The following is a 288,358-nucleotide window of genomic DNA, read 5'->3' on the forward strand; positions in this document are numbered from 1 at the left end:
GAACAGTGAATAATGGGTGCCCCAAGTTGAACTCGTTAAGCTTATCTAGTTCTGTTTACAGGAGTTATTTCCTTTTTCTGTATTCAAACTCATAAATGGTCCTCATTTTCAAGTTCTGTATCTTTCTCTTAATTTAAAACTGAAATAAGGCATTGATTTGAATTTGTACACATGCTTTTTGAATTTATTCTTCCATTCCCTTGACAGCTTCTGAGGTCAATGTTTTACAGCTCTCAGTTGATCTTTACTACTATCTGCCTTCCTAGGTAGTTTTCTTTGCTGATGATTCCTTAATTTCTTTCAGATTTACTACTAGTATGTTTTTAACATTGCTGTTCATCTAATTAGGCTTAGATCTTTCCCTGTCTATTTATGCTCTTCCTTCAGTTTATAGGAAATAATAATAACAACGATAATGTTGATGATAATAATAACAACAATAATAAAAAAAAATGTTCTATCTTTGCAGCTCTGGTTGTACAAGTTGTTTAGGTGCCATTGGGAGGGATCATTACTTCAACACTGTTGCCTTTCTACTACCTTGCATCAACATGGAAATATGAATCTGGTGATGCACCTGAACTAACATGCTACCCCCACTGCCTGAACACTCGGGGAAGCGATGTAGCAGGCATCCAGGTGGCCCTGCACGGAGCTGTGCTCTGTCACAGTTGAGATGAAGGTGGATTTTAATAAGACAGGACAGGTTCAGGCAGGATGTCTTTGTCCTGTGCTCTCAGTACACAATGTTCCAAGAAGCTTATCAGCACAGCACTGTGAAAATCAGGCTGGAGCCTTTCTCAGCTTAATGCTTAACTGTATGACAGAAGAGCATACACAGAGGTTTAAAAACCCTTTCAGAATCTGGTGGAGGATAGTCAGGGATATTAGAAGTTCCTGGCCATACCAGAAACAGATACATATATAAAATTCCCTTGTGGTGTCCCTGTCCCTTGTGATCTTACCTGCTAAGTACCCAGGACAGATATTAGTGAGTTCTACTCATTTTACTTAAAGAAATGTCTCGCTGGATATCTGTCTTCAAGCCTAGAGAAAGAAACTTTACAGCTTCTAATATTCACCTCTTATATTAACTTGTGCGATCTATGATCTTGAAAGCACAGCTCAACAGAGAAAAGTGACTGCTGTGTTTGCTCCCCCAAACTGATGTCACCAAAACTGCCCATAAAAGCTAAACAGACACGGTACCAAACCAGGATTATTTTTATGTAGCAATATTTGCACAGAAAGTCACATTATGCTAACTAAACTACTGTCCTATTTCAGCAGGTGGGACCAGTTATCACTGTGTGTGGGTGATCAAAGCTGTGTATTCTACCCCCTCTATTCATTCCCCAAGGACAATGGACCATTAGCAGCAGCTGCCCAGGGAGTCATTAGCACCTTCACAGCCAGCCTGGGGGGGTGGGGCTGTTAATGGGTCATCAACAGTTCAAAAATACCCTATGACTCACAGAGTTAATCACCCATTGTGTGAGTCCCCGCCCTGGCGGAGGGACTGGGTGCTCCCTGAGGGTACGTAAGTGGTGGGTAAGAAGACCTCGGGAACCTCTTGTCAGATCCAGCGGAGCAGTAGGACCTTGACAGGAGGTGATGACCACTCTTGACCAGACTACAGCCATCACCTGCACCAACAGGTTTTTTCACTTCCTTTTGCTTTGGACTCGGAGGAACCATGCGAGTCTCAGCACAAGAGCTAACAAACCCCTTTGGGTTTGTGCCCCAGGACACTCAGCTATACTGCTGGGTTTTGTGAGTTGAAAGCAATTTCTCTTTGTGTCAGTGTATTTATTGTAATATCTTTCATTAAATTGTATATCTGAGTTATAATCTCTCTTATGGTGGGTCCATTTCTCCTGCCAGTTTACCTTTAAACCAGCACAACTACTTGATTACTTCCTATTTTATTCATTTATGGGCAATCCGAATGTACCAAAGAGCATGATAAAATTCCTCTTAAATAAATAAAAAATTAGATTAGTGTCTTTACAACATTATTAACGTTTTATTTCTCCCACAGGCTCTGTGAAGATTGAATAAAAATGGAGAATATAACAGTGGCTATAAAAACTGAACATTTCTCACTCAGCAGAAGGAGAAGTGATATGTGATTTGTTTAAAAACAATAATGTATTTTTTTATGCAGTTCATGCATCGAAATTTGCAAAACATGCAGTTCAGGAAACAGTAAAGTTATCTGAGGTTTTGTCAACTACTTCTGCACTCAGAGTTTGAGCCAATTGTATTTGCTATTCGAAGATCCTACTTCACCTCTTCATTTCATAGAAAATCTCTGCCTGACTAGCTCTCTGACTGAGTTGTGGGTTTATTATCATAATGGAGTGAATAGGATATAACCATGTTGTTACCGGTGAAGACACACCAGAATAAATAAAAGCAAAACCAGACTTTAGGATATATGAAACAATATCAAGAAGTAAAATGTAATTTAAAGCTTTGGTTGCTTGAGAAAATAAATTTTCTTTAAAAATTAGAATTAACTGAAATCATGTTGTATGCAAAAAAAAAACCAAACCAAAATAAAACCCTGCCAAAATCTATAATCTGAGGCAATAAAGAAACTTCCAGCTTCTTTTATGGGGAACTCTTTATCATATTTCTGTAGAACAGAAGAAGGCAAAAGAAAGGTCCCAATGTCACAAGCTCTAGCAAATAAGCATGAAACTTTCCTATGAAGATACTCATCATGGGTGAGAAGTTATAGAGAGATGTTGGCTGAAGAAAATAAGGTACACTTCTCTGCTGTGCACTAAAGGATTCTGGGAGTCTTCAGGAGAATGAGGAACAAACAGAAGGGAAAGGTGCTGTCCTGAGGATTTGCCATAGCATACACTCCTCGTGCATTTCACATCTTCTAATTTCGCCTAGAGATTTTGAGAGGTAGCATTACTCAGTACTGCCTACTGCTGACACCAGGGACTGAATGCCAGAGCTGTTTCATAGTGCATACACTTTACCAAAAATGTAAATACTTATGGTACACTAAATTACTTATGGTAATTTAGTGTAATGGAAATCCATTGGCCACACTCATTGTACATATCTTAAATCTCTGGAAAAGTCTAGGATCCTTGTCATAACCTCTAAACAGACACTAGCCATATTCACAGTATAATCCATGAAGACGGGGCTTGCTTAGAAAAAACCAGAGCTAATTTCATTTTAATTGAAATACTCTGTATGGCTGTGTTCATTTGACAGCACAGACATCAGTTGCAAATGAGGAAGGCTTGCCAGGTCTTTGCTGACTGGCTAACTGCCACTGTACTCACTCTGTTAGTTTGGTCCTGTCAATACTTGTCGAAGTCTTGCGTATATCTATAGAGAATTCAATCAAACACTGTATTTGTTTCTCTTTGAGGTTGCAGCTTTGGTTGATGTGTTCCTTCTAAACAGCTGGGTAAGTTTCTTAAGTTCACCCATCATCAAAATTGCGACAGGTACATTTTTCTTCTTGAATCTGATTTGAACTCCTGCTACATTTTTCTTATTTTGCCTCAGAATTTTCATTCTTGTGTCTATTGTGATGACAGGTATGTATCTGCTTTTGTTTGGACTGAAATTCTGATATTTTTATTGTCCAACAATTGTTCTTTTACATTTGGATTTTTTTTCCCCAAAGATTATTCTTCAAAGCTCCAATAGATGTCACTATAAAAATATAAAAGAGAACTAGTTGTGTAATGCAAAGAGAAGGACAGCAGGGAAGCCTCACTCACTGGACTGCTTTAAAATCCCATCATGACAGCACAATTCATTAAGCTAGACATGGAAGTGAGCAGCTTCCAGCCAAAGAGTGCAAGCCTTTTTATTCTATAAACCCTTACTGTTAGATGAAAAATGTCTCATAGTTTCACTGAACATGAAAATAAGACTGAGCATACTGAGTGCCTGGACTAAGAAACAGTTTCCTCTTAGGTTTTTTTGCTCTCTGCTCATTCAGCTACAAAAAAACGGCCTAGCTTTTTTCAGCCCACTTTGCACTTTACTGCACTGTGTTTTACAAATGTTCACTTTTCCTGTTGTTTTGGATCACATCTGGAGCAAATAGGCTGTGAAGCTTTACTACTGCTTTTGGAATGACGTGTCAAAACATGACAGCACTGCTTGAAATGGATAAGTAAAGCTTATGAGTAAAATGATTTTACAGCTATTTGCCCATGCTACAGAAATTTTTAAGCTTTTGTACTGACCAAGCACATACTTTGTTCTTTTGTCTAACCCTTAAGTCTTTGGAAAAACCCCACATGTTTTCTGTATGAATATTGGAATCTTTCATTGTTTTGAACAATCTCTTTTTTTATATTGCTTGAAATAGAGCAGGAAAACTTTATGTATGTACTGTGTCATCTCTACAACATATTGTTGAGTGAGTCTAGGAGTTTCCTACCTTGGAAAACAAGCTTCTTTAAAAAATAAATTAGTTATTTATTTTGAAATAAACAAGGTTTTGGTATCACCTAAGTCTTGGGAATTCACATGGGAATGGGAGGATTTCCATCTTTAGAAAACCTTACAACTTTTCCTATAAATATCTTTCAGCTCGTATGATGAATGTCATTTTCATTTAGTAAAGTGTTTTCACTGGTGGAAGTTTGTCAAAACTTGCATCAGGATCCATCTCCAAATTAAATTGTACCACAAGATGTCAGTGTAAACAACTCTCATGTTGATGCCTCCACATGATTTGCTTGTGAACTTTGTTCCAGTTTAAAGTTATTTTGAGCAACAAATACATCCCAAAGGTTGCTGGTCTATTTACAAGCACACAGCGGAAGAATCAAAGAGAAAAGAACAGTTGAATAACTTGTTGCAAATGACCTGTCCAGTCTAGACCCCTACTGCTCATGTAGGAAGTTTTGCTGTGTTTGAAATTCCAGACCTGCGCATCAACACGAAGACACAACACTGGGGTAGTTTTGTTAAAGACAAGTCTGTGGCTTCCAGTCTAGAGCACCTATGTGTTACCTTTGTGAAAAATTTATGCCCGAAGCCAAAGAACTTATGATATGCTACTGTGTTTAGCTTTTAAACCATTTCTTACAGGCAATTTGGCTGAGCCACATTTTAATGAGTTTAGGATGTGAGGAAATACCATGAGACAAAAAGAAAAAAAAATAAAACACAAAGGTGAGCACAGCTATCCAGTTTATATGAGCCAAAGATCAAGTTCTCTTTAGTGAAACACTGTAGGAACAGGACCAAGCTTCTGCTTCTGCCTCCTATTTTTTTTTATTTATTTATTCTTTTTTTAATTGCTGTGCTTTGGGATGATGGGAACGACCAAAAGGTAGAAGCATTAGGGCATGGTATAGACCACCAACCAGGAGCATACTCCACAGGTCACAGGGTTTCTTCCCATTAGAAATTACATTACCTGAGTACATATGATCTAGAATTATTTCTTAGAGAACACAGCAAGAGCCTTTTCCATTTGGTTTTTACCTGCTGTTTCTTGCAAGGAGGAATTAATCTTTCATCACTTACTAATCTTTTCTGATATGGTACTGACAGCAGGAACCTTATCTGTGAGACTCTCTTCAACTCAGCTCATTAGAGAAAAGTAGACCTCAGGTCCTCACAAAAGATGTCTAAGCAGTTTACTTGAGTGATCGCCTCGAGATTCTGTGTAATGGGAAACCAGGAAACAGACTTAAACTGTAAAGCATCACTCTTTAGTCTTAAAAAATCTTGCATGGGTACTCCGTATATAGGAGATGATACATGGTCTGCAGCCTACCCAGCTTTCCCCACTTCTGTGCTTTTCCTGTAGAAGGTAAAGACACTGAGACCTTTCAAAGAATCCAGTGAGATAAAGTTGAAAGCAGCATTCTCCAATAGCAATATTATAGCAAAATCATTAATGGGATTATATTAATCAGATTTGCTCAAACATCTAGAGAACACAATTTTACCTAGCCTATAATTCCTACTTGCTATAGGCATAAAGAAAATAAAATGTCAAGTTCTTATCTCAGTGACCACAGGTATAAAAAGCTGAAAAATCTGGTACAATTACTAATGCGTAATTGACAAAATTGACATATTTTCTCCAGACAAGCAAATAGGATACAGAAATCATGAAAGAAAAATATTTATCAATGTAATTTTAGCTCACTTCTTCCTAATCAGAAGCTGCTCCCTAGAGGAACCAAATGTAAGAACAAAGCCATGTAGTGTTCCTATTTTGCACCTTTTAACCTTAGTGTCTGCTGCATAGGTAGTCAGTAAAAATATAGAGGTTATGACTTCAGGTACCCTGAAGTTACTACAGACAAGTTACCTTTTGGCAAACTCAAAAGTTTATCTACATATCCTGTCTGCCAGAATTCAGACATAAAGCTACAGATCTTAGAAACCAAATGTGTAACTTCTAACCAGGCAAGCTCAAGGACTCAGCCATTTTTAATTCTGTTTCTCTGAGATCTCTTCAACAGGAAAATGGACTTTATGGTTAAGTATTTTCCATAGAATATATTTAGACTACACAACTACATTTTCCATAAGTTCCAGAAAACCTTCCAGAAAAAACAAAAACAACTCAGTGCACATTTTTGGCAAATTTGACTGAGCTCAGACTGTGCGACTGAACTTAAAAAGTTGAATTGCTTTTACTTACATTAATAATAATATTGACTAGTATTTTTTAGCTCTTGTTAAAACTTATATTAGTTATCACTACTGTTTCTCTCTAAAATCTTATGGCAAGACATCTCTGGTAATTTCTTCAATATGCATATAAAAATTAACTTCATAGCTTCTACTCTTAGTTACACTGCCTACAACTATATTGTTTGTGAAACACTATCTAGAAGGATAGTACTTTAACTTTTTCTTGTTCTGAAAATTCAAAAGAAATACATTTTTTTTTAAATACTGGGCTACCGTTTCATCCTTATTACTCAAGTATTGGTAGAAAAATCACTGATATGTATTAGAACACCCCCATATGCTGTGCACTTAACTGAGACACAGGACAACAGAAGCTCCTAAACAGGAAAAGCCCAAAGAAAGAATAATAACAACCACCATCACAAGTGGTTCCACTACAGGAACTTTTTGTGGACCATCTTCTCTGTGATATCTGCTCTTAATAAATTTGCTGTTAATTTCTGTGCCTGATAGGTTTGTAGCTGTGAACCTCCTGCTGCATTCCTCTGACAGGGCATCCCCACCAGCTGCCCCCATGGAATCTGCTATAACCTTGTGCTCCTTTCTCACTCTGCAACTTTTGCCACCCAACTCCAGCTCTACCTCTCTGCCTGGAAATGCTGAAGAAAGGATACTGATCACCTCATGTTGCCTAGGCTGCTTGACACAGTACAAGGCCCACCTCTGCCAACGCTCAGATGCCTCTCAGCCACATTCAGAGATAAGTTATTTTTCATGTAGCATCTTAAGAGCTGGTTGATTCTTCAGGGAAAATATCACAGGTTTCCATGAAAGGATGCAAGGAGGAAGCTGCTAATACTGTACAGCAAGTTTCTATGTCTATTAGCTAGGTAAGCTAAAGTCCAACTCTACCACAGGGCTTTCTTGCAAGGAGAAAACCTGGGGAAAATAATACTGAGCAATAATTTTTCCTCTGTATCACAAACCATTGTTCATTATTCTTCATTAATAAGGCCCTTTACATACGCACCACAGTCCAATTATCATGCATAATTAAACACAATTAACTACAGGCATGAAGCAATCTTAGATTTTCACATGAATAATAGGATATTGCTGGCAAAAACAAATATACATTCAAGTATATATCTTATTATTTGCCATGAAGTCATGAATATGTTAATTCTCTCTTATAACTGTATTTCAGTTAAAAGAAATAATACATAAAATAAAACCAAAGCTGATCTGACCTTCAGTGACAAACTTTGCTGTCAGAATCTCAGAAACTTGCCTTTAATGTTTCCCATCAATCACTGATCATCAGGCTTTCCTCTGTCAGACATTGCTGTGAGATCCAGTTCGTGGTCATAGGTTAGAAACTAGGAATATTTGAGGATTTACAGAAATAAGCATGTTGGTACATACCTACACTCTTGCAGAATACAACACTTTACCTTCCCTTAAAGCATTTTTTTTTGCATTATGATTAAAAGAAGAGCAAAAATAAAACCTGCGCTTTTGGAATGATTAAAGGTAATGAGTCAACTGTGAGTCATGAGTGGAGAGAAGGTAAAGGGCTGTTAGATCTGAAATTGCAAATGCTGCTACTTGAAGCAAAAGAGTAATGCCATTATCTTAAAATAGTAGCCTCATGACCTCAGTGCAGACAGACACCAGCAAAAGACATGATCACACTCTGTAAGTTAATAAGCTATTCTTTGATCTAAAAATTGTAGTTCAATTGTCTTATGGTATTTTTGTTTCCTGGCAGACATGTCTATAATTGTAATTTACGTGCTGATAAATGCTTACATTCAAGGTTTATGGAAAAAATAAGTAGCAGAAACACTACAAATTCCATAGTGCTTAAAATGTTCCATGATTTTCTTTATTAATTTAATCTCTTTTTAATCAACATTATTATTACTGGGCTGTCTGCTTCTGCCACACTAAAATCAGCAGCTTAGAAGATGGTCCATAAAAACTGCAGCGGTACATCCTGAAGCAAAAAGACAGTAGCAGTAAAGTATGGTGCTGAAGGGACAAAAACTAACTCTAAGGAATTAATAGCAAAGAAGCAGGAGAGGGAATAGAAACTGGGAAAAGGACAGTGCTATGTTACTGGAGTATAAACAGAAAATGAATCATTAGAGGACATGAGACAGACACATAAGAAATAACTACATAAATATAGTATTAACAATGCATGAGCCGTCCATTGTGTGTTTTGAATATTAAATGAGCCTGTTGACTGATAGGAACAGTAAAGAAAGTTGGAAACCTTACGTAAGTATGTTTGGCCCTCATGTATTAAAAGAATAAAATAAAATAAAATAAAATAAAATTAAATAAAATTAAATTAAATAAAATAAAATTAAATTAAATTAAATTAAATTAAAAAAACTTGTGAATATGAAATATGCCACTATGTACCTCCACATCTCCACAAACCTATAGCATGACAAGAGAGGATATTTTACAAAGATGAATAAACAGAAGAGAGAGAAACTGGAAGAAAATACAGGAGGAAGCAGTAAAAATATAGCAAGGGGTGGAGTGGAGAGAATTCATTTTGTAGTACTTTTCTGTGCCAAACCATAAACACAAGGACACTAAGCAGTTCATTCTTACTCAGTGTTTCCACATTTTTCTGCTGCTTTCCATAGGTGGGGCAAAAATGACAAAAAAACGAGCCAAGTTTTCCATTGGCCTTGATACTAATATGGATGTGCTTCTCCATCATGTGAGATACCTTATTTTTGCTCTACTTTATGGTTTATATCTCAGTTTCAAATGCAGTATTTTAACACTTGTTTCCCCTATAGAAAGAGGAAATCCTGAAGACTAAAGCATATCTCTTGGGTTTTTGCCCAGAACTGCTGGGGGTGGAAGACACCAGGACATACTGTGGCTGAGGTCTGTGTGTGCTGAGAGTTACTGAGGGTCAGAGAGCCAGCTTGTGGCATGCTTTAACTCCAAACTGAATTGCTGGTCTGGCACCAGCAGGGAACAAGGAAACCCAGGAAACTGTCTCATGACCATTGTATGTGCCTGTGCTGGAACCAGAGATTTTATGGAAAAAGGGCAGACCAAAAATATTTTTTCCCATTCAGCATTAGCAATCCCAAGAGTTAAAAAAATCCAAGTCAAGCCTCAAGTAATTGCTAGGGTGTTTCAGGAATAAATATTTGTGCACTTCTTCTACTTTTAATCAATGCACTGCACTGAAGCTTCAGTTGCAGTAAATATTGCATCATTCTTGTGTTAATACAGGGAATGCTCTGCCCTTATCCAGAGGTCAGCAGCAAGTTTTCAATTACTTGAATGGTGTAGTGTCAGATCCCAAGTGACACAATATTTAGTTGCTTACTGCTCCATTTTCAGTAACTTGATATTGCTGTGTACATAGTCTGGGAAAGGCCATGTGTAGGGATGTGATACTACAACAGCTAGTAGGAGCAAGGGAAGCCACTTTTTTCACAATCTTGATGAAAAAAAGTTCTGTTTTTCTACATTTTTCTTCCAAGGTGTGTCACTAGGAAGATCAATGACAAACAAGACCAAAAGGAAGTCTTATGAAATAGTGCAAATTACAAATGTTATTTATGAAATTTCTCACTTGGACATGTGATGCTAGGCTGCTTGTCTGCAGAATATTTTTCTTTCCAGAGGTGTGAAAGGATGGTTTTCTAAAAGAAAGACAGTTACTCACACAAAATTTGTTCACTAATTTCCTTACATAAGTCACCTGATTTCTCTTGATCCCAAACAATTTTTCAAACCACACAACATGGTCAAACTGTAAAGAAATAAGTAATGGAATATGAAATAGGTGAGGGAAGTAGGGTGGCTTACCAAAATGTCACCAATATGTGCTAGCAATGAGCACTATTTGCAGTTTGCATTAAATTCATTTGATTAACTCTATGATATATATTAACTGCACATAATTCAATTCAGTGGCCAATTAGTCTTCAGAGTCTCTTGATTACTTAAACCCAGGCACCTTTTGGATGATTATTTCATTCTCTGCAGAGAATAAGACAGTATGAACAAGACACAGTAGAGGTGTTAGGTGCCTAAAATCAGAGCTTCCAGTCTGTATCCAAAGGATTGCTTATACATATCCAGGGGGTGTTATTGTAAAGCACACAAGTCTCTGACACCCACAATGAGTCTGTTCAAACCTTCAGCCAGAGGAGGCATTCTCAGACCCTACTGGTAAGTATGCAATGAAAGACCATTGCGCCTCTCCTTCAAACAAGCTATACGCAATGGCAAGTCCTTGGAAATAGGAAATTGGTATTTAAAAACCATTGGAAAAGTGAAAATTTGTTTGGCTTTTTGTCTAATGACTAGGTTGCCTTCATCAGACACATTTTATATTTGCCTTTGAAATCACATTCCTTTCATTACTTCATATAGATACACATTTATTATGATAGCTTTGAAATTAATTTAATTTGACTAAATTCTTCATTGTCGTGCCTTCAAGATAGCCAGTTTTTAAATGCAGAAAATACTAAATTTTTGTTCTGTTCCTGTCTCTTTGAACAATTTGTTTTCATAAGGAAACTGACTTCCAACAGGACTATCCACCATGTTACTTAGTCATTAGAGTAAACTGACTTTAATATTTTCCTGTGAGGCTGATGTCACCATTAAAAATTTGGAAAATATAGGTATGCTAATTTATGGGGTCACTTAAGAAGTTTGTAGATTGTGTTGTACTTCTGGAATCAGACTGTGTCATTTTACTAGATATTCTATTAAATAACCTATCTTTAAGGTCCCTTCCAACCCAAGCCTTTTGATGATTCTAGGATAAAATTAAGATGACACTATTAGCACGCACTGTAGCAATTTTATTTATATAACATTACTGTGTTTCTGAAAATTTATTGGAAACATTCAATTATGTAGACAGTGGCATCTGTTACAGCTAGAGATTGAAAATAGGGGTTAATTAGGCTATCTGTCTAAATCAGAGATGTCTGTTAGACTGTCACTAACATTTTAAAGGAAAATTAAATGGGAAAAAATACCCAACACAAACTAATTTTTAAATCCAGGTATTATTACTAGTTTAAAGTATGCAAGACAGCCTCCACTTTTTAGCTACTTGACTTTAAGCACTTCTAAAAGGCTTAGAGCCAAAAAAAAATAAAATTGGATGAGTGTGAGGAAAGAAAAACAAACTAGGTCCAGTATTTTTGCCAGTCCTGCTGTTTGGAGACTCCCTTTACCATTTGTATTTAATTTTCCTATCTTAGTACAAACCATCTTTCCAACAGCTTCTGAAAGACAAGATATGCAACTCCCCTGACATCACCCAGGCAGGAAATAACCAGAAGTTAAGGGCCCAGCCCTGCAAATATTTTGTCACATGAGTAACATAAGTCACTGGGATACCCACGTGTAAATTCTGGCCTGATCAGTATCTAAAGTTGGCAAACAGGTGTACTCCATAAATAATTCAGCCTAAACTGCATGTCTGCATCATACAATAGATAGATCAGCCAATTTTATTTAAGATGTTTCAGCTCATACTAGTTCGAGTTATTTTACCATGCTGTTTTTAATCATTTTCCTGCCTCGACTACTCATTCTCATGAAGCTGTATGTTATGAACACCAAATCGGGCATGACATGGAGATTCTGGTGTTATTCAATCATTACAGGAGAAATGACATTCACATATGTTTATGTTTAGCCTCAATAGGAAGACAGTGAGTCACTTTATACCAGGTTACAATAAGTATGATTTTAATAATACCTCTTGTGAAAAATACTTTTCACATATGATTACTAACAAAATCACTGCAAAAATGAAATTAGTTTTACATGGTTTCTAAGAATTTGCAATGCTATGAATATAAAAATATATGTCGTGACTAAAAATTTTATTTAAATTGGGGAGAAATTAAATATTTTTTTAAAATCAAATGAAACTGAATACATCCTCTAAAGAATCTTTTAAACATACATTCAAAATCACAAACCTCTCCTACCATAAGTGAACTGATTGCGATTCAGTAAGATTCATGGCTGATTACTTCCAAGAAACTTAGAAGATTATTCTAAAGTACTGTTTCCATAACTAAACTGATAGATCCGTAAAGCGATAGTAACACCTTGTTACTGAGGAAGCCATGGATCAAAAACATTACATTCTTTCAGTGATGTTTATCTTTGACTGAAGAGATCCGCTTCATAATCTGGATTCCCCAGAATGCAGCACAGAGGGAAAACAAGACCTACAACACAGAATTAAAAATGAGAAACATTATATAAATTTTTTTTTTTTTTAAATTCTACTTATCTGTAAATATAATGAATGGGTAAAAACAGAGAACTCGTAAGTAGAAAAATTATACAAGAATTCTAGGCATACCAGTGAATTCACTTTAGGAAAACAAAAATATTTCACAGAAAAAAAAAAATCACAGGAGAAAATCCCTCTTTTTTCTCTGACTCTTTATTGTGTACTTTCCTGTTGAATTTTGACAAATGGTCTGAAGAATGCTGACACCGTAAGTTGCATGGTAGGGTACAAATATCCAAAGTAGCCTTAAACAGAACCTATGGTAAAAGAAGTGTTCTAGCTGCAGTACAACAGATCAATACTTATTCCTCATATGATGAGATATAAAGTAGATTGGAAATAACTTAAAAGTGCACTACTCTTTATCTTGTCCTTAGAGCTGTGCAATTTTATTTTTTTTTTATTAGGTTTTTTTCATTAGATAGAAACTGCTTTAGGATGAGTTGGAATAATTCCAGAATTAAGTCTAAATAGGTAATAGCGCTGTCCATAAAACAAGAAGGAGATGTTTGCATGTGACATTTTGGATTCAAAATTTTCTGAAAGAAACCTTTGTCTTTCACATTTCTCTAACTTAGGAAACTGCAAAATTAAGGCAGTTGTTGGTTACTGAAGTAAGTGAAATTTTATACTGTGAGTTAAACAAAACATTCAATTTACACTGAAAGATATTTTTGTTCATTTGATTTTTTATTTGTTTGAAGGAACAGAAAATTTTGAAAAAAATTTTGGACTCAGGTTATAATAATTTGTTTTTCAGATTAATGTGCAATCAAAAAGGTATTGACTAGGAGAGCTCTAATTTTAATATAAACATCATCTAACATTCAACATTTAACAATGCATGGCCCAAAATTCCATTTCTGTCTTCATCTACACAGTCATTTACTGAGGTACATGAGATCACAATGTTCAACATAAATAATAAATCACCATAATACTTAAAGGTATTAATTTTTCACTCAGGGAAGGCAATGTGATGGATTCAGTTCTGATCCCCGTCACAATCTGTTTGGGGCAGGTACAGGGTTCATGCAATCCATACAAAAGACGTAAGCTATGCATGCTTAGTAGCACAAGATGAAAATAACACACTGTATCAGTAAGTAGAATTAAAATCAAATAAAATAAAATTCCAATTCTCATTCAATCGCTATCAAGAAAAATTCCTATCAATTACTTCATTGAAGGCTTTAATTCTACTTGAGCAAGGGTAGGCAGCCTACTGTGTTTAAATATCTGATGACACAGTTGGTACTGTACTTGAGAACCTATTTGTATTAGACTCATAAAATGCTCACCAAAAAATTTATTTGTAAGGTTTCAAACCTTAGGTAGGAAAGACTTAACTTCTTTTTTTCTTCTTGTATTATCACAAACACCTTGTAAAAGTGCATAGCTCTATTTTTACAGCTACGGAATGGAAAGTTTTCGTCTAAGCAGTGCTGCAGGCACACGCTCCTCATGTTTTGTGAGATGCTTTATTTTTATAGTCAGACACTCTGCAGAAGAAATCTAACTGCAAATAACTACCTGTATTTCTGGTTTGGCTGTTATGCAGTTGGGATGAGTGTGAATCGTGACACACATAAAATTATGACTTACACATAACATGCTCTTACTGAGGAAAAATTCTTTGTTGTGCTATCTCCAGAAACAGAACTTAGCCACTTGTCATGATTAGTACTTCTTTGACACATTACTAAATTTCTTTCATTCCTCACCTCAGAAAGATCACTCCTAGTCCTGGAAGATGCATTAAATATAGAAGTATTTCATTTTCAGAAAACGCACATTTAAGCACATTTAATGACAGAGGTGCAGGGCATTTGTATAGAATTAATGACTGTTGGGAGATGATGATGATCACCTGAAGAAGCAAAGCCATGGGCCATTAAGCCCCAGGAAATGTCCTTAGCTAAAGACAGTTATTGCTATTACATCCCAAAAATGAAAAAAAAAATCTCGGGTGAATTTTTCTTTTTGAAATGAAATGATGCAGTTTCTTCTTTCCTAATTAAATTCTTTATTTTGAATTTCTTAAAGCATGCAATCAGTCCTTGTGGGAGAGTATTTCAAATTGCAGTTATTATATCCAGAATTGAAAACCACGTACTGCACAGTGTGGATCTGCAGAACTAGTTTGGCTTCACGATTCTATAAAAGTATTGATTCACTGCCTATCAATGTCAGGACTGCCAGTACTCGATGGAAAAAATGTATTCAGGAAACAATAATGCTTCAGGGTTGGGGGGGGCGGGGGGGGGGCAGGGGTTTAAGAAAAAGTGAAGCATCAGGATAAAAAATTAAGAGGCCACATCTTCCCTTGCATGACAGCAATTCTGGCTGGCTCTACTGCTGTAACACTGGCCTACCCTGAACAGAGCCAGCTGTATGGGGCTACCAACCAGAAACTTGCTGTGTAGGTTGGAGTTCAGTTTCTTTTGATTGTTGCTCCATATTTTGGAGTTACAAGGCTTGACCCACTTGAATGAATCCTGCAATCAGGTGATGTCAGCAATGGAAAGCTGAGACGACATGTGCCAGAACTCTGAGCAGACAAGAGTGTGGGCAGCAGGAAGCAGCAAAGAGCATTCCACCAGACAAGCTGAACTGTGGTTGACCAGTACTTTTCTAATGCCCTCGGGAAAACATATTTCCTGAATCCTATGGGCAGGTATTTTGTATTTTCAGCTTAACACTCTCACATGCTTACACGTTGTTTTTTCACTTAGTTGTTTGAGGGTTTTTTTCACTTTCTAAATTATTGTCACAGAAATTCCCATTTGTTATTAAATAGTCCAAACCCATTAATATTTGTCTTTCGACACAAATATTCACATATCAGTGATCTAATTCAGCCAGTTTTGAAATAAAAGGAGAGAATCAAGTAGGATGTCTTTTTCTTTTTTTACACTGAGAAAAGTTCTCCCATAAACAATAAGAACAATAGCTTCACTTCTGTCTTCAGATTAAAAGGTACTGTGACAGTAGCCATATATGGAAGAGGCCTAAACAGAATTTCTTACAACCACACATTCAGCTAAGTTAAATGCAAATTTTTGTCACCTTAATATAAACATTTGTTTCATTTATCTGTTTAAGTAACTACAGATTAATTATAGACTGTTATTTAGATTTCTGGAAGAGTACCATCCTCTTACAAATATTTACATTACTTCCTTTCATAAAGTCTATTTCTATGCAGGCCATATTCTCTCTCTGAATAAGCCTACAGAAATGCAAATAACATTATTCACAAGAACAAAGATAGCTAAACTAATGGATAGACTGCAGGACTGAGTCTGCTCTTAACAGGAAATTCCCACTGGAGCAATCAAAGTTTATTAGGCCGTAAAGTACTTTGAAATCATTAACTACATTCAGACACCCACTTCTGCATGATTAGTTTTGCTGATGAATGCTAATATTATTTTCTGCCATTGTCTCTTTTATAATATCTTCATATATCTTAGATGCCCAGACATAGTGTCTTTCTTCTTGCAGATTTCATCTGGATAGAATTAGAAGGCTTTAGACATTGGTCTAAAAATGTAGACAAATGGCCAAAGATAGTGCTGCTTTAAGGAGGAAGAAGAGTCTTGAACAACACCACCTCAAATCCTTTCCAACCTAAATAATTTAACGATTCCCTGACACTTCTCAGATTCTGGCCAGATATATTCAATTCAAATTCTGCTGCAAAGACAGCCTGCAACTGTTCACCAAATTTGTACTTTCTGGGGTACAACACCATTTGAATGGGCATATTTATGACATTGAATTCTCTAAACACCTCGATGTATTCCTACGTCTGGAGAGGGCTCAGGAAGTTCAGCACATTCATGTACATTAAGTTGGCTGTTCACATCATAAAGTGGACCTGGTACTGGAAAATACGATAAACAGTCCTCTCAAAGTGATGTTGAGAATTGTCAATGTGATGTGAGAAATGTTTAATGGATACTTCAAATCAGGCATCATTAAGGCTCTTTTTATTTTCTTTATATATCGATCTGTACAATGCTTCTTCATAGGCACTAGACATCATTTCATACTATCAATAGTAATGATAGAGTAATTTTTAGACTTTGCCCGAGAAGGCTGTTTCTGGGTAGTGTCACTTCCCTTTCCTAGCAAAGATGGAGATCATCAACTGATACAATGGTTAAAAAGTAATAATATTGATAACAAAATGGTTGAAAACAACTATTTGAGATTTTACAAGTACCTAAATGATGCATTTTGCACTAATACCATCATTTTTTTTCCCATTTCTCTACAGAGGACTGTTAGAGGTACTGAAATACACAGAAGAGATAGGAAATATATCTCTGACAAGTGAGGCAAGAGGTTCACTATTTCTGCAAGTCAGAATTTGGGTAACAAGTGCATGGATCTTCACTCTCAATGCAATGTTTGGAGATGAGCAGTCCAAGTCTAGTAGAGAAATGCCATGACATTAACAGCAGAACCAAAAAAAAACCACTAATCTTGTACAGTGCACAGATAAGTAAGATTGTCCTAGTAAAAACGTTGCAATAATAGTATCTGGAAAGGAAAACCAAGAAACAGGACAGTTCCTTCTCTGTGTGATGACTTCCATATAGTTGGAAATAGGTTTAGAAGAAAGTGGGAAGATGTTTTTTCTTTTTCTTTTTTTTTTCCATAAAAGTGACTTCATGGCTTTGATCTAAGATCTCCGTAAAAGTAGTGGAATGTCTAGAAATTCTCCATTAGGGTTCATGACATACATTCAGACTATTGATGCGGCATATCTCACAGATTCAGCGTTCCCCTGCCCATCAAACACACAAGGTGCGTATTTGATGTTCCTGCTCATTGCAGAGAAGGTGGAACCAAAAGCTCTTTAAAGGTCCCTTCCAACCCTAACTATTCTATGATTCTGTGATTAAGAACCTGTTGGCACAAACAGGATTAAGCCAAGTATCTTCAACACCCACAAAGTATATTAATAGTTCACTCACAGAATAGTTTCTTGTTTCTATGATATACCTCATGGTTTTATACTTTATTACTAACAAATAATGGGAAGATAATAGGGAAGAGAGACATCCATCTCCCTTTTATTCTCTTAACTGTTTTAAACATTCCTTCTTTTATTAAAATATGGTCTGAGACTCTAAAGCTAGATAATGCAGGAAAATACAGGCTAAAAAAGCCACCAGTCCCCATACCTTAAAAGGCCAATATTACCTATGCAGGAAAGACAAAGAAAGACCTGGAGGACGGATATCTATTTCTCTGTTGCTTTCACAGCTGGACACATCCCCACTATGAAATCAAGTCCACTGAAGAGATGTCTGAGCGAGCAAGCACATAAGCTGCTAAATCTCAGCACAGCACCAAGCTGACTCTGTCTTTCCTGGCATGGCACACAAGCTAGTAAGTCACATTCCTCAGCTAAATACATGGGGATTTTTACATAGGCAGTGCTATTGCAGTTATATTTAGACCTAATACGGCTTATGTGCATCCGCCATGTTATCTGGCATCATGACCTTCACTTCTGAGAAGGCAGCCTCTAAAATCACTTACGTAGATAAAAGTATCCTATTGAGCTGTTACCTATGAAATACCTTTTCTCTTGAGTCACAGAGTAATCCTCAACCTAAGCACTAGGATTAGGAAGGTTTTACCTCATTCTCCAAAAGACTAAAAAAGTCACTGAAGTGGGAAGCTTTGCTGTCAGTCATGTGAATAGGAATTCCAAAACATGTTAATAATTATTAATTCTTCACCTCATGATGAGCTAATGCAAGATGGAAACAGTATCAACATCACACTAATTAACATATATATAACCTCCCTGCATCTCTTCAGTATGATATTTGCCTTAAAATATTTTATTGAAACATCTGAGAATACTTTCCACAGTGTAACCTAATTCCATCTATAAATTTCTAGGTAATTCTAAAAAGTTTATCTATTTCAAGTTGTACTCAAAGTAAAACCATGTTAAACAGAAAAATTCCTCTTATCTGTTCAATGAACATTTAAAAATAACTTCTGAACCAAGTCTGATTCATTATTTTCCAAATAATTTCTGAAAAAAACATGAAAAAAGTGTTCATGAATTGTCATCAATTGAGCTTAAAAAATTCATAAAACATGTAAACAAAACTTACACTTTGTTACACATCCTAGAGCACAACAGTATTTTAGAGTTTCTTTCATATTGCCTTAGTCTCATTTTTGACAATACAGTTCTGAAAAACAAGTTCAAAGAGCTATAGTTTTAGAAGACCTTAATCCTGAATGTCACTTTTTTATTTTAAATGTTGCAGTTTTTCAATCTTCATGTCCCTCCAAATTTGAGAAACAACAGCCATGGAAATTTTCTCAATTCTTATATTATAAATTAACAATTAAAAATGAAGCTTTCAGAAAAGTTAACAAAACTGATGACAAAACAAGATGACAAAATTTACTCAATCTGCAAACATACCAGTTTAATCTGTTGCAGGCTTAGGCCAAATGAGATTGAAAGAGTTATTAATAGCTGTTCAACGAAGAAATGAAATATTTAAGATAGTCCTGTCTCAGTTTGGCTAAAGCTGTTGAGTTTATTTTCTTAAACATTTAAACAGGAAATGTACCCATTGAGACGAAACATCTCATTTATGCCTGTCAGCAGCTGTAGCACAATTACATATATCCCACTGCACCATTTCTAGCTCAAACACAAGTTGGAGGGTAAACCAGACATCTGCAAATAAGTATTTCACTTAACAAGACACTATTTAAATCATAGGTAAATTATAGGTAAGGAGCAAATTATCTCCTTTAATTAAAAAAAAAAAATAAAAGGAAGCTCATTTTACTTTAACTGATGGCTTTCTGAACAGATCTTTTATTTTATCAAATTTCTATTATTGTCTTAAAGAATTCAATGCTTTCAAATTCAACATTCTAGGTGTGAAAGGCTGGACATACGTGTAAGAGTAAGGGTATGCCTTTATATGGTCGAGGCTTTAATAAATGTCTGGGTACCATACTGCTGAATCCTCTGTTGAAGAAAGTTTTACTTTAAAAGATAGGACAAATTTATTTAAAAAATCCCATGCGGGACGAAGCTCTCCTTTATGCCTTCATCTTTGCTTCATAATACAGCAAATTACAGCTACAGAAAAAAAAATATTTTGAACACGGAAGAAAAATTTCTAGACATAACATTTCAGAATTTGGACTAGATAGTACCTGGCTGTATAACATTCCCCCAAAAAAGCATCTACAGAGATAATTCAATCTCTTCAAATCTTTCATTTTTATGTAAGTTTAATACACCACTATACTGAAATTGAAGGAAAAATGTTAGAGAAGTCAGCGTCCAATCTCTCCATCATTAGCAGATGTAAAATATTTTTTGTTTATATATGGATGCCTTCATTTCAGAGTGTGGCTGTAGCGCATAAGCACCTTAGTTTGGTGGTGAACAGAACCAAGAGTGTTCTGGCAGCCTGGAGAGCTCTGACAAAGGTGGCTTAAAAGTTATCTCCACTTACTGGTATATTAAATATCCTCTTGCATGAAAGCTGACTAGCTATGAGCTCCAAAATGGAACATTTTCCATTATACCTTGGAAAAAAAAAAATTAAAAAAGCCTTTAATTATAACCCACAGACATTAGATCACTGATGGGAAAAACTTGGCTGCAGATATTGAAGAAAAGTAATGGTGAAAAACTGGCTACTATGACTAACAGAACACATGAAAGAAAGGATTAAGAATATGCAGAGAGGCATAAAACAATTGAGTGACAAGCAGAAGGGATTTCCAGAAAAGAATTCAAGAGAGACAGTGGAAGATCAAGGCTAAAAGTCACCCATGATGAAGACTGCTCTTAAACCCAATCCACTGTAAGAACAACTTAATCTTTAATTGAAAAATGGAGGACATGGAAGGCTGTTGTCAGCATAAAAATAATCAAACCAAACCAACCAAACAAAAAACCTCCAACTTTCGAATGAAGGAAATGGGTTAATATTAATTTATACCATAAAGGAAAAATCTTGCCATAGAAGATACACGTCCAAGTCAAAGACAGACAGAACACACCCATCCTGTTGGCCAACCCTCCTTTGAGGCCAAAGGTAGTAAACTGAAATTGCTTTTAAGTTCAAGGAGAAGAAAAATATGCTGAGGTCAGTCAAGTCCTCTGTCCATCTCTTTATATGGAAAAGTAAATCTCCTGGTTGTTGGTGTCTCTCTTTTCTGCTCTCAAGATACTCTTCCTGTGTGCTGACTTGTTGCTTCTGCTCTTGTCTGGGGAAACTCGCATTCATACGCAAAACTCATCTTTTGATTATACAAAAGAAGATGTTATTGACTTTTAACACAGATGTATTCAAATGGACTAAAGCATTCATATTCCAACTCATTATGTAAAGCCAATGTAGTTTTACTATTTAATTAGGTTAGAGAACAAAAAAATTAATAGAAGTGATCTATGTGACTTTTTACTAGGAAAATTAGGGGACTTTGGTCTAAATGAACCATTTTTACAGAAGGTACAGAACTGAATGGAATAAGAAAGATCCAGAAAGGAAGAATCAATGACTAGACCTCAAAATGAGAGATAAATCAGAATTTAGAGGGGAAAATCAAGAATGAATGTCATAACATAACTAAAATTAAAAAAAAGGGAAACATCTCTCTTTTACTGAAAAACGGATGATTTCAAAATAGATTTTAAAAAATCTGGAGCTGCTGAAGAAAATCTGTAATTTAATAGAAATGGAGGATAGTAGAACTAAGAGAAACCGATGTCAAGAGGAAGAATTATTAAGGAGGAATACATTAAAAAATTGTAGGGTTAGAGAAGTTTGCAAGCAAAATATGTCTCAACTAAACAGTGCTGATACAAAAATATGTCAGTGTCAATGCGGAAGATACTAACAGAAGCATTTCATGTAGCCCACAGGTATTGATCCAGCCTACTGAAAGCTGGTGAAGTTTTTAAGGAAAATATAGATAAATTGGATACAGCCATGAAGTAGACTACAAGAATTATAAACAGTTTAGAAAAGCTGACCTGTAGGAAAGCTTGAAGGAATTCTGTTGTGTATTCTTGAGAAAACAAACAAACAAACAAATAAAAAAACCCTCAGGCGGGGAACAAGGTCAATCTTCTGACATGTAAAAGACTAATACAAAAAGAAAAGACAGTAAGTTAGCACTCAGGGTAATGGAAACAACAAAACCTTTTCTAACTAAAACTTTCATTATATAATGGATGGCCATAGGGATGGTATAGCATTCTAATTTAAGGAAGCTGCAGAGTGAATGGTTAGACAAGCATGTGTCTATGGTGTAGCTGTATTTGATCCTTCCTTAGTGCAGGCTCTCCACCACCTTGATTTTTTTTTTCTACAATGAATTCAAAAGCACTATTCATCTCCAGCGAATTTTTGCTAAGGTCTACTCTGCCAACAGTGGTTAAAAAGGTTGTGAGTGCTTAGCACATGGAGCAACCATAGCTTAGAAACTATTTTCTTGCAATAACCAACCTCATGTAAGACTTCATCGATTTCAGCCACAGATGCAGCTGTCACCTTAGCAGAAATATGAATAGCAGAATATGGTGGTTCTTCAATTTTATTTTTCTTTTCAGTTTCTGGCAGTGGATAGGGTTGAACTTACTTCCTGTTAGAGTAGTCATAGAATTATAATATTTGAGATCAGCCAACACTGGGTCTTCAGACAATAGCCGCAAAGCCTGATGGCAGAAGCATGAGCTAGTTCACTCCTCTTTTACACTCGGCATACTCTACACTAAAGACATGGAACTGCACAGTCAAAATCATTTGTCTTTAAGACTAAAGAGTAATTGAGTAATTACAGTAAAAGCCTGGGATGCCGGGCTGTTCAATCTGCATTCTTTGCCATAGGTTAGGTAGCATAGACCAAGAAATTTAGTATTTATAGTTTCTTAGCTGCAAAAGAGGCAATTACTCTATTTCCCCCAATAAGAGTTACTTTCCAATCCTTGTTTTACTAAAATCCAAGATAGTTTCATTCACTACAGTTATGCTGAGAAGACAAAGACATAGACATTTCAAAAAGACATAGATTTAGCCCTCTGGGTTTTTTCTCTGACAAGCCTCATATCAACAATTCTGAATCTATGCTGCTTTTTTTTTTATCTCAAAATTTATGTACTTGGATAAACAGAAAAGACAACTTAAAAATCAGATAATTGTATGCATTTCTTATTTCACTCCAACTGTTGAGCAATCTTAGTTCCATAACTCATGGAACTGACCACATGAAGAGCTAAAAATCGTGTGAGAATTTGTTTCCATCTCATGATTATACTGGTTTAAAAAAAAACCCTCACAAATGACTATATTATTACAATGGTGGAATGCTGGAAAAAGTACCAATCCAGGTTTCAGTATCATAGCAATTTATCTTTTTCTTATTCTATGCTTTTGGGTTGGGATTTTCGTTTTGTTTTTTGGGCTTTTTTCCCTATGTTGAACCCTGGGTTAAAAAGCACGTTGTACCCTAAACATGCTTGCCTTGGAAAGGCTACTTGGTATTGTTGTATTGTTGAATTTGTATGTCAAAGGGAGAACTGAAGTCTCAACAATTGTTAACCTCTCCCATGGTGTGCTAATAAAAGGTCAGAGACCCACATGTGGCTTGCAGCCTGGGGAATTTCTCTCAATGTTCTGCCAAGTATGGGATTGCCTGAATGATTTCTCTCATAAGTTTTAAGCCATAAACTGCATCCTACTTGGCTTGCCGTGCCAAAACTGTACCCGAGGGTATTCAGAGTCTTCGCTGATGGGAAAAAATGAGTGCTTCCTATGGAAGCCACAGCTGTTTTCCTGAGAGAGAGAGAGCACAGATGCTCAAATATTTCTCTGCTTTCCGTTTCTGACTACCTGTTCTGGCAGCAGTTCCAAGAAAGGGGGAGGACAGAGGCAGGCATCCAGCTGCTTTCTATAAGCCTTGGCAGCACAGGCAGTGATTGCCTAGACACTAAAAATGTTCAAAAAGGAATTTTTTTCTGAATTTCAAACTATTAAAAAGGTGAAAGCATGCACTAATACTCCCCATCTACCCATCTTGAGCAGAAATTTAGTGATCAGGATAAATATCTTAACTAGGAAAGCAGGGACTATTTCACTATTGAAAATATAACACTCATATATTATAAGTGTGCACTTGTATGTATATATGTACATAGAAATTCAAGTGAATATAAAAAAAACATTTATGTCCTATACATTTTCTAGAAAGATTTGTTTCTTCCATCAGACAGCAGGCTGACTATCATAATATGGGTTTGATTTTGAATTGAGGGGCCATAGTTATTCTCAGTGTAACTCTCTGAAGTCAAAGAAAACACATATGTAAATTCATATTATACATTAATTTGGCCTAAAATTGTATTGAACATCAGCTACCTCATAAATATCACTGAAATCACATTACATTAGGATGTGACTTATGATACTGTTAAGTAACTATTTAGTAATTAATATCTGCTATTTTTTGCCTATACACATTTTTGTCCAATGATCTTTTCAGAGATACACTTGGTCAAAAGTCTATGCTTCTCTTCTAGACAGGTTACACAGCTGTTTGAAGCTGTTATATTGGTGCTGTTCAACAATTTTCTCCAGTTCTACCTTTTGAAGTTATATAAGTATTTCTTAAATGGACTTCATTTGTCAAATTACAACACAGTAAATTGTTGTAAGTAAAAACTAAACAGCAGATATCTATAGCTGGTAAGTAAACAGCAAAACAGTACATACATAAGACTGTAAGTTCCCTGGATTTAAGGGTTATTAATTACCTAATTAATCAGCAGAAGCACTCTCAGTTAAACTTACAGTTCACTAGTTTATTTGCTTATTTTAAGGACACCTCAGACAGACATGCTCATGGTTGCACCTGTTTGCTACCTGCAGTGCTCATTCAGTGCCTGCCCCTTTTGCTACAGCCTCTTTTCCTATGAAATGAAAAAACATCTTTCTGTCAAAAAGGCAAGTAAGCAGATGAAAGTGATGTCTGCAAAAAGCGCTGGGTAAGTGCTTTGGATAAGAGCAGCTCTACAAATGTGGTAATGCTCCCTAACAGACAATCAAAAAGGAATTCTCCCCACAAGACATCACAATGATGTTCACTTCAAGACCCATACCAGGCTGCTTGAACAGCCACTGACCAGAATTCCTGGGGGCAACCCCTCTTCACCCCATTGTTCATCAAGACCTTCCATTTATATTCAATCCCCTGAAATTTTGTGCTGTTTATGTCTTGACCGCTGCCTACACATCAGGCACCTTTTTCTACTCCAGATCAGTGATCAAACTGCATTAGCAATGCACTAAAAGCCAAGCCGCTCTCCTAGACAATACATTCCCCAGAGAGAGCAAGAGCTTTGGCTTGACAGCTCCCACAAAAGTACTCTTGCTATTGAGTGTCTGAGCCCTTTTTCAAGTCAGATCTGGTGAAGTCAGGCCCAGCATGGAAGATACAATACTTCTAAAGCACAGGCATTAGATCAGCTCTAACGATCAGCTCTAAGTGGTGATCTCATAGCTCAGCCAGAGGCTTCTGCTCTCTTAGAGACAGAAACCACCAGCAAGATGGATCATGTATGAACCCTTCTAGCAAAGGAACAAGAGGCAGAAAGTGGTTTTACTAGACCAAACCATGTCAGCAAGTCTGAGCTTGTAAAAAAGTCGTAAATTCAGAAAAAGTGTATTGAAGCCACTCATTTATTGTACTTCCAAAGGAACCAGTGCCTGACCTTTCTTATCCTAGTACTTGTAACTTAGAGTCTAAAAAGTGAGGAATCATCCCTTTTCCTCCAAACTAATTGACAGAGGTGTCAGGTGGTGCCCAAGATAAAGTGTCCCTTTTGACAATAAGAATCAATCCCTCACTACCTGTTTAAATAAGACTGTAACCATTTTCCATGAAGGATCAAACAGGTTTTTCTGATGACTAATTAACAATTAATCTAGGTGGTAGTATATTTATCTCTAGTTTCTGTTTAATTATTTGAAATACTTTGCTGTGCTAGCTCTTTTAGTTATTTTTCTACTCTTTAACTCATAATGAATTTTTCCCTTTTTGTTGAAATTATCTCCTGATTTTACATCCTTCAAGCACTCACAGAATAGAAATTTTTGCAGTTACGTGTGTACATCAGCCAAATCATTCTTTCACCAGTACTATAAAAACAAATTGTTTTTTTATGTTGAAAGCCTTAATACTTAAATACTGAATAATAAAGAAATATGAAAAATAAGTGTGGTATAATAATTGTTAAAGCCAGAGAGTGAAAGGAAACAGGGTTACAGAAGTGTAGACACAGTTCTGACAAATTCATATATGTGTGTGTGTGTGTGTGTGTGTGTGTGTGTGTAAGAACAAGTCTTGCAACCCTTAGTCACAAAAGTAATCTTAATGAAGTCCATAGGAGAATGCACATTAAAAAATACAGCATTAAACCTGAAAGCCTTAGAGAAATCCACTCATTTTTTCAGCTATGAGAAGAAATATTGCATAATAAAAAAGACATTATGCCCAGATGAGTAAAATGGCTCAGCAACAAGGTAATCTTATAGAAGACTTATGGGCATGTCTGTAGTGATGACAGATAATAGAACCTGAGGAGAGGCTATTACAGAAAATTTGGAGTATGGCATTGAGTCTTATGATTGCTGAAGAAAATACTGTCAGATACTGCAAGATTAGTCTGTATTGAAGAGGATTTACTATGGATACCATAATGGCATCATCAGAGAGAACAGATTTTTCCAATAAAGAAGCAGCTAACTGGTTAAAAACCCCCACCTCTACCTGCCACTAACCAGAGAAAAAGAAATGACTGAGCTACCCACAGATTGAAAAAAGCTTATCACAGTCTACAGTATTATGTAAATGCATCCAGGAACAGAGAAAAAAGTGAAAAAGAACCAAACGTCTTTTTGAATAGACAGAAATAAGTTCTTCATTAACTAAACCCACACAATTATTTAAGTGCACAAGTTTGTTCTAGCTGTAGCTAGCAGCATTCTGTGGGACTTCTTTACAGGCCGATTCTAATCTATGAAGAGGAACTGGATCAACCTGCTTTACTTTGCTCATCAGGCTATAAGCCATGCTAAAATATTGGGAACTGTAGCATGAGGGGTGACTTCAAGTGGTTCACTGCATCCACACAGGGTGAGCTGAACCTGGTATCTTCCAAAAGGCTTCAACAATAGCACAGGCCACTTTGTGATGGTATTCCTATGCAGGGTTTCCAAAACAGTCCTTGAATGGGCTTATTGTAAAATTGTTCTCCCACACACATCCATAACAAGAACACATAATGAGTGTAAAACTAAAAATTTATTTTTTATAGTTTTGTAATTTTGTCCAGTGGTTTCTCAGTCTTATGAATTCCAAGCCTGTCAATTCCTATGTGAATTTATACTCAGTACTAAAATGTAATTGGTAAACGTGAGAGAGAAAGAAGTGACATTTATTTATATATCTTTAACATAGCCAACTAATTTTAGAGTAAAAAAAAAATTTGCAAAACCAATTAGACCTATATTAATGATTTTATCTCCACAAACTCATATTCTCTTTATGAAATATTGTACTAGGATACAGTAATTAAAAAAAAACCAAATTAAATAAGAGTTCCATTATGATAGTGAAAAACCTTAGTTAGGGAGATGGGCAGAATCTGAGGTTTATGAAAAATGAAATAAAATTTGTAATATGGCATATGTATCTGAAATTAGGAAATAAATGTAAAGACATACACGTCTATCACTATTCTGTCAAAACACACTGAAACTATTGTGTGAGATTGATATGACTCAAACTTGTTACTGAGAGGAGGGGAGGAAAAACCCTTCTAGAAGACACAACTCTGTATTTCAGTTTGCTTTCTTTTTGGTTTTATTTTTTGCAGTAAGAAATGCAGTTGTAAATTATTTATCACCATGAAAAACTTTGCTATGTTTATGTAAGGTACATTTAGTTGCACTTTTAGAAAACTAGTTTTATTCAACACATTTCAACCCTTCTGTTATAAACAGATTTTATGCAATAGATTTATTAACCAAATTAATTTGGCTATTTCTGCATGGATTCTGCTTTTCCTACAGATCATATTTTATTATAAATCCTTGAGGTGCCTGCATCATATTATTAACTCAATTTTCTATTCTATTTGCATCAAACTCACCTTTAACCTTGTATGAAGACATCCTGTTGTAATCCAGACATCTATCCTGTACAAACCTGACAAGCTACTTGACAACTTTTGTGAAGGCATTCCCTGAGAAGCCTCCAAGAACTGCCTCGTCTCTCTTGAGTCTAGCTGAGCCCATCTGGTCTATCAAGTCTAATACAGCACTTTTTTATAGCTACTGAAAATCAGGTAAAACCACACACAGGTTTAACAGTATCTAACCACCCTGGTTCTCCAGCTATAAAATCAGATAGACATTTACAGCTTTGTTGACTGTGAACATTCCTTGACATAAATATTGAGTTTCTCCTGGAAAAACTGGCTGCTCATGGCTTACATAGACATACTCTTCGCTAGGTAAAAACATCTGTCTGGATGGCTGGTCCTCAACAGAGTGGTGGTGAATGAAGTTACATCGAGCTGGTAGACAGCCATAAGTAGGGTTCCCCAGGGCTCAGTGTCAATTTTGTTTATCAGTTATGTGAGAGAGGGGATCGAGTGCACCCTCAATCACTTTCCAGACTACACCAAGAAAAGTGAGAATGTTTGATCTCTTTGAGGGCAGGAGAGAGCTGCAGAGGGATCTGGACAGGCTGGGTTGATGGGATGAGGCCGATTGTATGAGGTTCAAGGTCAAGTGCCAGGTCCTGCACTTGGGTCACACAATCCTGGAAGCACCACAGGCTTGGGGCAGAGTGCCTACAAAGCTGTCCAGCAGAAAAAGACCTGGGGTGTTGGTCAGCAGCTGGGTACACATGAGCCAATGTTATGCCCAGGTGGCCAAGAAGGCCAATGGTATCCTGGCTTGTTTTGGACACTGATTGTCCCCCTGTACTTGGCAATGGTGAGGCTGTACCTTGAGTATTGTGTTCAGTTCTGGGCCCCTTGCTACAGGAAAGACATTGAGTTGCTGCAGCAAGTCCAAAAGAGGGCAAAGAAGCTGGTGAAGGGTCTGGAGCGCAAGACTATGAAGAGTGGCTGAGGGAGCTGGGCTTGTTTAGCCTGGAGAAAAAGGAGAGTAGGGGAGATCTTACCCTTCTTTACAACAACCTGAAAGAGTTGCAGCTAGGTGGGGTCAGTCTCTTCTCTGAAGAAACAAGCAATCAGACAAGAGGCAATGGCCTCAATGGCCAGAGGAGGTTTAGTTTGGGTATTAGGAAAAATTCCTTCACCAAAAGGATTATCAAGCATTGGAACAGGCTTGCCCAGCAAAGTTACAGAATTGCCATCCCTGAAAGTACTTAAAAGACAAGTAGATGTGGTGCTTAGGGACATGGTTTAGTGGTGGACTTGGCAGTGCTGGGTTAATGGTTGGACTTAATAACCTCAGAAGTCTTTTCCAACTTAAATGTTTGTATGATTCCATGTAGACTAAATTCCTATTTCTCAAGCAAGGCAAACCACTCTACCAATCCTCCCTCAAATATGGCTCCTAGTTCAGAGAATGTTAGGTTGCTTTACAGAGGAAAGAGAAGTCCTGCAGTCTGTCATCATCAGGTCAAACATATGGTGTAAATAGCACCATTCAGAATGAATCAGATATTCATAGAGGAAGAGTGGTAAAAGGAAGTCTATTTAGTCATGTATCAAGACAGTATAAAAAGCTAAGAGGTCAGCAGCATCAGCCTGTCAGTATGTGACCCTTTAAGTTTACAAAAGCTAAAAGGATATAAAAACAGGCACTTGGGACAGATAACAAATAAACATATAAAGCACAATGAACACTTACTCTTCCCCAGAACAGCATCAGAACTCTCATAATTCCATTTCTGCTGCTCTCCTGAGGAAAATGCTCCTCACACAATGATGGCTGTAACTCCCTTCATAGTTTCGTGTCTCTTTTTGCTTTTTTTCTTTTTCATTTTTATACTTGACATCCTGCTATTACACCAAGAATCGCACCACCAGTAGTCACACAAATAAACAATAAATCCCTGCTGTTGGTTTTAGTTCTTCTCTCTTCAATCCCTTTATATTGTTACTCTGCCCTTTAACCAGAGTAAACTCTGTGGGTACTTGTGTAATAACGCCTGGCCTGGCATCCCACCTATGGTAGGAGCTACATGCATGTTTGTATCCTGTATCAGCCCTTCACCCGTCACACACCCAACTCCCTCCTTGGACAGCACGCATTGAACCAAATCTATGAACATGTGGATAGTGATAACATATTGGAATAAATCATGGGGAAAAAAAGATCAAAAAGAAATTTAGCAAATGAAAATCATATTAAGGATTTATATAGTCATATTGGTAAACTGCCTTATAACTGATAGGTTTTCTTTGAATAGGGACAAAAATCATGCCATTATTTTAAATTGGTATCTCATTGAAGGCTAGCCAGAAAACTGTCACTAAAACCTCAGGGCATTTCAACAGGCTTAGCTCATGATAGAGGGAGAGTAGCATTTGCATTAAAAGGAAACACACAAAAGACAAAACAAAACAAAATAAAATAAATATCCCAAAAAGACAGAATGGGAAGTGCAAATGAGAAGCTGACAGGTAAGGTGCAATCTTCTCTAACTATGGCATTAAAGGACAAATATGAATATTGCAAGTCAGCTCTACATGAAGTGGACATGATGGCCCAGTTTGGAACTTGGATTGTCATTGCTGTTAGGTACTTTAGTGACGACAATGTGATAAATACATATACATACACACATATATATACACACACAAACATACATATGTAAACACACATACATACCTATACATGCATAAACACACACATACAAATATATATCTGTGTACACACATCCTAAAAATCCATTATATTATCAATTCCACAATTTGAAACACAAATGTACAGGAGTTTCATGGGATAAGGGTATTAGAAATGTATGACTGGAGGAACTCCAAAACAAGTTCAGTTCCTACAGTGGCAAGAAACCATGCGAGCAAATATTTAGTTCAGACAAACCTAAGGAACAGAACAGAAACTAAAAATATTTTCCCAAATTCATTGCTAAACTTTAGTCTGTAATAAAATCATGAAATCTACAACAGCTCTATACAAATAGAAGTATCAGACACTCAAAGAAGCACACAAAGAATGGGATTACAGTTCTTCAAATTCATGGATGTAAGAACCATCTTTTCTCATTATGCTCTTGCTAAACTCTAATAACATACTACAAAAAAGAAATACATTTTCCATATCAGAGTTTTTCAAATGACTGTATGTATCTTAGAGTATGCTTTGGAATTTTCTAGAAGGAACATTTCTAAATTACACGGCATTTTGGTAATTCACATAATTAATTTTTGTCTTTATTAAATTCATAGAAATTAATTACTCCTTGTAGCATTTGTGTGGTTTCTATAAATAATTGTGTGGCCTGGTAATTTTTCATAAAAAATTATTGTGTACATTTATTTGTGGAATGCTTAGCTGAAGCAAGACTCAAATTAATGAATCCAGGAAAAAAAAAGACAGAAAACAAAACATGTATGTCAGGAACATTTCCTTTAAAGGTTTTCTGCTGTGATTAATAGATAGAATAGTAGTGTGGCATGTTACTACAAGTAAAAGTGAAATCCAAACAAGTGAATTGACATAAACAGGTACAACAGTTCAGGAAAATAAAATGCACGTAGTACACTTCAGCTATAAATCCCGAATCTTGTAACTTAGAAAAAAAAATCACAGATTTCCAAATCAGAAAAGTTGTGTGGGGTTTTATCAATACTAGCCACCTGAGTGGCCAATTTAAAGAGAGCTATTTGCTCCTTTCATGCAAGCATCTAGTATTGCAGTTCAAACAGATGGTGGATAAGGTTGAAAAAAATTATTTAAGAAATCAGATATCAGTTCATAAAACTTCAGGAGTTGGGGGTTTTTTGGTTGTTTGTTTTGTTGCTTTTTATTTTTTTTCCTGAAAAAGCTTTTTGGGTAGCTTCAAATTAGAGCTGGGATACAAGTCACATTAAGAAGGTTAAACCTTTTTAAAATTACTGCCAGGTTGCAATCTTGCCAGGTTGGTATCCTGAAGAATGGACATAGTAAATGCTGTAAAAGTTAATCACCCTTCTACATAATCACAAAAAGTAATAGTCACTACAGGCATCAGTTCCTGCACCGGGAGCATGTTTTCGTTTTTGTTTGCCGTTGCAACATCTCTGTAACAAGTACAGAGAAAATCTTATTTAAAGCTTTTATGTAACTTCAGTTGAGTTTTTGTTTTCTTACTGGTATAATTTTGGTTTTGACTTTCTTGCAAGTTAAAGTTTAGGAATTAGGACGTTAAATATCACCCATTAGACTATTTTAACAAATAAATAGTAATTTGCAATATATAAGCACATATTGAAATTCATTTTCTGAAAACCTTGTTTAAGCATATTAGCTCCTTTTTTTTCCTGAGGGTTAAAATTTTCAAATAATCTAGAAGTTACATCTCCATATGTTATAACTATACACATATTTTTAATTTTGTAAAATTGGTACAAATTACATGAAATCATAACAGCAACATTTTGTATTCATTTCTCAACAAATAAATGGCTACCAATATACATGACTGTGGAGAATAAAGCACCAATAATAAAAAATAAAGTGACTAATTTTAATGTCTCTGAATGTAATTTATGTGTTCATTTGGGGCTATTTATAAACATTAATAACATCTTATCTTAGTAACTAACAATGTTAATGGAATTACACAAACCAAATTTATCGCTTTTGTTTTGTGTCCAATTCTTATTCAAGTGAACTTATCAGTCCCATTCAAGTGATGAACATTTTACATTAATCACAATTACGATGTCTACTTTAGTAATCTAAACTTTAGATCTCCTGAGTTCCGAATTTTCAAGCTCTGGCTTGTTAGTTTGTCTGCATTGCCACCTGGAGGGCCTCCTAGCAAAGTCAGATTGAATTCTTTGGCTGAGATTCTGTGTTACTACTCCAGGACTTAAAGCAGCCTCCCTCTTGTGCTGCAGGAGACTCCACTGCCTCCCACAAGAAGTAGTCCTGGAAAGTGCCAAGACAGCCTGAAAGACATCCAGCTGCCTAAACAGGTATATGGTAATCCATGTAAACAGGAGACGGACTTTAACTTCCCCTCCACTTCACACTGTCTTTTACATTAGTATACATACTACAAATTATATTAGTTGTCTTAATCACAAAGGTCCAACATTAGTTCAGTTAGCAACCACACAGAAGAAGCTGAGAAAAAGAGAATATAGCTCCTTGAAAACCAAAGGCAAAATGAAGAATTGAAGTTCTCCTATCCAGTTGCACTATTGAAAGCTGTGGCAAATAACTAGAAAAAATGCCAGTCAAGAACTCGGACCATTTTTTTAACAGACAAACAAAAACAAAATCCCTGTTGATTAAATATTGAACAAATAGTGCCTTCTTGAAACTACAGCTTAGTCTGAGGCCTTAGATTTATATAGAAACTGTTAAGCAAGGGAGAAAGAAGATGCTCTCAGATAGAGCAACAGAGATTTGAAGAATTTTGCATTCCAGATAAAAAAATGAAACTTTAGTGATACATCATACATCAACCTGCAGAGCATACCCATAAAACATCTTATTTGGGAAGGAAATAAGATGATGTTACTTCATATGACTGTAAAGAAAAGTCCTTTACATCAACCAGAGACAGCAAACTGTTTTTTAAAAATTGCAAACACATTAACTGTATAAAGTGAGAGAAAAATGTGTGATAGGAAGTAAAAAACAACTGTTTTCACCAAAACTGCCATACCTGCACGAAGCAAAACTTTTAAGGAAAAAAACCCTTTTCCATATGTCCCTCAAAAGAACATAATACTTTAAGCATATTCTGACTGCAAATCTAGCTGGTCAAGAAGATATATGCCATCAGAGCAGATCTGAGCCCACCAACAGATCCAGGCCTTGGTGTTTTCATGAAAGGAGCAGATGTTATCTGGCCCACAGAGATGACACTGCTGCACCAGGAAATAAAGGCTGCTTCAGCAACAGGGGGATCAGTATGAGTGATGAATCTCCCATCAGAAGTGTCCAGGAGATAACTATAGCTAGTGGTTGGATTATTACTTCAAATGAAAGGAAGTGTTATGGAACAGAGAGATTCAAACCTTATCTTATACACAGTGGATGAGTGTGAACTACATAAAAAAATGAAAATCTCAGAAAGTCAGAACAGTAGGTTTAAGCAGAAAACAGACCACCTGTTACAGGTATGAAAATAATATCATAGGTACAGCTGTGTGCCCCAGAAGAATAGCCTAAGGAGATAGAAATGGAAGTGGAAACAGGAAAAGAGAGAAAAAAATAATGATGTCATTTTAATAACAAGAAAGCTGAACCTCCAGGAAAGAGAGAAATCACATGAGATTACTGACAGAGCATTATTACAGAAATTACTTCTGCAACAGGGCAGTGTTTTGCCTGCCTTTCACAGTATGTGGGCATGAAGAACCTTCCTGTGGTTAGGTGTAACACCTTCTGTTGTTCTTATCCTGATTGGAAGATCTCAGTTCTTGATCCTACCTCTTTTCTAAAACTAGTTATTAGTGCTTTTACCAAGTCACATCTTAGTGTCTGAATTGGAGGTTACGGGGTGTGTTTACATCAGGAGCTCTGTTGCAGTAACTGAGGGAAAGCATTGATTGGAAGTGATTGCTCCTAAATTCCTTGTGTTTCCACTGTGTTTAAGGAAGGGAGAATTAATCTGGCCATAAATATTTGTATCAAATAGAAATGCTAATGTAAGCACATAATTTCATTTTGCCAAAGCGTCACACTGATGGATGTGGAAGAAAACTTTTTAAAATATTCTGTAGATTAGAGGACTATGACTTGAATATACAACATAAAGGATGAAAAAGAAGAAAACCTCCATGCTTTAACAGAAAAACTGAGGACTCTGTCATGGAGGTGAGCAGGGTAGACATAGCACACAACAAAGCATATAGCCTCCAAAACAGTAAGAGACAAACTTACTTTAGCACATGTTAGCATGCCAAAACTACTAATCTGGTTTAGTATCATGCTGGATACTACTTATATTTCTTTCACAGATTTCTACACAGGAAATTAAAGTCTGCACTTACTGTATGGCTGTTTCTTAACTGTAACTGTTGGGCTTCAGTTAAATTCTCTAACAAAAGAATGTTAAAAAAAAATGAATCAAGAAGCTGTTTGAGACACATGTGGTGAAGGATTGATTTGGAAGCCAAAGAGTATTTCCTACTGATGGGAACTGCCTTTCTGCAAACTATTTCTTTAAGAAAAACATAAAATCTACGGAAAGAGGAAATAGTTTAAAAAACACAATGTATAAAATGGGATAGAGAAACAGTGAAGGGACAATAGCTCAGAGCATGTTATGTACTAGTACCAGAATGAAAAAAAAAACGGGGAAGAGCAGAAAAGAAAAAGCATAGAGCCAGGAGAAGGAAAAGCAAAGAGAAGAGTTAAGAAAAGAGGTTACAGGATATGGAGTCTGACGAACACCATAAACAAAGAGAAAAAAAAGGAATGAAAATTAAGGAAAGAAAAAATCAATAATAATAGAAAACAAAAATATAAAAAAGGCACAAGGATGAAAAAAATATTTGCAATTACTTGTTCTAAGGGTGTGCAACAAAAGAGAAAAAATCTACAAGTACTCCATTTATATAGTGTCTTTCCTTTGCAATTCGTGCAGGCAAAGAGGCCTGCTGGTGTTTCATGAAGTCCAGGTGTACTGAGTGGCTACACTGTCATCCAGTGGCAGGCTCTGCCATCATTAGAGCTATCCTGCTGGATGGGGAAAGGTTATCGCAGTACCCCATAACCTGGAGTTTCTGCAAGCACAATAAACTGGTTGCCATTTCATAAAGAAAAATTCATTTGACAGAAAAGGGGTTAAATTTAATACAGTTGGACAGCTGAGCAGCTGCTTTCATGATTTAAATAAAAATAAGCTGAAATCCTTGCTGTCAGCTCAGTGATATATGACTTGTAATGGGATGTTTCCAACCTTTTCTTCCATATGGTCGCCTACGTTAGGTAATACACACAGTCTACAGTGCAACCAGCTTCCCAGAAAACATCTGGGTCCCATTCCTGCTCTGTTAGCTTCAGTGTTGCCTCCCACAAACACAGATGATTCACAGGACAACATCCCTTTGGTTAAGGATCAAATTAGGACGTTTCATTGATAATTTTATCATGCATCCCAACTGGAGTTATGGGAAAATGGAACTAATTCAAACAAGAATTTTTCCACACATATTTCCACTTTCCTATCTGCAGTTGATAAAGATTTCAGAAACAGATTTTAATGACTGCTTAGGAAGAAAGAAAAAACTAGCCTATCTCCTGTGAAGAATGCATTTCCGCTTGATTTCATCTTCTCTCTCGCCTAGTTTTAGAGTATTTCCCCCCTTAAAAATGTGTTTGCTGACAAGAAAATCATAACATAATACTTTTTTCTAGAAGCTGAAATCAAAGTCAATTATTTCTTCTATTGATAAGAGATTAGGATCTGCTTCAAGTAAATTTTTTCATCTTTAAAAAAGTATAATGGAATAAAGAGGAAATAGTCTGCCCTGGAGCTCATGTGGTGAGTGACACAGGCTGGCTGCTTGGGGTCCTGCTAGGAAAAGATGGTTAGCAAATACTGGGTATTCATTTCTCTAGCAGAGGTCCCCCAAATATTAATTCAGTAGGCCTTTGCTGGTATTCATTACTTCAGTATTTGTGGTCATGCTTTTGAACAAGAATGACTGACAATGCCAGAATTTATGCAGCATTTCACTGATTTGCACAGCTGGTTGCCCACAGCAATTCATGGGTTTGTGTGTCTTTAAATCATCATTTCCAACACACTTCAAATTCAGCCTGAGATGCTTTGCCGTGATACACTATCCCATTAGTATTAAAACAACTCTGTTATAGCACTTTCTATCTACCGAGTACTTCAAAACACTCTTTTTTGCTCCCTCACAATTTCAGTGAGTCACATTTCAGTAACCTACAGAAAGTGGGTTAGGGAGAGCATTTAATCAGCTGTCCATTATTAAATAATAAGACTATCAACTTGAAACTGCATATCTAGCATAATTTGATTCAAGCTTAGCTCCATTAATTCAAGTAAGTCAAAACAATATAAGGATGTCCAACACCAACAAAATACTAAAAACATGTCAGAATTACTCCCTACTCTTTGTTTTAGCACATGCATATTATGCCTATGTGGTAACATGAAATTTAAAATGCTAAAAAAAGGATCATATTCTCATTCACTTTCTATCCCAGGTATAAAATAACAAAAAGCATAAACCAGCAATATTCCCCCAGGGGCAGATGCATACAAACACACTCCTAAGTTGTTTTTCAAACTACCTCGATGGGCCACCAACATTTATATCAAGGCAATCTGTTTACACGCAGATACGCTGGGTTATGATCCTGCCCATGAGGAAACAGAGATAGGCTGCTCTAAGGCAGACTGGGTGTAACTAGAGACAGGCCCCCGGATCCTTAACCTTTCAAGACTTTCTAAATCACACCAGGACTCACAGTACTGGTCTCAGAGCAGACCAGGTTCAATGTTAACAAAGACTTACAACCACCCTACTCCCAGCTGACAGTTCTGTACTGTACTCAAAGGATATGCAGCACACATTCTCACACAGTGTACTACCGGGATTTATTGAAAGAAAAAAACATCAAGGGTCACTTTTATTTCAGAAACTATATTTTTGTGCAAAGATCTGCTGGTGCTTTTGTTTTACTGACACTTAGAAATTGCTGAACAGCTTAAATTGGGATCAGCCCTGCTATAAAATCTACCATCTGACACCATGGGATGCTCTGGAATGATTTTTAAAAAGAAAAGTACATAATAGGATAGACTCAAAATCAGTTAGAAACATTTTGGTTTTACTACTAATTTACTTAAATAATTTTTCTCAGCCCAAAAAACTGATACCAAAAGTTATTAACAAGCTCAGCTGGGAATTGTTCAGCCTGGAGAAGAGAAGGCTCTGAGAAGACTTTCAGCAAGAGAGCTGGAGAGGGACTTCTTATAAAGGCATGTAGAGATAGGACAAGGGGTAATGGCTTTAAAAGGAAAGAGGGTAGGATTACATTACATATAAGGAAGAAATCCTTTACTGTGAAGGTGGTGAGGCACTGGAACAGGTTGCGCAGAGAAACTGGGGATGCCCCATCCCTGGAAGGTGTTCAAGACCAGGCTGGATGGGGCTCTGAATAACCTGGTCTAGTTGAATGCGTCTGTGCTAATGGCATGGGTCTTGGAACTAGAGGATCTGTAGAGTCCTTTCCAAACTAAGCGATTCTATGATTCCTCAAAGAGGAATCATAGGAATGTCTTTCCGAATTAAGTTAAAGTGCAATAGAATTTTTCATGTATAGACAGCTGTAAGTAGCAGAATTCCTTCATCTTTCAGTTTTGCAGAAAGGTATTTCATGTTCTTTCTAACATGCCATTCACTACTGAAGACAAAATGTAATTTAAAACACTTTTCTTCCATATAATGTTAATGTTTACCCATTTTGGCTGTATTTCTCATCTTACTAAAACGCAACATCATAAAAATGAAAAAATAATACAAAGGTTAATTTGAGTATTCATTATCAAACTGTAGCACTGACATAAAAATATATTATCTTCAAGAGAAGTGACTTATGTGGAATGCTATAACACGCAGAGAAATTCTGCTCAGTGAATGTTTACTTCTGTGCTTTAAAAATGTGACTAAACACTTTATCTGGAGAATGGGAGTGGTGGAAGTAGAAAGCACAGTGATCATACCATTAGTAGTAGAAGCACCAAAAAGAAACTGATCAGCTACCAGGAGTATATGAGAGTATCCTTGGGTATGGCACACACACTCTTTCCTTTGCTGCTGCTGGTTAGAATTGCAAATATCATAAAATTCCACTGAAAGAAAGTGGTTGAACTGAGGCAAAGTTGTTTTGGTTGAGAAGAAAGTGAGATCACAGAAATAGTACCCCTTTATTTTTTCTTTCTTTTTTTTTTTTAATAAAAGACCCCCTCAGAATGATACAACCATAAATGATGAAAGCACAATTATGAACTTTTCTAAGAACGCTTTACACTAGAAAGCCAAGCCAATGGAATTGTTTATAGACCACAGGAGCATGCATTCAGGTAACTAAATGTGTATGAAATGAAAAATACAGGAAGATTATCTACCTACTTTCTACATAGGGGGTATCCAAGACATCATATATACAGAACTTTTCTAACAATTAAGACTATTCAAGTAAGTATTATCAGTGCTATAACCATGACCTAGCTTGAATGTAATACTCTCATGTGGAAGAAAGCTTTTTCATGAAGAAAATTATGTATTTGAAGGATATTTGAAAGACCATTTAACTTAATGAGGAATGATAGGCATGCCTTTCTCAAAAATACACATACATCTGCAATTCTTTAAGATTCATCTAGATTCACATAAGCACTGGCAAAACTGTAAGCAGATGACAGATTTAGAGTGTAGGAAAGTAACCAAAAGGACCAGCAAACTAGGGAAAATTCCATTTGTTAAAATTAGTATGTTCCTCTGGGTGAAATCCTGAACTGACTTGAGTCTATAGTCCCATCCCGACCTTAATGAGACAGCGCAAAGAGGTAAAAGGGGATCAAGAGCTGCAGCTTCTGAACACTATTCTCAATATCTTGTCATTGTGCACTGAGCTAACCAATTAGAGTGAAGAAATGTGAAGACATTCTTCTAGAAAAATGAGTTCCAGCAACTTTTCTTCATCTGCTTAACAGATACTCTGGTGCAAGAAACCTCAACAGGAAGAGTTACCTAATCAAAAACATTCAATTCCTGCCTGAACTGATTATCAGGATATTCCCAGGCCATATCTCCTGAGTTCTACTTCTTGAGATAAAAATCGATTTCTGTGAATATTTTTTTTGAGGGCAAAGAGCTATTTAGGGTGGTTTTTCTTGTCCTTAAAGTTCTCAGACTGAATAAGTAAATCTAAAGAATTTCAGAAATAACCGTAACTCACTATTAACCTTTGGACTTCCCACTTAGCCCTGAAAAGTAATTCCTGAAAAGTCCAGGGCCACAGTAATATCGTTCTTCTATAAACTGCTCTAAAAGTTGCACGTGCAGCCAGTTAAAAAGCACTATAGCTCAAGACATGCTGGCCACAGTTCCTGCTCTATGTTCACTAAAGCTTCATTAACAGTGTGGAGGTTTTGAAGATGGTCTTGAGTTGTATATCATTAGCTGATGATTCAAGAAAATATTCACTTATGTTTTGTTTGTGTGGTGAAGCACAAAAGTTTTGAAGGTCCTCTGAAAAATCAGGGTAAATTTCATTAATCTGTTCCATTAACTTGTTCATGAAAGTCTAATTATAGAACAGCATCCTGGATTTCATCTTCCTTTTCTCTCTCTACATAAATACTTTCTTCCAAGACTCATTCAGCACAAATTATTATAAGCAGAACCCAGAATAAGTCTAGGATTTTTTTGTTTTTTCCTTATCAGGCTTAACCATAATCACGATTCTTACTTCAAAGAAAACAACAAGCAAACATACAAATTATTACTGAAAGAGTATCATTCAATAACAGGGCTAACCTACCTACCTAGAATCCAAATTAATGACACATGGAAAGAGAATGTGTCCTGAAGCCCAGAAGTTCATAGCTCTGGTGGGTGGGGAGACCAGGATGGTTACAGGAGGGAACAAAGCCTGGAGTGTAGGAGATAATGCATGTCTAGGGAAATGTGCAAGATGAACTACAACCCTTCTCAAGGGTGGAAAAAGGCTTTAACAACAGGAAGCTCAGAAGAAAACAGTTAGCAAATGGGTGTGGAATAAAATTCTTGAGGAAGACTTATGTGAGAGACCAGGGTTTGAACTAAGGGTAGCTTGGGAGTTTCGGTAATCAAATTAGGAGTGCGGTCATGCCAAAAATATGATGCTTCAGTGATAGGAAGTGAACTTTTAGAATATATAAAGCCATGGGACTAAAGATTTCCCTGATATCTGAAAGAATTTTAAAAAATTGCAAGGTCTGGGCATAAACAAACAAAAACAAACCAAAAACCCCCCAAACTTCTAAAGTCTTCTTTCCTACCTTTCAATATTTTCAGTTCTCCCTTGGATCTGAGTGCCTGAAAATGTTATTAAGTTTAAAGAAAAAATTGGAGACTTTTGCAGCTTCTGTTAAGTTCAGTATGACCACTGAACCTGAGAGACAAGACGTACAGTTTTGTGGCTGGATCACTCTGTTTAGCCCTTAGAAATGAGTCAGTATCTTCACAGAATGTTGTAAATGTCGACACAAAATTGAGAGCTTCAACCAAAAGTGCTAGAGTGCAAGCACCCACAGAAGGTACTCTGGCCCTCTCCTTATCACTGAGGGCCCTAATTTTAAAAGCATGGGCAAAATCAAACAGCAGAAAAGTATGGTGAACTTGAATATTCCTTTCAAGTTTCAAACAGATTTAAACACGGGTTAAAACAGTGATCCAGTAGTCAATAAAAATTAGCTAAGGTCACTTTTCTGACATACCTAAGAAACAGGCGGACTTGATAGTGACCAAATTAGGAAAGGTGTAAATCAATTCACTCATGATAAACTTTGATGCATTATTTAGGTATCTGTACTTTGAACCTTGCCAAATTAGTATATCCCAGCAAAATAAGTGAGAAATAACTTGTTTGAGACTGTAGTCTGAGCAGCAGAGCTCCATCTGAACTTTTTGGGTATGTACTCGGAAGCTGAAATGTTGGTGGCTTAGGCCACCTCCCCAAGTGGCCACCTCAGAGCCTTAGGAATGGGTGTCCTTGCAACATTAAGTGTAGTGAATGGCAGAGCAACAAGAGGAGAACTTTGATATGATACAGAAATTGGATGCAATTGCATGAAAGGTAGTCAGATATGTATCCAACCCTATCTAACTTTGAAAATATTTCTAGTGATAGTCTCTACATAAATGAATTTGAATACCCTTAGATATCTGATAAAAGTATCTTATGGAAAGCCAGTACATTAAGTTATCTTCTTTTAAGTGAAAAACAGAACCAGTCATTTAAAAAGTAGTGCTGCTAATACAGGTTACTCCAGCATCCAAAACTTACCATATATGCATGCTCCTCTGGCTAGAAGTTAAATGGATTTATTTCAAAAACACTTTAGTGAAAACAGTCCAGGAAATAGACTCATCAGAATCTTCATGCTTAATTAATCATAAGAAAATATCTCAATCAAGTTTGAATTGATTGAATTTTGCAAATGACTCAAAAGTTGTATGTTTTAACAAGTCTAAGACTAGATGAAGAGTTACTATTAAATTTTAAATGCTTTAAACTGCCCTGAAGTAATTATGATGTCGGTAGTGTATCTTATTTTTAAATGCAAAACGTAATGTGGAAGGGTACATTTTGCATTCAACATACTAATACTAAAAATAATATAAACTGTCTGACTTCCAACATGGTGGAATTTGGTTCAGAATTTAAAAAAGAAACTCTTTCCATAAGACACAGTAAAGAATATAATATTTAAATAGGTTTAAGATGTTTTCAGTCTATTCTATTTTACTCAACATGCCATTTTTTCGTCTAAAACAGCATAAAAGTTGTATTTAAATAAGTTTAAGATGTTATCCAGTCCATTCTATTTTTTCCTTAAAAAATATAATTGATATGTCAATTAAGACAATTAAGATGTTTCTCAAAGTTCCCATCCACAAGAATAATGAAAATACCATTCCTATATAAGCTATCAAAAGAGAGAAAAAACCCCCCACATTCTAACATGACAGATGGGCAAAATTTCTTTAAAAATAAAATTAAAAGAGGGAAGCAATATGATACCATCATACGTTTTGCTGACCATCAATGAATGCCAAATCAAATACAATTCATGCTTTTGTAATCAGCCATTTTCAGAAACATAGCAGAATGACTCAGCATAGTGACACCTTTACTATTTAAAAAAAACCAAAGAAATGCTGCCACTAGCACCTTCCTCCACACTCTCACCCACACAATATTTTTCTAAAGCTTCTCTCTTATTAGCTAATCATGATTTGAGATCACAGTGTATTTTGTTACTCTGCCTAGAGTGAAAATGTAATTATCAATCCGTTTCACATCTCCTTGCAAGATTAGAAACACACACAAACACAACAAACAAATAAAAGAAACCACAAACAAAAAAATCCCATAAAAAAAGCAAAAAAACCCACCAAAACCCCACACCTCAAAATAAACACAAAACTGATTAAGCTAAACAAGATCAAGATGACATTTTCTGAGATACAGGATGGTCTTCCTGTTTTTTCAGTCATCTTAAGTGCAATCCCTACAGTTCACATACCTTAAAGTAATATCATGATACCTTTAGATTACACTGATAAAGTACAGTTTAGAGCACAGGGGTGCTTTCTAAGGAGAGAGAAAAGCATAAAGAAAAGGAAAATATTTCTAAAGCTTTATGGTTAAGTCTGGTTCTACTGAAAGCAGAATATCTGAGCCTGCAGAGAACCCAGTCATCCATCATAGCTGTTAGGCTCAGCCACATGGCCTAAACAGGATACTGTCATCTCATTCACTACCATCTCTTTTTTTAAACACTATATATATATATCCAGAAATGGTTCCTAGTCGTCTAGTGTTCACAATGATTTTGTCTTTTATTCTCCATTTTCTTGCAAGGTACACTTCCCATGCAGCACTTTCACCTTCCAATGCACAACACATTCAGCGAGAACCCAGATCTGTGAAATTTTGCAATATTTTTTTACATTTAGCATAAACAGAATTTGCAATATTTCCTTCTCCTTAAACCTCTGAATTAGAAGAAAAGTTGTTCCCATAAAGAAGTAAGAAACTACCATGGAGCAGTGGACTAGGGAGAGATACTTGGAAATGTCTTGTCTTAAAAGTACAGGAAAAAAAATTCTTTTCAATCAGAAAAATTACCAGATCCTTTTAGTCCTTTAAGTCTAAATACTACAGAACTATTTGACAAGATGCATGCCCTGTGTGTACATGCCTTTTACTTATTCATTCGGGGGGCAGGAGTGGAACACAAACCCCAACTGATTACTCCTATTTATCACCAGGAAAATGGAGTCAAGGTAGAAAGAAATTATAAGTCTATGATGGTTGCTCATTGTTCTAACCAGTGTAGGGAAGGGGGTTTTCCTAATAGATTTAAGTCTTCTGTCAGTGCTGTTTGACTTGACAGCACTGTAATTCAGTGACTAGGGACAATCCTGGTCATTCTGAATAACTGTTGGTGTAGAATGAGCAGGTACACAGACTCTGAGATTATACAGGAGACCAGATCTAGAAGCATTAAAATGCAAGAATTCTCACTGGAGAAGAAACAAAAGGGGTTTCTGAGAAAAGTTACAGTGTCTGTAGCTCATAATTTGAGAAACAGTTTGCTTGCCCCACTTTCAGATTAGGGAGGATTTACAGGCATCTTTGTAAACCTGAATGAACAAGGAAATTCAAAGGATTATATTAAAAAAAATCACTATCCCAGCAGAGGTACAGAACCTTCTGCTACACTGCTAGAACTCAACTCATTTGGAAATAGTTTGATAGACTGAATGATATATTAGAAAGAAACATGGATTTACTTCATGCTCCTGCAGTGCTGAAACAGCGAATGGTTTTGTTAAGTAGGTGATTTTTCTACTTTAAAAGCCCGGTTTCATACCAAAAAAGGACCCATTTATGAACTCTGTTATACAGTCACAGACTCATTTCCTGTCTTTATATTTCCAGTTTGCTTTCAAAGTTATTCCCTCCTGCAATTTGCCTTTTAAAGAAATAAACTGCTATTGAAATTGTGGGGGCAGAAAAAAAAATCACATTTCCTCTAATGCAGTTGTGAACTTCATTATATGTAAAAAGCAGTTTTTAGTTGCAGAAGCCAATATTGCCTAGAGGAAGTTGAGTGGAGGGGCAGCTGGAGGTGAATGGCTGGTCTATACTTTGTGTGACCTGTCAAGCTGAAGCACACGCCTGTGCAGGCCACTGACAACAGAGTGAACCTTAAAAAGGTGGGAAATTCTGCTGGTCTCAAGGGAAAAGTCCTGGAAGATTAGCTGAAAACACTTGCAAAAAATTGCCAAAGTAGTTTGAGTTCAATTTATTTCTTGTTCTGTTGCAAAGTGTGCCAAGAGTTCCCTACACCCCATACCTTTAATTTCCTTTTTCTTTCTCTGAAAATGAGCATTGATAGGGATGGGAGAAAAGAGGAGCAAAGTGGAAGGGATTGTGGTCTTTTTTAAATGTAAAAAAGTGTATCTAGACACTAAGGGGGGCAAAAAAATTAAGGAAAAAACCCTTTCCCACTCCAAACAACAAGCAGAAAAAACCCTTTAATATCCTTTTTGCAGAATGCTAAACCACAAAAATATTAAGTTTTCAAAATATCCCACTGGTAAAAAATTTACTTCTATAGTAACTGACATTAAATAAAGTTATATCAGAAAGAAAATGATAGTATCTCTCTTTTCCACTAGTTGTCATGTTTTTGACTGATTGAACATGATACTTTATAATTAGCAGCATTGCCTTTAGTTCCATTTAATTTGAGGAGAATTAGGGTAGCATACATTTCTGTTGTTTGTTGTTTTTGTTTTTTTTAATTCAGTGTGTTTTATAATTAACCTTTCTTTTTTTTCTTTTTCTGGATATATTTTTCTAATTACTACCGCAAGACCATTTGCCAACTTTTCCATTCTCTTTCCCCACTTTGCTTTTTTCTCTGTGTGACAAAAGGAATCCCTAAAACACTTTGATAACCTTCAATTGCAAAGGTTACATCCTATCTCACAGATGAAATTTCACCATGGGACAATTTCTGTGGCACTTAATTGCAAACAAAAACTAAAGCACACACAGCTGAAAGAGTGAAAAGTAATCCATTGCTTCCTCTGTATCTGTGGATAGCACTACCTGAAATAATACAGATTCTTCTGTAGTTAAGCTATTCCCATAACATACTGCCTTTCTATGGCCTTTGAAATCATTTCTGAAATGCTTCATTATATATAACATTAGGAAGATATCCTCAAAAATATATCTAAATAGGAACTCATCTCTGCAAATTTTGGATTTGAAATATGGAACATCTTCATAAATTAATGGAAATAATATTGCAGAGGAAGTATAGAAATAAGCAGATAAGAGACTTTGCAAAACAATGTATCTGATTTTACAATACATTTATATTTCCAGCAGAGATAGTTACACTGTGACAAACTAATTCAGTAAATAATATTTGTGGAATAATCAGACTGTTCCTACTTTGATTGATTATAGCTGAATTAATGCTCAACTGTACACCTGTATATTATATGAAACCTTTTCCCACTCAGAATGAATGTTCTGGTGCTGAGAAAACTGATGGGGTGAAACAAAGGCTACTCCTTGTAAGCATCAGCATTTTGGAAAAATTTAGGTTTGTTTTATTAATTAGGATAAAATAGTCATAAGAGATGGGAATTTCCATGGTTAAACCAGCTCAACCACTTGTTTGTTGACATAGTAGTAGAATTTGGTTTAGGGAGCTGCTTCATAATGCCTTAGTGATGTGCAAAAGATGCTAAGTGAAAATAGGATCTGATTCCAGTCCCAGAGAAAAAGAAAATATGAGTCCTATAAACAGAAGAAAATAAAAAGAGTGTATAAAAATCTTGAAAATAGGGCCAAATGTGCCAGGTAATATAGAAACAACATGCTTTTGCAGATCTCTGACTACCTGAGTCTTGGCTTAGCTCCCAGCTTCAGAAGTTGGATCAAGCTAATCTTCATTTTGCCAAAGCTGATGGAAGCTCTGAAAATGTAAATCTGAGTGACAGCATAAAAAGAAAAAGAGTATTTCTTGACTTATACAGTTTTTCAAAGCACAAACTTTAAAATTAAATACTGGGACTCTGCAAGATTTGGACTGTGCAACAGCCAAAATAAGTTACCAAAAATAATGGAAATAGAGCAGTAAGCTTTTCTGGACTTTAAAGTGATGCAAGTGTTGGACAGAGTGATGACAAGTCTGCTGCTCCTCTAGTTACATGTATTTCATAATTTTGTGCTCAAAGGTTGCACATAGTGAAGCCATTTACAGAAATCAACAAATTCTTACATCTAGATTTTCACCAAACAGAATGATTTGTCAATCTATTCCAGCATTAATTATATCAAATATCCACCAAAATATATTTAAAATATTATGAACCATTATCTCTTCAAAGCTAGAGAGAAATGATATGCATGTGCACTCTGAACCTTGGGATTAAAAATAAATAAATAAATAAATATTCGGAGTCAAAATAAGCATTGCTTTAAGATGCAACACCTGGGCTGAAGGGAAGTAGCATTGCTGGCAAGTTTGACTCCATTGTAACTTTCTGAGTCAAGTTAAGGAAATGCTAAGTAATAGAGGGAGTCATACACAGGTCAAGAAGTGTATATGTGAAGTAAAGTAAATGTGCTATACTGTGGTGATGTGAACATCATAGTTAAATCATACAGGGTGTATCTATACTGTTTTATAAAGGTACAAGTTTTATAAAAGCAGCTTAAATGATAATATCCGTTAACTACGTCTAACTTGACAATCCCAACTTCAGCAAGACAGCTGTTTTGCTATGGAACACACCTGAAACACATGAAATTACTTACATGTATTTCCCAACATTTAATACACATATGATGCTTTATTGGGTGATTTGAGATGAAAAAGTAACTTTAAGAATCTATCCATGCAAATACTGCAAAATACTGTTTGCCTGGTACTCTTCACTTGAACTACCCTAACACCTTGCCAATACACAGCAACATAACTACTGCACTTTTTGTAAAATTAATTAGGATTTTTTTTTTTTACTTTTTCTCTGCTTTCTGTCTTACCTGCTCATTAAGTTCTTTCCTGTCCCTGGACTGTGGAAAAGACACTCTCCTAGCATGATGGAATGGTGAAAATTAACAGACACCCAGGTATTACTATAAGACAAACAATAATAACGTAAGATGGTGCTGTTAAGTCAGTGAACTGACTTTACCTAATTATTGTAGTTACATGAGTCAGTATTTTTTGACATGGGCAAAGCTGTACTGTTTGGTTTTTTTTTCATAAGAAACGTCAGACTCCCATGATCCTTATCTTTCTCCTTTTCTCTTGTTTTCTTAGTGAATACTCAGTTAAGGAATAAAATCCTGACTCACTCAAAATGTAAACCAAAACTGCCAACTTGTTCGACACAGCCTCTAAAGCAGCATAAGAAACTGAGGTCCTCATTGCCTGACTTCAAGAAGGGACAAAGTAACCTGGAGACAAGAACATAGGAGAATTATAAGATCGATGTTGATAAGAAGAAAAAAAATGAACTCTGCTGTTGGCATATATCACTGAATTTCTACTGTACATAGGAAGATGCTAAGATGCAAAGAATGCATTTACCATAGTGTTTTATTTGAGGTCAGTATACTTCAAAATTAAATCTACTGGTCATCCCCACTTGCTGCGCTTTGGTTCACATTGAAACTCTGGAGTGTTAGAACTGGATTCCTTTGGGGTGAAGCACAACGGGAAGATGCCTTCTGGCAGCACTCCTGATGCTCTCCAGCTGCTGTTAGGCATTCAGTCCACAGACCAGGCTACAGCCCAGCCAAAGTACAACATGTACAGTGTAGAGTAAGATACTCAGCACCAACTGGTTTGTTCTAGAGATCAGTTTCTGTTGTGCTGTGCAGCCTTCTAGTGTAGCCAGAGCCGGGTCAAACAGGCATTAGAGAGAGAACCTGAAAGGCTCAACAGTGGTACTGATGCCTCAAATAATAAGAAATGCTGCCTTCTGAAGCAAGTGGACACAACAGCTAGAAGCACCTACCGTTTTTTGAAATGCAACAAAATCAAACACTTTTTAAAAAGTGGAAGAAAGCATCTGAAATGATGTAACTTCTCAGTAAAGGTTGGTTGTGGATTTGGTTAGTTGTCTGGGTTGTTTTTTTTCCAATTCTAGTTTCTTATTCCAACTTTTGGAAAAAAAAAAGGGGGGGAAAGCATGGAGTAAAAAGAACAGGGAATGACATATGTTCTAGTAAATGCTTATGACATAAAACCACCTAGAAGTGGGATGTTGCTGACACATACTGGCAAGCAATTCAGTCATGAATGGGAAGACTACCAACTGAATTTCTTATCCATGAAAGGTGAATATAGAGTGGTGAAAGCATAATTAAGACCCTGTTTTCTTTCAGGATTAATAAAACACAGAATAAGAAAAATTGGTAACAGTGCCTTTCTACAGATGAAAAAATGGCAAAAGAGCTTTGTTTAGCTAGAGAGAAAACCATCACAAAAAGTTTCGAAGATTTTTAACCAAAATAATTTCATTTAAATTTTATGACCTTGCACAAGCATTGGGGGGAAAACCCCCAGAAATACAAACATTTATAATATTAAATCAAGTTACATTAATAAGTGTGAAATCATATGCAACAAAAAATATATATGTTTACATCAAAATACAGAAATAACCACTTTGAGCATTTTACAAATATTTGTTCTAAATATTGGAGATATACTTAAATGCAATTTTAAAAATATGGAATTAACTTTTACGTACATCACAAGTGTACTTAAATACACTGTGCAGTTACTTTGCTGTTTGAATAATGAACATAACAAGTAGGATAAGTTATGGATGTTTCATGCCTTGTTGTTTTATGAGTTTACATGAAAGATGACAGCAAGCCACGCAGCAGAAATTCTGAACAAGGAGTGGTGAACATCTGTGGTGTTTCCTCTCTAAGAAAAAGAAGAGTTCATATCCCACCCAGGGAGAAGAAATGACCCTGATAAAGAATGTAAGTGATCTTGCTTGACCTGTGACACAACACTAGTGCTGACCTCTGTGCCTAACCACAATGCATGTTTTTTGTTATAAGAGTGAGCAAGTGTGTGTTGCTAAAAAGGAATGTAAGGAATATGAATTATGCTGAAAGTCAGAATGAATTATTGATTGTGGAAGTGAAAGTGTGTTTGTTCAGGTAGGTATGAAAGGCTAAAAGGAGGAGGAAGAGGAAGAAACATAAGAAGAAAATTAAATAAACTTACTCATAACCAAGCTATTTCTTTTCTAGAAACAAATCAAAGAATATGCCATTTCCTTGACTCTTCTCAGATCAATATTGCTTTTAAAAACATTCTAGAAATCCTAATTATAAAATTTAAAGCAATAAAGGACTCTAATACTGTGCCATATAATAAAAAAGCACCAAAATATTAATCCAACTCTATTCGTGAATGCTTTTTATCAGCAATCTGTATTATTTATATAAATCTTTAAATTAGAAATTTATCAATCCTAACTCATCACATGGAGAGCATGATTAATTGATCTCATCCAGAAACCACCCACTCCACTAATTTTTTTCTTTAAGAAAAAGCAAACACTCCTATTTTCCAATAGCTGAATGCATAAATATTTCTTATATCAGTATAAATAAAACACAGTATATATATATATAACGTCCCTGAAAAATGAGCATGAGAGATTTTAACTGTCAGCCTTCCCATGTGGCAACAATAAATAAAATAAAATACAATCTGCTGCTTGCTGACAATGTGTACTATCTAGATTTCAGGAAACACTATGCTTAACATCCAGTCCCGGTAAACATACTGTCTGTATAGGTCTTTTGTTAAATATGATCAATGCAACAGATGAAAAGCTAAAGTCAAAGTTAATCTGTGCAATCTCAAAGCACAAACCAATGCACTACTTTTCACATTCAAGAAGAAGAATAATGTATTAAGGGAACTCTGTAAGGAAAGGAATTTATCAAAGGAATTCACTCCAGCTGAAAATTTGGCCTCCAATTTTAAAAGTGACTAGTAGAAAAATTTAAAAAATGCAAGAATAAATCTAATTCTAATGTAGCTATTTCTTCTGTAAAACTTTGATTTAATCCTGAAATATAAGCACTAAAGAATACCACGGCCAGGTCTGATGTACAAATCTTGGTAATACGTGAAGCAAATGGTCAAAGAGAGCCTAACCTCTCAGCAATCAATATGCAGTACATTTTTAGCAAGAGTAAGATTATGTTTGATGGAGCTAGATGACTTAAAAGACAGGAAACATAACATGGAATTTTACATCTCTGGGTCACAGGTTCAAATGTAACCCAGGGCAGGATTGATGGTGCAATGCATAAACTTTAGGTACCTGCTACAAAACTGTAACCCAGATGCCACTCACTCTACACAGATGCTTATACACACCTTATCAATGCACAGGGAAAATGAGGTCCAAGAGGGTTATAACACCAAACAGGGTACCACAACCCACAATCACGGGAAAATACCTTTTCTCCACAGAGAATAAGCAGTTCAATGTATAGTTCAACTGAACACTTCTGGATCTAACTGATCATCTATAGTATGAGTCTACCTCCAGGGTCAGGTTTTCAATACTGTTTCCTAAGCTAAGACATCCAAAAAATGGGTGCCTTTTTCTGAGCAAGATTTCCCTTTTTAAAAAATGTAGGCAGAGAAGTAGGTAGTGAGGATTGTACTAAGCTTTTACAAAATTGCACTCCCCTAAAAAATTAGTTATTACAAAGTCCTAAGTTGTTTGGGATGATTATTTAAATTTTCTTCTTAGTGCAAGGGAGTTCACACTCACATCCATTATATTTCATGCTACAACTGCAATCCTAAAAAACTACTGAGAAAGGGGGAACACTCTTTCACTCATGTTAAAATAATTTAAAGGAATACAACAAAAGACTTTTAAAATGAGAGAAAATGTGTACCAAAAAAGGCAAAGATGACACTGTAGACCACTGACTAGAAAAACCTAAATTGTAGTCTATGCTTTTATTGCTTTTTATGAAACTTCAACATGAAACTTTGCATAAAAAGGATATTCAGCCCCTAAAATAATAGATTCATAGAATGGTTTGGGTTGGAAGGGAGATTAAAGATCATCTATTTCCAATCCCCTGCCAGGGTCAAGTACATCTTCTATCAGACCAGATTGCTCAAAGTTCAATCCAACCTGGCCTTGAACACTTCCTGGAATGAAAAATCTTCTGATTTAGGTACTGCTCAGGAAGGTGTAAGATGTCTTGGCACTGACAAGTTCAAGCTCCCTTCATGATGCAGCAGCTGTTTTGTTACAGCTGTGACAGTATTCTGTAAAAAAAGGATATTGGAATTGGAGTCCCCATGGTAAAGACAGGCATAATTTGTGTTGTTCCCCACCAGAATTAGGTACATTCAGACTGCAGCAGCAATAAGCAAGCAAAGCAGCTGAAGTCTTGGTACTTCCAGTACCTAGTAAGGAAGAATTTTTAATGACAGCTGCTTCATATAGTTTCTCTTGAGGCTGTAAATTCTTTAGATACCAGATTAGTCTATCTACAAAATCAACAATGTCTGGAGTTGCAGCCAGATCAAAAAAATTGCCATTTCATGAGCTGAACATAATAGTATTTGCAAAAATCTTCATCAGCTGGCATTTCTTCTTCCAAAGCAGGGTCTAAGCAATGAACAGTGAAATAAAAGAATATTTTCATCTGGCACACTGGCCAACGTAACAGTGTTGTTTAAGCCACAATTATTTCAGTATCACCATCCAGTAGGTAGTCCAACCATAAATACGCACATGCTAAAGGGACGGCTGTAAATACTTCTATTGCATTTGATGAATTTCCTTACAGCTTTGCTGCTTAAACGGATACTTTAACTACTGTGGTGTTTATGCTGTACTAAAATATGGATTTATAATAAATTAGTGCCATCTGTTAGACATCAGAAATTCTAGTCAGTAGACTAGTTTCAGAAAAAAAAATTCTCAGTTTAAGGAATTCACTTCCAGATCTCAGATTTTGTAGGTATCCATAACTGAGGGATTAATATTTCACCAGCAATACAAGTATTATTAAATTTATATCTGTGGCTGATTTGTGACCACATTTGAACTTTCACATATCCAAGTGACATTAGCTCTTGCCTCAAACCCCGTATCTCACTTTCCTTTTCTATCTAAAAATCACTAAACAAGCAAAAGAATACAGGAGTAAATTTTCAGAAGTTAGCATCCTGAAAAATTTTCCCCTTTTTCAAGCACAGACATCGGAGGTTGACTAGAAACTACATTGTCATTGCATAAATATCAGTGCAAAGTTTTAAAGTTTTTGATTTTTTCTAATAAATACTAAAATAAATGAAAATAAAGTTATGCTATCATTGTGTTTCCTACAAATTTCATCTTGTAGGAATCATAGCCTGTAATATCACCCTTTACTCTTTCTGAATCACAGTAAAGTTTGGATACTCATATTAACCCTATCCTGTTACTTTTCCAGTGAAATCCTGTCAGTGAATTTCTTCCTCCAGTGAAGCTGGAAATGTTTCATAGTAATACTGCTTGATAGCTTTATGTATTTTCTTGGTAAGATATCTTCTTTAGCTATATAGTTGACTGTAAGTAAAAAGCTTCATAACACCTTGCTAGGCTGTCTTTTCCAACAAATATCTATTTCCTATCTTATAGCAGTAGCAGTGTGCCAGTTCTTAAAATTTATCATAGTGATCTTACCCTGTTAAGGAGTATATTAGTAATAGCAGCACAAGGGACTTGAAGGATTTCTTCTGATTTTATGAATTTCTTCATAATTTAAACTTCAACATAAAGTAACATGTCTTTTTACATCATATTTTATAGAACATTGGTTCTTCTGCCCTGGGGACTTGCACAGACACCTCAGCCTGATCTCCAGCAATTGCAATCAAAACCCTTGACATGTCCTGAGGTTGAATCCATTAAAGTGTAAAGGCTCTGACATTTTTGAACATTCTCTTTATGTTACATTGACAAATGGAGGGGGTTTGTGTTTCATTGGTTAAGAGGGAGTCAGGTTTTAGTTATTTGAACCTGGGGTAGCTTCATTCATGGATCAAAAAAGACCTCTTGGGGCTTCCAAAGTCTTAATTATTTTAGAGCTACAAGGCATGATTTGGTAGAGATTTGGGTAATGGGAAACATATTCTTATGGGATCACTTCACTTTGGGGAGCATTCCAGCTGTGAAACAGGCTCTCAAACTTAAAAGCTCTCCAAAGCTCTATCTGGCCCCAGGCCCAAATTTCCCTGTAACAAAAGTTGACTCGTAGAACTGGTATAATATATGCAACCAAAAAACCTGCAACATTAAAGAACTGGTAAGATTTATGATAACACTAAAAGTGTTAAAGTGTTTTCAAAAGGTCAGTTTTTCACATTTAGAAGCAGAAGAATGTTCATTTTCATATAATCACCACATACCTACTTCCACATGCAAAAGTGACAGCTATTTTATTATACAAGGTATCTAAGAATGTTTGCACATAACATTATTAACTTATTAAAATAAAGTGAAGGTTCTATTTTTTATCATTGAGAATGATAAATATTGTGACTCTTTTTACTTTAGAATTGGTTTTCTGGAAAACTACTTTTATGATGATGTCTCTCTTACTAGTTAATGTAAGCATGAATAAATAATAAATCCATTGAAATCTCTGTGTCTGATACTTTGTCCCCTTTAAACAAAATGTATCACTTTCAAGGCATGTTTATAACAAAATATATGGAAGGCAGGCTACTATTAAGCCCATTAACAGTAACTTTACATTGTATGTACAAGCAATGGTAGATAAGAGCTGTCCTATGAAGTCTGGGGTCTTAATAAGGTGTGATTTTCATTAAGAATTATTTATATTGTAAAATCTTCTACTGCCACCTGTATGAAGAACAGCAAGTGCCTTTTTAAAAATCTAAACCCTGTAATTTTACAGGCTCAATTCTGTACAAAAACGTGCAGAAAATCATAGTTGCCAGAACAGACCATCCGCACAAAATTCAGTTTGTACTCCAATATGATAGCTTCTTACACAGGTCAAACTGAAAATGTCTTCTTAACATGAGGAAACTTACTGAAGGAATTGTGTATGCCATTAAATAAAGCCATTAAGCTTGAGGAAATGACGCACACACAGAAATCACATACAGCAACCACCAAAATACCCTACCATATCAAAACATCAGAAGAGCATGCCACAAGAAAAACCCTCCTTCTGTTGAAGTGCAGGAAAAAACTCTTTCATGTTTATGGGCTACATTTGAAGTCTGGAGCCCACAAATCTCCTGTATTTGAGAAAAAAGAATTGTAGATCAAGTATATTTCAGTGTCTCTATGGTCTCTCCTCTAGTCCTCATCCAGAAAACCTTGTATATCCTGCATTTTACTCTGTAATTATGATGCTTTTTAAAAAAACGTTCTGCAGAGCTATTATTATTAAAGCTTCAATTCTATAAGTGTATAGAATAATATGCGTAAGCATGTATTATTTTGATTCTGTACTGATCCCTCTTTTTATGTATTTATGTCTTTTCTTTACGTTACAAATTCTTGAGAAAGCATTACAATTCTCTACCTAAAGAGTAACACAAACACTGTCACCTTCTTGGTATATAGAATAATGTTGGGCATCTGAGATACCATCTGGAATAGAGAAATGCAGAGGAGCAGAAGAGAGAGATGATCTCACGCTGGGTCAGTCCAGGTGAAATCAGTTCTGTCCTTAGCCAGATCAAAAAACCATTTCTCTTTCTTTGATTAGCTTTCTGCAGAGAAAATGGTACTTTTAGACTGTGATTCACCAAGACCAACATTTAGGGAGAAGACAAGGTTGTTGGTGTAGGCACAAATTGAGATATGAGCTGTCTCCTTGTGAAAGAATACAGTAACAGCCCAAATGACAAATGTTCCTGGAATTTGTAGCATTAAGGAATGGTACAGACAGCCATGAGACTGCTGCTTCTCCACACTACCAGCTCCCCTGGATCAAGGACACAGCCAAGGAGATCTCAGATGGTCATGTGTGCAATTCACTGTGCAGTCCATGTCTCACTGGGTTTATTAGTTTATGCTTCTTTCTCAGCAAAAATTGCTTGTCTGCTCTTGTACAAAATCTTCATGGAAGAAGTATAATCATGTTTGTCAAGTTCCAGGACTAAGCTAATAAACCCAGGTTGCAGGCATTGAGCTTAGCATCTCTGCACTTATATAGGTTGTACCCCTACAACTTAGATAAGTTGCTGTGGATAACTAAAAGCAGACTGTAATAATAACTAAATGGCAATAAAATAAAAACCTCAAAACAGTAATATGTGGCTCTCTAAAAAGTTTTAAGGGGAAGACTATTTCTTTATTTATACAAGGATACCTTTAGACACTAGCAATGAGGGAATTTGGAATTTCTTTTCAGAAGGGATACAGATTCAGAATAACCTCGAGACTAAAAACTATAGGACAGAGCTTGGAAAAAAGAAGAAAAGGTAACAGAGTGATTTTCTTTTGGGGGTTATCTTTGTATAGTAGCATTGAATGAAACGGACCACACTGAACGTGCAATGCATGTCAAATGACATAAAAATTTTTGCACCTTTGTAATGCATTTACCTGAAAAAAACCTCCCAGGTTTCTTTTTGTTCTGTGCATTGCTTAAGATTGTTATGAAGGAAATACTTAGTAAATTCAAAAAGGCTGTTTAGCTAAGTATCCAATTCACAACAGTGGCCAAACGTGAATGCCTAAGGAAGAGTGCTAGTACAGGGCAAGCATGCAGTGGTATCTTTCCAGAACACCCTCCCAGGCTCCAGTGATTTCCAATTCACAAACTGAAAAGAAAGGTTTATCTGAAAGATGATTATGCACAATGTCTATAGCTAGAGGCAACCGGTCTTACTCAGTACATCAGCTAAATAGTCTAAATTCTAAAAACTATTTGTTCAGTAAAAATTAATGTTAATAAAACTGTTATTTCAGTGGCTGCAATGCACTGCCTGAAGCATGAAATGTCTGTGCTGCATATCCCAACTCAGGCATTCACTTGCAGCCTCCTGAAAGGCTCACTGCCCACATGGTAGGTAGGTCTGACAAGAAGCTTCAGAGCTGCACAGACAGCACAGAGTGACTCTGAGGCTGCTTTTGACACAAGGATGGACTTGCCTACAACATGGACAGAGGGACAGCTAGGATGGACTCGAGCCTCAACAGAACATCCATTCCCAAGTGATAGCAGTGAGACTGCACACACACGTTTCCTGCAGCCTGCCACTAAGCCAGCAGCAGAAGCAAAGGGTTTAGTAGAGCATCTGCCCCTTTTGCTCTTCACAGCTACAGATACTGCTGAACCCTAGTCCCACCACTCTGTGAAGATATCCCAAGACCTAGGGGTGCTCATGTTCTATCAACGCTTGTTGATGATTTAAAAACAAAATAAAAAAGAAAAAAGGCATTATGAAATTGTAGGTCATAAGATTAATAAAATTAACAAGGTCTTCTCAGATATTTACAAACATTTGGCAAAGATGTGTTTTAAGTATTTCCAAGGAATGGAGCTAGAAAAACAATTCTACAAACTAATAGATTTCACCATGAACGAGACCTGCCAGGGCTGCTGGAAAGGCACTGATCACATCAACCTATCACAGCTTGTGCAGGAGAAGAGTTTAGATTTTGCTGCTGCTGGGCAACACTTCTGACCCTCCAGCAACTGACAGAAGATCACCAGAAAAGATCTCCACGAAAGAATAAGAGGGCAAAGTCCCTTTTTGGTGTAAACAGTTAAACACATATCTTTTTAGGCAATGATTATTTTTATTGACTCAGTTACTCCTTTCTATTGAAGAAATATCTGTGACTAGGCACTGTAAACTTTCACAAGTTGAAGAGTGCTAGGCAGATTGTGTCAGCGCATCCATGAACTTATTACCTAAGCATTTAAACAAACCACTTTTGCAATTTAAAAAAAAGTCAATCAGGGAGAGAAGACTGCTGCACCATCCATGAATAAGCTGTATTTCCCAAAGCTGTCCTGTCTTGATGTCATGCTTTAAAAACATTTATTTCAAACTGTATAAAAATCAGACTGTGGTTTGAACCAGGCTTTTATCAGTGGCTGCAACTACATGCAGAAAAGCCTGAAGGTAATACTCAGAATTACCAGCAGGACCCAGTGTTTATTCTTTGGCCATGCACTTCAGCATCAAACTAGGCCAGGAGTACTGGTTTATGCTCACAATCTGACAGACATTTACCACAGAACAGTCCCTCACTTGAAAGACAGTTGCTTTAAACTTTCCCCTGAGTTTTGTTTCAGTAGCTATAGGGAGGCAACACAAGAGTCAGGTTCCACCTTCTGAAGGACTTTCTCGTATCACAGGCATCCCCAGCAGGAATATTACAGACCTGCTGCTCCCTAATGCTCTGCCATGCTGTATGGTGGCTTTCATGCCCCTACTTGAAAGATCAGAAATTAAATCATTTTACTTTATCCACAAGACTGGTTGGTATGTAGTTCTGGGTAAGAAGTCTTCATAATTTAGGCATTTGACATCAGTTTTGTATCCAGAACATGTGGACAGCAAATTATACTAATCTGACAAAAATATTTTTCTGTTATTCATCATTCAGTACAGCTCTAGCTGTTCTAAGTGCACATCTAGACTCATACACCCACAAGGGCCCCCGCCTTCCTCCCACAGGTAAGAAAATTTTCATTTAAATCATGTTTATAGGTGGTTATCTTGGGCATATGAATGCTCCCAGTATACATGGCCAGGTGTATGTACTCTTTTTATAGTTAAAACTGTAAATCATCTTCTACATTGAAGTAAGTCATCACTCATCAGTTACATGTCATAGTAAAATCTATCTCGTTCTTTCTCAGGGTAGTTTCAGAAGTACCTGCAACAGGGAGCAGCTATATATCTGAACAACCTGGCTTTGAATGTTTAGTGAGTCAGGTTTAGTTTACATTTAAAGAATTGGGGTTTTACTCCATAATTTCATATAAATAAACATAAAAAGCTTAAAAAAAACCAGCTGAAGTGGTTATTTAGGTTCCTTTTTTTAAAATTTTCTTTAATAGGATGGTTACAACCACATTAGCAATGGTTTTCATTCTTCTTTTTTTCCCCATTGCAATTGGACAGCACTGTCCAACTCCTTACTGTTTGAATGACCTCTGCCCTGGCCATCATGGCAGAGCAGTCTAGTCTTTGCTCATTTATCATGTCAGCTCATAATTTGAGCCATCATGATCTACTTCCCAGGGTGATACCACTGCATATAGGCTTTTTCTTTTTTCTCTTACCAGCTTCTGCATGACTTTTCATTTCTCACCTAGACCTAAGAACTGTAATCACCTAATTTATTTTGATGACTTTATGAGACAATTTTAGGACTACTAGCTGAAAGACTGATTAAACTTTGGTTTAAGAACTATTTTGGAATTTCAGTATAATGGATAAAGCATATCAGTGACCAATAAGTCTAAATCATGGACTCAAATGTGTAAGTGTGCTGAGATGAGACAGTCAAGTGAAGGAAGTTGTTCTGTGGCATTATGGAAAAAAATGTTTACAAAACATTATAATAAACAGCAATGTGTTTGTTATAGATCTCTGAAAGTTATTTTGCTTTCATTCCTTCTGATAAACAAGCTGAGACTCGCAGTCATAAATGTGCTCAAAATATAGTGACTTGAGCAAGACTTGTAGAATCCAAATTCTCTAGGAATTATTCACATACATAATGTTAATAACATATGTAAACTTTTGCAGCACCAAACCCTCAGTTTGTATATTATGCACATCACATCATAAATTGTGTTATGCAAGCACAGTTTTCAGTATTTTCACATCTTTTTTTCTGTCAGCCTGTTAATGTACACTTTTGTTGGTATTTAACACAGACACTATTAAAAGAGAAAAGACAGACATTTGCTTGCAATGAAGTATATCCAAGGGCTCCTAGGACTCTGCTGGGCTGCACATGGTTCTGTATGGAAAATCTGGCTGGGTTAAAAAAATTTCATTTGGACTTCAGCCTGAGAAGGTTTGGCAAAATTCCTGGTTTATAGAATTTCTACTGCCTGTTCCGTGTCTTCCAGGTATTGCAACACTTCAGAATCTTGAGAACTTTTCCCTTAGTTATTATTTTTACAGACTTCTTGATAATGCAAATTAATTGATTCTCATGTGATTTAGTTCTTACTGTTTATACTATGTCATTCAAGATTAAGTTCAAAATCTGAAAAATACTGGAATTAGTTTATATATTTAACTTATAGGTAATGTTAAAAAAATTATCTGCAAATGTTTGGAGCATATAAAAATCTACTGCCTCTGCTTAAGGAGACTAGAAAAATATTAACTGTGATACCAAAACTTCATAAAAGTCTGCATTTCCATTTTGAGTCAATTTTACTTGACAAGATTTGACAAGATCAAGCTGATATTACTGAAGATCATATCCAACATGTGGGCTGCTTATTTTATTGAGAGAGAATGAGGTTTTCTGTGAGCAAGTGGCAAAATCCATAATATGAGTCTTGGTAATAATGCAAAAGTGTAACTATAATGCCATTTTTAGGGAGGAAAAAAAAATTGCTGATCCTTTAAGCTTTTTTATGGCAATATGATTTCTTGAGACAGAAAGTGTGAAAACAGTAAGAAAGAATGATCCTCTGTATTTGATTCCTACTTTCAGGAATAGCATAATAAGAATATCAAAACCTAATTCGACAACTGGGGTCACAGTGACCCTGAAATATTACCTTGCAATATTGGAAGGATTGGGATAGGAAGAAGGACTAAGAAAGAAATAAACCAAATGAATTTCACTTCACTAAGGAAATTTTCAATAAACTTACAAAATTGTTTTTAAGGAGAACTTATCTAAGGTGAAAAGGAGTTATGGAGTGTCCATAATACCTTAAAAATCCCACAATATCAAGCAAGTAAATGTTAAAAAGAACCCCATTGCACTAACACAGCAAAACAACAAAACCAGCATTATGAAGAAAAATTATTAAGATATAAGTTGTCCTAAATCTTGATTTTTTCCTGATTCCAAACACGAGTTGGAATGCACAGTAAATATTTGAAACATGCTGTAACAAAAGGTCAAATACACTATTTATAAATAGAGATATGTGTATAAAAATATCCTCACAAATACATGTGCAAAGCATAAAAACTAACATAGTTGCATGAAAAACAAACTGAATAAAAATATATCCCCATTAGACAGGATGAGAGGTAGCAAGTATGATTCAGGCTTAGTAATTTTTTTTAATTGAAAGAAGAATTAAATACTGAAATATGTTGCTTGGGAATAATGACTGCTGAAAGTCTTTGGAACAGGTTAGAAACCCATTTGCAAGGACAGCTGCTAGGAAGTATTATTGAACCTGCCCTGGGGAAGGCAAAAGTATTAAGAGACATTTTCTGTGACTCTTGCAAACCTACATTAAAGTGTACACTTTTATTTATTCTGTCAGTTTTATGTGGTAGTCTGTGCTCTTCACTTATCCTGCTTCTGTGAACCTGTGGCCTTCCATCTTACTCCTCCCAACAGCACATTAAGGGTGAACCTGGCCCTTTTCCTCTATATGTGATATCCGTGTTGGTACGTTAGGGAAAGAACTGGGCAGAAGATGAGAGAAGGGTACTTTAGTACAGTCAGGAGCTGGAGAGAATTGCAAATGGGAGAAAAAATAAGGAGGGAGTTGGATTTCTGTGTTGTGTATATGGGGAAAGAAGACACAAATGCTTGTGAGATGTATTAATTGGTGTAGTATCACTGCACACAAAAGGCACAATGTTCACTGAATGGTCACCTCTTTTTTAAATATCTCATCAAAATTTTTATTAAAAGTTGTATTTCTACTGGAATAACTATGTCACACTGCTATGGAGTATGTGAGGGGTTTTAAAATCACTATTTTCCTGAAGGAAATGCTTCTTGCTCTTTGTATAAAGCTGTCAATAAATAGAGAGCTTGGCCAGAAGGGCAAAGGCCATGACCAGCCTGAGGAAACTCAAGCGTATTAGCTTAGGGAGCAAAGCAAAATTTCACAGACTATGCCATGTTATCATAACATTCCACCAAGACAACAAGCCTTGCATTTGTTGTGCTTCACATACCTGAGGTTTTGCTTAGTTTACAATCTATTTTAGAAAAAAAAAATTAATAAGTGTGTTGATTGCCATGAAATGGAATTTTAAACAGCAGCAATATTTCACTGAGGGTTTTATCATCTGTGGGGATTCTTTTGTTAAAAGGCAAGTAATGAAGGGCCAAAAAAATCCCAATTATTTTTATAATGTTTCTTATTTTGCTTACTATTCGCAATGAATTTTAGGTGTCCTTGAATCTGTAGGAACACAGCTGGCTAAAATGACAACCCATTTCTTGATTAATGAAGAAAACAGTGTGAGGCTAGAGGGCAATCCCAAAGTTCCTTGCATATCCGTGATCTTACCTTTCATCTGCTGTGCACAGTGGTGGCCCTAGTGCATTTTAGCCAAGGAAGACAGCCAAGGCTGCAACTGCCAAGTCCCCCTGTGGTAAAGCTACTAAACAGTCTAAACTGTCTAGCCCTGGAGCAGCAGGGCCCTGGAAACCATCAGAATTTCTTGTCTTGCCTCACCATCCCTTATTCTGAGCTCTCTGAGGGATACAGAAAGTGTCTCAAGACAATCAGCCACATAAAGATTTTGGAAAGCAATCACGGAATCATTACTGTCACTATTTCCTAAACCATTTGCAGCTTGACAACCCTTCTACAGTATCTGTAACTACACTTACATATGTGCAAACACATAAAAGTTTCTTTTTCATGGCTGTCATTGTGGACTCTAGGAAAAGACTTCCATAATTTAAAAGTCCTTTCCAATAACAATTTCACAGCTTCTTAGTCTGTAAGGAAACCTTCTTATAAGTAACATTTACGCTGAAAAGTTTGAGAATTTGATGGGGGGGGGGGAGGGAGGTATCAAATTGTATTCTAAATATTATCAACTAAAATGCATCAAATATCTCAGGGCTTTTCTTTTTTTTAACTACTACTCACATTTTGAATCTCTGAAGTGTAGAGAATATTCCCCAGTAGAACAGTATGCTACTAATACGGTACCATCTGTGGCTGAATTATTCTCAGTTTTGTTAGTTTTTACATCGCATCACTAAAACCAAACACATGGTTCAGTCTGTATGTCTATGCACCTGTCACCAAATTGGTTAAAGATGACTAAGGGTGTATTCAGAGGGTCTTAGTATTTCAATACTTCATTTACTAGGCTGCTTTTAAGAAGTAAACCTAATATAGAAGATAGAATTTGAACTTAATTTCTGTCCAAATTTCTTAGTTATACTATCTTTGTTGAAAATACTGCAGTTGACAGCTACAGCACACAGCAGTGCTGCAGGAGTAACAGAAGAATTTAGATTGTAGAAGTGTGAATCAAACAGCCCAAATCAAGAATTCAATGACATTTTAATATTTAAGAATATTCCCCTCCTGAACAGCTCAAGACAAAGTCAATAAATCCATAGCAATAAAAATGGATGAGTCAGAACTGAGTGGGTATTCAGTAAAAAGGATTAAACAGGAAAAGTAAGATGAAAAATCGTGAACAAGTGACAAAATAACAAAGGGATATTTGCACATAAATTACTCATTATTAGTTTTTCTGGAAGGGAAAAAAAATAGAACAGAATAGTTGATGATTTCAGGCTTACTTCAAAAAATACTTTTTTTTTTTGCATTTTTTTTACAAAAGGGATTCTGATGCTTCATTTTTAAGGTCCTGGAAAATACTTAAAGCTAAGTGACAATTTTTCCAGGACACTGCTTTCTCAATCATAATATTGGTAAAACAAACTGGTAGTGCCAAACAACACATCAAAACAAATCAATGCATTTGTAAGTGCTAGCAATTTGTAATCCCATCTCCATTACTGTATTTTTGATAGGCAAGCTCAAAATACTTCAGAAGAAAGTCTAGAGGCAAGAAGAGGGATGAATGATCATCTGGTTTATCATTATGAAGATAAATACTAATTCACTTGTAATGAGTTTCCTATTACATATATTGTATATTATATTAGTCAATATACAGAATGCTTGTGCATGTGTATTACTTTATGCTTTTGATAAATATATATACATTTTATTTTTCTTTATATATATGTGAACACATAGATATTCATCCCATTTCTAAGTTAATGTCTGTGTTGTCTTATTTTCTCCATCTGACTCTTTAAAAAGGTGGACCAAAGTGGAATTTCATGACAGATAACATTCTTTGGTATTCATTTCAGTGGGGAGTAAATAGCCATGAATGACCTTCTTGTCTTTAGCTTTGATTTTTTAAATTTCTTGGCACCCTAACAAATGGCTCATCACACTTCAGCTGAAGGCAAAGAAGATGTCAGTGTCTTCATGGATGCTTTTTACTATGAGTACATTTAGCACCATGCATTTTTTTAATAATCCTATAGAATACTGAAATGGTAAATATACTGCTAAGAATACAGATTTCAAACAGAAAGAGTTAACAATAAGATGAACATTTATGAAAAGACATGTAGCATTTTTCCTGAAAAGTTTATAATGAAGCAAATCTGAAAAGATTTTGCTCCTAAATCTTTACTGGAATTTGCTCTTAGTCTTGTGTCGAAGTTTTGTAACAATGCTAGGTTATGCTGCAACACTTAAATAACTTCACAGTGTCAACAACTAGAAAACAGTTAGTGACTGAAAGTCAATAAAGCATCTATACAGAACAGCCGTTAAACCTGTATGCACTAAATTACATTTTTTTAAAAAAAGTTTATAATAATGACATAAAAGCTAAGGGTTAAAAACACCATATTTGGGGAGTGGGAAAGAGGGCTTTGACTTTCTCTGGAAGGACTCCCTGGAAGCTGGGAGGCATTTCTTTTATTTCAGATTCAAACTTCATTTATATTTAATCCACTGTTGGTACTCACATCATTTTGCAACTAGCATATGCTAATGGGACATGATAGATGGACTTACAGAAGTTGCATGGAGCCAGATCCAAAAAAAAGAAGACTTTGATGCTTTTATTTAGATACCACTACAAAAAACATACTTGACAATCCCTGACAGAGATGTCTAGGCCATTTTTCCGTTTTAGAGATGAAACCATATCCACCATTATTTTTGGCATGGATACATTTGAAATTTCTCATCTTTCTGCAAGGTAATTCAGGAGTTCCCACAAATAAAATAACTACAGGACTTCTGTGACAGTGATATTTTACAAGAACAAAAGACTGAGCCTTACAGCATCGTCAAACCAGTATTATAGTATGCAAAGCACACACAGAGGCCTGACAGAACACCTGAACGCACAGGTGGAAACTGACTCACATTTCTACCCCGTAGAATGTCTGTTACATTCTCTGTTCCATTCCCTTCTTTTCTTACCAACAAAGTCTTTGGCACAGGTTCTTTCTCCCTTTTTATATCTTGTTTAGTAAGTTCTAGCTGTGCAAGCAGATATGAATGCTAGCAAACCACCACAGTGACACAACAGCTACACAAAATTGATATAAAGAGCTCATCAAGTACCATTATGTGTAAGTAGCACCTATGATGCTCTTTCACATTTGCATTCTGTTCTCAGTTCACAGGACCCAATACAAGGCTGCAACGCATTCCAAATGCATGACTTAAGCTATTGTAATACAGTCTGGCATTTTCAAAATAAGGCCCAATTTCTAGATGTAAAATACCCAAAATTACCAATTTTTCCTGCTATATTGCCAAAGTAAGGTAGGCACATAGCTACACACATCACAGTTTTGTCCTCACCCTTTCACATTCAGAAACACTCCTTCACCACTCCTTTCATTTTGCTGTTCATGGAAAGTGAAAGCATTACCTTAGCTTGCCCCCTCAGTGCTGTCCATTTTCTCCTTTCAACTCTACTCACAAACACTGTGACTTTATTGCTAATTTCCTGTTGGGCTATAAACAATATATTTTGGAATTTTTTCACACTTTTTTCTTCACTTGTTTCCTTTGCTGGCCTGTCCCAGAGCTCCGTGCCCTTTCAGATTTGTCTCCTAACTGTGGTTAGCCTGAAAAATTTTTAAAGTGGCTCCTTTCATCCAAAAGTGTATGAATTTTTGCCCCTGAATATACATTCTCCACTGACTTTTCCCTATTTTCTATGGTTCCAGTTAGGGTTACAAAAGTTCAGCCAACCCTTCTGTTGTATTCAGTAGGTGAATTCTTTTTCAATAATCATAATGCAAGAGTATTACGTCAATTCTCAGTTGAGTGGACTAAGTAGATGCAAATTCTTTAATTTTCCTAATCTACCTCTTTCAGGTTGACAATCTGTTTCAATCTTTTCAGCATGAACATAAACAGTGCACTTTCAGATTACAGAAATATTCTGCAAATTCTCCCACATTAACACAGAAATTTTTACTTTCAATATGTAGAGTTTCATAACCATAATAGCATCAATGCCTTTATAATTCACTTTTACTTTGATAAATTTAGCTTGCTAACATGAAGTTCTGAATTTCCAATCTATAAAAGAAACAGTGTCATAGAGATTGAGAGATAAGTAGGAAAAAAATACCATTTGCTATCCAAAAAATTTTATTTTCCACTTTGATCAGGAAAGAAAGGACACAAGACCTTTGTCTCCATGGTTTCACTGTAACTTTAGTTCAATGGAATTCCAAGGAGTATGGGAAGACTTAGTAATCCCCCCAAGGCCTGTAAACTGGCTATTTTTCCCTTCTTCAGCCTCTCTTGTAAGCAGAGTTTTTAATTTTCTAAAATTCCCTTAAGAGCTGAGACAGTGGAATTTTAGGCTTCAGACTTAATAAAGAGATTCTTTTCCTTTAGGTATGCAGCACTGGGAAGAGGTATAAGAAAGTTCAAATTCAAAATTAATAAAATAATTTCACATCTTTTTTGATTATCATCTAGTTCATGTGATTGGAGAAGAGACAATTAATTCAATAACATGGCACCAATACAAAAATAAGTGCATTTCTGATATCAAGGTGTTCTGATATCAAGGTATCAAGTATATCAAGTGTACTAGCTCACTAATGAGATCCTAATTTAAAATGACAATTTACTTCCATACTGACAAAATGTATTGAAAATGTACTGAATGGTAATTAATTCTTGTTGTTTACTTTGACAGCTTTCTGTCAGGCTGCCAGGTGCAATCTCCAAAATACACAAAAAAGCTGCAACACTGAGACTCATACATGTAAAACATTAAAGTAGAAAACTAAAAATCTATCTGATTTATGACTGAAAATGCAAAAATATGAAGTGTGTTTTTCCCATTGACTTATGCCTAGATTAAACTGATTTGGACACATAAATGGAAGATCCAAGAAAATGCACTGCTTCAAGAGGCTCAAGTTCAGTGGCTATCATTCCATGCTAGAAGTAAGCTGTACATGTAAAATTGCAAGCACAGTTATTTACCAAAAGTAGCAAAATTCTTATTTGGTCATCTTTTTAATGCTTTGTCATTGGCTATTAACTATTCATCTTTCAATACACAATTTGCCTTCCTTAGTATGTCTAGTAGATACAAGGAACTTGCAGGGCGTCTATATAGCTCATCATGACAATTCACTTCAAAAAACCTCATTAAATGTATATGGCTGTATTATTTCCTCTTCAGAAAACCTCATCTAATTTATAGGATCATAGTCCAACTCCTTGCTCAAAGCTTCCATCAGATGGCTCCATCAGGGCAGGAAGCTTGAATATGTCTCAGTGGTGATGTAAAATTTTTCAGTCTGGGAACACTGATTTAACACCTCTGCTTGAGGCCACAATTCTCAGCATGAAAGGTCTGTGCCCCTGTGCTATTATCTAGGACTCTTTTCTGTCCTCCCAACTTAAATACAGCCATACACTTCTCTCCTAGCTGCTAGTTTCCATTTCTAGTCTTGTACAGAGGTTCAAGAGTTTCATTATAACAATGCTTTCTAATACTATTTGAAGGATTCCCAGATGATTTCCAGGACAAACCACAGTGTATAAGTACTTTCAGGGTTTCACCCTCTCAGCCATCACAACACATCTGCTGCATGGCCCTGAAGAGGGGTCCTCACAGAGGCCACAGATCCCTCCTTGCAAATTGATAATGTGTCTTTGACTGAAAATTGCCTACTAAACCATACAAAGCAGTAACAGTGCCTATTAACATGCAATTCAGCAATTTAGTTTGGGTAGCCTTGCCAGTTTACTATTTTACCACAGTCAACTTCTGAAGCAGAAATCAAGACCAGGCTTTCAGTAACTGAAGAATTACAAACAAACCTTAAACTGCATTTTTTTCTCATGAGGTATAACCCATAATGACAAACAAGAGCTCACAAGAGCTCACAGATAAGAGAAACAATTGTGATTGGAGCATGTATCTTGGGCCAGCAGCCATCTAAAGGGGTGTTTTGGCTAGTACTGTTAACACACTGGTTCCTGTATTTTAGGAGCCCTCAAAGAAGCAGATCCTGAGAGAGGATTTGAGGGAGACTTGAGTAAATAATAATTCAAGAAATCACTTCAATAAATGAGAGGGGTGACAAGGTAGAATAGACACAAACTATCAGGCACATGCTCAAGATCAGCCTACCCAGTGAAAAGGGAGGTGATGGGAGACAACTCCATGCAGTCAGAAGCAGAGTGAAGTGAGAACTTGCATAGAAGGTCTGAAGATTAAGACACGAAGTCTGAACTCACTAGGACTGGAGTTGATGGAAGTTCCAGAAAAAAGTGGGATGATCACAAGCTATCTGGCAGGCACTATTATGTTGCTAGTTGTTGCCCTTGGGGGGGGGGAAAGTATTTCAGAATCCTTTTTCCAACTGGATTAGTAACTTGGGTTTGTGGGACCACAAGTATGAAGGGCACAGCAAGCTAATGATAAGAGCTGGCTTTTTTCCTCTCACATTTTCTCTTTCATCTACTGAAAAATAAGCTTATCAACACTGCAGGAAATTAAAAGCAATTTATATACACTTTCAAGCTGAAATCTTCTGCTAAATATGTGTGATTGCTAACACCCTTGTCTTAATATGTTACTTTTGTAGGGGTAATTTTATTATGACACTTCTTAGTCTAGATTCATTAAAGTTGGTTATACACAGCCTACATAAATATGGAGCAGATAAATATGCTTCACAAGACAGTGAAGATTCCTCACAGAAAAGAGTAAAGCAGCAATTACTATAAGCATTAGTGAAACTCCTAAAACAACAAGTTATTTCCTTGGATATTTATACTCCATTCCTCTGAAAAAACTAGGAGTTATTCAGGACCAGTCAGGGTCAGAATCTAGGTTCTACTGACTTTAAGTACTATGCAGCCTTTCAATTAACTTAAATTTAGTTTATATTTGAACGTGAAAATAACAGAGGTTAGGGGAAATTCACTTTCAGAGTTCTTGTCTGACTTGGCCCATTTAATCCTTTAATTGGATGTTGAACATTCTAAGTATAAAACCAGAAACTGCACATGCTTCTCAAAGAAACACATGGAGAAAACAGTGTATGTATAGAATGAATAAAAATCAGTGGACTTAGCTTCAGAAAATACTTTTTAAGTATAGAAAATTATTCACAAAGAGTTTTGATCATTTTTTAGTAGAAAATAGAATCTTTAGCTGTATTATTTTATGCTAACATGGATGATATAGCTGACAACATTTAATGAGTTTCCCAATATTTATTTCAAAGTAGTGCTTTACAGTTTGAAATGAATACCAGTGCTGGCAGGTGTCAAGACTCAATAGCAATTCACTTTCAGAGTAATGATGCAAATTACACACTTGAATTCTACAAAGAAAAGAATAGCAGTAAAATATGTTATGACAGTACTATGAAATTTGTAAGAAGTGTAACAGCTCAGCTTCCTCATATATCTGGTTTACCCAGCAAAACAAAAACTTTGCGACTAGCACTGAATGAAGAGTATATTTAAATTTAGCTCCAGGATTGAACATTATAATTGCTTACAAGCTCACTATGTTTCTCCCATTTCCAGAGCCTAAATATTTTGCTCTGATTCAGCATTTCTTTATATTCTTTTTACTAAACTGAATACTGAATAGGAAATATTCCAACCACAACTCAAGTTCACTCGCTCCAAAAATGATACAACAGAAATCAGTAAAACAGGTAATTCCCTTAGTTATTTTGTATCAATGTTGAAAGTTAGACTTATTTGACTAAAAATTAGTACAAAAGTTAAAAGCCTGTATCATTATTAATAGTACCTTTAATATAAAATGTTGTTATTAGGGGAATTTATTTGAAAAGTAATTACATAAATACTTGCTCTGAAAAAGCAGCAAGTCTACACAAGTTACTTGAAATTTGTGAAAATGTGCTACTAACCCTAAACAAAAAATAGAAAAGACAGATGCAGTAAGATTAAAATCTCATGGAAACTAGGAATGCTCTGAAAGGAAATTCAGACATATAAAATCTTCTCCATAGACAGAGGGAATTTTCGGCGTTTCAAACCAGTAAGGTAACTGCCCTGCATAAAGGCTCAGGTTAGTGGAAAGGAAAATACAGACTACAATCCAGCAAAGATTTAAAACACATGCTTAACTTCATGCACCTAAATAGTCCCGTTAACATGAAGTTAAGCATGTGTGCATGTTTTTGTAGGATCATACTCAAGTGATATCCCTTTGATGAATGTTTCTTCCTGTGTTAGCAGGGAATAGTGTTTGATCAGGCCAGCATGGGGTTAAGCACCCTTTATCTTTCACCTCTCCACTTAGAGGACCCTACTATGTTGGTGGGGGTGAGGATGAGAGAAGCAACATCCAGCCCTGAAGGTATACAGTTCAAATTCTGATTATTTAAGAAGAGGAATCTCTAACTGAAGGTCTGAACCTCTGCTGAAACTGAAAGTCTAATTGTAGGATTTGTATCCTGTGGGTTCCTGAGTTGGTTCAGGTTACATAAAAATTCCTGACAAAATGTTTTAGAATTTTTTTCCACAAATTTTATCTAGTGATTAATATGGAAGCAGTTCTGCTGATTTCCAGATTAATCTTATTGTGCTAATATACCAATCATTTTAATTTCTGTTCCACTCTATGATGAGGTCCATTTATGTGTATACCCATACAATTTTTTCTGAAGTTTGGATCTTAATTTCAACAGCAGTGATAGCAAAGTAGCTGCATAATATATCACAGACCAATTGTGAGCCTAAGCTGAGCTCTAATTATACATTTCTTTAGGCATGTTCATTACAGTAAGACTAGTACAGCCATCTGCATGATGAGAATAGTGTGTCACAATAGGCAATGAAGTTTTGTGCAAAAAAGAAAAACCAACATGGACACGGGTGACTGTTTTCTTTCGACCATGTAATTTCCAGTTGCTCAAGCCCTTTGATAGGGTAATTCTAGAGGGTCTTTCCTAAAACAGTAATCAAAACTCATTATAATGTGGGCATTGTGTGATGCATTTTCCACTCAGTTAAAGAAAGGTTCTGTCATTTGCCTAAGCAGTGACTAATTTAGTAAAAGGTAGGAACAGATCCCCCAAGTTCTTATCCTTATTTAGGAATTATTTAAAGAGGTTGGATTTTTTTCCCATCATTTATTGAAAATATATTTTGTTACATGTCTTCCAAACACAAGTTTATAACTGCATACAACTACTGCACTATGGACTGCTCTAGAAAGACACAGAACTTGACTGTATATGCCACGAGGATGTAACCACGTATGCTTCCTAAAAAGAAGAATTCAAAACATATGAAGTATATCAGGAGAGAATATAAAAGAAAATGTAAAAAAAGGACAAAAAGAATCGACCCTAGATCATTTGGTGAAGAAACCCAACTGAGGATTATTAATGGCTGCACATATTCAGTGGCTGTGAAAAATGTTGTTGAAAGCTAAACTGATCCAGAATAGAAAGCTGAGAAGTTGCATGAGAAAAAAACCACCTCATTCTTTTTTTTAATGCTATTTTAATATTCCGTAATATTCCATAATATTTCAACAAAAAATGGACTTCGATATATTTGAATAATTAATTGTATTAAAACTAACAACTGACTCATTATACATCACTTAAGATGTAGCATCTCTAAATTATATCTTGGGATGGCTCTGCATAGGCCTAACTTTATAGCTAACACCCCTTCCAGTTTTTAGTATCACCTTGTTATTCCCATTCTTCCTTCATGATCTTATGGTGACTAAAAATATGTGACTAGAAAATAGTAGCCTTTCATACCTCAATCCCCTGACTTCCCCTGGGGGAGCAGATTACTGCATCATAATACTGGTATCTGTTAGCTAATGCTGTGGGCTTCGCTCAACTTCAAAGCAAAGATATTAAAGGCTCATTTTCCACTACAAGGCAGGTGTATTTTTATTAGCTCTTTTTCAAAATTGCTATGACTTCACTTGTGGATACCCCGCCAACAGCCATTATTGAAAGCTGGACTATAATTGCTAAGGAACATGCAACGTCTGAAGCACTAAAACAGTGTTACTGCAATCCTCCAACAATTGACTGAAACCAAGTGTTACATCATTAAAGCTGAATTACAACACACCCATGGCGTGTTTTCCATGTGTGCTATTTTAAACAATAGTAGAGAAAAACCTGGTTATAAATTCACAGATCCCCAATTTGTTCAAAATCCATGAACAATGAGGGCTGTCTGACAGGCTCTGTTGGCTCTATTTTAGTCAGAAATGTCACGCACCATAATTAAATGTCTGTTTGGCTTTTATTTGAGATGGAAATGCTAACTTTAGTTATAAATTTAAACAACTTGTCACAAGGGGAGACTCCACATTTCTATAGTTTAGGAAAGTTTAGCAATTGTAATTGCTCCAGGAAAGACAAATAAACTAATGGAAACTATTCCATTTTTTAATTGGCTTTGCATCAGAAAAAAATAAGCTAATGTGGTTAGGGGTATAGCTTTCATCTGGTTTGAACCAAAGTGTTTGCTTTGGTACATAAAGTTAGCACAGTATTTTCCATGCTATTGCTTAATTTTCATGCAGAAATTAACTGAAGACTATAGTGATCACAGCTTCTAGGTTAAGAGAAGATGCCACTGACAAGTGGCAACCAAATACCATCATTATTCCAGAAAATGTTTCGTTAAATTCAGCACAGTTCACCCTGATGTTGTCCAAGTGGAAATATTTTGCCATCACCTTGGTATGCAGAGACTATTACAGTTTAAGCAAATCCTGCAATTTTTCTACTCAGCTTCAGAAATTTTACAGTGCCCAGATTCCAGTGGAAAATATTTGGTCACTCATATGCTTGGACAGAAGTTTGTCACCTGGAATAGAAATCAGGATAAACGTGCCAGCATCCTTATTCAGACAGGCTCTGCAAATATATACTAGGCAAGACTTCTGCCAAGTAACTTGTGTCTGGCCAATACTGCCTTTCAAATAGTCTGTGAATACCAGTTGCCAATAAAGATTCATTATACCATGTATAGGTAAATATTATTTTAGCTTTTGCATCTACAGTTTTAAGCTTACACAGTAGCAATTCATTTGCTCCCCACATACTACCTGTCTGCAAGTTTCTGTGCGGTAGCCAATCATAATATTCACACTTCTCACTAGCACCTAAACAATCTATGTCTTTTACCTAAAATAGACCTGTCAGATGCAAATATTTCCAAGTTATGTTTTTTCCCTCACATATAAAGTACATACTATAGCTATTTTAAATAGCAGTATCAAATGCAAAACTTCACAGTAGTTGTTATCATCATCTAAGGCTTTCCCTACTGCATTGCTCTTCAAGAAGCTAATAATTTCATCTGGGTTCTATAATCTATAAAAATGTGTGTCAATATGTAACATCTTCTACCTCTGAAAATGCATGCATATATTAAATTACTGCAAGAAAAAGAGCATCTCTACATTTGTCATAGTGAAACTTTAGATCCATTCCCTCGGGCATGGTAAATCACCCAGAATAGTCCCAAATCCTACATAGGTTTACAGCTGTTAAAAAATAAACACATTTTCAAAGGGAGTGTGTAGCTTTTTCACCATAAATGTTTGCCTATATATCTTCATTCTCTCCTGCGTAGAAAAAACCCCAGCAGCTCAGATTATCTCACTTTTAAATGCTATTCACTTTTTCAAAATTGTACCAAACTTGCTGTTATGAAACTTCTCAAGTTGTTTTGATTGATTTTCACTTTCATTTTACCACTGTTTTACCACATGAAAACAGTCCAGTAAATATTAACTTTTGATTTCTAGAAACATGTGACAGCAGTACCATTTAGCAACAAATTTTTTTCCATAACATTTTTGATTTGCCTCAAAAATGTTGCTTTCTCTTTTCCTTCCTTTAATTGTATTAAATTCTTTCACACAACTTCATCACTCTATTTTTCTTCATTCCTTCCCATCATAAAGTTTTCCAGTGTCCTTATGTCTCACTAGTACTTCAGTTATTTGAAGTTCTCTCCTGAAACCTTTTTTTATTGTATGGTCATATATTCCTTCAGGTTTTCTATGGAGTTAGCTCTTTCCTTCTTTCTGTAAATGTTTTGAAACACTAAGGTTTATTTTAGAAGGCACTTTTTCATATGAAGAGAGCTAATGAATCTTTGCCCAGATTAAATGGAAGTGTCTGTATGTTTTTGCACACACCAGTCAGCACAGCAAAGATTTAAATCCTATTTAGCACCCTGATGCTTCTGGATAGTGATTTTTCATAAACATTGTTTACTAAATTATCAATGCTACTTCAATTAATTTGTGCTTTGGCAGAAGACATTGTTGGCTGAACAATTGCTATCTCACACATGAATTCTTTCTGACAATAGTAAAATATCTTTGTAGTACTAGATCACTCTATTGCCAAATGACCAGGGATCAGACTTGGTCCCAGTTGCCAGAAAAATTCACTTGTGTTTAAAAAAAAATAAAATCTTACCACCATGAATTCAGGAAGGATAAATCTATTCATCTGTTGCATATTTGACATTTTCTTTAAATGAAACATATTTCTACCGGTTTTGCTTTTATTCAAAAGATCTATTGTGTAGATCTCACATAAAGAAATAATGTTATAAATGTAGTTTACGCCATTATGTGGGGCTCAGCAACATTAAGTTTTTACGCCATCATGTACAGTTCAGATCTACCATTTCTGTGCAAGTTTTGTCCTTGTTCTGTTTCTGTAGTTCTCTAGATACTGTTAATGCAAGCACAAATAATATCATCTCCATGCAGAATCCACTCATCTCTTCAAGCTGCATGTCCCTCTCTCTACCAAATAAATTCCATCCTTCCCAATATTACTGTGTGTTTGAATGTTAGCTTAGGTTACACATAGTTTAAATTCTTTATCTCCTCCATTTTAAACTAAATTTTACCTCCTCCTTTCCCTGTAATTCTAGATATCATCATAACAGTCATCACTCTTTATATATGATCTTCAATTCCCACCTCTTCTGAGACTCTCTACATCCACACGCACAGATTCTTTTCTAACAACACACCAGAGATAACTATGCTTATCTAAAGTTCTCATTCAGGCCGTTGTCATCACATATCTTTAATATAACTATTCTCTCTGCCAAAACCTTTATACCTCACTGATGTCCACCAAGAATGCTACTGAAATGAATGGTTTCTGGACTGTCCCTTTGGCTATGATATTCCTCTCTATGTACATTTCCCTTTTTAAAAGTAAGTTAGTGTTCAACATTTTAAAGATCTTTTCAGCGTACCTCTCTGTTCCGTGAACTGAATGTGTTCACTCCTATCACGAACGTGCTCAATTTCCAGACAAGTACTTTGTGATTTCTTCTCTTATGGTCCTAATACTTGTCCACTTTTACCTGCTGCCTTTCAACTCATGTTCACATTGTATATCCCTGAAGCAGGACTAATGCTTTGTTTTGGGACTTGACAGCATCTTGTACAACTGTTAGAATACCTGGATGCCAATTAGTTGCACTTCAGACCAAATAAAGGAAATATTTATTATTAAACAGCACATTGCAAACAGTGAATGTAGCGATTAAGTGCTTTTATACTGGCAGTCCAACCTCTCATTGGTACAGTAAAATACTAATTTGCTATTGTAGACTGAATGCACAACGTGATGCTTCAGGATCTCCTTAATACAGCAAAGGTCAAAGCCACCGAAATGGTAAAATGAGATTCCTAAAGCACTAAATAAACAATTGTATTTTCTTCTCTAAATATTTTGAAACAGAACTTGTCTAAATTTTCATATTTGAATAGCATTTGATAAAACCACATTAGTGAGAAGAACATCTTAGAGGTGTTTCTCTCAGCATGTAATAATATCTGTAAGATAAATATAATTGTTTGCATTACTGGAGAGATTTACTTACATTGATGACTCCACAGTTTTTCTCAATTATCTCATCAGGGAGAGTAAAGACACATGAAAGCAAGTCCCTAACTACCAAATTTCATCTATTAACAAGGTAATCTATACTTCTAGTCAGCAACATACTTCAAAGTACATATTCAACCAGAATTTTTTTAACTTTTTTAGCTCCCATCAAAAAAAAAAACAACCAACAAAACAGGTGTTTCATGCATTTCATGTAATGCTAAGTGTTATTTTTAAGTCAAGAATTATGAAAATGCTTCAGCTCCAGAGAGCTGGCATTACTTAAAAATTACTGTACATGAATAGTTACACATGCATAATTATATAATTGCACTTGATGGCAGCAATAACACATAGAGAAGACTCTTAATAGCATGTAAAATCTGCAGAAATCTCATGAAGACAAATAGCCTCCAGAAGTATAAAGAGGTGGCACTTTGTACAGAATATTTTTTAGTTTTACCTTTCAGCATGACAATTACCATGAAAGAAAGGATCAAAGGCAAATGGCACAGCTGGCAGCTTCAGAATAATTTAAGAGGTGTAGTGGCAATAGCTTTTTCTTTTCAGTAAGATGGACTGCATTAACTGTAATAGGGAAATGATGGTGGAGAAAAGTCATACAGTGTTCTTGCCTGGCATTAGTATAACATTGGCAGAACCTGCAATTTAGATGACTTCATACAAATTTTAAGGGAGAAAACTTCTGCTAATGAATATTAACGAAAGCAATGTCTTCTCTGTAGTTCATGACAGAAGAGTCTTGCACCACATTTAGGTTTAAATCACTGATTCGGGAACTCATGACCACTCATGACCACTTGGGAGATAAGATTAGCATGCGCCTATAGCATATCCAACTATGATTCCATGATCTGGTCCCCAAACTACAATGAGATAATCTGTCTTCAATGACATGACTATATACTTTAGAAATCAGGGCATCTGGGCTGGAAAGATGTAATATAAGCTTTGCAGGTAATGCTCCATAAACCCAAGGCTCTTCTCTCATTTCCCACTCTCATTGTAAAGTTTGAATTCTACAATATTGCAGGGTTCACATAAGCAATTTCTTATCATTCAGCTCCTTAACAAAAGAAGTAATAAAAGGAGTTTGGGAGAATATATAGATCCTCCCTACTTTCTATCCTCAGCCCACCTGTCTCCTAGATCATTACAGGTGGACCAGCTGTGCCCTGCATGGATTGGAGAGGGCCACTGCCCCTGCCATTTCTTTCCACTCCACTTTGGCTAATATTGGAATATGCACAATTTGTTCAAAAATAATGCTGCATTTGATAATATACTTGACAGTCACCAGTTTCCAAGTCCTTCCCCCAAAAAAGACCACACTTTGTACTTAAGGCAAAACTCTTAGGTGAGTTTTCTTTGAAACAAATAGACGGACAGCAGAATTTTGACAGGTATCGAGCCTAGCTTTTTTCTTAACAATTAAGCTAACAACATGGTTTCCTTTCAACAACAGTTTTCCAAAGATGATTTACATTCTAAAGACTATGTTTAAGGCTAACATTTGTCCACACATGTAGAGTTCTGAAAGTCAGAATCTCTGCTGCCAAATCTGTTATGGGTTCTTTGAAATTATAGGCATATATGCCCAAGTATTTTACAGTCACAATATGCTTTTGTGTAGATTTTAATAGTATGGACTACTGTACAAAGAAAAATAAAATCATGAAGATCAAGTAATTTGATCTCAAAAAAGACCAAAATAAAACAGCAAAGGATGTAAAGTATTTGGTTGAGCAGGTTTTATGTGGACTGTCCAGGAAAAATGGACCAATTTTGCTTGCATGCGGCTTTCACAGCTAGTATTTTTGTTAGTTTTGCAATCTGATGCTTTTGATTTTTATTTGATGCTAATAAGTTCTGAAAGCCAGAGAGCTTACAAAGCCAAAAAAATAAACCTGGATCCACTAAAGAACCTGTTTTCTCCTTCTTAATTCTCCACTAGCCAGGAGTGAAACCATGAGTTTTACATCACTGGAATGAGCAGATTCGATTAATTTAGTGGATTGAGACTTTTTATGAGAACTTGGCAGAAATTAGAAATTATTTAGAAGGTGATAAATAGTCCAGTAAGATACTTGAAAACATCAAGTTTACAGAACCAAGTTGTAAAAAAAAACCTTTATTGGTTCTATTATTATTCTTAATCAGAGTACTCTAGAAATCTTTATCTGTTTCAAGTGAGCTACTCTTGGGTAATGTATAAGAATAGAAATAAAACAGGGTGTAAAAAAGCTGATCTGAACCCAAGGCACTAATATTCTACCAATACCTAGGACTGCGCTAAAATTAGACAGTTTTTGCTTTCTTAACAACCACGTTCACTTTGTTAATAGAAATCTTCTTAGTTCAACAGCAAGATTTTCAGATAGCCATTAAATGAAACACATTTATCTCTGCTCTTAGAAGTAGAGATAGGACAATTAAATGAAATAATTTATTTCTTGAAATGTGTTATTTCAAGATTAATGAACTCACAGCAAGTTGAAGATTTTTGACTTTAAGCAGGGACATTTCAGTGAGATGTTTTTGTTTGGCCAAAAATTTGTTGTGTCCTTTGACTCTTTTTTATTTTGTAATAGTGGGGTAAAAGCCCCAAAACTTAAAGTGAAATAAAAACATATCAGCCCAGGGAGAATGAAACATTCCAACTCCACCTCCAACCTCTCAGTTACTGTTTGTCTTCCATTTTGCAAAAGAAGTGAAGAACTTTCCAGTTTTCATGGATCTAAAAATGTTTTGTAGGTGTTATTTTATTTTGATTTGGTTAATGAACTAGAAAATAAAATTTCCCTTAATCCTTTCCATTTTCCTTTAGTATCTTTTTGTATTTCACATTTAGATTTTTAAAAACAAAAGTAATAGGGAAGAGGAGGAGAAGGGAGTATTGTATCCTTTTATTTAGAAAAGTCTCAATTTTTTTCAGTGTTTGTAAAACAAAGCATATGTTGTGTTTATTCTGCAAACTGCACATTTTAGACTGCTATCTAGAGGGCATGACAAATTCTAGAAAGTTATAGCCTAATTTTTAAAATTTATGAAGCCCTTCTTTCTCAGTTGTTATATCTTGGTAACATATTTTTAAGTCCAATCCACAAATCTGACAGATGAATTTCAGCTTTTTATGTGTTTTACGGTGGGGGATGCATTTCAATAAGCCTCAGATAACCCCAGAAGCTAATGGCAGTCCATACACATAGTATGGAGGATACATTTGGAATGGATTCAGTTTAGGTCAAAACTGTCATTAGAAGCAAAGATGGCCAACTAAGATGTTAGAACTATATTCTTTAACACATCCTGTGCTATAATGCTCTCAGCTGATGACAACAGAGAACTTAAAAATATTATGTACACATAGAAAAAACCCTGAGTTTTCCAAATCATGCAACTGTTTAACAGGCTTCACGTGTAAGTCTAGGAAAAAAATGACCAGGAATTTAACTAGGATGATGGCAACTCTATTCACTGCTTACATGGAGTGGGTCAGGTCCTTTTATGTATACAAAGGCAGGTATTTTCCCTAAAATGTCATAATTTAACTAGGTTGGTCTCAGACAAAGGGAAGCAGAAAGAGCTATGAAGACATGTAGGTATAAAACAATGCAGGCAGTGGCCAGATTCTGCTTCTTAGCATCCTGCTTCACTGCCACTTTTATTTGTTTCCTAATATCTGACCACTCTTTGTAGACAGCCTACCTGAAGTCAACAAGAGAAATTAATAGATCTAGAGATCTATAGTCATATGCATATGTGCAATGAAGTCAGGTAATGGCTAAGGACAAAATATAGCATCCTTTTCTCCATAAAATCTAAAATATTCAAACTAAAACCAGGCATTTTCAACTATGTGTTAGCTTCCAAACAGCAAAATAAACAACCTATTCCAGGCATTTCATGGGTTCCACATGAAGATAAACAAAATAAATTCTGTCAGGACAGATGTGATCACTCCCAGACTCTACAGGGGGTTGCTGCATTATTTTGCCTTGGTTTCAAATGGTAACTAGAGCTTTACATTTTTCTCACAATGCCTATTTCTAACTTTTAAATATACAAAATGTTTTGTGTGTTCTGCATTTGGTAATCAGTTGTTAAACATATCATTTGCTAATCTTCTTTCATCAGGCAATTTGTATTTGGAATTGACAGGAGAAAAAATTTTAAAACACTCTCTTTGTGCTGCGCAATACTCAAATATAGCGTTATTGCTTTCTCCATGTTCCCTTATTCTCTGACTAAACATCACAGAAAACAGAACTTGAACAAGGGAATGATACAACAAGGCAGTAATAAAGAAAATAAATCACAGCACAGATAATGGCTTAATTTTATCTTTCGGATCTACTATCCACTTTAGACAAAAGGGACTGGCTGGTTCGAATTTAGCATTCAATGACCAAGATGCGACAAACTAGGGTCAGTCTCTGTGGTTATTTCAGGTGCTGCCAGTAAGAAAACAGAGGCTTGACTTTTACTGTGCTTTTCCTTCTTTGTTCGTAAGAAGTTTCAGGGAAAAAAAAAAGACTATGGAAAAGACAGAATTCATGATTTAAAAAGAAGTAATAAAACATATTATAGAAGATTTTGAATAAATTTCTGCTTTCCAACATACAGGCAATGATTTAGATTTCCAATGGCCTCTATTACAGTCTCATTCTGTGCATCCTACATGGACATTCTGTTGTAGAAAAGCTTTCACAGCTGCCACGTTCTGCTTACTGTTACAGAAGTGGGAAGGGACATTTATGGGAAAAAGGGTCTTGTACCTCCATTTCCCTTGCAAGAGTAAACATTGAGTTACCCTGGCTGCATGTGTTTTTTACATTTGGGTTTTCTCTGTTTATATCTTATTAGACAGAAATACCCAAAATGCTTTAAATACTAGGTTGGGTCTTTGTGGTCACCTTATATCTGCCAAACCAAGATATAGCTCTCCTTACCTTCAGATTAGGATAATTTCCACCTGCTTGTTACAATAGCTTTGGTGGTAGGCTATTTAATTTTGTGTATCAGGTTGTCCTAACAAGGACAAACATGCGTGTGAGTGTGATGGGCTAAAGACAGCCAGGTCCCAGGGAACACACACATGCTGACCATGCACAGTGGTGCTGGAAGGCTCCCCATTCCAGGGTGTTCGATGCGGTTGGGGTATACCTTCTACAGTCATCAGACTGCATCTTCTGCTGCTCCTCACACAACGTGCATGTATCTTTCATTCAGAACACAGGAATAACCCATTCTTTATTACTCTGCCTTTGACTCTTAGAGATTGCAATGTACGCTATACTATAACTGTAAATCAACTTTATGAGAGTGTAAACTGACCAGCAAGCAATGGCGCTGTCAAGAGTAGGAAACACATGTCAGCTTCAACTGCCTTTGCACCTTTACTACAGAGCCCAAACAGCAAAAAGTCTGTCCCTATGCCTGCCTCTCGCTCGAGTGTATGCCAGCACTGCTTGTGTTGTGATGCAGAGGTGCCAGTGTGCTAACACAGATAACTAATACTGCCAACATGCATTCTCTGAGAGTTTCTTCACTGAGAATACTTCAAGCACTTTAAAGGGAGAAAAAAATTAATTAAGAAATACTCTGCAGATTAGATTTCCTCTGTGGAAGAAACCAGGAATGAAACAAATTGACACATTTGTGCATTAACAACAACAACAAAAATTTAAAAATTTGCTAGTTAATACTCTAGTACTGGAATTGCAATTTCACAGACAGAAACATCTTACCCATGTGGAATATCTCAGTTGTTGCCAGGGACAAATGTTGGTGAAGCAATTCACTGGTATGAAGATTTCTATCATTATCCATATGTTACTACAATATACAAAAGAATGCAGTTTCATGGAATTTGTAGCATTCCTGCTTTTAGAAAAAATATGCTTTTACTTATGAACCAAATCAGATCAATAACAATGTGTGAGAAACGGTACAGCTTCACTTTTGCAGAGGCACCCTCAGACGTATAACTGAACATTAATAATCCATTTGGCATGGCTGTTATCTTTAAAATGCAAACACCGCGTACAGCTTCAAGCCAATCACTAAGTGCTTTGGGCTGAGAAGGGTCAGAAAACAAACTTTATGAGTGTGAGTGTTGACAGAAAAAAAATCACAAAATTTCAGATAGCATACATAAACATGTATTTTCTATCTTCAGAGTACTACCTTGGCTTTATCTTTGACTGCATGCTTCTGATTTCTATTAAGTATGACTACCTGCTTGTCTTGTCAAGCAATTAAAGTGATAAAAATAATAGCAGATGCTTCTTTGATAGTTAGAACTACAGCAAGCAGATCATAGCTTGCATGTTATTACAAATGCTCTATACAGCCTAGTAATTGCAAGGTAATTGAAAAGATCCTGATAATAAACCATCAGTTTACTTTTTTTGCAGACAAAATAAATATATAACCCAATTCAGGCTTCATTTTAACAACACATTAGATGGTTTCCAACTTGTCTTGATTTTTGTTTTATTTTATGATTGTAAATAAACCCTGGAAAATTCCTTCCCCGATTTTACCACCTGAAACTGCAGCTGTTGGCTGACACTATCAAAGCCTCGCAATTCTAAACTCACGTGCAAATCTCATCAAGTGCAGACACTTCTAATTGATTCCAGAAGTTTTTCTTTTGCTAAGATCAGCGGGCAGAAGAAGAATAATGAGCAGCTTTTAAGCAAAGGGGGGAGGGTGTTGAGCTCAGGGAGTGGATATTTTAAAAGCTCCAGCTCAACTGCTCTGCCAGAAATGGGGAGCAATTTTACGGTCAATTGGCCAGAGCATCTGGAACTATACATCATGGTCTTAAGTTGATGGTGGTGAAGCCGACTCTCAAACTGGCTAAGTCTAAAATCAGTAATGACTATGCTGTCACACCTAAGTGGAAACTAACTTAATCTACTGCCAGATTTTACTGTGACTTTTTCTAAGGGACATTATTCCCCTTAGGGCAGTTGTCAAGAATATTAAAAGTCCAGTCCCTTGGATACACTGCATGGCATAGTGCACTTCTCTGAATGAAGCTAACATAGAAAAACAACTGATTACAATTCATGTTTGTTTAATTCCATGTGTGTTGACAAGGCTTTTTATCATAAGGCAGTAGAGTTTCCTTCCATTCCCAGTTTCATTTCTAAAACACATCTGAAATACACCAGCCAATCTAGTTATGGCAGAGAAGCTGCATAAATGCTGAGGCTGTAAATCACAGCACAGGGCATGGAGCTTTAACCTTAATGGAAACCAAATATGGGATATGCGGCTCTTTGAAATGTGGCATAGATGATCATAACGAGGGACCAAGGAAAAATGCTACAGAGCAGAAAACCATTGCTGATGTGGAAATAAGTTCTTATGGGCAAATTTTTGTTTTAAGTCAGTACTCATAACTCAGTATTCTAATGCTGGTAAATTACAGTAAGAAACAAGAGAGGTAACAGGAACTCTTTGTACGATGAAAGGAGAAAAGAGTAGTATAGTAATATATCACCTTAAGAGGGACTTCTGTGGAACATAGGATACAGAGTAAATCAGTTCTTTAATAAAGAGGTATTTTATATTTTATCCAGACCAATTAGTTGCCATATCATAAGAAACACCAGAATTGCATAAAAGATCAGAGAAGCATTCCATTTTGTACAAAATACTGTCCCCAAAAGTTTTTGCAACAGCTGCACCTACCAAGTTAAGATACTCTGGAGGACTAAATAAACAGTTTGACCACAACAAAAGTTATTTCTACCTTCATTAGTTAAGGGCTGAATTATACCCTGAAGCACAAGATTCTATATATCTTCCAAAACTGGTTATATTTTAATATACCACACACCCACATAAAACAAAAAAGAAAATAACTTATTAATATAAAACATCACACATGTATACAATCTCTTTTTCTCTCCTTTCCTCCATGAAAGTTGCCCTAGATTTTTCCCTTCCTCTCTCTAAATTAACACATGCCTGCCAGTGTGGTCATAACCAGGCAGCCCATTAAGTTGCAGTGCAGGAGAAGTCTGAGTGAAAAGATTTACTCTCAGATACAATGCCTTGGCTGTGACAGAGGTAAAAGATGAACAAACACATCAAGACAGACATCTATTTCCTCCTCCAGCTTCCTCACTCCTAAACCCACAGTTTAAAAGTCTTTCTTAGTATTGAGTTGCAGCCACTGTGAGAGTTGGTGAAAATATTTAAGACAAGAGTTCCAACAACATGTCAATGGCTCTCATTTCTACTTGCTCCTCATTAGTACTACTGCCAAATAACAGCCAGTGCTTGACCAAATTCAGCTCATGGAATATGCTGGCTGATGCCAAACCAGAGCAGTTGGATGGAAACACTTTGAAGAGGTGTACCATCATCACAGATTTATTTTTACATCTCGTGCCTTTTGAACTGTCACATAACTGAACACCAACCAATGTTTTCTGCTACCTCCAGGTGGTTAGGAGGCTTCAGGCCCAGTCTGACAGAAAATGATTTGGCTTTAGTAATACACACAGTCATCACATTACACAGGCATGAAGTAATCAGCCTAAAGAAAACTAACTAGTATAGAACGTGGCAGCACAAATTCTCACAAAGAAACACACTGGCTCTTCAAATCAGTCAAATATACTTCTGCACCTAATGCTGAGGTTTTCACTGACCTCCACCCAAGAATCAATTTTCTTGGGATCTAAAAATTTCCTCCCACATCACCACTGTTTTTCTTAAACAAACAGACAAAATATAAAAACCCAAACAAACAAACCCCAACCCGCCATTACTTTCATCTAACCATTCATATGAAATACATACAGGACAAAGAACAGAAAATGCATGCTGCGAAACATGCACTATTCCACTTCCCACAGTCGCTTTTGTAATGATGATAACTTCAAAGTATTTTCCTGTTTGGAGAAGAAAAGGGCATTGGGAGAGATCTCCATGAGTATTTAATTGAAGGATTTCTAATACAATAGCAGGGAAAACTATATATTTAAATGATAAGAAAATTAACATAATCTTCATATGAAACAAAAGCTTCTAACACACAACGTCAAATTATCAGTAGAGCCAATGCTTTTTTTCTTACTCAGCTGCAGACACAGTTAACAACCATATTAGGACTGTAGTTTTACATCTATTTACACCTATAGCTTCATTTTACTTCCCCCTTCCCGGGGCCTTAGCATTAAGAACCTCTCTTACTCCACAGCAAGTTGCATCATTACTCTAAAGAAAACTCTTTGGCTGCCTAAGTCAGACCAGCTGGCTAACCAGTTACCAAGGCAGTGAGGAGGGCAAAAGGCTAGAGAGCCAGAGGGCAGGACTGCTCCTCCTCCTCAGATTGCCATCATTAGCTGTTTTCTTCATGCCCATCTGAGCAAATTTAATGGCAAAGTGGGAAAGGCTTACTCCTTGTTTCCTCCTTCTCCCTTCTCTCACTGATCCCCTAGTTTTCTTTCATTTCTTCTGTATTTTCCATCTAGTTTCCACCCAGAAGGCCGTAATTCCTCCAGTGCAGTAATTCTGACAATTGTCAGACCTTCCTATGAGCCAAATGCAATCATTTGCAGTTCAAGGTACCTATTTTTGCTAGTTAAAATACCCTGCAAACAGTATTGCAAATATATTTATGTCTGAAATCTTATCTAATGTCTCTAAAATAGTCATGAGAAATATGAACATATAAACACCGTAACAGAAAAATCCCACATGTATAGGACAAGTCACATACTTTTCCAGTAATGATTGAACATGCTATTGATAAAATCAGTCTTGCATTTATTTGCTGCAATGTGCACCATTAGTTTAAGAATTCTGGGACAGAATTATTTGTTAAATTCTAGAAACACTGAGTAGTGCCATCATGTCTTTTGCAGTTCATTTCTCTTCATCCTTAAGTAATTATGCCCTGGAAGGCGTAATTTATACACAAAAAAACCCCCATCCCAAAACAAAACAACTCAACAGAAATTCTTTTACTTGATGTTGCATGTTCATTTTTGGATACAATTACTTAAACACTGCTTATTTGGGAACATATGTGGAGAAAGATGTAGGGAGAACATTGATGTTTTTCATATTACAGGTTATGAGTACTAGAAATATTACATTAAAAAGATCAAAGCCAGCTAAACCTAGGTGTATGTTAAAGAAGGGATATTTAGATGGGGAAAACAAAAAGATTAAAGAAATGTTTTAATTCACACCTCTTAAAATTTTTAAGAGTATGTGAAAGCAAAACAGAGCACATGAGGTTGAAAAGCAAGCAGACAAAATTTACCAGGACACATGCAGCAGAAATTTTTAAAATTGCATATAAGATATCTCTATATTTATAGGCCATACATGATAGTCAAACTTTTCTATACTATTATAATATTAAGGATACATAGCTTGTTTGAATGTTGAACAGAAATAATTTTAGGGTAAAACTTAGACCTAATTTCTGGGGAAAAGAATTTGTTTATTTGTTTATACTGTCTCCAGCAGTTTTTCTTTGCTCAAACTTTTCTTTAACATAAATGCCATTAGACATATAAGAACATGTCTAACATGAATCTAGAAACTGTATAATGCATTGAGAGCAAAAGCGGATCACTTATTTTAAAATGGGGAATGCTCTGAAGTTCACCAAAAACATTCAGACTACAAAAAGGAACATATTTTTTTATGATAAAGATGGGGAAACACTGGAACAAGTCACCCAGAAAGGTGGCAGTTGCCCCATCCCTGGAAACATTCAAGGTCAGGTTGAACTGGGCTCTGAGCAACCTGACATAGTTGAAGACGTGTCTGCTCCTTGCTGGGGATTGGACTAGCTGACCTCTATAGATCACTTCCAACCCAAACTATTCTATTATTCTATGATTGCAAAAGCTATTGATATCACCAAATTGTTGATTTATGATCAAATATAAATTCCAAATGAGGACAGATCTGCATAACTAAGAAGCATTGTCCATTCTGGTCTCCCCAACAGAAAATTATTTGAAAGACATTTTCAGAATTTTCAAAGAAAAATTGTAAGCAAGGTACTCCTGTTTCTTGTTACAAATGGACTACCTAGTCAGTGCCAAACAAAGTACTAAAAAAAGAGCAACAAAGAACTGTAATATAAGGGAGAAAAGGAAAAACATTATACAAAAGAAAGGATAAGAACATACAGCAGAGAAGAACTCAAGATGACACAAAAGTTAAATTTTTAATGACAGAAACATGTAATACACAGAGTAAGAACCATTTCATTACGTTTTCTTCTCCATGAAAGAATAGAAAGCTACAAAATTCCCTATATATTAATCTGATAATTTTACATCTACTCATTTCTTAGTAAGAGAGACCTTCATGTACAAATACACACAAGTCAGCGAGTAGTGAGCATATATTATGACATATAATTTTCCAAAAATTCAGTTAGAATATCCAAATAATTCAAGTCTGAAAGCTGTATCTCAAAGCCTACAGAATTAGTTGCCAAATGTAACAATTTGTTGCTACAAGCCTGTCTACTTTATTAGGCTACTCATGAAATAATACAAACATTTTCCATATTATATTTAAGCAAGTAGAACCCTTAAAATATCTGCTGAGTTCTGGCAGACTCTTATCAAAGGAATTCAATAACTGCTTCATTTATGCACCAAAGCTTTGACAGTGTAAGAATATGGGGAAAAAATTAATCAATTCTCAATTAGAGGCATTTATCTAGCTTTAAATATTGTCTAATATTTATTGATTCCTATTCCAGGTAAAAACAAAACAAAAAACAACTCAGGCCCACAAAATTCTTCATTTTCCTCTTGCCTGTTCCATTAGAAAAGCAGGAAAATTGACACCACTACCAGAAAACTCTAATTAGGAAGGTTGCTATAAATTTTGCAGATGTTTAAAGTCAAAGGAACCATTTTGAACTTGGTTGAGTCTCATTCCCTACTGTTTTATTTGATTTTTTCCTGATTTTAAGCCAAAACTGAAGTTTCAGATAACAGTTCTACTAGTGTAGCAACTCATTCATAACCTTACTGATAACAATCTTTGCTGGTAACCAACAGTCGGCAGCACAGTAATGTTATTCAGATCGAAACCATATTAATTATTACTGTTATTTGATTCTGATAATATCAAAGAGGCTCACGAAATACTGACTGTACTTGAAAAAAAAAGATGAAAATGCTAAAGACATAAACAGAACAAGCGCTAAGAACACAAAAGCAATCACATAACCATACTGAATCAGACTAGTGTCCTCTCTTTGTCAATGGCTAAAAGTATGTTTCTAAGGTACAGCATAGGTGCAGAACAAAACATTTTTCATTTAAGTCTTCCAGACTTCAAACATTTCCATTTTTCTCCCATAAAAGGAGAATTAAACAATTCAAATTCAGCAATGCATTTACATTATTCACTTCAAAGAATATGGTCAGTGATATATTATTTTTGCAAGAAATAGTAAATATACACTTTCATGATTTTTGTCTCAGTGGAAATTGGCACCTCTGTAGCAAACTCAAGTAATTTTCTTACAAAATAATCATAGAAAGTGAAAAATAAAGTGATAAGACAAAAAATAATATTCAAATAATGTAATAGAAATTAAGAAAGCAAAATATAAATTGGGATTAGTGTTATTGATTTTTCTATAACGATAAAAAAATCTAGAGTAATCAGCACAGATATTTTGAAATAGATTTCTTACCTCGTATGCATAGCCCAAGAAAGGAAACTGACTCCTAAAGTAGCCAAGTTTGTACACACCTATGAAGACTAAGCAACGGATGATTTCCAAAATTCCTGCTTTGGACCTAGAAAACGGAATCAATTCAGATTAACATCCAATCTATTCTTTCATAACTTTAGTGAAAAACAGAAAGTATAATTAGTCTGTGATGTCCTGCACTTACATCAAGTCATCTTTCTTAGCATTATAGTCAAGTTTTTATAGTATACACCTTCTCATTGGTCAATTTCTGTAAATGTTTACTAATTCACATTATTAACTCCCGAAGTTATACACATGTATTGTATGCTCGCAGATTTTAACCTAACCTGAAGGAAAATGTACAGGCTATAAAAGTGAAAGGTATTCCTTTCTGAAAATACAATGAAAGCAGGTGAAAAGCAGTAGTGGCACCTTAGTCTCAAAGGAAGCTTCCATTCCGTATTTCTGCACTGGCAGGGCAAATAGTTTAAGAAATTGTGGCTGCTACTTACTCTTATGTAGGGCCACAGTGCCTTTACAGGCTACTTCATAATGTATATCTTACTGGACTTGTGTAGTCAATATCCCATTTAATTTGAACCCATACTGATGAAGTTTAATCTTAATCTACACCATTTTCCACATATTTTTGAGTCTACTCTGAGCTATATTGTGTGCTTCTCATATACCATCACTGTATCTGGCACCTATGGAATGCTACACAGGACTGACACAATAGGGTTGCAGTCTGACCTTGAACATCCTTGAGACAGCTGGCAGGTCCCACTCAGCTGCCAGTGTCCCAAGCCCAGCAGCAGACATGCAAGCACAATGGGAGACATGACTAACCCATCCGAAAACTTTTCTGCAAGGGGCAATACAGATGTAGTCACTAATTGCTATGGGAACACTCCTGAGTTTAGGTGCTGGCTTAGTCATGTGCTATTTTCTAGTCTACAGAAAACAACGTATGTGTCCAAGTGTATCTGTATTTCTTTATCAATATAATTTCTGACACAATTGAGATTTCCATAGAATTACAAATAATTCATAATGAAAGAAAAAAAAAACATGTTTTTTATCTTACTTGTTCTCCATAAGTAGTCCAAAAGAGGCCAGGGACAGAATGATAAAGCCAATTCGCAGAAGAACAGTTCCCTGCGATAATGTCTGTTAAAAATAGCAGGCAAAGAATTCAATTAGTTTTCTGAAAACAAATTGAGTTTTTACAAAACAGTATCTTCAATTGCCTCACTCCGTGCTTTTGAAGTAATTTGTTAGCTTAAATTTTACAACAAAAACTTCTGCTTTGGATAGCACACATATTTGGAGTAACCACCGTAAGAGTTGTTTCCTGAATGCTGTATTTCCAAAATAATGTTTAATGTTATCCCCTTCGGCACTTGTGTTTGCCCAAAGTTACTTGATTCCCTTATGACTTTAGAGAGGGAGAACAAACTTATTTCTAGATAATTATCCAAGCATCCCTGTTCTTTTAATTTCATGTTATGTTACCAGGTTTTTACAATAGTCATCCATGAATCTCAGTGGATACCAAAACCAATGTATCGGTGAGAATAAAAGTTCACATGACCTGATCATACTTGAGACGAAACAAAATTCATTACAGCTAAAAACCTGACTCTCAATTCAGCAAAACTCTTCAACTCATATAATTAACTTCAATCAGACGTAAAACATTTCTTAACATTAACATGTGTTAATGAAAACTGCTGCTCAGATGAAATGTGGTAATCTGCTGCTCAGATGAAAAGCAGAATGGGGACTTCTGTCCTTTCACTTTACATCAGAATTATATAAATAAAACTCAGGAAACATAAGCTATTTTGATTGTAAAGTTTGAATTTTTTCATTTACTATTTTTTCTTTTTTTTTTTTTAATTTTACACGGCTGCCTTTGAAAATCAAATATTTAATCAGTTTTCTTGTTCTCTCCTTGACTTTGTTTCAAGTATTAGTTTTTTCATTTACAAAACCAAACCAAACCAAAAGTAATGGATCAGACTGAGTAATAGAAATGCTTTCTTGCTTTAACAGCAATACAGTTTATAAACAGCATCTTGCACTTCCAGAATGCAAGCACTGCAAAGATAAAACTCTATGAATGTCTGCCCTGATTTCAATAAATCCTATTCAGTGACACAACCAGCTTCCTTCAGTGGTGGCCCCAACCCCTCAAAGAGATCTAAGGTAAGGATCTGTAAGCGTGGGAGGCCACAGGAGGATATTCTCGAGTTTTACAGCTGTGTGAACTTAGAGTGCCCATGTTTGCAAAACACATCAAGCCACACACTCTGGCTGGACAGCTTTCTGTAGTTTTACTGAAGAATCACAAACACATACTTAGATATCTTTAACAAAAGGTTATTGAATGAAAAAAACTCAACCCCAGCCATAAGCCAGCTAACAGCAGCCTCATCAGTTTACAAGCCAGAACACATATCTCACAAATTACACCTGTCAAGCCACTCTGTTTCACAGATTTATACCAGAAGAGAATCAAACTTATTACTGGATTTCTACATTTCCAATCTGTTCCATCCCTCCTAACGATAAACTTTCTATTGTTAGCATGAAATAATTTGTTTTGAAGTGACAAAATATTTGGACATAGATTTTTTTAATAAAAATCAGGTACAGATTCAGTCTGAATTTAATAAAATGAGAAGTCCTTTAATGGCTCATTTAGACACAGTGAGTTCAACTCCCACTTCAGCTTCCTGTAGAAACTGTGTCATACAAAAATTCAAGAAGTGAGCAAAGAAAAACATGATTTGGCAAGGACATTAGGGAACTCACCCATAAATTTCTGAGAAATGCTTTGATATGTTTTTCAATGATTGTTACTTGTCAAATAAAGGAGTTTCCCAGGGAACGAGGACAGGATTCAAGACTTCTCTTTAGAGACTGTTCTTATTTTTAAGTTGAAGAATTACACTTTTCTTTTAAACCTGTCATTCTGCCCAGGTGTGTCAGATTTTGCTTTATTCCCAGTGTGATGCACCAGGTTCTGCAGACTGCCTTAAAAATGTTCCCATGGTAGTAGAGCACTATTCTGAGAAAAGGAGAGTAAAGTTCTGTATCCCCTTTAGGCAGGAAAGAGAACTGAACATCAAATCCAGATGTCAATCAAGTGCTACATTACAAGATACAGCTGAAATCGCACTTTATGGGAAATTAATGAAACTGAAATGGTTTTGACACAAGAATTAATACTTGTCTTCAGGGAGGATCCAACAGTACATGTTATGAATAAATAAGGTTGTCCCAAATTTCCAATTTAAAAGAGCTGCATAATTTTGTATTTTCCACCTTCCCTGTGTTTCCGAGCTGGCTACTTATGAGACAACCAGTCACCAAGTCCCAGGCATCAGGGTTTCCTGTGAATCTGGTTTCAAAAAACTGAGGCGCTGATTCATTCTACTTGCCCTTAAATACTTTCACTGAAGTGCCTGAAAACCTGTTACTAACCTACACTTTCACTGTAACTGGTAGAGACAGCATTTTGGGAATGATTCCATTTCTTGCTATTAGCTAGACTGCAAGTCTAAAGCCTAAATTTGGTATTGCACCAAGAGTTGAACGTGAGTAGGTGATGGAAACAATTCCCCAAAGCAGACGGTTTTGGGTCATAGTCTAGTGGTGTTTTTACCCATACCTTCTACCAAGTACTTTTTTGTTTGCTTAAAAATATATTTTATTTCACATTTCCAGGAGAGTATGAAAAAGAAATTTAAAATGAGCCTTTTAAAGTTAACATATTTTCAGGATACAATAATAATTTTATTATCATTTTTCTATTACATTGTTGTTGATAGACATTAAAATAATTATAAGCTTGATAACAGATACACTGTAATATTGCAATTCAGACTGCAGCTTTCTCTACACAAAGAAATAAAGGATTAAGTACTAGAATTTGGAGTTGTCACCCTGCAAACTTTATTAAGCATTTTTTCTAAGACATGCAAAAATGGAACCTTGAGTTATCATTTGACTCTCCGCATTTAACTAACCACAGAAGAATAAAGCATAGATTAAGAACTTGAAAGGAAATTAATAAATTGCATATCTGTTTGAAACATGGAGAGTTCCAGGAAAAATAAAAGGGGGGCGGGGGGGGGGTTGGGAATGGGAATGGAAATACATTATAAAGTTTATTAGTCAATCAGAAGAACTGATGCAATGTTATAATTACAAAAAAATCAAGCTCAAATGCAAACAAGCTTTTATCTTTAAATGGTTAAAATGTTATATAAGGTTCTTTGGTATAATAACTACCTGAGCCATGTGTGATCATATTTTACAGATTAATTTTTTCAAGCCAATTTCCATTTCTCTTCAGACATTCTTCTACTTGAACCATAGTATTTTGAACACTAACTGTTTGTAAAACTCCTTATGGTCAATACACACTGTGGTCCAGAACATGACGAACTGGAGAACTCTAAAGCACAACCTGAAGATCACAGTTAATTTCAAATTGGCACTATCAGATTTACACAAAAGCATGACACTGTAATGCCTGAGCACAATGTTGCAACTTTCCACTTCCCAAAACTTCAGCTTTCTGAAGGAATGAAAGGTGAGCCATAAAGCCTTACCAGGAACCATGAAGGTAGAAGGTTTAAGTTACCCGTCACTGTAGGTACACATACCACATTCACATACAACAAAAAAAGTGCCATTCCCTCATTTGTGCTTCCAGTCAAGGATTACCAAAAATTTGCAGTGAAATATACCATAAAACCACTGGGAATAACAGCTTTTAGAAAACCAGCCATGTAGCATAAATTTTACTATTATTAGTTTGCTTCCCTAACTTTCTCTTATAGCTCCAGGGGTACAGTTATATGCTGCCTTGATTCTTTTATTTGCTTTCAAACATGTATCACCCTGTGAAGTGGATACTGGCAGTTGAGGCATTCATTTTCTAGGCATTACTCTACCAAAATCAACAAAATAGTTAGTGGGTTATATCACTAAACTAACATCATATATTAAATCTATGCACTGCAAGTGCGAAAAGAATGTACCTTTTATACCTTCATTAGAGCTAGCATCTTTGTTCCACTTAAACATAGTATGCATGGACATATATATAAAATAAATGAGTATTTATATACTGGAGTATTTATATAAACAGAGAAGCATGTGGGACCACAGCAAGTTCCCCAATTACAAGTCAGTCACAGTTTTGCAATGCAGTTATTGGCTGCAATCAAACATAAACAAATATTTCTGTTGGATTTTCATTGCATTGAAAGCTTTAAATATATCTTTGAGCCTTTAAAAAGTGGATTATAGAATTTAGTAAGAAGTTTACATTCCTTTGTAATCAACAGAATGCCACAGCATTACTATTTTATGGGGTTTTAGTAATGAAAAAAATAATTCATTTAAACATAGGGAATGTTATACCAAATGTGTATTTAGATGAACATTGAAATATTCCAAATTGAGTTTTCTATTTCAAAGAACTCAGATTGCTTTATTCCTTTTAAAGAACAGCATAGACGTATTTTCTCATCTTGATTTGTCCAGTGTTTCAAAAATCTGCTAGGAATAATGTCAAGTTAACAGATGCCCTGTTGTCATATATCAGACACTGCTGACATTCAAATTAGAAATGCTAATACAATGCTATGAAATTTTCCTTGTTAGGTGTCTTTGGCTGTATGAACGTATTTAATTTAGAATTCCTAGGGAAAAAAATATTGTAAATTCTTAGCAATATCCCATGCACAGTACTTGGTGATTCCCTATGGAGTAGATACATTAATTGTACTCTCAGCTTTCAAGAGATCTATCTCACCACTTACCACTTTTCATCTAATTGAAATTGCTCGCATATTCACAGAATTATAAGCACAGTAAATGTTACAGTATCTATTAACAATAAAAAAGATGCTGCAAAATGTGTTTAAGGTGCACTTCACTTTGGTTAATGTGATACATGCAGCTCTGGAGCCATGAGACTTTTACTTTGAATGTACTGCAGTTTTACACTCCTAACACTCTCTCTGGGACAGATCCAAATCCCATTTCTTCAAGGAACTTTGGATCAGATCTAGATGTGCAGAGCTCAGAAGCAAGTTTTATTCACTAGATGTAGTGCAGATCACTGTATAGAAAACAAACATCGTATGCTCTCTCCTGTGGAAAATATGTATTTGTTATTTCTTGTTTTGCTCTTTTCACAAGTTAAATGTAGGTCACTCAGACAGAAGGTATACGGTTGCTCTTTACGGATAGCGAAATTTAACACTTCTACAGGGCGTGAGACCAAACACTGAGCAACTGTAATCACTTGAGAAATGTAATAGCTGTGTGCTGTGTCTTATGGCTCTTATGAAATGGAACTTATACCTAAAGATGAGGAAAACAGTGAGTTTTCTCCATTTATGGAGCTATGCCACAGTTATGACATAATTCATAGCCAGACAGAAAGTTCCAGTTGTATTCATAGACATTTCATAACTCAGTGTAGTGGAAAACTGATATTGAAGAAAGATTTTTGCCAAGTAAAGTTATTCATACACAAGCTTACTTCTCATGACAGCTTCCCCACTGTACTGCAGAGTGATGCTGGAACTGTGCCTTGGGACCAGTACTTTCTACACCCACGCTGAAGGTTATGCCCTGAGATGAGGTGCTTCTAATCCCCTGTGCTTTCCTTCTTATCCTTACTACCTTATTATCCCCCGGTTTTGTGCAGAGAATTTTCTAGTTGTTTTTCTGAAGTAAGTTCATAAATTGCATATCTTCAGGATGGTTCTTCCATGACTGAAAGAATTTAATGATCATCTGGGGCTTGGGTGCATTTTTCAACTTCCCTTATTACTTATTGTTAAACAGCTGCAGTTATTAGCAAAGAAAATAATGTGAACCATCCATTTTGTCTTCCAGGACAAGAAAAAAGCAAAAATCAAAAATAATAAAATAGGAGAAAACCCCATGATCAGAATTCTAACTTCTTGCTGCTAAAAACAACATAGTAAAAGAAAAACCACCAAAAAGAAACCAAAAAAGACCTAAACCCCATAGTTTGATTCCTACGCAAATATGAGTTGCTTCTGGTATGTAGGAATCTAGAAGCATACCCAGAAAATCTTGCAGAGACTTCTCAATATAAGAACACTGGCAATCATATATACTGTATAACTTACATACAGTGGAGATATTTATTCTTATGTTTGGCTTAGTTTCCTGTCCTCAGAAACAACTTAGAACAGACTAAGCCTCAGATAACTTAGTAATCTCCAAATTCCCTGCAGTTGCAGTGTGACCCTTTACAGAGGGAAACACAATGTAGAATAACTTAATACTGATCAAAAGAGTATGCCTGAGGTAGCTTTTATATTACATCAGGAATGCTACGTGCTGCAGTGTCCGTTGAGGTGGGCAGGGGACAGTAATTGATGTTGGTCAAGCGTTGGAGATTGCCAGGTGAGCATTCCAGGACAAGAGAGGTCCACAGCAGAGCAGAGACAGAAGAACCAAAGACACCCCTAGAACACTTATGGCCTGCCTGAGCCAACAGTGGTGACAAAAACACAAGACTGCTGTTTACCTAAGGAGGTCTTAGGAAGGTAGGTCTTGTTAGGTCTTTGACTGATTTGTGGGAATACTAGATGCATTAAATTCTGCTTCGTAACTAGAAGATTTTAGCTTTAGTACATGAGAAAGAGTTGTCATAAAAGGAAGGAAAAAAAGGAGCTTGAAAACATGGGAAGCAGTTAATGTCTCACTTGTAGGTGGAGATGGTCTTGTAGTTCACCTAAGAGCCTGCCAGATATCCATAGAACAAGTCAGCAGGGAGGTCCCATCAGCCCAAACACAAGATGATCAATACATGCCTTTCTTTGCTGTATTTCTATCAAAGCCGTTCTATGTTGGAGACTGGAAGAAGGATTTGCCCCGACTGTGTTCCTCCAACTCTGAACACATGCTGACAAGAACCTTCCCACCTGCAAGCACTGCAAGACCTTTGCAATCTTCCTTCTAAAGCCTGGGCATTATTGGCATCTAACAGTATGATCATCCTTGACATCTTAAAACCTACATAGTTTCAAGCCTCATAAGGTCCTAAAAATGGAAACAGACACACATGTCTGCTAGAAAAATTATCTTTTCATATAATTGCTCGATTAAATACATATGTAAATAACTGATATGGTTATTAGACACTGTTTACTAAACAATAACAAACATTGTATATTTAATATTTTAGAATTATATATTTAGCCATTTATGCTGATTCTTTTTGCAGAATATAGTTATTAATAGTTCAAATAAGACATGAGTCAGGCTGTAGAGCCTCTGCTCATTGCTTTAATATTTAAACATGTTGTGTGTCATTATGGTTAGCACAGGATGTTATTTCATAAAGGTAGGAATTACTTACAGTCACGGTAGCAAGGAGTTCAGTGTACAAGTCCATTATTACAGCAAAATGTACAACTGCATAGCAATTAAGATAAGCTGGTACAATTGGGTTGAAGGGAACTTCTTTTCCAGTGATCTGTATAAAGCAAAATAGATAGTAGCCTTCAAGAGTGACCTGCTCCAGCCTGTTATGCTTTAGTATTCTTTATAATTACAATCACAAAAAGGGACACAGACAATTGCACAAAGATAATTTACTGTCAAACTCATATACTATCCAGTGGGAGACAGAATTTAACTCTGTGTGTGTGTGTGTGTGTCTCTGTGTGTGTGTGTGTCTGTGTGTGTGTGTGTGTGTCCGTATCCACAGCTAAAAAAAAAAAAGAGAGAGAGAAATTAATGTACTCTTGAAAAATTTTGAAAATCTCTTCAAGAAATGAATAAGGAAAAAATAAATTCAAATATATTTTTTCGTTCCAATAAAAAGAAAAACCCCCACAGCTAAAACATTCATTTCCTTCAGTTTCTGTTCCCATTTCATCTTCCCCCATGCTTTATGACTGCTAATTTGCTAATTTAAAATAGCATGTGTAGACTTTTTAACATTGATCCAGTAGCATTAAGAGGTCCAGGTAAATTACACAAAACTGAAAGCCTGTGCATGTTCTATTTACCACTGGGATTTCCTCAGGAAGGCCAAGTCTAGGTTTGCCTGGTCCCCAGCCTGGCCCTTTGAATATGACAGAAAGCTTATTGCAGAATCCAGGTGTGGCCCAAAATGTGTTCCAAATATGAGCCAAGGGACGTAGCTGGAAAAAAAAAAGATGAAGTAATTTTTCATTTTCAGTAAAATAAAATTTAATAAAACACTATACTTTATTTGTTTTTACTTTCAAATAAATGATTTCTCAAACTCCGTAAAGAGAATAAATTAGAAATAGATTAAGACAGTTCAGAAAACCTGGTTGAAATAGGCAGAAGCCATATCAAGCCCTTTGTTTACTGTGAAGATTACACGGTCTTCTGCCCAGAGGAATATGTGTTTTTCCATCTGTCTCTCCTATAATCAAACCAGAACATTTAATGGCATATTGTATAGTTATGGTAGCTTTAAAGTAGAATTTGGTTATTGGGCGCTTGATCTCATATACTCTCAATAACTAAATTACTCAGTATCTGAAAGGAATGGATATAATTGCACATACTTCCAGTTTCCAGCCCAGACACTCATGCAGGTAGAACTTCTCATTCTTTGAGATGACTCTTGGATGAATAGTCATGAAAGGCAAATACAGACTCCTCTAGTCCTCAGGTTTTTACAGAGAATTTTTATCTAGCTTAATGAAACCTAGACCAATAACTAAGCACCACACTAAGTATTATAATGCTGTCAAGACAAATCATTCTGGAGTACCTTGAACTGCAAATATGCAGAAGAGATATGAACAGTAAAGATAATATACGATGGAATTATTTATGAAATAGCAATATTTAGAGAAGAAAGACAACAGAGAAAATATATTTTGATCTATGCATTCCTGCATATTGCACTGCGTATTGCAAAACAGACATCATTCAGTCTGTTATATTAGCAATGTAATTAGTTGTTAATTTTACTGGTCTGTATTTTCATGGTTTCTACACTCAGCAGAAATCACTGTCTTGTAATCAAATACTGAAAAAAATTAGATAATGTAATTGACTGTGCAGCACTGCAAGGGTGGCCTCAACTGTGACTAAGAGAGGAGTTTCTTTTGAACATGACTGGCTGTTGAAGATACCAGAGTCAGTGATACAAACTGCAGTACCTGGAGCATGATGGGATCAAATGAATTTACTGGATGTGTTAAGCCATATACAACTTTTGCATCTTCAGCCTCAAATGTTCCTGGTGGAAGAAGAAAACAAAACAACAGCCAACAATCAAATTCAAAAATATACATATTTTTGCCATGCTGACTAAACATGAGAAAGAAAACCTTTTTTTACTTACCAAATATCCTGTCCCAGATAATGAGTGTGCCGCCATAATTTTTGTCAATGCAGTAAGGATTTCTACCTATAATAAAAATCATTTATGAGACAAGTAATGGCATGTAGAAGAACACATGCAACTGAATTACAAAGGAAAATCATGAGTAGCATCACTTTCTAATCTAAAAATAATTTTAAAAGACAGATAATTCACCACTCCTTGTACTTCTATAAAATTTCTTTTTTCTTACTAGTCTTTTTATTCAGATGCAAACATACAAACCCAGCATGTCATACCCCAAATTTTTGTGAAATAAAAGGATTCATTTGGAGAGTAAAACCAATTCAAATTATTTTTACTAAGACAAATTAAAAAGCAAACAAAAATAATTTCACCAGTTTATAGTAAAGAAAATACATGCCAAGTACAGATATGTGCAATCAATTCATTAACGGCTGTCAGTTGTCTCTACCTTCTATATTATATGTCTGAACCTGCCTTCATTATTATTAATTTCAGTGTGAGGAAAACTGATCCTTTGATGTCTTCTAGGCAATGTATTTGTATATCAGCTTTCCTCAAAGGTAAGTTTGTCAAGATTGTCTGGAGCAACTGTACAACCCTTGATCCGCTCCAGAGTTATTCAGCTTAACTCCAAACAGGATCAGAGGATTAGTCTAGAATTACAGCAGAGCAAATAAGAACAGAGGTTCTCCCTCCAGGATTACCAATAGTTGTGCAAATTTTAAGGATTAGACACTTATTGCATCACAGTCTTTTTAAAAAGTCTACACAGGGCCATAAACGCTCTACACTTGGAGGATATAAGAAATATTAATAGAAACCTCTGTACTTATAACTGCGTATGTCTTTTTCAAATTGTTCTTCCCTTCCCCTACTTCTTATAACTTCTTATCTCTACACATTGAATGAACCAAGGACACCTATACTCAGATATGTTCATGACATTTTTCAGAATGCAGTGGAGTTATTAATCCAATTTCCATATGCTGCACAATCTTGAATGCCTCTGAATATTGATGAAAAGTCAATCATCATGCATTTGTATGGAGTGAGATTTATCAATAATTCAGACAGCTGAAACCAAATTCCACTAAAACATTAAACAGTTCTTCTAAATTATAACCATGTCTTTTCACACATACAGTGCTTGAATTTGAATGCAAAAGCATATTTGTTGATGATGTTTCAGTAGTCAGGGAAGAATGAGATATTCTTCTATCACTCTTCATATTTACAAACATTGAATTGTTTTGCTGAGTCTTCAAATTATATTTCTAACTGAACAGGGACTATTTTTGAAGTAATGGTCAAAATTGAAATATTTCTATAAAACTGATTTTACAGTACAATTTTACATTATTATTACTATAGAAATAGTGACCTTGAGATAAATAAAAAAACTATACATCAAGGAATAAGAGGTTCCATTTTTATCTTACCATGATGAACTCTATGATGACTGGGAGTATTGAGAATCCACTCCAGAGGCCCAAGTTTGTTAATAACCTTAAAAAATAAAATGTTTTAATGAACTTGAAAATACTGTGTAAGATCAAGAAGAAGGAGTGAAAAGAGAGGCTCAGTTTAATCTGAGCCAAATGTCTTGGACTGAACTTCAGCCCAGCACCTGATAGAGAAGCGATTTATGTATTACACCACAACTTTGATCCAGTTTTTAGCTCAGTATTTTAAAATCTTTTGTGAAAATAAGTGAAATCTGCACTAGGAGAGCAGGGAATCAGTAAGGAATAGCATTCTTCACTTTTAGCCTACAGGTGGATTATAATAAAATATTCTCAGAATTAATACCTTCAAGTTTCAATATCCAGCTGATTAACATTTTAAAATAAAAATTCATCCTTTTGAAACTCTATGTAATATATCCATATGTTAAACCAGAACTTTGTGTCTTGGGGCTCCCTAAAGACCTCAGGAACTTATGCAAAATTTTAAATAAATCTTTTCATTAATCCCAGAAAAACTATTTTCTTTGAATAATGCAACCTCTGTCCTTCTTTAAACAGTCTTTCTTGGAGTGATGACATTTACAAATCTACTGAAATATCATCTCTACAGCATAATAAGTGATTGATGCCCGAGTCTACTTCAATTCATTATTTGGTCAAGGTGACTTCCATTGTAAAGACATACTAGCCACACAGTGATGAGAATATCATCTGAGACAACAACTATATCCACATGACTTTCGAGCTCAGAGGTGGTACAGAACTCGGTACCTGATGGAGCAAAAATCCAGTATGATGAAATTAGTAATTGAAAAATAAAAGTTTTGCCTAAAACACACCCAAAATATTTTTAACAGAGTCAAAATAGTACTGAGTGCTATTTTTTGAAACTTCCTTTTCTATCAGTAAGTTTATTTTGGGATATTTAGCACATTCTTAAAATACAAAAAACTGTTGCCACTGGAAGACTTGGTGTCAAAAATTTTATAAATATTTTATAAATATATATGCTATAAATATAACCATATATCATTCCAAAAACAGAAACATATCATCACTGGAAAGCTTAATATTGAAGGCTCCTGCAGCACCAGTGGGCAAACAAGATAATTATTTTGTTTAAATTTGTTGAATTTTTCTATATTCTGCCATCTTATCTGGAGCAAAACTCCTACAAGCAGATTTTTCATCAAGCTAAGTTGTCAAAACCTGGATAATAAGACAATTTTGCAGGCAAGATTCTGACACTGCCATGTCAGGCTCACAGGAACTTATTGCAGTCACAGTGAAAAGAATGAGGTCTGTAGGAACTGCTACATAAAATAATGTGGTGTAACAACAGCCCTTGTTCCAAATAATGTCTAACAGGTAATAGGAGAAAGGCACCTACACATCTACCTTTCATCTATTAGTCTATCCTCGTTTCTGCGCCTTCATTTTGTCCAGATATTTTCCTTTGATAACCTTAATTTCAAAGAAGTGTTCTTTGTAGCAGAAACCAGGCATATGCTGCAGTTGCAACTAGTCACCAAAGCATATACCACTAAGCCTCAGTTATTCAAAACAGAAAAACATTTCAGCTTAAAATACTGTTATATTAAAGTTGTCTTTTCAGAGCAAGAGTTTTCACACATTCACATTTCAGGGAAAAAAGAAAACATAAAAATAAAAAATAAAAAAAGCAAAATAAATATGATAATAGCAGTTTAGCTCAGTTTTTGTTGCTTGTAATAAGGATTTTCATTTAAAAAATGTGGCTGCTGTAATTTTTGTATCAGATTTTTTTACTGGAAAGTAGATTCAAAAGTAAAAAAAAATTGCATGAAATGTCATAGTTTCATATCCCTATTAACAGTATTTCAAACCTTATAACATATTATTCAAAGGAAGAAGAGCTTGCTTCTGAATATAAAATATTCTTTATCTCATCACTTATTATTTGGGGAACACAGAAAAATAGCTACCAATCCCCTAAAATCTGAAATACCTCAAATGTTGTCCAGCAATAACCTTATCTGCATTTTGACCAGTATGAGTGGGAATTTACATTTGTTTGTTTTCTTGATATAGATACCAATTTTTTCCTTTTTCAATTAACACATCATGGGCACCTAAACTCCCATGCTAGTGAGGCACAGACAAACTGCAACATTCCAACGAAACTCTTTTCCTATTTCCTTTACTGTTTAACATCCCATTGCTACAAAATAATTTTTCAGTTGTCAAAATCCTTACAAATGGACTCAATAAACTACCCGCAAATCAGATACGTGGGCGTCTTACACATACCAGTTATAAAAGCTTTGTGAGAATATAAAAGCTTTGTCAGAACTCTCTATAAAACATGTATTCTTCTTTCTTTCCTTTCTTTAAAAACCCACATATTTCCTCTGTTGCATTTGGACATCACTAAATAATAAAGCAGAATTACTGACAATAATTGAAGGAACTCCAAGAGCAGTATAATAAATAAGGCAGGGTAAAAGCTGCATAGAAATAGTTTCCATACCTTACTAAATAAAACATACTGGTATTGAAATCTTTGACTATAATAAGAATTAAATGTTTTTTGCTACAATAGTAGTTCTTACATAAAGATGTTTCCTTTGTCACAGCAATCCCTAGCCTAAAGGAAAAGAACATTATGCAATATCTCTTGCGGCATGTAAGCACCTCCATTTGCGGTCTCAGAGTTTGTCAGCACCAAGGGAAATCTTTATTGCCTGGTACCTGCACCACTGCAATGTAGTTCTTGTTTAAGTAATGAGAAAAAATCGTGACATGAAATCCAAGGGAAACTTTACATCTTGTGTAACAACCCCCCCTGTCACCACTACAGCATGAATCCTTACTTAACTCTGTTTCAACATGAATGTTAGGAAGGAATGTTGACTGGGTAGAGCAGGCAACTTTAGAGTAAAACCATTCGTATATAAAAAGTTCTGGCTTTTGTGTTTTTTTTTTCCTTTGAGTATAAGGAAAGCTGTTTGTAGCACAGCATGAGTTTCAGTATCACAGTGTTACTGATCCGCAGGACACGAGAGGGTAAATTCATCCCTGGAGCATCACTAAGGAGCACCCTGAACTTAACTTTGGGGTTTCTGTTAGACTAGTTGGTAGTAAAACACATTGCAATTCATTTCCTCATCAAAATCAAGATAAGATTCTTATTCCCGGTGTATAAATCTGCATTTCAGAGAGTCTGGTGGGGAAATTTAAAAATAAGACTTTAATTACATTCCCCAGTAGAGCTGCTGTGTTAATTCAGGACAACACACCCATGTGTTTATACAGATGGCTCTGGTGATCAGATTTGCCATGTGAATTCTCTGCAGGGAAGCTGGAGAAAGGCAGAACTCCTAGGATATGTGCTCGTCTGCCAGTTTCACACTTTGAAATTCTAGGCAAACCCTGATTTATACACTGCCAACTGTTTTCCTATCTGATTAGGCAGTTTTCTACTCCAGTAAGCATGTAAAATGGATATAGCCAGATTTCCACACTGAGACGCGAAAAAACAATATTTATAGTTTAGAAATAAAACAAGTGAGAGGAATCAGGCCTGTTGGGACCATAAAGGATTTCATAGGGGGTGAATTTCTGATAAATCTGGATTGTAGGAATTGGAGGTAAAAGCCTAGTTTCAATGGATAGTCTGGTTTGGGGCAGTTTTATATAATAAACATGCAGGCTTAAGAAATGTGTTTATAACAAATTATCTTTTGAATGCACACTGTTGTCACTTTTCATTGTTTTACACCTCAGCCAGGAGGCAAGGCTTGAATCAAATTGGCATCTTACATGAGTATTTAACAACTTTTTTTTCCTTCTTTAAAGGTCCAATTAAACCTGGTGGGAAAGGTGAACATGTAGAGGAAGTTTTAATCATTTTTCCACTAAAAACGAGAATACTTACACTAACCAGTAATTTTAATTGCAGCATTACAAATAGCATAGCATGGAGTAAGTCACACTTTTCAGTCATATATCAAGTTAAGCATTTTAAACAAACACCATGAGAAAAATTGCTATACAACTTCAGTATTTTTCAGAAGCTTGACAAACACATGTTGGCAACTGCAGGGGAAAAAACAGAAAGTCATAAATCAGTATGCCAGTCCTGAAATAAAATAAAATATAGTCAAATGAGGCTTTTTATCTTCCTTTTCAAACAGATAAAAATATAGTCAGCAGCCTACAGTTTGTGTTTTTAAGAAAAAACAGTCTTTCAAATTTTCTGTTGGCTTTTAATTTAAATACATTCTCCATGAGTCCAAGCTATGGGAAAAACTCAAGAGTATTACATGTAACATGTTAAAATGGAAAATCAGATATTTAATTTTTTTTAACGAAAAACAGTAGCTCTAATATCATAATGTGGTATTCTTTCATTTATATATTAATTTTATTTGGCAAATGAGTTGTTTAGATTCTTTTCCAGGATGCAGAATGTACTGAAATGTGTTGCATCTCTAAATGTCTCACTTCATTTTTATCTTGACAATTCTACAGAGACAGACAGAAGTGATCCAAATAAAACTACTGACGTACGTTTTGGGGGTTTCTGCAGGCAGATTAGCAGTAGTCAGGCCCACTGCTGCATAAGTAAACATTTCACAGCTGTCATTTGCAAGAAGTGTCTTTGGTGCAAGGACCAGAGGCCAACACTCAAACTCAAGGACTCAACTATTTGCATCAAAATTGAAGCTGTTGCTTATGTTGTTGTCCCATAAACTTTTCACTTCTGGCCACACTAGTGATCCAGCTTCAACAGGGAAAGGGAAGGATTCTTCTGCCTGGACTGTTGCTCATCAAACACAAATCACCAATATAAGTCTATTATCATGGAGCAGTCACTTTTGAATGAAAAAGATCATGGCTCCTGTTCTGCATGTTGAATTCAGAGCTACCAGCTGGCTTCATAGCACTACACAGTTCACTTAAATGACTTAAATATTTTTAAGTATCTCTCTCTCTGTTTTGCAGTTCAGTTGAAAGAGAAGACAGGTAAGAATAAAATATCAGCTTGTGGTGTAAAGGCACTTCTGAGTAGACTCAAACACTTAAAAGTACCAAGAACTTGGTATAAAATAGCAGCTCATCCTGAGGCTACTAAGGTGTAACATCAGCACTCTCAATCATCACCAAGGTCCTAGGTGCCAAGGAAGGAACTCCATGTCTCATTCAACTAGGTTTTTCCTGATTAAACTGTGTTCAAGTGCAGCCTACAATTAGTAGGACAGGAACAGTGTGCTCTCTTATGAATGTTTTATTTTCTCTCTCTTTTATTAGTCTTTTTATTTTAAACAAAAAGCAGAGTTATGTGCTCTACATATCAAGATGCTTTTCTCCCCTCATAGGGGAAGAGAAATATATAGAAGTAGAACATATTCTGAAGTTATTGCGAGTATTTTTGCTTAGTAATGCTTGCCTCCATGTTCTGGCAAGTGCAGTCATGACAAGACTTTCATTACACAGGTTGGTCAAAAAATCTAATAATCCAGTTTGGCAGACATGTTGGACTGAAGCAATGAGATCTCTCTTGGAATCATGCTTAAGTTTTATTTTCTGCATTGTATATATAACCTATCTGAACCTACAAAGTCCCTGTCTACACTGAAGAAAGCATTTTTATCTTTCTGGTTATCATTGAATTATTTGTTCTCTTTCTCTCCAGAGAAGACATTTTAATTGAGAGTTTGTGGCAGGCAAACAATGAATTTATGAATGATAAAAGCATCAGCTTCAGGAATGAGAAGAGAACTTTCTTTTGTAAACCAAAATTTTGTTCTGCATGAAAATCAGCAAATACTTCATTCCCTAGTGGTTTTAGAATAATTTCTTGGATCTTTGTAACAGTGAGAAAGTATCCAGTAAGCTGTCAGATGATGGGACCTATTTCTAGGAATTGAACTTGAATTATCTGTGTCATTGATAGTTGACAGACATAATCTTGAACATCAGATTAAGAGAACGGCTGTAATCATCTCTAATTACATTCATCTCTTTGATGACTTTTGGCAAAAGTCTCTCGAATGGTAAGTTGCTGATCCCTCATAACCTGAATAGGACAGATGTATGTGTTTCTAATTTGAAGGGGAACATCAGACAGACCCATGTCTGGTTTCTGCTACAGTGTTTTCCTCTTTCATTAAATGAACTAATGTACTAGAATGAAGAAAATTAAAGGTTTTGTTGGCATATGGTATTTGAATTCAAAGCGAACTTCCAACATAAAATTCAAGAGACACTACAGTTTACACAACTACATTGGATTATTAACGATTTTACCTTTTACTGGTGTTGCTTCCTAATAAAACTAAACCAAAACCAAAGAAACAAACAAACAAATCCCATAAAAAACACACCACAAACAAGCCGCAAACTAAAACAACAACAAAAGAAACTCAGAGCCTAACCATGTTTCTTATCTTGGACTAAAAGCCAGATCAGTCCACCAAACTCTGTTTCCACTATGTATACCACTTGTATATCATCGTTTTGCAAAAACTTCCAAACACTACATTTGACTCGCATCCTACAACCTTAAAGAAACTATTCACAATATAATAAAAGAAGAATAAATATATGCCTTTGCAAACAAGGCCTAGAGATTTTTTACCTACTAACAAAGCACCTTCTTTTTTATTTGAAAATTATTGAATATTGTAGCACTGTACAAAAACCTTTCATCAACTCCACAAATCAAGCACTTCTGAGTGCAAACACTCAGAAGTGTAATAGTCAAATAAAATTTGTTAATATGCTGTTTAAATTCAAACTCTCATTTCTTGAACAGATTTACCTTTCAGTTTTAAGAAATGAATTACTAATATGCTTCTAAATTAAAAAATTACTGCAAGTATTTTAAATAGACATATTTTTTTTTACTCCTGTATTCCTTTCTTGCTCTTTTAAAGGAGACTACAGCACACATATGGAAAAAGTAGGTCCAAGAAAATGGAAAAGTAAAATTTGCGAAGAAATAGATCAATCTCAATTGTTAGGACCTGGATATTAATAACTGAATATTTTATCTATTGCCTCATGCTGTCACTTATTTTTCAGATTGAACTGAAAACCTTATTATTTTTTTACCACCGTCCAATAGACTTTTCATTCTCTAGAGTTTGAATAATAGCTTTTGCTATTGATATAGTAATTACAGGTGTACTACTACTACTTAAAAGAAGTATGTACATTTTTATGTGTTTTCCTTAATTTTACTTGATTCTTCAGTATGCTTGTTTCACTTCCTTATTGGAAAGAAAATCAACACAAAACATAGTAGATCTTTTCTGAATCTGGCCATTTTCCTAGATATGAGCTGACCCATGCAAGGACTTCAGCACTGGGCCACAACAGCTCATCTGTACTCAGGGAGCCCAGATGGGGCTGTGCAGGGCATGAAAGCGTGAACACTTCATGATTTCTCTCTTTCAGAGCTTTTCATTACAGAACACTAAGCAGAATTCAAAGCTAAGGAAAGACAGTCAAAAACTTACACCAGTACACACTGCACATAAGTGCAAAATATTTCTTTGACAAATACAATAAATTTCCTTCAGCAAGTTTCAGTTTCAAAGAATTAGTGTTTTCTGACAAATACAAATGTAATTTTCCCTATATCTGTAGCAATTTCAAGTCTCTCTTTGCAGTCTGCATGAGGTGTTGCCAAAATTATTCCCATTCCTCACCTGTTTTCACCCATGTTACTCCTGATAAATAATTGTGGCTCACCTTTTTCTGCTCCCACAGTTTAATGAGGCAGAAAGACTTAAACAAGGCAAAAAGATATGCCTTAGAAAACCTGACTTCTGTGAGTATGGTAAAGGGCAGGTTACAGTCTTTTCTTAAATTAAAAGATTAAACAGAAACTAATACATGTCAAAGATCAAACAGGCAAGGAATAATCTGCTGTTGCAATTACTACCATCAGGGACTGGATCAGTTGATACTTTACAAATACTATTTGACATCTCATAAAAATTACAGCTAAACCAACAGAAACTAATTTCTGTTTTTCACAGGTGTCTATCAGGTTATAAACACACCTAACTTACTATTTGTAATAAATGCATAATGAAGGATATAGTTTAATATAAGCCATAGACCTTCCAAATCACCTGTGAAAATAAACTGAAATAGAGTATTTCTGTCAGTAACAGTCCTGAAACATTTTGTGGCTTTTGAAAAATTAGATTTTTAGTGCTCTTTGACTGAAGTATTTTTTTCATTCCACTTATGATCTAGATGAGAATGGTGTATCTAGTCACAGAAATGTTCCTCCCAGACTATTTAAGAGCAGATTTACTAACTTATTTTCATTGACCTAAACAGTATTGGATAGAACCAAAAACTGCTTTTTTCTCATTTACTGGGATCACAGAACCAGAGGATCATTTAGGTTGGAAAAGAACATTAAGATCATTGAGTCCAACCGTTAACCCAGCATTGCAAAATGTTTTCCTCAGTTGTTTTTGGGTTGATTGTTTTTTTTTTATTTTTCATTTAAACAAACTATCAAGAGTTTATTTAAATACCTTGGTGCTACTCAGAGATTTTTTAAAAATCTTGAAAAAATTATGATGTAATTTCATATTGCCATGTACATGGTGCAATAATAATAGAATCATTAAGGCTGGAAAAAACCTCCAAAACCATTCAGTCCAACATTTGACCAAACACTACCATGGCACTAAACCATGGCACTAAGTGCCATGTCCAGTCATTTCTTGAACACTTCCAGAGATGGTGACCCGACCACTTCCCTGGGCAGCCCATTCCAATGTTTAAACACTCCTACAATGAAAAAATGCTTCATGATGTTCAAAGTGACTCTCCTCTGGCACAGCTTGAGGCCACTTTCTCTTGCCCTGTTGCTAGCTGCATGGGAGAAGAAAATGACCTCCACCTGCTACAACCTCCTCCCAGGCACGTGTAAAGACTGAGAAGGTCTCCCCTTAGCCTCCTTTTCTCCAGGTTAAACAACCATAGCTTCCTCGGTTGTTCCTCACAGGATTTAGTCTCCAGGTCCTTCACCGGCTCTGTTGTCTTTCCGTTGTCACACTTCAGCATCTCAATGACTTTCTTGCAGGGAGGGGCCAAGACCTGGACACAGGATTCGAGGTGTGGCCTCAACAGTAGCCAGTACAGGGGGATGATCACTGCCCTAGTCCTGCTGGCCACAGTCTTCCTGATACAAGCCAGGATTCCATTGCCCTTCTTGGCCACCTGGTCACACTGCTGGCTTGTGTTCAGCTGGCTCTCAATCAGCATCCCCATGTTGTCTGCTATACAGCTTTCCAGCCACTCTGTCCCCAGCCTGTAGCACTGCATGGGGTTGTTGTGATCAAAGTGCAGAACCTGCCACTTGGCCTTGAATCTCATATCTCTGACCTTGTCCCATCCCTCCAGAATGCTCAGAAGCAGTAAAAAAAAAAAACAAACAAACCCAAATCGACTTCTGACATGGGACTTCTGTGATAAGAACACACAAAAGCAGATAATGTTCAGCCACAAAGTTGTGTGTTCACTCTATATACTTTACTAATTTCAGATATGTCCTCACTGTACCAATAGCCCATTTGAATAGTAAGTAATAATAAAAGATTCCAGTCCCACAAGAATGGTATAGTGTAATTTTTAGATCAGATTTATAATGTTTAAAATGCTGTACTATTTTATATAAAAGGACAAAAACTAACATATGCCAAGTATATAGGACTAAACGAGATAGAATGAGTGTGTACTTTTGATCTTTGTGATACTGTAATCACAGAGTATACATGCCACTTAAAATAAAATAGACCATGTCTGCTCTGCTGGTGAGAAAGCTGGACAAAAACTGAATTAAAAAATATTGACAAAGGTCAAAGTTATAACACGGGAAATATCTCTTAACATTGTTTGAAACAGCACTGGACACAAGTAAAATTTAAGGAGGAAAGATAGGAAAATATCAGGGATCATATTTGGCTATAAACTTTTGCTATAGGCTGAAACATGGCATAGAAAGTTTCAGCACAGCATGATTATTCTCTTGTAATTACTGAATTCAATTGAAATTACTCCTAAACCAAAACATCTTCCCTCAGAAACTCTCAAGTACTTTCATTCTTTCTATTAATTTCCTATTAATGTTGTGGGTTTTTTCTTCTATAAAACACTAAATTGTGAATGTCCTTCCTTAAAATTTGCAGTACAATGTAAAACAAACAAAAAAAAACACCTGTTAAAGAAAAGGGATTTTTTTTCCTGTATCTGACTATTTTTTTAAGGAGAAAGATGTACAATCAAAAGTTGTGAAGTGATAATTTCCAAACATATTTGACTAGTCAAAGTGGGCCAAATTGTATCTAAGGAAGCATCAACACTGATAAAAAGCAAGAGAAATCTGAAGAAAACATTTCTTATCAAGGGCTCCTGAATTTTAGAAGCAAACTATTACACCTTGAACTGCCAGAATGGAAATAACAAAGTGTATCTCCTCTAGCCCCCCAATGACATGTACTGTCATGCTGTAACAGCCCCCACCATAGGCTACCAGAGGACACAGAGCTGCTGGGGGATGATGAATATCTGCTCTCAGAACAAGGGCTAATAGCAGTTACTGAGACAGGATACTGTTTTCCATAGAACTGCCGGTCTGCAGCCCCAAACCAACCTCATATGTTGGGAAACCAATGGAAACTGAGATTTGCAGAAAGGATTTTCATATTAACATAGTCTGTGTAAGATAATTAGATCCACTAAAATTCAGAAAAGAACTTTTAGGGGAAAAAAAATTAATTAGAGATGCCATAGCTATGAACAGTTAAATTTTAATAGTTGTAAAGAAAAACCAATATAAAGGTGAAGTATCATATTAATTTCACCAAAAATATTGGGTAACATAAACCTGCATGGCTGCTACCATTTCCCTTCCTTTCCTTACTCTTTTCTGTCAATGCCTTGCCCTCGAGAGCAGGAAATCTGTTAATACATGGTGTAACTCTATTTCTATTTTGACATTATATTTGACCTTAGAGCATGACTTCAACATATTTCAACTGATTTCAGCTGTGCTACAAAATCAACAGTATCAACATTAAGCAAAATCGAGTAGATCAACCGGATCAGCACAAAAGATCCATTGTTTTTGTACTGGAACAATAATCTAATAGTAAGTAGCTTATCTTTTCATTGAGACTGAAATTCACTCTTGTTTAGACTAGTGTCTAAACTTGGCACATTGCACATATGCTATGGAAATTCCTTTTAAGCCCTATGAAGGATTTAGCACTTTAGAGGGATGTAGGCAATTCAAAAGCATCTGAAATTCACTTTAGAAACTTTAGACGTGCACTGTGGCACCAGTGCTGAGACTCACTGAGTTACTGCTATGCAGTGGAATGTTCGAAACTTCTCAATCAAGGAAGAGATGGCTTCAAACAGTGGACAAGGTATAGATGAGGCATATTACATTTTTGTCAGTGGCAAAACACACTAGAACTAGTTTGTGAAAACTAAAGCATTGTCAAAGAAACTTTGGTACCATGTGATTCAAAGTATTCACTTGGTATAGTTTCAAAAAATGTCTGAATTTGTTCAAAACATTTTAAAAAGCTTAATTGTCTATTGTTTGAGTTTATGCCAGTTCTGGTGATGTGTGTGACATTTTATCATAAGCCTTCCTTAGTCACGTGGTGTTGCAGAGCACTAGACACATGTTAATGATTCTAGAAATGTGTCCACATATTAATGATTCTAGAAATGTGTCCAACAGAAATGACATGTCAACAACAAAAGTTTGCTATTGGCTCACTATAACTATCTTTTTTAGTTTTTATTAATTCTTTTTTTAAGGAAATAGATAGAAAAGATAAAAAACTACTGTTTAAACAAAAAAATCACCTAAAATTACAGATAAACTGTCCTCCATGTCACATCATGGAACTAGACGAAAAAAGGCATCTGTATGGACAGAATAATTAGACACAGCGTGTATTGTGTAAGTGTTGTAGAAATAATTAGCTGCAGATCACTTGAGGCTACTGAGAAATACACTACTGACTAATAACATTGAATACCTTTAAACACCTCTAACTGTAATGCAAGGAAGAAGGAAATGGCCATTGAACTACCATGAGTGGCGAAACTACTTACTAATTACAGTGGGTTATTAACTGTGTATATATGTAAACTAGGTGTGGTCTATTCACTCAAAAAACACAAATAAAGCAGTGCAGCCATAAACAAACAGCCCTCAGATAATCAAAGAGAGAATTCCTTGTATTAAGAAAGAAGCAATATCTGACTTTAGATACAGCTCTAAATGATTTTTAAGAAGCACTGGCTTTTGGTTATTATTCCCTAAAATATTTATCTTAGAAATGAAATCAGTTTCAGTATCTGCTAAAAATGTTTAATAAGCTGCAAGATAGGAAAATATACTATTAAAATAGCAAAAAAGTTTTGATTCCTTACAGTTACTTTTCTCTTAAATCTAATTCGGACCAACTGGCCTCATTGCTTCTTATAAACTTAGCAATATATATTCAGAAAAAGGAATAAAAATGAACAGATGTTTCTCCTTAAAGAAATCAGAGAAAGATTTTTGTTACACAATAAATCAGCTGCTAGTGGATTTCCAGGACACTGCTCCAGACTAACTATTTAGGTATGGCTTAAAAACCTGGTTTACCTCTGTATGTATCCAAAATTGGTAAAGTAGATTAAACTGCAAATGAACAGCAAACACCGAAGGGGGGATGAAAAGAGCCATGGGCAAGTTGAGCATCTGAAAAGCAAACAAAAAAAAATCATACATGAGATATATAATTCTAAACTCGTGATAATTCAATGAAGTACTATCTCAGGAGCTGAAAGCACTGCACAATATACTTGTTTCTTCTAATACCTCCATAATGTAAAAATTATATAGCATACATAGATACTGATCATTATGTTACTACTAGATGTGCTATATCAAATGAGACATAATTTGATCACAAAGTGATTTCCCAAAAGTCATACTGAGTAAGTAGAAAAATCAAGAAAATAACTCATAAATCCTCATATTAGATGCTTATTCTGTGGATTATATGGAGCAGACAGCAACGTATTCTTGACATGAAGGGTTCACTTAAAGGGCAGAATTATAACAGAGTAAGCAAGGTGTGAATTTTTAATACTACAGTTTTTGCATCCAAACTGCCTACATGAGCACAGTAAGGGTAAGGCTGCTTACTTGGCTTTTCAAGTTTATTACAAAAATTCTCACCCTAACTTTCCTATGGCATTTCCCTTAAAGTCACAATCTATCGCTGAGTCATAAAAACATGCTAGCATGAAAACAGTATTAGAAAATTGCTTACTCAGAAACACTCTGGTATCTTACGTACAAAGTCCCAGGAATTTCACAATTAATTGCTTAGCTGGTTGAGCAACAGAATAAAACTTCAAAGACCTTCATATATTAAAAGTTAAGTTCTGCTTTCTTCAGAAAAAGGCTTATCTTCTTCTTTTCCCTTGTACCTGACATTGTGTTGTATCACCTGCATTAAAAATTTAGTTCTTCTCTAAAATGCAAAGATTTTCCAAAACCAAACAGAAGTATCTTTAAAACTTTAAATCTCTTTAGCACCAGAGAAAATACACATATCTCCATGCTCTTAAACAGAAAGGTAGTGCAAGCTTCCCAATACTTCAGCAGAAATGCTCTGAACACTGGCATGAAGTCATTCTCTTTTCTGAGTTCCTTTTTCCTCCTTCCTCTAACTTGGAGCCTCTTAGTAATGTAGTGTTAAAAGTGGACAAGCTACAAAAGAATGACTGAGAGGTGTTCTCAGATGATCGGAGGGCGGGTATGGTTTTTCTCAAAGGTTATCTTACAAAGAAGCCAACAGAGTAGGACACAGCCACATTCAAGTAAAGTTACTTCAGTTTTCTCTTATTATTGATTATACCTGCCTAATGGCATGGTAACAGCAGATGTTTTTTTTAAAGGAATGGACAGGAAGTTGATTTAGGGAAAAATCAAAAACCAAAACCAAACCAAGCAATCAAACTAAACCCAGATGGTTTTCAGATTATTCATGGAAGTGGTTGCAAGACTGAAATCAGTGGTAAAAAATTACATGCTTTTTTCCCTAAAAATATCAGAGGCAATTTGGTGTATTTACAGATGATTCAGAGAAGGAAGCATCATCTTCATATTTATTTTCTAATGTGCTTTTCACAAGAGTACCAGGATTTCCCTGCTAAGTGGTGAGATGAAGGAAACTTTTATATAAAGCTACAGGTAAATTTGAGACTGACAAAGGACATTGCTTTCCTAACTGCCTCATGTTTCATTGCAATGCAAGCTTTGTTTTTCACAGAAAGGATTACAAAGATCATTTACAGAAGTGGAATGCTTAGGGAGGAGTCAAAACCTCTGCAATACGAAGATTCAGTTTCTCCTTATTTGTGGTTCTACTGAAACAACAAGATCAATGTCAGACACACACAAAAAAAAAGTGTTACATAATTTTTCACTGGAAATGACTATTTACCAAATCAAAACATTTCATGGGAATGTACCAGCTTTCACTAATTGGTAGAGAAAAAGCTTTCTGGGCTCCTAGATGGAATTTCTGGTCAAAACTGCAGAAAAACGTTTATTCCGCTCACGGTTCTTTTCCAACTTATGGATTCAGCAGCAGAGACTGAGAAGGTGCCACAACAGCTGATGGGAAAGAGACCCAAGAGGTGGTGAAGAGGGATGTTTGCATATGGGGCTTCCTCTATACTGAAGGCATTGCCCCTTTAGAAGAATGCATGTCCACTGTACACTCTGATACGGGCATCACTACCTTTCTCCCACTCATTTGTAAGTCAAAGCTTATAAACTCTTCCACTACAGAAAGAGAATCAAAGTTCCGAAGTTTAGCAGGGGCGCTGCTCCCTGCTCTGAGCCGCTCCATCTGCACGCTGGGTCTCTGGGGCCACCTGCCGATGCAGCTGCGGAGGGCCTCCAGGGTGTGGGGGGCTGCAGCACAGCTGCTGACAGCATTTGTGTGAGGATGAACTTGTGCGAGGAACCTGCAGGAGCTAAAGGCAAGGATTAAAAAAAAAAAAACTAAACCAAAACATCCTTTTCGATCCCAAACCTGGCAGACTCCTCAGCAGACAAGTGAACTTTCTGACTGCTCAATAGAACAGTGTTACCTAGTCCCTTTCCAGATTATATCATAGATGTTTCCACTGCTTTTATACCAAGGCATAATTCAACCTCTATCTAAATGTATAGTCTAAAGCTATCAAATTATTATGGATGTAATATTTGCAATTAAATCTTACCCTTTGGAGGAAAAGTTGAGAACTGGTACTCAAAGCATTAAATCAGGGCTTTTCAAGGTGCTTGTGCAAATCTCTCCTTTCATAACTGCACTTTGACTTAGTATTTCATTACTTATATATTAATTTATATAGCACTGTCTTGCATTAGCTTGCTACTTTCTTCTTAAAAATTAGTATACTAGTTTTTTCAACATCTTTTTTTCCTTAAAATGGGCTTCAACACAGTCTTTCAATCTTCACAGTAGATTTGCTTCTCCATGGCTCCTCCATTGAAGAAACAAACACTGGGTATGCAAACAATATGAAGCACGGAATTTTTGGTTCTAAATTCAGGGGCTAACACCACTAACACCATCTAACACCACTGATTATCAATTACATTTTGCAATTCTCTTTCATTTTATACCTTTTCTATCAGCTTGAGCACAATCCACATAGATTAATATGCTTATTTATTTATCTTAGAATGTTTAACTTAAAACACTACAGAACTGGCAGAAGAGCAGTCCCACAATCCCACACCATCCACCACAACTTTCTCACAGTCTCCATAAAACTGGATGTCAATCTGCATTCAACAGTGCAGTATAGCACACATTCAAAAATCAGATCACTCTCAGAGAGTAATTAAAGGCTTCACTCTTTTAGCTTCAAGGCAGATCCATCCACAGTTTTGGACAAGTGTGGAAGTCCAAAAATAGCAGTTCAGTTAGGAATTAGCATGAACTGTGATCATCCACAGTAAGGTTTTGCAGAAAGAAAACTGACATATGTCTCAAAAGTTCTGGGAGGAGGGAGTATTTGCACTAACCACTTGTTTTGGTTAATAACAAATATTTGGTGAAAAAAAACCCACTGCACACAAAAGTAAAATAAAAGTAAAAAGTGTTCCTAGGTTCATTTCTTCTTGCACAAAGCAAATTGTTTTTAAATGCATATATATATTTTGCCATGTGCTACCAGTGGGGTCCTAAGAACGGTCTTTGGAATCTGAGGTGGCCAGACATCTTGGTCTTCCTGAATCTTTTATGCTTTCTGAGCTATCATCCTCAAAATCATGAAGGCAGACAAACGGCTCATGCACATGCCCCTGTATACAACAGGCTTTTTGTCTCTTTTGAATTATTGTTGTTAAGCATTTGCACATATGGTCTGAAAGGGTAAATGGGCAAAGGTTAAATCTTCAACATAGCAGTATTTACAGAGGAAGCCGAGTTACCAGAGATGTATCCTTTCTGGTATTGTTGATTATAGTAATTTAAAATTTAGACACTCTAACATCATATGATTATTTTCTGAATAAATGAACAACAAGAATTTATACAGAACACTTTAAGAACTTAATCTAAAATAATAGTACTGCTTCATGATTTTCAGAAGAACTTGTCATTTTCTTGTAACCTACCACTTTTAACTAATTTAATTATATGCACTTAAAACAATTACCAAAAACAGGCTAAGTCCATGTTCAGTTTTGTAAGCATAAATCCAGACTAACTTTACTGAAGTTAATGGATTTGCATGTATGAGCACACATTCTTGACTTTGAGTCATTTGTTCACAGGCTGGATGCAGAGATTGCTAGAGGACTGTGGGTTTCCTTTACCACCCATATTATACCTCACTGAAGAGTACACATATCTATATATAAAATAATATAATATATAAAATATATGATGTAAATATATAAGTATAGTATGTATAGATACAGAGAATATTTCCTTTGAACTCTAATTCTGAAAATTCAACTTTTGAAGTTATTATTTTTAAATAGAAAACAAGAACCAGACAAACCACAATTTGAGTGAAAAAATAGTCAAAAGAGAACATGAAAGCACAATTGAGAATATCAGCAGTTATCCTGGACCCAGAACTCAGCCCTATATATTATGTTACATCTATGAATGCATTTGGAAATACACATTTTTATATCTGTAAATGATTACTCAATTTATACTGCATGTGTACACAGCTCACAATTTCAAATAAATTGTATCTGAAGTAACACTGACTAAAAGTAGTGTCATACTGGTCTTACCTGCTAGAGTACTGACACAATATGAAAGAGCAGAGACAAATAAATATATTTCCATGTCCACAGCAATTTTTAACAATGATTTCTCTCCCTACTTCTTTTATTTATACAGACATTATTTTTGAGTAGTTACATTATATTCCTATACTTATGCAAGAATAACTGAATGAAAAAAATCCTTATTCTACTCAAAATGTTATGAAAATATAAATTAAGTGTTATATAATTAGACTTTAACTACTGTACCTGTTTTCAAGTTTGCTGTACAAACATTACTGACTATGATTTTAAAGCTTATGATTCTCAGATTCCTCAGTTTCACCTTCTGTGCTTCCAATGTCAAACAACTTTAAAAATACTATGTTTTTCTTTGAAGGAAAATAAACACCATGTTTTCACTTTCACTAAATCTTGTTGATATTGTTTGTCAAATCTTTTGCAACTTACCCAGGAGGTGTATTTCTGCAGTACAGATTGTCTCAAGGCTGTGAATAAATTGTAATCTTCAGAACTATGGTGTACTTGGTGTGCAGCCCACAGTATATTAACTTCTGAAAAACACATAATTTCAAATGAGGTTTGTACTAGGGAACAAAGCAACATTTGTTTTCCAAGGCCTTTTTTCTTAAGCTAAAAGAAACTAATTTCCTAATTTACACTTTGCTATTTTACCATAAATAAAACCTAATGCTCAAAGCTTGGTTTGGGTAGGCTGGGTTACAGGTCTGTCACTGGAAACAAGTCTGTGTAAACTTCATGCTGCGGAAGGCAAGGCTGTGGCAGGACCTAAAGTCATTGCTGGAAGAGCAGAAGGCTATATGAGATGACAATTAAACAGTAAGAAAGCCTGAGCCGAGTCCTGATGAGTCAATAGGAGCTCTGTTACGGGATTCAGAGGGACAAGGACTGAGGATGCTCTCATGACCACATTTGTTATATTTCAAGACCGGAAGGGTAGACAAAATGTTTCAAAAATCTTATGCATGAAATTTAAACAACCTAACTGGTATCAGCTTTTATGCTTGCATTTTTCTGGAACGCATGAATCTTCAACCCAGTTGTACCACAGACCACAAAACACATCCATTGCCTGCCCACTAGTGACAAGTGGAAAAACAGACAGACGCTTGCTGGGAAAGGAGAGAGTGACTCTATTATTACAGTTAAAAAAACCCAAAACAAAACAATTGCTAGAAAAAAGGCAAAATCAGTGTTAGTCCTGAATTCTGAAAGCATGACATCTTTAATGCACTGAGGTGAAGAATAGTTAAAAATCCTGATTATATATCAGGGCATTTTCTCATTTAAGTGAAGATTTGGGTGGTCCCTCTGCACTGTACAGTGGTATCTGGCCAGTCTGAAGTGGGAAATTAAGACAGAAATATTTACAGTCATCAAATGTATAGCTATGAGGATTATCTTCATTCTAGGAAAAAATGAAGAGGTGTGATCAATACAGCCCAAATAATGCCTGTTTAGCATAAACCTACCTTTAAGGTTTCATGGATTTCAAGGGATGAAAGTATACACCAGGCCTGATTACAGAAATTAAAAGTGGACTGTCTGTCCACGAGCTGCACACTCCCATTGCCACTGACCTGTTTCACCAGAGCCATAGAGAAGTACCTTTGGCAGATACCAGAATCACATTCACAGAACAATCTTATAATGTGTATTTAAAGTCCTGAAATTATCTGGTGCCAAGTCAGCACTAAATAGTTAGGTCTGGTGACAAATATGTACTTGAAACATAAAGTAATGCCAAAAAGTCCACTTAATGAATCTCATGGTATCTTCACCATTTCAGAGGACTAGACAGTCTTGTAACAGGAGGTACCAGTCTTGTGCACTATGTGAATTTTAAATCTAATTAATTTTGACAATTTGGTAATTTACATTACAACCCTTTTGAATGCTCTCTAAGTCCTTGAAAATACTTACAATTTCTGAAATAAATCTGTAATTTCAGCTCTTTCAAAAAAACCCCAACATCATTTCAGTGCATCTCTGCCTACTAAATGAATTATTAAGGTGAGCTTCAGTATTCAATAATAATTTGTATTTGAAATGTTTCCTAAGACCTCGCCAGAAGCTAAATGAGTGAACAAAGCATCTGAAAAGGTGGAGGTTAAAGACCTGTCTCCTTAGTTGTTTTAAAAGCATTTACTTCCTATCACAAACTGTGTGTAACACAAGCCTCCACTCAATGAAGTACAGCTGTTCAAACAGAGTACAGTAACGGGATCTTGCTCCTTTCCCTCAGTCATTTTTCAGCATTATGAAAAGTTCAAGGAAGCGAATCTATGATGATTTTTACAGTCCACTTTTAATGTAGTTAAGGTCAAATGGTTTTCAAAATGAATTACTAAAAAGGCATTTTATTAGGATTCATTTTTCAATTAAACTGCCTCTTATACTAACAAGTGTATGGAATAAGGTAACTGAATATTGGCAGAACGTTAGTCTTTCAGATGTGTGAGTCAGCTTAAGTGATCTATTATTTAAAAATATACCACAGAAATATTAGGGACATAAACAAACAATTCCATCAGAAGTAATTAAACTGCTAAAGCTATTTGTGACTTCTTCTGTTACAGCTAAATGAATTAAATCCTGCTCCTTAATCCTATTCTTGATGACATCAATGGCACAGACTACATTAAATTTCTTTTCAAAATAGACAGAGTTGACAATCAGAAATAATTTTTGTACTCAAAATTTATCTGAAGAAACTGATCATCAACAACTTGTTATTTGAAGCAAAAGAATAACATCAAGAAAAAGTGTGAAATAGATCACCCAAAAACTCAGTCTATAACCATTAGTACATTAAAAATATTACAACCATAATGCCTAAAAGACATGTCTCAAATGTAAGAAACAGAGTAAGCATTTTTCAAGGAATGCAGCTGACTGCTCACCAATTACCTGCAATAGAAATGAAATTTGTTGTGTCTACAAAACAGTTGCGTTTTCACTTTTTCATTCCTAGTGATGATAATTTGAAAGAAAATGATAAAAATTATTTGAATGAGAACAAAATTATAAAATAATTTCTCACATGCACTTTCTCATATGTACAATTACATAATGACCAACAAAGAGAGCAAGACTGAGATACAGCCAATTCCAACACAGATTTACAGAAAAAAAAATCTATGTAGAAAACAGGAAGTATTACTGCATTTTACAGAACTCTCCAGTGAAATTCTACTGTGAAGCCAGAGGAAAAAAGTAGGTGATGTAATCAGAGATGCCACTGAGACAATGCTCCAATAGAATCTTTGACATTTCATAATTCAAATATGACTGGTAAATACAATTTTAAAAACAGGTAACCATGATACATTTATGCACAAACCCTCTATTTTTTAATTCAGGAGAGGAAACATCACAGAATAATTCAGGCTAAAGAGAAACACAGGAAGTTTTTAGTCCAAACCCCGACTCACAGCAGGACCAGCTTTAAGTTCCTTAGAACTACACCCAGTTTGGTCTTGAAAAACTTCTACATCTTCTGCTATTATGAAGAACTATAAATGCAGATAAAGGTGGAATTTCCTTTTCATGTAGTTGTGAGGAAAGTTAAACCAATTGTACTCTAGCACAGCAAGGACCTCCTTTTCTGGTATGGCATTTCCTAGACTCCTGTTAACAGACAGAGAGCTGATGAGCCATTCACATCTGGGTAAGAGCAGAGCTATTACATCTTGCTACTGGAGTTAATTGCTGTTTAATACGTTAACATTACCATTGTACTGAATCAATTATTATTTTCTTCTGTCACACAATTTAAACTGTAGAAGAATCAGCATGTAATCCCAAGAGAGAAAAAATGAGCCCATGTAGCTTGGTGAGGAAGGAAAGAAAATGGGTGCTATCCAAAAATTACATGAAGAACAGGCCCTCAGCTTTCGCTCTAGCTTTTTAAGTCTCCATGAAGTCATCTCAGAGCCAGACTTGCAGTTGATAAAATCAGTAAGCTCCAAGCAGCTGAGAGATTTGTATCTTAAAATTAATTCTAAAAAAAATGAAGATTTTTCCATTTTGGCATTAGTTCAATATATGAATTCTGGTGGTATAAGAAAGAAAACGAGAAGCTGAGGGAAGTGGCCTGGAGAAGCAGAGGCTTTCGGGGAACTTAATAGTGGCCTTGGAGCACCGATGAAGCACTGGCTATCAAGAAGCCGGAGCCAGGCTTTTTTCCCACTTGATCTTCTTTTCTGAGTTTTCCAAAAAGAAGGAATATTATTGATGTTAGCCTTTTGACCTTCTTCCTTCCCATCCATCTCCTATTTAATACAAAAAATGTAATGTTTCACACACTTTCACAATTATATTGGTAGGGCAACCAATGATTTTACTTAGCCTTATTCTTTTAAATTTCAAATTAATTTTTAATTACTAATAAAGTCCTTTTCTGTGAGTCTCCAAGACAGATCCAATGCCTGAGCCATATTTCACTACTTCTGAAGTATTTCTTCTGTGATAGCAGAAAATGGCCATCATCCACATAAGATTCCTCTTTAATCACAGAGAGGTCAAAATGAGATTTTTTTCTTGTTCATTTCTGTAGTTTTAAGTGATTTCCACAGCCCAACACATTTTGATTAACAACAGGAGAAAATGTATGCCAAAAAACCCTTGTAGTCATTTCAAAGATTGATGTCAATGAAAACAGCCATTTTACAAAATCAGCGAAATGGTAAAAATCCAATGAAACTTGAGTGAATAAATATGATGCTTCTTGAACTCAGTCACACTTGGTGCTGTGACTACTTCCCTGGGGAGCCTGTTCCAGTGCTCACCACTCCCTGAGTGAAGAAGCTTTTCTTAACGTCTAACCTAAACCTTCCCTGGCACAACTTCATGATGGACCCTGTCACTGGTAACCAGAGACAAGAGATCAGTGTCTGCCTCTCTGCTTCCCCTCATGAGGTGGACTGCAATAAGGTCTCCCTTAAGCATGTAGGCTTCTCTAGGCTGAACAAGCCAAGTGACCTCAACTCCTCTATGGCTTACCCTCTAGGCCCTTCACCATCTTCACTGCCCTCCTGGCTGCCAGGGCACTGCTGACATATTCAACTTGCCATTGACCAGGACCTGCAGGTCTATTTCCAGCCTCTCATTTCCCAGCCTGTATGTACATCCAAGGGTGTTCAGTCCAAGGTGCAGAATCCAGAACTTGTCTTTGTTTAACGTCATGGTCTAATTTGTCTAGGTCTCTCTGCAGGGCTTCTCTGCCTTCCAGGGAGTCAGCAGCTTCTTCCAATTTAATGTTCTGTTGATGCTTTTAAGAATTTAAATAAATCTCTTTTCATGCAGAGCTTTTTCACAGAATCTCATTCCCCACTGGATTCTACAATTGCATTGGATAACAACCACTGAGACAGTGCACCACTTAAACTTTGTTACTGGAAAGGACAATTACCAGATTGTTTTTAATAAAAGTTGGCTAAAAAATTGTATTTAGGGACACAGAGTGGATGCCTTTATTAAAATTGGGACATAATCCTAGATTACATTCCACCTCACAATAAAAACCAGAAATCTACCTACACAGAACAATTACTATCTCCACAAAAGAAGTAGATATGATCTGTATGCAACTCCCCTATTCAGTCTGTTGTGGTGTAGCCCCTCTTATGTGAGTCTTCTGAGCCAATTTTGCTTTACATTTTTTGTTTTAGTGTTGTTCAGTCAGAGTTGGAGGATATGTGGTTTGCCAAAAGGCTCAGAGTTGCAGGATAGGTGATTTGCCAAAGGGCTCTGCTTCCTGCTTATTAGAAATATAATTCTTATAGGAAAAATTCTTTCCTCAGTTATGTTAGTAGATCTGTGTGGGTTTAATGAGAACAGGATTAGATCCAAGGAATTTATCTGGAAGGCTCTGTTATATACCACACACTAAGAAGCATGTATACAGGAAAATGTACACTTTTCTTGTTTGAGTTTTTTGTTGTTGTTTTTTTGTGTCTTTTTTTTCAATAAGACACATTTTTCTTCCATTGTGGCCTTGGCTAGAGTGTTAGCATTTTGTAGTCTCAAGACAAACACATATGTAAATCAAAAGACTGGTTGTAAGGAGATCTGAATTCAAGTGGTGAATTAGACTTGATTCACTATAGACCTTCTAACAATTTTCTTAACTTTCTTCTTTTTACTGAGAAGCACCTCTCTGTTCAGGTACTTGACACAGACCAGTTGTCAGCATTTAGAAGTAGGAGTTCCACCGCAGTTTGGAATACATTAGCCATTTCTCACAGAGTTCGTGTGTCAGGAGAAATGAAACAACTCAGAAGCATCTTTACAGCCTCAATAGTATCTAACTCTCTTTGGTCATTTTGCAATGAATACCTACTGCACTGCCCAGGATAGGCAATCACACAGCATGTCACAAAGCCAGTGTCAAACCTGTATCCTACCTAATCACAATCCAGCAGTTTAATTAGGAAGTTTCACTTGGCATTCAGCATCTGGTATGTCTGTGCTGTGAGATGTGCTTTTTTCTGAGCTTTGTTCAGTACTACCTCTGTTTTTCAGTCCTCTTCCTACGTTACTCTATGTGGTCAGCAAACTATTTAGTGAGTGGGCTAACTTGTAATCAAGTAATACATGGTACAAGTTCCCATGGCTTAAAAGCCAAAAATCAGAGAAACCTTCTACAAAACCTGCCTCCAGAATCTGTGCATAATTCAAAACCTCTTGCTTGATCTGCTGCCATACCAGTTGAAAACAGAAATCTGCTCCCACACAAAAAATCCACAAGAAGATCTGCAAAACTTAAGATGCAGAACGGTCTAGGAAAATGTGGGAAGAATCAAGATAAGCCAAAGTATTACATATGCTACCCAGAACAAACAATAGACCAGATCATATCCCATCTCAGCAAGAATCTGAAGGGCTGTGAATTATACTTAGACACACTTCTGAATCTGTAAAATATTTTAAGATATCATATGTTTAGGAAAGCAGAGCTTGGCCAGGTCAAAAATAATTGTCTTTTCAACCTGTACATGCCCTGTGTTATTTCCTGGCATGCTCGTAAGTATGGGACATCAATAGAAAGGCTAGAAAAAGCCACACCATTCCCAGAGACTCTCTTCTAGTAGGAGCAGCTCTCTTGGAAGCTAAGCTGCATGAATCAAACTTCATGCAGCACAGTTATAGTCATATAAACCAGAGTAAGAATCTCAGTTAATTACATTAGGATAATCCTAATCCATGGCCTGTGAGCTTTTCAGACAGTTTCCAGGAACTGAACAGTCTCTTTCCACATACACCATGGAAAACCATAAAGGAATAAAGGTTATGAGGTAAGACTCAGAAATTAACAGTGACTCAACCTATGACTTCACTCATAGCTCTGACAGAAAATGAGTGTGCATTACTTTGTGCAAAAAGATCTTGAGAAGACAAATTAATCAAAGCAATTTTAGCATGCAAAGGTTGGATTTGGACATTTCTACAAATAGGAAAAAATCAAAAGATGAAGAAAAACACAGAAGGAATGAAGTTTTAGTACTGTGTATATATATGTAAACTATGAAAACAGTGAAAAAAAGTCTTTCAGTCCACAGCAGGTGCCTCACACAAATTCTGCTACACCAACTTGACTAACCAACCTGCTTCTGACATCTTCCTAAAGCCAATTAATCAAGTGCTCTGGTTGTTTGGAGCAGCTCTGCAGCTGGTAAAAGCTTTGTTTGCTTGAGCAAACAAATCTCTGTTTGCCTGAAGGATCTCTGTAGCAAAAATATGAGTCTCCAGATCATGAGGAAACAGGATGGCAGCAGCTGTTCCACTTTCACTTTTCTCTGTGATGTGTCTATAACGCTTGGTTCAGGTATCCTATTTTCCAGTTGTTAAGGCTTTCATAGCAGACTCTTTAGGTGTAAAACTATTAAAACAGCTCTGATTTGTACCAAAAAAAACCCTGGTGCCATGACCATTTCAAGAATAACTAAACTATAGCACAAAATCCTCTTTGTGAACCTAGTTCCAAGCACTGTCAAACATTTCCCACCAATGTAGATCTGAAGTTTTTTCAACTACCCTTCCTTTAGTGAGGTTCGTTCTGGTTATAGCAAGGTTTATCCACCTTACACCCTCACAGTCTCTTGACTGAGTGACACAGTATATGTTAACTTCTGCAACTCATTGATACAGAAACTTTTTGCAGCACTTCTCTCTTTCTGCACCTTTTTTACTACAAAGAGGCGCATATGGTTCATTAATTTCACAACCATAAATCATCCTGTTGGTGAAATTAGGTTTATATATTAAAATAAAACCTGCAACAAATTTCTCTGTAAGGGAGAAGATCCCCAGCAGCTGGGGCAAAGTGACTTCTAAAGATCTGTGCCACTTTATACAAGCTGCAGACTTGACTAAAGCCTCAGCAAATATTGCTGATTACAGCACTGGCAATATTTAGCTCAGAGCTTTTGCCAGCCTGTATAATATAACTTAGTGTTACTGAATACTGATGCCAAACTGTGGTATAAAAGTGTGAAATGCATTAACTGTTACAGAATTAGCACTGTACTCATGAGCCTGATAATAAAAAGAGAACTGAGACTAAATGAAATAAATTCTTAAAAAAAAAAAAAAAAACAAACCAAAAACAAAAGACCAAACAAAATCAAATCCAACCTTATTTCAGAAAACCTAGAACAAAAAAATTACTTCAGTTCTTTCCTTTTACTTTTTTATTTCTTCCTCAAAAGTGTCTCAGCCACTGAAATGTCAGCTTATGCAATTTGAGAACGTATTCATCTTGAAGGATCTTAGAAGGAAAGTGCTGGAATGAAATGGGAAAAAAAAAAAAAGATAATTCTCCTTTTGTTTTTATTGTGTGAGGGAGTGGGGGTGAGAGTTCTCACTCTCTTGTATTCTGGGCTGTCTTTACAAAAGATTGATGTCTGGTGTCACCGTTAGGAAGTGCAAACTGTTCAGCTTCATTGCAATCTATGTCCTCATCCTCTTGCTCTGCAGGATACCACATACTTTGGCAGGCAATATTCAGATGGGAAGCACTTTAATGGCAAGAATGGATACCAGTGAAACCTTTTCCCACAATGTTCAAAAACTCTGAATGTGCATACATTAAAGCAACATAAAGCTGTAGGATACAAGGAAGAAAACAATAACTGATACTAACTCATACACATTAATCTTACTATTTTGCCCTCAGAACAATACATTCAAAGAATGCTGGGGAAATACATACACAGGGGAGAGGGGAAAAAAAAATAAAAAAGCTAACTGGAATGAATTACAGTCTCCCAACCTGAAAGCATAAACATATTCTTTCAAAGGAAATATCCATGGCCCCTTCATGTAATTCTTTTCTCTTTTAGGTTGAATTCCTTCCTTCATTTCTTTGATTGATCCTTTTTCAAACTAGATACAGTAAGAATTAGTACTGAAAAGTCAAAGGAATTATTGTGATATAAAAGAGAAATTAGTTCTCTTCTCTTCCAGAGTGTTGTAGGTGATTTATTAAGCCAAGTTCTTGAATCATAGATGTGTGGAAATGCACACTGGATTTGCAAACAAATCTATTGAAATTTACAGATATATCAAGAAAGGCTGAGGGAAATCAAGGCACACTCACCTCCCTTAAATAAAACTTTTTATTTTAGAAAAAATAAACATTTGCATCCAACTTTTGTCCCAATCATTTATCAATTTGCAAACCACAGAAAAGACAGACAGACACTTTAGGCAATGCACACGAATTTTGTACTTTCTATGGACCTGATCCAAAACTTAGAGAATTGACTTGAAAAATATCTGCTATACTTTAACAGATTTTGAAACAACATTACATAGTATTCAACTCAAAACAAAGGACATTTAACCTTTTGAAGTCAATTTCAGGTATTTAGTGGGATTAGCCACCCATATTTATTTATACATTTTTTTTACAAGTGTCAAATTATTTCTTGGAGAAATGAAAAGAACCAATATAGTAATGGATACCATGTGCTTATTAAACAGTGATAGCTCCATAGTACTTGGTAGCCATACAGTTTATTTATTGCATATCTGATGTGTAGAAAAAGAAACTTGCACTTCCACAAACTAAATTTAGACCAGTGTTGTCAGTATTCACACTACATTCTCATTCCTAAAAGCACACAGTTGTCCATCAAATGCATCAATCCTATTGATGCATTTGTCATACAACAGATTGGCTCTGGACACTATTAAGTATGTTGAAACTTTAACAGCCTTTTCCATTTATCACTCTAACAAGAAGGACATAGAAACCATTTAGGCAGATAGATTAGATAAAGAGAGCAGAACACAGGCAACTGTCAAAGCAGGAAGGCTCAGTTTAAATGTGAAGAAGAAAGGGGGCATATGAGCTTGCCACCATACCCCACCAAGCTGGGATCCATCTTGGCAGAGCTCTTGGTAGAGCCCACCTCTGTGTCAGCTAGGATTATCTAGAGGATCCCTTTAGCATCAAAATGTTATCTTCAGGGTTTTCTCTCCCACCACTCCCTACCCTGTCTCTTCAGCAAGGAACAGACATATGCCTAAACTAGGACTACACAATTAGGTATTTACATTCGAACCATCCATGGGGATACAGGTATCAGCAGCATGATTGTATTTAGCCAAAAGGCATGAAACAGCTTTTAAGAAAGCCTTTTACTTGAGTGCCCATTGCTACCAGTGCTAACTTTTGATCTTTAACCATCAGTTGGAGGACTTACTTTATATTCTATTCCCTCTTTCCACAAAATAGTAATAAATGATTACCAGCTGAAGACAGGTGAAGCCACACACAATACAGTTTCAGATGCAAAGCTCATTTCAATATGTGCCATAAGTTCCGGTAATGATGTTTGGGAGGCAAAGGTACTCCAGTACTACCAGCAAACAGTGAAACAGATTGCAGGTCTGGAAGTGCAAAATTATGACTGGCAACACCAGCAGCTAACAGTTGAAGCCAGAGGTGCAGGCAATCAGGAATACTAAGAGGTGCTTTTGATGCTAATTCAGACTGATTTGTCAAAGAGCAGCTATAGCACTTGACCTGTAAAGGCACTCCTCCTACATGCTCTCTGGGTTTTGCAGACACATGTCTCCTGAATGATGTTGCATTTTCTGACTTTAAAGGCCAACAGCTAGTGGCTGGATAATTAGTACCAGAGCTAACAGAAAGGAAAGGATTTCAGAGACAGAAAATAACAAGTACAGAAAAGAATGATTTTTGACTGATTCATTCGAACATTTTAACATATCCCACTGAAATTATTTTTTATCCTTTATCTGTTTGCTCTAAGCTATAAAACAAGTTAGAAACCTCAATGCAGGATGCATCCATTGTACTTTGTACTTTCCAACACAACAAAAATCATCATTAAAGCTATGAAGGAAAGGATAGTAGACTGCAGACTTACCTCAACCAATAAAATTGTATACAAGAAACAGATCTGTCTAAGAAAAATAGGCTCTTCTGTTTTATAAAGTGTCATTATTATCTGGCAAGGGTAGGGCATTTTATTTTCAATAAAAAAACAGTAGAGGTTTTTGCTGCTGTGAGATTTCTGGTCAAAATCCATTGCTAGACAAAAGAAGTGACCCAAAATGAGTGTGCTATTGGTTTCTTTAGGCAGATTGTGCCAAATGTAACTCTAGTCCACCAAAAAGATCCTGTTACTCTGCAACCAATCTCCTCCTACTATTAGGAGGGGAGTAGAGGGAAACAGAGAATCTTTCTCTTTATCTGAAAAGTGTTGATTTTTTTATGGAAAACATACTTGTTCGCACTAAGTTTTACAGTGTGTTAAGACATACCGAACAGTAAGCATTTATGTATAATTTCACAGGATATTTCATATGCACGCCAGCACCCATTATCTCTATACCTAGCACGGGAGTTTTCAAAACTTGTAAGTTAAACAACTATCCCATATTCATCCCAGCACCCAGACTTACAGTCTTTGGTAGAAGGCCCCAGCCATGGATAAAGTGTTTTTTCAGCTTCCCAAACAAGAAACATTCAATGCCAGGAAAACAATGGCCAGAGGGAGGCAGAGCACAACTGTGCAAGTCCAGGCTAAGAATATTCTTTAGCCAAAGCCCCAGAGGAATTGCTAGGAGCTTATGGTAGAGAATCAGGACCTAGATAATCAAGTATCACAACATCAAAGAGATTGGCTATAGCAGGGAGAAGAAAGGAAAAGAATGGGGGGGGCCGGAAGGGGGGTAGTGGGGAGCAGGAAAGATGGTGAGGAGGATTATAGAAACACAAGCAAACCTTATTTAGATCTAGTTGCTGAAACACATTAGGACAGTAAAATCACATATATTGATAAAGACCTTGAAGGATACAAAAATTGACATGATTTTGCAGAAACAGATCAAACTATTATTTAAGTGACTGTTTAGATCACTTTAATACCATTTAAAACACATTCCCACTTATTAAACAACTGCCACAGAGAAGCAGTGTATTTGATAAAGCAAGTGGGAACTGAAAGACATGAGCAGAATAGTACATTTTATTTTCTTTAGTTTATAGAACAAAAATCTTATTTCATGGATTGTTGTTTACTTGCCTATGCTACTACCAAAGAACTGTAGTTGAAGAGTAATAAATACTCTCCTTATCCCTCACCTCCCCCCCAAAAAATTACAAGACAGTAGTGACTTAATAAAACTTGGATGAACTAATAAAAAATGTTTTAGCAGGATGTCAGTACAGATTATAAATAGAAAAGGTGTCTTTTTTCAAATCTAAACCCAAGACAAACATCTGCATTTTGTAAGTGGCAGAGGCAATCATATCACCATATAGATGTTCATCTAATTCTATCAAAACACTCTTTAATTATCCACATATCTTCTCTGACGTAAGATTAACAATCCTTAGATCAGGAACTCTTCTTTCCAGGCTTTTGTTGAACATAGAGAATCTACCACCACTGATGTCTTCTGAGACTTTGTATATCTTCTATGCCATAAGACCACATAAGGTCTGAATATTCAAAGTTATAAGGAAAGATTTATAAAGGTGTACAAGAGACAGATACATTTGTTTCTGGAATAGGATAGGGCTGGTGAAGCAGAGCTCAGTGGAAAAGCAGGTGGTTAAGATTATGATCAACCAGTCAAACAAACTCAGGCAAGCTGGACCAGATGGCCTTTTTTCTGTTACTAATATTACTTATGTTCCTATTCAGCTGTAAGAAGTTACAAATAGTTTACCTGTTCAGATTTTCCTGACTCAAATTACATAAGATCAATGCTCTCACTTCACTGTCACATTAAAACTTATCATGACACTGTCTGTAGTTCTATTTAATAATTTACAATGCTGCCTACCCAGAGGAGAAGTGGGTAGGTGTAACAGAAGTTGTTTTGCCTTTTAAAACACCAATTACATAGCAAGCCATATAAAAAGAGAAAGAAAACAATCAAGCAAAACCCTAAAAACTTAATCTAGAAGATTAAGTGCTTCTAGATACAAACAAAATCTAAAGTCAAACCTTATTTCCTGCATTAAAAGGTGAAATTTTGGTGGAAAACTAATGGGGGCATGACTAACCTATAGTCATACAGATTGCATGACACATTACTCTACAACTGCATCAAACATGTCTGAATCTCTCCCTCATCTAACATGGGTCATAGTTCAGAGTCTATAAATTTAAATTCAGAAAGGTATTTCACAAGTGCAAGAAAAAATTAACACCGGTAAGATCCCAATTTGCATTAACTTATTTCAAAACTACGCAAGCAATTTTCACATGTGAGCTACAACTTATTTTGAAATTTGAACTAATATAAGAGTGGCTTTAGCATGACAGCACATCTAAATCACTGCTAGCAATGCAAACAATACCAGTTGCAGAGTATACTCTGATGCTGTAAAGATTCTAATAATGGAGTGAAAAAGTTAAGAGAGTGACTAGATTTACAGTATTATGACTAGACTTCAGAACAATCCACTCAACACTTACCTACACTTTTCAAAATAGCACTCTCTCCACTGTAAATTGTTATCATACATTATAATATTCAAGACAGAGAAAAGTGTGCCTATCATACACTTTATAAAAGTTCAGAAATTATTCTGCATTTACGTCAATTTACATTTTAAATGTCTTCTTGGTCAATTAGAGTCTGAGCTCTTTGTGCACTCCAGGTGCAGCAGCATGAAGCCACATGAAGAACTTCTAAATTCCAATTCAGATCTACCAGGAGCCTTAGGAGAAACTACAAAAATGTATAAACTATCTATACTTGTTCTTCAAATATCTTTATTAAAGGAGTTATAGAACATGGTACAACCCTCAGTTACTGATATTCATAGTTATTGATTGCTGCTTCATTTCCTCGTAGCCATTTCAGATGAATGCTGGAGGAAGAGTTTGAAACTCAAAATATACTATGGCTCCCAGTACAGACAATATTTCAGGAATAGCTTTAACAGCATACTTCACACATTTCCTTGATCCTGATCCTGCAGACATGCAAACATTTTCATTTACATGTAATACGGGGTTTTGGCTGGTTTGTTTACTATTTTTAGTGACAGCACACCACAGATTTTCTTTAAACATACTAGGCTGGTCTGTCAGTGGAAGGACAAGCAGAGTGAGCATAGCTAAAGGAAGTGGAAAGAAGGACACTTTCCAAGTAGCACAGAAAAAAACCTCCTTGAGTGGTACTATTCATATCAGGATTTAACTGTAAGTTTTTCAGAGTTGCACCTCTCTCTGTAATGACACAGTAGGCGGGCAAAACATGTTTTTTGACACATTTCAGAGTTTTAGGGTATCTGTATTCAAAGGTTTTTCTTTTTCTAGTTTACACATGTACCCACTGTTGTGGTAAGGCAAAACTTCAGAGACTGGAAGCCTTCGTTATATTCCAGCATTCTCATATTTCAAGGAAAGTCAGATAAGCAGCTGTATCTCATGGGTCTCATTAATTTGGATCTGATCACACAGAGATGCAATTATTTGTGTGTTTTACGTTCAGTCAGAACCATAGAGATTTTAAAATGCTGGTTTTAGTTTGCACCACATACAGTCTTGATTGCCTTTGTGTAAGTAACTCAACTGAAACAACTTAGTATTTATCCATATATTATATCACTTTATGTCAGCCTCATATACTTCAGCACAATATAATAAGCATTAATGCAAGAAATTGAGCTGAAAGAGCTTACTATGCAGCAAAATATATTGAGAAGTAGTTTCGGGGAGTTGCTTTCGCAACCCACAGTCATAATCTGTGTGATCATCTGACTAAATTATATGTTAGTGTACTGTATATACAGATGTTCAGTTATGCAGATGTTATTCTGCCTTTGCATAATTTAATGAATATATTTATTCTAGACTAATTACTTCCTCCCTGTTGTAATGCAGCAAAGAAGAGCAGAGTGCTCGTACATCATCAGTCTGAATATTGGAAGGACACTTAAAAATTGAATCAGAATCAAAGACAAAATCATTATACTTTAAGCCAGTCACAACAGTCTTTTCTACGACTTTTCTAACATATTTTCATATTCTACTTGACTCTTGGATAAACAGATGAACATGCCAAAGTTGGAAGCATAGCAAGCACATTTCTCAGAGAATTCTCAAAAACACTAAATAAAGAGCATGGTTACAACTTTCTGTTCACATTTAAGTAACTCTCTTCTCTTATGGGGGAGAAATCAAGTGAAAATATGAAGTCATACCCCACAGTTTCATGCGCCGAACCAGGGAAAAATATCTGTTTAAAGAAAATCTGTGAGTGGTTTTCCTGTGAACACTGGCATTTTTTTAAATGTTTAAAGATTTTTGAATAGTCCCTTTTTATTAAAATTACTTAAAGCTTTCATTTTAATCCACTTTAATGATAAAAAGGAATTATTCTTTCTATAATTACGGTTTTTATAAAAAATACAAAAACTCGGAAAGTGATCTGATTTGCTATTATATGGAATATTCCTTTATTTTGCCTTTCATTACTTGAGTAGTTTGGAGATAATCTGTTCTATTAAACTACAGCAGACAAGCAGCTTTCCAGACACAGCTTAATCCTGCAAGGTGCTGAGGCCTCAGCACTTAGTACATACTGCATGTAGGCTGTGACAATCCACTTGAGTAGTCCAAGACTTGAGCAACAAGAGAGAATAAAGCCTGTGAAACCACAGGACTCTCTAGAGACCATAAGTAAACATTCAAGGACTAAAACTCCAGAAAAATTTTACACCTTTGGTGTTCTATGGATATTAGGAGCTTAGATATAAATTGCCAACCTCATGCACCACAAAATTTACAGTTGGGGTGGTTTTCTTGCATCTTGAAGAGTGAACCACAAATGACAAACATCTGCATTACATTCTCAGATAAATCATGATTATCACCAACAATATAGATCCAGAAGATCATTCATAGTCATTTTCAGAAACATACTACATGAATTTTGTATTTCTGGATAGAAAAAAATGGTTTTCTTTTCCTCATAACTTTTTGCTGTATGTCAAAATATGAGAGGAAGTCTTGACAAGAAAAGTTAAACTACTGACTAATCTCCATTTGTACTAGAAAAGATGAATGAGATTATTATTGTGAAATATATCTGCCCTGCCCTGAAATTTCTGGCTTTTGTTTCCCCTGAGACCTTTATACTGGATCTATATAAGTTAATGCTTTCAGTATGATGCCTAATGTTTTGATCTCTACGTGTCAAACAGGTTTTTGAACTGGCCAAACTACGGATCCAAGGTCTGTGAGAACAAATCACCAGCTTTAGTTTATACATTGCTGTTGATTTTCCCACATTTTCCCTCAACAACATCCTCATGGGAAACTGGTTTAGAAGTAAGCCGGTTGCTATGACCCCAAGTGATGCTTATGGTGGTCACAGCATGGTTAAAAAGAATCACCTTGTATTCACGGACATCTTTTACTGACTAGTAAAATTCTTCACAAAGAACAAGAATGCTCCTCTGCCCATCATCTATTCACTCTATCACTTTGCATGTCAAGATGGATTCTATGCTTCTTCAGCCCAGAAGATCAGTACAAAATCACTTAAAATACAGAATAAACAGTTGGCTACAAAAATCTCACAATAATATTGCAATTTTGAGCTCTTAATAGGATGGCTTATTTGATGGTAAAATTATACAAATGTAAACTCAAGAAATCTGAGCAACATGCTCGTAAGATTTTGCATTCACAAACATGCCACACTCTGTGCACTTACAAATAAGTATGTTGCTATATACTATCTAATGACATCCCCTCTGCAGTACAATCACCTACTGATACACAGACAGAGGTGCTGGCTGTGAACATAGATCCTACTCAGAGCCTATTTTACTAGGTCAGTTTTCATCACAATTGAACTTTAAAACTTGAAGCGTGCATGTAGGGATTTGCCTGTGGCCACTATTTCGGATTAATGAATGAGCCCCAAAACACACTGCACATCTGATGAGATCTCCAGCTGCAGTCCAGAATCACAATTTATCATAGGCAAGATCTGCTGGGTTCTATTAGGAAATGGGTTTAGAAGTAAAGGAGTGAAGATGTCATAGGTCACAGCCAGGGGATAGCTGAGAGCCAGTTGTGATTAAGGCAGCCTTACATAACTGCCATGAAACATTCTCAGCTCAAAATACATCTGTGCAATCAAATCTACCATAGCGATTGTGAAGACAATGACCAAAAAACAAGAAAAATGATACTACATTCTTTCATAAAAAGTACTTCCTACAAACAGAATTTTATAGGACTTGACTGAGTGAAATGTTGAGGTCCTAAGTGAGACATTTCAAGGGGCAAGCAGAAGGGATAGGTCAAATTCTTTATAAATAAGCATCAGTTATGTATTTACTCTATCTGGTCTCAGTACTGCTGAGGGAGCCAGGAAGGAAAGAGGCTAGAGGATGTAACTTATGAACAAAGAAGTCATTAAAAATAAAGAGCACTTATAAACTGATTAACCACATATATATTAACAAGCTATACTGGTAACCAAACTGATCAACTATGTTTGCCCATGGACAGCAGGATTAAGTGTAAATTATCTTGCTTACATGAATCACTCCAGTGAACAGTATTCTGCAGAATTATGCAGATGTATAATAAGTACTAAGGCATACATAAGGGCCCCAAATTTTTAACATTGTATTCATACAGATTAAATGGCCATTTATCACTTTAAAAAAGTGTTAATGCTTCTTCAGTAAAAGTGAAATTTAACATCAACATGTTGTGACTTTGTTCTAGTTAGTAATCCCCAACTGAGATCTTGTTTCCTGTTCTTTTCATACAAAAGATAATACAATGCAATGGATACAAAAATTAAAGTAAAACTCTTTATTTCCTACAAGAGTGTTGAAGGTTATTACATGTACAGTTTTAGCTAGATGAGATGATTCAGAGATATTAATGAATGTAACTATATTACCTGTAGTTCAAGTTTTCCTGTATCTCTGCATCTTACCCCTATGAAAAAAATCAAAAATACCGCTTTCCGTGGCAGTGGATTACTAAATTGGATCAGCTTAAGGCTAATGCACATTTGAGCAACACAGGAGTCAGGGAGAGATTGTAGCTGGACTTAAAAGGGAAGAAAATACCACGAGAGGATGGGAAAGTGGGAGAATGCTGGCATGGCAACACTGTGCTTCTGGATTTGTGTAATTTCACTGGCGGCTTGCAACAGTGGACAAAGCAATGGGTGCATGTTGACAGGAAGGAGGCTATCAGGGCTGCTCCTTCAGAGACAATGCTCAGCGAGTGGGGCTTGAAGTGATTAGAAGAGTGAAGCAATAACAGAGACAGTCCCTCTCTCTCAGAAACTGAATGTAATCACCTGACTTCACACCCCATCAGTATTGATGGCATCAATCACTTGGGTTGCAAAAGACCTCTAAGACTGAAACACAAACGTGTACCTAAGCCATGACAGTACAAAAGTTAGCACAGGCAAGAAGAATAACTTTCTGGTCTATTCTTCAGTCAGCCTTAACATGTTTAGAGACATCACTTTGCTGCACTTATGCTGGAGATTCAACAACCGCTTTAATTGCTATTATGAAAGTATCACTTCACTGTACTCTACTGAACCCAATTTCAATTTCAGAGATCAAACTGATGTCCACATGCACTGATCTATTTAAAGATGCATGGAAGAAAAGGGACTTTGTTTTCTGCCTTCCATTCAGATTTCTTTCCAGAGATAACAACAAATTAAGCCTTACACAGCTGCAGTCCTTCTCCTAATGACTGATTGCCATCTTTCACATTTTATAGGAAACTAGCTGATTGCATCAGTTCCATTTTCACAGCTAATTTTGATATTTAAATTTGGGGAAAAAATCCCCTCTATTTGAAACAGGGTTTTTTGGAAAAAAATCTATATATTGAAATGTGTTTGTGAAAAAACTCTACGGTTTAAGGATCTTTAGTATTAAGCTTCTGGGATTGCTAAGACTAAATTTTTTTTTTTAAGGATAAGAAAAATTGGAAGGAAACATATTCTTCTAAAACCAACATCAAAATATTTTTATTGTATGTCTTCCATTGCAAATTTTGCCTTTGTCCAAGAAATCTGATTCTTTGATAACCACATAAACAACTGTTAGGAGTCAGTAACAGACTTGCAGATAACTAAATGCACAATCATACTCTTAAGTTTCATGTTACTCTGACACATCAGAAAAAAAGCATAGCTATCTTGATTTGATAATTTTTTTTAATAATCCAAAAATTAAAACAACTCATGGCATCAAAGTTCTACTAACTTAATGAAGTTCAGTATTTACTAGAGCTTTGTAGAAGCAAAATTTGCTGTAAAAAATTAAAACCTTATGTTAACCATTTCCAGTGTCTTTATAACCACAGGAATTACCCCCAAAAGACTGAACTGCCCTCAGCACGACATTGTCACTGTGTATCCTAAACTCAAAATCAAGATCAACCAAAAAAGAGGAAACATGGTTGTTGCTAAAATAATAATTTTTTTAATAATAGCAAGCAATACTGAACATATGGCTATATTTCCAAATAGAATCCAGTAGCAGATTTTGGGCAGTGGTTTTCAGGGTGCTTTTGTAAATTTAATATAAGCCAAAGCTGTAACTGCTGCAGAAAAGATGAGCATATTTTTTTTTATTATTTTCTGTTCATGGAGCTTTCAACCACCATGTAAAGTTTCCAAAAACTCTCCCAAAAGGATTATTCCTAAGTGACGCAAAATTTTCCTTTCAAAATTTTAAACCTTATCAATACAAACTTGCATAACAGATAATAAAAGACTAAAAAACCCACCAAAATTAAATTTTAAAGACATAATTAAAAATACATAGATGAAACTTTTCAAGCTTTGATTTTTATCCATCATCACAAGGTAGCTCTTTAGACATTTTAACCCATCCTTCCAGATCAGTCCCTAAGAAATCAGGAAAATAGTTGTGGGAAGGCCCACAAACATGGCACTAAATCAGTGAGATTAAAAAGCATCAACAGGTTTGCACTTCTGACAATACCACTTTGGACTTCTTAATGTCCATACTGTACTTCAGTCACACCTGCTAAAATTTTATTATTCTAATTGAAATCATAGTCTAAACACTTACTATTTTAAAATATTTCTATTGAAACTGAAGATTTTCCTTCAGTATTCAGTAGGTCCAAATGGTAAGTCTTAAGTAAAACTATCAGTATTGTGTCAGCTATAGTATAATTATGCAATTTAGTAGTAACATAGTATAAGAACCTACTAATAGCAAAATCTGCTTTCTGTGTCACAATACAGTGTTGCTCCTATACCAGCAGTTGCCTCCGAACAATACTGCTCCGAGCATATCTCAGTGTATTGGCCCCACACCCGAATTCAAACTCAGGGCACACAAATCTAAATTAACGCTAAAAAAGGTTAACAGAAAATGTAGTCAACTCTTTAATTTGGCAAAACTCCAAACAAATAAACAAAGAAAAACTTTAACGGAAGTAATTTTTTAAGGTTCAATAACATATATTTAATGTCATCCATTCAAGTGAAAACTAATTTATATTCCCTGCAATCAGCCAACTTGTATGAGTTAAATAAACAAAAGTAAAAGCAATCTAACAATGCTACATTCTAAATACTGATCTAAACATTCTGAAGTATTTTGAAAGAAGTATGGTAACTAATAAAATACTAATAATACTTATACATTACATGCACTAGACATATAGGTCAGGAACTGCTCCTGTAAATCTTAGGATCCTTATAATGCATGAAGCATAACGTGAAAATGGGGAACAGAAAATGGAAGTTCTTATGAAGTTTTAGGTAAGCATTTTGGACATCTTATTTGCTTTTATGTGATAAGGTACTACATTTGGCAATAAACAATTTATATTCAAATAACAGGTAGGTCATTTGTATGAAATGAAAAAAATCCAGAAACTGAGCTACTGAAAGGAAGTGACAGACAGGTTAATATAACGTAGTGCACATCGTTAGGAGGCTGCTGTGAGCTCAACTTATTTTGAAAGACACTGTGTTTCTCACTAACTGCATTAATTTGCTGTGAACATCTTTATCCTGAACACCCTATGTTTTGAACTTCACATGATGAGAAAATTCCAGTGAGCATTTGATATGCTAATCACATGTCCACCCATATTTTACAGCGTTCTTTTACAGACTGGCAACAGGAGCACAGAGGGAGAAGGGTTCAATCATTCTTCATACTTATTTGATCACTTTGGGAGTGGTAGGATTTAAGCTCTCAAGATAACATACTCTTGTTTGGGAGTTATTCCATGAATGATGCTTTCATTGCACACATTTGAAAGATTTGTGCTTAACACATGTTATACAGCTAGCTATAGTAGTTAGGAATCTTTCCAATCTTTAACAAAATAACTCATTCAAATTTATCAGCAGTAAATAGAAAGATTATTCTGTAGCTATGGAGATCTTATCTGCAATAATTTACTTATTGCTAATTGATTCAACTTCAGAATTACTGAGGTCATAAAGCTCTGCCTCTATATCCCTCAGTGATTAATGTGCCTTAATATTGATCCATGTCTTCTTTTTCTTGATTCTATTTCTTGCTTATAATCACCATTGTTATATTTATGTGATCAAACTTTCAGTTAATGCCTCCCCAGGTGCTATTATTTAGAAATGCAGTAGGTCTTTGGGGATTCATTTACTGTTGCTGAGAAGCTTTCCTTTTTTGTTAGCTTCCATTTCTTTACTCATGCATGATGGAGTTTACCTTTGGCAATACTCAAATCTCTGCTTGGCAGTATCAGCCTTGAAAACATATAACTTGGTGGTTTTATCTCATGGAATTTTTGTGTAATTTTTCCATCCATAAGTTTGACCATGGAAAATGGAAACTGGATCAATTTAATCTTTTTTTTTTCCTTTTTTTTTTACAAAGACTATAAGATTGTTGGATCAGACTCAGATCATCCTGTAATGGATGCTATATTAGACAGTTTACTTATTAAAGTAAGTTGAAGAATATTAAAAAATTACTGTTCAATTGTAGATTCACACTTTATATACATTCTTGCATAGCTCATGGACACATGAACTCACTTGAGACACCTGTAATGAACTACTATTTGTCAATTTGCACAAAATCTACAAACAGTATTTCAGACCTAACAGGTTTTCAAAAGTTTCCACAGGCATAATCATTCTTAATTGCCCAATTAGAAATTATGAAAAGAGAATCAGAGAATGACAAAATACACCGAGTTTGAAGGCCCACAAAGATCATCAAGCCCTCCACAGGATCAGAAAATCATCTAAGCACTACATGTACTGAATTCAGCTGAGTTATGTCAGGGATAAATTAAACTAATTTTTATGCTACTGATTTTAGCATACTTTGAAATATATAATTATTTTAGGTGAGTTATATTATTTTTATTTTGGTCTTGTTTTACTCCATCCAAGTATTATTACAGAAATTCTGAATTATGTCTAATGGAAGACAAAAGTCAAATTCTCCAATCCAAAACCCCCTTTTTTAACTTACCCTTCTCTATGGTATTCACTACATATGAGCTATGAACTGAAAAAATCACTAGGTTCCAGCTGCAACGTATTGTTGATTGTTTAAAAGAAGAAGAAAAAAACCTGGATATATGTGCAAGACAATGTGGAGTACAGTCAGTCCTGATTATAAGCCAGCTGTGTGAGCTTGAGCTCTTGTTAGCGGGGCTTAACTTCCTGGGTTAGGTTAAAACATAGCACATCTTTTTCTTTTCCTTTAAGAAAAAAGATATGGCTTCATATAAAGAAAAAAGTCCTTATCAGGGTCAACTTAACTCCTTTTTTCTAGAAAATGCAAACTTTTTACTTGCCCAATAATTCTTGTTATGGTTGGGTTTGCAAGTTAAACATTCCAGATGTGAGGCAATAGGAAAATTGTAGTGTGGGGGCTGGCTTTGGGATCTGTGTGTGTGTGTCGGCAGCATTCTTCTCCCACTAGAAACTTTTCCCACATTTATAAAAATGAAATTGTGAATAATGGAAAAAAAAAAAGATCCTAAACACACAGGCCAACATTTTCAAATTATAAACAAGAATAAAGTATGTCTTCTTATGATTCATCTATCAGTTTTGGAAACTAGTAACTAAAGGTCACACCAGTTATTTCAGAATTCAGAGGCAAAAGCTAGCTGATGACTTCATTTATTAGAAATAACGTGAATCTTTGGAAATGCAGCCAGCAGGAATTTAGGATGCAATGGAGTTCAAAGTTTGTGTGGGTGTATGTTGCACTGAAGTAAAGAATAGCAATCCAGGCTGCTTTAACTTGCCAGATACAATTTCCTTTCTCAACATTTTTTTCTATGGGCTTGCCTAAAAAACTGGAAAAATTTACTTTTTACTTGCAAAATTGGCTACAGCTGAATTCAATCAAGCAGTACTATCAAAATTTTAAGTCTCGTGTAAGAGAAAAATACTGACATTGGCTCAGTGTTTTCTTTCTCATCTTAAATTAGATACCTGCAATTCACAGAAATTGTACATATTATACATAGACAGGTAACATCAATGTCTGTATATATATATAGTGTGGATACATACAGAAATATATACACATACAGTGTGGATACATACAGAAATTATATCTATATAACCCAAGGTCAAGACCAAGATTTTCCGATGTGATCAGTCTCTAAATCCACACATTGGCAAATAAATTCATCCTGTTCCTGTACAACACTGTGCTCCTGGGGCTTCTCTAGAAAGTACTTGGTGTGGCTGGAAACACCCTGGAAACAGGGCTGGGCATGCACTATCCTCCCCAAAGTCACAAATAATCCTCTACATATTAAATGAAGCCTGAATCTCTTTTTTTCATCTCCTGCTGTAGCCTTTCCCCTAATCAGGCAACAGATAAACAGTTTATACCCCAGTTCAAGTGGGAAGACACTATGGAAGATGGACTTTTCTGAACAGGTACTCTGAGCTATGGGAAAAGCCCTCTGAGCCCAGAGGGGCTCAATGCTGCCATTCCCCAGAGACCCTCCTTATCCTCACAGCCTGTTCCTCCAGAATCTGTCCACAGTGATGTGATTTCTAGCCAAGTCCTCCAGCCCTTCTGTGAGGACACATATGCAAATCCAGAGACTCCCAGAAAAATGAAAAGAGATGGACCTTTTTAGCTTTTTGTCTCAGCAGATTGTGCAGTACAGACTTCCTTCTGCCAAAACAAAAGGTGTTTCATAGGCTGGCCAAAATGGCCAGGATATCTGTCATGGAAGAGTAAAACTAGTCTGGATTAGCAATTAAACACTTGGTCATTTTGCTGGGAGTACAAACTAACAAACTGAAATTTCATGTAGCTATAGACACTTCTGTTGTGTATCATCTTTATGGTCACAGTTCTGGAGATGGTACAAACCAGCTCTGTTGTCTGATATACGAAAACATAGTGTCAGCTTTCTTATCAAATCTAAATGATTCAAACAGCTTTTTGCAAGACTTGCTCCAGTCTGATCCCTCATTATGTCTTCTAAGGATCATAGCATTCTGTCTGTCTCCAAAACCCACCAGTCAGCACTAAACAACATTCATTACTTTGTGACTTTAGCAGCGGAGATTGAAGCGATATGAAAGCAAGCAGAGGCTTGAAAAAGAAAATCTTTCCAGTCTTACAAATGGCTATACCAGAGATCTTATCTTCCTAGGAAGGATAATTCCTCACGTCTCTGCTTTTGGACTACTCAGAAATAACAAATACCTGGTTGCAAAGGAAAGGTTTTTATTATGTTCTGTATAAATAATATTTTATGATGTATCATGTTTTGAAAAAGTTATTGCATACAAAATTGAAGGTAAGTGCAAAAGAATCTGCGTGTCTTTTGAGGAAATCTGAACTTATTATAGACAGAAGCTGTACTTTTCTTTTCAACTTTAAATTAAAAAAAAAAGATAAAATATTTATTTCCCTTCTGAGTGTCTTTATATTACAATTTTTTCAAACAGCTAGTAGATACACTGCTAACAAAAACCAGATATATTTATTCTATCCTGTTGGACCACTAGAAATACATATATGTTTATGAGGAGGCTTTTAATGTATGTTGTGGAAATGAACATAGTAACAGCACCAACTAGACATCTAAAGTTAAATTCTTATTGTGCTTAAATGATTTGAGGGTTTCTAACCAAAATCTGCTTGGAAAAAGGGTTATTTCACAATTCTTTTATTCTTTAGTGATATATTTTAAATGTGAAATAATTATGGCTACTTACACATTTTTGAGTAGTACTTGAGGTCGCTTTCTGCATTCTGCTAAATTTAATTTTACATCAAGCAATTATACAGATTCATACAAATATCCAGCAAACAAACTAAATACTTCTGTTTCACTGAGAGGTAAAGCAGAAAATAATTTTAGATAATGAAATGGTAACAATGTGTAAGGGTACCAGTATCTCCTGATGTTTCCTTGACCTGGCCAGAGGTTATTCCTTACGCTCTTAAAATTTTACATTGACAAGTCAATATTCTGTCCCCATTAAAATGATTTGTTTGTGAGTTATGTTGACACTGGCTGCATGGCAGATGCTCACCAAAGCCACTCTGTCACTCCCCTCTTCAGCTAGACAAGTAAGAGAATATATAACAAAAGGCTCATGAGTCGAGACATGGACAGGGAAAGATCACTAATTACTCTAATGGGCAATCCAGACTCAACTCAGGCAACTTATTTTAATTTTATTATGAATCAAAATGAGAGTAGGATAGTGAAATAAAAACAATCTTAAAACAATTTCCCTCACACCTATTTTGCCCTCTTCTTAAATCGTTTATGCCAGAGGCACGACCATTGTCACTGACTGGTCATCCTTGGACAGCAGTGCGTTCATCTTGGAGCTGGATGGCATTGGCTCTGTCAGATATGGGGGAAGCTTCTAGCATCTTCTCATAGAAGACAACCCTACAGCCACACTCCACATCCCCCCTTCGCTGTCTAGGACAAACTGTCATTCCAGGTGAACATGCTCTGCAATTTAATTTCAGATTCACACAGACTCCTAAAAAAGTATTGGAACAGAGTAGTATAGACTGGTTTTAAGCTAGAAATGATTGAAAGCCAGCACAGAAAAACAACTTTAACAAATTTTATGTAGCTGATATATTACAAATCATCTTGTCCAAAAGTTTTACATGAACATAAAGTGAAACATCATTAAAACTGCTGACTGCAGCAGCATACTAAGGATAAGAGAAAATGGCAACACACTATCAGAGTCGCCACTTATCAATGGAGTTTTTATACTGAATTCATCTCTCTTCCCCTCTAGTAGGATGCCAGGGAATTAAATCTCCAGTGGCACATTTTTGATGGTGTAACAGGTCAATCACTGAAGCTTTTTTATGAGAGAAAACAAACGGGAAAAAAACCCAAAACCAACCAAACAAAAAAACCTGAAAAAACCCTAAATACTCAACCCATCCTCGTCTTCCTCCCTCAAAAGCCAAGCAACATAAAAATCCCAATGAAATTCTGAAATTCTGTAGAAATTGTTTAGAAATCAGTGAAACTGTCTGTTAGAAGAAATGGGAAACAGGAGAAAAACAGAAAGACATTTGGGTATCTGGAGCTCTCCTACAGCTCCTGCCAGACCGTACTTTCATCCTCTCTTCCTACCAGCCCTATTAATTGGCAGCTGTTTCTCTTCAATCAGCAGCTTTGGTTCAGCTACAGACTTGTATCTCTGAAAGCCTGAGACAGATTTTCTTCTAACCTTGCCTCCTCCAAAGCCCCCAGAGGAGGTGGCAATGCTTCATCTCTGCCAGTGGTACCTGGGGCTAGCACTTGCCTGTTGCAGCAATGGGAAGCCAACAGCTCTTTATGCAGACTTGGTGATTATCCTGGCAGTGTTGAATAGTGTGAGTCCATCAAAAATAATGGAAATATGAGTATTTACAGAAGGACATGATATTCTGCCAATTCCAGCCCCACAGGGATTCTCCTTGTGCCACCCTGGCTGTGCTGGATTCACCCAAAGTGGAAAGTCCTACTTCAGCTTGCATCTGGAGGCAAGGAAAGGAAATGTTTTCTGTGGGAAGGGGGGCGCAGAGCTCCAGGGAGAAGTCAGACCACACGGCAAAGCCCATCTGGTTGTTTGCTCTAAGAGAAGCGACGATCCCAAGTCCCTCTTTGTCTGCTCTTCCCCTCTGTCCTCCTGTACACCCACACACATACGCCTTCTCACTCTGGCACTCAGGACAACACTCAGCAGGGTAATTCAGCTCACTGGGTTAGTTTTTGGCTGGGATTGTAAAACAAAAGAAGTGGACTGTCATCCTTGGCTCTGTCATCTGTTTAGGTTTCCTTTTAACTCCTGCTTTTCCCAGCATGGATAACATTTAGACAAAAATAGTCCTAAACAACTGAAAATACAGAAACACTTAACAGTCATGAAGGTCAAAGAGTGCTTTTATCCATCAGCACGTTCAGAGGGAAAGGTGTGGATGCCCAGAAGGGTAGGCAGTGTTCTGAACTGAAAGTATATGTCAGACAAGCTATTCTATGCTTTATCATTTCCCTGCAGTCCCCCTGTTCCTTAGATGGGAAAAGCAGGATGCCTCACCTGAAAGCTGCTGCTTAAAGTACTTCAGTCATTCTGTTGGATACAGACAATTGACCTGCTCTTCTGTAGTGTGATGGCAAGAGGTGTACTAGCAGTACAAACAGTAACAATAGGAGCAGGGATCTCTGGACTGTGAATCTGATGTAGTCTTGGATTGGAGTGTGAATCCAGACTTCCTCCAAAATAAAACTCAAGATTTCCATTGCTTGGCATTGTAGAAGAACTAATAGTTACACCATATTGCAGACTTACAGACCAGACAAAAAATAATAGAACCATCTCTTGAAACTTTCCACAGAAATACAGTCAAGGATCTTGTACAAAGGAGAAAGGAAGATAGATTGCTTAACTGAAAAATGGTAAAAAAGGTTTGAGAGATGCATATATATATTCACAGTAAAGGTACTCTGCTCTTTGGCATACTTAAATTATCTTTTTTTAAATTCCTTGAATACATATTTGTTTATGCACATATATGTCCTTTGGTGACCAGTCTCACCTCATTTAGCATCTTTTAAAAGTTTCAGACACTTAGAAATCAACTCAGACACCTAAAAAATCTGCATGTAAATATACACTTCTTCCTTTGAATATTTCTATGGGCTTACTCATAGCCAAGTGTTCCTTATAAAGAAATCAACTATGAGTAATAGTAATACATGTTCCTACAAAATATTCCTATGTTGAGTCAGTAGAAGAGGGGATAAAAGAAATCATATAATCATCATAGAATGGTTTGCATTGGAAGGGACCTTAAAGATCATCTAAGTTCCTACACCCCTGTCACGTGCAATGACACTTTCTACTAGATGAGGTTACTCACAGTCCATCCAACCTCGCTTTGAACACTTCCAGGGATGGGGCACCCACAGCTTCTCTGGACAACCTGTTCCAGTGGCTTACCACCCTCACAGTAAAGAATTTCTTCCTTCTATCTAATCTAAACTCTCTTTCAGTTTGAAGTCATTCTCCCATTGTCCTATCACTATGTGCCCTTGGACACAATCCCTCTCCATCTTTTTTGTAGGCCCCCTTCAGATACTGAAAGGTTGCTATAGGTCACCTCAGAGCCTTCTCTTCTCCAGGCTGGACAACCGCAATTGTCTCTGCCTTTCCCTGCAAGAGAGGTGCTTCATCACTCTAATCAACTTGGTGTTTCTTCCAGACTCAATCAAACAGGTCCATGACCTTCTTGTGGTGAGGCCCCCAGAGCTTGATGCAGCATTCCAGGTGGTGTCTCACCAGAGAAGAGTGTAGGAAGAGATCAGGTTCCTTGACCTGCTGGCAATGGATAGAATTACATGGATGTGGGTGCTGGAGAAGAGATGAATGGGAGGAGTAGATTAACTCTCAGTACTAGTTTGCTGCTTTCTACAAAGGGCAGTAAAGATATTATGAGAAAAGGCATCTTTCTTTAGCTACAAAATACACACGCATCGAAACGTGCAACACAAAAACAATGCCCGGGCTTTTCACGGTAAGAAAAATCTTGACATTCTTTATCACTGCAAACTTAAATTGCTCATTTTAACAGGCATTCATGAATTACTGCTTACTAAAAAAACCCAACTTTGATCTAACTGGTATATACATGCCCTCTCTTGAGAGCATCTTTTTACACATACATTAAAATAAGTATCAGTACAATAGAGACCATGAAATGGAGTCATCCCTGAAATGGTACTTCATAATGCTTCTCACAAGTACACTATTTGTTAATGAAGACAGGATATATAATGAATTTGTCTGTTAAAATTCTTTCAACAAACACTGAAATGAAAGATGTATTGAAATATAAATAATTTTATTTTTACACTGATATTTGCAAAAGGTACTGTGAAAAGAAAATGTCCCATTGGGAGGAAATATTTAGTATCATTTGTGAGGTAAAGAGATATTCTAGTTGTAAGGGCCATACAACAACATTACATATGAATCACTGTATGGCTCCAAATGGAAATTCATTCACTAATGGGTGAGCATTCAACTCTAGCACTCTGTTTCTTTTTCACAGGTACAGACACAGAAGATCCAGTACACACAACTGGAAATTATTTTAAACAAACATTGTTATTTGAGCAATATTTTCAAATACTGAAAAACAAAGAGTAGGCCAACTTTTGTCAGTAAAGAAGAAAAAGAAAATCTGAATGATTCACCAAGATGCTTTAGGGGAGGAAATTTCACTCTGGAATTGCAACCTTTTTTAAACCTTTTTAAAAAAGAATACCCAAAATGAGCTGTTGAAAACTCATTAAAATCAAAGTAACTCAATAAACAGTCATGTCCTTCTATTTTAAACACAGTTAAAACCACACAAAGCAGCACAAAATCTCTTTTTATTGCTGTCTAAACTTGTTCTGGATCAGACAGTGCAATACTTACTACAAAAAAATAATGAAAGCAGCTAATAAACCTTACAGAAAATGGTAAAGTCAAGCACATGCAAGCAATATGCTGAATAGCTGCTGATTTTCTGTCTGCTGAGTGACTTCAGATCTTGTCACCAGCACAGTCAACAGGGTATAAAATCCTGTGGAATTTGCTGTGTGACACTGTTCAAGCAAAACAACCACTGGATCCTAGGACACTGGACATGTCACGTGCTATCATCATAGATCACGCTGTTGTTCTCACTCCCGTGCCAGCAAAAAAAGCCTGCTTTTTATATTAAATGCAGACTCTCTCAAATGAGTTTGAATAAACATTATTTGTGTGCAACAGTATTTAAATCTCTAGCAATTACTTTGATTAGCTCAAGATGGTCTCTTTCTTCATTCAGCTATTAAGACTGACTACCTGAAGGTTGGATAGAAAGCATATCAAAAGCCATTTTATTCTGTATTTTGTTATGGTTCCTCCTACTCACTTCATTGCTTTAATCATGAAAAAATGTATTGAGCAGCTCCAAGAAATTTGTTGCCAAAGCAGGACTTGACATTCCTGGTCAAATACCTGGTATTTTCTGAACACTTACTAAATGAATGTATAATTAAAAGCTGGTGATGGCCCATAACCATTTTTCACAGGATTTAAAGAGTCAATATATTTTGCAGAAACACACGCATCGTATATGTATTCACATGTGGTATCTACAGCCTGCAATATAAAGTTTTCCTGCTAAATCAGTCTATATAACAAAACATCTAAACTGTTAGTGACTTTTTAAGGGACTATGACTACCATCTGAGTAGTTTAACTCATGAAGTTTCCTTAAAAGGAATGCAGTTGATTTTGCACAATTCCACAGTAGGGCCACAAACACTGAGGAAGTGAGAACACAGATGGAATTTTCTGTTCAATGCCTTGTTTTGTTCCCTTTGGCAGAAGGAAGTGATTTCTCTTTTTTGTTGTTGCAATTACTATGAATTGGAACACACGTCCTCCAAAACTGGCTTTGAGAACTGAACAGGTAACGTTCAGTACAATAAAACATGGGGACCTTCTATCCTTGCTGGGATCTGAAATAAGAAATATGATGTGATACATAGAACAGTTGTTACTAGCACACAATTTATTGATCACATTTCCCATAATACAAGAGGCCTTAGTTGGATAAAATAAAGATCCCCCAGTATCCCAGTATGGCAGCAATGTACCTGCCCATATGCAGGATTTTGATTTTCTCCTAACTGCTATAAGCTAATTGTCTGGGTAGAGTCCATTGGAATCATACATTTGGCATATTTAAAATTTAGTTACCAAAATACAAAGTACCTTCAAACACATTGAAGGCTAACACCCCTAAAAGGTAAATAATTAGCTATCTCAGCAATAATATCCTCCTAGCAAAATGATCAGGGTTTGTTTTCCATTTTAATTTTCTATAATTAAGTTCAAACACTAGAAACTGGATATTTTTAATGTGATACAGACTTGAAAGCACATGGGTGTCAGGAATCTATAATCAGACTGTTGGGCAAAATTATTTTCATTTGGGAATATTGCTATGGCCACAAAAATAAAATACCAACAATGACTAGCACAAATAATTGCATCTTCACTTAGGAAATAATGAAGTTCTTTAACTGAAATGCTACCTCTCACTTTAAAAATCACTTTTCTTCTCTGTGCTAAGCTGTAAAAGATTGGGTAAAAGGGTATGACTGGCTAAATCTTTAATGCAGAGAATTTTTCTGTCAAATTTTTCCCATTTTTGTCTTCCAATCTGAACTTATTAAATTACTTTTCCATTTGTTCCCTGGTAAGTAATTAAACTGTACTGCAATGGAGAACTTGCATTCCTGATAATAAGAACTCAGTCATAAGGAGAACAATATAGTCTGCTTTTGGTTAAGTTTAATGTATTGCCCAAAAACTCCAACAAGTACACTAAAAATTTTCTGAAGTACTGAACAAAAGAGCATAAGGAGATAAAGTCTAAGCAGCTTTACCGTGGAGGAACTTTAAGTACCCCCATTATCATTTCAAGCTCATGTCAGGAGGCTACACTCCCAAGGGTGATGATAACTGTCAATCAGATCAGGCAGGGTCTTCCACTGGCCAGCATTGCTCCAAGCTCACAGATCTTGAGCATGTACCTTTTTCCTATTTTCTGTGAGTACACTGACAGACATGCATTGATTACACTTCAACTGTCCTTTATGCTCTATTTTCCATGCCTTTCTCCTGTTCTTGGTATAAATACACAAAATTAGCTCTTGATGAAAGTTCTTTTTTTGTTTCTGTAAGGGAATCCTGAGCAGCCTTTTCACAGGATTTTAATTTCTTTTTGATTAATCCTGTTTGAACTTGAACTCTTAATCAGAGCCCTTGCCAACATTTTAAGTAAATTGCAAAGCCAATCAAGACTTCCTCACTTGTTTTCATAATGTTTTACCACATGTAAATTTTTCACTTGGGGGAACAATGGTATGCTGAAATATTAAAATAGCAAATAAGAAAGGAGAACTTGCCCTAGAATACTAGAGCACATAAACTCTACCAACATACATTCTGCTCCTGTCCCAGCTCCAAATAGAAAAAAAAATAACTCTCCCTGTTAAATTCAAATGGCTTTCAAGCTAGCCCTGCATACTTGTCTAAATATTATACTTTCACTAATCCCTTTCTTCTTGCACAAGAAGTTTTGACTCCAGGGCAACACAACTAATTTCTGTTTATGTACAACTGCACAGAGACATAAAAGAAAATCTTCAGGTACAGACCAGAATTAGAGATTATGTAATCTCTAATACTTAGTTCAATGCAAAAACCCCCTTGTGGGGTGATGGCCCTGATAAGCCTGGATGGGTTGAGGGAAATGGCTCAGCCCCCTGGAGGGGTGCTCCCACCAGAAGACAAAAGCAAGACAAACTGATAAGTGGTGGATGTTACCAGAGAATGGAATGTTATTAAATTAGCATGGCCTTTCTTTGCCACCCCCTGTCCCTGCAGACTCAAGGAGCCGACCCCCCTCAGGCATCTGTATCACCTCCCAGAACATTTTGACTATAGTCACACAAAACCACCTGAAGAAGAAAAAAAGTATAAAAAGAAATGCAGTCTTAACTGCAGGAGAGAGGGAGAAATGCCGTTGTCTTTGTTGAGGTAGCTGCTGGCAGCTTGTCCTGCCTCCTCCTACCTCCTGGAACAATGTAGGGGTAAGGAGACCATGTGCTTTCTATTTTTCTATTCTTTACTTTCTTACAAAGCTTATTCCTTTATACATTCTATCTTACATCTTATGCTAACAGCTACCTTGATTCTTACTTGTTAAGCACCTTCTTTACTGTGTTTTGCTACCTTAATACTAATAACAGTAACTTGCTTTACACTTTGCTACTTTATATTAGCTATTGTTTCCTTTTGCAATGCACAGTTTCTTTTTCAACCTGTGTGTTGATAAGAAGCAGCTCTGTTCTTTCCTTTTGCTTTGTGTTACAGAGAGAGTGGTGTGCAAGCTATTTTATTGTCCTCTGTTATTGAAAGAGTACCTAGATAAGTGTTTGAGGTGGCTGTGCTTCTAGTTAGTAGTTCTTTGTCGCTAGTTTTTGTCTGTCAAGAAAATAGGATACATTGCTGTATTGTAACTTGAGTTTGATATGCTTGTCTCTGTAAAATGTGATTAGTGCTGGTTCCTTTTGGGGTCTTTTATTATCATTTAAATACAACCTTGCAGCTAAACGTTATCACTGGTAAAGTGGAACCCACAATAACTGTCACATACTTGTATTAATAAGTGTTATTTCGGGAGCTGTTGTGGGAAAAGTTCTTTTCTAGCTATTAAGTGTGGCTTCAAAGCAGAAGTTAGAAATCCTTCCAGCCTGTGTTCTGTCCAGGAGCTGGGTTCATAAGGCTCTAATTTTCTGGAAGCGCTTATTTAGTTGATGAGTTCTTCCCAGCTTAAGTGTGGCTTCATATCAGAGGTCAGAAACCCTTCCAACCTGGGTGCTGTCCATAGTCGATAGGCAGTGTTTGGAACATAAGGAGCTGATTGTCTGGAAGCGCTTATTGCCAATAATTTCTTATTAATAGTTAAGACTATAAATATTTGCATTTTTGTCTCCCTCCTCCGTTTCCTGTGACACCACTAAATGCTACTGTAAGCCCAGTTAGCTCAAATGGCTGAAGTCTTGTGATTTTTGGACTTGAAAAGTATTTATTCCATTTGCAGGGTCACCAGTACACAGCGGACAAACACCAAGATCTATTGCTTCAGCACTGATAGAGTAAGAGAGGCTGTGTATATTCCATAGACATATATCATGTTTGAACAGGTGCAACCACAAAGAAAGTTTCTCAGATTCATTCTTGACTGTGAGATTGGCATGTCATCAGTATGCTCCATGGAGGCTTTTTCAATGAGCTTTGAGAAGAACCTGTACTGCAAAGCATCTAACTCAAATGATTAACAGATGATAACAGGATTAAAAAAGGTCTCCTGTAGGTTGACAGTAATACATTATATATAAGATCTTTTCATCACAGCAAATATTTGGAAAGCCAAAGTAAATCAAATATATTTATTTTGTAGTCAATTCATATTGCAGCCAAATTTCTTTGTATTTTCTTTTCTAATCACCGTCTTTATTACTATATTACTAAGAGAGAAATAAGAGAATTTTCTAAGCTGAGATCTCAATGGTTGTTTTTTTCTTGGTAAAGCATCATTACAGTTTTATGATTTTATGCAGGAGGCCATGAGGAATCTAAACTTAAAACTGTTATTAGAAGCAGTTGAAAGCAGGCAGTGAACTGAAGCTGTGCCTTGCAATCTTGGCTATTGTTGTATTATTGCAGAGTCCCATAAGCAGCCCTCACATGTACAGTACAGAGACTTCACATCCTGGCTCTTTTGATTCTTTTGTCTGCCCTCCAACCTGCACAGCCAGGAACTTTCACTTGAGAAAGATTTATGAAGCCTCCGCTAACAGGGTCAGCCCTGTTATATCACCAGAGGGCTTCTTCTTAAAAATAATAACATCTATCCGCAGCTCAGCAGGGCGGTCTCTCTTGGCACTCACTTTCCCTGTTTGCCTTAACAACCGGCACACACAAAGCTCTCCGCTCTACAAAGGTCAGTAACCAATTCCCATAGGCATGGTAGCCCCATGGCATGCTACCTGCCAGGCCTGTGTCAGCCGACATAACCCACACCTCCAAGAACCACTTCAGATTTAAAAAGTCTCGACTCTTGGAGCTGGTGGGATTATACCTTTACATATTTGGAAAAACTTGCAAATCGGCAAAATCTGTAAAAGTTTGCAAGGTGGACTAATAAAAGCATTATAGAGGCTCTGATTATACTGAATTTACAGTGCAAGGCCCTTTATTTTTATGTGCCAGTCACTAATATTATTCCATTATGTAGAGCGGTCACCCTAACTGAAAAACTCCTGTAATTTCTAATAATTAAGAAATCTTTGCCACCATGTTAAAAGCTACTTCCAAAGATCTCATGATCATTACAGTGCAAGTGCTTTGGCTACTCATTGCATGTATCATTTGGAAGAGAAAGAAAAATGACTTTTTTTTTTCCACTGCAGTTATCAAATATTAAAAATATTTGAAAATATTAAAAAAGGTAGGGAAAATTATTTTTACAGTCATTTTCCCTAAAGTAGTTAATGCTTAGAAGCTTGGACAAATCCTCAGATAATCTGCCTTCCTCTGTATATTTCTTAATAAAATAAAAAAGTTGAACTTGTTCCTAATCCTCCACCCCCCTTAAGAAAATGCTCTTAAATTTATTTTATTTATTAAGATTACATATAGTGTTTCTTTCACAGCAAGCATTCCTAACAAGTTTAATCCTCTGTGCTGGGAGGAGCAAGACTCTTCATGGATATTCAGCCAAGGGTTCCTGAGAGTTAATACTCCCACTCTTCTTCTTTGAGTGTCAAGGGATTTTTAACATCCGCAAAAGAGACAGGAACTTGGGTTTCTGCCTTAGGAAAAGAATGGATTTTTTTTTCACCACATAATAATCTGCTGTACAATTACCAATCAAAAAGGAATATTCTTTACTCTGAAGTGCTCAGTGTGCAAGAAGCATTTATTAGTCGTTTACTGCAAAGGGCATAAGAAATTTAAATTAAGTTGCAAAGTGAATATAGAAATCAACAACAAAAACTCAGGCAGTATACAGTGCAAATTATTTAAATGATAAATAGAAGTCTGTAATATGTCATGGTATTAAGACATCACAGACTAAACTGTTCACTTTTATAAAATACTGATGACTAGTAGACTGTATTCACTATATCAAGTGCCATAAGATCAAGATAGGTAAAACATGTTCACATAAAAGAAGCATTATTTTTAATCAGCTCTGTGGGGGAGCACTTCCTTTCACAAATCCAGCTGGAAGACAGAGCCTTTATTAAACCAAAGACTACTGCTTCCGAAGTTTACTAAGACAGAAGGAATGAAGATTTTGTCCCTGCCATGTCCACTTACTATGTACAGATGTCGGGGTTAACCTGTCTTAAATTAGAATTTGCTGAGGTTTTATGTTTGGCCTTTTTTTTTTTTTTGGCCAGTGTGAGAGTAGATCAATGAAACCAATCCTTCACATGATGGAAAATTTTAATGGTAAGGAAACATAAAAGAACCTTCATGCTGTACGAAACCATATTTTTCTCTATTTGAGCCATTTCACACATACACAAAGGTTTTTATAAAACTGTAGATTTTTGAATTAGCTTACCTTTACAAAGAGAATATTAGCAATTATGTATCAACCTTCATTAATTAAAACCATTCCCAAAAACTTCATCATGATTCTGTGCAACACAAGTTTTGAAGGTTGCTTTAAGGTATATTCTCTTAATCCATAGCCAAACTCTTCCCCAGGCAGTGAAACAGAAGCCGGCATAGGATGCTTTCAGAGGGGGCATACATTCTATGCTTCTGTGGTGAACAGACTAATTCTTGCTTAAAACAATATAGCAATCACCAAATGTGAGGACTTTCCTAGGAGACCACAGGTTGTGTAGAATTACCAAAGCTAATTGGCAACTAGTTCTTTTGCATACTGCAAACCAGAGGAGGTAAATTTAAGATAAACTAATCCTGCTTTTTCAGAGTCTTAGAGCTTGCAATAAACTGTTTTTCAATGGCTATAACAAACTAAAATAGCTAGATAAAGTATGTCTCCATAAGCAGCAGTTAATTCCACAAGAGCAATTAGTACAGAATACAGTGATTCTACACGAGATAACATTCTTCAGTCTCTTAGGGAAAAAGACATCTGTAAATGCAAGCTTTTTACAGAAATATCAGCAATTAATGCTCAGGTCAAACATATACACACAGAAAATTACAGGGATGCTCTCTCTTTTTCAGGACATTGTCTATCAGAAGTTATTTTGCATTCAACAGTTGTATGACTCAAGTTTAAAGTTGTATTTCCAAGAAGCAATTCATTTTGTTACCCTAGTGCCCTCTCCCCTGACAGTGTCTAAAGGTTTTTATTTGTCTCAAGAAAACATTTTTAAATAAAAAATATTCCACATATTTATAAGGTCATGAACATATAAAAATAGCCATCTATTAAATGTGCACAGGTTCAACAACATTTCTTCCTTCAAAGATGACTTTTCCATACTTCCTACACTACAGCTGGATGTAAAGTACATTACAAGTCACAGAGCAGTGAGGCAAAGGCCCTCCCTCCAAGCCAGCCTCAGCACATCCCCAGCAATATTTCCGTTGACCTTTTCCACATGTAAAGGAGGCTCCAACTCAAATAACCCCCTAAATTCTCATGCAACAGCAGCAACACTACTCAGTTCTTACCTTGCACCATTTCACAGGCTCTGTCCCACCAACTTAGGCAAACGAGAAACATCTTTCTTTGCCATACCTGTTTCTTTCTCCACCACAGTCAGCTCTGTCCTTTTTCCTCAGGTCACCTAATTTTCAAATTTCCAAAGCAACTGGAACTCCACAAAATGGAAGTGTTTTTCACTTGATCTTCAGAACTGGTGGAGAGTTATTCCCCTATGGTCCTAACATACCTAGCTCTCAGACATGAATCAGAATACTTCCTAACACACTCACACAGATACACACTCAGCTAAAACCAGTGTCGGAGGAGACCCAGGGTTTATACACTGGCAAAAATACTACAAGAGATGGATAGACGAGGACACCGAAGTATAGGAACCCGGCTCCCCGAATATGGAAGCTCTGCGACAGATTTATAAGGACTCTAATGTTCACACCCTATATTGATGTTTCCCCAGTTTGAATGTTATACACCCCAATGTGTCTACCCTGGTTGTTTTTCCCTTGGTAGTTCCTTGTCCAAGTTCCCTCTTCCCACAAAACCCTCCGGGTCGCAGCCCCCTGTCCTGGCCCGACGCGGCCATGGGGGCGGTTGCCGGCGGGGCCGCCCATGAGGCGCTGCTGGAGCCCGGGCAGGGGCTGTCCCTGCCTCGGAGTGCCGGAAGCCCTACGGTAGACTTTCCCCGCCCATCTCATTCTCCCATTGGTCCTTTTGCCGCTCCTCCCCTCCCTCCTTCCCCTCGTTTGCATGTACCCAATGAACTGTGTTACTCCTCCCCGCCTCCGCCCCTCATCCCCGCCTACATCCGGGGAATTCCCATGCTCTCCTCAAAAGCCAGCGCGCGGCAATAAACTTGGCTTTTCCTCGTGGACTCCTGGCAAGTGCGGGCTTGTTCCGTTCGGGACGGTCGCCGGGCCGGGGGCGGGAGGAGCCATCCCTCGCTTCTAAGGGGCCTGATCCTAGGGAGCACTGCTTGTCGCTTTCCTAGCCTGGCTCCTGGAAGCGGAAACCTCTCCACCGTATCGGTGGCTATTTTTAATCCGCTGAAAAACCAGTATGATTAAATATCAGCTTTGTGTAGTCTCCTCTCAAAATGATGCTATTTCCATAGACTTATATACCTTGATAATTAATTCTGATAGCTAGAATTTTAAAATCTAGGATTTAGTACTTGTTATAGAGTGAATAGTTACTATTTTAAAATTAATACATGATTGAACATTAAATACATTCTATTAAAACAAATTCAAATTCTGCATGTGTTCTTCTAAAATATCAGTGCCATCACCATATCAAGACACTGACAACCATTCACCGCAGTAATTACTCCCTGTGCTGTGCTATGGAATTAATACTTTCAGCAACCGAATGATGAGCTATTTCTGAGATACTATTGTTATTTATGCTTCTGATGTCACCTATATCCAATAACAAAGTGCAAAGTGCATTACCCAGGCCTTCATTTCTTCAGCTTCTTAAAAATGAAAAACAATCTTATTTTGCGCATCCTGTATGGAATTTATACCATTGCAAATCATGCTCCTACAAAACATTGCTTCAGTCAGCTAGAAAATTTCTGATTCACTTATTAAATGAAAACAATGAAAAACCTCTCATATTTACCTTTCATGTTTATACTCCTAAAAGTAATTAATCTTATTTTATTAAAAAAATATGTCTTCTATTGCCAGGACTGTCCCATTTAACAAGAAATCTGAAATTTTAAGAAAACTTTGGTTCTTTAATTCATTGTATTTCCATAGCGGAAATGAGGAATGGACTTCCTTTAGAAGTCAGCTGTGCATTTTTATCAGAACCTCTGGCAAAAAAAAATAAACCATATGTCCTAGTTCAGCAGGTGGGACCAGTTTATCACTACGTGTGGGTGATCAAGGCTATGTATTCTACTCTCTCTATTCATTTCCCAAGAACAATGGACCATTTGCAGCAGCTGCCCAGGGCACACCTGACCCCTCAGATTGTGAGCTAGGTGTCAAAGACATCTGTGAGATAAGAGCTGTGACAACTCCCCTCGAGGGAGTCATTAGCACCTTAACACCCAGCCTGAGGGGGTGTGTCTGCTAATGGGCCATCAACAATTCCAAAGTACCCCATGACTCACAGAGTTAGACCACCCACTGTGTGACTCCCTGCCCTGGGGGAGGGGCTGGGTGCTCCCACCTGGACCTGGGGGTAAATATCTTGGGGTAAGAAGACCTCAGGGGTCACTCGTCCGATCGAGAGGAGGACTGAAACCTCGACAGGAGGAGGCCACCACTTTCCACCAACCTGTGACCACCACTCTCCACCAGACTGCAACTGTCAGCTGCACCAACAGGTTTTCCACTTTGGACTTGGGGGAACCACATAGGGTTCAGCACAAGGGCTAACAAACCCCTTTGGTGCTTGTGCCCCAGGGTGCTGGGTTATACTTCTGGGGTTTTGTGGGTTAAAACCAATTTTTTTCTTTGTGCCATTGCACTTATTGTAATTTTGCTATTAAATTGTAACACTGACTCAATCTCTTTTGTGTTGCATTCATTTCTCCTGCTGGTTTACCTTTAAACCTGCACACCATAAAACAAAAAGAAGTATGGAATGTCTTTTCTTAAAACTTAAAAGCAAATATGTAATAAGAGCATTAAACCTGTTGCAGATTTGTATTCAGAATTTTCAGCAAGATAAATTCTTTTTAAATTATCTAAAAGAATAAATTAATACTTTGTTCTATTTAATGGTATAGTAAAAATATAAGCACTTAGACACCTTGCCTGAAAACAACAGTGTTAAATTCTAAACATTTAGGAATCTTTAGGGTAAAAAATAGCAAAATACAAGGACACGGAGGGAATTTTGAACCTAAAAAAGCAAGCAGTCTTGCCACTTAGAGTAGCAGTGGAGTTGCAACTTTCTCCTATATGTTACACCCGGAGACTTCCTATGGCAATTCAGTTTTTAAATTAATTCTTTACACCATTCTTATTTTGAAAAGGGTTCCCCTCATTGGTCTTTCACCTTCAATTTTTAAGTATTTTTTAAAATATTTTTTCTTCTTATACAGCATTACGAAAGTGTTTTGCCTTATTTTGATAGTCATGCATTCAAGTTACAACATTGCAGTTAGAGATACCAATCTGAGGTACCTTACTTTTTATATACCATCATATAGCTATGATACTATTTTTACTTTTAAGTACTTAATCCAGACAGAACTTTATGACTTCTCACCTCCTAGACAGTGAGTCACCTTGTTCAACCCTCAATAGTTTAGGAACATTACTCCTCGCATACACACCAAATCAAACATTGCCAGGCCAGCTGTAGTACTATCAACATAATCTTTTGAAAACATAGCCCTCAGATTACTACTGTTATGAAATTTTACTATCTGTGTCACACCACTAGATTTATTTGGCGCTTGCAGTCATTACTTGTTCTTCCGGAGGAATTCCTCTATAATTGAGCGTTAGTTATTGTACCATTAAAATGCAGTGCTTCCGTAAATTTTAAAGAGATAACAGCACTTTCTAGCAAGTGTTTTTTTAGATACAAGTTTATTACCTAGTTACAGGGAGAAAGAAAAAAAAAAAAGAAAAATTGGCTAAAAAAGTTTTTCCTTTTCTTGTTAAAATAAAATAAATTAGGTTAACAGAAAACATCCTGCAATTGCTCCCAATGGAATATTCCCAACTACAAAATGAGTGAGGGCCATTTCTAAGAGTAAACATTTTAAAATCTAATGTAATGACCAACAGTTACAACATACATTTTCTAACATGATCTTTGGTACATTTACACCATAAGCATTGATCTTTTATAAGTATTTTTATCTATTTCTTTTATTTGGGGATGCTGGGTTTAGATTCAATCTTACTAACCATGGCAATGGTCCTGCGTCCCAGTAGAAATATGCAGTGGGCACAGATTATTTCAGCTGCAGGGCTTACTCATATTTCAGATGAGGAGTGGGCCTGTGCAGTTGAATTATTATTCTCCCACAAAAATGCCAAGAGCCCAGGATGAATAGGCCCCTTTTGTTATTTTCTGAAGAAAGAGGACGAATAAAAGGCTCATGGTGAATTGTATCCTGGCATAAATGTCAAGACAAAGGAAGGGGCCCTGTAAAAACATTTTCTCTACAATTTTGGCAAGTACTTCCCTGAGAAATGCCACTCATGCTATCAGGCTTACTTTAGTGAGTATGAAGAATTAGCATTCTGTATCTCGCTGCTGATCTGCTTACCACTGTGGGAATCCAAAAAAGCAGAAGTAACCTTTTGGCTAGCTTTTCTTAAAGCAAGGTACAAAATTGTCAGATCTCAGACCCTGAGTTCAGGATGCTAATTGATCAGAAAGACTGGCCCCTAGGCACCTAATATAAACAATACTGCTTGCTGAAAACTTATTTCTTAAAAATATACGTGCCAAAAGCAGAACAAATCCCTTAAGATCATTAAGAGGGCAGAGGATTTATTAGGATTTTATCCTGTAGACTAACTCAGTCAATGTGGTAAAAGTAGGTGTAAAATTAACAATTTTCATTTGCAACGCAAATAATGTTTTTAAGTGTCAGATTACAGCATTATAACTATTTTGTACTAAACTGTAAACAGGGTAACATCATGCTGTCTTTTACAGAAAAACATATTTAATGGTCATCATATTGTCAATGTAGTGTACCAACCTAGTGGATTATAGAGAACTCTCAGTTATGGATAAAATAGAAATTTCAAAATAAAAAAATTAACTTCAAAATAAGTATCAGTCTCAAAACAGCTAAAAACTGTAACCTGTTTCAAAGTTTAACATAGTAGTCAATGATTCAACTTTCAAATCCTTAAAAGTATTGCAAACACAATTTTATGAATAATGAGAAAATAAATGTAAGAATCAAAAGTGAAGTTGGTGACTGGCCTTGAGAGTAACATCAGGCTTACAATTAAACTTGCTGTGGTTTCTGTATGGGAATCAATAGCATATAGTAGGACTACACTGGCTCATTTGACCATGTCCATATTTAGCATTCAAAGCTGCTGCCAATACAGCATTCACCTGAGTCAGACTTAAGGGCTACAATACTTCGGTTTCAATTAGCAGTTCAAAGTTCTCTTTGGAACAAATCACATACAGAGTGAATTTCTTCCTGAACTAGTATCATTCCCTGCATTTGGATATTAATTGACAATACTTAAGAGCTAGTCCTGTTTTCTATTTTTTCTGGCACAGTTTATTTCTGATTTCACCTCTGTTGTGCTACTTATGAACCACATGGCAAACACTTTCAGCAATGATACAGGTTACATAAGCAATTTCTACTGAAGCAAGCAGGAGTCTAGTAATCCTTTGGAAGTCAGAGAGAACTCTGCATTTCACTGCTGAGCCAGTATCTGCCACACTGAACTTTTCTGTCAGTGACTGACATAACATAGACATAACATTTACTCAGTAATTTTCAATTTGACTTTACTTTGGATATACTGCAATCAAAATAGTCCTGACAAACTAATAGAGATTGGGCTGATCTTAGGATGTGACACCATTAAGGAAATCTGTCTTGCAAGTAGGAAATTTAACAGCGGCTTCTGGAGGAAGCATCTTTATCACTGAGTCAGAGAGGAACCAACTGCTTAGCATAATTTTAAAGGCAGCTCCTCTGTCACAAGCATCATCACTCAGGTGTTGTGTAAAAACCATTTATAAATATTAGCAATCATCTGGCATTTTTCAAAAGAACAGGAAAGTTAATCTGGTTTCCTGACTGAGTTTTGCCTTGCATAATTACATTCTGACTACCTAAGTTCCCCTGCAATTTCAGTTAATTACAGTATTATTCTTACTTCCTGTCCCAAAGTTATTTGTGTAGTAACCATATCCTACTAAAGTGGAAGATGAAGTAAGCTCTGTGAATTATTTTGATTAAATCAAAAATCTGCACACAAAAATCTGCTACATATTGGGTACTATTCCCAACTAAAAAAAATGTGTGAAACTTTTCAGCAACTATATTAACACTCAGTAGCCCACATCTCAAGGGATGCTTGTATTACTTGACTTATAAACCTGCATGTAACTAAAAAATATTAATTCAGTTTTTTATTGAACATAAGCAAATGAAAAAGCTCTCTCCAAAGAGGTAAAAACTATACAAGAATAATACACATAAAATACACAAAAGTAGTCTTTTACCACTTTCCATTGCCTTTTGCTTTATATCAGTGTAGAGGACAATGTTACCCGACTCATACACTAAAAACTGCTATTGCTAGTTCTGCGCATTGGAGAATCCGTTTATTTTCTTGGCAATCATAGACTTTTGAAGCATATCTAACTAGGAAGCAACTAGGGTATTTTCAGAGGATCAAACAGGGCTACCTAACTTTATGACAAAATTGCATCCTAGCTGTATAAAAAAAGTACAGGATTTCTTAGTGGCTAACATAAAAAGAGGACTTTCCTTCATTTTTGGTGCAAATTCTCATTTTATAATTAACATCAAGCTTTCTAACAGCTTCTATAGGACAGCTTCTATATCCCTCAGTTTTACATGCAGTAGTCATAAATCTACCCATCATAAATTTCCTCCCTCCTCCTAAAATTGTCCTGAGTATATTCCTCCATACCACCCCAGTGCCTACTGTTTTCTGTCATATTCTGCTGCTACATCCAACTCTCCCCACACTCTCCCAATCATCCAGTGATGCTTCCATATCACACTTACACAGACAAACCCGTAGCATTTCCTTTCCTCAACGTGCCCCACTTTGCCTGCCCCAGTTTCTCCTTCCTTACAGTTATTGTTGCGATATCTAAAATTTCTCTCAGTGCTTGATCTGCTGTAGTATAGACCCTTTCCACTATTATAAAAATTATTTCAGTCCTCCAAGAAGCAGGGCGGAAAAAAAAAGTATGTCCTATAAGCACAAAAATCAAAGCCAAGAAAAAATAATCTCACAATTATTTCAAAACCAACACCACAAAAATTCTTGAGACAGGCTAATATGCAAGACCTGGCAACATATGCAGATAAGCCATCATGACATACTTGAGAAGCAACTAGTTTGACTAGCAAATCTGAACTACATGTTTTCTCAGTCCATTTCCCTATCCCTCCCATCTGCATAAGGAAACTACAGCCACAAGTGGGTGCTGGAGTCCACAACTGCTGCCCTGCCTGGGAGTTGTGCTGCCACAACAACTGCAGTAATGAGCTGGGGCACCTGGTTACTCAACCTTTAGGTGAAGTCGTTTCTCCAAGCAATTTCTTCTCTCTTTACTTCTACAGTCACTTTTTCTTCATGGTCACTCTCCATCCATCTTCCTTGTTCTTCCTTCTGAATGGCTCTCCTTCTCTCTCTGTATGCAGACTCATGACAAAATGAGTTGCATCTGGTGATACTTCCACACTCTTTGCACTCTTTTTACATCTATCCTTGTTCTGAGCACATAACACTTCCAGGCCATGTTTTGGGCATTATATGGCAGTTGAGACAAGCAATGTCTACATTCTTGCAATGCCCATCCTCAGGTCATGGGCCATACATGACTGAGAAGAAATGAACAGAGTCATTGAAGAAGTTTGGTGTGACAGCCTGTGTCATTAAGACAAGGATTTCTGAAAGCTCTACAGAAGAAAAGGCTGGACTTCGGTAATTACATGGTTATTATATTTTCTCCATCATCATGGCCAGGCTTCACGAACAAAGATTTGGGAAGGGCTTTACCCACATGGGTGTGCCCTTTGAGCCTGCGCAGTGGATTTTTTAGGTGAGGCACAGCGTGTGCAGAACTGGCCCCACCCTTTAACTCCTGAGGTTCATCTGCCACAGCCAAGCGAGCTTGGACAATGGCAGTGAAGTCCTCGGGACTAGAACCTACAGCCTGCGGTATTGCCAGGAGGTTTCACATCCAAGTACTAACTGGGGCTGACCCTGCTTGGCTTCCAAGATCTGATGGGATCAGGTGTCAGTGTGGCATTTAACTGCCTTATTATATTTTCTAATGTTTGCACAATGGCTGAATAGGAACTCAAGTTTACATAAGCATGAAACAAAAACTGTTCAAGGCAGTTTGCATTTAAAATTACAGGCAATATAATTTAAAGGAGTTGGCAATGCTATAACACGCTGCAACATGTTGCAACACTGCCTGCCCAGGAGAAGGATAATCCTGTTTAAAAGCTGTGTCTGTTTTTTGCGGTGCATTTTGGTTTTGGGGGGCTTTGTTGGGTTTTTTTCTTAAAAAAAATTCACTCGACATAGTTGTTTTGGAGCTCCTAAAGGAGTTCACATAAACGAGTTCATCACCTCCCATGCACTGGAGCAAGATCTAGCCCTCGCCTGCCTCTCCAGGGCCGTGCAGACCATGGGAGATCTTTAGCCCAAGGAAGGAAAGATCTGGCCAGCAACATCTATGCCTGCAAGGGGCCTCCTCTGTCTGACTGCTAGTATGGTGGCAAGACCCTCTTATCCCCATCATCAGAGGAAAATCCCTTCCACATTAAGTATAATTATAGGCAAAAATTGGCTGTCTATTTTTGAAAATCTGTCACTTTTAGTTTTAAGGGGAGCTGTTTCCTTTTCAATTTTAAATATATCTCACCCATATGGGAATAATACACAATCAAATCCAATATTTTTCCTACTGCCTAGCAGCTAGGTTATTTACTTGACTTTAACAAGACTTTTCTTTCCTCTTCTCAAGTTTGAGAGCAAGCCACAAGCTGAGATGAGCTGTGCTGCTGTATGAGCAGGTAGCCGCTTCCAACTATTTATTTGAAAAGAAGCAGATCTGTATTTTAGGTGGAAAGGGAGAGACATAGCATAGGCGGGGAAAGAGGGGAAAAAGTCAAGGTTTAAATTTTTTGTTGTCTTAAATAAGCAATTTGAAACATGGGAACAAAATAGGAAACTTTCAACGACTTGACACACCCATTTCCTACTGCTGGAAAATTAAGACAGTTCCATAAGCTGCATCTCCCCTGAACTAAAAACAATGCACAAAGGGTGCTAAGTTAGCCATGCAGACATAATGGCCATTAAAAAAAATCCCACTTGTATGCTGTGCAAATCTGCATGTTCAACCTGCATCTGTTCTTAAGATATTAGATTGAAGGCAAAACAAAGTTTTAATTTGAACTCATCTTTTCCCCCTCAAACTGTAGAAATAAAAATCTAGCATGTTTACTATTTACAACTTCCTTCTCAGAAGACACAGGTAGAGCATTCATGTTTTTCAATATGTAACCTTACACATCTGGCCAGCAAACATCTGGATATTTATCTTCACTCATCATTTCCTTCAGTAAGTCCAAAAACTGTCCGTTATTTCAGCTGAGATTCAGCCCAAGGGAATACAAAAAAAAAGTTACATCCTTCTTTTGTCCAGGTTTTATAAACTCCTTTTTACCTTTTCCCTGGGATATCAATAAGTATAAAAATAAGCAGTCTGGATTCCTTTGACTTTGGTTTTTATTCTGTGAATATGTACTTCTGTAGTCACAGAGAGCATACATATGCAATTGAATTAATTACACAGTTGTATTTGCAATGCCTGCAAAATATCCTACACCTTTAAACAGGCTTTATATATATACATTATATATGTATCAATCATTCTTTCAGAAGAAACTACTCAGATCACAAGGAAGAACACAGATTGATTTGTGGATCAGCTATACAGCAAAACTTATGCCAATTAAACTTCAGATAGTCACAAAACAGGAAATGTATCATTCACTTAAAAAAACTTCACTTGCAGAATTGTAATGGAAGCACTGCCTTTGTACTGAAGGTCCCAGACTGAGGCACTCATCCCTGAGTTTGTCCCTTGCTCTACCCCTGTGCTAGGAAAGTCTTACCACCTACCTGTGCTGTCCTTCCCCTATTTTACAGAGTGGAATAATGACACCCATCTCCATTGCAACTTAAAATAATGCCAAGGTCATGGGTTCAATCCCCTGTGTGGGCCACTGACTTAAGAGTTGGACTATGATCCTTGTGGGTCCCTTCCAACTCAGAATAGTCTGTGATTCTGTGAAATCTTACCTTTTTGACTCAATTTAATAGGCCAGTTTCCAGGTGATGGAAGGCATGGACATGATATAATTGATTTCTGAAATTATTCCTTGTGAAAACATGTCATATATCATAGTGTTATTACAGGCTGAGAGTCTGTACTTCCCTTTTTACACTTAGTAATAGCTTTGCCACTCCTGAACGTAGAATAATAGAACCTCAGTGATATTTATGATATATGTTCATTAAATAGAAAGGAATTCTTCTAATTTTATTGAAGTTAACAAAAAATACCCTTTTCAAATTAAAAATTATATTGTAGTATTATTTGCAAGGAGGCACGAACATCAATCAATAAAACTGACAGTGCAATTAGAAATAGACAAGCTTTTTCCTTTTCTTTTTTTAATTTTAGCTAGTTCTGAATATTTCAGTCAGTCACATAACCTGATAACAAATATAATAAAAAAAATTCTATATATGCATGCAAACAATATACATATATTCATGGATACACACTGGAAAATTACAGAACAAATTGCATGAAGAGTATGGAAGAAATGGAAATAGCAATGATAGGGCCTGTAGTGATAGGACAAGGCAGAATGATTTTTAAGGGTTGATTTAAATACAAGAAAGAGGTTTTTTACAGTAAGGTTGGTAAAACAATGAAACAGGTTGCCCAGAGAGGTGATGGATGCTCTGTTCCTGGAAACATTAAAGGTCAGGTTGGATGGGGCTCTAAACAACCTGATCTAGTTGAAGATGTCTCTGCTTATTGAATGGGGGTTGGACTAGATGATGTTGAGAAGTCCCTTCCAACTCAAACTGTTCTATGGTATTTCTGACATGGCCTTGATCCTAACACTGCAGAAATGGGTTAGCAATGCCCTGCTGAGGAACAGAACAAAATCCAAGCCTTTCAGAGCTGCACATCTCCCCACGCGAAGAGCTGGGTCCGTGTCCCCACTCCACAACTCCCAGCCACACAACCACATACATTCCACAGAAAACACTGTACCTTTCCCTGCAGATAGACTGTCAAGGGGCTCCAAAACTAAATTCTGCACAGCTTGGAAAAAAATTTCAAAAGAGCTGATTGAAATGGCAAAGTACCATAGATCTTCACAGTATACATTAGCTAAAGTGCTGCTTCAGAGCAGGGGTGTGGAAAGATAGCATTCAGTTAATTTTTTCCTCCATGTAAAACTATACAGACTGAAAAACACAGTAATAATGACCCGGCAATTTTTACTAGCACAGGAGGAGAAAAACAACTTTTTGTAGACGAGAAAGCACAAGCATCTCAATGGGCCATTTGTTTTAACAATGCTTCTCTAGGCCTCTGCTTCTACTTTAAAACTTAGTGACAAAAAATAGTTAACAATGCTGCTGTTTGATGAATTATATGCTGTGTGCTTTTACTCTAAATCTAATTCCTTACAATCACAGTTTCATATCATGGACTGAAAACAGTTGTTGCCTTTGGTATTTATTGCTGATCTGCTGATTTCAACAGATTGGTAAAAGATAGAAGTGACAAAAAAAATGAACCTTGCCCGTCTTCAAAAACATTGCCAGTCCATACAGTCCTGTAGCAAGACAGTGAGCAAAGCTGCTGTATCACAAACTGAGGCAGCATCTCCAAAGTCACCACAACTGGTTTGGGGGGAAAAAAAAGTATTGAAAATGAGCCTAGATGAAGTGATTTTTGCGCAACTTATTCAGGAAGCAGATATTAGTGAGCATTTTTACATTTTTCTCTAATTTACTAAGAAGTCTTTAGCTGAAGTAAGTAACATGGCTTAAAATCACATCAAGGAAAACAGGAATATATACTCTCACATGAGTTTTCACTTACTCAAAATACAAGCTTCTAGCAAAAGATACATACTCAAAAGATTAAAAAGAAAAAAACCCAAAAGACAGACATAGCTGGACTGCTTTCCTTGAGTAGCTGAACTTCTAAACCTACAGTTCTCTCTCTTCAACTTATGAAGCCACCTAATTGAAGGTGGTTCTGTAACATTTAGGGAGCCAAATACTGTGTAACAACTATTTCAAAGATTTTTTTCAGGTAAAACTCCATAAAAATAAAATCTTCAAACTATTTCAAAAGAACTAGATTCTCCTCTTCCATACTCACTAACTTTGATAATTCGCATTTTACTTTATACTCTATAACACCTTAAAAAATGCAAGTGTTATGCACGATTGCATTGGTTTCCAGCAGCATACAAGAAAAGCGTGCCAAATAGCCTGTTTCTGCACACAGTGAGTGGGATCCTTTCATACTCGGGTCTCCACCAAGACTTAAAAGGGATTATTTTCTTCCCCATTTAAAATGCAGGTGCAGACTAGGGGGCAGTACAAGCCAAGGATATGAAGGTGTGAAGACAGCTCACTTTTTGAATGGTCAACTCTTGCCAATTTATACAAAAAACTCTCTTCTCCCACTTCATCACATTTTCTAACGTTTTACTGAATAAGCAGGTTGCAAGCTTGCTTTTGTACATGCAGATCCAGAGCTTTTTCCCTAATCTGAGCATTCAGGAAAAACCTAGACACTGCAGTTAGGAAAAAAGATGAAATTCCACCCTCCAGACACACACAGGTACCTCTAATGCCCATGTGTTATGCAAATCCTCAAAGCAGGATAATAAGTAATACTTAAAAGGAGTATTAACCTTGTGCTAGACACTTTCCCAACCATAAGATGACAAACAAGGAAAATGGAGGAATAGTTTCTTTTTCATTTTGTACTGGGAAGTATGCCAGATCTGTTCATGGTGGGAGCTTGAGAAAAGATAAACAGGGCTGAAGGAAGATGGAATTACCACCTGAATTTTGGCATAACAATTGTGTCACAAGAGTGTCAGCTCACACGTTCATGAATCTGTATTTCAGGATATTTAAAAGATACATTGGCATAATAAAAACAAAAAATAATGGATTGCTTTTATATTCATATCAAGGCCTAATTCATAACAATCAGAGTACTACCTCTCCCAGCATCCTGTGGAAAGAAAAGCAACTACCAACATTTACAGAAAATCCACAAGAATCACAAGCATATAGTGCTGAACCCAGACCATGGAGTTTAATTCCTCACCTATAGCAATGAGTCACATCCTACTCTCCACTACATTATATTCCCCCTCCAGAGCACATCCTACAGCAGTTCTAGAGAGCCAAAAATTCACAACCAATCACTGTCTGACCTCCAACCTCTTGGTGGATTTTTTATTATCATTATTTTTAATTACCTCTGACATTTCACTTATTCACCCATAAATATCTTTTGGATATTCAGAAATTAAAATTAAGTAAAAATTCTCAAGTGGATTCCCTCATTTCCATCTTCTGAGCTCTTCAGGTTAAGAAGATTTTTCAGAAAGTCTATTATCTCATCACATCTAAAGTAAAACAGGAAGAGGCTTGCGCTATTTGCATGTGCCTCAATAAAATTACCAGACTAAATGAGTCAACCTCACCTCATATCAGGACATTATTCTTGCCAGTATACAAGAAATCAGTCTTTCAAACAACAGGAACTTATTATGAACAATAACAAACTGAAAACAATATAAGCAAGCTCCTATAATTTTATGGGACCCTAGACATTCCATATCAGGAAGCTTCATTACAGCTGAAGTTGTTTTCAGGTGAATTTTGTCAACAAAATATATATTTGAGTATGAGAAGGAATGACAACATCTTGGTTTGTTAAGATTAACTTTGATCTTCTACAAATTCAGTGTCCACTCAGAAAATTAAAAGACACAAAGTAAAGGAGCACCTCTTACTGCTAAAAAGATAAAAGACACTGTTATGAAAGAAGCATATAGAAATAACAAATGATCTAGTTTATTTACAGACAACTTGGAAGGCAAGGAATGAGTCATAATCACATGAACTATCTATTTTCAATTCGTGTTATGTTGTCTGCAGGTATTAGACTAGAATCAACAGGAAGATGGAACAGAAAAATATGACAAAAGCTATTGCTTTTGCTATTTTTTTAAGGCAAGTAAAGGCAGGATTTTAATATCCTGCTTTCCCAACCCTGCTTAAAAAATAAGAAAAAACAACTGACAGAATGGCAAAAAATGTTTTCTGTAAAATTCACAAGAAGAGAATATTTTTCCCTTAATCGCTGGGTATCAATTCCCTTTGCAATCAACACAAGCTGTGATAAGAAAAAGAGCAGAGCCTCATCCAGTCACTTGACAGTTCCTAACATTTTCTACTTTTCACTAGGGTGAAATGAAATTTGTTTCATGCTGCATAATCAATATGGTACTGAATTTCTAGTCAGGTAAACAATGACATTTTCTCACAAGCAAGAACAAGCCTAGAAAACTCCACCACCACCCAACCCTCTTCCCCAGACCCCTTTGGCATATATAAGAACATTGCAATTTATTGTATTTCTATGGGAATACAGATTTTCCTGCAAAGAAAACCTTGTGTCTCCAACCACTAATAACAAAAGTCAGGCATCATCTGATTATAATGAAATTCCCATAAATCTGAAACACTTTAAATGTAAAATTATTTCCATATACTTTCAATTGCTAATATAAAATCTACTTAACAAGTCCATTCCAATATACTGAGTTCAGACAAGTTCATTATAAAATGCAGATCAAAGCAGCACTTCAAAAGGCAGGAAAGGGTCAGATAAATAAAGACAGTACAATCATATGATTTCAATACACCCTCCAAAAGTGATCAGCAAATGTAGATGATGAAGAGATGATGAGACCTGCTGTCTTTTCTTCTAACAAGTTTAAATTCATCTTCCCATGCAACAGTAAAGACAGTAGTACACTGATGTCCAAAGTGATAACATATTAGGATTATTATTACACAATACACATAGAATCATCATAAAGAATAGGACTGGGTTTTACTTTTGCACATTGCAGTAATTTTAACAGCATGAATCTTGAGACATCTGTCCCAATTTACCCACCATGGTTCCAAAGTAGTGAGTTACCTGTCTACGCACTGCTGACTCAGAAAATTCTGTCTGTTCTCTTGCAAGTCTTCACTTATCCCCTAGATTCTCTGCTAGCAAGTCTGGCTGATGTCCTGCTCCATGGCTAAGCTGACCCCTATGACTACCAAACCGAGCTGAACTGTTAAAAAAGAAATGCAGCACAACCTTGTTTTCTAACATGGACTATTTCAGTGATGTTATGCACAGTAATTTTTTCAGGACTGAGTGGGCTGTGAACTGCAGCATGGTATAGAAAAGAGAAGACAGAAGCTTGTGAAGTCAGCTCTGCTGCTGAAGAAACTAACAAAAGATGCTCACTGAGAGAAGAGGCAGAAGCAATATCAGTCACGGCTAAGAGAAACCTCCTTTTTAAAAGAATTCTATAAAACAGGAGATGAAAAGTCCATAGAACTTCCAATTATTAGAAGTCTTAGAAAGAAAAAATCTTCAACATCCTCAGTTGAGACATTTTGCCACAGTCTGAGGCATGTTTTTTTGAAGGACAATGCTGAAGTGAGTTTTCAGAGTTCCTTTCTTTATGCTCTGACCCTTCAGAATCTGGCCTTGGCCAAAAGGTCAGTCCAGTGGGGTGGGAGAATCTGAGAAGCTTGGAGTCTATTGTTTTAGAATACACCTGGTGCTGAAGGAGCATTCCTCATCCACCATAAACTCAGAATTACTATGAGACTTACTATTAACTCAATTTTATGTAGCATCTGGGGAATCTTCTGAGAATATACTCATTAGTCAAGGTCTACTTAATGACCTCTGATGTAACTCGAATCATCAGTTCATATTGGCTCGGCCTTTTGCTGACAGGGACCATGTCACGTACCCCGCAGGGCGGCTGGAAGCCTCCAGTGGACAATGGGGCGATTGGCTGACACCGGCCACCAGGGCCCAGGCAGAACAATGCAGCTGCTGCAGAGGTTGGCCCTGCTGAAGGAAACGCACTTCACCCAGGTTGTCTAAGGGGAGGGACACTGAAGCAATGGAAATTCCCCAGCAGTACAGGAGAACAAAAGAAGAGGTGCTGGAAGCTGCTGTTAAAAAGAGATAGGCTCTCCCTCTAAAACCGCCAGCTGCCAGACTTGCACAACTTCTTCCAGGGCCTTAAAGAAGATAGGAGGGTCCCTCACTGACAGAAACCAACTCTGTTCTGCAGGATGTGATCACTCAGGAAGCATAGTTAAAAACTACTCCCTTACAGAGTGCCAGAGCTTTACAGCTCCCCACAATTCCCCACTGGAGGGCACAGGGTTGAGTGCACAGCTGCTGCTGAGGGACCTGCTCAGGCCAGGGGCGCCCCAGGAGCCAGCAGAGCCCCCCACACTAGAACCAGTCACAAGTCACCCCACTGCCCTGCAGTCAGGACCTGGGCCCCACACCAGCACCATCTCCTTTGTTTTCCCATGGATCTGGAATTCTCTAGATTTCTTCCCCTGATTAAAAGGTGGGGCTGCTGAAGAAATTAGTTTACAGAGCCTCCAAATTCCTTACAGCCGTTGTCATTTGTCTGCAACAGGAGTATGTGCGAGGCCAGGGCGTGGGGAAGGGTGTGCTGCGCCACGGCTGGGGCTCGGCACTGCTCTGGGACCACCAAAGCCCCCTTACTAGCAGGAGTAACTCTGCAAGGACTCTGCACCTGGAGAGGAAACTTGGGGAGTAATCCACATATGCTGGATTAAAATATCTGGTAAAAATCCTTCAAACCGACACATATCCTTCCCTAAAAGAATGTTTAAAATAAACCCTGTGATTTTACAGCTTACTTTTTTAGTAGTACAGCCTGAAAAAGGGTAGTTTTACTGAAGCAAAGGGAAAAGTTACATTGAGTTATAAATTCATCAAAATGCCACAAAAAAGAGCAGTGGCTAAGTAGTCCTGTTGACTGTCATGGCTTTTGGATCAGACCCAGAAGAATGCTGGAATAAGTGTTGAAACATTTTATTTTCTAACCTTTTAGTAGCTACTGCAAACAATGGAAAATACCAGCACATACTTAGAATAACTCTATCCTTTGCAAAATGAGATCACACCTAAAAATACTTCCTTTTGTTTCTGCAAAACTTCAGTTTATGATAATAGCTATTACACATAGAGTGAAGAGGAAAAAATACCTACCCAAATCCTGGGTAAAAATTTGATATTCCATAGTAGAGTTTCTACTACAGAAAAAATTCTAAAATCTGTAATGATTCAGACTATTTATGAAATAGTAGAATGAAAAATCCAATTATTGCATGAATAACATGAAATAAGGTAGTAAAAAGGCCAGGGGGTTGAGTTACCAAATTACTGCCCACATCCAGGAAAAGCTACATGGTGATGATAATTCTTTGTATCAAAATTAAATCAAATATGAAGAAACAACAGAAAATTGTATCCGAATTTTAGTTTTTCAGTTTGAAACAATAAGTGCTATTATTTACATCCCCACACATAAACCCACGCAGCTTAAATTTCCTGCAACGTAGATGGGCTATTAATTCTTAACTTTGATCTAAGTTTGAATCACCAGGCCCTTTTCTAGTACAAAGGTTTTGTCTGCTTGTACCACCAGCTTTTACAAGGCCCTTACATCTCAACATGTAAAGGTATTTTTCAGGACTCTTTAACACCACCTCCTACACTTAAATTTCCTCAGTAACTTCCAATGCAGCTGATTTTTGCAGCTGTGTTGCTGTGCTATGGATTTCATCAGTTTCTGACTAGAGAAAAAGAGTTTTGGTTAAACTAAAATCTCCATTTAGAGTGATTTTCTACAATGTTATATCAGTTCCCTACTAACCAGCAGAGATCTAACAGCAAACGATACTCTTCTGAAGAAGAGTAATTAACATTTACAGAAAACCTTCTTAAGAGAAGTGCAGCATTTTCTTACGGTTTCCTCAACTCCATTACATATAGAATTGGTTTGTATTTTAATACTAAAACCCACTGAGATGTATTTCAAAGTGTGCAGTCCCCTGAGAACACAGAAAAACAGAGAAGAGTAAATACGAAGTTGCTGCAAGAACAGAAATACATTCAACGGCTTTAGAGAGTTCAGAGATTACCCTGTTCCCTTGTCTGCCAGTGGGAATGTTACCACTGACTCCAGTAAAGGCACAGCCAAGCTAGTGATTTTCTAACACTTGAAGGCAATTATTTTAAAACGCAGGGATAGCCTCCTGCTCTGGCCCAGTTCTCAGTCTGAGGCTGTAGCCCTGCCAGCACTGTTAATGTCATTGTTTGTCAAGCATATTCCCAGTCTCGCGTACACCCACGCAGGGCTCCCAACTCCCAGCTATGATGTCCCCCTAATCCATTGTTCCAGCTCCCCCTGCTTCCTCGCCTCCCGCCCAGTCCCCAACCATTGTTGTTCCCCTACACCCACCCTGCATTGTTCTCAGCCTGCCTGCCATCTTCACCTGGGAGGGACTCTTCCTCCCTCCCACTCCTCACAGCAGCTCAGGCTCCTTTCTTACCTACTTCCACATGTTCTGCTGACCTATTGGCATCAAAGCATTTTCCCTTTCTGAAAGCACATTACATAAAGTACCATTACTAGATCTCACAGCTTCTGTGAGCAGTGGGCACTCCTGTTTGAGAAGCCCAGTCCAAAGTTTTTCAAATAATAAGAAGATTCTTATTTCATTGCTATCAACTTTAGATCTGTCAGAACCACAATTAAGACTGATAGAAAGTATTATTGCATTTTCAGATAGGTTATAAAAACCTAGAGCAAAAATATGTTATCATTACAGAACAGAAATATGTAGTAGGACAGACACATAGATATCAATACTATTACATCATCACCATATATGTACAGAAACAATTGGCATGATTTACATGGGCTCCATTCTTTTGGCCATTTTGCTTTTGACTGTTCTCTGTTTTAATTTTTATTTACTTACTATTTTTTTCTTGTTACTTCACTTTCTCTGTGGTACTGCTTTCAAAACGATACTCCTTCCTTTCAAAATAATGTTTACTATCTAGACTATGATGTATAAACTGTTTTCCATGCTCAAAGTAAAAGTGTGTCATTGCTAACCCTTGGGAAGAAGAGCAGCTATATATGTTTATAGTAAAATAAGTTTAGAAACAAAAACAAATATTTCATTTTATTAATAGACAATTAATATATTTTGTATTTTAAAACATGAAAATCTTGTGAAATCTTACCATGGCTTATACGATGAAAGCAGTAATATACAAAGTCCACTCCCAAAAGTGTCAAATACCATGTCCATGGCGAGTCCCAGGGAAGTTCAAAGAGTCTGTAGTTATTCCACACATAGATGTAACTAATTAAGTCAACACTTCTGAATAAAACACTGAAATAGAGATCCAAAAAGTTTTATCAATATTTTTGTCAACTTTAATTTCAGAACCTTTTTACTATGTATTTATCAGCTGGGAATCTTCATGTAATACATAAAACCAGTGCCCACATTCTGCAACCTTGTCAAGTAATACTACTGTTGACTTCAGTAGAACCTTTGCTTAACACCTACAAAGTTTCTAAAACTAACTTTCACCCATTCATCACCCTTTAAGCATGCTCAAGGGCTGAAGCACTCCTGTGCTCTCCAAGTGTTATGGTGTTCCTATTTTCCCAAACCTGGAAGAAACCCATCCTTGCTAACTCACAAGTCACAAGTGACTGAAGCATAGCACCAATGATGCTCAAACACCAGTGCACAACATTAAAATACCTTGACTACTTCCATTACAAGGAAGGACATGGAACGGCACAGGGCTTTTGAGAGCAGGGAAATATTCAATCTGCTCAGCATATCACTTCACTTTAAAAGAGGATAAATATAGCAGGAGAAGCCAAAGCCCAGTGCCTTTAAAAAGATTGAAACAGCAGGGTTACCAGAAAGGGATAGAAGAAATCATCAACTCATAAAGACACAAAAGCCATCAGACAGCAGCTTTTATTGCTGTTGAGGTCCTGGCCTACAGGGCCCGAGTAGCTACCCTTGACCTAATATAGGTCAGCAGTGAGACCAGGAGGAGGAGAAAGAAAGCCCTGGGATGGGCAGGTCAAACCCAGTGGTAACTCTCCACAGCTGTTTGGGTTAATACAAATTTGGGTTGCCAAAGTCACACCCTCCCCTCAGTATCCCACCACCTTATTTCACTAATTGGGATCTTGACTCATCTCAACAAATTGCTTTGATTTTGCGAGTGAGTTTTTGGATGGATGAGAAAGCTTTAAACATAGCAAATGAGAGCTGAGAGGCTGGAGGCACTGGGGTGGCCCACATGACAATTGCCTTAGGTAGCTGGGAAATGGTGCCTCAGCTGCAGATTGACATGTATTTAGACTGGCATTTTCATAGAAGAAACTAGTCCACAACAGGATTTGCAGCAGCTTCCTCACCTCCTCCTGATACTCTCCTTTGTGATGTTGCTAAAAATGTAGTGAAACAATGGTGAACTGAACTGCATCAGCCTCTCAAAAGCAGAGACCAGAAAAAAAAGTAGGGAAAAGATACTAATTGTAGGAAAGAACACATATTCTTTTTTTATATATCAATGAATTAAATGCACCCCAGCTTAGGGCCTAAGAGTCAGAAATAAGATAATCATTAGCACCATCCTCTACACACATACCAAAAAAATGCAGTTCTCAGATGTTTTGCTGCTGGCATTTTTCAGGGAGGTAAATAGACAAATTATTAGCAACACCTTTGTACAAAGTTATGCGAGACTTTGAAAATCTGTAATATATATTCCTGGTTGAAGGAAGACTGAGGGATTCAAATTCAGGTGCTTCCAAAGGACAGTTCAGATGCCATACTGCAAGATGGTACTTGAATAGAGGTGGTAACAAATTGCATGCAGGTGTCACAGCCTCACAAAATCTCTGCTGAAAGACAGAACAATACCTCTCTTTTGCTTTAGTCTCATCTGGAACTTCTCCTTACATTGAAATCAGCTAAAAGATACTCCATGCAACTCTGTCCATGTCTGCTTATTCTTGTCTCAGTACAAATTCTCAATGATATTTCTTCCAAAACCCTGCCTCTTTTTCTTTGTTATTTTTTTTCCCCCTGGCTAGATTACTTTTCATATAGTTTACAGCATAGCCACAAAAATACTTGAATCTGCAAAACCAAAAAAGGATGTATGCTCCTTCACCTCTAAAGCCTTGTTTCACACATCTGGAAAAGATCCCTGAAAACGGTCTGACCATGGCCTGTCCTTTTGGGTAGCTACACTGAAACACAAGGGAACCTCAGCAAATTTTCAATTTGCAAGCCATCCCCCCTGCCATAACTGAACTTTGTGGTCACCTCCATCTTTTTGCAGAAACATCAATTCAGAGCTTTTATACTTCTGGCATTAGCACCTCTTCCCATAAGTGTTTTGAATAAGGTTAGAAGAAAACACCTTGACTTCTGTGGTGCTAGTTTCTCTATTAATGAGGAGCAAAGTCATCTGAAAATCCCAAGCTACCAATTCTAGTCTGCAAGCATAGTAACATCATATCCACCACTTTATCCTGAGAGCTGAAGCATTACAAGCTGTCGTTGCTCAGGAAGAAGAGAAATAGTATCTTTTCCACAGCCAGGTGCACCTCTTACCTGCAACTCATTCCTACCTTTACTATAATTGTACTGGGTTTTTATTTGGACAAATACAAGACACAACAAAAAATAGTGAAATTTCATTTCAGCAGCTCACCCATGAAGAACTTCTCTTGACTAGCAAAGACAGGTGTATCTGCAACTTCAAAAACAAATTGGCTATGCCCAGAAGGTGGACTATACACACCTGGAACATGTTTAATTTTCATAAGAGCTGTGTTCTATAAATACTTTTAAAGAAGATTATATGTGTCCAACCAGATTTTTGCAATTCACCTCATGAGGAATCTGTGAAGTTCAGTATAAATTCTCAGTCCATTTCACAACAGGTCAGAAGGGAGCTGATATTATTCAAACACAAAGAAATGGGCATTTCTTAACATCTTTTCAATGACCAGGAAATTTAAAACACCTCTTGCTACATAATGTATCAGTTATTAGGTACTGTTTTCTTACTTTATTCTTTTGCTTTTATTAAAATGTAATGCTTTTGTGGTACGTCCAAAGATATGTGACCTGGAACATTTCCTCCATTTTTGATCAGCTTTCAGTATTTCCCCCTCAAGTTCTTTTTTTTTTTCATTTCCACAGGCTGAGGCCAAGGTGCAAAATTTGACGTAAGCCTGCAACACATTTTTTATATGTGTAATTTGCTGTACATTCTTTCCTTCATGCTTGAATCACAACTCTACAGCACATAACATTAGCTGATTACTGTAATTAATTTAGAGTAATCCATCATATTACTATGCAATGCCGGAGAAAGAAGAGTTGCTTAGCTACATATTTTTAAAAATGTACAGTGTTATAAATAGGAAAGGCCAGAGCTGGCATTCAGTTACAATTCTGAGAGTACACTTGGGAATTCTAAACGTTTAAATTCCCCTTTTTTATTCCCTCAAGTTTCTTTTTCACTTCTTGAAAATACTGAAGAGAACTTAAGAAAACTTTTTCCTCATTTACATGTTGTAACCATAAATGACATCTAGTCCAACCCTCCGCATAAGGAGTAATAAATCCTAAAACAGACTACATAGAAAGCTTTATTATATACATTCCATGTATTTATTTTCTTGGATTTTGAACATTGCTGCTGAAAATTTTCTTTTTACATGCAACATGCACTTGGACAACTGTTTGTCTTTTGAGAGACAGTCCTCGTCTCCTTGTTTCTAAAGTTCATACATACTTTACTCAATGGCGATAATACTTGTTTTTAAAAAATCATTTTCCCCTTCACCTTCCACTGGGTCAGATTATCACTTCCTCCAATTAAAAAATCCAAGAAGGAAATTCTAGGAGATGAACTCTCCATGTGGAAATGAAGATCTACTTATGGTAGATCCCTATGGGAGAGTGAAGGAGCAAAAAGGTGGAGGAAATTCAATCAGAAGAAAAGGTGGTTGCCCATTTCAAAGTATACAAGTCCCATTTTGCTTCCTCCAACTCACAGATCAGCCACAGAGCCTGAAATCACACCTTCAGAAAACTTCTTCCAAGGTGCCCAGGACAGTCACCAAAAAAAGGAAAAGGGTCAGAAACAGAAGCTGTTGTCTCTCTTCAAAAATGGAGGACGATCTCTCTACCAAAAGTGAACACCCCAAGGAAACTACCTCAGCTTTTACCACTACTGCAGTCATCACCTCACATCACACTGGGAACTGACCTGCTGCCCCTCAGCTAAAAACACAACCCTACAGCTGGACCTACAAAAGCTCTGCTCTCAAGGGCTTGCATCCTTGGAGGTCAGACACAGAGGGAAACATGTTAAGACACTCTGGTCACAAGGTTATATTATCATTAAAAATAGTGAGATATTACTAATACAGTTTCCCCTGGTTAAATAAATTCTGTTTTCCTAGCCTGATTCAAACTATATGAATGTAAAGTTTCAAAATGCTGAATAAAGGCAGTTTCTCAATAATTTGAAATTATTCAGACCATTTATGTAACAGCGGGATACATGAATAATTAAATGCTGCATAAGGCTTTGTTTCAGACTAGAAAGCATAAGGATTTCCATTTTCAGAGCTTTCTTTTCCAGATGAAAAACTGGCTCCAGTCACAATTGAAATAAACATTCTGATAACACAATTTCAGTAAAGACAAGAAAGGTGGAAGGAGGTAGAGGAGCCTTGAGAAAAGGTCCATTTGCAAAACAAAGCAAATCTGCTGCAACTGAAATCCCCTTTTATTTCCTGTACAGGTGCCAGGTCTTGAACTGACACCCAATTTATTACTTTGTCAGATGACTTATTAGGGTTGACACAAATTGAGCTGAAATATGCCTGACACACTGTAGTCAAGGCTTTTTTCACACTTCAGCACAAAGCCAAACTTTCCACAAGGTGGAGGGAAAGGGAAAGGGAGCTGTGGGAGTTCTATTCCCTGTTTTCTATCATCAAGATGAATATGATCTCTTCTCCCATTCTTAATATGCAAAACCAGTCACGAAATAACCCAAGGCTAAAAAATAATTCACCAAAATGATACAGCTGGGAAATTATTATCAGGCTCTGGAAAGCCCTTGATTACAGGAAATAGCACCTACATTTTAAGAAAATGTTCCCACCAGACACAAAAGCTGAATCAAAGCCCCTCCTCTTCCTCAGTATGGCCTTCTTCTCCAGTGTTTTAGCCTAAACAATACCAACCTTCAGTTCTTCTCAAAGAGAAAATAAAATATCAAATGCAAAATTAAGCCAAATGCAGGTGACTCGGGTATCCTTCCTAGTTCTATTGTACACAGTATCGCATAGTATTTTGCCTGACTGACCCTTTATTCACCAAACCTGTTTCTGTTGCACTTCACTTTTTATCCTCTAATTTATGAAACTAATATTAATTTACAGTAGTACGTGGAATAAAACAGGAGATGACAGGTTTTGAAAGAAAAATAACAGAATCAGTGGTACATTTTTTATTACTAAGCCTGGTTCCTGCTACATAATTTAAGTCACTTGTTTATCTTTGTTCGTTCATACATAAATAAGCAATCAAACATACAGGAAACTTAAGTATTTTATGAGAAGTTCCACTGCCTTCAGTAATAAAATCCACCATAGTAACACATTATGCCTTAAAGTTATGGAAGAACTTCAGGTACTTTTAATTACATTTTATCTTTACAAGATTAAAAAGCCTAGTTTAAAACCTTCGGTACATCTGAGCTTCTGGAATTGCAGCTTACTACTCCTCTTTCACGGGAATGGAAGTTTTATTTTTTTATAGCTATTTATACCTGCCCAGCACACTGGTCAGTAAACTCTATTCCAGTAACTTCAGCATACACAATGATGAAAGATGGTTAGAATTTCTTTCCAATCTAGGGTCTGATTTTGGCCTGTCCTACTTGGTTGTTCCACTGAAGTGAGCAAATCTGCATTACAGTTTATGTGAGATTAGGAAGAAGCTTGTAATATTCTCAACGGTCACCTACAAACAAGTAATGAGCAAAGACAAAAGGGTATTCTGTTGAACTCAGATTGCTCCAGATAGATTCAGAAGAACTAAAGGAACCAGTAACATTTCCTATAGTCTATAAAAGTACAGTGAAATAGCTTCAGTGAGACATTATAGCATATCAAATCATGAAACGAGGAAAAATATTTACACGAGAATTTGTATTGAACTCCCTTGGTCATACTTCTGAACATTTAAAAAGATTTCTTTTCTCCATGATACCCAGTGGTGAAAAAAGGCTATTCTTTTCAGACCTGTAACACTGACTTACAGAATCACTGGCACATTTTTCCCCAATTTCCATAACTTCTAAGTGTTGACCCAAGAAACTAGGTTGGCCAGCTCTAAAAATGCTACCCCTGTGCTCCATCTAGTGGAATTCTGACTTAAGATTAATTCATCTTTTAGCAGAGACATACTTCAGTCGGAAAGATACTCAGTGCCAAAGCAGTTTCTTAGTTTTTTCAAAATGTGTGAAAACTGACACAATTTATCTTAAATCGAAATACAAAATATAGAATAAAAAATACTTAAGGGATTTGAGAAATTGGTGTCGTTTGTGAGCTACAGAGACTACTGAACTTAATTGATAACATTTTCCATAGGGCAAACTCAGTTCACAGTATGTACTTTCACAGAAGAGCACAAATGTATTTGAAAATGAACTCAGACAGCTTCTCTTTGCTTCTAAAGATAGGGCAGGGGAAAAGTTGGGCTCTGACATAAAGGGCAGCCACCAAGCCATTCTGGCCCCACTGTATAGAAAAAGGCAATAATGCAATACTAAGGATGTAGACAAACATGCATTCCATGTAAGAGGTTACAACCTAAAAGAGTAATTGGATCCCAGGTTTGTGTGAAATACAGCAGTCTCTAGAACATTATGGCAGGTATGGACTATCAACTGTTTCAGTGAATTAGTTTGATAGTATCTCAACTCTTCCAAGTCCTTCCTTTTAATGTGAGGTAGTTTATATGCCATGTTATTAGCAACGTCAGAGTTTTAAAGTCTGGCTCAGAGCTTCCCTTAGTCATCACAGAAAAGCAGCACTGTCTAGAGCTGATCACTAGTACTCCTGTGCTGTGCCAGCAACCATGTCCACATTTGTGCCCTCCAGCCTGCTTCAAACAAATGGAACCAAAGTATCAAATTTTTACAGTTTAAATCTCTGAAGATAATGCTACTGATGTGCCTGGGAAGGAATCACCACAAAGTTCAATTAGTTAAATGGGATTAGGGAGGTTGTCATGGGCACCCGACAGCAGGTAGGATGCACCAGCATCTTTACTGGGTACAGCTGGGTTTGGGCTTGCTGGAGGACACACCATGATCTACACTAAATTTATAAAACTGTTAAACTGATGCAATAAGAAGATATTTTATCCACACAGCAATTACTAACTTACTGATTTAGTCCTACTCAATTCATCAATGCAAATCAGATTTTAAAAAAACCCAAAAACTAATTACACCAAACAAAAACTGTTGAGGTAAGGCAGTTACTGTCATGAGCTTAACTGAACCAATTTTAAAAGTCTCCTTCCAGGGTCAAGTTCACTCACTGAAAATCCTACCAGATCCTGCTGCACAGCCCTACCACCTTACTGAAATTTTTTGTCCTACTCTGACTGCTTTACCTACAGAAGATTTACTGAGTTATTTCAAAACCTGCTCCTCTAACAAAGCTGTGAGGGCTGTGACCTTTGGAAAAATATGGGAACAATTAACACTGTATATGGGACAGTGAAGCCAGGAGAACACTCTCATGAAATAATGTAACAACACAGTGCTACTTGCAAAGTAGGAGGAATGGGGAGGTAAGTAGATTCTGCCTCTTCAGGCTTGTTATCTAAAAAAATTATATTTTTTGGAAACATCTATTGACAGTGTATTAAATTGCCACAGCTAGCTGCTGCAGGCGTGATCATGACTGAACCTATAGCCTAACAGCTCTTGGCTGCCCCATTCCCACTCCCAGACAATTTGCTTGTCTCTCTGTCTTAAGCAAATACCTTTTTGCTCATACAGTGAACCAAAGTAACTCCACTTGTGATCAGATGAGCACCTTAACCAACACAAGAGAAAGGGAGGACTATGTAAGTAAGTACAGGAAAGACTAAAGTGCAGTAGCCAGAAGTTTGGTTGGTTTAAGGGTATGGCATGGCACAGCAGCTTTACTCCCTATTTAACTAGGTTAAGTGATCACCTTTCCAGTTTGGCCCCATCTGCTCATCACTGCCCTAAGTATGTTGGCTACCAGCCCTCAGACCTTCCATCATGATTGTGTGCATAGTTGCTCCCTGATTTGGCTCTGTCAAAATTAATGCAGCTGAGCTTAAACACCTCTTTTATAGTTCTTGGGGGGCTTTTGTTTCTGCTTTTAGCATGTCAGGACGAGGTTAGCGAGCAATTAAATGTGCAGCTATGTTGGCAGATCTGAGGGGGCAGCTGGATCAGAAGCAACACATCTGATCATGCTCTAAACAAACATCTGTTGAAAACCTTAGTCAAACAGATGTGGGAAAAAATGTACCTAATAAGTCTGGAAGTGAAAATATAATTTATGGGAAACTGCATGTATCAAATTTTCTTCTAAGAAATGGAATCACTAATTTATGAGATTGTAATTGTCAATTGTCACACATGAAGTATCTAGTAGATACTTCAGGAACCAGCACATACTTCAAATGGATAAATCCATGCAGGCAATTATTTTGTGTTCTGTCAGGACACAACCAGCTCCACACGGTTGTGCACAGCTTGCACTAAACCAAACTCAGTGTATTCTAATAAGCACTGCATATTGCTACTACTAAAATTTTAAAGCCTTTGGATTCAAATTGCAATTTTACATATGCTTTAAGGCAGATAACTCAATAATGCTACAAAAGCATTGATTCTTTCTTGTCCTGTAACCCTGGCTGCATTTTCCCAAGCCCATTTCTTGTGATAGCAAAGATTTTGCATAGACATTGTAAGAATTGATGCATGTTACTGTGATGGGAGGATGCTGGACCTGCTTTCTGGGCCACTTCACCACAGGGCAACACAAATGCTGATGCTGGCAAAAGGAGAGCAAAGTTAGAGAGGGAGGAACAAACAACCAGAAGTATCAGCCAGTCAGACATGGTTCATTTGGCAGCATTGCTGGTCTAAAATCTACATGAAACTGACTCATCAAACCAGCTTCTGAAAAAAAAAAAGATTATTTAAAAATCAGTCTACAGCAGAAACAGGATTTGTACTCCTTTGAGTCAACTATTGCTGATGTGTAGATATCTTAAGATACATAATAGTACCAACCAATCAAAAAGCATTTTCTCATTCCCTTCTCATGATCAACACTTCAGAGAACTCTGATTCAAAAATCAAAGCAAATAATGTATACAGATTGGAATGTTCTCTTTAGAAATGAAGAAGTCCATTGTGCACTTGACTGACTGAATTGTGTTAGGCCTTATACATATGTACACTTGTACACTGTAGAATTGTGTCGTGGAGCTGAACACTAAAAATTGGCAACTGAGCATAACCATAAAGAATGGAGACTTTCCCAACTAGTTTGAAAATATACCTACCTCAGTTATCCCCCAAACACTTTTTTTGATTTATGTTTTGCTGCTTTAAAACAAGAAATGGGTCAATATGAAATAATGCACATACTTGTATAGTGGATATTTATACCCAAAATAAACTTTCTCTTGGGAGAATATTTTTATAACAGCATTTAAAATCTCCTGGCAATGGTTAGCTAGAAAATTTATTTATTTATTTAAAGTTCTCAGGAATTTTTTAACCACCAACATTTAGGATGCTGCGAGTAAGCTTAGTAATTCAAGTTTCTCCCTTTCCTCCAAATTCCTTTCCATTGCATGTAACATTTAGTACTCACACATGCAGAGGAATGCATGGTATGCATTAAGGCAGAGAAAAATATATTTAAGAAATGCATGGGCTACTTTACAAGGGACAATGTGTACACAGAAAGCAATTCAACTTACTACATGCTGTTGAGTCTAATAAGCCTGAAAACAAAACACATTGCCTTGTCTGACTAGACTTTTCCTCTTACACCTACATTTTTAATATTTGCCATACAAATATCAACAATTTATGATTTGCAATTTCTCAACAATGAGGTATGAAACACTAAATAAATACTGTTTTCCCTCAAGATACACAATACTTCTGTTATACAGACTGTGAAATGGAAAAAAATACTTAAAAGCTGAATCTGGTTTGTGACTCCTAATTTTGTCATTAAATGTAAAGACCTCTTAACCATGACACATTTGAAGCTTCATTTTAACTAATAGACTGAAGCCCACCATTTTAAACTCAACCACAGATTTTTTTAAGGAAGTGGCAAACCATTGCTGCTAGTTGAGAAAATGAAAATTAGTCCCTGGGAGAGGATACAATCAATGGTGTGTTAATCTAACCTTCAGCTGTTAATGATTTGCACTACTATTTCCCTTGATGCTGTGGGTTTTGCTGAAATATTGTTTTAGCAGTTTCTGTCAGCTTTCTCTACCTTTTTTCTGCCTGAAAGGGAAAGACTGAAGTAAAAGTCTTAGCAACAGATTTGGCCTGTGCTATTTTTTCCCTTTTTTTTTCTGACCCAGTTCTTTCACACTATGGAAGCAGAAGACAGAATGGTAACCTGTTGTGGTTTTTTTTAGTTCAAGTCTTTTTATCCAATCAGTTCACAACTCCTCTTACTTACAAAAGAGGTGTTACATGAAGTAGTCACCATTAGAATTGTAATATTAACATGAGACTAAATAATTTAGGAATTCTGTATTTTGCCTGCTTCTTTCACATTCAACCAAAAATCTGAAAGTTTTACAAGTCTCTTTTTTGGAAAGAACTGCTGAGGAGGGTCTTGTATATACATCCAGACATGAGAGCTGCACAAGCAATGTGGAAGAGACTTCTTCTGCTGGTGTAGCAATAAATAAGTGTACTGATCTTGCAGATTTGTCTGATCATGCAAACTTTGAGTCCTTAAGGACCATTCCATTCACTCAGTTGAAACAACTGTGCAAAAGAAAACTGCATAACCCGCAAGCCAAATTCTGCAGCAAAGTACTGAGTGCCAAAACAATAAAAGTACTCAGCACCTTGCAAAACTGCGTTCCACACACACAACACTAGTTTTCTTAGCAAGCATTTCTTCCAGGAAAGAGTGTATCTGAACTGTTTTAGTATTCTTAAAATAAAGCAGAGAGGCCTTGCAAAACCATTCAAACTTACTTTATGAGTATCTTTGTCCCTTTGTTTAACTTAATCAGTGCTAAATATTTCAGAAAAATGGCAAGTATTTAGCATGGTAAATCTGTCAAGTGTAGAAAATTTGGGTTAAGCTGAAATTTCAATATTAGGTTTATGCACAATAGAAGAAGCTGTTATCAGAGTTGTGTGTGGGTTCCCAAAAATCTAATGTATTGATAAGTATTTATCACAGCTTAAAGCATAATGAAAAGTTGAATGTTGCTCCTTTCAGATCATGCTAACAAGTCATTAAGTGTAACAAAATGGTTTGAATATAGGTTGCACACGAGCTGCAAAAATAGCTTCAGAAAATTCTCAAATAACTTAGACATTATGTTTGAATACTATCCATGTTGAAAGCTCATGCCTCTTATTTTCAAACATTTGACAAGTTTTGGAGAGTGTCCTTAAAAGGCTTCATCCATGATATTCACTACTGATAACTAACATAATCCATCAGAAATTGTCTTTGTACCTAATGGACCTTGTTAAAATTTATATTGACTAGAAAGCTTAAAAAAAATTTACCTAATGTGAAACATTCAATAGATTGTATATGGTATGGCCAAACTTCACAAACGAAGAGTTGGGAAGGGCTCTCCCCAGGTGGGGGTGTGCCCTTCAAGCCTGTGCAGTGGATTTTTTAGGTCAGGCACAGCGTGCACAGAACTGGCTCCACCGTTTCAGTCCTGAGGTCCATCTGCCACGGCTGAGCGAGCTTGGACAGTGACAGTGAAGTCCTCAGGACTGTCACAGCACCCAGTACTAACCGGGGCTGACCCTGCTGAGCATCCGAGATGTGACGGGATGGGATGGCAGGGAGGCATTGAACTGCCAGGGGACAGTCCCCACTGAGACTCGAACTCATCACCTTGGGATTCAGAGTCTGGAGTGCTCACCATTACACCACGGGACTGCCTCAATAGATTACAACTGGTTGATTTTCACATTTCAGCAAATGAGTGCTACTAGCCATCAGGGCTTTTTTTTTCCTCCTTCTATTGTTGTTGTGCTCTTTTAATGTATTCTATCAAGAATCTGGATTGAAGGAAAAAAATTCTAGTAAAATTTGCAATGACAAAAATGAGGGATTTCTAAGTAACAAAGACAAAATTTTATGGATTCAGGCTATTTCAGGAGTAGCAAATGTACAATCCATGTATTTCTATGTGGCTAAATATAAGAACATAGTGCCTAAGAATGAGGAATGTAAGCCACAGAATCCAAAAAAGTATTCAGGGATGAAGGATGGCTTAAAGGATCTGGGATATATAAAGGGAAAAACAAGTAGAAATGGAGAACAAATGACTTCATTATTTGGCACTGATGTAGCTATTTCTGAAATATGGAGTGTACTTGAGACACCAACACTAAGAAGGCTGAAAAACTGCAGCAAAATCAGAAAATGAACGGTGGGAATAATTAAGAGACTTGCAAATACACCATACAGCCAAACTCAAATAATAAAAACTTTTCTTCATATAATGAAGAGATTGTATACAATTCGATGGTCACTTGCAAATTCATACATAGGGAATAGAAATGAAATCCTGTCCAAAAAGATGCAATAAAATCTATCATCTGGAAGCTCACATTATGCAAAGGCAGGTCTAAAACATGATATTCCTCAAAAGTAATTAGAACTTCTGACAAACACTTGGAACTATTTATATAAAGAATTTGCTAGACTCCCTGTTACTGGAATCCACAGTTAATTCACAGTGTCTCTTTAAAATATAACTCTTTTCATTGTGAACTAATTCAGGTAAACTTTATAGCATTTATGTCAGAGAGCAGATGAGATGGTCATGTTTGTAACAATTCTCGCAGTAATGAAAACCCCTTGAAGTCAAACATAAGACTATGATTGCATTCAAAGAACTTTGGATAATATGCATATTCATAATTCTGTCAATCTGGTTATATGCACACAAGGCTAATGAAATAGATGTGGTTTGTTGGTTTTGTTTTGTTACCTTCTTTCTGTATTTTAATGAAAGAAAACTCAGATTTTAACATATAGTCTAACATAAGATATGGTCAAGTCAGCTGAAATCCCAAAACTGGCAAAAGGTGACAGCCGAGATCAAATATAGATGAACAGAACGGGAGCTGAACAATATCCTGCAAGTATCATATTTAGCCTTACAGATTAGAAAGCCTTTACACACTTTCCTGAAATTAAGTTGCATAAAGAAAGATCCAGATGCCTTGTTTAATAATTTTGTGTGAGCAGTAACAACTTTAATAAATAATTATCTTTTCTTCCTTCTTAGTGATTAAAAAAAATAATCTAAGATTGCATACATATACTTACTCTGGAAGTCGAGACAGGATACCTAAGGAAAGAGAACTTATGCCATCATTGATCCGACCTGACAGTTTATGCTTCTGAAACCAGCTGACAGCAAATTCCAGCCCAATGAAAGTAATGAAAAATGGAATACTCTGGAAAAAAAAAAAACACAAAAAACAACAGTTTTAAAAAAGTCACAACACAAATAAAATTAGATACACCTTTCCTAACAGCAGCTTATGCAGCCAGATGCTTCTCAGACTGGCTGGCATCTTACTAGCTACTGTGATAAAGCTCCACATGGACCTTACAAACCAGAACAACCAAGCCTACCATTTAATCCACAACACCAGCATAAATCCATTGCAGTAACCTCCAACCACATAGCTGGGGGGTTTTTTTGTTTGTTTTTGTTCTAGTATATTCTGCACATGAACTGTTAAAAGCTATCATAACAAAACACAAAAGTCGTTCCAAACCCGTATTTCTCATATTCAAGTAAATCAGTGAGAACAGCAATGTTTGTGGATTTCTCTAACCACAAGGTAGAACAGAATCTGGTTTTTATTCGATATGTACAAAGTTTTTTAGAATGTGTTCAGCCACTGAATTTGGCATCCAACATTATTACCTGAAAGACATAGTAAAGTGAGTTTCTTTCTACTCAGCATTTCTGTTGCCATGCTTTTTCCTGCAGACAGCAACAGCCTTTCTGTATGCATTTTCATCAGAGAACGCAGTAACTATGCAGCCCATTCTAACCTGTGCAATACAACACATCTTTCTAGACCTAGTAGCAATAATAAAATGTTCCCCTTTTTCTTTTGGATTGTAGGGACTAGAAAATAATTTTCAGCCTTTCTGAAACAAAGTATAACAATGAACAAGACTGAAACATTCCTCACTCAACACTGCTTTAGTCTAGGATTAAATTCTCACTGTCCATCTTGCATTCCCAATCAACTGGCCAGCTGAAAATCCACAACAGAGCCCAATAGTGAAGTGTGACTGTGACTAGTAGTAGGACTTGTAACATTTTACTGACGGTATAATTTTTCACTAGCAGAGAAAGACTGTTAGACCTGTTCTCAAACTTTCATCATCACATGTAGGTTTCTTCACTAACACTGGAGTCCTAACAGCCCTTGTACTTCATGTGTGGAAGGAATGACAAGGCAGCGGCAGCATATTAGCCACAGCCACCAAAATCTAGAAGGCCTGTGGCAAGGAAAATGTGAAGGAGCGATCAGATACCTGTGCATATGAGTGTTCCTTCACCTGCCTCCCTCACTCTGTAGAAAACTTTTAGGTGATCTTTGAGACATTCAGACAACTGCTTTTTGATTACATTAAGGCATAAAATTCACACTGTGTTTTGCAGAGCAAGTGAAATACAAGACCAGTGAGACATTCTGCACCATTATGGGAGATACCACACTGCCAAACTTGACCTGTTAGTCCTCTGCTGCTTGTGGCCCCTTGGAATGATCTGCAAGCACATACAGCTACACGGACTGAAACCCTCCAAACTGCACTGCTGTAGGAGAGAGGCTGCTCCTGCCTATACAACATTTTAATGGAAGAAGCATGTTGCCTGTGCAAATGCCATTGCATTTTGGAGGATGCTCATTTTTTGTTGCCAAGTGAGATATGATCTGGGAATTCCTACCAGGCTGGGACACTAAAGAGACTAAGATGGATATAGACCAGATTGCTCAGTTAAAGAAGAATTGGATGATTCAAACCATGCAAGCAGCAAGAGATTTATAGAGTCTAGGAAATCTGAAAGTTCATAAACTTCAGCAGCACAGGGTTAGGTTACAATAACAGATGAAAAGAGATTAATATCAACGTGACACTTTTTAATTTAGGTGCCTAAATGCTCTGTAACAGCATTTTAGGTATCTAACAGCCTGTTTGTGGCATTTATTAACTAATGATATAAAAAACTTAGAAAGCAAAGGAAGACATATCCCTAAAGCCTAAACAGCACCCAAAAATCCCTCTCAATATCTGAAATCAAAAATAAAGAAATAAATTAAAAACAAACTTCACAACTTTCCATTTGAAATCAATGAAGCATACTAGGAAAATATAAATATTTCTTATTTTGCTCTATCTAGCTGCTTCATTTCTAAGTAGAAAATACTTTTAATGTACTTTTCTTAATTATTATAATCAAAGAACAGACTCCTAATCTCTCAAACAAAAATTGATGACCACAGCTGTACATTCCACCTGAGAAAAAAAGAGTTTTAGTAAGAAAAACTAAGAAATACTTGACCACAATATTAGGAGCTAGGTCTAGCACAGACTACAGTTTGAAGGTATGAAACAGCAGAAGCTGCATAGCAAAGGAAACGGGCTCAGGATAGAAAAAGTGAGATACTTTTTTCATTAAACGAAAACAGTTAATGGGAGATGTACAACATCTGGACTCTATGTGATGATTCACTTTACCCAGCAACCTCTGAACAGTTAAGACACTTGACTTTACACTATTACACACTATAACTGCTTTCTCACTGACTTCACTAAATATATTCTCACTGTAAAGCCGTGAAACAGCCATGCATATGACAGCACTTTTTGACTCACAAATAGGTAGTGTCATAGCAAGGAAGATAAGGAAACATTCAGACAGCCTTAACCTCCTGCCCATCAAGGAGTTTGTAAAAGGAAAGATCTATGGCATACACCTTACTATCTAAGAAATTACTACCTCTCTACCACAGACCAAAGGAATAAACTATGTCAAGACTAGTATGTATTATTTATGTGACCATAACACCTACTGTCCTGGAGCAGGATTGCACTGTGTTAGATGCAGCACAAACAATGCAAAGGCACTCCCTGTCCCAAAGAGCCTGTAGGGTAAGGATGAGATGTAGCACAAAAGAAGGATAGAGGAAATAATTCAGGAAAAAAGGAGACAGTAAGAGACAAAATGGTCTCACCAACCTAACCACTACAGGTTCCTTTTTGTCTTTAAATTAAAATGGCATTGAAGACATTTAAGAACCCACTTAGGATGGGTAGGCTCTGCAACAATTTTTTAGGGTTGCCCCTACAAACAAAATGACACAAAGAAATAGCCACTGTTGGCATCACAGGTTAGAGACAGAAGTCAGATACTTCTGGCAGGTTCTGGTCTTTGTTTTACCCTCTCTCTGCTTCCAGGTGTTCTCTTTCCCCTTCACCCATCACTAGAAATACTCAACGGAGATTTGCATTAGCTTATGGTTTACTTGAATAACTGATCCATAACTTGAAAGCCTTACTCTAAGCACTGAGTAACCAATTCTACAGAATGCAAAGGACCATTTTAAATCAGTTTCTGCTTTATACTGTGGAAAAAAATATTATAAATTGAAACTCAGCATACATTCATAATTTTATTGTTTTACTTGAAAAAGTTTCTATTTGCTTGAAGTCCCAGATTCTTATAAGATTCTCAACTTTCAAATTAAAATAAACATGAAAATTCTGTGCCTCATTATTTAGAAGCCAACCCTAAAATGTGAATTGAGTTTAAATGTGAACTTATTCTTTAGGTTCTCAAGAGACTAAATAGAAAAGAAAAATAGTTTTTATTAAATTTAAAGCATTCATTTTGGGGTTCTCAGCAGAAGGAACAGCGTTCCCTCTTCCAAAGTCTGACTCATGGAAGTCTTTACTGAGCACAAGTGATAATTTCAGACCATGACAAGGTGCAAAATGAGTTTATGGTTCATGAAAACTACATTTGGCAAAGAAAAAGCAGCATTCCATCTGCCTATCTGCAAATTATGAGACAAAAAACAAACAAAAAAAAACAACAAAAAACTCCAACAAAAACCCAAACAAACAAAAAAAACAAACAACCTGAGCACGCAGAGCCTAACCTTTTACTCATAGCAAAGAGGAGGCTTTTAAAATGAAAGGGCAAGTTCTAGTAAAATTTGCAATGACAAAATGCCATAGTTTAGTTACAAAACACTCTGAGGACAGCAGTCCATTGATCAGATGCTGCATGCACTGGCTGGGCTTGCAGCAGCTGTCTGCTTACCCTATCCAAAAGGACAACCTTTGCTGATAACATCCATCAGTGAGGGGCGGTTGCACACTACAATTCCAAGAAAGCTGCTGGCAGTGTTGCACTGCCCAACCCTGCCCAACCCATGACACCCCCGCTGCAGTCCGACAGCACCTTCTGCACAGCAGTCCAAGGTATACCTGGCAGAGAAGCTAGTCAGAACTACCAAGTCCCATGTAAAAAGTTCATATCTTCGGTGAAACTGGGCTAAATTTACTTTGTCAAGGCCAAATAGTGTTTATCTACTTTGTGAACAGCTGACATTGATTGGGTTCAGCAGGAGCTGACTGTCAAGATACCTGCAATAGGCAGGACAGAAGGGAGCAAAGGTACCTTCTTGGAAGTGGATAAGCTGGCAGGGCAGAAGAGGGAGGGATATGCTGCTGCCTGCTGACAAGGGAGTTCTCACCCCTGACCTCTGTACTCTTGCACTGGAGCTTTAGGACACAGCACTGTCCCAGCACAAATATTTGTTCTAAATTCTCTTAAACAATCTCTACTTTTTATTTGAAATAGAAACTTTTTTATTTTTCTTTCTTTTTCTTGTAGCACTTGCCTTAAAGGCACAGAGAGGCCTGACCTTTTGCTTGTTTTAAGAACCATAACAGCCAAACGTAGTATCATCTTTTCTGTTTTACTCAGTTCAGTTTGCTGTAACTGTTCAGCTTGTCAGTACTGTTGGATATAACACTAGTATCAACCCTCAGATATTTGAGGTGCTTCTCTGGAAACTTTAGCTCCTGGTATCAGGAGAAAGCATTTGAGCCTTCATTTAAAAAAACATGAAAATAGAGGGCACAGTTACACTGGCAGCTTACAGGCAGAAAGCCCAGGAGTGAAAGACGCCAGAGAAAGACGAGGTATTTAGGTGTCCTTTCGCGGACATCATTTCCTTGGGCCGACTGTGGCTTTTGGAAGGCACGGAGGTGAGAGGAAGGGACGAGGACGAGGGATGCTGCCGCGGGTGGGAGAGGAGGGGACTCACCTTCTCCACGTAGTCGGGCACCTCCTCCACCGTGCGGAAGGAGCTCTCGCCGGGCGGCAACGCGTAGAAGAGGGCGCGGAGCTGCTGCCCCGGCGCGGTGCCCCGCGGCCCGCTCGCCTCGCTGCCCATGGTCCGGCCGCGCTGCCCCCGCTCCGGTCCGCTCCGTGCGCGCAGCGCGAACCGACCGCAGCGCTCGCCCGCCCCCGGCACCGCAGCGCCCGGCCCGGCGGCCTCGCCTCCTCACCCCGTGCAGCTGCGGGCTTAAGGGCTTCTGTGGGTAAACCGGGCAGTTTCTGGTTTCTCTGCATCACGTTGGTTTGGAGGTTTGCTTGGGTTCAGGGGTTCTTTTTTGTATGTGTCACCATTGCCTGATCCACTTCTGGAAGTTGAGAAAAAGCTCTCCGTGCACACCTGCCCTACCCACTGCACATCCCAGCTCCCCCCACCCTCAGATACCAGAACCTCAAAAATCAGCAGAGCTCAAGCTTTCTTTTCTCACTTTTAGACAGATTTCCACACAAAAATAAAAATTATTGCTCAGGTTTTGACTTCTGCAGAAGAAATAAAAATTTTAAGTGTTTTGAGAAATAAGCCAAAGTGTGCTTTGTTGACTCCTTTGTTCAACTGCATTGGTCAGTCTAGCATTCTTCACATTACAAGATTTTTATTTTTGATAAGGCTTATCACGGCTCAGTAAATATGACTATGCTGAAGGTAGCCTCTGGGAGTCATCATTTATGCTCTTATTTACAAAAGAATGAAAGCTAGAGAAATACAAAGACACAGTTAAAAGAAAGGAATAAGGACAGGATTTTGCATTCAAGGCCCTCAGTCTGAAGCTAAGGAGCATGTCAAATGTTTGTCAATCATACTTGATGTTTGGTGTTACTACAAATAATAAGCTTTGTGATAAAATAGATTAATCATACATAGAAACACAGAGTTCCAATAATGCCTTCATCTCAAGTATTCAGTTGTATTTACGGTCTTTGCAGAAGAAATGGACTGTAAATCCTGTTGTTAAGGATTTACCACAATTTAAATTCTGACAGTAATTAAATTAAGAAAAACATTTTACTTTGAATCAACCCTTAGTTTTTGAAAGGAAGAATGCCAGATAATTTCAGCTGAAGTTTCTGTTTAGGAAAAGTAAAATACGTAAAAATTGACATCAAAGAATTTGAAGTATTATACATTTGTGATGTTTGTATTAAATATGTTTCCATTTAAACAACAGGATGGAAGGTAGACCAAAACAATATTCTGTAGTTTGAATAATGTAACAATGAGGAGCATAAATGTCAGAAAATTGCTGGACATACCAAAAAAATATTTTACTTTAAGCTGAACAAAGCACAAGTATTGTAAAATAGTATTGATGATGAAATAAACTTGGGCGCTCTTTTAATATGTATAGTTTTTAATAGTATAAGGAAAAAATTAATAAACTTTAAATGCTTTAAAATTGCACCCTAATGTTCTCAACTTCATTGATGATTTATGACAATCTGAGGTTCTTCTAGAACTCTAGTTATTAAATTCTAAAATCTCAATTAATCTAAATGTGAAATTTCCAGTTTTACTCAGAATCACATAAATTTAATTCTGACTAGATCTTCAATGCAGGCAATGACAGAAAACATTGCTTGCTCATTTAGATTACCATCAGTATTTCTATGGCATTACTCTCACATTCAAGCTCCTTTAACACACCCTCTCAGCAGATCACTCTGAGCCCTTCGTTGCTCTAGTGCTGATGTTTATGCTCCACCAACAGCTTACAGAGGTAAAAATGGCCTAAACTCATTCCCATAAAAATTGTTAGCAGTAAACTGTATCTGGGGATCACTCTGGGGTAAGAATAATTAGCAGGTCAAGGGAACCCATAGCCACACAAGCTAAGATACATTTCAAGTGCCATGGAACTACTACATCATATCTCACCATTCTGGGAAAGAAGATAATCCATCAAGTTTTTAGTACTCTTTACTTCCTTTAAAATTTTTATTTTGGTCTTTCATTTCATTGTAAATTGTCACCCAAATATCACTGTACTGAAGCTCTTGCTTTCAAAACCAAAGGAAGGAATTTGGGCTTGCTCATGCTTCACAGGGCAAAAAGATGGGTTGCTTATGCCTTGGAATTTATCATACAGTTTTCAGTGTTCCCTTTTTTTTTTTTTTTTTTTTTTTTTTTGTTAAGAAAGGAATAGAGAATCAAGCATCCAGGGATGGTTCCAGATAATGCTCCTTCCATTCAGTGACCTTGCAGAACTTTTTTTGCAAGAGTTGATTTTTTTCATTATTTTATTTTCTGCAAAGAGATAAATAATTACTTTTTTGCCTCTAACAACAAAAATATAGAAAAGTTGATACTTCCCATCCTGTACTGCCGTCAAAAATGCAGAAGTGTGTTCTGTTTGGAGACTGCGATTCTGCTGTTGACTAGTAGATCATTGCAGTAACTAAGGCAACAAAGGCCTCTGTTCTACTTAGAGGAAATTGAGGAGCTGGCCTAACATGATCTGTAGGTGGATCATGTTTTGTTTTCTCTAAAGAGCTCCATTCCACCCACTTCATGAGCAGAGAACGCCCAGAGTCTTCCTGTTTGGGTCCCTCTCTAAGCATAAAAGCAGCACTAAATAATAAAGTCATAAAGGGAATTAGGGCAGGTTGAAATTAGGATAGGCCCTACAGTCTGCCTTGGCAGTCATTCACAGCAAACTGAATCATATCCAGAACCAAGTTGGGCTTAGTATGCTCTGCCTATGTGGTAGTATGATGGAATATAGAAATACTTTATATGAGTACTCTGTGGCAAGGAGATGTCAAAATTATTTTGTATCACCATTCCAGGTATACAGCGCCTATATTCATGCTTGGCAGTGGATGACAATAGGGAAGCACTAAATGCATCAGCATTATTATAAAACTGGTATTACAAAATATTTTCAGTGTTCTCTTTGCCAGTGATAAAACCTACATCATACAGTACCACATAAGAAAAAAACAGTAAAATGATTATTTGTTCATATTATAAGCAATATGTATTAATACATAGTTCTTAATACCAGCATAATACTGACTCCAGACATCATAATAGATCTACTATATTCCTTCTTATGGAGAAAATATTTTTCGGTTTTTTATTTATAAAATTCCTTGTCTTCTTTCTTCTGTCATCTAGTGTATTGACCTTGGGAATCATCTGCACCTTATACTCTGGTCCCCTACTTACCTGAGCTGGACGCTGACTTTCTCCTAGAAAACACGTGGGCAGCACTGCTCTCTCTTTCTTTAACAGGCTTCCTCCATCATTTACTTTGCCCTAGCATTGAGACTGACAGAATTGCTCTGTAAGTTTATTTCACAAACTCACATAGCAAGAAATCAAGCCAGAAAATAAATAGTTTTACATTTTTCTACTACTCTAGTGAGCTAAGTGGCTTAAAAGAGTGTCCACAGAGTGCAGGAGTTGACATGAAAGCCGAGGAGAAAGTGCAAGACCACACAGCTACAAACCAGACATGGGAGAAACAGGGCTTCTTCATTTCAGCAGCAGCAAGTTATTAGAGCAACTGAATAGCTTATAGAGTCACTGCCTCCTGTGCATTTGTCAAAAAATATGGCTTTGGCAGCCAATCATGTGCCAGCAGGGAACTACATCCAAACAGTTGACGCTCCCTTCACATCAGGACTTCAGTACGTTTGTTTCAAAGTTCTATTTTTTTCCCTGGAAGGTCACTTGTTATCAGGATGGAATCTCTCTTTTGTTTGCCTGTGCTATATACTGCACTTTATGGATTGGTTTTGGCTGGACAGGAAAGTTCCCTGATACTTCATGTTCTACCGTCCACTCATGGATGGGGTCATGCGACATCTTCTGGAAGGACAGGAGAATGGTGCTCTCCATGAGATCCACAAGGGACTGTCAGGCTGCAGGGAAGCCAGAAGGGGATAGTTCAAGAGGTGTAGCAGATGAAAGATGTACAGAGGCAGAGACCTGATCAGGAAGAGGACAAGAATGGCCCAGAGCTGCAGGAGGAAGGTTCTCCTGGAGACAGAGGAGCTTTGGAGAGGTTGCTGCAGAAAAGCAGCTGAGATTACAAACTGAGATATACAACAATGAAAGTATTAGGATACAGTGAGCAGCAGGAACTGATATTCATGCTCTGTATTTTTATTAGTCCTCCATCAACAAGAAACCTCAGTGTTCCCTATCAGGAACTACCTTGGTTTAAGTTTTTCTATTGCAATAAAACAATTTTAAGAGAGAAAATCCTTTTGGTGAGATTGCTCTGCTGACTGGGAAGACAGACAAGGAGGTACACCTGAAGCTCTGATTTTGGAGACCCAATCACAACAGAAAGTCCTATAACACATTTCATGTTAGCCTTCTTGAACAGTGTTGTAATGGCAAGAAGTTCACTAGAGAGCTCAAGTAGTGCTTTCAGCCCACCCCTGTGGGAAACAAACAGGACTATGAAATATGGAAAGAACAAGCTCTGATACAGACCTACACGGAGAACGGCACCCAAAACCAGCCCGGACCCGACCAGCCACATAATATGAAAGACTTTGGTGGTGGGAATTTGAAAGTTACACGTTTTACTTGTATGGGTTTGAGTTCAAAAGCTTTTATTGCACCACCACCACGCCGTGCATGGTTGCCTCTCCTCCCATATGTTCCCCCTGAGGCCTTGTTCCTGATGAGTCACCATGCTGATCAGGCGCAGCATTCACGGGTTGGGACTGCTCTGCTTGGGGGGCGACCCTCCCCCTCACTCCCAATGCAGCTGCTGGTGCAGCTGGCACCTGCTGATGCGATCCAGCCGAGCTGGGCCCGTCCTGCTTCGGAATCAGCTTTGCCTCGAGAAGCCGATACAGCTGTCGGCAGCATGACAGCCCCTTTTCTTGGTTTCCACCTCTATCCTAACCCCATTGGTTATCTCGCCCGTCTATCCCCAATCCCTGGGTTTCTGTTGAGTTTGACCCTCCCATTTTTCCTATTCGCTAGCCAAGCACAGAAGTCACTTCCTCTTCCAAAGCCCTTACCCAATCATGTCCCTCATGATTTTGCAATAAACAGGTTCTTGCCACGCGTCCCTCTGAATGATCAGACACTTCTCTCGCGCCCCCCCCCCCCCGCCCCAGGCACAAAGGGACTTGTGGAGACCATCTACCCCACAATGCTGCATACACCCCCACTTACAGCTGCATATTGTGCACTTTTGGTGCCTCCCTTGTTCCAGCCCTGCGGATCATTAGACACTGTGCTGAGCCATTTTAACATGCTCTTCCAAGAGAAAAAAAGGGTCCAACAAAGCACTGAAACTGGCTTGAGTGTTTCCGAATACAAGACAGAGATTCACAACAGGAGGAACAGAACAACATGCTAGTCAAGACTCTACCCTGCTAACGAAAGTTTGGGAATTTCAAAACTTGCAACTTAGCCATCTCGTGCCTGAGCTCTGTAGAAAGACTTGTCAGGAAACCAGCAAGCAGTCTGACTAAATCATTGTTCATACATGGTCTGCATGACTCATCACCTGGGCTGTCAGCTGCCATGGCTGTGCTATTTGTCTGCCCCATCAATTGGGTCTTCAACTATAAATCTGCTACAGAGGTCCACCCTTAATCAGAGCAGTTATTGGCACTCCCTGAAGTTGTCTTATCTCTGAACAACCTGAAACAGCTTCAAGAAATTGCTTTTAAGCCATGAGCAGCCTTACACCAGCTGACTTGTCATGCCCAGCTCTGATGCAGACAACTCAGCCTAAAGGTCAGGGAGCAGTCATCAGGGTACTCAGGCAGGCTGAAGAATAAGGCAGACACTATTTTGGGGTATTTTTTGTAACATTTTCCAGCATTTTTATGCATTTGAAATACTTTAACCTTTTGTACTTAACAAGCAAAAATGTGTTGTTGTTGTTGTTGGGTTTTCTGTTGGTTTTTTGGGTTTTTTTGTGAGAGAGGGGATGACATGGGAGTTACTGGAAAATAAAGTCCGTCTTCAAGGCAGACCTATCAAAGTAACTTTAGAACAGCCTGCCTACCTGTTGTCAGTATTTACAGATTTTATTTGGCATGCTCTGCTGTGTAATTACTTCTATTTTTGAAAATCTTACTCTAATTTATTAAGAACACCAGGGTTCAGGTTGCTGCATGGGGTAGCTTACATGACAGGTCAGCATTATATAGTTTACAACCTCAGATTCAGTATAGATAGATTATGCATCAAGATCATTTGGTCAGACATGCTATAACACCTATTTAATAGGTCTTTGTGCTATCTGACCACTGATTATAACTATTTGTTATCACCAGAACAGTCTCTCGTGTTTTTTTTAAATTAAGAACAGACTTATAAAAACAAATATCCAAATCATAGAATCATCGAATCGACAGGCTTGGAAAAAACCTCTGAGATCATCAAGTCCAACCCTTGGTCCAACTCCAGTCCATTTACTAGATCATGGCACTCAGTGCCATGTCCAATCTCAGTTTAAAAACCTCCAGGGACAGTGAATCTACCAGCCCTATGGGCAGGCCATTCCAATGCCTGCTTTCTCTCTCTGTAAAGAATTTTTTTCTGATATCCAACTTAAATGGATGAGTATCTAAAATTCTGAAACGTCTCATGATATGAGATGCATACATGGTAATAGCACATGCGTTACCACTTTACTCCATGTGCGCAAGCAGGAATCATTTGAGTAATTTCAGAGTGGAAGGATGTGAAATACAATGTTTCGAACAAGATGAATCAAAACACTAATTTTTTTTTAATCATACAGAATAGTCAGAGAATTAAAAAGATTATGCCCATAAATGTGAACTTCAACATATATGACTGTTGTAAGTTAACACTGAACATCTTTTTAGAGATACATTCTCATTCTAGCTGCAGATGTACTTGATAAAAATCACCAATAATATTTTAAAGCTCGAGATCTTGAAGAATCATTTGGCCTTAAATCAGTTATTTTTCTTTATCGTGAGAAACAGGGGGTAATTCCTCTTTCCTTATAAAATCACATAGTTTCTACTTATTTCTAGCATGCAAATCCCTAGTCCTTGAGAGAGAGATTATTATTACTGCTTTGAATAAAATGCAGTGAGTTATGAATGCTGACTGCAATTAATGTATTTGAATAAAATAAAAAGAGTAAAAAGATTAGGCACCAAAGGTGGTGGAGCACTTTTGGAAAAGTAGAAATTCCCTTTTTCTTTCTTCCAGTGATTAAGTTACCTGGACCTCTGGCAGGCAACAAGCCTCCTGTGCAAGTAAGGCTGTGAGGAGATGGACACTGTCAGCTCTCTGCCACCCAAAGAGAGTCTTCAACCACTGTCCCCTAGCACTGCAGAGTGAGTGCTCACTTCTGCTCCAGCTGCCTCTATGTTCCCACTTTGCAGAGTTTGTTCCCTTCTTGCCTATAAGCCAGTGCATTAATACTGAAATTCAGGTCTGAGTGAAAGAAACAGCCTTTCTTCTGCTGCCTAGTCACAAGTTTCAGCCTCCTCCACCCAGGGAGTCGCCATCCACCACTCATCCACAAGGAGCCTCTCACTTTCCTTTGTTTGTTACATCCTGCAGCTGATGCTAATGCTGCTCCAGAGGCTCTGTGAAAACACCGATAACAGCCTATTACCTGCCTGTTATCCCTGAAGTTACACAGTCACACACATCCTCCTCTCACTACTTCCTTAACCCAGTGCCTAAGAATCTCTACCAAAGCACACCTCCTACTGTGAGACCACCCCGGAGAGAAGTGCCAAGTGTTCCCTGCTGCCGAAATCTGCATAAGGGCACTCTTCATTGCTTCAGCTTTTTTGATACGCTCCAGGTAATTTGTCATATGCTGAGAACCATACCTTACAATATTGTGCAATCCCATCCTACTTAGAGACATTCCAGCATGCTCTTGACACCTTAGCTGGCTCCTTACTTGCCAAAATATTTACTAGCTGAAGTCCTACTGACCTAAATACATTCTTTCCTAATCAGCAATTAGATAAAAACAGAAGTTGCAGGCCTCTTTTATAATCAACTGCATTCTTTTCAGAAGGTAACTAGATGAAGCTGTAGCTCCAGAAGGCCGTGAAAGCTTATAGAAACTAAAGAAAAACTAAAACCAGAACAAAAATTAATTAATAAATGCAACCAAATATGCAAATAACATTAGGAGGGAAAAGAAGGTAAGGGGAAAAAAACCTTAAAGGAAAGCAAGCAAGTGAAAATTCATAGAAACCCCCAGGTTTCTGGACTATTTAAAATCTAAAGCAGTAATCTGGTTACCAGCATATGATGAGGTAATTAAAGACTACTGTAATGTGTAAGTGTTTGAAATGTCTGTTAAAGTTAAGGATAAGCATTTTCAATGTTTGAGTACATTTCATTTTGCAAGCCTAAAGTTCATTACAAGCTGCACACTTTTTAATATAATATGAAAAGCAAGAATAAAAGTTGCTGGATAAAACAAATTATTGAATTGAGTATGATCAATCAAATTACAGGTAATACATATATGTCACATTTTTACCACAGTAAAAGCTTTTATTTTTATTTTTTTCTGTTCTCTTTTTTACATGATGAATGTAAGTGAAAAGCAATATGAAAATTCATGTCTACATGCACATCATTTTGACAGAAAAAAAGACTATCCACTACAAAATTCACTTAGGAAATGCCTACTTTTCCCTCCTTCATTCTAGTTCCCCATATATCTGTGAATGTTTCTAATCTCTTTTTATGTTCGGGGAATGAAATAGGCTTTAAATTTGTATGTCATAAGTATGGAATGTATTCTCTGAAATTTAGTGGTGGGGAATCCTTCCAGTGTTACAGAGTAGCTTATACAGCAGCTGTGATCAAGATGTCTGTCAGGTTTTCTTTGCTGTGCTGTTTACCTGTTCTGAACACTTACTGTTTTAATATCTGAGCCAAAGCCCAATCAGAATAGTTAGATTTGTGTGTGTACTGTTTTGGTGAATGCTTAGGGGCTTGTGTTTTTTTTGTGGCAATTTTTCAAGATACTCTAAGACAAAATAGTGGAAAATTAGAAAAAGGTTTGCAAGAGTCCAGATGTAACTCTCAAGGTCAGTTCTGTCTACTTAGAGTAGGTTTGCAATTAATCAGCTACATAATTTTGACATGAACCATCTCTCTGGCTTTTAAGAGACTGATGAGCTACCTGAGGAATGTGTGTTCATTGTTAAAAGACCATGAAATCTGTCACAACCTAAATATTCAAACTGAATCAATCAATTTCTAAAATACATTATTTTTGCATTTTTCAATTAAAAAAATATATATTGGTCAGAAAACTCAACTTGTTACTTGTAAATTGGTGAAGATTTTAGACCATGACTGTCAGTCAGTAAAGTGGCTGTTGACATATTTAAGCCACTTATGTAACAATGTTAGCCCTTTCCTTAGGGCCATGGACAGGTCAATCTTTGAATTTGGAATGCGGTGAGCAGAAGTGATGGGATGGGAATTGGGGAAACAAGAATTGACACAGGCTTACCTTTATCAAGTCTTCAGAATCAGAAAAGAAGGTTAATTTTAACATAAGATTCATCTTGAAAGTTCCATTGAATATGGGTATACCTTTGGAGTCCAGGTGTTGTCACAAAGCTAAAGGAATTTGAAATATGTGGATCTATATGTCTGATTTTGTTCCCCATATACTTTTTTGCTTTTATAATTTTTTAGCTTTTTTTAACTGAGAATGTGCAGTGTTTTACTCTAATGTAATGAGCAAACAAAACTGTCAATGTAAAGGCTTCTTAAAGAAATCATTCCCTTTTTTCTGTGATTTGTCTTTTTTTTTTCTCTGCTAGACAATAGATGAAACCGTTACATACAGATCTCCATTTGCTCTAGCATTATAATACTGCAGCTGATGTTAGGATTTACGAGGAGGCATCTGGTGTGTAATTGTGAACTACCAGGTATAGAGTGTGTAAATATCAGCCAGCGTGTAAAATCTTGATATCCATCACATCCAGTTAAGCTGTTCCCTGAGAAGCACATTCCATCATCTTCCTCCACAGGCATCTTGTTGTGCTGACACTATCATATTAATAATGTCTTTGACCTTATGCCAACTGGCATTTCAGAAGCTGAGAGTTTTCATTTTATTTTTTCAAATGAGAAGGGCATGATCCCTACAGTATTTTTCTTGGCTATTTTGGGCAACTGAAATTCCATTACTCACATAAGCACTTATTTTGTTTTTCTGAATCACACCTATGCGGGATGCCTTAGCAACTGCAATAGTGTGGAGATAGACCAAAATTTTATCAATTTCCTATTTGAAACAAAATGAAATGTGCAAGTGACATTCTAACATTTTTTATATATAGCTTCTCTATAAGTTTCAGTTTTGCCTTGTAAATGTTTTATTTGTTGATGATTTTGTTATGATCAGGTTCACTTTGCACCTTGATTTAGGATGAAAACTAATTTAAAATAAGATGTTTTCCAGAGCACAAGAATTACATTTTTCAAAAACTTCCCAGATTGAGTTCTCTATGATCAGAGATATATTGTAGATATTATAGATAGAATCTATAAAGAGTTTCAATCAATTCAATTAAATTCAGAGGACTGATTTGACTTCATCTCAAATGCATCAGTAAGTCTCCTCTTGATTTTGTACCTCACAAACACAGATAAGAAAAGTCTTTAATATCCTTGGAAATAAAATACCCATTTTCTTAAGCATCACAGCATCGCTTGTAAAATGCAGTTTCATGTTTTATGCCAGGCCAGGCTCCGACACACTTCTACTTGAATTGAAGAAGATCCATGTGGGAACTTAGCTGACAATTTTTTTGCTATATATTGTCATCCTTTCTTTGCATTTTAGAGATACTATGCCCAGACATGGTTTCATTGATGGTAGTCCGGGGAATTTGCCATTACATAGTTGATCTGTGTGATATATCTGCCAATTCAGTTATTAAAAGTCACAATTTGTATTTTATGTAAGTAATTGCTGCAATCATATTTGGTTTCCTCAATTCACGTGTTAATAAAATAAAAAGTAAAAAAAAAAAATCACACATTATTTTCTTTCCAGATAGGAGAAATTATAAATCAGAGGAGTAAAATCCAGAGTCTCAGTCAGAATCCAGTAAGTGTAATTCCAGTAATCAAAGCAGTGCTATGTAAGCAAACTGCAGTTGTGAATAGATATATCATTGTTCATATTCACTTCTGTTGCCATTCTGCTGCCATTGTTGTGCAGCTGTGAAGTTTCACCTCAGAAAGACAGCTGCACAGCAGTGATAGGCAAAAATAGGAATAGTAGGAGCTTGTAGTTTGCTTAAAGCTGTGTATACCTTTCAGCATGATTCTTTAGATGCCAATTTAAATATCAGGATGATTATATAATCTTTTGCTGACAGAATTTCTAAGAAACTGCTATCTTCCTTTGTCCTCAGAGTCTTATCAGACACATCAAAGTTGACTCCATAAGGAGTGTTCAGTGAAGAAGCCTTTTTTTAAACTGTTGTGATTTTATGTTATTCTGAGGCAGTGGAAGAGGTTTGCACATGTTTGCAAATGTGTTAGGAGATTATAGTCTCTGCTAGAATGAAAATAAGTCTCTGTGTTGAACTGTCAAATGCTCTATTCACAAAGCCATTTAAAATGCCATTGTAGGATGGACTTGATCACAAGTCTTAGGGCTTCATCCTCATTTAATCCATAATGTGAGCAGGTATGGAATGGGTTTTAGGCATTAAAGAAGTATGTTACAAAAACAATTATGGTGCAAATTTCAATTTTGTTACCCTTTTCTTTCTAATCACAATGTGTTTATCCAAGCCTCTATTCTACAGTTAATGAAGAACCCGCTCTACAAAGTAAATACTGGGATTTTGATAGGCATTCAACCTGGGCCAAAAAGGGGTTTAGGGTTTTGTGATTTTGTTGTGTAATGAAATTACAATGGTATAGTTCATAAATGTATTCATACGAAGTCTGCTTTTAATTTCAGGAAAGCCTAACTCCAGCTTCATCAGCTTATCTTCGTGCCATAGCTGGATCTTTAATTCTTCTTTTGTTAGTCTCTAAAGAGTCTGTATAACTTTTAACAGGAATCTGGCTGAGCCAAAAAGGAAATCATCTCAATAATGCTGCACGCCAGTGCTTTGTGTACATCTCATTATCACAATATGCTAAGGCTGTTAGAAGCTAAGCATGATATTGAAAACACGAGAGGAAGTCCTTATGAAAATAAAACTATTCTTCACAGTAGAAGACTGGTAGTTCAAAAACATCCAGATGTCTCAGGGTTGATCAAAAATGTAAGAGCACTAAATGCTCAGTTACTTACAGGACTGCTCCTTATCTCAATGTCATATCAATTAATTGTAAATATTTTGTGAAGGGTCTGCTTAAGACTGCAGAGAAAGGTGGATTACTTTCACCACTGATAAAGCAAACAGTGCAGTCTTACTGTCAAAAGTAGTAAATGTGCCCATGCTTTCCTCATCCTCATTTTTTTAAAACCACTAACAATGTCAATCATTCTCAATGCCAAGATTACAGAGTAAAAGGACTGTTTATTCAAAAACCCTTCTGAAAATGGCATAGGAAATAGGAAGCCTTGCATTTATACTGGTAATTCCTCAACCTCCTAACAACACTCATCTGTTAAGGAGAGAGGAGTGTTGTAACATCTGGCTCAGTGTGGTGAGTTTTCATCTTCTGTTGGGAGGGCTGATGTCATGTAAGGAATAGAGCTGCAGCACACTAACTGCTGTAAATGAGAGGCAGTAGCAGTGCCTATCCTGGGAGTTGGGGCTCCTGAATCAGGTGAATGTTTGCCTGCAGTCCTCATGTGTTGATTCTGGCCCATTAACTGTCCTATTAATCTTCTAAAAGCTTTAAGGCATGAGTAGTTTGGAGAGTGAATATAGGTGAGAATTTCCAGGTGTCATTCACACAAAACAGCCATATTCCACACTCTTTTCAACAAACAGCTTTCCCAGTGTTTCAAAGCACAGAAGGAAATTCTTTCCATCACCTTCTATGCTGTCTGAAATTTCTGAGAGCACCAGGATCTTTAACATTTTGAAAGATGGCAGTGCAAACATAAAGGAACTGAAAGTCAGTTTGTAGGAATCAGAAGGATATTTTGAATATTTTGGAAAATTTTGACTTTATTTGACCCATATCCTAGAACTCTCAGATTTTGAGTGTCACCACAGTATGTATTGCTGCATGAGCCATCTCGATCAACGAACGTTTCAATTCTTTCTAGTATTCTGTTCTATTCTTTTGGGAAAGAACAGCATAGAAGAACAGAGAAATTTTAGTCAATTTGACATTTATGCCATGCTTGACACCTGACTTCACTTTAGTAACACCTGCCTAAAGAATAATTAGCAGGCCACTTTTAAAGAAAGAACTTCCATACACCACAGATGGCATTTTTCATACCAGACAGGCAATGATGTATGTTGGAAGGGAGCCAAACTGTCTGCAAAAACTGTGAGAAATTCAAGACAGACATCTGAGTGGAAGGAAAGATTTTGCCTTCCTTGACACCCCTACCCCCCTGCAACATCTGTTCAAACCTACCTCTCTATATAATTTTGTTTTTCTTATCTACTAATTCCACAAATTGCAGAAAAAAAGCAGCATAGCAAGTTTCTTTCATATTGGCTACAAAACCTATGATTTAATAACGTAATGTGATGGTTTGCCAGCTATACAGATCCTGCCTGTATTGTAAGATTCCTGTTAGAACAAAACTTTCATAACCCCATAGTAGGAGGTTCTCAACTCACATTTCTATAAAGTGGTCTTAATTTTCACTGCGTACTCAAAACTTTGTTGAAATCAGAATACAGTGTGTCATAACAGAGGCAGAAAGTCAACAGTCACTTTGGAAATTATTGGCTAATGTCTTAATCTTGGACTGTTCACTGATTTGTATGAACTTTTGTGCGTACTTTGGGCTAAATCCAAATCCTTGTGGAATCAATCGTAATCTTTCCGTGGCCATCTATAGGCTTTAGATGAGGTCCTTTGCTGCCTTAGAAGAATCTTTACTTTTTTCTTGAAAAATATTCTATATAAAAGGAATCCCAAGATCTCATCATATTGTCTTCAGATCCAAATGTCTTACACAAATATGCTAAAATTAGAGAAGTGACAGCTCTATGTTGTATTTAGTATTGCTTACAAAAGAGAGGGTTGTATATTTTATTTCCATAGTTCTAATGAATTGGTATACACATGAGAATTACAGAAGTATGTATACAAAATTATTTACAGTGTGTTGTAACTACAAATTTGAGGCCTTTTTTCTTCCTTGGTAGTTTTTACTTTTTTAAATGTATTTCATTAATTTTTTTCTAAGCATGCATTTCAAGATACATTTTTAATTTGGGCAAACGTCCACTTCAGTATTTTCTCAGCTGTGCATGTGACTTTCATGGCAAATAATGGGATCAGCATTCAGAGTAGGCATATTTCTAAAAACTCTGAAGTTCATAAGCAAACATAAATTATATTCAGCATCTATGTGTTCATGGGAACACAAAGGATGAGAATCTGTCCCTAAATAGTAAACCACTTATATAGTTATTTGTCATGTTCATTGCTTCATATGGTTTTGGAGCATACTTTTGTAGTACAAGTCTTATTCTATTATCAAATGGTTATAAAACAGGAAAGTTCCTGCAGAAATCAATTAATTTCATATTTACTTAAAGGATGAATGAATATCAAACTTGTTTGTCACTAATGTAAAATAATGTTTTGCAAGTTTTCTCTTAATGGATGCTAAATTTTCAAAATTTACAAAAAACATCTGAGAGTTAGCAGAAAAGTACTTAGTCCAAATTTTGTCTCTCTCTCTTGAGAGAGCAGTCATTCTGTGAACTCATGAAGTTATTTTCTTAGACATCAAAGCTGAATATTTAAATTCAAGTATATCATCTGAATAGATAATAACATAATACATAAAAATGGCTAAATTTTTTTGTTCACAAATTACAAGCAAATACAAAATCATTTATGGAAAGCAGAGGAATGTTGTTGTACACTTAATTACAGTCAAGTAGTCCTCTGAACAGCATTAGTATCATTTTTAATTATTATTTAGTGTCCTGGATCACATTCTTAAAACTTATTTAGAAAAAATTCTAAAAACTATGTTTTTCAATTCTTCTTTGAAGAACCACATATTTTTTCAGGGGAAGAAACCAGGATCATGAAGATTGGAAGAATTTGTCATAGAAGGCATTCAAGGAACGAATAATATAAGAAAAAGAACAGAACCAGATTGTCACAGCAGATTAACTTGTGAACCCAAACCTAATCAGAAAGGATTACTGGGCCCATGATACAAGGTGGCCAGTACAAATTTCTTGACTGCCCTATTTAAAAATTTTCCTCTCTTTTAAAATCTTTGGAGTTTGTCTACAGAAAAGCACTGCCAAAAAAAAAGGGAACTATGATTGTTTTCTACTTCAGTTACTATTTAAGAAACTGTTCACTTGTGTCTTCTTTGTTTCTGGATCCTAACCAAGTCTAGTGTCCAGGTAATAGTCTTCAACTGAATGAAAGTAAACTTTCACCAAACTCTAAGATAGGAGTCATATAGTTCAGATTGCAGAGAAGGGACTATGGCTAGCAGATCTGAATGAACGACTTGGACAGAAGTAATAAAGGTCTGAGAAACTACTAATACACTTGCAGTTTATACAGATGACTGTGATAACCTCTTTTTATGCCATATGGAGGTCCTGACTAACAGCCAGGGGCCTTAAATTACAATGAAATTGATTCCTACAGTGCAGCTTTCAGCTGTAAATGATGCCAGAAGACTATGGGCTTAAAATTAAAATGGAAAGAAGTATATAGAAGCAAATGAGTTCCAGTGAGTCATTATTAGCCTGAGGTAACAGTGCCCATCACCACTGAAGCCCTATGCCAGTTACTGCTGGTTATCTGCTACACTGCCTTTTTTAAATGAATATAGATATCAGATTGTGTACAGAATTTTCGCTTTCAATCCACACACATTACATAATGATATTAAATTACAGTACATAATTGGTTAAATGTTGCTCTCTAAAATTTCTTGAATCTTCTAGCCGATCTTAAATACCGCATGTACTCTATTAAATACAAGCTCACCCAAGAGATAACAACAGACTGAAGCCAGGAAATTCTAAACGAAGGCTCAAGCTAACATCTTGTCCCTAACTTACATAACTATGTTTCCTCATAGTTACAGACCACATGTCCTAATGGTGCTTCATTATTTGTACAAATAATATTATTGCAGCAGTTAGAGCCTTTATTTAAGAAACTACCTTGAAACCTTGCCTGTGGTGAAAAGATACAAGTATAAAGTCTCTTCTTGTGCTCCTTTTTTTGATGACCTCTGAATCTGAGAAAAGGTAAGCATTTAATTGAATTCCCAAACTACTTCCAGTGCATGGTTTAATAAATTTAGACATCTTTCAATGGTATTATTTTTACCATACCACTTGAACTGCTATTGTCAAAATAAATCTGAAAACAATATCTGAAGCCATAGTAAATAAAAACATACAACAGTCATAAAGAAAAAGAAACCTTGCAAATAATCTATAGCCTTGCACTTGAAAGAGCAGAAACAAGAATTCCTATCATTCATCATGTTGAAAATTAAACTGTTAAATATTATTGTCTTTTTGCAGTCCCATTATATTTTCTGTGTATATTTTCTGAGCACATGTATGCATCTGGCTCAGCAACACACCAACAACAGAACATCAAAGAGAGCTTGACTCTGGACAGATACAATATCAAAATTATGGTAACTCAAAAAATTATATCATTACTCATGAGAAGCAAGATTCATTGACAACAAGTCATGAAAAGTGATTAGCCACTATTTAATACCAGGAAATAATAAAGATAAATAAACAAGATTAAGTTTCTTCGCATTTCACTCTACCACAAAGTGCCTACACAACTTTGGGCAAATCAAAATCTTAGGACTTGATTTTGTCCATCTGTTAAATGGTACAGTCTTAGCTATACCATATGGCTTGACTGGTAGAAGTCTTAACAGTCTGCAGACAGATATAAACCAATGACGATAAAACAAAACCTCAAGTTATAGTTCAAAAGCCTTTGTCCATAGCTGTTTTCAGCAACAAAATTGTGCTAAAACTTTGATACAGAGCCATAATATGTTACCGCACGTGATTGATTCCTGGTGCTTTCATAAGACAGTTTTTTGGTAATTTGAGTATTTCAGAACAGGATGAGACATCATCTGCATTGATGAGTCCAGAGCAGACCTTGTAACCCACAAAGTGGTGTTAAAGTGTGGGGCATTCACTGCTGCTATGTGTGGCTTGAATATGAGCTAGCTGAAATCTGGAAGAAATATGTCTGTGTCTCTGCAGGGCTGTGCTTGCAAGGAAATTCCTTCAAGACCATGGTAGGAAGTTCACTGTGCAGAGACTTCATTGCTTCAACTACTGCAAGTGTGAGTTCCCTGCACCATATTGCACACACCAATGGTGTACCCACAAACAGTAGTTTAAAGCGATCAAAAGTCTTGAAGTAATCTGAGAAGTTAATACATAGATTTAGCACCTTACAGTCAATTTCAAAGTCTGAGCTGCTTTTAAAACATGGAAGATGTTCAATTTTGTTGACCATCTTTTTTTTCTGTAACGTAAAGTCACATCATTTGGTCCTTTGTTTGAAGGTTTGTTCAATTATCTAAACAAAAAATCTCCTAGCACTGCAAATCCATTTGCATATTTCTCTCTCTTCAATGTGTGCTTTAAGTCTCAGCAGATTCAGTTAAAACTAGGAAAATGGAAAAATACTATCTTACTCAAAAAAATCTTTCTGGTAATGAGATTATTATGGCTCACAAATTGCCATCATCACACATCCTGGCTGCTTCTCCACTACAAGTATCCCAGTCCAATCCTGGTGCTGCTAACAGAGTAATACACCTCTCAAAATGCCTTAGGCTAGAAACACATTTCTGGTGCATTTCAGGTAATGGGAATAAGCACTTCCATTTATTTTTTGAAATATCAGCTCAAGCTTGGTTGATCTCTTTTCAGATTCAGTCATAATTAATGACATCAAAAGACAATTCTGTAAACCTAAAAAGGCATTTTTGTCAGAGTAGTTAAAGGACAATAATCTTCTCTTCCCTCTTTACTAGCAAAACAAGTCACATCATATTTGACTAAATGTCTGTGGTTACAAAAGGTTATTTGAAAATTAAAGATATTTATTTTCAACTTTCCATTCTACTTGTTAATTTTGCAATGTAGTTATATTTCATTTAAGAGGGAAGAAAAACCAGCCAAAAATAAAAAGCTTTATTTTGAATCACTGTATTTTCTTGTTTTGATAATCTCTAACAACACCCAAAAAACCCTTTCCCATCCAGACATGAGGTTTAACAGATCAAGCATTCACAAGTAGTTGGGATACTTCTCTTCCTATTCCCATTCTCAGCACTTTTATATGATAAAGGCATTTGAAAATGAACTGAGAAAAAAATGCAAAGCCCCTTTACTGCTGGAATCGATTAATGCTCTGAAGTCTTTAAAGAAATTAATTGCTCACTTCTTGGATATTTTAAACTAAAATGGTCATGACAACAATTAATGTGCAAGAAAGATCAAACTTGCATTGGAAAAGATTTCTAAAATAGACACAACCTTCTTGATCACATTTAACCTTTACGATGCCCTGACTGCTCCACATAGCAAAGCTTCAGTGAATGCTCACAAGCATTTACTAGGATATGCATGGTTTTTGCTCCCTCTTTCTTTCACTCATCTTCTTCTATCACACTACCCAGTCCAATTAATATCTGAAATTTTTTTGGAAGATACATTGGTTTTTACTCTCCTGAACAGCATTATTGAACAAAGGCATGATAATGTAAGTATCTATCCCTTCTGGATATTTATTTCCATTCATCCATTTCAACAAGCTTCAACAAAATAACCCTTTACATTTGCTCTAAATATGGAAAAATGGTTGAACGGACCCTTGTTAGTTTTGGCTGAAGACATCATTAGCTGCCACTTAAATTTTTCCTGCTAAAAGAAAAAGTTTCCCAAGTGGATCAATGTAGAGGGTTTATCCAAGATTAAATCCTAAATTTGAAAACGGCTTTGTGTTGTCCCCTGACAAAGTTCCGGAAAACATAAAAAACCAGCACTGCTTAGGCAAAAATCACTTTTAGAATCCTAAGAAATCACTGTAGAAAGACCAGAATTATTTAAAAATGATTATTTATTAAACATATTTCTTTACAAAGAACAATCAATGTTTTGCATTAAATTTTGGGGTTTGGTATTTGCCCGTATGTACACAAAAGCTTATAACAGAAAATGTGTCTTGATTTTACACATAGGATAAAATATAGTTACCTTCATATTTTCATTTCTACCAACACAAGCAGTTGATAATAACTTTCAGTTTATCTGCTGTTTTTTTAAATTGAATGTGAAGCAACAACATTTCTGCAAAATGTCAGTATTTATCAATACACTCAATTATGACAAAGCAGAAATTGATAATCCTTTGGAAAGTTTCCACTGAGCATGAGTGGAACATGACGTTTTTGGCAGGTTACTGGACTATCCTTATGATCCTAAAAATCACTTTTTGCAGTTACAAGATAGGAAGAATTGAAGAGCTAGGTAAGTTTAATAATACCCTATTAGCAGCAGTTGATAGTAAATGCAACATAAGGCTTGTTTTGTCTGTCATACAAGGATGTGTCTGAGCAGACACTATTGTATCTGCATGTATTGTATGTCTTTGAATAAACAAAACAAAGATAAAGAGACAAAAAGCCATTTATTGTCATGAGTGACTATTGCCATCAGCTAATATGAATGCATTGCTAAAAATTAGTGAAGACAGGAAAATGCTGTAAGGTAAATATATACAGAGTTAAAATACATTTCTTATCCACTAGATAGTGATTTTGTGGCACTGTGGTTTTCAGAATATAACATCTGTTGAGAGCAATGTAATTTTCAGTGCAAGCTAAAGCAAAAATACCTGCCCGCTGTCATAAACACGACAAACAAATCTGGAATGTTCAAAGTAAGTTTGTCTTTCACTTCTCCACTTTTGAGGCACCTTTAAGACATGGCACTTACTGTAAACCATCTAAAATTCGAGAAAAGCAGACACAATAAGCCTGAATTTTCCATAACAACTTTGAAAATCACTGTCAGAGTCACTTGCATAAGTAAACGATGCCTGTGTAAGGCTTGCCAGCAAAGCATCTTTCCTGAGAATGAAGCTAGGACACTCTCTGTGTATCATAAGTGTGCGTGCTCAGAGCTGTGGTCGCTGTCATGGCTGTCATCATTCGCTAGTGAGTCCCCCGTGTGCTGGAGACCAGCTGCTCCGATGCCAGAGAGCTCGGAGGGGAGCAGCGTGCCCTTTTTCACATTCACCAGTTCTTTCTCCCGGGCCGCTGCTCCTTGCTGGCCCCCTTTTACCCGCTTCCACTTCATCCGTCTGTTCTGGAACCAAACTTTTACCTTCACAGAAGAAAGACAAAACAAGAAAATAAAGATGGGGTCTTTGAAGGTAGTAGTGAACTTCCTGTCTTTAGTGCAACACTTGGATATTTTTTTCTTTTTTATTTTTAATGTGCCTTCCTGTCTGTGTGGTAAAAAGCTTAGCAAGCCTACCTTGGAGATCAGGCAATCCACTTTTGAATAGGGTGCAAACACTGCAGATATGATGATAACAACGGCAAAGGAGGTAAAGGGGTTATACTGTAAGACAGCTGGGCTATCTGCAGACTGCTCTATAGGAAGATCTCAGAGCCATTTAGAAAACATTAAAAAGTTCACCTACTCTTGAAAAACATACTAATGACATTTCTCAGGGAGACAAAGGCAAAGAATTCCCATCAAGGGACTGTGCAAAAGAACGTGCATTTGGAGCAACAGAAAACCTTTCATAAGAGGGTAGTTACTTTTGAAAGCAATTTGTGCTGAAATATTGGCATTGTTTTGTGCTTTGTTTCTCTAAAGTACTGGTGAGCTTCAGGTTCAACAGTTTAGAAGCACTTTTTTGTTTTGGTTTGTTTTTTTTTAACTTGCTGGAGTATCTGCAAGAGCACTTCTTACCACTGAAACTTAAGACTTCCCTGTCTATTTAACAAATATAGTTAAATTATTCTAGTCAACTGATCCTTGATTCTGCAATGTTTAGTCATAGACTCTGGTCAAGTTTTTGAGAAAATTACCCCAAAGTCGGAGGGCATGGCATTAAAAATTTTGCATCAAAATTACCAAATAATTTTAGATAAGAATGCCAAAGAAATTCATAGCATGGAAGATTAAAAGTGTATTTGTATTTAAGTCACATTAAACCCCAAGATTTTACTCCAGCTGAAACTCATTTCCCCTCCTCCCCTTCTCTGTATGGAAATATATGAGGAAGAAGTAAACCTAAATTATTTGCATTGCAAACCACAAGGACTTCTTCTTCGCAATAGCCAAAAGAAAAATAAAGAAAAAAAGAAGATGTGCATAGCTTCTGTCAAATATATTGGACTGGATTAAAGACTGATTTCAGATCAACTTAAAGTATTGTCACTCAAAACAGTATAAATAGAATACTGTTCAGTTTGATTCGTTTAGAGTTAATGTTGCTGAAAAATCTCTTGCATTTGTCTGTGCAGCTTTTCAGAAGGTTCCACAGAAAAAATATCTGCAACATTTCACTTGGAAAGAAAGCAAGAAAGCTTGCGCTGTTGGTATATCCTCTGCTGTGTTTAGCAGAATGTGTTTCAGAGTTCTGAAAGAAACAGCAAGGAACAGGCACAGCAGGACATATTGTACAACATGAGTAATAGAGCCACAAAAATGCTGTTTTGCTGAATCTGTCTTACACATCCAGGAAGCATCACAGTGTTTAACCTTTACTATCACTTTGAATTTTACATTAACATTTTACTGCAATTGAACTGATAGATAACGTCACTATCTTTGTGTATGAATGTGGGAAGGAAGTGAGATATATTTATTGTTTTAATACTCTATATTCCTGCTAAAGCTAAAGTGAGCTGTTAAAGCAAATCACTTGGGAACAGAGCAAAAAGATTCCAGGTTAGTTAAGAGCCTTAAAGCACAGCACATCCTTTCCTCTAGTCAACCCATCAGAGCCAAAGAATCTGGCTTGTAAAATGAAATGAGTGTAAATATTTCTGGTTGCTGTGATGTTGGAAATTATCACACTCAAGACTGCTATCAGAAGTGTCCAAGGAAACAGTGTCTTCAAAAGGGTACAGCATTGGCAGCCGTCTGTGGGAAGTTATGATGTTATTTTGTTTAGGTTTTGTTGGTTTGTTTTTTGTTTTGTTTATTTTAAACAGTGAAGTTTCCCTTCCAAAAGGCACAACTCTACTGCTGCCAGATAGTGCAGTAGATGAAATGGCAGTCGTAATCTAAACATCAAAATAATACATTTCAGATTCAACTCAGTAACATAGGATATTATCACACTTCTGAAATAAGGACCAAGAGAATTTGATTTGCTAATACAAAATTATAAGATTGATGTAATTCTTAAAATAACTAAGAAATTATCTGGATATTTTTATGTCGCTGAACATTCACAGAGTAAACTGACAGCACTGAAAACCTAAAAAAGATAATAATAATAATATACAAAATGTGGTTTCAAGAAAAATGGTGATACAGTTGAAGCAAAAATTTCAGTGCACAGCCTAGATGCAACCTACTTTAGCTTATTGTAACAGGAGACCCAGAAAAACAGCCTTCCAGATGCAGCCAGTTCATTTTTGGATGCTTGAGAAACTGAAGCGAATACTCCTATAACCACTGTCAGAAACTGTCCTCGACGGGACAAGGGTGAGCAAGACGATTACTGCCTGGCTTGTGCTGCATGTGCTCATTTCTTTTCTCTCACAGACAAAGCTAAACTCACATCTGTTGAGCTGACATTTTTTGACCGTTTTCTACTTCAATTTAATAAATTATTATTTTTTGTTTGTTTTCTATTTTTTTACAACATACTTTTCTTCTTCTTTTTTTAATTCCAGGCACTTCACAACAGCAGAGTTGAGAGGGGTCTGTCTCCTTGGGCATTAAACCCAAGAGAACTGATTGATACCATATGCCAGGTAAGGAGTAGCCAGGGCCAGTCTGGGGAGAACTTCTTCACTCAGACTACCTGCCCTCAGACTAGCTCATAGGATAATGCCTCAAAGTGCCACCACCAGGGATGGGTTGAGGTGTAGGGCCTGCATATAAGTTCATATAAATCAATTAAAGGATGATGACTTTCCTCTTCAAGAATAAGCACAAAACACATTTATATATTCCTCAGAGTATCCAGCATGCAATGCTATGTCTGCACATGATCCACTGTCTGGGAAACATGGCGTTTGAGGAAAACTGGGATAAAAGGATTCCAGCTACATTTGCGTGCACTGTCTTCAGTGTAGAGGTAAGGTGGTAACACTGACAATCCCATATGAGAAAATAAACTACTGACTGGCATATAGCCTTCCCATAAAGAGAAAATGATAACAATATTAAAAGGAAAAAAGGTAATAAAAAGGCCTTTTTTTGTTAATATCTTTAAATAAAATGCATCTTGTTTACTTAGACAATAAAAAATAAGAAATTTCTTTATTTGGTACATCAAAGGTTGCTTTCCAAAGCTAGAAATCAGTTATAGTGAAGCTTATTGCTGAAAATATTATGAGTTTATTTTGATGTAATTTGCTGCATTAATGTACAGCAGGACTCTTGTATGAGGGAATACATTAGGTATTTTTCATATATGTTTCTTTACGTCCTCCGTTATAAAGTACTGAAGTCCACTTTTGACCTGATCCAAAGTACACAAATATCATCAATGTGAGTTTTTCCATGCAGCTCAATAGCCTCTAGATGAAGACTTTAATGCTCATGTGCTAGTAGCATGAGACAGCAACTTCACTTATTTCCTCTAGAGATCAAATTTAGATCTTGGAATTCTGAACTTCCTTTGGAGCTGAAGAGTCAGTTATGGAGGGTATAGCTGTTACTGATATGTGATCCATCTATATTTTAGTAATGGGAAGGAATTGAAGCAAATTTTTTGTGAAGTACCTCCGAGCACCAATTTTTTCTGGATTCAAGGAAAACTATGCTTTTTAAACACACTACTTATTCTTACAGGTGTTGCACAAAATATGAATCAGAACAAAACCCCCTGAGAAACAAAAAGGAAAGAGGATAAAGAAAGAGGAGAGATAATAAAAGACATTGGAATGGAATGGAACAATAGCATAGCATAGCATAGCATAGCATAGCATAGCATAGAATAGAATAGAATAGAATAGAATAGAATAGAATAGAATAGAATAGAATAGAATAGAGTAGAATAGGACAAACTAAGAGCTATAGAAAAGAAAGTGATTGAATGACTGAAAGAAAAGTGAAGAAAAATAAAAATAAAGGAGAGAGAAAAAATTCTTGAGCTTTTTCCCACTGAAAGAACCAGCTGGTGCCATTTACAACTTTTGCAAAAAATTATGTTCTTTTAAAGCAGTTTAAAGATCTAGTGTGGCAAAATTAATACCCAAGGATTTATGAAACTTTTAATGCTATTTTTCAAATCTGTTAGCTTCAACAGGATCTGAGAGTGCTCAGCACCTCCCAGAATCAGGTCCTAATTGTCTACTATTTATTAAAATGCACTCCCTCTTCTCCATCCTATGACTAGCACAACTTAACTGTACAGAGCAAGCATATGTATGTACAGAAAACAAAGGAAGTGGAGGGAAATGAATTATATTAAAGATGATGGTAGCATTAACAGCTGTTTCTAAATCAGCAGCTATGAACCAGCCTATTGAGCACATCTGCTTACTGGCACGAAAGCCCTGTTTCTTTTCTCTTAGTCAACAAGTTGTTTATGCATCTGCATCTCCACATCTGATGATTAGAATGTTACTTAAAATACGAGTAAATTATTTCACATTGCATTTCTCCTGAAGTACAAGATAAATGGTTTTTTCTGTGACATTTGTTTTAGGGCTTGCTCTGTAGTAATCATAGGAGAAGAGTCAAAACAAGGAGGTTGACACTGTTAAGGTCTACTTGCCAAAGTAACTATTATATAATTATGATATATAGGTCCTTGGTAGTCTTAAAGGCCACATGATGTGTTGTCTTTCATGTTTATCTTTAATACAACTTCCTGATGTGAACATCAACACATCATTCTGGGTCAAAATGGCCATATTTCCTAAACTTCTGATTTAATGCTCATTCTTCAGGAGGCATCTTAAATAATATTAACTTTAAGAATAACTGACTTAAAAATTAAAGCATGACTGAATTCAAACTATCTTAGTTGCATTGTCTGCTTTGTTCTTTTAAGAAAAGAGACTTTATCTTTAAAAAACTCTTTTCTGAAATGAAAGACTTATTCCTAAACTTAGGTTTTCTTTTCCACATTTTAGTGGCAAGACTCCCCCACAAGATTAAAACTTGAGACCTGATATCTTGAAAATCTTAAAAATTAGAAAGCAGAATGTGTGCCAGTTGAAACTATTATTTTTGCTTTAAGGGATGCATATTTCTAAGTAAGAGTCTTTGAAGTCAGTATCCTAAATTCCATGTTTTATTATAACTAAATAATATGTCATGGAAGCCAAAGCATCAAGCCTTTTAAGCATTCTATCCTGGTCAACCATTGTCTATTTTCTTTTCCTTTTATTATTTTTAAATCTGTCAATTTGCTCTCCTCTAATATAGACAAACATATGAATAGCAGAAAAGAACTCTTGAGTTTTCAGAATTAAAAAAAAATAGGTTTGTTTCTCAACTTTCTTTAGCTTTGAAAACATTCCTGTTATTTTTAGACTGGACACTTATGCTGCCAAGTTTTAAGGAAAATCAAACTCCTTAACTTTACAGAAATCACTGGTGTTATACAGCTGAACTTTTTTTTTCATTTATAGAGATAGTGTTTTCATCTTAGTTTATTCAGCAAATTTATAAAAGCAAATAGAAATATGCAACCAGAAGTTTCTTTTCCTATGAATACATATAACTATTGGAAGAATTAAATATATTGATTTAAAATGTCTAGAGAAATGGTAGTCATAGTTATTAGTTCACTTCAATAAAGATACCACGAGATTTTAAATGGTTCCTGTATTTCAATCATGCTGGATACATGACAGAGTAAGTTAAGGTAGTTTTACTCAAACTTGATTTTCTTCTTACACAATTTAAAGGAATTCAAATTTCGATTAGAAGAAAAAAGCCTCTTAAAAATCTTAAATAAAGAGATTAATATATTTAAATATTAAATATTTAAATATTAATATATTAAAATATTTAAATAAATCTGAGTATATTCGTAGTTATAAAATATTACCAAAATCCATCACTTGAAGAACATTAACTTCACTTTGGAAATTAATGAGAGGTACCATAACCTTCTGATCAAAATTACTTAAGTCACCTGCTCACTAGTTTAAAGTGATCTGCTTCATGTTACGTTGCAAGACTTTGCACTGAGTGTGTACAAGTACTTTGCAGCAGCTGTTGAAAAAATGGGAAGGTTTTGGCAGGTGTACAAAGGACAGCTGAAGCTTTTGGCACCCAGGAAGGTGTAGGAGTGAGTTCTGGTTTATCATTACACAGAAGTCAGTTGAGGTTTGGGTACTGCTTAGGTGATACATTCTCCTTTCTACCTCCCACATGTAGACAAGGATGGAATAGATATAATATTTCAGAGGACAGCAGTGACAGGATTCCAGTTTCAGAATTCTTTATGAGTACTCAGTTTACCTCCATCTACTCCGTCCAAAGAACTGCCACCTTCTCCACCAACGATCTTCAAAACTGATTTCGTGATCAAACAGCTAACCCATCCTATTCAAAACCTCTCTAAACTATGTTTCACAGTTAACATACCTTAAGCAGAAAGAAGCACACTATTTCAGGTTCCTTCCTCCTACTGATTTGTTTTACATAATCTAAGGAAATATTTTTTCTAAAGTTAGTCTTTCTCCTTTTGGTCAAAGACAAAGAAAGGCAATCTGTGGGGCTGCTGCTAGAACTCCCTCTACCTTATTCTCCTGTAATATATCTTTTTAGAGTCTCCTTTCATCCAATTTTTTTACATGTGTATAGTGCCTAAAGGGAGCTTACAAGAAGGACGGAGAGGGACTTTTGATAAGGGCATGTAATGGCAGGACAAGGGAGAATGGTCTTAAGCTGAAGGAGGGTAGTTTTAGATTAGATATTAGGAGGAAATTCTTTAGTGTGAGAGTGATGAGGCACTGGAGCAGGTTGTTCAGAGATGTTGTGAATGCCCCATCCCTGGAGATATTCAAGACCAGAAAGGATGGACATCTGATCAACCTGGTCTAGTGAAAGATTCACTGCTTATGGCAGGGTATTGGATTCAGGTGATCTTTAAGGTTTTTTCCAACCCAAACAATTTCATGATTTTATGATTCTGCGATTCTAAATCTACAAAAGAAACAAATGGTAGAAAACTGGCTTATGGGGCAGAACACCTTTAGCTAAACTTTCTTCTTCTTTGTATAGGCTTTTGCCTCCATGAATTACTCACATGTAGAGTATTTTATTCCATGATTAAAAAAAAAATCCTAACATGCATCACTCTCACCCATTTTGCACAGGTCAACTGAATGTGAAAGTCAAAAAATGGTAGGTAATCAAGACTGGCTTTTGAATGAGCATTCTGATGCTTCTTTCTGTTATTACTTTAGTACAAAGAAAGGCAAATTACTTTAGGAGTAGAAACCAGTGAAATCAGAAAGAGATTCTACATTTTTCAATGGCTTACATAAAAAATATTTCCTGTATTCTACATGCTCATTTTTAACTGTCTCATACCATTTGTTCCCCACTGATTTCTTCTACTTCTTAAAGTGAGCACAAATGACAAACCTTGTAAGCTCCTCTCTCCTTAAACAGGTGACAGAAGAAGCTCCACTTGATTCTAAGAAAGGGCAGGGCAGGTGATGGCAGAGCCTCTCACACTTTGTAGAAGCAGCCATATGAGCTGCCAGTATTTCTGTCTATATCACATGCTGCTTGGCACAAAGGTTTCTCCCCACCCAGAACCTCACAGGGTTTCCCTGAAGGTGAAGGGTACCTTCACAGCTAATACCTTGACACACTTGGATCTTTGCATATGAAAATGCTTGTTTAAATTAAATAAATACTGCAAAAGTAAATATGCTGATTGAAGTTTTGCCATTTACTTTTAGAAAAGAATTATCATACAAATCAAAATTACACACAAGTGATAATGAATTTGTCTAGGTGCATTGTTACCTAAGAAAGAACAGAGTCAGCAGAGTAACTCTTACTGCTGGTATTTCTATTGCTCAAGAGAAATATCAGTTTTATTTTATTAAGAGTGTCACTGTAAATAAATGAAAAATCCAAAGGATTCAAGCCACATAGGCTCATTATTAGTGTGTATAGAGAGTGCTTAACACATGGAAGTGTCAAATGAGCAGCTGCCTTTCTGAGAAGATGTGACAGCATGACAAATCAGACAGATATGGTAAAGACCATCCTATCAGTCCAGTCTAATTTTCTTTGAAAGTATACAAGGGAATCATTTCACCTCCTAATGTCAGAATGCTAGCTTCCTAAAGTAGGAAACTAGGCTTGGCCTGTGATGCATGGGGAGAAATATTCACATTCAGAGGTTGTGCAGGACAGACAGAAGATCAAGCAGTATTGAACTCCCTGGCTTCTCACCTACGTGGCTAACAGAAGATATTCTTACCTTACCAGTCAAGTCAAAAAAAATACAGTGATTAGACTCCCTGGGGCTCTGCACTGCTGAAAAAGATTTTGATGAAGTCACTTGTGATGAAACATTCATGTAAACAAGGTCTGAAAAAAACTTTTTTTATGGTAAACTTCATTTGGTGTTTGTATGGTCATAAAATTACCTTGTTTCAGTGTGGGTTATGGTACTGTACCAAAGTGTAACTTAAATATTAGTGCTGCTTGCTTCCATTTCTGGTGGAGAAAGGCATCACAAAGCTTCTTCCTTTGTCACTCATCCCGTGTTGGTACCACACACATGGAAGCCAAACACAGATGCAAAAACACTCTTCATTTAGACAAAATTTTGTCTTTTATCTATGTAAAATCAATGGCTTTAGGCCTGCCATAAATGATTGGTGGCCTCTGGGCAGGTATTGGAAATGAAAGTTGAGAAGAAATAAACCTTCTCATTGCCATCATCAGAATTTAATCTCACTAGGTGGGATTTTCTGTTTATGTTGGCAAACAGAAGCATATTTGGATTGTTTATTCCGGTAACCTTAGCTAGCCTTCAGAAGTGCAACATTACTCTTTTGATTAGCTCCATGCAAAAAGATCTTGTGAGGTGGAAAGATCTCCTACTCTTTCTATATTTGGCAGGATCAACTCCATAAAAATGTCCATTTTGCCACGCCTCTGATACCCCACTGCAGCTGCTTCCTCTCCTCATCCCACAGTGAGATATTAAAAAGTCTGCATGGAACTTTCTCCAAGTTTTTCTGGATATACAAAAAAGCCAGGAATGCGCTTGTCAAGGTTACAAATATCTAGGGAGCTAAGATAGTTTTTAGTCTAACTAGCTCTTCAAAATATAGTAGAGGCCTGCCAGCTGAAAATTATTAACTGCTGGCTGAGCTGGGATTGTGAGTACACTCTACAGGAGATGGAGCAGGAATTATATGTACCTATATTTCTGGAATGCTTACAGTACCATAATAGAGCCATCCTACCACCAGATGTGCTTATAACGCTCTCAAAATGCACTCTTAATATCTAGGCATTTGAAGCACTTACTTCATTTCATCCTCCTGTCTTGTAACTCAGGTTGCCTTTTAAGGGAGTTATAGGATTACTTCCTTCTCCTGATCCATATGTTATGGGAATTTTTTTTCACTATTATTTGTGTGAAATGACCTTCCATGAGTCATTTATGTTTGAACTGCTATAGTAAGTTATTTCAAAAGTCAAATGGAGCCTTGCTTTGATGCCTGTAGAAAACTTTAATACCCTTATACAGCTTTTTAAATATGGTCAGACACATGGTTTTTTTCTACAGCTTGTTTAAGTGCCAGAAAGGTAATTATGAAGTGTTAGTTGGTCAGTGGCTCTTTTAAGCTGCAGTGTATGGTTGAAATTGTCACTATAGTCAAGTGAAGATGGAGCTTCCTTAAGATAATAGGCTCCATGATTTATCTCACAACTTGGGAAATAACTGAAAGTGGTAATTTAGGATGACCTGACAATACTTTCCCCAGATTACTTTTTGTTTCTCTATCTCTGAATAACATGCTTGTCATTTTTTAAAATCCTATTCAAAACAATAATGCTAAACAGATAATTCCATTAGGGATTAGGTCTGCTCACAAACCTACTTTCTGAGCAGATATGTTAGTTCATCCAATACCTACTGCTAGTTTTTTGTCATCATATTATCTGAAGCAGGGTTCAGTTCTCTTTGTGTAAATTCAGTGTTTCATGACAGATCAAGAAAGCTTCCAACACAAATACGTCTATAGCCTGTGATGAGATCAAGGCTATGACCTGTGTGTTCATTTATTTCAAGAAAGGAACTACTACTACTTTCAAACAAAGTACCATTTTCTGCAATGCAGCTTTGGGTGAAAAATATTAAAGTGTTCCACAAAAGGAATTTTCTAATGTTACCTCACTGGACAGGTGGGGGATGAGGTGTGGGGAAGGGGAAAGGGCTTTAATTCCATCAATATATTTTAATTCATACCATTGCACCTGTTTAAGGTAGGTACCAAATATGATCTATTTTGTTGGGGCAGCTAGTTAAACAAAGTAGTAACAGTAGTAAATATGGAAATAAGTGCTATTGTCTCACTCAAGAATAATAATTCATTCTGCTAACAATGGAAAGAAAGGTCCTGAACATGAGTTCACTCTCTTAACTGGAGAGAAAAGAAATATTAGTGCCACACGACACTCACTCTGAAGTACTTTATATGTCACTAAAGGAATACTGATGTTGTGGTATGAAAGAAGAGTCAATTTTTTTGATTTATGGCATTCAGCTTCTGAAGTCTGCCACACACTATGGAAACGCACACCCAGATTCATGCTATTTACACTATTTTTCATCAAAGCAATATATTTGATTTAAAAGAGACATCTCTAGTTTGCAACATTACTTTTTTTTTCAAAAACTGAAAAATATATCCAGATTTCCTCTCCATTTTCTTTTTGGTTTTGATTAACATTACAGTTTTTATGCTTATTTTTGTTTCTTCTTTTTCTTTTCTCAGACCGTTTTACTGTGGCAAGATACAGAAATGGATTTGATCAAACTAAAAATCTTAATGCTTTCCTTTTTTAAGCAAAGGTGGCCTTAAGCAGGAAGGCAGGAAGGAAGGCAGGAAAGCAGGAAGGAAGGAAGGGAGGTATCTCTAGCAGCTCACTTGTCACTCTGTGATAATCTGGGGAATCAGAGAAGAATTAGATTACCAATTAGATAGACAAATAACAATTATATAGAAATTATCACAATTATCAGCTTAAAACTGATATTTTGTGACAGCTGGCAGCAAGTACTCTTATGACTTAAATTAATTTTCTGCACTAGTGTAGCTGGGCTGCCTTTTCCAGAGACAACATTCAGTATTTATTTGTCCTTTTTCAGTATGTTCAATGCTTTTACAATAACTATTTCCTTTAAGATAGTGAACTGTCTCTTCATGTAGTTATACTGCTCAACCTGATCTCTGAAGAAATGAATATTGAATTTATTAGGGACAACAGTTAAATTCCAGGTCAAATTCTCCATTTATTAATATGGTGATATATTTTCTGAATTCAGCTGACTGTTTCTCATCAAAGTGGCCAGCAAATATTTTTTAAAATTTATTTATCATTGCTCAGTATCACACTGACTCTTCTTACTCCCCTTAACTGTAAAAATCAGGTGTGAAAATTAATCCGTTTTTCTCAGGTTACCTTTGGCAGTAAAATGAAAAAGGCAAATTTTTTTCCATTGTTTGTTACAAAATGGTGTGCTCTAAAAATATAACAACCATATTTAGGTAACTGAAAATTACTATAGTGGAATCTGGCAATGTGGTCAAGTCAAAAAATTGCTGTATTCTTTTTGACAAGCTTGAATGGAGATGCTATTCTCTAGAAGCTTTCAAAGCAAAACACTGTGGCATTTGCTTGTGTGTGTAAATGTGTCTTCTCATCTGGATTTTTGCTGATATGTCTTCTTATGTTAAGACGATAGAGGGCAGATGTTAATGAAACTCAAGAAAATGGTAGATTTCACAAATTATCATGCTGTTTTGATACACCATCCTTTGACTATATCATCATCTTACTGATTGCATCTAAAGCAATCCCTCAATCTAGTATTAATTCCTGAAGAAAGAATGATTGTCCATGAAAGGGCAAAAAGCTTTCCATTTTAATAATAAACCCATACGTACTATTTCATCAGATTTGGTGTACTTGAGGCCAGTATTCTAAGCTTCTTTACTAAACACATTTTTTAAATGTGTATGTTGATGTAATTATTCTTTGAAATGTGACTCACTACCTATTCAGTATCTAGAAAGGAGATCGTGAAACACTTCAGCACATGGGTAATGTGGGTATTTCCATTAGAAATCAATGTGACAACATGCATGATGAAACTTAAGCACATGTAGAAGTCTTTCCCGGACCAGAGTTTGGTGAGCAGGAAACCAATAACAGTGATAAGAAATTCCATCATCTCCTTTGCTTTCACAGAGCAGGGTAAGATAAAGTGGTTTAAAATGCCTTTATTCCAGTTTTCCTTGTGTTCCCATTCTTGCTGACATCTGGAAACAGGATGTTCAGAAACTCTGGGTAAAAGGCAACTGCATATACTTAATAGACTGAACCAAGATGCTCATATTTGTTGCATGCAGGCAAATCAGCTGTTTGTATACAGTATGTGAGACCTACCACCTCTTCAGCAACATTAGTGTGGACAGATTAGAAAAGATGGACCCCAGTCTAAAAGATTTTACCTTCCATCTCTGCCTAATAGATGAAACTAATCTTGTAAGTGGTACATATAAAATATAAATTACATGCATAGCACAGAGAGATAATAAATGTATATAATTTTGCTAAAAAACGTTCAATCTGAGATACTGATGTAACTTTTAGTACTATAAAGAGCTCTCCTGTGAGGGGCTACTAACCACTGGTACATACTGAGCAAGCATTTGTAGTTCGTTATTTTGCATTAGTACCTGTCTTTCAGTGAGGTCAAGGTTTACTGCTATCTCATATCGTCTCAGCCTGGTCAAATAGTTATGATGAGCAAATTCTGCTTCTAGCTCTCTGATTTGCTCCTTGGTGAAAGCTGTCCTTTCCTTCCTGGGTTTACTATTGACCTCTGTCTTGTAGTTTCCTTCTTGGGAATCTGAAAAGAAAAAAAAATGCAAAAACAGATGTAATGACAAGTGTACAGCTAAATAGGAAACAAGCCCAATAATAACAGCAAGCTAAAGTTACATTCTTCAAGCTTTCTTCTCTCAGAAACACACCCTTGCTTTCATTCCTATGGATTTTTTGCTGTAAATCAGGAAAGCAGCAGTAATTCTGGGAGACATGAGCTGCTGATTCCATTCACACATGTCAAACTTTAGCTTAAAACCTTGAAGTGTTTAATTTTCTAACAATTCTCTGTAGAATTTCTGTAAAACTTCAATTCCTTCCCACTTCTGTCAACTCTCAGTGCATCCAAGCATTACAGGATGTGTATCATTTGATTAGTGTTTCAATGAGTAATACCTCAAGAATCTCTCTCTCCTATCATTTCACTAATACCTTAAGCCAAAGCTGTTTTAAAGCATCCACTCTAGAGTTTAGTCCAGTTACTCTTTCAGGGAAAGCTAACATAAAGCATAGGAAATTGAACACACATCAAACAGAAGTTTATGATCTTCTGCTCATGCCATGGTGCGGGTAGGAACTTTTTGTCACAGCTGGTGTCAGTATAGGAGATTTGCTACCACTGGAGCTACCTAAGGAATACTTTGGCCACAATCTGAAGAGCTCTGCTGAAAGTTTCATTATCACCATCATTGTTCCTTTTACTCTCAGAAACAAATACATTTGGTCCTGGCCTAAACTACTGAACTCAGTAATTCATTGGCAGTTGTTCTGTTGCTGTGACTGAAGCCTGTTTAAATAAATGAAAAGAGTTCAAACTGTTAAAAAAAAAAGAAAAAAAGGAAGAAAAACTAAAAATATCAGATATCTGTAAGTTTGGGTATGATACAACACCTTTAAATTCAAAATTAGCAGGAGAGCAGTAGGAGTATCAGTCAAATTCTGGCCTCATAAACCATCTTTAAAATGTCACAGATTAATTCACACTTCAGCTGCTGATTTAAATAGAAATGTGCATCAACATCCAAATGAACTGGCCCACAAGAAATCCCTCCTGGGACTCTGTGTCAAATGAATCATTGGCATGCCTGAGACTGTCCAAGCGGCCAGTGAGTCTGGTTTCAAATCTCCATTTTATAAAGGTGCAAAAATGTTTTCACTTTCTGTCAGTCACTCTGTTGTTTGGAAGGGAACTTTGATGTTGAGTTTTTTTGTTTGTTGTTATTTGGGTTTTTTTAATGAAAACTGTTGATGCTTGACTCCAGTCTATAATCATTAATTTAAAATGATTTAAAGCTAATAGCTTAGGATTACCAAACCTCTTTACTTTTGTTGACATGAAACACAGAACTTTGCTTCAAATGTGCAGTGTGCTGCTGGCTGTATGACTGAAGGTATCCACCAAAGTTGTTGAGTGCATTTGGGAGCTGTTCAGCCATGACTACAGTAGAGATTTGTTAGGATGGGACCCCATTAGGTGGCAGACCCATTGACTACAGTGTGGGGCCAAGGTCTATTATCCAAACTCTTCACAGAAAATTTGACAGATCACAACCATCTTAAAACTAGAAATTCACATTTCTTCCTTTATACTAGTTGGAAGACTAGAGTCACTGTAACTTCTCTCCACATTTTCCTCTTGCAGGAACATTCATGTTGTTTTAGTTCCTAATATTTCCTCATCTTGCCACCTGATTATAAGGTTCAAGTACTATGTAGATCACCTGAGCTTAAATACTTAAACTCATATGTCAGCATTCCAATGAGTCACTGAAGAGAGATACCTAAATCATTATTCTTAGCATTTGGTCTTACTGTTCTTATACCTCCACATGTGTTTCATCCATGTTTGAATGCAGGTGGAGTGCATCGTCCTTATCTACAGCATGACATGCAAGTCATTGCTAAAGTCCTCTTTAACAGTCATGCCTTTGTGAGGCCATGAGCCAAGAAGCCTTCCCATGTTAGTACTTGCTGTAAGAAAGATCCAAGGCTCACTAATTTCCAGACTAAAGGTTGTGATCTTAAATAAATGTAATGTACCTGCAGATGACCCTGATACCATATGGAAAATTAAATACTAGAAATTAAAACATAAGTCTGGATATGATATAGAGAGAGAGATCAAGGGTGTAAAACATTGGTAGCTACCGCTATTGTGAATACTTGAAGGGAAAGACTTCAGGAGTATCCATCTAAACATCTCCAGGAGGATATTGATCTGTGTAAATGACTGAAACTTATAATACAAACATTTTTTCTGCAAGAAGATGGTTTCATGAGGAAAGCACATTTGCTGTACAGCCAGTAAAACCTTATGGTTTTTCATAGCATTCAGAGCCAATGATTCACAATTTACAAATGTGGTTAGCATCTAAATTACAAGTTCTTGGGGTACTGGAATGGGAAGGAATACTGGGCTAAGGAAAGGGAAATATAACTGCATGGCTAGTGTATGTCCTTCCTCTTTCCCAACACAGAGGATGCAGAACTGCTATCGATTAGCCCAAACAGATCCGGTGCAAATATAAGCATGCTAGGACAATTGGTTAATTAGACATTTCTGCCATTGCTGGATACTTCATTTAAGTCAATGCTAGATTCTAAGTTGCTGACAGCCACAGTTTTGTCAGTAAGATTCTGTCAGCAGATTAACACAGTGAAAAAGTTGAAGATATTTATTTATTTTTTGAGAATATCATTGAGTGTATTTGTAGTAATTGAGATACTCTGGAAAAACAAAGAAAAAAACAAACAAAACCCCAAACAAAATGGTATATTCAAACATTGCTAAAAGCAGAAGTTGGAGAGGTATGCAGAAACAAGGGACAGGTATGCAGAAAGCTGACTCGCTCTCAATACTGAAGTTAATGAAACAGAGCAATTGGAATCCTAGGATTTCTGTTTCAACAAAGATTTGATCAGCAAGTCAGTGGTATTTTGCTCAATGCATTTGAGATCTTGAAAATATATCTAAAAAGAGACTTAGATGTATACCAGTTGAGTGAACATGAGTTATGAACTCTTGTCATCTGACTGTCTCTCATTACAGTGTTGGTGTGGTTCACATACACGTTGCCTTTTAATGCCCTATTGATGTTTTACTGTTTGGAATAGTAATTTTAGAAATTTTGGTTGGTTTTATGTTTGGATTTTTTTTTCCAAAATGATAAATCCAGGTTTACTGATTATTTCTTTTTAATAGTCTCTATAGAACCAAGACTGGGAACTCCCATCTTGTTCTGATCTTCAGGACTCTGTTCATATCACCAGACTAGCTTCTCTTTGGTGGAAATTGGGTTAGGAGACTTGGAAGAGATCCTTGGCAGAACTCACACCAGCCTACATCTGTTTTGTAGTTGTTGCAACTAAGACAAGAAAAAGGTCCCAAGAACCTTAGTTTTCTTCTACTGGCTACATCTTATGCCAAGTAGTAGGTGTAGAGGCAGAGAACAAAGCCTAGGGGGATCTAAGTTAGACTACTTTCTTCTCAAAAGGCACACGTAAAGTATATACAAGTGGTACAAACCACTTAATGAAAAATGCAGTAATCTATATTGTCTGTCTTCTGCCTTCTCCCAGGGAAATTCTGGCACACTTTCAGAACATGAAGCCTACATGCAGGTATTTGTACCTTATCAGTCTCTCTTTTGGAAACCTTTTTCTTTGGATGTCAAGTAATGTAGGCGGTGAAACACTACCCTGAGGGATGCAGGTTCTACCTCTTTCTTAAAACTGTTTATCACTTTTCAGAAACTCCAGGCATCATCTTTAATATCACCTATTAGACAAAAATGCTTATTGATAACTGATGTAGAGGGTACCCCTTGAAAGATGTTAAAAGTTATAAGTGGCTGTTCTACAAATCTTTGGAGACTCAGATATTTCTTGAGTTTAATAATAGCTCAAAAATTATTACAAATCACACTACTCCCCAACCTCAAAAGTTACTTCTACTTTAAGGAAAGGATGGTTCTTAATTCCAACACTTGTATTGTCCCACCAGAGTTCCTATTTCTTTCTCTCTACATCAAGAGATGAAGCATGCCAGGAGAATACAGGATCTAACTGCCATGTGCAGATATGAAAAGCGATGATTTTGGTATATTTTCTTTTCATGTATGCCTAGGAAGAAAAAAAGGGACTGGTCACAGAACATGTAAAAGTGACTGTTTTGGAATATACATGGTAAAAAGATTTGCTACTAACCAGGTAGAGAGAGAAACCAAGGCAAAATGTGCAAGAAGCCCTTGGTTTTTTTTCTTGGATTAGTTCAAGAGCTGACATACCTTCATTTAGACAGAAATGAACATCCAATTACCTGTAATGTAAAATCCCAGATAAAAATTTACAAAAATAAGTGAGAATGCTAGTGTTCTACTGACAGTTACAGATGGTTTTCAGATCCTGACATCCATATTTAGAATGAGTAGTGACAATAACCACTAATGATTTGTGACAAAAAGGCCATCATAATTTCTTGTTCGATATTCAGGTTTTACACTTTCACTAAGAGTTTCCAATGCTTATTCTCAAAATGACCCTACCATGGCAAACTATTTCTAAATTTATTTCCCTAAGAATTTATAATGCAATTGGATAAATTAAATGTTCTTAATTACACAGCTTCCTGTAAATGATATTCAAGTGTTTGCAGAGAAGTACTACACAGGTATTATAATGTGTATTCTTTAAAATAAAGCAATCTATACAAAGTAATCAAAGCAAAAGTCTTGTTACTTCTGAGTAGTTTGTGTGAAAGGATATGTCTTTCAAACTTAAATCTCTACATTTGTTGAATCACTAAAATGTAAACAAAAGCTTCTAAATATCAATAGGACACAAGAATGATGCATACTTCAATGTAAATGCTTCCTGGATTATTTTCCTTTTGAGATATTAGCAATATGAATTTAGGGAAAACTACTTTAGTGTCAAGGCAATAATCTAGCAAAATATCATTAACCTGAAATACATATATGAAGAAAATATGCAACTTTGTATTATTACATTTGCAAAGGAACATCATGGAGAGGACTACTATAGTTTTAATAATCATACTGGTATACTGCTAAATTGCCTAATGCGATTGTTTCTGATGCTTTATAGTTAATTATATTTTCTGATACAATTGAATCCTTCACTGAGAGATAAGCAAAGAGCTGGTGTAAAGGACTCCATATGGTTCCTATTTTTCACCAGAAACCACGTGTGAGCAAGATTTACCCAGAAATAGTCACTTTCAGACATTTTTGACATATAACACAGAACATGATGTAGTTTTTCTATGACTTATTTTCCTAAATTTTCAATTAATGCTCAGCATTAATATGTAAGCTTATCCCATGTCCAAAACATTGTTCTTTGCTTTGCAGGATCCTAATTTTAGTCCTTACTCCCTACTGTTAAGTATAATCTTTGTAAAAAGCAAAACAAAACAAAACAAAACTAAGTCTACATAGCTATGTTTGCTTTCATTCACCTACTCTTATTTGCACTAGTTGTGACAATGCAAGCATATGCTGTGGATTTAATTATCTGGTTTTGTTTCAGAATTCTCCTTCTCTTTACAGTCATTTAAATAATGTTTTTACAAGATTTTGCCTAGTTAAAAAGTATACTTCCAAATCACTGAACACATTCAGTCTGAGTGCCTCTTTTGAGAATGTCATTAAAAGTATTTCTGGACCTGGAGCTGCAATTCAGTATATATATTTAGAGAATCCTTTCTGAAAATTGGAACCAACAACATTGTCACATAGTTCACAACTCTGCATGTGCAAATGGGCAAAGCTGCACAGTAGCACAAGTATGATGTCAAATTTACATGAATCCTTCTTTTCAGTCTAATGAAAGCAAATTTTGTTTGCTTATTGAGTTAATGCTTTCTAACAGTCTGTGACAATTAACAATTTTAAACAGCCTCATATCTGCACCCAAGAAAAACATTGAACTGGCACAGCAAAACCTGAGGGTATTCTGAAACACACTACATACCGTTCTAAACCATTACCTACTAGTTGTTGCTGCCAACATTTTGTTATTACTGCCTCCTGAAAATACAAGTCTAGGAATTATACTGCAATATCAGAAACATTGATTCATAACACTGTAATGCTGCAGGTTCTTGAAAAATCCTCTGCTTAAAAAGATGTGCTTCTACCAGCTCGACTAGTTGATCTAACTATATAGTGTGTATATGTCATTTCTTCTTCAGATCATACAAATATGGAAGCTGACATATGTATTCTATTATATGAGTAATTACCTAGAGAATAGATCTTCATGTGGAAGACACTACTATCAATCCCAAATTTGTGTATAATTCAGCTTATAATAGGAAAGGAGACCCAGGATTTCCCTGAAAGAAACTTTACAGGCTGCATTTTAACATGACTTTATCTACTGGGATTGCCAATTCCCATTTGGACTTCACCAGATACATCTCTTACATGCAGCATCAAATAACCCATGCTGGTTTTTTGCCTATTTAGCAAACCATTTTTATAATTTGCTTTCATGTAGAAGAGCTTCATTAAATCAAGCTGCGACCTGCCAAGACCATCTCCCCACAGATTAAGGGTGAATCCTCTTTAGTAAGACTTAACCTATAAAATCAAATGAAAAAATTTTCCATACAAAAGACTTCTAGAAAAAAGACCTCTAAGTGAAGAAAACAGTAGTTGAGATAGAAATTCATAATTTCTCTTTTTTGAGTCTCATCTCCTAGACATCTGCCACAGATGATCTTTCTGACGCAAAGGAAGCAGAATACAAATGAAGAGTGACCAAACCCACCAAAACTGTGCATGTCTCAGTCATCATCATCAGACTGATAAAAACTCTTCTCTTGACAGCAAGTGTATCAGAACTCCAAGGAGGCATTAAAATACTCCCTTTGACCCTACTTTATTATGTAAAAATACTTGGAAAAATAGATCTTTCATGCAAAGATGGTACTTGAAAAATGTAAAGCACTAAAACTGTAGGTTTGTGGTCGCTTGAGAAGAGTACAAGACACACAGAAGTTAGTTAATCACATCTCAACAAGTCTTATCTCCCTAAAATGATAGGTTGAAGTCTTTTATTTTAGCTTTGCAAATCAGGGAGACTCTTGCCCTGCTGAAAATCCTAGGCAGTGTTCTAGGATTCAGGTTTAACAAAAGGCCATATTTAATTCATATAAAAAAGGAAACCTAAAAAAGTGATAGAGAATGCACTATGGATGACTTAATCCTTTGGCCAGTGAGATTTTTAAGGACATGCTTTCCTACAAGTATATGTAGACCTGAGTCTTTGTCATAGTTACAGTTGTGCTTGCTAGACTTTAAATTACATAAAATGCTATATATCTAGCCTAAGATATTGCTAGCGAAACTGGAGATGTGGCTAAGGAATGGAAAAAAATAAGTTGCAGTGACATGCTGCTAAGAAAGTCACCAGTAACATGCAAAAATATAACAGTGTGTTTCCTGCATGTGCTACCAAGAGTTTAAATATTGTGAAAATAGTTATATTTCTTTTTCTATAAAGTCAGACTGCCACTGTGAATGGGAACATGTCAAGCAATCCATTTCATAAAATTTTTTTTATATATTCAATTCTTTATGTAAATGGCCATTAGTTTTATGTCCTTTTACATTTACATTCAAAGTCCCTTGTATTTAAGCAGCAGTAAATTCAACTGAAAGACTAGCCATGTTTTCTTCCCAAATTGCAGTCAGGTCTTGCTAATAATTCTGTTACTTAGAAAGTGCAGATGTTGTGGATATTATTCTTTGAGTCAGTCAGTAAAAAAGTTCTACTGTAGTTGCTTGGTTGCTCCATGTAAAGATGTCAATTATTTAATTTTCAGATATCACTACAATAAAATTTCTTTGTGAATGCCCAAATATCCTTCTAATAAGCAATTGTGTTTTATCCATAGGCAAATAGACTTCAATTTTTTACACAAAGTCACATTATCTATAGTTTGCAGAAATCAAGATGTAATTTTATCACACACTTCACCAAGGGTACAGCCTAAAGCTCTTTCTTCCATAGTTGATGTGCACATATAGACAGTGCCTCCATTCCTTATACACAAGATGTTACATTAGAAAAAAGTAAAAGCCAGAATCTATAGTAATTCTTGTACATCTTGTAACAGACCACAGCATTGTGCTACAATAGCTACCTTCACTAGAGCAAATGATCTAGAGGAGAGTGTGCCATCTGGGCCAGTTTCTTAGTATAGGCCAAGTTCTTCCCCAAATTAAAGTGAGAAAGCTGGACAAGCTCAAGAATTTCAGTGAAATCTCTTCCCAGTCACAAGGGTGTTAGAGCTGATTTTGATCCCATTATAAGTACCAGCTTACTTTGTGTATATGATCATGAGAAGTCTTGAGTTGAATAGAGAAAAGTATTATCTAGGCTCCCACATATAGGTTTTCTCAAAATATACAGGAGAAACTTACAGTTAAAATCTTGCTGACTTTCAAGATCGCTTTTTAAAAAAAGTTCATTGCAATTGCATAAGGTCCTGTCTGAACAAAAAAAAACAACTTTGCACATAAGCCAGAGAATCAAGGATTTTAGTTTTCCATACGAAGCAATAAAAGTTGAAACACTTTACACAAGTTTAGTACAGTTGGAGTTCCTTTAGGGCTCCATATTGCCTAACTCGTCCATCTTTCCAAAGCTTCAGGATAAAGTTACACAAAAGAAAATAAAAATGGTACCAACAATTCCAATTTAACTCTTTCTAAGAAATATTTTGCTGCTACAGGAAACAGGAAGTCATTTCACAGTGGTGTTTTTCAATGTAATTCTTCCACATGTGTTACAGTGGCTAATTTTTTTACCCCATTCATCATGGAACAGACTTCTTTGGAACCCCTTAATGATGTAGTGAAAATTTTATATATGTTGAACATATGACTGAAAAAAACCAGTGTCTGGAGAAAATCTAACATCCAATATTTCTATTTAATCCTATGTTAGTGTGCCTTTCTCTGTTTGTTTTCTTTTCTTTTTTTTAATTCAGTCTGCCTCAATATTTTTTGCTCTCTAAAACCTGTCCTTTTTAAACATCCATAACTGGCCTCTAAAGTGTATGCAGCACCTTGCAGAACTGCAGGATCACAAATCACCTTCCATTTCACCGTCTTGATGAGTGTCACAGTCCCCACAAGCAATTCCACATGGTCATTCCCTGCCTTAGTGGCTGCCCCTGTTGGACATGGCTCAGCTAGTGTGGCATTACACCTTTCAGCGTGAGGCACAAATGTAATCCCTGTCTGGGTCTCTAAGAAATATAGATTTCTGTGCATATGTATTGGTCTGCATATGTTTTAGTGACATATTTTGTAAATCTTATCATCCCTCAGAAAACATTAAAATGAGCCCAGCTGTGCTCATAACATAACTTAGTAGATATCCAGACTTTTTTTTAGGAACAGAAAAACACACACATGCACACACTCTCCTACCCAACAGGGTTGATGTTCTGAGTGTATTCTACTATTTCATTCACAGTTTACTTTACAACATTGTGCTGAAGTAGAACACTAACTATAAAACTGAAAAAAACAGTGAAAAGTACTTTCCCACATACAGTTAAATGGAATTACCTGTCTTTCAGGGGAAACCAAAATAAAAAGTGTTGTAAAATAAAATTTTTCGGATGTTTAAACTATTTATACCATTGGCTTTCAGACCAGCTATGACAGTTTCATTTTTCACTTAAAACTATTACTATCTGTTAACACTAGACAGAAAACCTCCTAATGACTGGACTGCTTTAGAAGTCCTGCAGGTCAGCTGATGTTGACTTACAGGTTCCCCTACTTAGGGGAACCCACATTTTGCTTTTTTGTGTTTTCTCAAATGATTATCATAAATGGCAGACTCAGTTAAAAACACCCAAAGGATTTGTCATGATTGAAGCTAACACAATTTCCTTTTTGAACTATAGTATAATTGTTAAAGGATGGAAAAATGCTGACATAATTAAACAGATACCCCCAAATAGTTCTCTAAATAGTATATTGGGTAAAGGAAATATATCTGTAAAAGAAATAAAATCTAGCTAATAATGCAGGTTACTAAATCTGTTTTACTATTCATTTTGCAGTCTGGAAGGGTGTTTTGATGACTAATTTTTCTTGATTGCTAACAATCAAACTTACACAGGTAAAGTTTGTGACTCCTAATGGAAAGCTTTGGCAGGGTACAATAAAAAACCCCTTCAACTTTGGTACAGTCAAAAAGCTGTAGCAGTGTTTTAAGTACTATTATTTTAAAATTAGAGTGAAAGAAAATATATATCTAATAGACAAGGTAATTTCAAGTATGGATTCAAGCACAGCTTTTGAAATGGCAAATTTTTATGCCAAACTTTTACTGTCCTCTTTTATATATATATGATATAGCAGAATGTTATAGTTTGAGCTGGCAAAATGCCAACTGCCTGGTGCCCAGTCAAAAAGTCCACTCCCAGAGCAGGAGAGTGAGGGAAAACAGCAGAAACGAGGCTTTAAACACAGTGAGGTTTTTATATTTATACAAAGAAGAGGAGAGCTTAACACAGAATATGAAATAGCACATAGTGACAGGAAACAACAACAGGCTCACCGAGGTCGCCCCAGCTAACAGATGAAACTCCAAACCAACCAAACCCCCTCCCCAAAGGAAACCTCCCAGCAAGAGGGAAAGAGGAATTAACAGGAATGTGCTCACATCCCCGGCTAAACAGACGTGCGGACCGGCAGGAGGGCCTGATATCAGCAGTCAGGGAGCGGGAACCGTCCTGGTGAGAAGCATGGACCGAAGAGAGGAGAGACTCCTCCCACCTTGTTTGTTATACTCCCCGACACTTCCTGATGATGTCAGATGATATGAAATACCTCTATGGCTGCTTAAGTCAGATGATACCTGTCCCCTCTAATCTGTGTCACAACCTTTGAGGCCTGCTAAAAACTGAGTCCTCAATGGGGACCTATGCTGACTAAAGCCAAAACTACTACATGAAACTATAGTTAAAGTAATCCAAGTCCACAGTCACAGTATATTAGTCAAATCAAAAGGTCATTTTGTCTCCATCTTCATTTCCAACTCCTTTTCAGTAACACAAAGTCTTTCTGTAATCACTAAACTCATTGAAAAGTAAAAACTTCTATATTCCCCAATCAGAGAGGCCATTTGGCAAACAAATGTTTAATAATACAGCCTGGGTCTTCCATCATTCACCTCACTGAGCTTGCTGCCTACAAGTTGGAGAAGAAAGTCCTTCCTGGTAAAGTAATGTGCTGGTGAAATAGTCTGACAGTGCGTGTTGAAGCATAGTAAATCCTATATATGTTTCACAATCCCAGACAGTATTTGTTTTACTCGTTTAAACAAAGCTCATTTAAAATACCTACCTCTGCTGGGATAAGAAAATTAAAAAACATTCATTACAATTCAACATACAGGTTGGGTAGGTATAGCTTTTTTTTGCCATCCTAAAAGTTGTTACACCAAAAACAAATGAAAAGGTTATTTAATTGTACCGTTAAAACAACCCAAATTCTCTAATGTGATCAGTTGTCACTTCCAGTAATGGGTTGGCAGGCTAGAGGTAAAATATGAACCCCCTTTTTTAACTCTAAAATTGTTGAACTTCATCTTTCTAGGAAATTAAAATTGGTGTTTTATTTCCTTGCTCTTCTTCCCATCCATATAACCTAGAACTGGATCTCTGCAGCAAGAGTAGACACAATAGTTGAGATTATCAAACCCCAGATACAGGGGACAAAAGATCAGTAAAACTATCAGCATATGGACTCAAGGATGTAGAGCACACTCTAAAAAGCAGAGGCTCAAAGCAGCAATGAAATCCCAGCATGTATACTGATAATCAGCAATTCCAAGGCTGGACTTCATATGATAGAAATGAATGCTGCATTTACCAGTGCTAATGGGGGAAGGAGGGGAAGTAGATAAATTCCCCACTAGACCTCAAAAATTACCTCCTGAACTTTGCTCTGGCAGCTCTGAAAAAGAGTATGTAGCACCTTTCAAATTCAAGAGGTATATAAAGATGTGGAATAAAACTCTGAAACTTAAAAAAAAATTATAGCAGTCAGGCATGAGCTCTGGGGCATTACTCTTTTCAATATGACTTTAGTCCATCTACATTTAAACTACTTAGTCAATGAGTTTCCACCCAATTAAGTAAAAATGATAGGACATTATACTATTTTTATCAAGGATATCTTATTTTAAAATTGCACAGCTTTGGAAAACCTTTGCCCATCCTTTTTACCCATTGGTAGCCAAGCCACCCTGAATATGGGCCTCTCGCTTGGCTGCTCAGACTGGAGGCAAAGGGGACTCCTTCAAACAAGGAACTGTTTGCTGAGCATAACCATCCCTGCAGTACACTAGCTGATAGTTTCTATTGAAGCAAAACAAAACCTGACCTGTCCCATCTCAATTGTCCATTGCATGACAAAGTGTCAAGAGGCAAATGCAAAGTGTTGAACAACTTCATTCCCTCTCTTACCCACTGTCCTTTCAGGAGCTCCATAGCAGACAGCACTTCTAGGATTCTACCAGCATGACTTCCACCAACCTCCCTTTCTTTCTGCAGTCCCACGTGACTCCCGTCAGTAGAACAATTGTCACCAAGGCTTGGGTTTATTATAGAGGCTGGACTGAGCATGTTCTGGTACAGCACAGCCCTATAAAAATGGTTCTTGTTGGATAACTGCACCGGGTTCTTTTAAATTGTTGCAATGTTTTCCAGGGTATTTTTAGGCATCTGCAGCACTGAAAACATGGAATGACGTCATCTTTCACAAATGTAAACATGGGTTTGAATAAATAGTTAATTTATACTCATGTTAGAGCATTTGTCAAATCTTCCTAGTCATAAACAAGCTTCCTCCCTCTTTCAAAGCAAACCTCAAAACTGGATACTGACTTTCTTTATTATCCAAAAACCCTGCTTGCTTCTTAAGCAAAATTGGACCCAGTTAATTTCACAAATCTGAGACAAATATTAAAAAAAAAGGAGGTTAAAATGTTGGTCTGTTATGGTTATAACTATGCTGAACTCCTATGAAAAATAAGAGACCATACCATGCTGATACAGCTGAAGTTTTTATGCAAGACTGCCTTGTTTTCATTAAACAGCAAAAAGACAGCTACTGTTTAACTGAAGAAACTGTTGGAAAGTCCTCATTACTATATAAACAGTTGTTTAGGCATAAATAGTGTTTAGTTTATGCATCTGTGCATTTAGCTGAATATTAAGCTTTTTCTAAACACAATCTGATGCCTTCCTACCCCCATATATTTTCACTTCCTTTTTGAAAGCAGGAAGTCTGTGTCTTTTCATGCCTTGAAATGTAAACCAGAAAAAAAAATTAATGATTTTTGTACTGTGCATCATTTTGTATCAGCTAACCCACCAGAAAAATCTAGTGCTTTGCTTCTAGAATTGGAGTTTTACTTTAAAGTCCTTTCTTTTCTTTTGTTGTTTTTTTGTTTGTTTATTTTTTCTTTTTTTTTTTATTTCTAAAGGAGAATTTGGTCTACTGTCACTATAAAAGACCTTTTTGGTTACATCACCTACTTTATTTTTAGGTTTAGACCACTTGTTTATTTGCTGTTCTGTCATTCAAAAATGTATAAATAAGCCTGTTTTTCAATGATGGCTTCCATTCCTGGTTCTGCAAATTTCACTTCTTTCAAGCTGATCTAGTCCCTATCAAAAATCTCAGCATTGACCCCATTCTTTCTTTACTCATTTTCATGATGTCAGCCCAACAAGCCCTTGATGTAATAAACTTTCTCTTGAATAACTGTTGTGTGAGTTAATCTTCAGTTTTGTGGACAAAGTAAGAAGACATTTATAAGGGAAGGATGAGACCATAAAAAAATCACCAGTCATTCCATCTTAAATTGCATTAATAATGACCAAATAAGTTTAAGTTAAATGTACTTCGATGTATTAATGAGTATTAATTCATCCATATATTAACATGCAAGTCAAATACAATTATTTGTCTAGATAGTGCCTTGTTTTTAAATAAGACCTGCCCCTCTAAAGCTACTGAACAGATCCCTACTTTCTTCTGTGTATCTTAATGTCAAAACTGACTTTTAATCAGTTCAAAACCAATTCTGGTTTGGTTTTAGTTGATTAATTTGTACTGACAGGTAACAGGAGCTCATTTCAGACAGTTTGTTACTATTTGAAAATATTCATCATTAATTCTCAGAGAAGGGACACTATCATGTATGACCCTAATAAGACTTAAAGAGAAGTAAATACATAAATACATTTTTATAATACTACTTGAAAAAGCCTGCTATTCAGTCAAAGACTGAAGAATACCTGCTGCAGCTAGAAAAGCTAGATCCCTAGCTAGGACACTTGTTTAATTAAAAAACTATAGAAAGAGATCAGAAGCTCTTTCTTTGAATGAAGACATGTATGCACAGATAGAGTGAGACAAAGAAAGTCCCAAAGATATTATTCTTTTGTATTAGTGTAGCAGTGTTGCATAAAGGGCCTCCACATTATACTGGATACTATCAAATGAAAGCCCATGCTCTCAAAAGCTGATAATGCATTTATTGTATGCTGCTTCTCCCTTCTTTGTGGTGGCAAGAAACAAGTGAAAATGTTGATCACTGCGTCCCAGCTGTCATCCTCCTGGGCATTATATCAGAGCAGGTTTTAAGGAAAGACAGGGAAAACATCACAGTTTTGACCTCCTTCAATTTAATCTCCCAATTCATCTAACTGAAAACAACAGTTCCTATCTTGGACAAGACTTTTATCCTTGTTCGAGTAAGATGTGCCAAGAACTGGTCAAATTTGTATAGTTACAGATTGTCTTGCATATAAGTAGCATCAGAAAAAATTCACATTTTAAATAAAAAGTGAAAAAAAAGGGCAAGAGGGATTCAGATTTTGTATGATCTAGTCAAAGATGTATAGACAGCACATAGACTGGTGTTCTTGTCACGTCTCACTGAGGTACAACTGCAGAAGCAACTGCAACACAGTTTGTTTCTCCAAGCCAAAATGGTCTTCCTAAGTAGTCCAATTCTGAAACTTCTTATGGTATCCTTATGACCAAAAGAAAGTTTGTTTTTTTTTCTCAGAGGTTGAGGAAAATTAAAGAGTCATAGGGAAAATGGTCAAGATACGTAGTATTCTCAGAATTAGGTTCATCAAAAGGCTAAGGAAAAAATATGCTGGGATCTAAACCAAGAATGAAAGGACAAAAGCAACATGAAAATTATATGTAGTTCTTATCAAACCTTTGTAGACATCTCTGAGAAGGTGGCCAAACCTTTTGTGAGAGCTGTGTCAATAGACACTCAGATCTGCTGAGCTACATAGTAATGCAGATGCTTTTTTAGCAGCTGAAAGCACCAGTTTTGTGGGTGTAAATCAGAATACCTTCTACATGACAAATTGGTAAAATTCAATGTGGTTATGATTTTTTTCCTTTTATAAATTAAGAATTCAGATAGATTAAGAAACCGTTATAGATCAAAATCGACTTAAAATTTTAGAAATACATTTAGGAAGCAGAAATACAAACCACAATTACCCAAAAGTGGTTCCAGAGTGAAAGTAATTTCTGAAATTCTATAGTTGTCATTGCAAATGCAAGATAACCATTTGTCAATAAGAAAACTATGAAAATCAGTCATTTATTTTTAGGCAACTCACATGTCAGGTTGCCGGGGAGTAAAATCACATATCAATTTTTAGACTTTCATTTTTCTAAGCATATTTGAAAGACAGACATTTTGAAACTCCCTTTGTGCACAGCAGATGTTTAGGGGAATCAAAATGATTTCTAAAACTTAGTAGAAGAACACACATAGCGTATGAAAGTCATTAGCTCAAATCTAGTTCTCAAAACCTGTTTAAAAATCACATTCCCACAGAGCACTCATACAGGATATGAACAATAAGTTGTTTCACAACTTCCAGCGATGAGTGTGAGAAAAGTACAAAGTGATACAAAGTGCTCAGAAAAGTACATTGCCTTTTTAACCCATTTTTCTAAGGAATATGATCTTCAGTGACCCACAATGTTGTTCCATTTTAGTAATTTCTCTAATATCTTCTGCTGCTATTGATCATCAAGTGTAGCTATCCCATTTTTAACTGGTTATTACACACAGAATTTTCTCTCATATCCAGAACCTTGTGAATCATTATGACTACAGTGTCTTAGGCTATCTGTGCCATTCCTTTCTCAAAGCATTCAATACTCCTCAAAAACAGTAAAAAAGCAGTAAAGCAATAATGTTTAACTGCCAAAAATTATGTTCAGCTCCTCATTTACTTTTCTTAATCAATATTAAGAAAAATGTAGGAAACGGCAACGTTCTATCTGGTACAAATCATCACTTGAACAAAGCATAGCTGATTCTAGATAAGACCAATGTCCTTGTCTGAAATGCATCCTTCTCTGTGAATGCCTTCCGCCTCACTCCCCCTCCTCCTGATGTTAAGATGTGCACGCAGATGCCCTTGTCACTGCCTAACCCCTGTGTATTGCTTGGATTGATGCTCACCACACTTAACTCTCACTCCAGATGATGAAGATTATGCCTTGTCCTACCCGAAACAAAGCAGGCATCAATGAGCAGAATTTGCTGACTGATGTAATGCATATGCAGGTACTAAGTCATGAGTCCTCAAAAAAAAGTTTGAGTTGCTACATAAACACTCAAGTAGTCTGCTTAGCATGAAGATTCACATGACCACTTTCCTTTCCTTCTCTGTGCACTGGCTTCCCTTTGAAGTAAGGAGTCTGCCTCAAGGTCTCTCTCCAGCTGTTTAAAGCCCCCCACAGAAACAGCCTGGGCAACCTGACAGGTTTTTTCCCCAAGACGAGACTTTTCCAAGACAATTGTGCTCCACTGAAACAATTCTAAAAGTTAGGTGTGAGAGGCTCATAAACACAAAGTCAGATCTTTTTCTCAACAAGACTGAATCTCTATTTTCATAAAAGTGTGGCTTCAGAACTCATGGTTTACAGGAACAGATAAAAAGCTCTCAACTCTGATTAACTAAGTAATGCACAAATACACAACACAAAGAAAAGCTATGTTGTTAACACAAGAAGAAGTTAATTATTTTCTGCCATATTAATATACAGAATTAATGGCCATGACACCTTTGGATTCTCATAAAGTATATTAAAACCATTTATTATTTCAGTTCATCTCATACTAAAAGTACTCAACCAGCATAAATAAAAACAGTGAGCCAGCCTTGAAAAAATGATTGTAGTTTTTTGCTCTGAACACCTAAATTTTTTGGATGTTTATATGGAGCTTTCCCAATCATTCCAAACTTAGGTTTATGTGACTGGAATAATTCTTACAAAAGAATCACAGAATACTCTGAGTTGGAAGACACCCACGAGGATAATCATGTCAAACTTTTAAGTGAATGTGTCTTTCTGACTGGATTTATGCTGTCTGCATGATACTTTTTTTTAGATCAATATTTTTTTGAAAGACAAAATAAACAGGAAGCTCACAAGCATTTAACTGTTACAAAACTGGCTGTCAAACTGAGGACAGAAGTTTCAAGATTTTGAGCACAGTATTATTTAAAATGGCTTGAAGATCCCATTTTAGCACTATATCATCCAACTATTTTTGATCTGGAAAAAAATTTGCTTCTTCACTGAATTGTTTACAACTTCAGAGATATTAAATGAATCAACAGGAAAAGTGATCCCTTCTTTGCTCACTAAAATGCAAAAACATTTTGACACTTGTAAGTGCAAGCAGCATAGAGCTAGGTGTTTGGTAGCCCTCAAATTTTCTTTCTTCCTGGAACTAGGTGCTTTAGCAGTTACACAAGTAAGTCATTTAAGGACATAATCCAATAACCCTTGTGCAATTTTTATTCACTCATCCTTTAGGAATACCAGTGTTTATTTAATGGATTTTATTTTATTTATTTTATGGGTTTTGTCCTCCTTTTTTATAGACCAGCTTGAAAGTGACAAAGCCAGGATTCCTGTTCATGTAGAAGGGTACATGCTACCTGACTGATATAAAGACACAGGTGTGTAGACGTTTCTTCATGTGAACAACCATCAGCTTTATTGTTAATGATGGGCTATAAACCTCCGGGAAACAAATAGAAAAGCATCTAGATTTGAAATGTAGTATTTTCAACAGTCACATTCTGTAGTCTCTCCTGTTCTCTTTGATTGTTCCCACCATTTCATTATTTGCTCCTATTGATCACACATTTTTTCTGTGATATATCAAGGCCTAAGTAGTTTTGTAGCTTCAACAAATGTGTGTTTTCAGGACTTGAAGATACCAAAATAATTTTTGAAATATCATCTCTAAGCACATTTTCAGTTTGTACATGGATTCATTTCAGAATATTTTGGCAAATGTAATTTGGAAACTAATCCCATTTTTTTAAACAAGGAGTGTGTTTTTATAGGAGTTGAACTGTCATATGTATGGCAGACAGATACATGCCTTTCTTTTCCTCGCTTTTTTTCTGTTATTGACAAAAAAACCCCACTTATGCGGGATTACACATTCTCCAGGAAATATATATATTGTCAGCTGGAGCCCCAAGTTTTTTTCCAGGAGTTTTCAAAATCAGATCTAGTATCTGGCACCACATCCAGTGTCATAGTCCTTTTGGTTTAGCTTCACACTATTTTACTATGGGTCTGTTTTACATCTCCCCATCACTAGTGCAAGCCCTTATGAATACAGAGAAGGAAAAGAGGAAGGGAAGCCTCATCCCACCCTTGCATAAGATCTTATGATGGGATAAGCTCCTGGGTCAGGACAGGGTGTGGTTACACACATCTCACTGGCTCCACACAGCACTTTCTCTCCAGTTCCTTTCAGTCCTCAAATATCTTCCCACCAAGCAAGTTAAGACACGTTTCAACACTGTTCTGGGAACATGCAAACACTCATTCCATGGCAGAAAAGGGACAGATACAGGAATATCCCCTTAAATCACTACTATTAAAAAAAATAAAATTTTTTAGAAGACTGAATTAATTACAAAAATCACTATATATTCAAAAGTTCAGAAAGCAATCCAAACACAGGGGTTAGAATAAAAAATGGAGTGGAATGTCAGCAGGAGTCGGAAAGTAAGTCTCTTAAAAGGATCTGGCTAAGAACAAATTAAATACTTTATTTATGATACTGAAGGCAAAAAACATACTACTGGCTGTGAATACAAATCCAAGATAGAACTTTTACTGGGCATGTAATAATACTGTTTTCCAACAAAGGAAAAAACCATTGGAAATACCGATGTTAAAACTCTTAACAAGCATCAATTATTTAGAAACAAGCATAAAAATGGAATGGATATAGAAATGCAAAAGGTTTTTCAACACTATTTATAAACTATGTTGTAAAGGTCTCCCATTTAAAAAATCTCATTAGCTCTGGCTAGGCCATGGGTCCGCACCTAACAAAAATTCATTAGATTTTTCTAAAAATGTTGTGTTTCTTATATTATTGATGTTCCTGTCATGACCTCACCTTCCATTAACAGTTTCTTGTATTTTTCATATACCCAGACATTTTAAAAGTCAAAAGTCAACTTTTTATTGGGTTGAAAACTTAAAGCTACTTTGCTGATAATAACTGCAAATTTTTAACAGGAACATTTTCCTTCAATTTTATAAAGAAGTAAGTGCTAGTTAACCTAAAAATTAGTTACAGAAGCTAAAACCAGTACTTTTTTTCCTCTCAAAATGACTATGTTCTTCTGTCAGAAGCTTAACTTCCACCACCTATTTCAGCAACAGATCATCAGAGAACAACCAGAATGACTTAAGGATGTTACTAGCTTTCCCAAACTAATTTTTCACATTGAAAAGAGGTAAAAGATAACACTTAAGCCATAGTTTGTTGGTAGACAGAGACCACAATGCAATAAATCCCTGCTCAAGAGTAAAGAAAAAGCAGATGCAAACCTACACATGAGAACATTTCGCACACAAGGTAATCAAAGCCCAGAGAGGCTACCTGTGGAATGAAACAAAGTGCAGCAAGCAGAGGACTATCTTGTTGAAAAATGGAGCCTGAGAAGTGCACAGGTCAGAAATAAGGCACCAGGCAAACAACAGCTGATGCAATGGATGTCACAGACCTAGAAGAGTTTCCTGGACTTTTTCAAATTTCTTCTATCCATGTGAAACCGGCTTGCTTTAAGTAGCTTCCAAGGGCCTGCAAGTCATTTTTTGGCTAGGCAAGCTCACTTTCACTGAACACAGTGATCTGAGGTTTGTTTAAATTCCTGCTCTGTGGAAATCTACTGTACTTTCTAGCAGGTGTGAGAACACTGAGGCTCCTTCAGTTGCAGCTCATTTCCACTTACTAACTACTTTATCTCTGTGGATGAAGCAAAAGTGATTTTTGCGTTTCCTGGCAGTCTGCTGCTTCAAAGAACCTAATAGTGATTTGTTTATTTCAGAGGAAATGGAGACCAGTCAGTGATGACAGATTTATTGGTTAAATGGACATCACAAAAAAAATTTCATGAAGTACAGGCTGGCTTTAACCACACTATAAGAACTCATAGTAAGGGATGATGTGCATTCCAGAAGTCCAGTCCTATTTATTTAATCCACTCCACTCTACTCTCTACATTTATATAGTACCTTTCACACTATTTCCAAGAGCTCTGTAGAGAAATGTAATAAGCACTGTTCTGAAAAATGCCTAGATATATTGATGGCCTCCATTTAGACTTGACAATACATCAAAAGGAACCAGACTGTTAAATATCTCCTGGCAATGAGACAGTCAGTGACAGGCTATTAAAAAATGGGCATTCAATCTCTTCCAATTAAATCTCAATATAGAAGAGAATTTCTTAGTTCTGGAGAGACAATTCACAATATGGCAATTCACAACAGCTCCTAGTGAATAAGAAATTTTGATTGGAAGGATAAAACTTGAAAATTGGTGTGAAACTTACTGAGACTCAATATAAATTGTACAATACAGTTCATTGAACTCAGTCCAACATGAGGAAAAGACACGGGCTTTTCAGCAGTTGGTAGGTTTGCAATGCATGAAGACTTATTCTGAGAATTCCATATGTTCAATGTGAAAAATTAGTAAATGAAAACATTGTAGAGATTTATGTTGCTAGAGCCTTCCACTGCTAACTGAATGTGATAATTGTGTCTGCCAAGGAAGACAAAATAGATTTATGAATAACAAGCAGAAATGTGTTTTGAAATCCCAGATAACCAGACAATTGCTCATTCTCTGTAAGGGTAAAGAAAGTTGATCAAGGCAAGCACTGAGATACAACCATTCAATTTGATGGGGATTCAATTTCAGGAAAATAGCTGGCTGAGGTGCATCAACCAAACAAACACAGTATTTGGAAAGAAGCTGGAATATTTGTTGAGGCAGGGAAATATATCTGTACATCACCTCTATACATATGGTTGGCTAAAGCACATCTGCCAATAATTGTCTCAAAAAAATCATCGAAATGGTAAAAATGCCTCTATTTAAGATGATAAAACAGAGAGTGCTTTTTATTCTTTGGAGCCACATACCTGCTCAAAAATACCTTGATTCAGCATTTAGTGACTGGAATTATCCTTGCATTTTGAGTCTTCCTACTCACCAGTCCAGCTTGACATCCTGAGTAGTTTATCTCTGTTTATACATAAGGAACTGTAAGGTAGTTTTGCCCTTTATACACTGAAGATCTCTGTAAAGATTACTGAAGGAAATTAAACTAGCAGATCTACACAGGGAGCTCCTGTCATGGTGACTTGCCCAGAGTAATGCACTTGCTTTTCAGCAGGAGCAGTTTGCCTGGCAAAATCATAATGCTGACCTGGAAACTCAATTTTTCTCCTTAATTTCTTTACAGTATCTTATTTCAAAGACACCCATCTCTACTTTTGGGGTGCAGAGTATCATGGGGTCTTGTTTATTAAAAATTAGTCTTAATCTCTTAAGCCTCACCCTTTTAGTAATTATATCTGAATTTTAAAAACTCATAACTAGAGAGTGAAGTTCAAAGCTTCCTTTGAATCATACATAACATCTTAAACCCCTTGCAGCACAAAAAACGTCAAATGGTATTATTATTGTTTTTGCATTTGTGTGTGTGCATATAGAACTTAGATAAAAACAACAGCTAACTTTGCTATCTCTTCCTTTTTACTGGCAGAAGACACACTAGATACTCTGTTTAATCTTGATTTAACCCGATTATGCATGATCACCAATATAGTAAAACCTTAAAATATAAGCACACTGATATGCAATCATTCTATACATTAGGTTCACTTGAGAAGTTTTCTAGGACTGGAAGCTTACTTTATGGAAGAAAGTGCATGGCCCTGGTTTCTTTAAAATATTTTGCATTTTACAGGATTGCCAGACTAAGGGAAACAAAAGCATATGAATGTACTACCTCTTAAGTGTCCATACTCTGGAGCTGGTTGAACTCCTTCAAATGTGTTACCAAAGCATGAGATGCAGAGAATTATGTCCAGTATGAAAGCAATGGGAAGGACACATATTGCTAAAACTCAGGACATGCTGAAAGGGTTGCAACCATGCAATATCAATAGATCTCCTAACTATAAGCAAATTCTTGAAGGATATAGATGAATGATGATTCTGAATAAAATGCAGACAGTTAAGTTCTATAGCCAGGAAGAGATAGGTTGAAACCTAAAAGCTGCCCCAATACAACAGGATCTGCTTTCAAGAAAGCACAACCGACTGTTACCATTTAGGCACCTAAATGAAGAACAATGGGGGCTGCTGGGTTCTGAGCTGTTTCAAGCATCTGGTCCAAATTCTTTCCTTCCATATGAATCAAAACAAATGTTTAGGCTACTAACTTTCCATTGCCCTTTAAGTGTAATGCCAACTTTTCTGACTTTTAAATTCCTTAGTAGAACAAGATGCATAAAACACTAACTTTTCAAAATGCTCAGCTAAGGACTATTTTCAGTGTTTTCTTTTTTTTATTAGTAGCAGACAATTGTCAAAACTTATCTTTCAAAATAATATATTTGGGAACAAGATTTTTTGGTTTAATACATTTTAAAAAGTATCAATCCACCTTACTTCACTATCAAAAAGTGGTCACAGATTAAGTCACAAATTTGAAGACAGAGTAGACTGAAAATCAGAATCAACTGTAGCAGAAATAGTCAGGAAATTACCTAATAATTTATGCAAGAAAACAAAAAGGAGATCACCTCATGATATGGAAGTAGAATGTAGATTGATGTGTGCTTTGACACACCCTGCTGAGGGAAGTTTTAAGCCTACAAAATTCCTGCTGCTCAGGACAACTATGTCCATCCTAAGGTGACAGGGATCCTCATACAGGAGCTGAAATGCTCTGTAAGAGTCCAGGATATGTCATTGTGCCTGGACCCTCATATGTCCTTAGGTGACTGAAATCTGCATCAAGTAGTCATAAGACTATGTATTCAAATGTATTCATCTATTGAGACAGACAGGAATTATGGTAGTGCCAAACCTCTACAACTAAAACAGATGATGTAGGAAATGCACAGCATAACCTGATACTAAACCTGGGGAAGTAATGGTCCATTCCCAGTCCTCTTCCCTCTATAAGAGACCTGTTCTGTTGAAATGTGTGAATTCAAACATTTTAAGAAAATCTCTAATTAAGAACACAGAAATTTTGCAGACTTATTACAGAGAATATTGCAACATTCAACACTTTCAATCAGATTCATGAAGAAGTGGACTTCACTGAACAAAAGCAAAGAACACCTGGATAATTCATTTTATTTTTACATCACACACAGCAGCAAAGGGCAGAGCAACTGCTGAACACACAAAACTATGGATGGAAATCTGAGGGGGATGTTTCTGACTTGAATGAAAGAAAGCTGCTTCAAGAAGCACGTAAACAGAGTTGGCAGGAAACATCTTTACTAATTTACATGAGCTAATTTAATAAAATATGGGAGATGGAAAGAAACATACAGTCCATTTTCAGTTTTTCCTATACCAAAGAAGAATCCATCTCATCAGTTTTTCGTTCCCAAACTATATTCAGGTTTAAAGTTTCTACTGCTTTATAATTCTTAAAAAAATAATTTTCTATAAGTCATACAATGCTAAAGAGCCGTTATGCCAAAGTGAGCTCTGACCTTCAGTTGTAGAAAGAGTTTTCATTAAGAAAATTAAACAAAAAATTTGGAATGATTGACTTGAAGGCTCCTCCCCAAACGAGCTAGTCCTGGCTGCAAGAATGTATGAAAATTGCCTTCTAAAACTGCATAACAAAGAAAAGGGATAGGTTACTTAGGACTGTAGTAGAGCCTAAGATGAGGCTCAGAAAAAGAAACTTCAGAGTATTTTAAGATGAGTATAAGGCCAAAATTCCTATAAGTGAGATTTATTACACCATGGAGTCTGTTTCCCAAGACTGCTAATGAAAGCAAGTTATTTTTTAAAATCCAAAGGAGCATTTAATAAATGAGTACCACGCTCAAAAAACATATATATAACCCATTTTGTCATACTGAATTGAAAAGAATCAACCCATGCTCAAGCTTTTTAGTCATCACTACTTCACTCCATCTGTCACTTGTCTAATAAAAGAATATTAATATGGATTGCTGTTTGGCAGAGGGTACCTTTTTCCCTGTAAATAGGATTCTTTTAGATAAATTAGCTATAAAGTATTGTAATTAATTATCTTGTAATTAATTCTCTAAAGGGGGTTGTTCAACCACTGTCCACTGTACCATCTGACCATCATCCACATTCATTATGCTGGAAATAATGGCATCCCTAATGAACACTGAAGAGTCTGTAATTCTTCTTTGAAGCCAAGGAACACTTAGGTTGACATAGAGCAGGATGGAGGAGAGGAAGAGATGGAGAGAAGGATCTTTTTCTCCTCTTTGTGAAGATTGGCAGTGAGGTGAGGAGGTTAGTGATGAAATAGTATGATAATGACCAAAAAAAAAATCAGCTATGACAGTTTTGCAGAATTTCCTAAAGAGGGGCTTCCCCTTGATCCTTTTTAATATCCTTATTAGTCTCCAGTTCAACAAGCGTGTGTGAGGACATATTTAACTACCACTGAAGTCAATGGCTCTTAAGCATATGCTCAAATTTTTTCACAAATCAGGACTTTAATCTGTTCCTTATGTACATTTAGGATTACAGAGAAGTCTTCTGTTTTTGAAGTTGCTGGAAACATCAGCTTGCTGATGGGAGGTGGGGGAAGGGAACAGAACTCCATCACTTTCAGAAGTCTACAACTTTCTTATTTTTTTCTAAATTTTGATCAGAAAAGCATCTGTCTGCCAGTTTTTTTAGAACATTCTCAAATAGTGTCTATTAGATTCTAATGTGGGCTGCAGAACTGTGAGTTACTGACACAACACACTTCTAGGTTTTCCTTTGTTAGCATCTCCTCCCTTCCTCCTCCATAAAGTTGATAGAACTCTTACCAAAACCCAAAGAGATTTACTCCTAACAGGGGGAAAGAAGAGCTGAGACAAAACCTGTAAAACTGTCTCCATCCTACTCTGAAAAAGCACTTCAATTTTGGCATCTACTGCTTTTGGCTATTTCAGTCGTGGAATAAAACCCTCTTTACTGAGCCTGAAGGTTGTGCCAAACTGTATGGTGAATTTTGTGATACGGAAAAAAGCCCCCTGGAGACTACCTGTAAAGCAGCCAGTCTTGTGATCTGATTCTCATGTGAATTTATGTCTCCAGAGTTCAGATTTGATATATTCTGTAATTTTACCATGCACTTTATTTGCTGATATTATACTGATAAACTCTAGATATTGAAAATAACTGCAAAATTGCCAAGCTCAAGCATTCAAAAGGTGTCCGCAGGACTTCTGTGCCTTTTCTTTTCTTTCTCTGCCTGAAATTCTCTCATCCTCCCCAAACTGTTTTTAAAACCCATTCAGGAATAAAATAGCACAGTATAACCAAATGCCAGTCCAGTCAAATCACATGAACTATCCAGATGCCTATTTGCTGTTATTTTAGATTTGATACACACATGCACACACATACGTCCCATACGTCCCAAATGTATATTCGTGTCTATTATATAAATGAAATGGAAACACATAAAAATATTTTACTGTTTTCAAAATTCTTCTTGAAGAAAACTAGAGTTAAAGAACAAATTGCCAATGCTATTTAAAGAGTTTATAGGCCCCTTCAAAATGAGACTTTACTTTCTTTGAAGCACATTCCTTCTGGCACAAGTAATTATTACCTAAAATCTTGGAGTTAAAAGAGTGCATTTTAAGAAAGTTAGTTTGTTATTTTTTTCCACACATTTGGCTTAGTTTAAAATACTTCCTTTTTTACACACAGCTCGTCTCAACACTGGGTGCATCACTATTGTTAGATACTAAACATCAGCATTGTCACGTCTGAGTGACACTTGGTTTCTCTATAGCTGTTTACAGAATTTGCTCTGTGGGCACACCTTTATGGAGTTAAAACCTCAGGAGAAGAGGGAGCACATGAAGCATCTTTTTTTCCCCCTTTTTCCCACCTTTGTTCATTCTCAGTCTTGCACACTTTTCTTAAACACTTAAGTGCGTTGAAGACCCATATCTAACCTGCAGGTGCCAAAAATCAATTCACAGTAAAAGAGATGGCGGTTAGATGACCATGGGTAATGAAAGATGTTTCTTGCATGTACATGATCCATGCTGAAGACAGAGAAGAGTAAGAATGAAAAATGGAAGAACACACTTAAGACAGCACAGAGAAAACATTGAGGTAGATAAGAAACAGGATTCAAAACATTGGCTGAGGTGTTGGGCAACACCTTGCAGGGAAATAAGCTCAACTCTGAGATGATAGGTTGGAACAAGAAGAAGGATTCTAGGAAGGGGATTTCTAAAGGATATGATTGAAAGGTAGGATTATTTCATCAGCTTCAGTTTTGGCAGGATTAAAATAGGAGCAAAGAGAGGGCCAGGACAGGAAATTCAATTTCTGCTAAGTGGTGTAAAAGACATTAACAAAACAGTCTGAAAACGTACTGGAGTGAAAGAAAACAAGAGAGTAACTTGCTAAGTCTCATGGCAAATAAGATCTTCTAAACCACAGCTTTCACCCTGTTCAGTACAAGCAGCCCATGGACTTTTACTGAGGAAACCTAGGACAAAGTTTTTTTGCACCTGTAAATGATGCTTTGTGTTCACCCCAGGTCTCTTTTGTGAGCATTTTTTTCCTACATCTGTGCATTCTTGCCCTGGAGGGAAAGGAAATGCTGTCTGCTTTTATAAAGAAACTGATCTTAACTGCATAAAGTTAGGCTTTACAGAGAGCAGAGATATATGAGCCATCAAATAACATGGCAGGGAAGGTGCAAAGGCTGATTAGTGTGACCTTCTTTTTGTGCGTGTTGTGCAACAGGATATACACAGTCCCTGGACTTGTTTTGGTTCCAAAACTTGCAGAAATATTCTTCCAGAGCTATTTAGGGAACATGTATTCCATGAAAAATAACTTCTGAACTTGTAAGGCTTCATGAAGGTTCAAATGAACACCTCAAATGGGAGCAGGACTTCTTGCATTTTCAGTTCACTGTGGATTTCACCTCTGCCTTTTGTAATAAGACACCACTGATATGTTAACGAAGTCCTTTTAATTAGCAGACCAGCAAATGCCTGTAGCCAGCCTCCACTACATAGGAAGCATCAAGCTTTCCACTTATCTACACAAGCAAGCCAACCATGTGATTCCAGGTAAACATGGATACAACTTTCAGTTTGTGTGTATGTGAGTAAAGATTATCAATTAGTTGTGGAAACATGCTTAAAAAACAGAAAAGCAAGCCAGAGCCTACAGAAATAATATTTTCATAGTATCTATACATATGTTGTAACTACTAACATTTCTTAGCCACACATCATCAGGCTGAAAGAATCAATGACAGAATAGTAACTGACTTGCTTGTGCTTAACATTTTCAACATTATACTGTTACTTCCAAAAGAATTATACACATTAATCTAAGCTTTGACAGAATTAGAGCATCAGTGCAGACTGACAAAGCACTGAGTGACTTTTGCAGGACAGAAGGAATTGGCTTTCACAAGAGCTTTGAAGGACCAGATTATTCTGTAAGGTATATTTCACCGAATATACTTAAAAATGGCTGGATACATTAAGCCACTGTACTTGGAACACACAGTCTCTATCCAAAAACATTGTTTGCTTGGGTATCATGTCTGGCAAAGTTCTGATATGTTTGCAAATACAAAAATATTAGATCTCTGATACTTCTCATGTCAGCAGACTGCAGACTCAATTGACACCTACTCTGCATGTCTGCATTTCAGTTTGGAAGCACTGAAATAAAGATAGCTTTATAGAGTTTGAGTACTGTTAGATTTCTATACATACATTCATATTAAAGTAATAAAGATGCTTGCCTTATAAAATGGTAGCAATGCATAGAAGTATAAAAAGCAAAGGGCTCAGAATGAGTGGGGTAAAAAAATTTAAATGCAAAGCTAAGCCAAACTACAGGAAAGTTTAGCAGAATATTTCTTCATAATGTAAATCAATCAAAATTATTTGCACTCTTGCCTTCAGCTTTTTCTCCTGTGTGTATTCACATCTTTTCTTTTTTTTTAATTTAAGTTGTTGTTTTTAATGTTTTTAATAGCAACATACTATTTCATAAAAGCAAATAATACAGACAAAATTGTCACTTTTTTATTGACCTAAAAATCTATTTTGAAAAATCATGTAAATTAAAATAGTAATACAAAAAAAGCTAATGCTGCAGATTAAGGATGCTTTGTGAACAACTGCTTATGAAGTCTTCCATTTTTGTCTGACCCACAACTGTTTTCTCTTGCATTGCCTAACAGATTAACATCACCTTACTCTACTGATGTATTTAGCAGATCACAGCAGTTCTTAAGTTATTGTAGGTTACATTAAGTGGAAATCTGATTAAGAAAGAGGGTGATATTTTTTGTTTTGCAATGAAGAAAATGTTCATTTTGCAAGGATAAATGGAAGTTGAAAGGATATGCAGCCACGCACTCCTTCAGAAATGGACTTGTGTAAAAAGAGAAATAGGGAGGGAGGGACAGAGAAGGAGTCAGGAGTGAGACCATTAGTGTGTATTGTTCTAATGTCCTCAGGAACGCAAAGACTTAACACACAGCTGCAGCTTGAGGTCATTGTGGTACTCCCAAAACAAGTATATAGAAACAGAAAATAAAAATAGTGTTTAATATTACTGTCAATTCTGAGTCAATCAAACCAGTAATTCCAAACTGTAAAGGAATTGCTGCAATGTTCTCAGTCCTTTCTAAGCCCTATGTAAGGCAAGGACGACTTGCAGACTTTTACTAGGTTTTAATGCCAAGTTCAGAAAATATCTATTTGAAAGGAGTAAACATGCCTTAGTCCCCATTAGACTGCTGTTTTCTTCTGGCAGAAAATACTATTTGGCATTCTACGCATGGTTTTACAAGACATCTTTGAGTGGTCAACATTGCTTTAGCTGCCCAGGCTTCCATTCATGCTGTTTTTAGCAATTCAGTGTACCAAAGCCTCACATATGTGATATTTTCAAGAGTTTAACATTCACTGTTCCTACCATTCTTTTTACAGTAATAAGCACATTTTAATAAGTAGTTTTTGCTTGTCCACATATTCGATGAAGCCCACAGTGTTCTGGTATTCTTCACCACATGGAAAAAAATCAAAGTCTTGAAAAGCTACTGAGACCTGTGAGCCTGAGGAGCCTCACTTGTCATGTCAAACCCCCCTTTCCAAAGAAAGGTGTGCCCCTATGCACACCCAGGATACATTGCATACTTCTAGAATATGCCATTTTCTGCTTGGCAGGTAGAAAACCCCACAATTCATTCAACTCTCTTCAAGGCTATATTGTCAGACTACATATGTCCAACAGATTCTTAGTATCTATTTTTAGAAGGACCAAAGTGGGAAACAGTTTTTTCCGCTTGGTAAATTTAAGTGACTAATGCCCTCAATTCACCAAAATGTGTAAACATATACTTAACTTCAGGGGTGTTCATATCAAAGTACAATAACTACTTCAGCTGTGAAGCCTTGGCTGCACTCAATAGTTCGTTTTTTCTTTGACTTCCCAAGGTTGCATTCATCTCCCAACATACAAAATTAAAAGCATGCTACAATCATCATAGGATCACAGTCTATGAATTAAAACTCACGACAGTGACAGAGGATATTGAAGTGCATCTAACACAGTTTATGTAAAGAAGCATTAGTTCAGACTTACTTGCAAAAAATAGTAACTGTTAGAGATCTGAGACAATGTAGAAGGAAGAAGGATTTTTAAAAGCTTGCAGTAATGTGTTTCAGTTTTAGTTTTTCATATTCTATTTGCTATAAAATAATCTTCAATCAACCAGTTTTTCTTCAGTCCAAGAAGCAGCAAAAGAAGGGGAGAGAGGAAGAGGAAAAGAAAGAAAGAAAGAAAGAAAGAAAGAAAGAAAGAAAGAAAGAAAGAAAGAAAGAAAGAAAGAAAGAAAGAAAGAAAGAAAGAAAGAAAGAAAGAAAGAAAGAAAGAAAGAAAGAAAGAAAGAAAGAAAGAAAGAAAAGAGAGAAAGAGAGAGAGAAAGAGAGAGAGAAAGAGAGCAAGAGAGAGAGAGAAAGAGAGAGAGAAAGAAAGAGAGAAAGAAAGAGAGAAGAAAGAAAGAAAGAAAGAAAGAAAGAAAGAAAGAAAGAAAGAAAGAAAGAAAGAAAGAAAGAAAGAAAGAAAGAAAGAAAGAAAGAAAGAAAGAAAGAAAGAAAGAAAGAAAGAAAGAAAGAAAGAAAGAAAGAAAGAAAAAAAAAAGAAACAATCACTTGGCTTCCAGTCAGGATTTTACAATCCACTGTGTTTTATTGGTTTAGTAAAACTAAATTTCCATCATAAATAAAAGATTTGACTCATTCCTTTGAGACTGGCTTCTTCTGCTGTTTGACCAATTATTTTGTTTCACTTATTAAAGAAGGATAAAAGGACACATAGGTTCAAGTACAAGATAACTTTTCTTCCACATGACCATTAACTTTTCATGGAAGTTTTCTTGTGTTCATGTGTTTTAAAGGGCCCTTTTCTCACTACTGCAAGGTTTATTCAGCACAGATAATTTTCAATACAAAGTTCAGACTGCTTTTTCTAATGAGCAAGAAGCTCCAAAACTGTTTCTAAAAATTCACAATTCCATGTAGAAAATAAACTTACATTCAGAATAGGAGGTGTGTTACTGTCTTCTGTAGGTCTAAGATCTCAAAATAAAGGACATCCTCCCTAACTTTGCAGTGAGCATTACATCTTTAATATCATTAATGTTAACAAGTAGAATTTTGAAAACCTAAGAAGTCTATTTATAATGTTTAGTACAAGACTTTAGAAGAAAATTTCGTGTACTACAGTGGACTGTCTACTATTATACACCATATATTAATGGAGGTTTTTTCCACTTTGCATTATTCATTGAATGCTAGGATACACTGATACAACTCTGCACTAGTGCATAACTCTTGCCGAGTAAAATGAATAATTTCAGTGTATTTTAGATTATGTCTATTAAAATATTATTTTAAATTGTTATGGTTTAGGTAAACTTATCAAAGGACATATATTTTGTAATATGTATTAATAAATAAGGACAACACATGCTAGAAAACTAAGACTGATGGCAGCAGTGTTTTTTTAAACAAGTATTACTTTGCCGTATTTGCCCCTGGAAGAATTCAAGACAGCTTATCGCAAAAGAAAAACATAAGCACCAGCATGGCTACCTGGTCTATCTCCTTCTCCCAAGCTAAGCTAAGTTCATAGTAAGGACTCGCAACTTAAAATCTAGTCCTACCAAAAATCAGTAGGAGTTTTGTCATCAATGTCTTCCTGGTGAAATTTCCTTTAGCATGTTTGTTTATAAACCATTTATTTCACTAAATTTTTTTAGTGATTCAAATATTTACAATCCAAGACTAGACTGTGTGCATCCAGCACAATCACATCAGGCTATTTTTTAATTCAAACTTTCATTTAAAACAACAGAAAATCAGCTACCTGTGCATTGCAGACCCCAGACACTCACCCCAAAAGTCAAATGACTTCTTGCTGTGCGCATCTATGCAGCCACACAAGCTCATGCTGATAAAGGCAATGTGACTGCCCTGCTGAGTAGCGAGAGGAAGGCTTTTTCTGCACATTGGCTGTGCACTCTCTTGCTCCTACTCTGTCACTAGCAATGCTTCAGAAATGGTGATGTAGATCTGTAAGTCTTTAAAGCCTACTAAAAATAAAAAGGGTGTACACACACAAAGCTTTTCATTTGATAGAACTTACAGTACTTTCCAAATGGAAGGACAGCACTGGTATGGCTCTTGTATAGGTTGGGGAAGCAGTCATAAAAGGACAGGGCACGGGCTCGAAACAAATCATAAGGTTGGGTTCAGTGCCCAGCTGTGCACAAATGTAATAAAGCAGCCTCCAGCGCTGTTTATCAAAATTCTCTAACACCACACTATTTCAGTTAGAAACCTTATTAGCGACATATGCAAGTATTTATATTTTAAAAATATGACTTTCCTTTTGCATCCTTTCAAGTTGCATTCTTAAGTATATTAGAACAAGGACACAGCATAACATAGCAAAAATAAGGATTGAACCCAATACTACCATAACTATTTTACTGATGGATTTAAACTTTACTCAGTCTAGCAGATGAAACCAGATTTATTTCACTTCCTTTCCAGAGACTAGCAAAACTGCTTGGTAGAATACATTTTGCTACTGAGAGAAACATACTGCAGAGACCATTCATACTGCTGAGTAACAGTGTCTTTGCTGAAAGCAATAATCCAGTGAGCAATACTGGGGTACTAGTAGACAGAAGCAAAGAAAATTACACCTTCCCTTGAATTTCAAGACACAGAGCTCCATCCTGCCATTGAGGACTTCAGAGATACAGCATATCAAGTCATCGCATCACTGAAAAATGAGTATTTCCCAATGGTAAGCTATTTAAAGATTAACAGGTTTAAATAAAAAGAAAAAAAAATTATTACATGATTAACATATCTAAAAATGATAAGTCTAATAAAATAAAAGAAAACCAGAATCCAATTATTTACTTTACAAAATACTAGACAAGTCATACTAGATATATTACGACAGATTATGCCCTAGAATGTTATAGCCAATGTACTTAAAATTAAATGTATGTATGTAAGGCTCAATTGGCATTTTTCAACCAATCAGGCAATCCTAACATTTTGTCAATAAGTATCTGCAAGAATTATAAATCATTTATCTTTCTCTGCCATGTAACTGAAGTTTAAAAATTCTAAAAGATAACTATGATTTTAAATTTTTTTGAGTGAAATTTTATCCTGATATTGTCAGAATGAATATTCCATCCCCATGTGTCCATATCTCCTTTTGCATGTGGTTCTAGTAGAATATTTCTTATTTGTCCAGACCCCTCTGTGACTTTGCTTTGAAGACTGGGATCATTGATATTGCTTAATACCAAATAATAAAATAACAATATGGAATTACTTTTCTGTGCCAAAAATTTAAAAGAGTAACAGAATTAGGCTCAAATGGCTTAAAAACCACTGAGCATTTCAGTATTTCCACTAGAGTAAATGGACCTTCTCACAAAAACATTTGTGCTCCAGTCAATGTCTGGATTGAGCCTCCGATGTTTCTAAAAGGGCAGGATGATGGGAAAGGGTGAAGGAGGAAGTGTAAATCCTACTGAACCATATATACAGACAGAAATGCATAATTAGAAGTCATAATTATTTATCTTTTTTTTTGTCCAAGTGAGATTCCTCTTTGGCTAGGGGCAAAGAATTCTGAGGATGTATCAATAAAATAGTCTAGAAATTTTAGTCTTAGAAAAATTCCTCATCACATTTCCTGAGAACAAAAGCAAACTTCTTGTAAGTTTTCATGTATTTAACAATCCAGCAAGTAGCTCACTAGTAAGCCAAGCATTTGTTAAGCAATCAGCCTTGAAAATTTCCCCCTAAAACTATGATTATTATTAATCATATTTTGAAATGGTTTCATTTATGAAATCTATAGAGGTCATTTTTCATTGGGCTTTTGATAGTTTTCTGGTTTTGTTTGGTTTTTGGGTTGTATGCGGGGTGTGTGTGTGTGTTTGTTTTCATTTTTTATTGATAAGTGATACTTTTATACTGGATACCAAACATATTAATTATTTCCAGAAAACTATGCTTTATTATGTTTTTTTTCCTTGATTCTGTTTATAACCACGCTGAAAAGCACAGACATATTGATGAATCAGTTGCACAGTGCTTTTTGACTACAAGTGTGCAGCTCATTTTTCTTACTGACGTGTTTCAGAAACTGATCAGAAGTCCTCAAAACTCAGGATTTAACAGTATTTATAATCATTTATCAAAACGACCTTCTTTTTAGAAACCATTTCAAACAAATACATACGATTAATGATATTTAGATGTGTTTAAAATGAATTCCCTGGAGATACAACTTTTTACTGCTTGCATGTTGAAAACAGGTTATAAAATGTTAAAAGTCTAGGGGGAAAGAAATAAAAATATTGTTTTCTTTCTATGTGATTTGTCAATGAACAAAAACCAGCATGACAAATATTGAAACACTGAGTCGAACTATTGAAACAATGGATTCATGAAATGCTTTTGCGGAAGTGTTTCTGGATGATATTATTGTTAATACAGTAAAATATATGAATAGTTGTTAGTACCTGCTAGTCTTTCCTTAGAAATCTGTACCAAATAAAAACATTTTTCCATGTCAGAGTTGTTTGAGTTTTATATAAAAAGGCTTCCCATGCTTTTCACACTGGGGGCATGTGCTCAATTACTTTAGACTTTAACTGGAATGAACTTTACTTATATCTTTATCTATTGCAATTAAATGTTTGACTAGCTGTAGTGCTTAAGAACTCCTTCAGCAGTATTCACCCTCCTCCTGGTCTTTTCAGCATTGTACAGATATTGTTTTCACCATAGCATTTTAGGCTTCCTTAAGGCTACCAGATTCACTTTTTTTCATATTTCTCAGTAAACCTAGACTACACTTCCTGTATAGACATTAATATGTCTTTCTCTTGACTGAAGTTTTAAGAAACCTTGGACCTAAATAATTTAACTTAGGAAATCATGGTACTAACTTTGCATTTCATGTGGTCTATATCATCTGAGAATCAAAACCTATTTTATAATAAAGAGAAATAAAATGGCCTGAAAACTCACAGGCAAGCAATGAGAAGGGGAATTCCAAAATATTCCATATAGAACAACTTGTGCCACAAAGCAACAAAGCACTCCGGGAATAAGTTTTCTGTACACTCAGCATGGTTTTTGTCTGCACCTCATTAGCACACAGATAATTCTGACCATTAGTACACTTTAAAATAAGCTATTTTATTTGTAACCTATTCTCAAATTTAGTATCGTCTTTTCACTCCTACACCTTTGACATATGCACAACTGAGTTACAAAGGCGAGGATGCAGATGCCATTATTCACTGGGAAATTGTAACCTACAAAGATTCGAGTGGATCGCTCCACAAATTGCAGTTTACTGACGCACTTCTAGTCAGTAAACTGGTCTACATTATTGACTCACTTCTGGGCCTACACAGGTTGAAAGGAATGTTCTGCAGATAATCAGAGAACAACTACAAAACCTGGAAATACTGACAGCTGTAGCATGAAGGGGTCAATGACTAAGGCAGTATTTCCCAGTACTTCATGAGAACAGTTGAAAATTTCACCCTTCTCCATAGCAACCTATTCAATATCTTCAAAGAGAACTTCCCAAACTGCTTAAAACCTGGGTTAGGAATAAAGAAAAGTGTAAGTCAGTTTAAAAACTACCATGAAAACACATTTCACCTCGTTTTCTCAATCCCAAACAAAAGTTACAACAGAGCATAGAGGAAAATATTTCTGTATCCTCCTATTCTCCTGCAACATGTGAAGTCCAGGAGAAAACACAGTCCATCATCCAAAATTTTGCTTGCCTTCTGGACTTTTGTTTGTAATTTTTAGAATGTGCATTCCTGCCATCATAACCAATAAGTAAAATGGGGTATCCCTGGTGGTGAATTTTCAGAGTAGCTACATGGTTGAGCAACACTTACTTGTTTGGAAGATAAATGATACAAAGAATGATCATGTTTTACTTTCTTTAAACTATCTACAAACTCAGCTTTATGATTCAATGTTTCTGATCTTAAACATCCCGAAACAAAAGCAGAGTAGTGCAAGAAAGGGGTAGCCTAAGGTTAATTCAGCTCAGAAATGCAGAACAGATTCAGTGCTCAAGAAAACACTGAACATTCTGTGGCTTTAAGTGAAATGCTGAAGAGGAAATATATGTGTAAATAATCAAGAACATTAATAATTGTCTCAGAATGCTGGCATGGAAACAGTCACTCTCTCTTTACCTCTTAGTTATTCACTATTAGGATATTTTATAAATGTCTATTGAAATAGTTCCAAGTATGATGAAGGCATAGATGAAATTCTTTCAAGCACAGTAATTTGTTTTTTAAAAAACCGATTAATAAGAACTAAAGGAGATGATTTTTTAATCAAATGAGGGGCAATTATGGATAAGAAATAGAGAAACACAGTGACTTAAAAATAGTTCTTGCTGCATTATATTAGAAGGGCACTAAATATCCAGAACCGCAGTTCAAGATTAATAAAGGGGTGGGGTTACATGTTCAGTCCAAAACTCAGGCTTTTCCTGAAGAAAAAAAACCAAACCAAAACAAAAAAAAAAAAAAACCAAAAATACACCAGCTACCCAGTTGTTGTCAAAAGAAATCTATTTTCAGTTAGAGAGATTTACAATTGTGAATGGCCATAATATTTTTTTCTTAGCGGAAGGGAGGAGGAAATAGTTACCTGCCTTGATCTTCAGAAAGCCTTAGAAAGTGAGGATTGGAGTACAGCACAAGATAAACATAACCATCGCTAAAGGCTCCAACCCTTGCCCACTGATCCAGTGGAAGGTTCTGGTTAGTTAAGGGTAAGGTTTAGGGCATTCCTCAATCGTATTTTTTGGCTTGTATTGCAAAATGAAATAAACAGAAAGTGATTCAGACACTTCCTTGACAGTGAAAGGGACCGATTTCCCTTTTTTCTTTAGACTGACAAATACAATAAATCCTTACACCGGCAGGCATCCAGTTATTTTCCCTGTAGTAACAGAGACTGCTGATACACCTCACAAAATCAGATAATTCATTTTATCTTATCAAATGTACAGAAGACAAAACAATAGATTTTACCAACAATGTTTTAACTATATACAGCTTTTAATCTTGGGAAGAGTTTTCCGTGTGTATACCAGTTACGTAAGATGAAATTCAGTTAAACACATTCTAAATTACTGTAAATGTTTAAAATATAATGGACAGTGAAGGAAATTATGAGGGTTCTTTTTAAAAATAATTTCTGTTGCTTACCACTTTACCAAGCTTACACTTTTGAGTGAAAGAGTTGACGGTTTCAGTTGTGAACTTCATAAATGTCTGGAAAAGTCTTTCACTTTCTCTTCCGTGATAACAAACCATTTTCTATGCCAGCTCTTGAGTTTTCAATCTTTTGAACCCTCTCTTTTTCAAGTGCCTCCTGCCTGTCTCAGTATATTTCTAGTAACCCCACGGTTTATGTGTGCCCTAGCGGAAGTCCCATCAGTCGTGTTGCCTTTGCCGAGTGGCTTTTGTCAGAGCGGGACTTTGACAGGCTTTGCCGCTTTAGAAAGCAGAAATAATATCAAGATTTCTTGCATGTTCTATGACGCCAAATCATCGTTCTGGCATGACTGGATATACACGTTTTTGTGCTCCCTTCAAGTAAGAATTATGTTGATTTTAAAAGTCAGACAACTCCTTCCTTCCTTCTGCCCCCTCCATCAGCAAACTGAAGTGAAGCAGCTTTCTTACGCTCCCATTCACCCGTCTGCTTTACAGACTACGTATTTTGCCCCTTACACGCTGAGGGTTTGATTCAGGCTCACACAGATCCTACAGGGCAGCAGGACATCAGCTACTCTCCCGAATCCCTGCTTCCAAGGCAGCGCTTCCAAGCGTTGTGCAATCGCCTCGGAGCTGCAGTCAGCTCTGCGGCGAAGGGGCGGAGGGGAAGGAGCGCGCTGGATTCTGAATTTTGAAGCAGAGGTGTCGTCTCGGTCGGAGGGGGAGGGGGCCGCGGGACCAGATGCTAAAATCCGCACCAAAACTACAAACGTTTCTTTCCTTGGCTGTAGGGAACTCTCCCCCCCCACCACCACCTTGATTTCACACTCTAACACGTGCTGGATTTTTTTCTCTTTATTCCCCCCTCCGTAGCCCTAATAAAGCTTGCGTTAGTGATGGAGATTCCGAGAGCTCGTTGGACGGAAGGAGCGCCTCGGCAGCCCGCTGTCAGCCGGGGGCGAGACCACGGCGGCGGCCGTGGCTGGACCAGCCGGCCGATTCAAGCCAGGCCGACCTAAGCCGAGCCGGGCCAGCCGAGCCGAGCGGCGGTGGGTACGCGGAGCCCGACTGCGTCCCACTCTCGGCACCCGCCGCCCGGGGATCCCGCCCCGCTGGGGAAAGCGCGAGTCTTTACCTGAGCTGTCGCTTTTCCTTTTGCCGGACCTCTTCTCTGTTTCCACCGGGGACAGAGCCTGCCTGCCATAGTCCCCTGGCGCACACGCTGCCCCCGTGGGGGTGTTGGTGCCTAGGCTGGAAGAGTTCGAACACAGGACGGGGGGGCTGCTGCCCAGCTCCGGGGGTCCTCCTGAGTCCGGCTGAAGGCAGAGGCTGTGCCTGGCCGCGGCGGGAGGAGACGACATCTGAGGAATGTGCCAGTTCGTCTGCAAAGCCTGGTGCTGCTGTTGCTGGTGGTGATGGTGGTGGTGATGGTGATGGTGGTGGTGCCCCCTATGATGCTGGCTGGCAAACATGCCCTCCTCATTGGGGTATCCCGCTATTATGCAAGAGGAAGAAGAAGAAGACAGATCAGGGTAGGACATGTGGTCAGATCTTCCATGCAGGGCAAGAGAAGACTGGGAGAAAGGGTGCAAACTCTGCGCAGTGGCATGGGGGCTGCGCAGGCAGCCAAAAAGTGTGTGATCCATGGCATGCAAGTCTCAGGTTCCAGTCAGGAGAGTTTAGGAAAGATCCAACTTCACCACCCTTTGTCAACTTTCACTGTAAACAGATCAGGGCTGAGATTTTTTTTCCAAAACGGCACCGACAGACTCTGCAGCAGGCAGCTGAGCTCAGATAATCCAGGTCTTTAGCCCTAGTGGCCAGTCTCCTCTGCATAAACACTCGGACCTAGATGAGCCGTTCTTAGAGCTGCTCAGATGTCAAGAAGTGGGAGAGGTTGAAGCCAATAGAAGGTGGTCCCAGAGAACTGCTTGAAGGGGGAAACAGCTTCGAGAGGTTATAAATACAGTAGTGTGTAATGTGAGCTGGGGGCTGGCTCAGCAGCGCAGCACTGACCACATGCAAACTCCCTCCGAAACGCCAGCGCCGTCCCCGCTCCGAGCCGCTCCGTCAGCGGGCGGCAGCGCTGCGCGCCCGCGGCCGCCCGCGGCAGGACGGGGCGGGGGGCGGCTCCGCGGAGGCGCAGCGCGCCCGCCTCTCCCTGCCCCCGGGCGGGCCGCGGTGAGCGCCTCCCGCCGCGGCGCCCACCGGGACTGCCCCGGAGCCGGCGGGGTCGCCCGCACTCCCCCACCTCGGACGGGCCGGCGAGGTGAAGGCGGAGGCAGCGGTGCCCCCTCACTCGTACGACCCCCGCTAGGCCATCACCGCCCCGATCGGGCTCACCAGACCGCTCAGGGGGCAACGGTCAGGGGAGCACAATAAACACGAGACGTGAAATACGGGGGTGACTCTCGGACGGCCAGCGGCGGTGCGGGGCCCCCACCGCCTCGTTTCCCCGGGGGCTGGAGGGCGCTCACCAGCGCCACACCTGAGCGCCCAGGTGCGAGCGCGCAGGCGGCTGCGGCGGCGTGCAGGGCTGCGCGGGCCAGGGTCCTGCCGCCGCGCCCCTCCGCGCCCAGGGTCCCGGTACGGGGCATCTCCCGCTTCGCCCGTGTCCATTGACCCGGCGCCCGGGACGGGCGCGGCGCTGCCTCGGCTGCCCGCAAGCACTTCAAACTATGCCCCAGCATCGGGGGCTGGTTCTGCAAGGAACCCACTGGTGCCCACCGTGCCAGAAAATCTGGTTATTGAAATACAAGTTTCCCTTCTTGCCTCCTGCCCCTTCAAAACACGAAGTCGTGTAACTTTTATTTTATGTATCTGCATTTACTTCGTTGCAGCCTTTAGTGGCTCAGAAGAGACAACCTTGACAGCCTGGCCCTGTCTGTTTTTTTTTATTTTTAACGTGCCTGTAGTGGAATTAACAGTAGCCATGAAGGCAGCTCGTAACTCGTTTAAATCAGGATAACGCGTTTATTTATCACTGACCATAGAGGTACCCACTATGGAAAGGTTTTGATCTCCCCCCTCGATGTATCTTCCTCCTCCCACCAAATCAAAATAAAATTTAAAAGAAGGAAAGAAAAGAATGAAAGAGAAAGAAAGAAAGAAAGAAAGAAAGAAAGAAAGAAAGAAAGAAAGAAAGAAAGAAAGAAAGAAAGAAAGAAAGAAAGAAAGAAAGAAAGAAAGAGAGAAAGAGAGAAAGAGAGAAAGAGAGAAAGAGAGAAAGAGAGAAAGAGAGAAAGAAAGAAAGAAAGAAAGAAAGAAAGAAAGAAAGAAAGAAAGAAAGAAAGAAAGAAAGAAAGAAAGAAAGAAAGAAAGAAAGAAAGAAAGAAAGAAAGAAAGAAAGAAAAGAGAAAAGGAAAACCATTGCACTGCTGCAATTTAAGTCTAAATTCTTGGGTCCATGTGCAAAAGATGAAATGAATTTCAATTGCTAGTGGAAAAAAAAATCAACAATTGTATGAGATTTGCAAGAGCTAGTTTCTTAAACGGAAATTGAGTCCTATTTTGTGGGAAATTAGTTTTGCAGACTTTCTAAAAAAAAAAAATCTAAAACTTTTGTTCAGCAGCTGCTCCACTTTTCCCTGCAGTTTCAGACTGAGCTGGAACCTGCAGCAGTCTTTCGACGGTAAGATTTGCCCCCTTTTCTGACATCTAACGCTTTTTAAAAACTGTCTTTAGATTTAACTGTAACAACGCGGTCTTTACAAAGAGAGCAGCGTCCAAAGCAGAAGTTGCTGCCTCTGTGCACCGTTCAAAACTTGATATTTCTTCAGAATAAAGGAAATATACAGTTACAACACTGATGAAATATTTCGTGCTTTTCATTGTGTTTATCGTTTCAATATGTGCTCTAATATTAGAAGAGAGGAGTACAAAGAAATCTCAGTGGCTTAACTCCTCTTGGTTTGGGAACTCGCCGGGCTGCCAGCACAGGGGTGCTGCTGTCCCTCACAAAGCAGGCGCTACCATGAAGCAATAACTGCGAGACAGCGACCGGAGCGGTGCGTCGCGCCCGCAGCGGCCCCGCCGGCGGCGGCCCGAGGGCTGCGGGGGCGCTGCGGGCGGCCCCAGGTGGGAGCGCGGGGAGCGGCAGCGCGACCTCCCAAACCACACCGCACCGCTGCCCTCCGCGGCTCTCCAACCTGCTGCTGTCCGTCTGTCCGCCCGTCCCAGCCACGGGGGCGAGACCCCGTCGGGAGGGCCAGGAACGGAGAGGCAGGAATGCCAGGACCCCTTCTTTAAGGGCCGCCGCTGCTGAAGCCCTGACACCGCCACAGCTGCGTAGGGGACGGGAAAGACCCGAACTCAAGCTGGTATAGGTCGGGGAAGACCCGAACCCAAGCCGGTGTAAAAATGCCTTTTCTTAATTGTAGGGGCTGGCCACGCAGGATTTCTCGCATGCAGTAGAAAAAGTGAAATAAGTGAAGCACAATGAAGAAAGTGAGAGGGTACGAGGGGGAGGGAGAAAGATTACGTTTCCAAGAGAAATAAGAAATGGAGCCAAATAGGAGTTTTTAGAGAGAGGTTAGGAGAGAGTCCAAAAGGTGAAGAAGGAGAAGAAAAAGAAGACTGCAATAGCAAAGCTGTAATGGCACAGCTTAGTGTTTGCCGTTAGCTTCATAATCAAATATGAATATTCGGGACTGTGCTTCCCAAAGCTTGAGTCTCTTAATAAGTCTTACATCAAGTGTTCTTATTACTTCTTTAATAAGAGGTTTTAAACACGCAAGAACTGGAAATATAATTCTCTACAGAGCTTTATTCTTTCATTTTATATATATGTCTTGGGTTGAGCGCTAAACCCAGAACAATATATAACTATAATAGGAAAATACAAATATAGGCAACTAATGTTCAGGCAAATATGCAGCTTCAAACACTTACTGAAATGATTCAGAAAGTTTCTGTGAAGAGTTGTCAAGTACCTATGGCTATAGGATACCATTCTTTGTAAAAAAAAAATACAACTTTTTAGTTAAAACTTCAGTGCAAAGCTTCACAGTGAAACAATTATTGAAGAAAGTGTAAGCAGTTATTACCTCTCAATATTAATGATTGAATTCTTGTTCATATTTTTTTTTCAGAATGTGTGTTTGACCTACATGTGGTACAAAAGCATAACCTAAATCAGTGCCAGCAAGTTTTCCCAAAGCTTATAAACATCAAGTGAAAAAGTAGAATGTTTTAAATATGTGAAAACAGTAAACTGTTTAACTCATAAAAACATCTGGAGCCAACACAGTTTGGAACATCATTTTTATTTTCATGTATGGGCTACTATTTGCATTCGCTTTGTGTATTTTAGTTTTCGTAGTGCGTTCTTTGGGTGTTTTTTAGCTTAAAAATTATAGGGAAAGAGATCATCTAAAACTGACCTGAAAGAACCAGTGTACAGTTGCTCTTCTTCAGAACTTTTGTAGTCTTGCTCATTTTTTATGTTGGAGACTGAAAGGATCACCTTGCTGAATATTTATCAGAATGTAAGTAGGATTCTTGATCAGTTCTTTCTAGTGTGCGGTTTGTGAATTTGCAGTATGCGTATTACAGTAAAATCAGATAGTCATGCTTGAGGGACCACCATTTGAATGGTATAAATTGTTGTACCCTTACTGAAGTCAACAAAAGGATGGCAATTTACACCATTTAAGAACATTCTTCTTAAGAGAATGCTAACAAATATGAATTCAGTTTATTTTAACCAGTTTTTATTGTACTCAAGAGCCTACCAAAGCAAGAGGACAAGCTTTTATTCTACTGTAATTATGATCAGTTCATATTTTTCCATGGCAATTTGTGAAGGCAGGCATCATTTAACCTTAGAGTCAATCCAGATCCACAACAGATGTATGTTTATTTTCAACCTTTTCTTTTTTCCCCTAATTTTTGCGTCCTTAACTCCCATAGAAGCAATATAATTCATTTCTCTTGATACCTGTGCTGCAATGGAAGCCCACCAATATAAGGAATAATAAAGCCTGGGGATCATGCATCATTTCAGAGATGCTTGAATGCCTTAAGTGAAAATCCTTGCACAGAAAATGAATAATTTGTTGACTGAGTAGTCAAAAATACTGAATCCTTGACTAGTTTAAATAGATGATAGTCACATTTACCTTTCATAAACCTATGGTATCTTTAAAATACTTCTCCATAAAACAATTTTTTTCTGAGAAATTACACTACCACAATGCATACCACATAATGTGAATGTTGCATTTCTGTGGTATACTTCCATTTCACTCTCTATAGCACTTACATGTGCCATGGTTTAACACTTATCAGACACAATTTTTGCTGTAAAGACTACAGCAGATCTATAAAAACTTCAAACCTGAATCCATATTTTCAGCTACTTTTCCTATATATATAAGGCTTCTGTTCTAATTTTCATGATCTCCAAGCATCACATATTTTACAGTTATGCCAGCAATTTAGTATATTACAGAAAAGTTGTGCCTAGCTATGAGGCCCTCATTGAAAATGATGTACAAGTTTGCATTGCATCAATGAAAGTTATTTGAATTGCCAGCCCACTGTAAGTAGTAAAATGACTTTTACTTCCTATTTAATGTAAATAAACTAATGAAATGTTAAAATTTGAATGTTCTTGAGGCTTCATACCTGAGCCATGATGTTTCAGGAATGTTTTTAGAATTTAGGCTAGGGGAAACTTACATTAAATACTCAGAAGTCCCAGAACAAGTTATATTCAGAATTTTGGGGTGTGTTTGTTTCAAATAGATAATTTATTTGCAAACTGAACCATCTTGCACAATACTATTTGTTTCCCAATCTACAAGTTATATTGCAATTTAACAATTGTTTTATTCTTTCTAGTATTATCTCCACTTAAGAATGCTTGAACTAGAAAACAGCTATGCTAAGATTTGTAGGGCACTTTAATAGCACGTATCTTTCATTTGTATTTAGAAATGTATTCAAAGCGCATATGCGGGCAAGTCAATGATGCCTGAAAAGTACGTTTTCCATTTTTTTGTCTTCAGAGCTTTACAATTACACACTACCCTCAGTCCATTCTCCTATTTAAATTACTAATCACAGTGGGGGAAAGAAAGGCTTCTATTTTCACAAGTTAATAATTTTATTATTTGATACAATTCCAATTGTGGATTTTGATCTGTATATGAATTGAAAAGGCTTTACCAGAGTCTCCATTGAAAATGCAGACGCGTCATGCATGGAAGAAAGGCAAAGTGTATTCTCATCACTCTATATTTTTAACAACCTTTCTTCATACTATGCTGGAAAGTTAGTATTTTGCTGATTATACTTCAAGTCTGAGTTACCCAGAATAAAAAATACAGATTATAGAAAACTTTTTGCATCAAAAAATTTCCACTGTGGCTTACACCCATTTACTGGGTAAATATACAGTATGCTTACATTACAAAGACTGAAATAGAGAAAAAACCTACCACTACCTGAAATACTCATATTCCCCTGGATGACATTTCCATGCCCTTGCAAGGCCAGCAGCAGAAGGCATATTTTATAGTTCTGCATCTATCAGGGGACATTAGGAGAGTGATAAGTCATTAATTTTTGTCATCTCTTTTGCGTGTTAATGAGAGTGTCTATTTGTAGTACTTTCTAATTTTCTTTTTTTCTTTGGAAGGAGAAAAAGATACGTATGCATATATGTATGCACCAAGAATAAATAATTACAAATATCTAGGTTTTTATAGCTGCTGGATTATGTTATTTACCTTGCAGGTGTGTATGTTATGATTTATAGTGTGATGAGCTTTAGACTCAGAGCAGAAACTCCTAACTACCTCGTATTCAGAACAGAAAGATATTCACTGCCCTGCAGTGCTCAGGCTCTATTCATTTCACCAGTTTCACATGGGAGTAATCCTGTGTTTTTACAGAGTCCTATTTGCATTCATGGTGATTTGCTTGACTAGAAACATTTTCAGGATTTCAACCTAAATTAATAATAGCTGTAGAAAACAAAGAGCTAAAAATGGCATATACCTTTTAATTCAAAGCTGCATCACACACCCCAAAAACGATTATCAGTTAACACTAACAACACATAGGACAAATTAAATATGAAATAACAATTGTTTAAAATCTTCTTTTTAGACTAAACTGAGGGAGTTTTTAGATGCAGATAGTTTGGCTTGTGAAAGAATGAGAAAAATTAAAAACAAGAAAGAAACAAACAAAAACCAAGGAAAAAAACCCAAACAAGCTAGATTTCCCTTAAAAGTACATGCCAAAAGTGCTTAATTTGCAGATAAAGTCCAAAGGTTCTGATTCAGGAAATTATTTTAAGGGTGCAGCATCAATTACACTAAAAAAATAGGTAAATTCTTAACTGCCATGAAGAGTGACATCCCTTGAGAGTGACACCTTCCAATAACATTGTTTGCATAAACTCATTTTATATTTTATTTTCCCAAAACAGAATGCAGTTTTACAGATGAGCTGTGAATATTATATTAACTTCTTAAAATAAACCTTTCCAATGTATTTTTACTTGTCATGCTTTATTAAGCATCACACTTGTATGCCCTTTGATAGAATGTGATAGGTCTGAAGCTGGGTTCAATAAACGTCCAGCAAGGGACTATCTTTGAGGCACTTTCACATCATCCAAGTTTATGTATTGGACTCTGGTGCACAGAATCACTGTAGCCACCTTTTTCTCATATTTGATGATGCATGTCTTATATATTTAATTTAAATTAGATGCCCAAAATAAAAGTGTGAAGACCATTTATTCCTATCCATTCTCTTTCAAATGCCTAGCACTGCAGCCTTAGTGAAGCTCACCTGTAAGAAAAGGTGTATTATTTGGAATATTTTTCAGTTGATTGAGATAAATGCAAAGTACGGCATGTGGGGACACTGTCTGGATTTGTGTAATTCCCTCACAGGTAATTTGTCCGTGAACTTTAAGCATTTGTGCATTTGAGCTACAGAATGTATCACTCAGGGATTTAGATTTTATTTAATAATCCAAGTATATTTTAATACAAGATGGTAAACTAAAAATATTTTCCATTTAACTGTTTCAAAAACACCATGTGCAAGACAACACAACAAAATGGAATTAACTCGTAACATATGCAACTCTTATTTGTGCAAGAGCAGTATATGCCCCTAAATCCAGACTGCAGCATCTGGAGGCATAGCATGCCTCTAATGGAAGAGAAAGGCACGAGACATATCAGCTTCTTGGCTATGTTATGCTGAAAGCCATGTTTTTTCCTTCACAATACCCAATACAACTCTGATTAAAACTAATAAAAGAGACATTGTCCAGGTAAACTGCCTACGTAACATTTTGCGTTTTTCAGTTCACTAGTTGTAGGCAATAGATTTAAGCTGAGAGAGATTTTTACCATGTAAAAGTAAAAAATTCTTAAATACTGCTCTTTTTTTTTTGAAACAATGAAATTCTAATGAAAACTAACATCCCACAGTATGAATCGTGTTCATAGTGCATCCAAACCTACGTGTTCCCATTTGTAGAAACAAGTTTTGCTGTTACCAAGATCACTTCTGCCTCTTTCTTACTACTACTTTCTCCTCCTAGTATTATTACAAACAATGTATTCATCATATACTTTAACTACAGTGATCAGCTTACTAGGCACTCTGAAAACATTTTAGAGAAACAATCCACCCTTTAACTGTTTTACAACAAGAACTGTCTTCATACTTGACCTTGAGAAATGCTAAGTTTTTTCCCCAATGACCTCACAGGATCAACATCATTGTTAGACTGTAATGGCAATTTTAAATAGTGATGCTAAACATAAATACTGTTCCCTGTGACTACCAAAAAAAAAGCCCAAACCAATACCACTGGAAAATTTCATTTTGAACAAAGTCTGGTGGGTAAAATATTTTACTAATTTTTATTGCACTAAAATTGATTAACAATCTGCTATAGAAGTTGAGATGCCTAATTTTAAATTTTGTTCCATTCTTTTTTTTATCAGCTAATCTCCTCTGTTATAGTCATAGGAAGCAAGAGACAAAGTATGCCTGTCTACTGTAGTTATTCTTCTTTGCAGAAAATGCAAGTAGAAACCGAGAAACTGCATTGTTGCAAAGAGACTAAACTTGAAAATCCCATCATGAACTGCATACTGGATGTATAAATACACATATGCATATGCTAAAAGAGGGTGTTCAGCCGTGCAAAAATACGACCTTACCTCCAGGCTCAAACCCTTAAAGTAGAATTAAAATAAATTGGGTTAGTGCCCGCTTTCTATTAATAACAGGGAGAGTTCGTAGATGCATCATATGAAAATAGAAGCCTCACATTAAATCAAATGAAGAAGCTGAAAAAGCTCTTTGCACAGACTACCAGACAAAGTTTTGACTTCTCTTCCTAGCAGAGTAAAATTTTGGGGAGTGTATCTAATCTAACACACCCTATAAAACTGTACAGTAGTTCCTGGTACAATAGTGAGCTGTATAGAAGACAGAGTCACATCCCAGAGCAAAATGCCAGGATTTCAGCCTGTGATACAAAACTGCCTGTTTAATTTCTAAATTATGAAACTGTGTCCATTTTGTGAAGTTGGTAGGTAGCCTTCTCATATATTTGTACAGTAATTTCATTATCCCCTGCAGTGGTAATGGGGCTTTTTAAAAAACATACTTTGACTTGATGATGAGACGATTTCGTTCTAAAAATAAGTCATAAATTTAATTTCTAATATGGCAAGCATGGCATGTATCCAGGAGTGCAGGCAGTAAGTTTACCCTGTACAATTTGTAGTCAATCAGACTTTTCCAAATGAAGCCCCATAAATATGAACATACATTGCTTGTTTGTTTTCTTGCCCTTTTTTTCCTATTTTTTTTTATGTTGTCTTTATTGGTATCATAATAGTATGACTGAAATATAAGGAAATAACCATACTATATTAAACACAGGAATACGCTTTCACAGTCATTTATTGTGCATAGCTAGTAAACATTTCCTGGCAAACAATTTAGAGAGTCCATAAATTCCATCCTAACGCTACTTCCGTAGCTAGATGCAGTGCACCGTACACGAGGGTATTAGCTCAGTCTCTCTCATCCGGAATGGGGGGGATTGGAATTGAAAAATCCCCACCCCCCCATTATAGCACCATATGTCTCGAAAGTCTATCCTCTCTCAGGGCAAACGGCTCCTCTCAGATCCGGCTGATGGATCACGACTTAAACACTGCTGTCCCTCGCTATTTCATCTAACAGCATTTCTGAAGTAGCTATCGAGAGAGTGCAACGAGCCAAGCATCCCTTTGGCATTAGTGGCAGTTCCCCACACAGAGAATATCAAGGATATGGAATAACAGAGGGAAAATCTACCACACCATGCCAATTTGTATGGAAAATTTGATTTTCAGGCAAGGGGTAGTGAAAGAAGAAAACCTCTCGTTCCAGCACATTGAGCAGTGCTTATGATTCTTGGGTTCCTTTTGTAAGTAGTTAACCAGTGTTAGTAGACCAGCTTTGCAGCATTTTCAGAGGTATTGAGTCTATGAGAATTTCAAACTGTTTTCTCGAGATGTCTTATTGAGGTGTTTATAGGTTGAGGATTACTAGGGGAACAGTTTATCCATAAAGATTTTTGCTGGATTAGTTTTCTGCTCAATATTTTTCAGATCTCTTTCTGTATGTACTGCAACTTATAGCGGGAAAAAAATTTCCTTTAAATAACACTCTAGCCATTTGACATTTCAAAGAATTTATGTGAGATGATCATGTTAAGGTAAAGTTCATGTCATTATTTAAAGAGACTAAGCAGACATATTTCCACCAGTTTATGTCCTCATTACAGGTATACATTACTATCAGTCATGTTACACATTATTTCCAGATTATTTTTGATTGAAAACAAAGAGTTAGAAAAAATTTGGACTCCTTCCAAGTTTCCAAAGACCAACTCAAGAGTTCGGAGGGGTTCAGTCACCATGTCAAAGTTCTACTTTGCAATTTTGAATTTTACAGGATATTAAAACCTCTCCATTGTACTCCTTGTATCATACTCTGGGGTTATATGACAACAAAGGGCAGAAAGATTTTATTTCACTGGTCATAAAAATCCTTTTGGTTTTTAACTCTCTGGTTTTAAAATCCTCTTTCAATTATTTCTATTGAGTGGAACCACTATTAAACAAATAGTCCTCTTCTTAGTTACCAGCTTCATTATATGTATTTGATAATCCATGTATATTGCCATCAAATGGCTCTCCTTTGGAATATTACTGTGCGAACAACCAAAATTTTAGAATAAAAAGGACAATAGATTATTGCACCCTTTGAAAATAATTAAAATTAGCAGGACTTCAAGCTCTAGAATTTTAAATTTCTTTTCATATGTTCTTTGCCTGATGCTCAATAGCAGACCTTGCACAAGCATCCCTCATTGTCTGGCTACTCATCTTTACAACCTCCCTGTACTTCCTCTAAGGCACCACGTTTAGCCACAAGTCCTTCAGGGGTATTCTGAAGAGAAGTAGCTTGTGGTCTGCAATTTGCTTGACTTATTGTCTGATGATAAAACCCCTAATTCTTTTCCTGGACCAGGATCTCCACCAGCTTCCTTTAATTGTGCATATGGGCAAACAGAGCAAGAAGAAAGATAACTCTCTGCTTGTTAAGCACAACTCCAGGAATCATTTTCTCTTTTATGTTTCCAGTGAATCTGTTTGCTGGTAAAAGTTGCCAGAAAAAGACAAGTTTGATCAGAAAGAGCATGAGCAGAGAAAGTCCGGTTTCCCAGATACTTGGCCTCAAGTACTATTCTATGCTGGTGATAGGGTGTATCAGCAACTGGTCCTGGTCAACCTTGGCCTTTTTCAAATCAGCCACGTGTTTCTGCATGTGTGAACGTCCCCTAATAACTCTTTTGGTGTGAGTTCTTGTCTGATTGTTACAACACACTATTTTCTTATATGTAGCATTACACTCATGCATGGTTATATGGATTTATTTCTTGACTCTCCTCATGGTACAGAATACCAATAAATAATTAACTTCATGTGCTTTGTGTACATTAACTAGTAGAAGATAAATCTGTGTAGAAAATATAGTAGGATTTCTATAAATATCTTTGCTGTTTTGCGTCAAGTGTTGTGCACTGAACAGGAGAGCTTTCCATCTAAGTAGGTAAAAGAAATGAAACTAAATCATTATAAGGCAACTATACCTAAAATTAGAAATGTATACTGTGGACGTTCAATTCAGGTCTGCCATTAAGAATAGTCTGCTCACAACTCAAATAGAAATGCCGTATTCCTCATTAAAAATGTCTCCAGGAAATTGTGTAGCAAGAATTAGGAGAGACATTCCCTGAAAAACATTCTTATTTAATACCATTTTTAATAGGTTTCACCCTCTTAAAGAATGGAATTAAATCAGGGTGAGGTAATTGGGTGTTATGGTCCAGTTAGCGATCTTTACCAGGAGGCTAGTGGCAAGTTAAATTATTATAACATGGAACAGCATTTTGTGAAGAAAACTACTGGAAGTCTAACAGTTTGAGTGCTACTGACTTCAAAGAGCCTGGAACTTCAGACCCGATTTCCAGAATTTTATAATTTATTATAATTGTAGCTGCATTTTCGATATGTTTCGTATTTCTGCTTTAAAGCATTGAAGAGAGCAATCTGCATATGATACTGTAAATAAAAGAGACTATGCGAGAGCGCTGTGACTGCAGATTCACACTCTTCTCCTAACAAAATACCCAAATGGCTTCTGTGTGTTAAATCTTTCACACCTTTCAATAGCTGTATCTTTATTTTTAAAACTATACTTTGTTATGAAGCAATGAACCAAACTGTATTTGAATCAGGCTAACATTTTATATCTCACTTTTTATGCCCCATGTGAAAGATTCTTATTGCCATTACATTTAAATAATAATTTTAAAAGTCTATATTTCTTTCAGACAGTTCATGAAATATCTTAACATGTTAAAAACACTTACGAGGTATGGAATAGTATTAACTGGAAACCTCAGAGTGTCCATAATAAGATATAATAAAAAAATTTAAAAATTATGCTTTCCCTAACTGCATCCAACCCAGAGGAATGCTCTAAAAGACTTCAGTCCAGTGACAGAGGAATCACAGTATTAAAAATTAATTGCTTATGTGGACATAGCTAAAATTTAATTATATTTGTTATGAGCAAATTAATTAAAATCCAATATTTATATTTGTTGGTATAAGACAAAGAACTTTTATAAAGTTGACAGTGAGTGTGAAACAGTTATTTGGGAAGTATTAAAGGAAAAATTTGATTGACATCTTCAGTCTCCTAAATACACTGTAAAGGACATGGCAAAAAAGTCCTAATCAGGAAAAACCTTCTACACTTTTGTTGAAAATAATAAAAATATTTTGTATGTGAAAGCAATACTAAAAAAATCAACAAAAAACAAAAGAGAGGAGAAGGGAAAAGGCTCATAACTAATGTAAATTAGAAGATGGGAATTATAGAGCATTTTTCAAGAAAGCCAAATATCACAAAGAGAAATCAGAGATAAGGGCAATATGAAGACATTTTGAAATTTTTATATAAACAAAAAAAATCCTAAAAATTGCCTTGCTTCATTACTAAATGGGAATTACTAGGACTTTTTGTAATAACATTTAAAAAATCATTGTCAAATAATTTTCTTCTGTATTTTGGGAAGAATTCGTATGATATATTCATATCAGATGAATCTGTTCAGTAGTTGCACAGGAGTACATTAAATAGCAGCTAATAAAACTAGACATTTTTAAAATCAGCAGACCTGAATAATTTGCATGGAGGTATTTTAATACATTTGGCAGAGAACCTGTCTGCATGGTTAGTGAGGATTTTTAGTATGTCTTGGAGAACAAGGAAGGTCCAAGAGAACTATGCAAAAACTTCTGTGAATAGTAAAAAAGAATAAATGTGATGACCTAAATGTCTGTAGGCATTTCAACCACACACTGATCTCAAACAAAATAAGGAATGGCTTCTAAGAGTATTAGTTCTTTTTAATCAAAGCAGTGAGAACAGAATTTTCTGGAAAATCATCTTGCCAAAACTAACTAGATATCGTTTAATAAGAGTATAAATTTTGTAGCATAAAGGTAATTTTAGTATTATTAAATCTATAAAGGACTATTGGAAAGTCTTTTAGTTGTTAATCATAATATTTTGATGGAGAAAAAATTATTAAAACCAATATTTTACCTATTAAGTAGAGTCAAATCTCAGTCTCAAGCATGTATTGAGTGGAGAGAAATACTCACTGGTGTTTACTTTAACAGTGATCTACAAATGCATGATCCTGTCATTTTTTTTTCTACCTGTGACTCTTCTATCTATTAAAATAAAAACATATTTATAAAGTTTGCATTTGGAATTGTAAGATTAATAAATAAAGAGCAAGCCAAGTCACTGTGAATCCAGATTTCTCAGGAAATTGGCCACGGTTAAACAAACGGTAAATTTTGACCCAGAGAAACATAAGACACTGCTCTTATAACAAAGACTATAACACTATTACAAGCTAGGAACCCTGCTGCAGACTAAAAGCCTGAAAAAGCCTGTAGACCAGGTAATCAGTGTGAAGAACTGCGGGTACAAGAGGGTAGACACGAATCTGAAACAACCCATGGGTGCATCACCAGAGAAATAAACAATATGGTGGTGTTACCTCTGTCCTTGGCACCGATGCAACTAGTTCTGCAAATATAGGGACCACAATTCAAGAGAGGTTGCTGAAAAACTGGAAAAGGTTCAGAGGAAAGTAACAAGAATGATGAAAGGAGAGGAAAACATTCCTTGTAATGAAAGACTCAAGGAGCTCAATCTATTTAGGTTATCAGAGAGGTGTTTAAAAGGCTACTTGATCACAGCTTATAAATAACTATGTGAGAAACAGAAATTTGATAACAGTACAGTTTTCAATCTGGTGACAAAGGTGTAACAAAAGCCAGTAGTAAGAAGATGTAGTTGGAGAAACACACTGAAGGTTTAAATCAAAATGGAAGATATTTTTTTCTGTTAAAATTACGCACACACACAGAAAAAAGAGTAATTCAGAAAAGTTCTGGTCCCCCTTACACAGAAGGGGCAGATTGAGTAGATGACCATAATAGCCTTTTAGTTTTATAGGCCATGAATCTACGGCTTCAATTGCAGGCTTCTCTGCTCCGTATTTTTTTATGCCATCACTGGGCAGATCCAACCAGTACGAAGTTAATCAGAACCAGGTGGGGCCTGCTTTTTGCAGCACAAGGGAGCTTCCCCCTGAAGCTACATTGGATAAGACCAGGATTTGACTGGACCAAAGGAATTAATACAGTATGAACAGTGTGTGTCTAATATATTGATGCCTATCCTTTCTAGTTATTCAAAACCCTTTTGATATGTGAGTGAGTATAAAAACACAGTCTTGAGAGATGAAATATGGTAAATTTTATGACAAGTGATTTTAACCCTCCCACACACCTTATCGGCTCCAGAGAAATAAAAGGAAATAGGAAATTACACACAAGCACACAGGGCACTTCTTAGGCAAGGCAGAGGATGGGAGAGAGAGCCTAACTCATTTTGCCTGATTTTTGTGCTTTTGAGAGTAGCGTAGGTCCAAAAAATTTCCTTCAACCACAGAAGTTTCTGAATTAACATTGTTAGGAGAGACTGCAGGAAGAGGTGGAGCACCAAAGAGAAATGCTAATGGAAAAAAACACATAAACAACATACCATATGTAGGACACTCACCATATGCCAGCCTCACTTTTTTCCTCTCTCTCTAATGTGGTCCAATAATTCCAGTCATCTAAAGGGTTATTCACACTGTCTACTTCAGGCATCTGATTTAGGTCCTTTGAATTGCAGCGGCACCCTTTTGCCTACAGCCCCCCGGCACCTCTCTCTTACTGCCAGCTATGCAGGGAAGTACAAACACCTAGGTTTAGTTCTTAAGACTGTGCCTAAGTCAGATATCTAAGTTAGCCTAAAGCTGTTGTATAAATACCACTCTTTCCTATTAAATTAAAAAACAAAAAGAAAAAAAAAAAGGAAAAAAAATACTGCAATGGAAAAAATTACTTGTTTAAAGTACAGGGATATAATAGTGCAGAAAAGTTTACAAATTCAAGGCCAGCTCCTTAGCCGGCTCATATGCCAGCATTCAAATAAACAGGCTGACTCCCATTTGCCCTGGCAAAAGCGCAGCCTTCAAGGTGGTTTTACAAACTGAGTCAGTCACCTGATTCTGTTGGAAAAAGCACATACACTTTCATAAAATACAGAAAAGAACATTTTACAATGTAAGTTCTTAAAAAAAAAAACAAAAGAAGAAAAGGAAAAAAAGAAAATAACCTCAGAGGGAAAAAAATTAAAAAGAAAAAGGTGTGTTGGAAGTGGCAGCTACTGCAGCCTGCAGAAAGCACTTCTCTTATAAAAGCAGAGAAAAAGTAATGAGAGATCAACATCAAGCTCAAAAATGATTTAAAATAATGTACTTTTCTGATGAAGTCTCTTACTTTCCTTCCTAGAGAAATTGTCATTTTATTTGAAAAACACGTTCTAAATGCTTTACTGCCCATATTAGCTAATAGCTTTACTATTACTTCATTTTTATCGTGTAGTACTGCAGCAAGCTGAAGTAAGCAAAGCATGTGGATCTCAGTTTAACACAAAGATAGACATTGCACAAGAGCACAAAGGCAACTTTTCATAAATGTTGCTGAAAGACAGTGAAGAGAGAAGAGGAAATTCTGCATCTTTAGTGCAATGTCTTTAATACTTGTATATATAAAAATACTCTCTATAGTACTGGAACCTTTCTGTTAAAATGTTTCCAACTCTAGGGACACATTCTACAAGGCAGTTATGCACCATTTAAATGTGAAAAATGCTCACTTTACTGGGAAAAAGATGTGTGATGTGAAGTGTTTTTAAGAATAATTGAATGATTTTGTGATTCATTAAATGCTTTTTCCTCAGCAAGCAAGTAATGTCTTTTCCACTAAGCACCCATAGGGTGAAATGTCAAATGGTTAGAAGGAGTTAAGCATCCTTAGGAAGAGAATAATTTATTGTTTTTTTCTTTATTTCTTATCTCTTTTTTATTCCAAAAGGAACCGAACAAAGGAGGGGGGAAAGTGAGTAACTGCATGTAGGAAATTAAAAAGTTGGAATGCCGGGGACAAAAGTATATGTGGCAGTTGTCTATTCTTTTGTTTAAAAGGAAATAGAGAAAAAATGTGGCACCTAAGGTTTATTGAATATGGCTTCACACACATATTCCTGCTGAGACCATGGGATCAGTTCTTTTATGGAAGAGGAAAAAAAAAAGAGCTGTTTTCATATACCCAATATATCTTTAAGCCAAAGTGTAAATCTTCAGTTTCTTCCTTTTTTTTTTTCTTTCCCCTTAAAAAAAAAAAAAATCTAGGGAAACAATACACACCTTGACTTCTGCAAAAAAGATCTCTGGCACAATCACAAGACGCCTGCTTAAGTAATACCCAAAAGGTAACTCCATGCATTCCACTGGCCAGAAATAATTCACAGCACGATGAATCCACAAGAAAGTCAATAGCATATTATAACACTCTTAGGGGAGCTGTAGCTATAATAGCAATGTGAGGCAGTGCCTTAGCATGAGCTATCACTTTATATATGGTCTGTATACATGATCATGAATTATATTACAACATTTGACACACTATGGCTTTTGATCTACTGTGACTCATGGCCTCTGTCCTATTGTGACCTTTATGCCTAAACAATAGAACATATATGACAGATAACCCTTAGATAGGATAAAAGTGTATAACAAATATAAACACTCATGCTCAGGGCAATAGCTAGCCAAAAACTGACAAAGATTAGGAAAATACTTCCCCTGGGATATGATATTATGAATTTTCTTGCACCTTCCTCTGAGGCATCTGGAGCCCAGGATACCAGCCTAGATGGACCACTGATCTGATTAGGTATGGCAGTTCTAATACTTCTGTGAACATATGATAGTGAGGGAAAATACAGCTTTTATGGTTAATAGAAAGTTCTGCATAAGACAGGAAGGAATCTTTGTCCAGTGATAAAATCCTTGTGAGCTTTCAGCTGAAAAGCCAGTTGAACTTTGTGTAGATTCTGTTTCCACTCAGATCAACTGTGATTTCCTGCTGATTTCAGTAGGAGCAGAAGAAAAACTGCAAAGAAGCCTCACATACCGTCTTCTATGGGGGACCCCTCAGAACCCACAAATAACTACATTTTATTTTTAATAAAGAAAATAATAATCCCCGTAGATCTGGGATCTCATGAGGTTTTCCACATAGCAAAGGCTGCACTTATTTCCCTCTACAAGAGGGAGAATTTGAAAAGTCTTTTACAGCTCATGTGTATCAATCTCTGCTGCTGCTCTGTTTTTTAACAGCTCTGGTTTGTTTAGCCTGTTCCAGCAGTTTCCAGCTCCAGTCCTGGACTCCAAAGACTGGCTTCCTGATCATCAACTACCTGGCCCCACAGAACAGTCCAGGGACCAGGCATTCAAATGCAATTAAATTTCCAAAATAAAGTTTGAGAGCAAGAAATAGTGTTGGCATGCTGCAGAAATGCAGGAAGACAAAGATCAACTGACAGTCTATACAGCATGAGACTGGAGTGTCTGATTAAAATGTGAAATTATTGCATCTTGGAAAAAAAAATGGACAAAAAAAGCAGACATGGAATGAAGGTATCCTTAAGGCCTTGTCATAAAATGTTTTCAGCAATTTTCAACAGATGGATATATATACATTTGTAAACTTTTATTAGAAATCATATTTTAATATTACTGTCATAACTTTAAGATCTGAATTTACTATATTTTCATAAAATGTAGTATCTATAACTTGTATGTACCAGCTGTAAATGTGAATTTGTTTAATAAGCTGATTTTAAATCAAATAAACAGAAACCAGTTTTTAGGAAAAATTTTCAGTTTTGCTAAAACCACATTTATTTCAGTACAGCCCTCATTGATTAAGTTTAAACAAAACAAGTCCATGAAATTGTATCTAGGCCACATAGACCAGGATTTATATTCATTTTTAGAAAAATCTATTTTAAAATCAAGGACATTCATACTAGTATGGCAAGGTCCTGTGACCCCAGTGGGGTTAGTTAGGCTTTTTGGAAGCCCTCAGTTTAGGAGGCCTCAGTTTAGCAGATAGTCTTACATGGATTAGGAGAGACAGATATCACCTGACTTAAGCAACCAAAGAAATATTTCATACCAGATGACGCAAGCTGAGATATAAATACAGTAGAGTAGGAGGTGTTGAGTCAGTTCCCATCATGGCCAAGGTAGAGGCAAGACACGCAGCTGCTGCCTTGCTGAAGTGGGCCTTGGCTGCTGCCCACTGCTACTTCGCATTTCGTTTGAGTTCAGGGAAGTAAACATTTTATTTTTATTTCTGCCTGCCCTCTCCTGATAACTGCTGTTACAGTGGACAGATACAAAACAGAGCATGCCAACTTCCTCTGTCTTAAAACTAAAAAAAAAACAATATTACAGAAGCTAGACAAACTATGAATAAAGCTTTATTAATTTTTCCCTGAAATATTTCTTCTTTCAGAAGTGGAACTGAGGACTGTTGTCCTGGCTCAGAATCACATTCCATGTTGGAAAGGACCCACAAGAATCATCAAATCCAGCTCTTAAGAGAATAGCCTATATAGGGTTCAAACCGATGACTTTGCTGTTACTAGCACCAAGTTGTAAGCAACTGAGCTAATCCCAGAGTGCTAAGCAATGCAGCAGCATTAGTAGCAAAAAGATTCAGCATCCTGAACTAAGATTCGCCCATGTAGCTTAAACTAATTAGCCGAAAAACAAAATGAAAACTTAGAGCTGGAAGAAGCAGATGCATCCATCCACAACTCATTTGATTTATTGCAGATACCTACTTTGTATAAAATTAAGCCATTCTCTAGGCTCCTATGACTCAATCTCCAAACAGGTCCTGGTAGCTGAAGAACAGGCCAGTTAAGAAACTGTTCTCTCCACTACATTAAAGGAGTCACCAGAGTTCCAGAAAAGATAACACTTCTCTCATTGTTGCACTACCATAAACCAAATCTATATATGCATGGATTGTCATTATGTCCTATTGATAATCTAGCTAAGGGACTGAGGTGTATTATTATCTATGTGTATTTAAAAAACACATGGATTGTAGAATAATAGGCTGTCAGCAGTACATGCCAATCTATTTAGCACGAATTGAGGCAGAGATATATTACAGAGAGAAAGCTGACACCAGTAAAGTTTCTATTTCCCCTATGACACTGAGCACAAACCTTGCCTCCAGACCCTTTGTCTTCACACTTCTCTGACACTATTCTTTTCCGTGTGTTCCTTTTGTCTCTCTGCTTGTCAAACTGTTGCTCAGACACCTGGGTTTTTATAGATTTCTGACCAAATGCTTTGGAACTGTGCATTTTTGATCTCACAGATGTATGAACTGAGATATTACATTGAGTTCACAGAAAAAAAAAAACTTAGTACATATTCAGAGCAAAATCAAATATCATAATCTGTTTCCTGGAAAGCATTTAGTCGGTGCAAAGCAGAAAAGAAAAACCCCACCTGAAAAACACAATTCATTTTAATTGAATCAGAATACTTGAAAAAAATTTCTCTTGCCCAATGCAAAGCAACGTACACAGCATTTTATTGAAGCAAAATGGTATATTTTCATGGATATGTAAAAAAAAGCTAAAGAAATAAGGGATATGATTCAGAGAACTGAAGGACACAGAATCAGGGCTGCCATTCATGGCAGGTGAAAAGTGTGTTCAATTCCCTTTTCTTCATGTTAACAAGACATAAACCCATATTAACCCTGTTCAATGCCTCCTCTTAAAAATTCTTTTGTTCTGATGGACAAGAAGGAAGCTAAGGTGATACTAAATACCTAGAAATAAGAGATCTATAGAAGTGCAAGTCAATAACTTGATTCTGTAGAAAATGAGTAAAAGCTGTAATAAACAGTAAAATTAGTGTATAAGTAAACTGAAATAATAGAGGGAATTTATTGAATAAATACATGGAAAAAGATAGAGTTTACTTTTTTCTTTACAAGATCTTTCACTAAAACCTCTTAAAAACCCTAAATAGCTTGTGATAAGAAGCAAGGCCTTCAGATCCCAATTGATGAAAGACACACAACAGAATTAAATGGTTAATTTTACCATTAGAAGGAGGTCCCAGAGAAAAGCAGTTTAATAGGTGCCTATGGAATCATGAGTGGTATGAAAAGGGTAAATAAGGAATGACATTTTCTCCTACAGTTTAGAAACTAGGGGGAATCAAATAACAGGAGTAGAGGCCGACTCCAGAATGATCTGAGAGTGCTAACTGTTCATACAAATGAAACAACAGAAGTTGTGGATGGATAGAATTTTTCCACAGTCACCAGTTAGACTCATGTCTATAACCAGCAACTATTAAACACAAGACAATACTGTGGATGAAAATGTTCCTGAGTCACAAACTGCCAAGAGTCTGATCAGGTTTCTGAAACATCAAATATGTACTTGATCATTTAGTGTCTTTTTCCTTCCCTTCACTTTTAACTTCTGTCTGTTGCTGTCTGTTTTCAGTGGTGTGTTATTGACCTGTAGAATCTCTGATAGGATCCAGTGCTGTTTCTCTCAAGGCAGAAATGATGCTGGATCTCTCTTAGGCAGAGTTAGGATGGGTTTGGTTT

General features: G+C 36.6%; 2 protein-coding genes across 2 annotated transcripts; both read right to left on the reverse strand.

The window, feature by feature from the left end:
- Positions 1 to 11,498: 11,498 nt before the first annotated feature.
- Positions 11,499 to 194,802, reverse strand: AGMO (alkylglycerol monooxygenase). Its single transcript, XM_071559974.1, has 13 exons — positions 194,556 to 194,802; positions 189,517 to 189,647; positions 176,046 to 176,197; positions 118,952 to 119,055; positions 113,831 to 113,926; positions 101,119 to 101,185; positions 99,674 to 99,739; positions 99,489 to 99,568; positions 98,355 to 98,489; positions 97,700 to 97,816; positions 90,359 to 90,441; positions 89,269 to 89,374; positions 11,499 to 12,911 (listed from the first exon to the last, which is right to left on the reverse strand). Exons 1-13 carry the CDS (start codon positions 194,682 to 194,684, stop codon positions 12,831 to 12,833), a joined length of 1,347 nt encoding a protein of 448 aa, XP_071416075.1. The 5' UTR covers positions 194,685 to 194,802; the 3' UTR covers positions 11,499 to 12,830.
- A 19,059-nt stretch (positions 194,803 to 213,861) lies between these two features.
- Positions 213,862 to 267,680, reverse strand: MEOX2 (mesenchyme homeobox 2). Its single transcript, XM_071559980.1, has 3 exons — positions 266,746 to 267,680; positions 227,905 to 228,077; positions 213,862 to 215,125 (listed from the first exon to the last, which is right to left on the reverse strand). Exons 1-3 carry the CDS (start codon positions 267,254 to 267,256, stop codon positions 214,901 to 214,903), a joined length of 909 nt encoding a protein of 302 aa, XP_071416081.1. The 5' UTR covers positions 267,257 to 267,680; the 3' UTR covers positions 213,862 to 214,900.
- Positions 267,681 to 288,358: the final 20,678 nt, after the last annotated feature.

Source organism: Pithys albifrons, chromosome 7 (assembly GCF_047495875.1).
Source record: "Pithys albifrons albifrons isolate INPA30051 chromosome 7, PitAlb_v1, whole genome shotgun sequence".
NCBI lineage: Eukaryota > Metazoa > Chordata > Aves > Passeriformes > Thamnophilidae > Pithys > Pithys albifrons.

What these genes read in the sequence shown, in the direction of transcription:
- AGMO (XM_071559974.1), bottom strand. Translation starts at nt 194,684, where the DNA reads ATGGGCAGCGAGGCGAGCGGGCCGCGGGGCACCGCGCCGGGGCAGCAG. An exon ending in TGCAGAAATACACCTCCTGG is followed by an intron (nt 113,927 to 118,951) that starts GTAAGTTGCAAA and finishes TTTGCTTTTCAG; the next exon opens with ATGCTCAACTTGCCCATGGC. An exon ending in TTCCTGAGGAAATCCCAGTG is followed by an intron (nt 97,817 to 98,354) that starts GTAAATAGAACA and finishes TGCTTTATACAG; the next exon opens with ATCACTGGAAAAGAAGTTCC.
- MEOX2 (XM_071559980.1), bottom strand. Translation starts at nt 267,256, where the DNA reads ATGGATCACACACTTTTTGGCTGCCTGCGCAGCCCCCATGCCACTGCG. An exon ending in AAGGAAAAGCGACAGCTCAG is followed by an intron (nt 228,078 to 266,745) that starts GTAAAGACTCGC and finishes TTTTCTTTTCAG; the next exon opens with ATTCCCAAGAAGGAAACTAC. An exon ending in TTGACCTCACTGAAAGACAG is followed by an intron (nt 215,126 to 227,904) that starts GTACTAATGCAA and finishes TCTTCTGTGAAG; the next exon opens with GTAAAAGTTTGGTTCCAGAA.